The sequence below is a fragment of the Euprymna scolopes genome, chromosome 36 (genome assembly GCF_053919585.1).
Source record: "Euprymna scolopes isolate OS-2025 chromosome 36, ASM5391958v1, whole genome shotgun sequence".
Taxonomy (NCBI): Eukaryota; Metazoa; Mollusca; class Cephalopoda; order Sepiida; family Sepiolidae; genus Euprymna; species Euprymna scolopes.
The window spans coordinates 5,269,492-5,519,879 of NC_136517.1; the positions used below are offsets into that span (position 1 = coordinate 5,269,492).

Here is a 250,388-nt window from a genome sequence, read left to right on the forward strand (position 1 = left end):
TTTGCTTAAATCATTACAAGGTGTTTCAATCGACAGGACAATAAAATTATCCTAGCGATTTCATCAGACAATCCAAGCCAAAAACTTGGCTTGGATTGTCTGATGAGACCGGTAAGATGATTTTATTATCCTGCCGATTGAAACACCTTGTAACGATTTAAGTAAAATCCCCGAGGTTGAAATAATAATAATAAAAAAAAAACAAAAAAAAAACACACACACAAACAACTCGGTCGGACAAACTCAAGATATTTGATCATTTAGTCAGAACGAGTTATGGCCCTTAGCAGTTTATTTAAAAATGTCAGGTGAAATTGAAAAATCTTCATTAAAACTTGAAATCTCATTTCTACCTAACATAGGAATTATACTTAGTGATCTGTGCTATGTTAAGAAGTAAAAAAAAAAAAAAAGAATTTTGTTAAACCATGTTCCATACTTGCCATTTATGACTGTAATGTTGGCGGATGTATACAACATGTCTTCCATCTAAAATTTGTCATTTAATCTTCGGATTATTATAAATTAAGCATCAAATTCTAACAATTAGGTCAGTCATGCCCGCACACACTCGCACACATTTTAGAGGTTTGTAAAGAAATCCTTTTGTTGGAGCATGCTATATAAAAAATATGTCAAACTGCTCTCCACATAAGAATTGTAAAAGTTTTTATATAATATTGTGACCCTTTGGGTGTGATCACAGCATAGTATCTGTGTTAACTGTGGCAGGCAGTGCCAAGGGTCAAAGCATTATTATCCATAAACCCTTTTCTGCTTTACAGCTGTCCCGTTCCCACATCCATTTCCACCTTATGATATTTCAATTTTTTTTTAAGGACATTCTTTGGTCCCTTTTCTTTTGAAAAAGAAATGATATTCTCGAAATAGTAAGACCTCCACCATCACAGTCATATCAAACAATAAGGTTATATTTACTGATTGTGATTATATTGAAAAAATAAATGAATATCCAAAGTTAAAGAAAATAACAAAACAAATAAGATCTTTCGTTTGTTCATTTTTGTTCATATGTCATGCTAATACAACAACCGGTTTCCTGCATTGCTATAGCCTTCTTATACTCTTCCATATATATTTACTAGCAATGATTTAAGCAAACTACCTTTCTCTATTATTATTATTATTAATAATTTATCTGAGCAACAGTGGGTTTGGAAAAATGTTAGTGACGGCTGAAGTTAGATTACAAAGGAATGTTAACTTGAAAAATAAAGGTAAACAAAGTTCTGAAAGAATTTTAGTTTACGTAAACAAAATAACTAGATTTAGACTTACATCAGCATTGGGGTTTTGGACACGTGATCTTATGTAGATTTGAGTAGATTTAATCAGTCATTAGTCGAATGCCGGGGAAAATGGATGACTTGGGGGAGGGGGGGGCTCTCATGACACAGGGTGCGGCGTTTTCCAAGACAGCCAAGATGTGAAGGCGTAATCTCTGAAGATGCTGACCAGAATCAAAAGAATAAATGGTTTATATATAAACCAGGTATTTGTGTTGTGTTTGTCTACAATTGTTGAAAGAAACTATTTTGTCTACAACTGTTTCGCTATGTCCACGTCAATCGTTTCATGTTAGAACTGTTGCATAAATGTAAAATACACACACACCAGGCGATCTACTGGATGGTACAAAATATATATATACTCACACACATATATATATATATATATATATATATATATATATACTCACATATATATTATATACTTGCATATAAATATGAATTCGAAAAATGATCCAGTGGAAAAATAATTACAAGTAAAAATAAAAACTATCAGGTTTTACTGTATGTTTTAAAGTATTAAAGTTGGGGAGTTCTTAACATTTCATTATTTATGAGAAACTGGCTTATCTCCTTTGTTTTCCTTGAAATTCACCATAAAAAAAAAATGCAAAATCCCTGACCACTAGTTTCTACAATTTTTTCAGAAAAGTAGATCTAGCATATTATTCTTCAGAGTTTTTGGAGTTTATACAAATTTGGACATGACACGTAAATAGTGTTTTCACGTGAAATACACTTGGTTCAAAATTCACTGTTTTGCACAAGCACCAAAAATTTTCTAGAAAGAGAAGACGTGTTTTATATGTCTGCTTATGTTGGTTTGTTTGACTGTAATTGTTTTGTTTGTTTCAAACTTGGTTGTTATTTAGGAGACTCCATGTTCTTGCCAATAATAAAAATTAAAAAAAGCACCTGATTTCTTACTACCAGGTTGTTGTTTTTTGCTCTGATCATTCTATCAATCCAGTTAAACTCTTGTAAATAATTGTCAAACTTCCAAAAGGTGCTGCCTTGTGCCATACTCATCCGGAGTGTAAGCATTTGGCAAATATTAACTGTCCAAAAAAAAAAAAAAAAAATGAAAAACATTTCATATAAAATAATGTCTTTACAAAAAACACTGTTATCATGTTTTTTTTTTTTTTTTTTTTTTTTTTGTGTGTGTGTGTGTGTGTGTGTGTGTGTGTGTTTAGTCTTTTTTTGTATCTTTTCTCTCTTTTTTTTTTTTTTTTTTTTTTTGTTAGCTGAAAATTAAAATCTCTGCAAGCATTTTTAATTTTATAAAAGCTCAAACTTTTCTGTCTTTATATCAGAAGACTCTCAGGATGACCAAAGATGATCTGACTGGACCAAGCGATAAGAGACCTCAAATGATAATCAGATTTCCACTTTGAAAGTAATATCACCAAAACCTGTTGTATTGTCGAGAGAAAAACAATACACAAATATAAAAAAATATAGAATAGATTTATTCTGTTAGGTACTGTTAAGTATTGAGTCATTATGCTGAACAAAGATGACGGCAGTAAATCAAATTAGCGAAGAATCAATGCAGTCACGATCTTGAATGTTGAGTAATTCTCTAGAACAAAGATGGCGGCATTAGATCGGCAAAGAATCAATGTAGTCCTAATCAGCAGGGGTTCAGTCTTGTCAGGATGGAGACTGATAGTGAACTGACTGGAATCCAGAATTCGTTATTTTTATAACGAGGTCGGAGGCTTCTCATTGGTTGATTGTCCTAACGCATAGTAATAAATAAGATCATTCGGATTCGTTCAGATTCTGGGAAATAATAGCAATTAATAGCAAAAACATTTTAATGCTGTATATTAATTATAGAAATCTGTGCAACAACTGGTGAGTTGACAAACTGCTAAATGTTCGCATTCCAACTTGCAGCTTCAACCAATTTCATGAACCATAGTCACGCTTTCAAACCATGTCACCACAACACCATGAGTATCTCCAAAATTAGCTTTTCCCATAGAAATGATTGGAGATCTGTTAACACGTCATGTTAACCACGCCACGCTGTTTGCCGTGAAGAGGAAAAGACTTTTATGAATAATCAGAATATCCTTGCATTTTTTTCTTCATCTTTCCCCAATCCATGTGAGAAAACTGCTATAAGAATTATAATTGCTGAGTGTTTTTTTTTGTTTGTTTTTTTTATGGAAATCACTTAAGACAAGGCAACAAACTACTTGATGTAAGGAGTTAACAAGAACAAAAGCTGATTATTGCAGACAATAATTTTGAAAAGTCCAAGGATTGTAGGTAGGAGGAAAACTGTAGGTAAAGGAAAACACAAGCTTGCAGTTTTTGGAAAGAAGTTACTGGAATAAGAAGCAGTATTACAATGAGGTATTAAAACAGCGAATTGATGAAGACCACTAGACCAACAAGTTAAACGAGCTGGAACAAAGGAAGCAGGGAATAGATCAGACAATTCTGAGGAACACATGCTATAAAAGTATTTCTAGAAAGTATTAAGACTAGCAACATCACGTCTGTGAGAGAAAGGCCAATCAAATTACAGATACGTTTCTGCAATTCATCAAGAACCTCCAAATGGAACACAGATTCACCAGCTCAAATAAGACAACAGTATTTCATACATGATCTGATAATAAATTTGTAGAGATAGAAAATAACCTCAGATGTGGAAAAAAAGTTTAGAGCGAAAGAGAGAACAGATTTTATGAGAAACAAAAAGAGCAATGGATTTAATATATGAATTCAAGAAAAATTTGATGAGAAAGAAAGACCAATAAGTTTTTTTTTTTCTTTTTTTTTTTTTTAGGCATCACCACATTATCAAGGCCAAAAGGCCACTCGAGGATAAGGGTTAAAGAGTGTACAGTAGAAATTGGACAATATAGTAACTGTCAGTAATGAAAATTCGGTAAATTTGTTAACTTATATGGAACGGCTCATCAAGAACTTATTTACGTTAGACTTGAAGACAACCATATTGTAGTCATCCGGAAAGCAGGAAAACGGAAGACAATTCCACAGGCGTGCAGTTCTAAGAAAGAAGCTTTGTTCATGGAATCTACGTTTAGGTTTAGGGACAGATGAAGAGTGGGGGGAATTATTGATAATGTTTTCAGCTAGACGAGTGTCTCTTGTGAAAATTTGGCGGGGGGGGGGACCATAGACTGAAGAAAAAATGGTAGAGCCAATCAAATTACAGATACGTTTCTGCAAGTTATCAAGAACCTTCAAATGGGACACCGATTCACGAGCCCAAATACGACAACAGTACTCCATACATGTTCTGATGATAGATTTGTAGAGATAGAAAATAGTCTCGGATGTGAGAAAATGTTTAAAACGATAGAACCGATCTAATGAGAAGCAGAAAGAGCAATGGATTTAATATATGAACAAGAAAGATTTTGTGAGAAATAAAAATCAAGAAGTTTTAGAGTCGATTTCTTCATCAAGAACAAAGCCATCCATAAGAATCTCAGGAAGAAAAGAGACACGCCTGCGATTGAAGGACAATAGCTGAGTCTTTACAGGATTGTCCACGTAATCTATAATTGTTCCCAATGTTAACAATGACAATGAGGTTATTCGTGTAGAATAAATGTTTGTCAGAAAATGACCTTCAGATCAAAGTGAAATGGGCCCACAAATGGATGGCAACATTTAATGCTAGTAAAACTGAGCTGCTTTCCTTTAACAATTACAAGACGCTTCTCCAACCACCGATATCCATGACAAATAACACGCTACCTGAGAATTCTTCCTCGCCCTAACATTCACGGGCAATATGAACTGGAACAAATACATTGAGGACACTACGAAGGCTGCTGCAAAGGTGGGTTCCCTCTATCGTACTAGATGATGACTCACACCTGAGAATATCCTGTACCTCTAGAAGACTACCATTCGTCCATGCAGGAAGTATTGTTGTCACATCTGGGCTGGTGCATCAACCACTAGTCTCTCCCTCTTGGATAGGGTCCAAAAAAGAGTTTTCAATCTAATAGGTCCCACTTTGTCAACTAAGCTCCAACTCCTGTCCCATCGCCGCAATGTTGCATTTCTGTGCCTGTTTTACAAATATTTTAATGGAATATGCTCTAATGAACTTGTTGCCCCTCTTGATGTACATATCCCCGACAAACCCGCTTAGCAACAAAATCTCACCCCTTCACTGTTGAGGTCCCTAAATGCCAGAAAGCTTTCTACTCTATTAGTTTCTTCCCTCGAATAGCTAGACTTTGGAATTCTCTTCCTGTCACCTGTTTACTTGACTGTACTGATATGCAGAAGTTTAAATGTAATGTAAACCAACATCTTTCCTAGGCATGGTCCCAAATAGTAGCCTCTTACGTCCAAGTAGCGGTGTGTCTTGTTAGGAGTGAACGTGAGTTTAAAAAATACATAAAATATCTCAATGAATAATTTTTCACATATCATAACTATATTCACTTCAAAATGGCGTTTTCTTACTTAATTCTACGATAAAACAACATTTTGAAATGCTGTATATATAGTAATCTACAAACACCCACGAACTGTTATAATTATTAACTTCCAATATTATGCCTTTGTTCAATTATTAATATTAATTAAATCAATTAAAAAATATGGAAGATTTAATAAGATATTCATGTATTTTTGTATGTTTTTCTTTTTTTAAATACATTATTGATTATAATTTGGTCCGAATATCGTTTCCTCCTACCTATAATGTAGGTCTTTTCAAGACTAAGATCAATATGTAACAGAGTGCATCTGGGCGCATATGAAAAAATCAGCAGCAGCTGAAGGATGGATAGCAAGCAATTGTATTAGCAGCAGGAGCAGTGTTTGAACACGTATGCAAATTGGCATCGAAAGAAAAAGAAAAAAGTACACCACATGCTCAGAATAAAAAACAAGGTCGGTGCCAAAGGAGATGGACATGTAAAGTGACAGCAAGAATTGGCTGGCTGTGGTCGGAAGAAAGAGAAATGCAGCCAGGTTAGATGGACATGTGGCAGCGAGAGACTCTTTGCACTAGTGTCAAAATAGAGAAAAAGAAAAACAGTAATAAACGACTTCTTTTTGGAATAAGCTGTATTACAATGAGATATTAAAACAGCGAATTGATGAAGATCACTAGACCAACAAGTTAAACGAGCTGGAACAAAGGAAGCAGGAAAGATGGGGATGGATGGCAGATAAATCAATAGCAAAATTCCCACCCTCCTAAGGATGTGCAGATAACAGGGTCATGACATTCAACCATGAAACTGAATAAAGTTCCAATTTTCCAGATGAATGAGACTTGCGTCTGTTTTTATGCATGAGGGAGCTTTTGTTCAGGTGCACCAACAGCGGGACACAAACCACTCAAGGATATGGTAAGAGATGCAAATAAAATATAAAAGGTACATTCTACTTTGTTTTTATAAACCGCTCAAAAGGGTTGATGTGCCGTAAATGTAAATATTAATACGCAATACTTATTGCGACACCCTTTCCCCCCACATTACACTTCTTCAGATGATTAACCGCGATGACAATGGAAGACCAGATAAGAACAAAACTTGTATTTTTAAGATCAGAAAAATCCAACCTTGATCACCCTTTGGGGCCCGTAGCATAGTGGATAGAGACATTGAGTCTCTACGACTCCAGGTGAACATTGTCTTAATCCTACCCAAGCAGGCCAGAGGATTAATTGGCCCAAAACAACAACTATGGAAGTAATTACTGGGGATGCACTTACAAGACTCAGCATTCCTGTCCCGTTGTGGTTAATCACCTGAAGAAGGCCAGAGGATAAGTTGGCCGAAACATGGTGAAACAGCAACAACTATGAAAATGAGGATAATAGTCTGCAAAAAAAAAAAATAATAATTCTGCGTTGTAGCGTTAATCTAAAGTACACGTATGTTTAATCATCTGATTCCAGATTAAATTCTCTAGGCAAGTGTAGGGTGTTATGGATATTGACACCGATGCATAGAAGCCACCTTAATGATCTGCTCATCACTGCTTCCTGTGCCGTGGATATCTTAAAAAAAACTTGACACCTCCAAAACATGTGGACCTGATTATTTCCCAGTTATAGAAATAACGAAATGCTCTACTAAGCTGGCCCTATTCTCTTCAGATGATACGACAAATACTTTGCTAAATACTGTTTTCCTGACAGCTGTAAAATTTCGTCTGTGGTACCAATTTTTTCAAGAATTCTGGTGAAAAAGTTGATACACAAATTCACTGCCTCATTAGTTTCTTGTTGTTCTTTATTAAAATTGAATTATTAAGAAATCTAGCACCTTAAAAATACAAAATTTCTTTCCAATGAAAAGTATGTATTAGGTTGTTCAGGAAGGTCCAAGCATTTTCAGGCACACAAAGACGATAGAAATAAAAAGATTTTTCCTTTCTTATCCATATTTATTCAATGAAAATGGTCATGAACTGTATTTTTTGAAACTTTCAACTCTTGTGCAAATGCTCTAGTTTTGATATTTAGATTTTCTCCAATTTTTATCTCCAAAACATTAATATCAAATTTTGAGGCTCTTCCACTGTGAGTGCCATCTTTAAGACGGATGTTTTCCGTTTTTAATTTTGTAAATCACTTCCGAACAGTTGATTCTTCTATAACATTGTCACCATACACTCCACCAATTCCTTTGAAATTTTAGCAGTTTCTCCTTTTTTTTGAAGCAAAAAAAGGCATGAAAATGAAAATTGTTGCAATCCATTTTCTTGTAATGAGGTGTAAAGTAAATAAATTCACACAAAAAAATCATGCATAACACATTCTAAGTTTCATTTGTGATTTAAGTAAACTTTTAAAAGCATTCAGAAATCTGTACTTTTAAAACGTTTAGGATTTTCTGGACAACCTAATATTCAAGCAATCCAATTCTTCTGTGAATATCCTAATGATTATCTCCGTACACATATAACATGCACTAGATAAGGTGGGTGAAGCTAGGATTGTAGAGCTTTATATAATCAAAGCCTTCTCAAGAAAATTAATATGGTATTACTGAACAAGTATTACATATAACAAGGTCCCTCTTTGCTAAAAGGAAGTTCTAGATTTCCCTAGATGAGTGAACATTCAAACAACATTACGTTTCTGAATTTTTGAGATGATGGTTGGTTATTCATTTTATTTGGATTTCTCAGACTACTGTTCTTATCTTGAGCGTTATTTTCACAACGTTTCTGTCAATGTAACCTCCAACCTTTTTTAGGTGTATCGTGTCAAACTCAGGAATTTGGATGGAATTTCGATTTCTCTAACCAGTCATAGTTGACGAAACAAGAACATGCTAAAGTAAATAAAGGGTTCCATTCAAAATTCCGTCCAAATTCCGACAGAAACATTCCCAAGTTTGACAAGATACACCTGAAGAAGGTCAGAGGTTACATCAACCGAAACGTCATGAAAATAACACTTAAGATGAGGACAGTAGTCAAATAATACAAAGATGACATTAATACAGGCGTGCCCCTTGGACTTGATCCTTGGATTTTTATTATATCTGATTTTCATAAACGACCATTCTAATACAATCCAAAATGGGTATATTTGCTGCTGACACTATATGCTATATTCAACGTGTGAACAGATCTAAAATAATGGCTGAATTCTTAGAAAATGATCTCCAGTCTATAGTGAAATGTGGCCAAAAATGGATGCGAACATTTAATGCTACTAAGACAAAGCTCCTTTCCTTTAACAATTGTACAAAAACAACAATCGATTACCATGGGTGATAGCACCCTTTATTAATGTCCATTATTCACACAACTCACCTTAACATTCACAGGCAATATGAATTGGAATAAATACCTAAAAGATACTGCCAAGACTGCTGCAAAACAGCTACCAAGCTAGAACACTTTTACACCTGTCAATGTCCTATATCTCTACAAAGCCATTATTCCCTTCCATGCATGGAGTATTGTCGTCACATCTGCGGTGGTGCGCCAACCGCTAGTCTCTCTCTCTCTTGAACAGATTGTGAAAAAGAATCTCTGACTTAATAGGTTTCACACTGTTTAGCAAGATCCATCCCCTGTCACATCACCACAGTGTTGCATCTCTGTGCTTGTTTCAGAAGTAATTCCATGGAATGTGCTTTCACAAAGTTACTGTACTTGTAGCCCTTCAGTGTAAATAACATCGACCAACAGCGAATCGCAGCAAAGTTCTAATCCTTCATTGTAGAGCAGGGGTCTCCAAAGTTTTCAAAAGGATGTGGGCATATAGCTGACTTTTTAGAGCTACGAGGGCCAAAATAATGAAAAAATGATCTGTTTTGCTTATTAACTTTGTTTTTTTTAGTGAAACTCGTTCTCCAAAACTGCATTCTTTTAATCATTTTATGAACAAAAACAAAAACCATCACACTATTTTCACGCATTTCCATTTTTTAAATTTTTTCTGAATATTTTTGCAGTTTCCATAAGATCTCCATGGGCCAGATTAAAACCTTTGGCGAGCCAGATCTGTCTTGCGGGCCATAGTTTGGAGACCCTTGCTGTAGATTTTTCACATGCTAGGAAAATTTTCTACTTTGATAGCTTTTTTCCTCAGATCACCTATCTTTAGAATTCCCTCCCTTCTCCCCATTTCCCCAATTACACCAACATGCAGACATTTGAATGTAATGTGAACAAATATCTTGCTACACAAATCCTTACTTAGGATGCCTACTATAAATCTCCTAATCACAATTATTCCTTGCATTTCAACTGCAATATGCCTTGTTTCAAGTGATTAAAAGTAACAAAATTACATTGTTAATATTTATACTGATGACACAACTGTCTATGGCAGCACTGCGAAGAGCATTCATGGTCAAGATTTTACTGATTCTTTCTTTTCCAACCTGAAGCATGTGATACAATGGGGAGGTGCAGCTTTTAACTTTTAATAACTCTAAAACTAAGCTGCTATCCTTTCACCACCAACACTCACACCCTTGTTTTACCTGAAATGATAGGCTTTTTTACATATAAGAAACTTTAACTCATAGAACTGACTTTAACACCAGACGAGTTTGATGTAATATTGTTACCATATCTGTGGAGGTGTTGCTTGAGTACAAAATCGACTTCACAATCTAGTGGGGATGGTCTCTTCCCTACATCGTCTTTCTCACAGAAAAATGGTTGCTAGTCTCTCTCTACTCTGCCATTATTTTCATAATAGCTGCTCGACTGAGCTTTAATCTCTGATTCCTCCTTCTAAAACATTTACAGCAACAACTTGTCTTCCTATAACAACCGAAAAAGACTTTCTTTTCTTTCTCCATGTGTCAAGAAGCAGGCCGAATTTCCATGAGCAGAGTTTCTTTGTGAGAGCTTCCCATCTCTGGAACACATTAGAACAGGACTACTTCCTTGCAGATTACAATATGGTTGTCTTCAAATCCAATATCAATCTGTCATAAATCGTCTGCTTAAGCAACCACTCTTACTTCTTACCATTGGTTGTTCTTCATCTTTCGACCAATAATTATTCCGTCTTATTAAACCATATCCTTGAGTGGCTTTTGGCCTTGAGGAGTGGTGTTAATAGTTAAAAAAAAACAAATGAAAAAAATAAATAAAAATCTAGTGGGTGGGGGAAGATGTTCTCTTCTCTTTCCTACAGCCTCTTTCTCACAGAAGAGACACTGCTAGTCTTTCTCTACTCTTTGTCATTATTTCCATGAGATGTGCTCGACTGAGCTCCAATCTCTTGTTCCCTCTTGTAAAACGTTCATAGTAATAACTCATCCAGTTTCTACCTTTCTTCTTCTGTGTACCTAAAACCATATGAACTATCTATCCATGAGACACAATACCACAGGACTACTTCTCTGCTAACTACAACATGGTTCTCTTCAAGTTTAATATTGGTTGGGATGAAAGTAAAAACAACTAAAATCATTCATATTATTTGGATTCATCGAAATACTGTTCTCATCTTGAGAGTGATTTTCACAACGTTTTGGTTGATGTAACCTCCAACCTTCTTCAGGTGTATCTTGTCGAACTTGGGAATATTTCTGAACAATATATATTATTTTAATTGGAATTCAGTTGAGATGAGTATTATTTATATTAATTTTTTTATTGTGGACTATTATTCTCATCTTTATTGGTTGTTGTTTCACGACGTTTCAGCCAACTATTCCTCTGGCCTTCGTCAGGTGGTAACCGCAACGGATAGGAACTTTGAATCTCCTAACTGCATTCTCAGCAATCACTGCCATCCGTAGTTGTTGTCGTCTCACCACGTTTTTGGCCATGTAAGCCTCTGGCCGGCTTTGGGTAGGATTGAAACCGCTATCTTCAGATGAGCATTGTCTGAAGAGAATAATAGTCCGCAATAAATAAAAAAATTAATATTTTTGAAGAACTTGGGAATTTGCACGGAATTTCAAACGGGACACTTTATTTACTTCACAGGGGAAGCATGGAAACATTGTGAAAATTACATTCAAGATGAGAACAATAGTCCAGTACATCCCAATAATACAAATAACCTATCTTCATTTAAAAAATTCAGAAACGTCAACTAAAATCATGTTTCATAATTATAGACAAAAAAAAAAAAAAACTGTGATGAGTACGACGACTCAAAGAAGCAGCGCATACACTGGGTGAAAATCATTTACTAAGCAGACCTAGTATAGTATTTAACGCAATAATCGAAAGATGCAGATACAACATTATCCTGGCTCTCGTGGACAGTTCCTCTCTAGCAGAGTTACTCCTGTTTGGAATTTTGAATAAGTTTTCACACTATTAATGCTCCTTCAGTTATTGCCTTTAAGTCTTGCCTCGCCACCAGGACCTATTCCACTACCAATTTTCCTACTGAATCAATGACTCTGCCCTCCCATGTATATATATATATATATATATATATATATATATATATATATATATATATATATATAGACTTATACGTAACCACAACCAAGGTAAATGTTTCTCGCATGCTTTTCCCGTTAGGGATCCCCCCCCTTTTTTTTCTTTCTATTCAAAAAATGCTCCATTGCCAAAAGTGTGCTTATTCATAAAGTCTGAAGAAATGCTGGTTTTGAAAATTTTCAAACGATATAATGCTTGAAATTGCTGAACTAGACATTGAAACAATTGTAACGTAAAATGAATTGTTGCCATCAACACCTTGTCTTGAAGTCTTGATTTTGCACACACAGTATATATATATATATATATATATATATATATATATATATATATGTATATGTGTTTTCATGAACATATAACTAATACCATTTGACACTCTTCGAAGGAAGATGGTCAAACCTTGACATATGGTCTCAATACCCTTATCGGGTAATCAATGACCTTTACTTAAGATAATTAAGATATTTTTGTACAAATATGGAAATCAATAATTATACATAACAGGTAAGGTCACAATGAAAAATAATTTATATTAATAAGTAGAGACCTATAGTTATAAGTAGTAAGATCGTTTGTCTAAAAACATGAATAGCTTTAAAGGTCCTTACTAGATTCCTACTCGAATTGTCCGTAAAGATAAAGTAAAAATCGGTGCTTCTATAGAATTGGGTTGAGATTTTCGGAAATCATAATATCAAATTTCACATAAAAACAATGGTATCTACGTATTCCTTGTATTTTTAAGATGATTATATCCAAAAATTACGAAAATCGATATTAAAGAAAATAAAAAATACAATTTGATAAAAATGATCGTAAGATACAAGAGAGTTTAACAGGGAGGTAATTTTCCGTTTGAATTAAACAAAGATGGCAGCAATTTTTCACCTGCTAACATGATTAAGGTTGTTTTTTTTAAATAATTCAGTAAAATTCAGGTAATTTTGACTGCATAATTTGGAAGCTACGATTGTAAGTTATTAGAATTGACAAAAAATCAGTTGAAACTATTGTTTGTTTTTTTTTATCTGAAAACGTCATTTAACAACTACAAAATCTCGTCCCGATAATGTAGAAGCACCTAAAAGTCAATTGTAAGTTACATTCTTCGGGAGGTTGAAGGTTCAAACCTCAGTGCAGGTGATACAAAGAACACAACTACAAATTACTTAACACTTTTACTCGGTCATCGCTGATGAAACAAGAGCATGCTACTCCTGTAATTTAAATATTCGAAACTCTGAGTTTGGCAGGAAGATTATCGAATTCGACAAAATACACTTGAAGAAGGTCAAAATGCTGTGTGAATAACACTCAAGATGAGAACAGTAGTCCAAATAATCCAACTAAAATCATACAGAAACCAGTGCTAGTATAGATCGGTGATCTTTTAAACAAACACATTTCAGGTGAAAACAACATTATATACTTCCGTGTCATGTCGAAATTAGTATATATTCAAAAGTTACAAAAAAATAATTCAGTAAAAAAATAATTACAATAAAAAATATGATTTATTGAGGGTTTTTTTCATGTTTTAATGTGAAAGAGTTGTGCGACAAATTCAGTATGACAAACTGACTTATCTTCCTTGATTTTAATTAACTTAAATTGACTTGTAGGGGACTAGGATATATAAATACCCCAATCCCGTTACAAAAGAATAATGAAACGAATGGGAATTGAAGGAAACAAAGACTCAATTAATGGATAAGATAAATGTCGTTTATTTGCTGTTGAAAGAAATGAACATTTAGTTATAACATGTCCGCGCGTATGTAACCCATGTTCGTTACAGGACTGGTGTTGTAGCAAGAATAGGAAATGTGTTTTCATCTCAAGTTCGGGTCATTATTGTTTGTTCGCGCGTGGGAAGAGAAATAAATGTTGTAGGAAAATTGAGAATGGTAGTCCAGCGTGTAGACAAAGAAGAGGATATTAGAGTTGTCATCAGTTAGAAGTCAGCGACGCGAAGGTGTTCTTAGTGGCCAGTAGTAGATGTAGAGAGAAAGAGGGAGAATGTATACATACAGTCATTAGCTCGTGCCCCATACATAGTAGGAAGTGGACGTGAGGTACGCGTGCGTGCGCCGAAACGGCAGCGGCTTGTTAGCCCAACCTCTCTCGTTGAGAGTTGGTCCTAAAGAGAGTTAGAAACAGCTTATCGCCTTGTTTTTATACTCGTTTCCAGAGTGTATTTTGCGCATGTGTATTTCCCTAGAAAGCGGAAGTGACGTCGTCCATGTGTGAGTACATGTGTATACGTAAGCGTGTGTGTATATATACGTGAATGTGAGTAAGTGTACATGTGTGGATGTGGGCGCGTATGTTTGTGTGCGTGTATGTATATGACAGCTTGAAATATGAGTGTGTGTTTTGTGTGAGACTTGAAAAAGGCTCGTACAGACTTCATTATTTTTAAACAGAACGTAAATGTGGATGATCTTTTAAAAAATACATCTAGCACATTAGGCATCTTCTAACCATTGCATAGAACGTCATCATTGTACACAATAACTAGTGACGTCATCATTTCGTGTTTTCATGTGTCTAGGTCAATTTCTATGGAAGATCATTTATGCAGAAATTTATAAATTAATTGTACAATAAAAAAGTGGATAAAAAACGATATAAGACTTACCTTTTGTAAAACAAATAGATTTTTAATAACGAACTAACTACACAGACGATAAAATTAATTTTAACCTGTTCTGTTGATACATGTTTCTAAAGATGCTACTGTTTACAGGTGTCCATACATTTTTGGAAAAAAGCGCAAAATTTGATTATCATCCTCTGTCATTTTAAATAATCAAATCCAAACAATTTTTTTTTTAGTCGATTTTGTTTTTGCAATTTTTATTATCTCAAGAGTCATATATTCTATTATATGAATATATTTTTTATTATTGGAAACCTGTTATATAAAAAATCTGTTTAAACTTCATTTCGCGTAATATGTGAAATTAATATCATTTAAAGCTTTTTAGAAATCATTATTTTTTAGAATTCTGTTTTTTTTTTGTTGTTGTTGTAATTCAAGCAATTATATTAGCAAGAAAAAAATTATCAAGAAAAAGTGTTTATTTTTTTTTAACATAATAATGTTGATATTTTTTTAACATAATAATATTAATTTTTTCATCTGAAATGCGTTTGTTTAAAAGATCATCTATTAATGAAACAAGAAACCCCTGATGGAAGTTGTCTAGTTCTCTCCCACTGCAAGACACCAGGGTCGGAAAGTGGGATTGAGAAGTCAGCAAGTGCAATAACTCTGTTTCTCCTGTATCCAATTTGAATAATTATCTCCCTTGATAAACTTTTTATTTTTTTAGCCACGTGCAGTCTCATCTGGTCGTCATATAGTATCTGATTTTGTGTTTCCGTCAAAGCGAAACGACACTCTAATAATTGAGACCAAAAATCTGGCGATATGAGTTTTGCCAGATACAAACAATATATCGAGGATGGAGACACGATAATTCTGTTTCTGGGGTTTGATAACACCCTTAGTATTCGCGTGAGCAAAGGGACCATTTCACAAACACGGTACGGCGCCCTCAGACATTCCGAGTTGATTGGGCGTAAATATGGTTCGCAGGTGCATTGTCCAAAAGGTTACCTTTACGTTCTATATCCGACCCCGGAACTCTGGACAGTGAATGTTCCACACAGAACTCAGATTCTTTATTCAACAGACATTAGTTTGGTTACTTTGCAGTTGGATCTCCGACCGGGATCCGTTATATTGGAAGCAGGTAATTGTTATTTATTTATTTGGTTAAATCTTCAAGTTTTGCATGTGTTTGTTTTTTTATTTACTGTAGGTCTTTGCTGACCGTTTGCTTTACGATGAATGCCCTGGAAAAGACCCTTCTGATTAACGTTTACCAGTCTTGGTGCTTATTTAAAATATTCTGTGGGGTTGTTTTGCAATAAACAGATATGAAAAAAAAAGAAAAAGAAAAGTAAATAAATGGGTGCTTGTGTCCTTTTGCAACCGCACTATTTTTAAATAGTTTTTTTTTTTTTTGTACTCGTGCACTTATTGATCCGTGTTGAAATAACGTTATTATTTAAAAAGCCATTCTTAACATGGTGAGGGGAGGGTGTTTTGTACCTATTCTATATTTTAACCTTACAATTGAATAAAAAAAAAAAAAAAAAAAACGTATCATAAAACTTTAATAAACTTTGAAATACGATTTTAAAAAAATAGCGTGACGAATCGGTAAGTTTTCCAGGTTAAATTCAAGCTTCACAATTTTTTATTATTATTATTGTTAGGTGGAAGCACATAATAGTTAAAAACACCCTCCCCTCCCATGTTAAGAATGGATAACGTTATTATTTCAGCATGGTGGCAAAAGTACCAATAAATGTCGGTGGGTTGGGGTTTCTAACGGTATTTTAATTTTTTTTAGTCGTTGTCGAGACTAAAGATGTTGCGCCATTTTTTTTTTTTTCCTCTTGTAACACTATACACTGCTTGTTTTCGAACCGAATAAATGGTTTAAAAGTAGGTAAAAAAAACACACCAAAACTTATCCAGCTAGATAGAAGAGTAATTTTCTTGCCTTTGGTAACGTTTATTTGGTACTAGCTGGGCGCCCGGCGTTGCCCAGTCGTAAAATATGCTTAAATATAATATTTTGATGAATGCAGATTTCGTATTCTTCATTATTATATTCTATAGTAATGATTTAAAAAATTAAAAAAAAAATGAGTTGTGCGGCTTGTGCGCCAGTGCGCCACCACCGAGAATCGAAACCCAAACGTTTAGCGTGATTTATATTTTCCTCTGCCATTAATGATTGCGTTACGAAGACATGTTTGCTGCAAAGCTAAAAATTAAAACATGAACCTATATAGCTACTACGTTATGCATGCATGTTCCTAACGTCGGTGTTCAACCATCATCTGGCAAATTTCATTTTTTTTTTTTTTTTTTTTTTTTTCACATTATGGTACCGATTTTCCCGGGCTAAAACCCAAATATAAAGTTTTGCATGGGTTCAAATACCTTATATATTGTGAGAAATTCTACGATTATAAGTAACTCCCTCATTGGCTGATTTGGCCACCCACTGTCTTTGTTTAGATTAGAATCAAAGTGGTCGATGTTTTAACCGCCAGCAATGAGCTTGCGAGTTTTTGAATGCCATATCTCTTTACAGGCAGTTCCAGTAAAACAGCCGAACCAGAAAGATGGAACTCAACTCTCTTTGGCTATGAGGCATTTGGATGCCTCTAACTTTTGTTGTGGGCCCGGTCATCCGAGGACAATTGACCAAACAACTAACACAGACACGGGCAAAAAGTAACCGACAAAAGGCAAAGAAGAATGACAGACACAGGCTGTTTGGTTAAAGACGAGGCTTCGCCTTTTATTTGCAAAGGTAGCGAAAAATCTTATGATCTGGATGCTGGTTGTGCAGAAGGTCGCACGTCACTGCAGGCTAAGGTCTGGAGGGCTGGAACAGGTACTCTAGACCTAGCGTGGTTTAGGGATGCTCGCTGGGTCTGGGATGATCAGCTGGATGTCAGGGCGATACAGAACGGATGATGGACACTGAGAACGTGGGGTCAGTGTTAAGGAACGGATGACACTGAGAGCATAGGGTCAGTGTTAAGGAATGGACAGTCAGTAGGGATCCAGGTGCAGGCGAGGTTGCAGACCGAAGGAGCACGGTGCAAGTAAGGTCGCAAGCCGGATGAGCGAGGTGCAGGCGAAGTTGCTGGAAGGCTGCAGGAGTGAGCACTGAAGACTGGAAGTGAAGTTTGCTGCTGGTGGGTGTCAGGGGGCAAACAGTAGTGAATCGCTTTAGTGAAAAAATTTATTAGCCCTGATAAGGACTGTTTGAACCTGCTGAGATGGCTGGTGTTGCTGGGATTCCTTTCGCTGGTGGATTCAGTCGATGTGACTGGTAGCGTCAGTCGTCGCTTCGGGAGCCTCCTCCTACTCTCGGCCGAGTTGGCTTGACTGGGTCGAAGCGGGCTGTATTCATTGGGAAGAGTGATATTAATGGTGTCGCTCCTCACAAGACAGACAAATGATTCTAATTAATTCTAGAACGAAATTTATACAATCAAAAGTAGCTTGGGAGTTTGTTGATTCCATTTAAATTAATTTTGTCTAAAAGTGTTAAAAAAGCTTCAACCAGAACTTGCTCCCATACTTACGAAACTATTTAAGCGCTGCCTTAAGGAGAAGTGCTTTCCGACCCCCTGGAAGACCTCATCAGTTTGCCCTGTATTTAAGAATTCAGGTGATAAGTCATCTCCCTCTCAGTACAGACCAATAAGTCTTCTCTGTGTTATGAGTAAGTTGCTGGAATCCATATTAAATAGAGAAATAGTCAACCACCTCAGCAGGAACAACCTTCTTAGTGACACACAATATGGTTTCCGCTCTGCAAGATCTACCGCAGATGTGCTGACGGTTATATCCCACAGGATTAGTGAATCTCTTGACAAAGGCTTCCTTTCTAGGGCAATTGCTCTTGACATATCAAAGGCCTTCGACAAGGTATGGCATAAGGGTCTACTTCACAAGATTTCCAGCTACGGTATAACTGGAAATGTTTTCTCAATCATTAAATCATTTCTCTCCGATAGGCTCATAAGAGTAGTGGTAGATGGACAAAAATCGGAGACCTGCAATATAAATGCTGGAGTCTCTCAGGGGTCAATCCTGGGCCCAACTCTCTTCCTGATCTACATCAATGACCTCCCTAAACACATACTTAAATCATTCGTTGACATCTATGCTGATGACACGACCATCTACAGCAACACATCAAAGGCTGTAAATGACGAAGTTCTCTCTGATTCTCTCTCCTATGATCTCGAGCGCGTGGTTCAGTGGGGGAAGATGTGGCTAGTTACCTTTAATGCATCCAAAACCAAACTCCTATCCTTACATCATCAACGCTCTGATCCCCAGCTGGCATCAATTGTGATGGATGGCTCTCGTCTGGGTGAGGCCCCGTGTTTTGACAAGCTTCTGGGTTTGACCTTTACTCCTGATCTGAAATGGAACACGTACATCAAGTCTGTTGCCAAGGTCGCTGGAAAGATGGTGGGATCCTTCTACCGCTCCAGAAGATATCTCACTACTGATGCAATTCTCTATCTATATAAAAGCCAAGTACGTCCAAGGATGGAATACTGTTGCCATATCTGGGCAGGAGCTGCCAAAAACAGCCTATCATGCCTTGACAGAGTACAAAATAGACTTCGTGGCTTAGTGGGGGATGCCCTTTTCTCTACCCTGCAACCCCTCTCCCACAGAAGAGACGTTGCGAGCCTATCCTTGTTTTATCGTTATTTTCATGGCAGGTGCTCATCTGAACTCCAATCCCTGGTCCCCCCTCGCCAATCTTTCACGAAAAACACCCGTCTAGCTGAATCCACTGTGAAAAATTTCCCCCACTCTATATCTGTGCCTAAATCAAAACGCAGATTCCATGAACAAAGCTTCTTTGTTAGAACTGCACGCCTGTGGAACTCTGTTCCGTCTGCCTGCTTCCCTCCGGACTACAACTTGGATGTCTTCAAGTCTAATGTTAACAAATTCCTAATGAACCGCCCCCCCTAATTAAACACTTCATCAAATCTCCACACTAACGTAATGTACTTGCAATAACCCTTATCCCTGAGTGGCTTCCGGGCCTTGATAAGTGGTGATCACTGTGTAAAAAAAAAAAAAAAAAAAAAAAAAAAGTCAATTGTTTTAATTGTTAACGTGGAGCTTGATATATTTGGACTCCGACGTGCATAAAGCAATCGAGGATGGAAAGAAAAGGAAGTTGAACATGTTCGCTGAAACCGGATGTTTGTACGTTTAGCTTTGTGTTAGCCTATTGCGTCCTTTGTTTAAGGGAAGGTGAAGAAAAACAGCGGGGGTGAAGAAGGAAAGAAAAATGGAGGTGGTGGTCTTGAAACCGCAACACTTTTTGTCTCCTTAAGACTTTATTTTAAAACCTAAATGATTAGACTAAATTATTATTATGTCTCCCAGAAACTTTTTTACGGTCAGAATTATCAACGTGTCATTAATGACTTTTCCTTCAAATGAACATTAATTATGAACTTCTGTAATATCGACTCAAGTTGAGAATTAAATCTTTTCATCACAAGGCATCATACCAACCCCTTCAACGGCTGTAATTAATCCGATCTTCAAACAGTGCTGTACCCGAATACCAGTTCCTGATGAAACTAAAAGAACCTTTTAAGGTTGTTACCAGCTCTATTCAGAAGCAAATTAGGCAATCAGGCATTTAATTCTGATTATTTTTTATTACTTTAGCAAATAAATGAACTAAAAATAATTTGTAAATCAAGAATAATAAATCATTGTAGTTTAAAAAAAAATGTTTTGTATGAACCTTGACAAGATTGAAAGCCATTATCATTGCCAGTTTTTGCACCTGCAGTACGCACAACCATCAAATACGCTAGACGTCAAGTGAGATTTGATGAAGATATAGTCAATTTAGTGCTGGGTGGCACCACCATTGGAATACCATATCACAGGGTGACATTTGGGATGTTAAAAACGGGCGCTTAAGATTGAAAGCTGGCTTGTTGCTGCAAAATCAATGAGATGTTTTCTGTTTGTAGCTGCTGAAGAAGAGAAAGATGAAAAATGAACAGGAATCAGACAATCGAGAGATGTGATTGCAATGGGAAAAATCTAGAAGGACGCTGTAGATCTGGTATCAGATCGAAAACAGTGGTATACTTTGACTGTCTCATGAGTTGCAAGACGTAGGAGTTCCTAAGTCTAAGTTAAATGTAAACTGATTAAATACAAAATGAATCTTATGCTGCAAAAAGCAAAGGACTATAAAGACAATGAGAAACAAAAAAATGATTAAAATGGAAATAAATTCTGCAACAAAAGAAATGTACAGCAGACAACTATTAAGTTTTCTAAACCAACAGGAATGTAAACTAATTGGCAGTCATTGACAGAGACCCTTATGATTTTTTTTTTATCTTGAGAAAAACTTCTCTATCTATATAAAAGCCAAGTACGTCCAAGGATGGAATACTGTTGCCATATCTGGGCAGGAGCTGCTAAAAACAGCCTATCCTGCCTTGACAGAGTACAAAATAGACTTGGTGGCTTAGTGGGGGATGCCCTTTTCTATACCCTGCAACCTCTCTCCCACAGAAGAGACGTTGCGAGCCTATCCTTGTTTTATCGTTATTTCCATGGCAGGTGCTCGTCTGAACTCCAATCTCTGGTCCCCCCTCGCCAATCTTTCACGAAAAACACCCGTCTAGCTGAATCCACTGTGAAAACTTTCCCCTACTCTATATCTGTGCCTAAATCAAAACGCAGATTCTATGAACAAAGCTTCTTTCTTAGAACTGCACGCCTGTGGAACTCTGTTCCTTCTGCCTGCTTCCCACCGGACTACAACTTGGATGTCTTCAAGTCCAACGTTAACAAATTCTTAATGAACCGCCCCCTTAAGTAAAAACTTCATCAAATCTCCACACTAACGTAATGTACTTGCAATAACCCTTATCCCTGAGTGGCTTCCGGGCCTTGATAAGTGGTGATCACTGTGTAAAAAAAAAAAAAAAAAAAAAAATTAACGAAATGTCTTGAAGATGTTAACTTTCAAATATGCGATCATTTTTTGCCTTGTGTTTTCAAGAAACATTTTTAATTTAAAATTTATTTTCACTTGTACCCCCTCGACGTACATATCGCCGACAAACCCGCTTAGCAATAAGATCTCACCCCTTCTGTTGTTGTCCCTAAATGCCAGAAAGTTTTCTATTCTAATAGTTTCTTCCCTCGAACAGCTAGACTTTGGAATTCTCTTCCTGCTGCCTGCTTCCTTGGCTGTACTGATATGCAAAAGTTTAAATGTAACATACACAAATATCTTGTTAATCTTTCCTAGACATGATCCCAAATAGTAGCCCCTTACGTCCAAGTGGCGATCTGCTTTGTAAGGGGTGAACATGAGTAAAAAAGAAAATTGCAAATATCCTGAACTTAAGAAAATTCCTATACCCTAAGTCCAGCTGGAAACGTCTCCCAAAGGATACTAATTTACGTAAGCTATGCTATTTCTCTGAGAATTTTTTGGGGAAGTGGGTGTTGCTACCTGGATTTAGGACTATTGATTGAGCGTTTTTTTTTTGTTTTTTTTTCTGAACAAAAAAAAAAAACATTTTTCATAGGAAGGAACTTCATAAAGTTAGAGATTTTTCTTTTCATGTCATGTATAAAACTGTGATATTTACTTCTCTTCCACTCAGCTCAGTTTAAGCTAGCATAATTCGACTCACTGACTTTAATTAGGGTTGCTACTCTCTCCTTCTTTTCTCATACTTCTATGTTAAGTTTAACAGCTCGATTTTTTTTTTTTTTTTTTTTTTTTTTATGTATGTAGCTGTTGGGATTATATAAACATGGTGGATGGCTTTAGACCAGCAGAAGGACCTATAAAAAGGTTGCAGCTGAGATGTGAATTGGTGGCATTGATCCATAGCTGTAGAGCGCAGAATTAATCAACAGATTCAAAATCCATGTGGACAAATATGTGAAGATAATGGCTCACACAAAACAGTAATTTCCCTGCCCTTCAATCCACTTTAAATCTTAGTAAGGAAAAGGGTGTGATGCGATGCTTCCGTTTAGTCTCAAGAGACAATGGATCCCCCTTGTAGTAGAGTTGCATGTGTAATTGTGAGGCAAGGGTTGTGCAGTCCCAACCACACCTCTCCTGAATCAGCACTACTTGAGTCCAGTGGCAAGGAGAAGTGCTAGACGAATGGATATAATGCCGAGAAGCGGAGAGCACCTACAGCGCATGGAATTCCCAAATGGTCACCCATTTTAGTACTGACCAGGATCAACATTGCTTAACTTTTGTTCATCTAACGGGAACCAATGAGTCAATAAAATGTTTAGAAGGATGCTTGCTAATATAGAATTGGAATGTTTGGTTTTAATAAACAAAGATTTTTGGTTACTTGATGTAAGGATTTTAGAGACACCTTAGAAAGTTAGTTAGTATTGAGTCTGTAACGAGCGGCCAAGAGACAGGCAGGGGCAAGATCGATAATTAAGATGTAGAGAGGACTGTATCCGCGTTCAACCATTTCAGGATGGGAACAATATTTTGGAATAAGTTATAGCAACTATTACAGGTTTTGTGGTGCAAACACACACACAAAACAAGCCGCACACAAATGTTGATTTGGCAGTCACTTCCTTTTAATCTTTTCTTTCTGCTTTCTCTCTTTCTTTTTACCTCGACACAACCACAAACGCACGTGATACGCGTTGCTGCTAGAAATACATGCGAAATGATTTGATCGAATTATACTTCGTATATGCAATTTCAAACTTATCGAGGAAAGACATTGTTTGTCTAACTATAAACATGAACACTGAATAAACAACTCTACAAGCATGAATTATCTCACAACAACATCAATGGACATTTCAGAATTATGCCTAAAACACGTGTGCATATGCACACATACAGGTTTTTTCCATTCATAATAAATGTTCTGTTTGTATATATGTAATTCAGTCCTATGTTGTCTTATTTTAATGTCAGAGTCGAAGACATTTATCCTCTACAAGTTTGCCGAAAACAATCCACTGACTGTTGTTTGTGGTAGAATTTTCATTGCAGGTTTCTGTCCAACATGATCCAAGATGGGCTAAGTGCGTTCTCTAATTAGCCAAATGTTGTAACTAGTGTTGGGACGATTCCAATATTTTTCCCAATTCCGATACAATTACTGATTCTGATTCCGATTCTTTATAAATCTCTAATTATTTAACGATAAAAATTGTTATTTTCCCTGATTTTCATAAAAACACGTTAAATGTGCAAATATTTTCCTAAACGTCAAAATACACTTGTGGAGGATGATCTATTGATTTAAGCTTTATTGGTATTTTCAAATCAATAAATATTTATTATTTTATCATGATTACCAGCAATGGAAGATTTTCGTTTAGACAAAATCAGATAAAAAAAGACAAAATTGTTTTGGCATCAGAAAATAGGCACCAATTTTTCCAATTTTGATACTGATTCCAATACCCCCAAATTTTTCGATTTTTCCAATTCCGATAATCGTCCCAACACTAGCTGTAACTCATAGAATGGTATTCGTCTCTTTGGTAATGTTTATTCCGTCCCTTCTTTATCGTTATGTGTACATGCGTACACCAGTTGTTTTGTGACATTTTGAAAACTAAGCGATCACACGTAAATACATGTAAGAACAAACATTTCATAAGACACTCTGTACGTACACGTGTATATTTGTAGAGAATCTATATACACCCCCACGGAAATCCAACAGACAAGTGATGCTTTATTCTGTTCTTGTTCATTTTAGGAACCGGCAGTGGATCTTTGTCCCATGCATTTGTGAGAACGATCATGCCAACAGGCCACTTGCACACGTTTGAATTCCACGAGCAGAGGGCAGAGATTGCGAAAAAAGAATTTGAAGTGCACGGATTATCTGCATATGTGACGGCAGTGTGTCGCGACGTCTCGAAAGATGGATTTGGTGTTGACGATGACATTGCAGACGCTGTGTTTCTCGACATGCCCTCACCTTGGCCGGCCATTCCCTTTGCTAAGAAGGCTCTCAAGAAGCAAGGTAAACAACAACTTGAAACATTTTGTGATTAATTACATGTATTTAAAAAACAAACAAACATTAAGTTCGTTATGTGAAATAGTTAAATAGCTAATTTCATAAAATTTCTAATGTTGGTGTTATGTTCGTTTTCAATTTAATATTACTCAGCATTCATGTTGGTTGAAAAAATTTACAAAGGACACAAATCTGTTTTTATTGCCTTAAAATAAAAATTTTCTATCCATGAATGTGGGTTCTATCTCTACTTGCAATATCTTTTTTTAATAACCTGACTACAAACGATGACCTGGGTCAGGTCAAGCATTGTAAGTGAAATTGGGTATGACAAAATTGGATACTTATACAGAATAGACCCCTCCCATGTTAAGAATGGGTTTCTAAATAATTATTTCGATAATAATTTAGAAATCCATTCTTAACATGGAGAGGATTTTTTTTATTTTATTTTTTATTTTAATTTTTATTATTTATTTTAATTACTTAATTTTATAATTATCCTGACAATTTAATAACGAAAAGATACCATAAAAATTGAAAGTAACTTAAATTCTATCTAAAAAATAACATGGTTCATATTCTGCATAAGTACCAAAAATTGTTCGGAAGCCAGCAAACAATATGGCTGAGAGATGAATGAGTGCAAATTATGCAATGCTATTTTATTTATTTATTTTTTTTGTTTCAATTAAAGGGAAGTAACTATCTATAAATGAATGAAGAGTTACTGCATCCCTTTTTGTTAAGATAATGATCCTTTGAAAATTTTAACCAGTTTTTTTTTTTTTTTTTTTTTTTTTCTAGAAAGAATTAAATCTAATTACATTTTATTCTTTTGAGCAAAACAAGGAAACTGATGAACCAGAATCAAATATTGATTTTGTACAAAGAAAACTATCAAATGACAAAGAAATAAGGGATTGACTTTACTTTGTATACTAGGAAGACTAGGTTACGGATTGTGAAATTTTTTTTTTTTTTTTTCTGAAACTAAAACTTATTTTCTTTACAGGTGGACGAATTTGTACTTTTTCTCCTTGCATTGAACAAGTTCAGAAAACACATGACGTCCTCAAGGAGAATGGATTCGAAGATTGTTCCACCGTTGAGTGCCTGGTGAGGAATTTTGATGTAAGGACGACAAACTTAATAATTCCTGATCTCGGTGACGACAACAACGATGAAACGTCAAAAATGGAGAAAAACCAAGGCCAAAACTCTTTGTCTGAAAATTCATCTGTGGATTCCAACAAAGATGAAACACAAAATGATAAAACAGGAGTAAAAAATGAAGCGAACAATTCAACGTCCAAATTTCCAAGTTACAATTTGGTTGGACGTAAAGTGGAGGACAATTTTCAATTTAAATCTGGTGTCGCTCCAACCTCAATGCCGGGTCACACAGGGTATTTAACATTTGCAACTTTATATCTATGAAGTTGAACTTCAAAAATAAATATTTTTAGTTAAATCTTTCAGTTTTTTGTTTTATCATTTTGGTGAATGCAACTAAATGTAATCAGTATTTAAATTTTTTATTTATTGATCTGCTGACAAAAGGAGGGTGGACCTGTAAATTCACCCTTCTCCATTTGCACAAACATTAAACCTGATATGAGTAAAAAAAAAAAAAGTAACAGAACGGATTTTCCGAGAAAACTCCTAGGGATGCATTTCGGGTTAAAATGGCTAAAATTGACACTTTTGTGCTTATTAAAAAAAAATTGATGCCTTGGATTTTAATAAAAGTTCCTGAAAAGGTGTAACTAATTGATTTCTATACAATTTTGTTTGTTTATACTTTGCGATAACTCTTGGGTGTGCCCTAGGGGCTCTTTTAGGGCTAATAAAAACACTTAATTTTGGGGACTATTTTACCATATTTGTCCAAAATTTTATGTGTATGTCTTTAGCAGTTTTGCATGGTGCTGGACTCAAATTTAAATGTGTTAATTCCTTGGGGCTTTGAGCTGAATGGGAGGAGGGGAAATGATGGACATTTCTTTTTTTGCATGGTACAAAACTCAAATTTACATATGTTAAGGCGTAAAACTTTCACCATTTTCACCAGGATTTGACGTCCCTTGGGGTCTTTTGGGGCTAAATGGGAGTGAGGAGGGCTAATGCTGAACTTAGTCATTTTTTTTATGCCTCGTTCACTTGTTTTGTTTTTTGTTTTTTTTAAATTGGATGTCTCCAAACACTTGAGATCTGTCATGACTTTGGCATAATAATTGTAACATTATTAAGTGGATATGGGGCTACAAACACTAAGAAAGAATTATTAAATAAAGGAAATCAGACATATGCCAGAATAAACAAAAATAGGAATTGAAGTAACAAAAATGCCCAGACAATGCCAGGTTTCAAAAAAAAAAAAAAAAAAATGGAAAACCAGCCCAGATTCTGACCTATGACGTAGTTAGAAATGTCAATGGTAAACAAAGAAACAACAGGGTAACACTGTAATAAAAATAAATGTGAGGGAGAGAGAGTCCAACTGCCGACAGACAAGTGTTGTCCATATTTTTGTCATTGCGATCAAGCCCCCCCCCCCCGGTCTCTCCGCTTCAACTACACATCCAAGTCTGAAATAAACATTGCTTTGATAAACCGAATGTGTCGTTTATTGAAAACATAGCTGTACACTCGCCACTGTCAAAACACTTCAAATTTTGGGTTTATACATTTAATTTGCGACATATTCATTCCCCAACAGGATCTCATCAATTGCGCTTCATAAAAGATTTGGTGGGATAACAGATGCCTTACGTGCTCAATCCTGGGTATTATGGAATGTGGTAGACTGAGAAAATGAGTTTGAGTAAAAATCAATATGATTGCATGCAACATGGGTTTCGACTATTACAAAAGACACCACCAGATACTTAATCAGATTCGTTTGTGTTATTAGGAAATTTAAGTTATGACTTTTTTAGAAATACTTTCACTACTATGTATTGGGTACAATTTAATAATAGAGAATTGACTCTATAATAATGAATATGAAATCTGCATAAATTCAAGTATCATAGTTAAGTGCATTTTATGGTTGGGCAATGGCAGGTGTTCTGCTAGTCTATTACAATTTTTAACTTCATAACAATTTGATATGACTTAGTAGAGAACAAACATAAAACCTGTAACAGTATTGAAAGACAGATTGAGATAGTTTCGTTTCTTACCTTATTTAATGACAAGAAAATGATGTGGCAAACTTGCTCTGTCATTTCAAGACTCCCTTAAACAATTAACTTAAATTGCCAGCTTCTATCACCTGCTTACCTCAAGGAGAACAGAGATTGGCTAAGACAACTATTGTACAGAGCATTGCAATTCAACTTTTTCCAACATGCAATTACTCAAAGAGATAACTGAGTTATCTTTATTTTTATGGAAAAATATTTTGGTAATAAAAATCATTTTAAATTTTTTCTTTAATTAATAATTATTATAAAAACTTGACTAACATAACTTATTTTATTATTGGAATCCTTTGAGATGAGTAATTTGTATATTTGGACCTGTGGGCTGGTGCCGAGTCCTGCTGCTACACTCAGGCTCTGTTAGCGGCCATCTGAATGCACCAGGAGATCAGCACATCCAAGTACTCTTTAGTGTTGACTTTTAGGCCGACTTTGAAGATGTGAGGTGACATGATGTGGCTCTCACTTGAAACCACACCAACGACCATGGATGGAAACTTTTTCATCACCCTGGACACGCCCCCTGTTATTCCTGGCAATTCAGCAATGCATTTTGAGGGTGCTGACAATGGTTGTCATAACTTGGATCGGTAGAGCGCAGGAGTTGTAAAGGCGTGCATCTCTGGTCTCGCTCGTTGAACATTGTCACTTTCAGATTTAGTAGTAGACTCCTATCACTCTTGAGATTTGTACACAACTGGCTTTCTATCTGCAACAAAAAAAAACTGGTTTCCATCAAATGGAAATGGAATCATGTTGTCTTTCTAGGGCAACAATTTTATCATTCCACCCTATATATATATATATATATATATATATTATAAAAGATGAATTACCAAATATGTATTTCAATCTACGGATTTCCATTGACTTCCTCTACCTACTTGATATTCCAGAAATTGTTATTGCTATAGCTACTTCCATTTGCTACGCAATTTAAAAAAAAAAAATCTTTTTTTTATGCAAATATGTTAGTTTTCATATTTTGCAGTTTCAGTTTATATTGTGCTTGACAATCCGCCATTGCCTGGGAGCCCAATATTTAACATCAATTGTTAATATAATTGGAGTATTTAAAAATAGATGCGCCCCCCCCCCCTAAAAAAAAAAAAGAAAGAAAGAAAACTGAAATAAATCTGTGTTTATTTTTGTAACTTTGATATGACTTGTTTGTATTCTTTGCTAAAATCAATTGCGTTCAGTACATGTGACATCATGCAAGAACTGACAAATTCAGGCTCTTTGTATTTAGAATCCAATTCAATATTCCAATGCAACTATAAGTACTTATTGGGATGTATTGTTTATAGAAGATTGATGAAGTGAAGCAAATTTTTCAAGAAGAATTTGGGAATGTCACTCTGCACATATGTTATTTTACCATTTTTTAATCTATACTTTTCAATTAATAAATTCTATGAAATAAAAATCAAACATTGTATTTGCACCAAACATTTATGCAGTCAGACTCCCACCCCTCACATAATATTGTGGAACCTCCTAAACAATTGCATTCTATGGAAAAAGTTGACTTGAAAAGGTGTTTGATCTTTGTATAGGACTTCAGTTTCATTGCATTTCTGGAGAGAGAGAAGAACCACAAATTAAGACTTTGTTTGGATAAACAATTAAATAACTTATTCAAAAGTTATCTCCCTTGATCTGGGAATAACCTGATAATGTAAATAATTCGTTTTAATGTGAATAAATATTTTAATATAAAAAAAACGAATCGATTATTCCAATGCATGAACGATATTTAAAAAAATTTAACTCTTATTTTTAACTTGAAAATTATTAAAATTTAAAAAAAAAAAAAAAATCAGTGGTCTTCATTCATAACTGGGACTTTTAGTATTATTTAAAATCATCTAGAAAAGAAATTTAATTGTTTTTGAAATTTTGATACAAAGTGAAAATTTATTTTAAAATTACGGAAAATAAAAATGTGAAACAGTTTAATCATGAACTTCTTTGCGCTTATTTTTATCGTTTAAAAACGCCCCCCGCACTTTTTTTAATACTTAGTTGATTGATATTTTTAGAAAAACATAACAGTTCTCCATCACACTTGACAGAATGCAGACTATATCTTAACAATGAGAACGGTATTTGTTCTGTTTAATAGAGACCCCCCACACACACACACACATTAAAAAAAAAAAAGTCATACAACTGAATCGAATGATGATGCATTATGATGCTTGTTCATTTCTCTCTCAGGCTCGATCATATGACCAGTGGGCAGGGGCAGTTTCCATTAATGAAAGATGAGTGACTGTGTGTGGTGGTTTAAATAGGGCTCAGGGCTGTGCACAAGAATACACAGAGGTTGTCATTCATTATTGAGCAATCTAGTACAGATTTTTCTTCCTTTTTTTTTTATTATAAAAAAAAAACAGAATTTAAGAAGATTTAATATTATTTTTGTACACTTTTTTAATATAAAAAACATTTTACAGTTGATGGCAAGAATGTTCCTTTGATTATTCCTCCGTCGTCGGAATAACACCATATTCATCAGCTTTATCCAACAATGAACAAAACATAGCTGACTCAATCTGAAATATAGAAAATAACAAAGTTCATTTGAAGAAAGTTAAACAATCATTTTATGAAATTTTTTATTTTTTTTAATAAAAAGCTGCAAACATTTTATGCCCGTTTATTTGATGAAGTGACTTAACAAATATAAGTTTGATAAACAGCAGCAATCTATGAGCGTCTGTGCAGAGGAGTGTGAATGAACAGCAGACATTTTCATTTGGAAAGAAAATGATGAAACATTCTTTGAGGGATTTTTTTATATAAAGTAGAATTTTGTGTGTGTATGTCCATCTAGAATGGAATGGTCTGTACACAAGAAACTGAAATGTATTTACCCCTAAAACATATTCACAAGTTTTCGGTTCCATCAGATACAAAGCAACAGAATGAGATCGGTTTAAGTCTTCAACACACCTGAAAGACAAAGAAAATTGTTCACAACCTCAATAACAATTGTACTGAATACGCACACACGCACACATATATATATATATACACACACACATGAGGGTTGTTCCAAAAGTAAAGTCAATTATTCTTTTTAAACTTAAAAAGTTGAAGAGCTACAAAGACAAGTAGTACCATTCAAATGAGTTTTTGTGCTCCAGAATCTATTTTTCTACATAGTCACCACCATTCTCAATGCGTTTTTGTCAGGAATTCAATGATGCATCTCTACTTCTGATGCATGTCCATGACGGGGGGTTGCTTTCTTAGAGTCTGACACCATCAATATCTGCAACAGAGAGAGAGGAACTTTCAGGTCATGAATGCATAAATTCAGTCATCATAACAATGCAATTTGCAATCACCCCTGATCCATTTGAGTGGAATAAAAAATAGCCGTCATTACTTTTGGAACACCCCTTGTATGAGGATGAAACACTCGTGTCTGTAAATATTAAAAATAAGGCACTCTTGCATAATTTGACTCGAATTCTCATGAATTCCCATCAAGCATGGATCGGGCGAGACCAGCAATCATCGGTGTCAGCCGAGCGTTGTTCAAATGTTGAAACGCTAACTCATCTTTTTATTTTATTTATTTAAAAAAAAATTTTTCTGTTATATTTTTAGTAATTTTTTATTTTTTTTTTTAATTCAATTTCTGGGAGTTTGATTAGCCAATGAAAAAGTGCTATCTAAATGGAAACAAACGACATTTGAATTGGAAGAAAGTGACTAACCCCCCCCCCCATCCCCAAAAAAAAGCTGACAAAAAAATATATTTTCAAACTCGCCAGACAGAAAAATGACAGGAAAGGAAATAAATCTATACATGTTAGAAAAAGAAATAAAAACATTGATGCAGACAATCTCATATTGGCAGGAGAAGAAATTGCTGTCTCCCCCAAAATGAGGTGCACCAATTGTAAACACAAATGTTTGCTTAAGAAAAGATTGTATGTAAAGGATGGTTTCTCCTGGAGATGTACAAATAAACAGTTCAGACAATGGATATCCTTGTGTACAGGATCGTTTTTTGCACAATCCAAGTTGGAGATTCCAACAACAGTAAAAATCATTTATTTATGAGTGTCCGAAATGGCAACCTTAAAAAATATTTCCTCTACCCCATCTCCTCCCCTCTTTGCCATCAATAGCCGTTCAACAGTCAACCAAAGTAAAAGATTCCTAAGCAAATATCCTCATCTCAAGAAAGTTCTTCCACCGGCAATTAACAACCGAAAAAAAAAAAATCTCAAGTTTTCTTGAAAAAAAAAAAATTGTTTTTAAATTTCTGTGGACCCCCCCCCCCAAAAAAAAAAAAAACTTGACTGAATAAAAAGTCTTGAAAATAAAAAAAAACTAAAAAAAATATGGTTACAAAAAAGAAAACCAAAAACACTTGTACTTACACCTGACAATTATACGGTTAAAAAGTCTTTTCTTGAAGAAAAAAAACAAATTTTCTGTTGATAGATATTTTGTAAAAAAAAAAAAAAAAAAAAAAAAAAAAAAAATTAAATACTAAAATGAAATAAACATTTTCATTTTTTAAGGTTTTTTTTTTGTTGTTATTTTTGATTATTTGTATACTTTTTTTTTTTGTTATTTTTGATTATTTGTATATTTTTTTTTTTTTTGTTAATTTTGGTTATTTGTATATTTTTTTTTTTTGTTATTTTTGATTATTTGTATATTTTTTTTTTTTTGTTAATTTTGGTTATTTGTATATTTTTTTTTGTTGTTATTTTTGATTATTTGTATATTTTTTTTTTTTTTGTTATTTTTGATTATTTGTATATTTTTTTTTTTTTGTTATTTTTGATTATTTGTATATATTTTTTTTTTTGTTATTTTTGATTATTTGTATATTTTTTTTTTTTGTTATTTTTGATTATTTGTATATTTTTTTTTTTGTTGTTATTTTTGATTATTTGTATATTTTTTTTTTTTGTTATTTTTGATTATTTGTATATTTTTTTTTTTTGTTATTTTTGATTATTTGTATATATTTTTTTTTTTGTTATTTTTGATTATTTGTATATTTTTTTTTTTTTTGTTATTTTTGATTATTTGTATATTCTTTTTTTTGTTATTTTTGATTATTTGTATATTTTTTTTTTTTTGTTATTTTTGATTATTTGTATATTTTTTTTTTTTGTTATTTTTGATTATTTGTATATTTTTTTTTTTGTTATTTTTGATTATTTGTATATTTTTTTTTTTTGTTATTTTTGATTATTTGTATATATTTTTTTTTTTGTTATTTTTGATTATTTGTATATTTTTTTTTTTGTTATTTTTGATTATTTGTATATTTTTTTTTTTTTTTGTTATTTTTGATTATTTGTATATTTTTTTTTTTTGTTATTTTTGATTATTTGTATATTTTTTTTTTCATTAGTCTGCATCTGTTACGACGCTCGGCTGACACCGATGATTGCCAATCTCACCTGTTTGATGGGAGTTCACAAGAATTCGGGTCAAATTATGCCAGAGTACCAAAATAATTTATAATTATTTCCGCCCCTTTAAGAAATAAGTTTCTTAACAGTTGAATCCTGTCCTGTGAAAAAAAAGTTGCTCTACATACGAACTCGCAACCGTCCAGTCGCTTGATCACTGTAGATCGACACTTAATAACGTTTATGTCTTCATAAATGTTTATTTTCACTTGAATTGTGGATGATGGTGGCCCTGGGGTTAGGTTCCTTCCAAATGGCATCAACTGAAATGAATGGCTCTCGTCTTGGGGAGGCTCCATGTTTTGGCAAGCTTCTGGGTCTGACCTTTACTCCTGATCTGAGATGGAACACGTACATCAAATCTGTTGCCAAGGTTGCTGGAAAAATGGTGGGATCCTTCTACCACTCCAGTAGATATCTCACTGCTGGTGCAATTCTCTACCTATATGAGCCAGGTACATCCAAAGATAGAATACTGTTGTCACATCTAGGCAGAAGTTACTAGAAATACCTCATCCTGCCTCGACAGAGTTCAAAATAGACTTTGTAGTCCAGTGGGTGATGCTCTTTTCTCTTCGCTGCAACCTCTTCCGACAAAAGAGACATTGCGAGCCTGCTTCTGCTTTATCATTATGTTCATGGCAAGTGCTCGTTTGAGCTCCAATCTATGCCCCCCCACCTCACCAAACTTTCATGAAACCCACTCGTCTAGTTGAAAGCACTCAATAATTTCCTCCACTCTTTATCTGTACCTAAACCTAAACGTAGATTCTATGAACAAAGCTTCTTTTTTAGAACTCCATGCCTGTGGAACTGTCTTCCGTTTACCGGCTTTCCAGCTGACTACAATATGGTAGTCTTCAAGACCAACGTAAACAAGTTTTTGATGAGCCGTTCTCTTAAATAATCCAATTTACCAAATTTCCACTACTAACGATTATTATGATATTGTCCCATTGACTACTGTACAATCATTAACCGTTATCCTCGAGTGGCCTATGGGCCTTGATAAATGGTGACTCCTATGTAAAAAAGAGATGGTTTTGTTGCAGGGTTCGAATCCCATGACCAGCAGTAATTGTAACCTCCTACATTGATGATCCCGGAAAAAGGAAACGTGTGTGTGTGTGTGTGTTTTTTTTTGTTTTTTTTACATAGGCGTCACCACTTATCAAGGCCGATAGGCCACTCAAGGATAAGGGTTAAAGAGTGTCCAGCAGTCAAAAGGACAATATAGTAATCGATAGTAATGGAAGTTCGGTAAATTTGTTAACTTAAGTGGAACGGCTCATCAGAAACTTGTTCACGTTGGACTTGAAGACAACCATATAATAGACAGCTGGAAAGCAGGAAAACGGAAAACAATTCCACAGGCGTGCAGTTCTAAGAAAGAAGCTTTGTTCATGGAATCTATGTTTAGGTTTAGGCACAGATAAAGAGTGGGGGGAATTATTGATAGTGTTTTCAGCTAGACGAGTGTTTCTTGTGAAAGTTTGGCAAGGGGGGACCATAGATTGAAGCTCAGTCGAACACTTTCGATGAAAATAACGATAAAGCAGAGACAAACTCGCAACATCTCTTCTGTGAGATAGAGGTTGCAGCGAAGAGAAAAGGACATCTCCCACCAGGCCACAAAGTCTATTTTGAACCCTATCAAGGCAGGACAAGTCTTTTCTAGCAGCTCCTGCCCATATGTGGCAACAGTATTCCATCCTTGGACGTATCTGACTCTTATATAGATAGAGAATTGTATCAGCAATAAGATATCTACTGGATCGATAGAAGGATCCCACCATTTTTCCAGCGGCCTTGGCAACAGATTTGATGTACATATTCCATTTAAGATCAGGAGTAAAGGTCAAGTCCAGAAGCCTGTCAAAACTTGAGGCCTCCCCAAGACGAGAGCCATTCATTTTAATTGATGCCAGATGGGGATCAGAACGTTGATGATGTAAAGATAGAAGCTTGGTTTTAAATGCATTAAAAGTAACCAGCCACTCCTTTCCCCATTGTACGTGATCAAGATCAGAGGAGAGAGAATCGGAGATAACTTGGTCGTTTATGGTCTTAGATGTGCTACCATAGATGGTAGTGTCGTCAGCAAAAATGTCTACGAATGATGTAAGGATGTGATTTGGAAGATCATTAATGTAGATCAGGAAAAGAGTTGGGCCCAGGATGGATCCCTGAGGGACTCCAGCATTAATACTGTGAGCTTCTGATTTTTGCCCATCAACTACTACTCTTATGAACCTATCAGAGAGAAATGATTTAATAATTGAGAAGACATTTCCAGCTATGGTATAGCTGGAGATCTTGTGAAGTAAACCTTTATGCTATACCCTATCAAAGGCTTTTGATATGTCAAGAGCAATTGTGTGTATATAAAAAAATTTTTAATTATTAACTCTTTATGTTAATTTTAATTTTTTAATCATTCACTATCCTGAGACCGGAAGTTTATAATTAAGGGGCTGTCAGAAACAAAGCTAACTAATTTTATCAATTAAAGAAATAAATAAATCTTTTCCTTTCGACTATTAATATATTGGCAAAGATCGGCAGTAATTATCATTTTCTATGCTAAAGATTGTGTAAGCATCAAACACTATTGTCTGTAGGTAGTAATAATAAATATCTATATAAAAATATTGGTGTGTGTATATATATATATATATATATATATAGCTTGTCAATGAAAAGAAAAAAATGTCCAGTAAAAGGGTCAGTAAACCAAAATATTTGATTAATATTTTCATTTATTGAAAAATTAAATCTTTTAACATCAAATTTGGTTTTATAAATGATTTCTTAAATACAACTGAATATAAAAGATATTTTTTAACATTTGTCAGGAATTCAGCTATAAAGAAAAAACCATAGAAACAAAACAATAAACAACTGACTAAATATTTGGAATTCTGAATTTTTTTTTTTTTTTTGCATTGAATTTCGGTTTCCTAAATTTTCAAATTAACCTCGATACAAAATTCAAAGAATTACTTTTACTTTTGCTGGGACGGGTATTCTTCCAATTCCCTAAATATTTTACCAAAAATATTAAATCTAAAATAAAAATCTGGGTGCTTCTATATTGAATAAACAAATCAACATATTGAATTTGGTACTTACATAATTGTCATGGCACAAATAGTAACATACCCAAAAATGATGAAAAGCGATAAGTTAGAAAAATGATGAAAAAAAGAAATTTATGAAAAGAAGCGAAATCACTGGTACTTGTACAGTTTAATCAAGACATTCTTTATTACTAGCTTTTCTTCCTGAAATTAAGTGAAATTTTTTTTCGGAGAACTTCATTCCATAACGAATACGTACAATGTAACTTTTTTTTCGATATTTTCATTTTTTAATGTCTTGATTAAACTGTACAAGTACCAAATCACTATATTACTCTTACTAAAAAAGAAATAAACTGACAGGGGAGATAATTAAGCTTTGTTACTTATGTAATGTGATAAACGTAATTCAAAATGTCGGACAAATTTTATTTCTCATCTAAACTTTATCGAAAACTGTTTTTCATTAATAATTATTTTTTTTAAGTTATCGTTTTCCGTAATTTTTTTTATTAGCGACAATTATGTAGATAGCATTTGTTTTACTTAAAATTCAATATTTTGATTTTCAAATTTTGTTTGTTTGTAGAAGCACCAAAGCCTATCATCCCAAAATGTCAAACATTTTTTGTATCAAATTCACATGGACAAGTGCAACAAAAATGGATGAATCTTACTTTAATTTCACTTCTGCAACTCTTCGCTTGCCATTTGCTTCACAAAAATCTCCATCAGTAAAATACAGTGAAATACTTCTGCAATTAAACAACACAGAAACCATTTTTCATTTTGAAAGAAGTAAAAACAGACAAGTTGGTCATCTTTTATATTAATAAATTATGAAACAACTTCACGTGCCTTTGTGTATGTTTTTCTAGTGATTACATCAATAACATTGAATTAATTTTTTTTTTTTTCTGTTTATTTTCCAGAATTCCCTCTCTATTAATAAACAAAAATACAGAAAAATCTGTATGTACCCGTGATGGAGCAAAAAGATTATATTCCAAAACTCATGTAAATTAATCAACTATAAAATAAATAAAATCATTTTTTAACAATTTTAAGGGATTAATGGAAAATCGTAGGCATTACAAGGTTGATCTCGCAAGTTTGAATGATTGTAAAGATATCTACTCTTGTTTCTTCAGGATGGCGATGTAAGACAGTCTCACTCATAAAATTTGATATTTTTTAATTAAAAATAATACTACTTGGTCAATTAACGTGATTTTTAGAATCTGACATTTTTGTTCTGTCACAAGTACGTACATCATACAGATTTTTAAAAAATTTTTAATATAGGAGAAATTCTCAACAAGAAATTTTTTAATTTACTATTAACTGAATACTTATTGAACTGAAAACTAAAACAAGACCATAATGCATTAGTCAAGACCATAATGCATTAGTCAGAAAGTAAACAAGAAACAAGGCACAGCCATTTTAAAAATGGCTTCCATTATATGTGACAAGCATTTTTTAATCTATATAATAATTGTTCCTGCTTTAGTCAGTATGCTATGCTTTGAAAAAGGCCAACTACAATTTTTGAAGGCCAAACTGCTTAAAAAAAAAGGTCAAATTCGCAAAATTTAATTTAAAAAATGCTAATCTGACAACCCTGAACAAGAAAATGAGAGTGATCTCCCCTTGAGGTAGCCTTGTTTTTGAATATCGTTATAATAATTATATGATTATTGTTGTATTTGTGTATGAAAAGAACTTGTAGTAATTTCGATGTGTAGTGATTTGTCACTGAAGAAAATCGGCAAAACATTACATAAAAAGGGAACATTTGAAAGAAACAGGGCAAAAAAGAACATTGTCTGCCAAGAGGTGCTCGACTGAAAGAATAAATTAAAGATTATCTCTTACAATGTGATTTTATTATTTGTTATTGAACTATGTAGCACAATATTACTTTCTGAATATTTGGTCAGGGTTTACTTGTAGGGAAAACTATCCTCATGTCAGGTTGTCCAGACAAACTCCTGTACAGAGAGACTTTAGACACTCAAGGATAATGTCTAGTAGGCATTCAAGTTTTTTTTTGTTTTGTTTTTTTGTATGTAGGCAGATGGTGTGATATTAAAATATATGTAAGCAACCATATTTTTAAAACTTACTATAATGACTGTATTTTTATAAATACTTATTGATACAGACAATGAAGTTGATAAACAAAGCTGAAATCAGGTCATGCCGATTATGTTCAGTAAAACATTAAATAAACTATAAAAATGTAACTGACGAGAATATAAAGCTAAATTTCTTATTGTGTAGAAACTGCATTCTTTGTAACGAGATCTGATATATATATTGGCAGGAAGAAGCTCCTGCTATGGGATCACGACTATCCCTAGTACTGTTGATGCAGCCCAAATATGATAATACTCCATACATGAGCGAATGGTGGCCTTATAGAGATACAGTATGCTTTCGGAATTTAGTAGCTTTCTAGCACGGTAGAGAGAGCCTACCTTCCTCGCAGCGGTCCTGGCAATGTAATTGTTCCAACTCATGTTTCCTGTGAACATTAGGCTGAGGAGTTTAAAAGATGTACTTTCAGATAATGAATCCTTGGCCATTGCTATTGGTGGTAGACAAGGTTTCTTGTAATTATTGAAGGTAACAAGTTTAGTCTTGGCAGCATTGAATGTGACCATCCATTTTTGTTCCCATTCCACTACAGATTGAAGGTCATCATCTAGTGTTTCTGCCATTTCCCTAGATAGTATTCATTTGTTTTCCTGTCGTGCCTGTTATAGAGCGTGGTGTCATCAGCATATATACCCATCTCAGAGGCAATTTTGTCAGGGAGGTCATTTATGAATATTAGGAATAACAGAGGTCCAAGGATAGACCCCTGAGGCACTCCCACATTTATATCATATTGTTTAGATGTACGACCGCCAAGGACAACCTGAATTTTCCTCTTATCTAAGAAGGATTTAATTATGTTATGTATTCGTCTAGTGATAACCGTATGATCTGATTTTCTTGAGAAGACCTTCATGCCATATTCTGTCAAAAGCCTTAGATATATCTAGAGCTACCGCTCTATCCTCTCCTGCTTTGTCCAGTGAATGGTATATACGTTCAGAGATTACAGTTAGGATATCTGCTGTGGAACAGGCTTGCCTAAATCCATATTGTTGGTCGGTCAGAAATTTAGCATCTGTAAGGTGATGGACTAGAGCTTGATTAATTATGGATTAAAATATTTTGGCAAAAAGTGTGAGGAGGCTAATGGGGCGATAATTTAATGGGGCCGTTCTTTCGACAGAATTCTTAAAAACTGGTATCATAGAAGCAGTTTTCCAGCAGTTTGGAAAGCAAGATTCATTAAGGCATTTGTTGTAAAGTTTAGAGAGAACTGGAGCTACTTTGGCGGAGCATTTTTTTTAATAGCACAGCTGGGATGAGATCAGGTTCTTATTGAAATACAATAACACCCATCAAAAAAAGAAAGAAAAATAACGCTATCTAAAGGGTGGAACAGTAAAAATGTTGTCTTAGAAAAAAAAAATGACACGATTCCATTTCCATTTGATAAAAACCGGTTTTCTTTTTTTTGTTGCAAACCATCTACTAGTTGACCAGTTGTGTACAAATTCCAAAAGTGATAGGAGCCTCGTATCATGTCTGAAAGTGACACAATGTTCAACAAGTGAAATGAGAGATCTGCCGGTGTACAATTCATGCTTTGTACTGATCCAAGTTATGACAACAGGACCATTGCCAGCACCCTCAAAATGCATCGCTGGATTGCCACGAATAACAGGGACATGCCCAGGGTGATGATAACAAAGTTTCCGGTCACAGTTATGGTCTTTGGTGTGGTTTCAAGTGAGGGCCACATCATGCCACCTCACATCTTTAATTTTTTTTGATAATTTTAAATTTTACTTGTTACATAAGATTATGCGTGTCACTACGTTGTTAAAACTATGGTAGCACAAAAAGCTCACTATTTTAATATTTAGGGTGTTTCATGAATCTTATTTTCTATACTCCATGCAGTTATCATGTGACTGTTTGAGAACACTATGTATGTGCTCTCTGCTTATCTCGGCATCATTTCCAGTTCTCATAAACTTCTCCTTGCACTGGAATCAAGCCGTGTCGATTCAGAAAGGTGTGGTTGGAAATTGGGCAACTCTTGCTTCACAATCACATGTGCAGACAATCTTACAGGAGTTATCCATTGTCTTTCAAGACAATGGAAGCTATGAGATGTCTGCAGTTAAACATTACACATAGAGAGTATTTTGTGTTGACATAGTTTTCGTTTAACTTTTGTTTTACATGCTGACATGTGTTGAACGGTTTGTATGAATTGATTTCTAAACGAACCTATCTCTGGCCAGGTATTTATCTCGCTTTCAAATCCATCCTTATCACTTCTTCCCATGATTCTCTTGGCCTTTCCCTCCCAACTAGTCTCTCATATGCAAATTAATGTCATTACGTTAAAAAGATGTAGGTTAAATATATAAATATTTAACCTACATCTTTTTAATGTAATGCCACAAGATTATAAAAGGGCATGATTATTATTGGAGTATCCAACCCAAAAATCGGACGAGATAGAGAATAAGATAATAACATCCAAGATTATTGTAAAACAAAAAATTAAAAATTTTTATTTTCGTATTGTTTTTAAAATGTCTTAAAAACTTAATGGTTGTTATTCTAAGTTTTTGTGTTCAAATGATTAAATGTTTCGATTACATTGATTTTTTTTAAAGCAACATATTTAATTTTAAATATCAATTGTTTTAGATTTCTAATGAGAGATGATCAATTTTGAAATCCATGTTCCGTTTATGTTTAACAAGGTGTGATCTTCAAGAGATGTCATATATTGTCACATATGAAAAGAATATGTTAAACTTTTCAACTTGCATATTTGGATTAAAAACACAAAAACTGAAGGAAGCAAAACACAAAGTCAACAGAACTTGACCGACACAAAAAACTTGAAAAGACAAAAATCAAAGTGATGATGATGATGAAAATGACAAAAATCAAAGTGATGATGATGATGAAAATGACAAAAAGAAATAAGAAAAATCATAGAATGCCCTCATAAAATTAGCTCACCTTCTTTTTCCAACTGGTTTTGGTTTTTTCATTGGATTAGCTTCAAGCCATTCCAAATGTTTGTCCAATCTCCAATAACCAAGAATAACAACTGTGCGACCATCACTGTCCTGAGAATTAAAAGATAATTTTGCATGAGATTTTATTTTGGACAACAATTAATTATAAAAATGATCTATTAACAAAATTATAGTTACTATATGACAAATTAAAAAAAATTATGTATATTGTAGGCAACATTAAATATTCATTTATTTCTGTAACTGAAAAGTTGCTATATTAGAACACTCTTCAGATTCACACTATAAACAAAAGCATGTTTCTGATATATATATATATATATATATATATATATATATATAGCATGTTTATTACACAAACATTATTGGTTACATATGTGCATACATGTTTCAGTGGAACCTCAATTCAGAGAAACATCCTCATCAAACCCAAAAAAGGAGCAATATTAAAGCCAAAGCCAAGATTCATTTTTTATATTGACCAAATAATTTTTCATTCTATATTAAAGACACTTTTCAATAATTTTTTGAGGAACATACATTTGTCTCTGAGGAGTTGTTTAGTGGTCTTACGCTATTCAACAACATACTTCATAAGAAAAAATTAAAATAAAAAACTTATAAATGTGAATTAAATACGTCCTCTGGTTTTAGAATAACTAATGATTATATGTATATATATATATATATATATATATATATATATATATATATATATATATATAACTACTTCATTTACTCACATAAAATTAATATACGAAAGTATAAATTTATGCGTAAACTTTAAGTATTTACTTCAAAAATGCTCAGTACATAGGTAGAGCTAGTTAGTAAGTTATAAAATATATATGGCGAGAAAGCTACACTGAATATTCTGCGTTTCATCCACTCTAGGACTCTTCAGGCTTATGCGACTAAGCCTGAAGAGTTGAAGAGTGGATGAAACGCGGAATATTCAGTGTAGCTTAATCGCCATATATATTTTATAACTTACTATATATATATATATATTTAAAAGAGTGTAGCCATCAACAATTGTGGGTTTTTTTTAAAGGTTTTCATCATATTTTTATTTTAAAATATTTTTATAACGCGTTTCGAGCTTAGGGTGTGCTCTCTTCAGATGTTTTTGTAAAAAGTTTTTCTTTAAAATCGGAGTTTGTAGAGTTACCTCCGCTGATATTAAATATGTTTTTCAGAGTGATGTGTGGCCTCAGACATTCTGACTTCAACTGTAAGTGTTCAAAGTGTCCGGTCAAAGTTATTTTCAAAGAGTGGCTTTTGGTCCATTTGGTGAAGGTTTTTATGGGTTTTTTAGGGCTCTTTTTAAAGACTTTCTTTCCCCATGTATAGCACACACTCACACACAATCACACACACATGCATATACATTCATGTACATGTACACATGCACATGCACGCACACATACACACACGCACATACATAGAAATATATGTAGGAGCATACATATATACATACCCACCTACACACTCACACACGTACTCGCACACATCCACCGCTAAAAATTATTTTTATTTTTTATATATATATATATATATATTTTTTTTCCCAACCAAAACACACATGTATATATGCACTTAATCATTCAGACATACGTACACGCACCCACACAAGTAAGACGGAGAATAGGTAGGAGAAGATATATACACATACACACATATATGAATATGTATGTGTGATTGTGAGTGCATGTGCCCATATATATATATATGGGTGGATGAATGTATACACATCCGTATGTATGTGTGTGTATATATGTATACATATGTATGCACATGTATGAGTGGGTAAATGTGTTCGTGTGGATATGGATATACGCGTATGTGTGAGCCCCTGAATATGTCTGTGTGTGTGCATGTGTGTGTGTGTATGTGTATGTGCCTACATAGTATGTCGATGTTTGTGAGTGTATATGCACATACATGTATGTGTGTATGTGCGTGTATATATATATCTTCTCCTACCTATTCTCCATCTTACTTGTGTGTGTGTGGGTGCGTGTACGTATGTCTGAATGATTAAGCGCATATATACATGCGTGTTTTGGTTGGAAAAAAAAAAAAAATATATATATATATAAAAAATAAGAAAATAAAAATAATTGTTAGCGAGTACGTGTGTGAGTGTGTAGGTGGGTATGTATATATGTATGCTCCTACATATATTTCTATGTATGTGTGTGTGTGTGTGTATGTGTGTGTGCCTATGTGCATGTGTACATGTACATGAATGTATATGTATGCGTGTGTGATTGTGTGTGAGTGTGTGCTATACATGGGGAAAGAAAGTCTTTAAAAAGAACCCTAAAAAAACAATAAAACCCTTCACCAAATGGACCAAAAGCCACTCTTTGAAAATAACTTTGACCGGACACTTTGAACACTTACAGTTGGAGTCAGAATGTCTGCGGCCACACATCACTCTGAAAAACATATTTAATATCAGCGGAGGTAACTCTACAAACTCCGATTTTAAAGAAAAACTTTTTACAAAAACATCTGAAGAGAGCACACCCTAAGCTCGAAACGCGTTATAAAAATATTTTAAAATAAAAATAAAAATATGATGAAAACCTTTAAAAAAAACCCACAATTGTTGATGGCTACACTCTTTTAAATATACATTTTTTCTCTCGTTGGAACTACACAACCATCACTTTAAATATATATATATATACATATATATATATATATATATATTTCCCTGAAAGATGATTATAGTACAGTTGTCAAAAATATCAATATTTTAATATTGATCAATATTGTGTCATTTCAAATGATATATCCTTTTTGACATTCAATATTGATATCATATCAAATTAGTTTTAATACAATGCTACATAGATATAAGCAACAAATTTAAAGGTAAAAAACCGAAATGATACTTACATCATGATATTGTCTTGCATATTTCCCATAACAAAATTCATGTTTCCACCAGCCAGCTCCCTGGAAGAAGGAAGAAAATGTTCCGTCACATGGAAATTAGATCAGTCATTCAAAACATTTTATTAAAATGTTTTTTTTTCCTAAAAAAAGTAAATTTACTTTAAGATTTTATATTCATTTTCTCACCACAATCAGGAGGTACAAACTAAAATGGTTCGGCCATGTAACAAGAGGAGAAAGGCTTGCCAAGATAGTGCTCCAGAGAATAGAGGAGAGAGAAAAGGAGGAAGACACCACAGAATGGACAGGATTGAAGCTGAGTAAGGTGGTCAAACATGCGGAGGACAGGGATGGATGGGGAGGACAGGTCATCTGTAGCGCCCCAACAGCAACCGCCACAGGGCAGATGAAGGATTCATTTTAATGAAACGCTCATAGATTTGGAATAATGCAGAAATGCACACAGCTATGCTTCTTACATCAAAGATGCATAAGAATTTAAAAGACACAGAAAAAAATCTTACTGAAGGATACAAGTCAATTGGTAAGGTGCACACAAAAAACATCAGAGATGAAGGCTCCTTTTTACCTCTTATTTTTTCTTTTTTTTTTTTTTATTCTCCTACCATTTAAAGCTGTCTATAAGAACAGTGACCTGCTCACCACTTTTTTGTAACTGGACAATTTAATTTTTAATTTCATCAGGGAAATACATACAGTTGGATGTGAACAAGAACTCTCAGCTCAAGAACCCTTTCTCACCAGAACAGGCTGGCAGAACATCAAGAGGAACATCTTAGGATAACCCGTTCTTTGAAATGTACACTTGAATTTGGGTGATGTGATCCCTTCCGTAGTTAGTTTAGATTTATTTAATGCATGTAGAGAAAACAAAGTATCTACCAAAAACACTCATCCATTCATTTAAGATGGCCATATCATCAAAGTCTCTTGTTCTGCATACATCTCTCTATACTGCCGCAGTTTAATCGTCCTTTGAGATCATCAGATTTAAGTTTGTCTTTAAGACTCACATTACACACCCATTGTATGATTCTTATACCATTTTTCTCCATGCAACGCATATCTTCAACCCTTACTGGCCAAAGTTGAGTAACAAAGTAACTGAACAGCAAATGAGATCAAAGATGGGAAATAACGTTAAGTCCTAGCAAGCACTCCTTTTGCTTATAGAGAGAAGGTTGGTATTTAATATCTCTAATAATAATGGCTTTTACACAGTCTGCATAGGTAACCACTGTCAATATATAGAGCTTCTCTCAAAAGTGCTAGAAATAAGAAATTATGCTTCGCCAGTCTTCGCATAAATATTCATATAAGATTATAGAATTACTTCTGTAATTTAATTTTTCATATATAAATTATCATTTCTGATGACCTAAAAAAACAAAAAAAAACTATAACAAAACACCTACTATTGATTTTTGTTAAGAGTGAATTATTTATTTCCAAATTCATTTGAGATGGCGGGGGTTGTAGAATTGCTATTTGTCTTTCAATGTAACTCGTTTGAATGCTTGTTAAAATTATATCAATAGGCTAATAAGTAACTGAAATATCGCAGGTTGAAAAAAAAAGAAAAAAAAGTCATTTATGATGATCTAAAGTAAATAAAAAAATTAAAAAAACGTCAACCATTGACTATGCTTTTTTTGTTTTTACACCCCTCTTTGACTTTTGGGAGTTAGGAGGGAAATATTAAAAAAACAAAAAAAAAAAAACAATGGCATCAATTTTTATAACATCAAAAGACATTGGAAGTGAAATGAGTTTTCAAAAAAAAAAAAAAAAAAAAAAAAGGTTTACAAAGATATTAAAAAGAAAGGTTTGAAAACGTGTAAAAAAAGGTTTTAAAATGTAAAAAAAAAGGTTTTTTAAATGTAAAAAAAAAGGTTTTTAAAATGCAAAAAAAAGGTTTTTAAAATGCAAAAAAAAAAGGTTTTAAAATGCAAAAAAAAAAGGTTTTAAAAATGTAAAAAAAAAGGTTTTAAAAATTAAAAAAAAAAAGGTTTTAAAAATGTAAAAAAAAAAAGGTTTTAAAAATGTAAAAAAAAAAGGTTTTAAAAATGTAAAAAAAAAAGGTTTTAAAAATGTAAAAAAAAAAGGTTTTAAAAATGTAAAAAAAAAAAAGGTTTTAAAAATGTAAAAAAAAAAGGTTTTAAAAATGTAAAAAAAAAAGGTTTTAAAAATGTAAAAAAAAAAGGTTTTAAAAATGTAAAAAAAAAAAAAAGGTTTTAAAAATGTAAAAAAAAAAAAGGTTTTAAAAATGTAAAAAAAAAAAAAAGGTTTTAAAAATGTAAAAAAAAAGGTTTTAAAAATGTAAAAAAAAAAGGTTTTAAAAATGTAAAAAAAAAAAAAGGTTTTAAAAATGTAAAAAAAAAAGGTTTTAAAAATGTAAAAAAAAGGTTTTAAAAATGTAAAAAAAATTTTTTAAAATATAAAAAGAAATGGTTTATGAAATGTAGAAAAGGGTTTTTAAAAATGTATAAAAATGATTTACAAACACTATACAAAAATGGTTTTAAAAAAATGTAAAACAAAAATGGTTTAAAACTGTAAAAAAGGTTTCGAAAATGTAAAAAAAAGAAAAAATGTATAAATCAGTAAAGAGAGCAAATAGGACATTTTTTTTTTTAACGGCATATCAACCCTTTGTGGATTATTTAATGTCAAATCCAGTTATTTTGGGAGTAGTATTCGATATTGTATCCAGTTATTTCATATGAGATTTTTATTCTTCAAGCTCCTTGTATTTTCAATCGTTAGTTCGTAGCTTTTGATTAAGTTGTTTTATAGTGGATTTTGCCATTTTTGTTCTCTGCTTTGCAGAATAAGATTAGGTTTTGCAATGGGAGGGGGAAAAGGGTTACAGTATTATTGTCCTGTATTATGAATGTAGTTATATTGTTGATAGTGTTTTATATTCAAATTGTCCTCATTCTTAAGGAAGGTTTCTTGGAGATAAATAACCAAAGGATTAAATTTGGTTTGCAACAATAAAATTTCATTGTAATTTGCCTTTAATCCATGGCAATTCTATTGGATTTTCTTGTAATTTATGAGGATTTTTTTTTGGTTTGAGGAGTAACTTCAGTTTCCATGTCTTCTAATTCCGTAAATCTATTTGTAGTAGTAGTAGTAGTGGCTTCTGTTTGTGGTAATTTCTTTATATTATTTTGTTTTTTGGTAGATGTATTTTTTGTTTGTTTTTCAAGTGTTTTTTCACCACGGGGAAGACGTATTGGTGACCTGTGTGGTCTTTAACTGATTTTGTTTTTCCTTAGTTTCGTCTTTTTCAGCATCTGCATGATGTACTGGTGATTTTTGTGGTCTTTCTTTTGATCGACTTTGTTTTCTTGGATGTTTTGATTTTGGTTGAGAATTTGTTTTATTGGTAATATTAGTTGATGATTTAATGGGATGAATAATTTTTGATGATATGTTTGGTTTGATTTCATTTATAAATTTGGGCCAGTCGTTTGGTCCCAATTATAACAATTTATTTATTAGTATTTCGTATATGGAGTCTTGGTTAGTGATGTTGGATGATATACAGCTTGAGGTGACTTGAGAGTACATCTTTTCCTTCATGTATCCATGTATTTTCCTGGCTTTGAGGAAAGAGATGTTTTTGGTATGTTTTATTGACACTACTTCTTTTTCTTTCTTCCAGATTCTGCATGCTCTAGCATAAGCAGGATGGTTTTCTCCACAATTTGCACATTTGCAATCAAGATTGCAGTCATTGACAGTGTGGTCTGGATCTCTCTGGCCACATCTGCCGCACACTGCTCATCCCTTACATGCATCCTCATGGTGTCCAAACTTCTGGCATTTAAAGCACTGAAATGGGTTTGGTATAAAGGGTTCAACTTTTTCAACGTTGAACCCAATTTTGATTTCTTTTGGGATAGTGGGTCTATCGAACTGCATAATGTAAGTGTTTGTATGTATAGTCTGATTCTCTTTCCACTTCCACCAGTAGGGTTTTATTTTTTAAAGTTTTTACATTTTTGGAGGTAATATATGCCGATATAATTTTATGTATAATAAACGGTGATAAGTCAGTTATTTTGTTTTTTTCGGTGGATTCCAATACAATAAATTTTGAGGATGTTTGATATAGTTCATTATCTGAACTATCTGAGTCGACGTGTTGGCGCTTGGAGTTTTTATTATTGGTCATATATATATATATATATATATATATATATATATATATATATATTTTAAATTCATTGTTTATGCTCCCCACCCACCTTGCAGTCCAATATATTGGGGCATGTTAAGGGGGAAACCCATTCGCCTTGTCATGCCAGGGCTACATAAACAGTATACATGTTCCAAATGGGAGCCACGAGCACCCATAATCCTTTAGTTACACAATCCAAGTCATTTGTGTTAACTTCCGGCACTATACAGCCATGTCATGACTTTAATCATTTGGTACATTTGACCCTAGCCACTGCCTTCTAACACATGGAAAAGAGGGGAAAATATGTATAAAGTTTATAGTGGTACAGGGTAGAACTGTATTTGTTACGGTTTAGAGGAAATTGATAGAAAAGTAGATGTGTTAGGGCTTGACGTAACTAGCTGATTGATCGGATCGGGCCTCTCCGATCGCCTGTCTAGCCTTGTACGAGGTCAAAGTGGAGTGTTGCAATTGATATCTTTAATTTCCCTAGATATCAGTTGCTCAGCGACAAGGATCCTTTTCTGAGTCATTACGGGTCGCCACCCACGGCCAACAGGTGGCCCCTTTGAGAGGCTTTTACTCTCTGCAGAAGGACAGTCGGTGTATTCTAATGCCCCACCAACAGGGTTGGGAAGTAGGGAAGGAAAAAAAAAAAGAAGGGAAAAGGGAAGGGTGCTGTTGTTTTTGTTTTTGTAGAACATAATTAAGTTTTACAAAAGAGAATAGAAAACAAAAACAGAAAATCGATGGAGGGGCATCTCGTCTCAGGAAGCCAATAGACAGCCTGATCTGGTAGCACCAGGCAGAAAAAAAACAAGAAATGATTGTGGAAATGGATTTGCATCCTCTCTTATCTTTTGTATGACAAGATTGATATATATTTACAAATAAATAAACATTGTTCTTTATTATAAAGTAAAGAATTAAAGAGAGAAAGAAAAATACAGAGAAACTGATCACTTACTCCTTTCAAGCAATCAATCCCGCTGAGAAAATCACGAATCGTTTGTTCATCAGTTACTTGACCCAATCCGCCTTTTTCAGGGACAACTATTTTCGCTTTATACTGATTACTGTACATTTCAGATTTTCTATGAATTCCTTGTTTATCCTGTAAATTAATCTTAAAGAGACTCGATTTCTCAAATACCTGCAAAATAAAAAATAAAAAAATGATTATAAGTACGTTCAAGGATGGAGTACTGCTGCCACATCTGGGCAGGAGCTGCCAAAAACAACCTATCCTGCCTTGACAGAGTACAAAATAGACTTTGTGGTTTAGTGGGGGATGCCCTTTCTCTTCTCTGTAACCTCTCTCCCACAGAAGAGACGTTGCGAGCCTGTCTTTGTTTTATCGTTATTTCCATGGCAGGTGCTCATCTGAGCTCCAATCTCTCGTCCCCCCTCGCCAATCTTTCATGAGAAACACCCATCTGGCTGAAACTACTGTCAATAATTTTCCCCACTCTTTATCTGTGCCTAAATCCAAACATAGATTCCATGAGCAAAGCTTCTTTTTTAGAAATGCACGCCAGTGGAACTCTCTGCCGCTTGCCTGTTTCCCACCTGACTACAACTTGGATGTCTTCAACATAAACAAACTCCTGACAAACGCCCCCCCCCCTTAAGTAAGACACTATCAAATCTCCCACACTAATGATTACTACAATACTATCTCATTGATTACTGTACACGCAATAACCCTTATCCCTGAGTGGCCTTCGGGCCTTGATAAGTGGTGACCCCCATGTAAAAAAAAAATCACAGCGATGTTCAATGTATCAATGGACAAGAATAGAAGCATGTGCACAAAACCTGTCCATCAGGAAAGCAAGTTGTACTGATAGTTATTGCATAGAGTTAATGTAGCCAACTCTGACCACAGACTTCCATGCCAAGATGAATTTTGATTGGTTAATAGCACAGCTATGCAGACCATATACTAGCACCAACTTTCTGAATCTTGTACTTGTTAAACATGTAATTATTCAAGGGAAGATAACTCAGTTAACTTAAAATCTGTGTCTGCAATGAACACTCTGTAGAGATTCTTTTAAAAAAGTCAACTAAAAGGTTTAATATTTGTGATAAAAGTGTTAAATCAGACTATAACTTTTTAATGCAGAATCATATATCATATCTCTACAGTTATATAAATGCAACTTTGTGTGTGTGAGTTCGTTCCTTATAGACTCTGAAACGGCTAAACAGATTTTCTTTAAAATTTACAGAACTTTAGTGTATAAGCCTAGGAGTGATCTTAGTTAAGTTTTTTCTCAGAATACCCCCAACATTTACAGATAATTGAAATCATTATTTTACTTTATCTATCATCAGTAAAGCCATTTTTTTTTCATGTCGTTGCTTAGCAACAATGATAGAACAACGGGCCTTGAAAATTCTACGGTGGGTAAGTTGATACCGTTTTTTTTGTTTTTTTTGGCATGACGTGGTCTGTAGGTTCAAACTCCACACGTAAATTTCTTAATTTTTTTTTCATTAACTGCAAAGAATTTTATAAGACTTGAAAATTTACATATTTCTTTTTCTTTTTGCATGACGTGGTCTGTTGGTTCAAAATAATTTTATAAAAGAAACAGTAGGTTCTCTAGAGTGCAATATAGAATAACATATTTTGGACTAAGTTATTGCATGGAGGCATGTGAAGCTTCCTCCTGGGGGATTTCACGGACTTCGATGACAAAATCCAATTTTATGAGTAAGCAAAAAGGGACTGCTTCATGTCACAATCTTGCAAAAACAAGGGCAGATAACTCCACAATAATTAAAACTTGCAAGATCAGCATCACAATGCCTACGATTTCCTATTAATCACTTAAAATCGTTTAAAATTGATTTTGTTTATGAAAATAAATCTACTTGATCAATTAACATGATTTTTGGAACATTATCTTTTTGTGTTTTGAGTACACACATCATAAAGATTTTTCGCTATTTTTGTTTTTAATATAAGAGAAATTCTAAACAACCACAAAAATTTTACAAGAATTATTGCAAAGAAAATGTACTAGTTGGAAATGTAAAGAATAATTTAAACGGAAAATTTTTTTATAATTCGTAAATATTGTACTTAATTGAAATTACTTTAAAGAATTGACCAAAATTCAATAAAATAAAGATGTTTAGCATTTACAAAAAAAAATTAAGAGCCGAAGATGATATGCGATCGACAAGCAAAGAATGTAGAAAAGTATTTTAAAAAAATTAAATTAGAAAGAATTTTAACATAAAAATTCTTCATAAATCTACTTACATTGTTTTCTTCTTCAAATGGAAGGCTGAATCGATTTTCATCTGAAAGTTCATCAACATTCTTAGGACGATCAGGAGCACCTTCTAATGAATGGCAATCGATCTGGCCAACATGAGGATCCTTTGGTCTAGAATAAAAAGACATCATTATATATATATATATATATATATATATATATATATATATATATAAAATGGCGGCAAAAGACTGATTCCACATGTATGGGTTGAATTCAATGGAATAAGTGTCCATAAACACAATGATTCATTGGTTTTGGTTCTTATGTTTCTGCAAACTTTGAATATCTCCATTTCCTTTTACCAACATTTTTTTGCTTACAAAATTCTTATAGAAGAATATCTATTAAATATATATTATGTTGGTGCAAAAATAATGTGGTTTTTTATTTGAAGTTGAACGTCAAAAAACGACATTATTTTTGCACCAACCTAATATATATGCACATATATACTAGCAGCCGCCCGGCATTGCCCAGTCATAAAATACACTTAAATAGTATGTTTTCATTAATGCAGATTTTGTATTTATTATTATATTATATTGGGCCGAATATATTGTAATGATTTAAAATGTAAAAAAAAAAAAAAAAAATGACTTGTGTGCCACCACCGAGAATCGAAACCAAAACATTTAGCTTACGATTTACTTTTTCCTTAGACATTCGTGCCTGTGCTATAAAGACATGTTTGAATAGCCTATATATTAAGGTTCATGTTTGTGGATCAAAAACTGACAGAGGAGTTTGGTAGGCAAATTTTTTAAACAATATATATATGCACACATAAATATACATAGAAAGAGGTTTGTGTTTACTATAACCTTTTTACGCAAATATAAATCATGTCGAATATCTGCATGAATATAATTACACATAATAGTTAACTAAAGATGATCATCCCATAAGAAAACCGAAAAAACTAATAGGGAATTAATTAAAATGAATGTTTAAAAGAATATGCAAATTAGTTAGATCTTTTGCAGATGAATGCAATTCCATAACCCATATATAACAAAGTTGTATTTTATTTTTAAATAAATAGAAAAAAAGGGTTTTTAATCTGAATATCAATGCACAAAAAATCCAAAATGCATAGGAGTATACATACATACATACATATATATACACACACACACACACAGTAGCAGTACTTACCAAGCATAGCGGGATTCATTAATTTAGTTTAAATTTTGTTAAAAAAAAAATTATGTAACACACAAAGAGATGAAAAGAAGAAAGCTCAAACTTTAAGGCAGATAATTCATGTTTTTACACCCATATGCTACGAACAATATTAAATATATCTTGGCAAAATCATCCCACGAAGCAGCAACTTTATGGCAACTTACCTGCCATATCTAATACCATCAGAGAAAGATGCCTGCGATTTACTGGTCATTGTCTGAGGAGCAAGCATGAATTGGTGAGTGATGTATTGCTATGAACTCCACGACACGGACGCGCAAGCAAAGGACGACCTAGATCCACGTACATCCAGCAAATAGCATACGACGCCAACTGTGAATCTGAAGATCTGAGACAGCTGATGGAAGACAGGAAACTCTAGAGAGGAAGAGTCACATTGGTCCGGGCAAGGAGCCCGTCATAATGATGATGATCACTTGAAGTTAAAATATGAATTATCTCTTTTGAATTGAGACTTGAAAATATTTAAAATTATCTTCATTGTAATAAGCTTCTTTGCCAGATTAATTATTTTCATGAAAAAACTAAAGTGAATTATGCTGTAAAGATAAAAAAAATTGCTGATTTGTCAAATCTATCGCTAGTTGCATGGAAAATTTGAAAAGATAATTTTATATAGTAGATAAAAAAAAATTGTGTCTACCCATTTTTCCCATCCAATGCAGACGTAAAACTTATACGAATTATTGATGATTGTAACCTGAAGATTGTTGATTGTAAAGACGGTTTTCTTTCAAATTAACTTGTTTTCTATTAAATAAATAAGAGATGAAGAGGTATAAATAAAATTTTATAAATAAATTTTTATAAATATGATAAAAAAAAAAAACGTCCCCGTTCATTCTTATCAGACTATGGATGCAAAGTCGCACAATCTCTAACCACATCTCTACAAAGTCAGCACTGTTTTATTTCCAGTTGCAAGTATATATGTTTAGGAGAACTGGAAACAATGCCAAGATAAGCAGAGAGCACATACAGCACCTAGTGCTCCTAAATGGTTACTCATTTGGTACTGGCCAGGTTCATCATTGCTTAACTTAATAAATAGCTTAATAAATATAAGTAATAAATTAATCTACATATGCAAGTAATTATCATAAGTAGAAAGTCTCCATAAAATTCATACAAATAATATTTACAAATCAATTGTGAATATATAAAAACAAGCCAAGCATGCGAGGTCCCTTTTCATGCGTGAACAATTTGAGAGCAATTTTATCTCTATAATGCCACCTGCGTGTATGGGTGTGTGTGTGTGGGGGGGGGGGGCAAAGTCATCTCGGAAAATCCGTTCTGGTGAAAATTTACTTTCACCGTGACTAATGCTTGTGCAAAATTTCCCAAAAATTCAAGGCGTGGTTATTGATAAAAGTATGAATAAATGGACATACAAATGATTTGAGAGTAATTTTATCCCTATAATGCCGGGGGGGGGGGGCAACCAGAGGTGAAAAAAGTGCAAACAAACGAATGGGAGTGAATTACCAGGTTTAATCCCTCCTTTGTTGGGGGACCAAAAATGCAGAAGTGACCTTTTTAATCTCATCATGGGTACTTATTTTTTTATCACAGTTCAAAATTATACTTTATTTTTTTTGCTGCATATGACATGACTGTTTTCACTGTTTGTGCAGCCACAAAAAAAGTGCAGTAACTTAAAGGGTGAGTTAGTACTAAATTTCCAGGGTAGAGATACACGGGCACATCCTATTGACGGTCGACCCCACAAAGATATGTTATGAGATGACAATACCCTGGAGACAAAGATATGTTATGAGATGACAATACCCTGGAGACAAAGATATGTTATGAGATGACAATACCCTGGAGACAAAGATATGTTATGAGATGACAATACCCTGGAGACAAAGATATGTTATGAGATGACAATACCCTGGAGACAAAGATATGTTATGAGATGACAATACCCTGGAGACAAAGATATGTTATGAGATGACAATACCCTGGAGACAAAGATATGTTATGAGATGACAATACCCTGGAGACAAAGATATGTTATGAGATGACAATACCCTGGAGACAAAGATATGTTATGAGATGACAATACCCTGGAGACAAAGATATGTTATGAGATGACAATACCCTGGAGACAAAGATATGTTATGAGATGACAATACCCTGGAGACAAAGATATGTTATGAGATGACAATACCCTGGAGACAAAGATATGTTATGAGATGACAATACCCTGGAGACAAAGATATGTTATGAGATGACAATACCCTGGAGACAAAGATATGTTATGAGATGACAATACCCTGGAGACAGTAGACTTTTTCTGCTACCAACGAGATATGCCGAGTGCAGACGGTGGACATTAACCTAATACAAAATTTTAATTAAATTTTGTAATTTTTTGATAGCATCACAAGGTGTCGCTCTCTACATTGAGGGTAAGTTGCATCAGGTGCATCATGTTATGCCTCTCTTGTTCGACTGCAATGAAATGGCAGATCCATGATTAGATGTATCTGCAATGACCAAATTGAACACTAGGTTAGAGGATTTGCTAAAAGCATTACATTTGCCAAGTATAGAGATTATTCTAAGGACAAATCAGTTCCCCTGGTATGGTTATGGGAAGCAGTCATTCGCATGGATAAACTGTAACTGTTGTAGATGCATGGATGTCTTTAATCACAGAAAGATTATCCAAGCAAAACTTGGAAACAAGCGATTAAACAAGACTGTACAGAGTAGAATTTGGTGACAAATCAAAACGCGGATTCCATGAACAAAGCTTCTTTCTTAGAACTGCATGCCTGTGGAACTCTGTTCCGTCTGCCTGCTTCCCTCCGGACTACAACTTGGATGTCTTCAAGTCCAATGTTAACAAATTCCTAATGAACCGCCCCCCCCCCTAATTAAACACTTCATCAAATCTCCACACTAACGTAATGTACTTGCAATAACCCTTATCCCTGAGTGGCTTCCGGGCCTTGATAAGTGGTGATCACTGTGTAAAAAAAAAAAGTTGACCTGGTCAACTGTAAGAACTGGAAAATAAGCTTGCCAAATATCGGAAAACATTTGATCCCTGAACACAGGAAAAGTGATATAAAATAAATAGAAAAATAAGAACTGTTGCAAAAACAAGAGATTGTAATGTTACAGCACTGGTCCCTAATTCCTCTTCTAACACTTGTAACCATTATTACATATCATACATTCAGAATTATCATTTCTCACAGTTCCTTTTCAGATAACTTGCATTACATAAGCAAATTTATTCCTATAAATTTTTGATTATAGGAATTCTGAGAAAGAAGATCGTTTGGTGGAACTTTGAAAGAATCTTGCATTTTACCTCATGCTGATCGCATTATCGGTTCTGGACTTAACAGTGATCCACTTGTGTACTAGTTAAAATATATTTGAGTGGATTTGGATTTAATGTCTCAATGGGATATATCCTAAGCAGGATAAGTTACGACAAGATTACAGGGTTGGCCTGGCATTTCTTTAGTATGGTTTTTAATGAGAACATGACACGACAGAACTTAAGCGGAAATGACATCAGACAGATGATTCAGTAAGTGATGGTTGCAATCACGGAATCTTGCATGGAAGATGGATCGACAGAGCATGTCTAGAAATGTATGCCATGTTTAGTTTCAGAACAGTTTCCGATGGTTCGTTGTTCTACACAAGTCCTGGCAGGTGACTGGTTCACAGTAGACAGTTCTTGAATTGGAATCCACAGAGCAAAGGATTCTTCCTGTGTTGACACGAAGAAAACATATGCAAAATTGCTACAGAAAAGTTTAATATTTATGGAGCAATTCTGGTTTCTGATTGGTTGGTAGCAGAACGTGAATTAATTTGATTCGTCAGTGCCTAGCAACATCGTTTATAAATAGAATCTCCCGACTGTGCGAGATCATACCCCATTATACTCAAAAATATTGTAACATATTTGGAGATGCATTAAATTTATGGAAAATCACGGATATATATATAATGAATCTCTGTCCTTCTTTACAACAAATCTGATTGATTAAATTATTTTTCTTATTTAAGACGTATTGAATTACAGAAGTAATTGGGTTAGCATGAGATGGTTTAAATTCATATGAGTTTGGTTTCGGTCCTTGGGGGAAACACAACAACACACATGTACAATAAAATGCCAGGAAGAAGATGTAATGAACAATTAATGTTATACGGACTTCATAAGTAAATGATTAGGTTTGACTTTGAGTTTACAATAAGTTGGTTGAGAATACTCAAGTCACACAAATTTTTCTTCAACCTAATATTAAATTTTTCATATATATCATATTTTAACTGATTTTTATCAACAGCAGTGTCTAATAATGGTTATCTAGGATCAACTTAGCTCAAGTCTGGCACAAGTTTCAGCTATAATGTGACAGTAATAATAACAAGAATAATAGTAATAATAATAACAAAAAAATGTAATAACAAAGCAAAATAATAATAAACTTACACAAAATCTGGGTGTCCGCAGAGAAGAGAAGTGAGAACAATTATTTCATATTCACAAGTTGAAATTTCTTTCATTGAGAAAATCTCTCCTCTGCCATCCGGTAGACAGACATAAAGAACAGCAGCTTGCCGAGGACCCCCAGTCAAGTCACATATCGTCCCATCAGTCAGATTCACTTGATAAAACGGAAGATTCAGACCCTCAACTTTTCTCACACGACTCTGAAGAATAAGACAACGTTCAGATTTGTTTCATAAAAAAAAAGGTTCACAATTCAAAATTGCTGCAATACAAAAACATGAGACTTACATAAATCTACTATATTATAAAATGATTGCAAAAATTCCCCTCTGGACCAAAATACTGTAGGTTTGCAACAACAGATGCCACATACAAATTTATTATGTCTAAACTATTAGCTACTATCTTATGTAACTTTAGAACAACATTTTAGACACATTTGGTCGTTATAATAAAATCCTGCATTACGTCCTAGGAGCAACATCATCACAATCGCAACATCTTTTGATGAGGTAATTCCTATTTTCCCCTCTAACTCTACAGTCCTCTTACCGCCCCTACTCATCACTAGGACTATATTACACACTTTATAAATATTTTTCCCTGGCACCCTTCCTAACTGGTTCATTTAAGATTTAAAAAACTTGAAGCATAAAATATCACAAATCACACAAGCCGAAAGGCCCAACATAAAATCAAATATTTAATCATGGTGTTTGATTTGATTGTTTTGTAGAAAGAAAATTGTTGCTTTTGTTTTTGACTTTGTGAGACATGACTGAGTTTTGCAAAAGGAAAAAAAAAACAATAAAATCAATGTTTGGTCAGGAAGCCATTATCTTCAGACAACCTAATCTGGTAACACCAGATGTCCTAACAGGTATTTCCACTCCAAACCAAAGTAAACATGGAAGCAAAGATAATGAAGGGACAACTCCTCATTCTCATGGCCCCCAAATGAGCCTCACACCACTGCATGGCTTTTAAATCATATCTTAAACTACTGGTTTCAGAAAAGTGTGTTTATTAGTTCTGGTGGATCCGACTAAATTTCGAGTTACAACTTAAAAAGGTTATGATTGTCATGTCTGCTGAATATTCAAAACAAGTATGTTTTGAAATTTGAAGCAGGTGGCCATGTTTAGAAAAGTAGTTTTTTTTTTCAGTACACCCGACTAGACGCAGAGTTACAATCAGTTTTTTGTGATTTTATTTTTACTCTTTTTCACCCCAAACAAGGCTTATTGCCTCTTGGAACATAAGGGCTAGTATTTGGAACCATATCTACAGGGAAACTGCATAGGGAGTTGAGCAGCAAGATGTCAGTTCACATTACATTTAAACTTATGCAGGTTAGTACAGTCATGGAAGCAGGAGACGGAGGGAATTTCAAAGTTTAGCAATTTGAGGGGAAAAAGCTATAAGAGTAGGTTTTTAGGCATTGGGAGATCCCTACAGTGAAGGGATGAGATTTTGCTACTTGTCAGGTTAATTGAGAGTATGTACATTGAAGGAGTACAAGTGCTATGAGTTCAACTTGAAAAAGTTATTGCCAAGTTGAAATTTGCTTTGAAATTGACCTTCTTCTGAAGGAACAGATAACGGTTCAAATATTTGAGGTGAATCAATAAGTGCCTTATTACACATCAAATAACGATATTAAATGTTAAATCAAAGGTGTATACTGTGTCCCTTAATCTATCAAGCAACTATATTATGGCAACTAGATGCTCCTCCTACATGAGAGTGGATCAGAGACTTTGATTAGCTGACCAATCATAAGGCAGTAGAAAAATACAAAATGATTTGTGGTTGGTTAACCAATCAGAAGCGTTTGCATCAAGTAAAAATTCTATAATTCAGTTGGACCACATGTGGCCAGTCTAACATTAAACAATGCAGGTATACACTCTTAGAATTTCAGTTGATTTCAATGGCAAATGAATTTTATGTTTCTGAATTTTTGAGATGAGGATTTATAATTCATATTATTTGGACTGCTGTTCTCATCTTGAGTTTTATATTCGCACAACGTTTCAATCGATGTAACTTCCAACTTTCTTCAGGTGTATCTTGTTGAACTTAGAAATATTTCTGTTAAATTCAAGAATTTGCATGAAATTTCAAACAGAACCCTTTATTTAATCTATGGGGGTAGCATGTTCTTGTTCTGTCAGCCATAAAGTTCTAAGTAATTTTCAATTGTATTTTTAGTGTCGCCCGAACTGAAGATTGAACCCTCAATCTCTCAGAAGATTAAATAAAAGATTCTGTTCAGAACTTTTTACAGATTCCCAAGTTTGAGAGAAAAATTTCAGAGTCTGATAAGAGATGCCTAAAGAAGTTTGGAGGTTACATTGACTGAAAAGTGAAAATAACATTCAAGATGAGAAGAGTAGTCCAAATAATCTAAATAATACGGACAAATGCGTTTTATCTTATTTTGATTTTACTCGATAATATTACGAGTTTTGAATCATTTTGTATCTGTTTGTATTAGACTATAGCATCAAACTTTTTTTTTACTTTGGAAATAAGATGATCGCAAAAACAAATGAGAAATGTTGAAATACTTTAAAATTATTACGATTAAGTGCTAATCAATGCTATTTACAATTAAGCCATATCAATCCTTATTACAGGAATTAATAACAAAGAATAACATAATGATTAACACTTATACCCAGTCATAGCCCACAGAATGAGAACAATCTACACCATAGGATTAAATAAAGGTTTCAGTTCAAAAGAAAGTATGCTAGTTTTAAAAGATGCACCTGAAGAAGGTCGGAGATTACATCAGTCGAAAGATTGTGAAGATAACAATCAAGATGAGATTAATAGTCAAAATAGTTCAAATTATCGATTCTCATCTAAAAAATTCCCCAAAATTATTTATATTTTATTGATTTTGAAAATAGAATTGAATAATTGAATTTAAAAAAAACAACTGCAAAAGAATTAGAACTGTAAACGCTTCATTAAACACAAGTTGCTATTTTACCTATAGATGGGGAGGAAGGGTTCATGCCATTGTTTTTAATGGCACTACAGTATAAATGTAAACATATGCAATTATTTAACTAAGAAAAGAAAATTATCCAAGAAATGGGAAATATGTCTGGTTTGGGATTGACCATCCAGAATTCGATTTGTCGCCTTTAAAAAAGTAATAGTTCTACAGATACAATTTTTCCTTCTATGGTTATGATCCACTTGGAGTGTGCAGTCCAGATATGGGACTGCTGATCAGTAAGTTTTTATGTCTGTAGATTGACAACTGATTATTTTAAAAGGCCTTTTTGATATGGTTCCAGTGATATTGATATATATTCCAGCAGAGAGGCAGTTGGTATTTTGGGTGTTTCACAGTCAGTTGGTTGTGTGTACTTCTCACAGAAAGACGAGTCCTTTGACTCTAAGCTATTGGATTGCGTTCAGTTGGAAGACATGTTTGTCTTGATTTGCAAGTTCAGTAGAAAAAAAGTCATTTTTAAGATCCTTCAAAACAAATAACTTTTCTACTGGTTTTAAACTGAAGTTGTAATTTTGTTTGGAGAGGGAATCCATCTGTTGCAACACTGCGTCAACACAACTGACACTGTGACTGTGTCGGAATCAAGCAATGACCTCAGATCAGTACAACAGTGAACGTGCACAGATGCACATTTATACAAGTGAATACAATTGATATGACTGGATTTGAATTTGGCTTATGCAATTCCATAGTCTACATTTGTGTCCATTACCCTCTCACTCACACACAAAAAACTACTTGTACTAATATTTACAGCCTCGTACAACAAGCAAATAAAATTTATGCATGGGAATACAATAGTTTCAAAACAAGTACTTACAGATGAAGAAGAAGACACTGGTGGTGATGCTGTAAAGATAAAACATAATTGGTACAGTTAATTAGTAGTTGTAAACGAATTATTGTAGACGAATTGAGCTACTATCAAGATAGTTATGGACTGTTATATATTGATCTAGGATGTATTACATTCCTGGCAAGTGTGAATTAATCAGCATGATAAAGGGAACCCACCTTCTTTGCAGCAGTCTTGGCAATGTCTTTTCTGCATTTGTTCCAATTCATGTTACCTGTAAATGTTAGGCCGAGGAGGATGAATAATGAACTCTCAGCTAGAGTGCTATTAATCATGATAATCGGTGGTTGGAAATGTTTTTTGTAATTGTTGAAGGAAAGGAGCTTTGTCTTAGTAGCATTAAATATTAACATCCATTTACATCTGCATTCCATGGCAGATTGGAGGTCATTTCCCAAGGTTTCAGACATTGCATTGGATGCATATGCATTCCTTTTGCACACATGTCTAAAATAGAGCGGTCTTATGCAAAGATCTGTAGCTTTTAACAAGTACAAGATAAAACTAAGTTCTAAGTGACATCTGGAGGTTGAAGGTTCAATGCTCAGTATGGGCAATACTAAGAATACAATTACAAAGACTGATGGGAAAAGAGCATGTTAACAACATGGATTAAATAAAGGATTCCAAGTGTTTCTATATTATAAAAACGAAAAAAATATTGAATTTCAAATGGTACCTACGTAATTGTCATGACACAAATAGTAACATATTACAAAAGTATGGAAAACGATAATGTAGAAAAATAATTATTAATGAAAAACTGTTTTCGATGAAGTTTATATGGGGAATAAAATTTGTCCAACATTTTGAATTACGTTTGTCACGTGACATAACAGAACGTGATTATCTCCCCTGTCAATTTATCTCTTTTTAGTAAACGTAATATAGTGATTTCGCTCCCTTTCACAAATTTCTTTTTTCATTAATAATTTTTTTTTTCTTTTTTACATTGAGTTCACCACTTATCAAGGCCCAATGGCCACTCGGGGATAAGGGTTATTGTGCGTACAGTAATCAAAAGAATAGTGTAGCAATAGTATTGGAGAATTGGTAAGGTGTCATTACTTAGGGGGGCGGTTCATCAGGAATTTGTTTGTGTTGGACTTGAAGACATCCAGGTTGAAGTTGAGAGGGAAACAGGCAAGCGGAACAGCGTTCCACAGGCGTGCAGTTCTAAGAAAGAAGCTTTGTTCATGGAATCTACATTTTGATTTAGGCACAGATAAGGAGTGGGGAAAATTATTGACGGTGCTGACAATTACGTAGGTGCCATTTGTTTCATTTGAACTTCAATATTTTTTCATTTGTACATTATAAAAATGCCAGATTCCATTCTAAATTCCATGCAGATCTCAGAGGGTTTTTTATTCAATTTTCACCCCAAACAAGGCACAGTGCCACTTTGAAGTAGGGGGCTACTATCAGGGACATAAGTTGCAGGGACATTATGAAGGGAGATGAGTAGCAAGATGTTTGTTCACATTACACTTGAACTTCTGCATGTCAGTACAGTTGGGAAAGCAGAATCTCGGAAGCGAGTTCCAAAGTCTAGAAGTTCTGGGGAAGAAACTATTGGAGTAAAAAGCTCTCTTACATCTAGGCATCTCTACTGTGTACGGGTGGGATTTAGCTGTTTGTCGGGTTTGTTGGCAGTGTTCACATCGAGGGGGTAGAAGTGCTTGTAGTTCGTCAGAGCATTCACCATTAAAATACTTGTAGAACAGTTTGATAGAAAGTTTTCTAACAAGATTCACCTGAAGAAGGCCGGAGGTTACAGCTGTCGAAACATTATAAAAATAACACTCAAGATGAGAATAGTAGTCTAAAGAATACAAATTATACAATCCTCATCGTAAAAACAAGTCAGGAAAATAATTTAAAAAATTATTTATAATAAATAATTTTGTTTTTTTAAATTGAAATTTCAGAAAAAATTTCTTATGGTGTCATGATGCAGTTGTTGCCATGGAAACAGAAAAGTTCAAAATAACAGAACATGCAGATTTTTCTCTTCGATAAATTTTTAAACAAAAGATTGAGAGTCTAGCCTACCCTACTATTTCATTCCTAGGGAATTATTGTTACTACACTAGGGTTGTAGGGTGCTGCATGGTGAATGAATGTTGGACCAGCTGGCTCCACTTGGTGTGATTATGGGTGAGTACCTGAATAACATCAAAGCTTTTCCCTGTCCAATGAAATAAATTGTCGGCCAACTCTTTCTGTCTGCCTCATCTTCTTTTCCCCTAGACTGTTCCTTACATGATGGTCTTTGCAAATCCTTCTGAGTATTTTGCATACCCATACTATCCTGAGTTTCCCTTTTTTCATCATGGTCAATAGGTCGTCTTCATATCGATTCATTTGTTGAGTGATCTTTCTGCGGATTTCATTGTTCGTGACAAGGTCCTTGTATGAGATGCCAAGGTGTCTTCTGAGGCATTTCATTTCTACTACTTGGATCGTCCTTTGTAGGTTTGCGTTCAGTGTCCATGGTAGGGGTGGTATAAGATGAAAGATTTATAGCTTTTCCCAAGTGTGAGCGAAATCAACTTTAAGTACAAAATTCAACTCGTCCTGCCATGCCCCATCTGTAATCTGTGTCAATCGTCATCATAATACGGCCAGTTTTAAACACAATGTAATTACGAAAAAAAAAAAGAAAAAAAATGATTTTTAGTGTTTTTCTTTTATTCAGTTGTTTTTATCTGAAACATCTACCCTTAACCTTTCTGAAATGAATGTATCAGAAGCCAGATGTTACACACACACACACACACACACACACATATATATATAAACCGGCAACACATGTTATAAGATAAAAGTCATGGTCTGCAAGTTGCAGCTTTTCAGATCATTAAAAATTATTTGCGGTAAATATTTTATGATATTTTTATATTTTTGAGATGAGGATTGATAATAATCTTTGTATTATTTGGATTGTTTCGACTATTGTTCTCATCTTGGTTGTTTTTTTTCACAATATTTCAGCTGATGTAACCTCCGACCATTTTCAGGTGCATTCACATTGTATGTTATTGGTGAATAGTGAAAAATGGTTGTTTTTTTTTTGCTTCCCCGACGAACATAGTCTTTAGAAATTCAAAACGCAAATAGCGCCAAGTCTATTTAAAAATTTTTTTTTTTTTTTAAATAAATCCGGGTCTATTCCGTTTCTTTGATATGGTATTTTTTTAATTTTTAACAGCTATGTTTGTTGGAGAAGCAAAAAACCGAACATTTTCTCACCATTCACCAATAAAAACCAGTTACTCAGTCTGGTCCAATCTGCAGAAGTAGCCCAGAAGAGCCTGAAGTCAACCTGCACTTTTTTTTTTTTTTAATTGATTTTTTTTTTCTTAATTTTCTTTCCACACCAATTTTATAATTAATTTTTTCCTAACATTTTATCAGTTAATTAAAATAATTAATTGAGATTATTATATTTCTGATATAAGACACTTTTTCAACAGTTTTATTTTTATCAAATTAAAATTTTTCAAAATATCCGTTATGATCTAATCTAATCCTTAATGGCAGTCACTTGAACTTAGGATTAGTTACAAAAATGTCTGTTGTCATAAATGCTTATTACTATTATTAATAATTTATGATGATCTAATCTAAGAGTCTGAAGTTAACTGCAACTGAAAGTAGTCTTTATCATCATATGTTTAGCATTCATTTTACATTCTGACAAATGTTAGATGGCTTTCAGAAGTTGACTTCTGTAACAAAAAAAAATGATCCCATGGTCATCATTTGGTTATTTTTTACATTATTACTTTTTTTAATAAACTTTTTCTTAATTCTCCTTCCACAAAAATGTTGTAATAATTAATATTTTCCCAGCATTTTATCAGTTAAATTGATGGAGATTATTATATTTGTGGTGTAAGACACTTTTTTTCAACAATTTTATTTTTATCCATTGAAATTTTTCAAAATATTCGTTATGACACTCAAACCGAATCTGCTACAATCAAGAACTTTCCAAATTTGCTGCCTTCAATTTTTGTTCAAAATTTCACACATTATCTGTGGAAAAAAAAGGGAGATTACTCATTTCTTTATAAATATACTTACCCTCAGATCTCTCTAAATTAGAACCTTTATTATAGCCAAGGTAATACTCTTGTATTTGACTTTTCTGTAATTAAAAACCAAATAAAGAAAATTAACATAAAAATAAAAGATTATTCTTAAAGGGAAAGATTAGAAAAATTATGATCAACTATTTTACCAAATAGAATAAAAAATGGTTTAATTGGAACTTTTTAAAAAATTATCTATTACTATTTTTTTTTAATAATGTTTCTCATCAATCTGAAAAATTAGAGCAAATTTCCAAAGCTCTATTGATCGATTGATTGTTTTTGCTGATCTATCTATCTATAAAACTGAAAATGTATATGTGTGTGTGTGTGTGCATAAAGACACTTCAACCTATTTAAACGATTTTTTGATCTTCAGGTTTGAAATTTGGTATATAGTGTATTCAGACAAGTGGAAAAGTTTTTAATCGGTTTCCATCTGGAAAAAGGGCTGTTAAGGGGTAAAAACTGAAAAATTGGTACTTAGGAATCATTGGATTTTTATCTGTTTGTCAACTGTTTTATGACTGCACATGTGCGGTCATGAAACATGACAGCTTCTTTATGTTAATAATGGGTAGGTTTGAAAACACTTTTTAAAGATTTTAGCAAGCTGGTCTAATGGTTATCGTACTTGACTCATTGTCTTTAAGTTTTGGTTTCGATCTCAGCTCGAGTATTTTTATTTTTAATTACAAGAAGTGAATTGTTTAGAAAAAACAATACTTGCATACACATAACTCAGTTACTTTTCATTTTTTTTTTTTTTTCTTTTAAGGAATTTAATGTTAAATTTAATACCCAGGGTATTTCAGTTTATAATAAATAGGAAATCTGTATTAATTAAGATATAATATTTATGCATATTTTACGACTGGGCAATGCTGGGCAGCCTGCTAGTTAAGCATATTTTCCCAACAGATTGCCAAATTAGATTAACCGTATCAATAACGTTGAATGTTTTAAAAGGAAATTAAAAATGGTAAAAAAGAATTTCAATACAATAATGATACGTGTTCTAAATAAATTGCCAGCACTCTTCTCACTGATGTCGTAATGCGAACCACCTCTTAACTTTGTAACGCTACATGCGTACCGTCGAAAATGGACAAACACATAAGCATACATAAATCCGAGTCAACATTTTTTTCTTTCTTGACGAAAGAATTTATTACTGTTACTCTCCCGTCTCGACACAACTTAAAAAGTTTTTTGCTGCCATCTAACCTGGCATGCATTTCTCTCACAGCCGGCCCATTCTTGTCTCCTTTAGTGTAGACTTTTTTCTCTTCTTGGCCCATTCTTGTTTCCTTTGGTGTAGACTTTTTTCTCTTTCCGGCCCATTCTTTTCTCCTTTGGTGTAGACTTTTTTCTCTTTCCGGCCCATTCTTGTCTCCTTTGGTGTAGACTTTTTTCTCTATCTGGCCCATTCTTGTTTCCTTTGGTGTAGACTTTTTTCTCTTTCCGGCCTATTCTTGTCTCCTTTGGTGTAGACTTTTTTCTCTTTCCGGCCCATTCTTGTCTCCTTTGGTGTAGACTTTTTTCTCTTTCATTTTACACGTCCATCTCCTTTAGTGTCGACTTTGTTTCTTTCTATATGGTGCCCCTTTTTTGCCCCTTTTTCTCTTGCACAAACTCATGCACATTTCCTAATTTGCATACGCGTTCAAACGCTGCTCCTGCTGCTAATATAATCTATCCTTCGGCTGCTGCTGCTATTTTCATACGCGCTCATATGCACTCTGTTAAAACTTCACTGTGTTCTCTCAGCTCAAAATAATGCATCACGCCTCAACATAGTACCTGTACACAGCTTGTCTTCTTCAAAAAACAAACTCTTCTGTTCTTCAAGTGGCTTTTTTTTTTTTTTTTTTTTTTATTACATTTTCACCCCAAACAAGGCACATTGCCACTTTGGTGTAGAGGGCTACTATCAGGGGAAACATCTACTGGGGTACTATGTAGGGATTAGGGCAGCGAGATGTTGGTTCACGTTGCACTTGAACTTATGCATGTCAGTACAGTTGGGGAAGCAGTGACCTGGAATGGAATTCCAAAGTCTAGCTGTTCTGGGGAAGAAACTACTGGAGTAGAAAGATCTTTTACATCTAGGGATCTCTACAGTGTGGGGGTGGGATTTTGCAGCTTGTCCGGTCTGTCGAGGGTCTTCACGTCGTGGGGGCACAAGTGCTTGCAGTTCTTCAGAGCATTCACCATTATAATACTTGTAGAACAGGCAGAGGGATGCAACGTTTCGACGATGGGACAGAGGCTGAAGTTTAGATGCCAGTTTAGGGCCTATCAGATTTGCGACTCTCTTTTGAACCCTGTCAAGGAGCGAGAGACTAGTAGCCGATGCACCGGCCCAAATATGACAGCAATACTCCATACATGGGCGAACAGTGGCCTTATAGAGGTACAGGATACTTTCGGGTGTTAGAAGTTTTCTAGCACGGTAGAAAGAGCCCACCTTCCTTGCAGCGGCCCTGGCAATGCCCTCGATGTAATTGTTCCAACTCATGTTTCCTGTGAATGTTAGGCCAAGGAGCTTGAGAGACGTACTCTCAGATAAAGAGTCGTTGGCCATTGCTATAGGTGGTAGAGAAGGTTTCTTGTAATTATTGAATGAAACCAGTTTTGTCTTGGTGGCATTGAACGTTACCATCCATTTTTGTCCCCATTCCACTACTGATTGGAGGTCATCCTCTAGTGTTTCTGCCATTACTTTAGATATATGTTCATTTGTTTTCCTGTCGTGCCTGCTATAGAGTGTGGTGTCATCAGCATATATACCCATCTCAGAGGCAATTTTGTCGGGGAGGTCATTTATGAATATCAGGAACAGCAGAGGTCCAAGGATAGATCCCTGGGGCACTCCCGCATTTATATCATATTGTTTAGATGTACGACCGTCGAGGACAACCTGGATTTTTCTCTTATCTAAGAAGGATTTAATTATGTTAAGTATTCTACCAGTGATACCGTAAGATCTAATCTTCCTGAGGAGACCCTCATGCCATACCCTGTCAAAAGCCTTAGATATATCTAGAGCTACCGCTCTGCCCTCTCCCGCTTTGTCCAGTGAATGGTATATGCGTTCAGAGATTACAGTGAGGATGTCTGCCGTGGAACGGGCTTGTCTAAATCCATATTGATAGTCGGTCAGAAGTTTAGCATCTGTAAGGTGCTGGACTAGAGCATGGTTAATTAAGGTCTCAAATATTTTGGCAAAAAGTGGGAGGAGGCTAATAGGGTGATAATTTAATGGGTCAGTTCTTTCGCCAGAATTCTTGAATACTGGTACTACAGAAGCAGTTTTCCAACAGCTCGGAAACAAGATTCATTAAGGCATTTGTTGTAGAGTTTGGAGAGAACTGGAGCTACTTCGGCTGAGCACTTTTTTAATAGCACAGCTGGGATGAGGTCGGGTCCACATGCTTTGGAAGTGTCAAGGTTTTTTATGATAGCATGCACCTGAGCAGGGGTGATTTTCAAATCGTCTAGCGTGGCGTCTGTCCGCATAGGAAATTGAGGTAGGGGGTGGTTTAGAGGGTCCAGTGTGGAGTTTGAGGCAAATCGACTGGCAAGCATGTTAGCCTTCTCGGTTGCTGAGCAAAGAACCTCGTGATTGTTAGTTAGTGGGGGAATTGTTGATTGCCCATTATTTACTACACTGTTGTAGATTTTCCAGAAGTCACGAGTTCATAGTTTTTGTGCTTCGATGCGTTTTTTAGTGGTTTCCGTAAATTCCCTCTTAGCTGTCGCTATTTCTTTCTTAACGTTACTTCTAGCTTCTATGTACTTCTGTCTGTTTGAACTGGACTTATGTCGGTTAAACCTGCGGAATGCATGCTGCCTTTGAGCAATGGCAGTTGCGCAAGTCGAAGTAAACCATTGGGGAGAGTGGGGCTTGCTATAGAATTTCCGCATGGGAACATGCGCTTCGATTGCAGTTTTGAACCATTCAGTGGTCTCGGTTGCACACTGTTCAGCAGGAAGAGAAAAAATATTTCCCCATAGGGCGTCTCTGATAAGATCTCTGATAGCTTCCCAGTCAGCCTTTTTATAATATCTCGTTGTTTTGAGCACTGGCTCTTCAGTTTTGGGTCTAGAGTTTAGGGCGATTTCAACCATTATCACCGCATGATCAGCGTTCCCAAGTGGGCTGTCGGCTTTCGTTACACAATCATCAGGAACTGTGGTCAAAAACAGATCTAATAGTGATGCGTGTTGTTCTTCCTGATCAGGGAAGCGGGTTGGAAAAGTAACAATTTGCGATAGGGAGTGAGATACAGAGAAGCTATGAGTTGCGCTGCCTGCTGCATCTGTGTAAGTAGAGAATCCAAGCCAGTTTTTGTGATGGACATTAAAGTCGCCAAATACATGTACTTGGGCGCTAGTGTCGAAGGAGAGTGCTGTGTCTATGCTGTCAGATACTTTGTTTATTATGGTGCAGTCTTGGGTCGAGGGAGAGCGGTAGAGAAAGTAAAAGTAGCTAATGTTGTGTTGCATGATTAGTCTAAAGCACATAAAGGCTTGATCATCCATTTCTAGGTTTGTTTCTCTAGTCAAGGGAAGGGTATTACGAATGTAAACTCCAAGTCCGTGCATATGTCTGTCAGAGTCCTTATGGCAGAGTGGGAGATATCCAGGCATGTTAAAGTAGTTAGAGGGGATGGAGGAGTGGAGGTTAGTCTCACTTAGTGCTAAGATATCCGGGGTATTTGTTAGGAGAAATGCTTCGACATCAGCTAAATTAGTTCTAAGCCCACGGATATTTGTGAATGCAAGCCTCAAGGGAGGAGGCAAGTTGGATTTGTTTGACCCTAAGCCTGGTTTAAGCTTATTTTTAGATTGTACTGTCATCATGTTTTTTTTTCGAGTTTCAGTTGGGTTAGGGGAAGCCGAACAGGAGGTTATGCAGAATATCACACATGCATCACAAGTAGACCATCAGCTGACCCTCCATCAACTAGGATTGTGGCCTCAGGAAAGCCCACCGGGGATGAGTGCAGGGTCCCTGTCCATGCGCACCATGGCACTGCAAACAACCCGATATTATTCAACTGTTGATGGAGCAGCCGCTCTAAGCGCTACCAAAGAGTTAGGGCTCCTGTACTACCAGTCGGAAACAGCAGCCAGTAACTGTCAATCCGGTACCCTCAACCCATCAGAGGAAGGTCAACCCAATCTAATTGCTCAGGCATATGTGGTACTCAAGCATTCTCAAGTGCCCAGCTTTAGGGGTGGGGTGTGTCGGGAGTGGGGAAACGGCGTTCATTGCCCTAGACAAGAAACAAGATCTACCACTGGGTGTTTCTGTCGAATCACTGTGATAGTATCTCTGCGCCTGACTAATAGACAAAGAAGGAGTATGGAAGCCGGGCGATAGGCAGGACCTATCTACTCCTTAAGCATTTTAGGTTTGCAAACCGGTAATTTGATTGAGTCACCAGCTCTAGGAAGGTTGTCATCCAAGACTGAAGAGGCCTCCCTCCTCTTTGGTTTAGTTTCAGAGTTTTCCTTCTCCTAGACGGATGATCTGGAAAGATCTACTGGATCCGTCACCACTGAGAGGGTGTGCTCCGCGCCTGGGTTCTAATCCAGGTATTTCTGCGACCTCACGTGGTTAGTTAATGTTATTGGGTTAGTTTGTAGAGGTTATATCTGCTAAATAGTTACACTCCTCAAAGTGAATTAGGGACATTGTTATTTCATTGTTACTGGATAAAGGGGTTGAGTAGAGCTCATGCAGTGTAAGCAACTATGATTGTAAGGAGGCTTGTTAGGAGGAGATAATGTGGTTTGAGGCTTTCTCTTTTGTATATATATATTTTTTATTTTTTCCTTTTATTTTTTTTATTTTTTTATTTTTTTTTTTTATTCATGTGAGCTTGGGTCTAGTATAATATTAGAGTGTGAGTAGGTGTTAAGAATTGAACTACGAGTTGTGCCCAAACTATATTTTAGATGATAGCAGGGCATGAGATGCGAGTGCAATATAGTACGGATAAAACAGTAAGTTTTGAGTCATGTGTAATTTGGTAAATAGATATATGGGCTGGTTTTAGTAGGTAACCTGGTTAAAAAAGGGCATTACTATGCTTCCATTTCCATTGTTACTGGGAGAGGGTATAGGTAAAAATTTGTGCAGTGGAAGCAGCTAAATTTGCTACAGTATTGGATTGAGAGAGACGAGTTAATGTATGGTTAGATATAGTTTTTTAAGTTTAGGAATGGATGATTAGATATGGTTTAGTAGGTTTAGGATAAGGATAAAGTGTTAGGGTATGATTTACTTGTTATTAGAAATTCTGATTTGGTGCCCAAACCGAATATTTAGTAAGACTGAAAGATAAGATATGCTCAGTATAGATACAAGAGGACATTTGATATGGAGTACAGTTATACCTGATAGATATAGGTTATTGCATATGTTGTAAATATAGTTAAATATAGATGGATGGATAAGTAATATTGTATACGAATGCATGGAATTTTGGACAATTTGAGTAAGTTGCCTTTAGACTACAACGAAGGAGAATGACTTCGCCTTTCTCTTAATATCCGGAAGTTTTTATTTCAATGAGTACCGGTTTAGTTTGTGTAATGATTATTGCAATACTATCTCTTAATAAAGAGATATTAATGGTTGCTGTTCATTATAGATTACTTTAAGTCAATGTATAGGACTATGGCTAGTAAGTATTTACTTAGAAGCTTGGTTATGGGTTAGGAGTTTTAATCAGGAGCATGCCTAGGAAATTTTGGTTGTTAATGGGTATCGATTTACGAGTCTGTTAGGGTCAAGGGCGGAGAGCAAGGACCCCTCTAAGTTACGTGAAATGGATTAGGTTTAGTGGCAACTTGAGAAATAGAGCAGTTTGATTTGTTAGTGATCAGGAGAAAGAGAATTTAAGTAAAAAATAAAAAAATTTGTCATGCAAACAGACAATGCAGTCATCTTGGAGGTAAAGTATCTATAGGGGGTACTTAGTATACAACCAGCAGTATTTTTCAGTTTTGAGGAATTTTAGGTACAATAGTTTCATGGTTTGTTGTACAAGTCCGTAGTCTAGGTCAGGGACGAAGCACTTCTAATATTGCAACTGGGTGTATTTAATTTTAAAAGTAGTTGAATAGAGTATTATGAGGTGTTCTACTTAGCTTAGGGATAGAAAGAAAATTTAAGGTAATATTCAGAGTGATATAAGCAATTTCATGAGGATTAGATATATGATCACTGGATGTTGAGCTGCTCAGAAGAATTCTTGTATCTATTTAGAAGGATGTCTTGGTGATATAAGATTTGAGAAATTAAGAGTCTGAGGATACAGAAAGTTGTGAGCTGATGAGGATTCAGTACAGGCGATTATATATAGTTAACAAAGGTGGTTTAGTTTAGTACGCACGTATTGTACATATTAAGTATACTGCTTCAGTTCTATCCTCTATTGTAAAGGAATCCCCGTCTGCATTTCGATTGGTAATTTTGTCAAAAGAGGAAATTTAAAACAGCTTATCTAATTTTTGATGATATCAGTTTATAGACAATTGTACAGACTGATAGAATGTTGTGTCAGACATAGGAGCCCATCGTCTTCGTATTTTGATGAAATGATGGATCAAGGGATCAAGAGCATAGGTGTCTGGAAAGGAAATGGCAGTGTACAAGGAAGGGGGGGGTCACTGATATCTTATTAACGTTATTTTAATTGAAAAAATTAACATTAAAAAAAAAAAAAAATCGCCTTGCGATGGCTGATTTATATTAAGTAACGTACTTAAATAAAGTTTTCATATCCTCTAAATAAATTAGCATAATTTCTTTTTTTTTTTTTTTTTTACCGAGTTTATCTTTACTATAGCATTGACTTATTATTTAAGTGAGATGGGATTTGTAAACTGCGAAATGGTCTATTTAAGTGGAGAAAATTATCGGTTACAATATGCCTGGAAATGTAAAGAATATTTGCTTTAAATTTCATGCTAAACAGTTAAAGCTTGGCTTGCTTATATGCAGCCCAAGATAATCTAATTTGCATACAATCAGTGAGAATTGACATTATTTCACATTGAACATAAAATCAACTGGACGTTGCCATTTTTTTTATAATTTAATAGCTAAACTCTACAAGAGGCGCAGACATGTCAGCATTTTTGATACAATTGTTGCATTCCTTACAATTTTCTCTACAATAATGATTTTTTTCAACCCTATCATTTTTCATAATTTTTGGATATATTCATTACTGTGACATGACAATTACGTAGAGACCATTGGTTTGACTTGAAATTCAATATTAAAAATTTCGGATTTCGCTATTATAGTGCAGTTGCGCCCAATTTTCAAAACCTACATCGCACAACACTGGCAACAAGATATTTAGACTTATTCAGATCACCCCAATTTGAATGCATGTCACATCAGATTGGCAACAAAGAATTCAGATTTATTTAGGCAAGAAATAACCCATACTCATCATGCACACAACGTTGGCAACAAAAACTTGGATTTATGCCGGATACAACTTAATCATTACTACAACTGGAATATTGGAATATTTTCTTAATTACTATTGAACCTTACCGGTCATAACAAAGTCATGGGAGCTGTGCTGTTTTCTCACTTTTTTTGGCATGTTCACATATATTAGATGCATAGAGATAAAAAAAAAAAAATGGTGCTTAGGGTTGTTATTAGCAAGATGGTTAATAATTGTGGACGTTTAGTCAATTGCAAGATGATTCAAATCCCAGGAGAGTAAAGCATTCAGAGGATGTCTAATGGATTATATTTGTTTGTGTGTTTAGAGAGAATTTTCGGCAACTGATTTGACAAAACTTGATCTGTAGATTGATCATGTATTGTGCAAATGTTCTGCAAAATATTCTTTTAATTACGAGATCAATTTAGAAAATATTCTTTTAATTACGAGATCAATTTAAAAAATAGTTAAAACAAAAAAAAAAAAAAAAAAAAGGAGCTGTCTCTTCACAAATGGGCACAACAAACAAACAATAAACAGAATGAATCTTCATATTATTTGCGTTCTTCCGACTACTGTTCTCATCTTGAATGTTATTTTTCACAACGTTTTGATTGATGTAATCTCTGACCTTCTTCAGATGTATCTTGCCTGCAAAAACTGCTGGCATAGTAGATAAAGTAGTAAAAGTCAATTGTAAGTTACACTTTTCTGGAGGTTGATGGTTCAATCCTCAGTGCAGGTCACGCCCAAAATACACCTATACAATCAATCTTTATCTCTAAAATTCAGAAACTGAATGGATTTGATGATCTGGATTGGCATGCCCATTTTACCTATCTTTCAACATGGCAGAATATAAAATTATTAGATAATGAAGCATGCAGGATTTGTGAAAATTTACCCGAGCACATGACCTGCCACCTACTCAGCAGCCCTTTATATTCCGTTTACCCCTTTTTTCTCGTTCAGTATGCAATCCATTTCATGTAAACACAGTAAAAAAAGAAATAAGATTTTGTAAAAAAAAAACAAAAAACTGACCTTTCCCAAATCTTTGTTTTCGTGGTATTGCCTCATATATCGTCCATGGCAAAGTTCATACGTCCAAAAACTGTCAATCTGTCTCATAAGAAACAAAATCATGATTAAATATATAATAAGAACTGAGGACGTGTTACAGAGAAAGATGATATAAAAATGATACAATGGATGTGTAATGTGAGGCTTAAACACGGGCTTAGGTCTGATAAGCTCAAAGGAAAATTAAATCTCAACAGTATAGAGAGATGTATGCAGAACAGAAGACTTTGATGGTATGGCCACATTGAAAGAATGAAAGAGAAGTTTTTCATTAGTAGATGCAGAGCAGTTGAGGTAGCAGGTTCAGTTCATAGGAAAAGGAAAAAAAAAATATGGGAAGGATAATAAAATTGGACCTTAGAGAAAGAAGTATAAATAGAGACCTGGCCAGAGTCAATTTTGTTCAATGCAGTCCAACATGTAAAACAAATGTTAAAATGATAATGATGATAAGGATGAAAAAGTGACAAATATTCAGTAAATCTTTACTTAATAAACGTCTATTTTTAAAATATTTGAATCCAATTTTATGTACACATCCACTTTATAGTCTTGTTTAACGTTTTCTAGCAACCTGCATTGGCATTCTTTGAGGACTGATTTCGGTTCAAATTCCATAAAAAAAAAAAAATTAAATAAATAATATATATATACTTATTGATAGTTTAAACACAAGTTTTCTTGAATCATTCAACTTTCCCCAGCTTTCCACCTCAAAATCTGTGAATTTTCTTATTCAAGAATCACTCCTCTCAACTTGGCCAAATGACCATAGCTGACTGACCATCAAGAGCTCATCATGCTTTAGTATGTTCAGCCTTGAAAACAGCTGATACACACAATCTGATTTGACTCAACTTTGCATTGCCATTTGATTATTGCTTCGGCATTGTGCTGAAGATGAATGAGTGAACCTTTAATGAGTGTCCTGCACTCACCACCACACACCATCATGTTCCTAACACAGCTGCTATATCAAATCAAATCTGTTGGGGAAAAAACATAGCAAAGTGCAACAAGCCATGTAATTTCATGGCAAGTGCTCGACTGAACTCCAAACTATGATTTCTTCTTGCCAAACTTTCACAAAAAACACTCGACTAGCTTGGACCACTACAAACAATTTTCCCCATTCTCTATCTGTACCTAAATCTAGGTGCAGATTCCACGAACAAAGTTTCTTTCCCAGAACTGCCCACCTGTGACACTCTGTTCTGCTTCCTGCTTGAATACAACATGGTGGCCTTTAAATCCAATGTAAACAAGTTCTTGTTGCGATGTGCCCGTAAATAATCAAATTCTACCCAATTTGTACCATTAATGATTACTACACTACCACCTTATATTCATTAACCCTTGTTCTCGAGTGGCCTTTGGGCCTTGATAAGTGGTGACTCCCAAGTAAAAAAAAAAAAAAAAAAAAAAAAAACTTGTTGGGAAGTATTGATGTCCACACACACACACACACACACACACACACACACACACACACACAAGGAGTAATCATCCAATGATCAATGACCATGATGCATCCAGTGCCATCTTCATCGATTTCTATGCCTGTAGATTGACCATGACTTCTGGCAGTTTATTCCACACTGCAGCAACTTTGGGAGGGTTTCCAGTTGGGGAGGATTTTGTGGCAAGACACTTTTAGAGAAACATTTTTAAAAGAAAACAGTTTTTCGATAATACTCAAATTTTGTGAATGAGAAAGAAATATTATACATAATTTAAATTTTAAAATAATAAACAAAATTAATTTTATTTATTCCGAACTATTATCCTCATCTTTTCTTAGTTGTTTCACGACATTTCGGCCAACTATTCCTCTGGCCTCCATCAGGTGGTAATCACGACGGCATAGGAACTCTGAATCTCCTGACTGCATCCACAGCAATTACTGCCTTCCATAGTTGTTGTGGTCTCACCACGTTTTGGTCAAGTAAGCCTCTGGCTGGCTTTGGGTAGGATTGAAACCACTATCTTCAGACAATTCTCACCTGGAACCGTAGAGATTCAACATCTTTATCAACTGCATCACGGGCCCCGAAGAACGAGACGACAACAACTATGGAAGGCAGTAATTGCAGTCAAGAGATAAAATAAATAAATACTACTCATCTCAATGAATTCACATAAATAAACAAAATATTAAACGAAATTCATATTTTTAGAGTTCTTGTAGAACAAATGGGATTGATTAGCTGAGATATCTAGGAAGTCTTAGTTGATAATTTAAGGTCCGTGAATTATATGCGGGTCGGAAAAATCATGATCCAAACTTCTTCACTCAATTGCACAAATTAGATTTGATTAAAAATCATTAATAAAAGTCTATGTTCACTTGTGTTCATTGTAATAAGTTCAGTGAGAAATGTTAGGAGTATTTAAATGAGTTTGTACATCTGTTTTTGATGAGCAGACGATAATGAGGAAGAGCTAATGCATTGTGAGTGCATTAGTGCCAGAGTGCATATGCTTATGACTACATGTGTATGTGTTGAGAAATTCTTTCCCAACACCTGACCAAGAGACAAAGTGGTTGTAACAATGATGTTAGCTCTGCCATTGACTTTGACCCAAACTTTTCATTGAAGAAAAAATCTGGCTTTTTATGCATTCATAGTGAATCAAAAAAGCAAATTTGATAAATTCAGAGAAATGCATCTGATTGACTTAAAATGTTTTTATTTGTTTTGTTTTTTTAATACAGGTGAGTGTATGCACAGAAATATATGTGAAACCGATTTTAAACATTTTTATTTTAGACATTTTTATTTTAAACATTTTTATTTTAGACATTTTTATTTTAAACATTTGTATTTTAAACATTTTTATTTTAGCCATCGAAAGGTAAACTGTGTCACTTGCAACACAACCTCAACTGAAAAAAGAAAAAAAAGAAGACTTCCAATGATTGAGCAGTAATATACCATCCTCCTCGTAATGAGAGAGATAGCTTGCAATGTCAAGATTGACAACAAGACGGTTGTAATCCAACTTTGCCTCTGGTTTTATTTGATGCAGCATTCATCCTTGGTAGATTGAGTTGACTCCTTTTTGAAGGAGGAAGCTTTTGGTGAATATTAAATTCATAATCCAGTTACATTCAGCAGACAAATGAATGTGTCACTTATTGTTGGGATCTGGTGTCAACTTTCTAGACAAACCACTGCACTTTTTGTGAACCCATAATGGCATTAGAGTTTTGCAAATCATGTGACCATTTAGACCGGGTTTCCCAAACTTCAGGACACCATAGAGCCCCTGAGCAGGGCAAAGATTTTTCATTGAGCACTAACAAAACAGTTTCTAAAATAAATATGAAAAACATTAATTTTCAAATTTTAACACTAATGCTTTTTGGGTTCCGTGATTTTTTTGTTTTTGATTAATCAAAAGTTGTTGCATTTTTTGTTATTTCTTTTTCTTTTTCATGAAACTCTTTAAACCAGTAGTTATATATCATATCGCTTTCCAATAAAAAAAAAAAAGATCAATAATTAAATTTCTGTAGCCATTTAATTTTTCCAGATATAGCATTTGGTCCTCTGGAGCCCCTCAGCTTCACTCACAGAGCCCTAGGGCTCTGTGGAGCCCACTTTGGGAACCCCTGATTTAGACAACGAAGACATGGATTGCTCAGCCACCAGGATCCTGGTCACCAACAATAGATTGTAATGAGATGGAGGTGAGGTGGGGGTTGGGGAAGATCTTATTCTTCTGCAGTAGTGTTAATGTTCTGCTGTGCTACTTCCCGGTTGAATACAACATGGTAGCCTTTAAATTCAATGTGCGTTCCCATAAATAATAAAATTTTACACCATTAATGATTACTACACTACCACCTTAGATTCATTAACCCTTATTCTCGAGTGGCCTTTGGGCCTTGATAAGTACTGACTCCCAAGTTAGAAAATAGACAACATACTGAATGACCTTAGCTAACATAGTATATGCAATTAATCAACAACATTAAAAATATAACACATAACAAATAAAAATATAGAACACACAACTAATATAAATAAAAATTATGCATTATTAATATTGCTATGATTAAATTACTTAAGTCTTAATTGTACAAGTCAGTGCAGGATAGATTATAATTCAGAAATTACGAATAAATAAAATAACAATATTATTTCTGTTTGAAAGGATGGTGTCAATTTTGATGACGTCACAAAGGAATCCTTTCTGACGTTTTATTATTACTAAATTTAAATCTGAATAAATTTATCATTTGTCAAAGCTTCATTGTAATAAGTTCAGTGAGAAATGTTAGGCGTATTTAAATGAATAAGTTTATACATTTGTTTTTGATGAGCAGACAATAATAATAAAAATTTAATGCATTGTATGTGTGTGTGTGTGTGTGTGTGTGTGCATTAGTGCCAGAGTGCATATGCTTATGACTGCATGTGTGTGTGTGTGCGAGTTGAGAAATTATTTTCCAACACCTGATCTAAGTATTTTATTTTAATTTTTTATCTTACTCATCATTATATTTCATATTTTCATGTTCTAAGGGAGTTACCTCTATTTTGTCAATTTTTATCAATTTATCAAAATTCCAGGCATTCATATTTTAATATTTTTACTTTAGTATTTATTAATCACCTTTGTCAAATTTCAAGCATATAATTCTAATATTATCTTCTTTATAACAATCTCAGTTCAATTTTTCACTTAATTTTCTTCAACTTTATATTTTAATTAAATTTATTTTAATCCATCCTAATATGTTTGTCTCCATATCTTGCAGTTACTTAATTATTTTCATTCTTGTGTTATTTAAATTATTCAGGTGTTATTTTATTACTCGTAACGACTATTAAAATTAAAATCACTATTTAGGTTATAATTATTGTAGTTTCTATATGTCAAGTTGATGATCTAATTTATTTATTGCAGCATTTTAAAATATTAGTATTAAATTTAACATTCTCTTTCCACACTTACATTTCACCCTCACCATATTCTGTAAATTTTTCCTTTTTAAATTTACTTTAATCAGGTTTTAGGCGTGATAACATGAATCTATTTCTATGAAGACAGCTTTGTATAACATCTAACTTTTTGTTTAATATATATATATATATATATATATATATATATATATATATATATAAAAGTGACCTTATCTCTGTGTGTGTGGATGGTCTCTACAAAACGCCTCCCTAAATTTTTAGTTTATAGACTTGAAACTTGTTATATAGAGGATTTGGGCCTGTGAAACAAATTCGCTTTGGTTTTTAGCCAGTAAAAACAGCTACTAAAGGGTCAAAATTGAAAGAAAAAAAAAAACAAACATTGACCCCTTTTAGATTAAACATTATTTTATCAGTTTTTGTATACATATTGATTTAAGTGTGATGCGGTAACATATAAGGCTGGAGAACTATTTGTTTTGGTTTCAATTCGAACTAATGGCATCCAAGTCATTTTTTTATACTTTTAAAATCACTTCTATATCTTGGGTACAATATGATAATCAATAGAGAATTGACTGTATAATAATACGAAATCTGCGTAAATTAAAATATCATATTTAAACATTTTATGACTGGCCAATGCCGGGTGGCCTGCGAGTATAATATATACAGGGTGTCCCAGAAGTCGCGCACCATGTAAATTTATATAAAAACAAATATGAATATCAATGAATATCAATTTTATTAATCAAAATCACAATAGATGCTCAAATTCTTCACCTTCAGCCTGAATACATGCATCGATTCTCTTTATAAAACTATCTTTTACTCTAATGAGGGTTTCAGTAGTAATTTTTTGACATTCAATTATTATCGCATCTTTCAAATCATAAAGAGTGCGTGGACGATTCTGGTAAACTATTTGATGTTTCCTCATCAGTTACATTCTTTCGTCGACCACATCTCTCGCGGTCAGCAACTGAACCTGTTTCTTGGAAACGCTTGATCAAACGGCAGACAGTGGTATAGCTCAATGGTTTTTCTCGCTCGGGATGAGTGCGGTTGAATTCTTTAGCTACCGAGCGGTATGTAGCCCCATCTCTTCCAAACATAAAAATCAATTTAACTCTTTCTTGCATTGTTAATTTCTCGCCCATATCGAATAAAATCTGAAACAAAAAAAATATAAATATATGGTGCGCGACTTCTGGGACACCCTGTATAATAAGCAGTAATGAATATATATATATATATATATATATATATATACGAGAGGATTTATATAAGTTTCCAAATTTTTTTTATATAGGCACTTTTATTTATAGTACAGACATGAAACTCTAGTAAAGTAATCTCCTTTAGCTACAATACACTTGTTGTACCATTCTGACAACTTATAGAAAGAAGTCCTCTTGTATGAGCGTGTCAATGATCCTCATCACAACCTCTTTCATCTCCTCAATTGTCTCATAATGACAACTGCTAAGTTTTTCTTTCAGCTTAGGGAATAACCAAAAGTCACAAGGAGTAAGGTTTGGTCTATAGGAGGGTGAGGAACTGTCTTGATGCCCATGAAAATGCCTTCCTTTCTGATCTTCTCTGAGCACCCTTGAGACAAACTTTACACAAATCTTCTGCATTTTCAGTTCACTATGAATAATTGTGTACAGTTCTCACACTGACATCAAACTGTGCACTTATTGTCACTATAGACACGATGACCCTTATTCATGAAATTATTTATTTGGCCAATCAACTCTGGTGTTCTGACTGCCTTACACCTCTCATCATCCCTTACAGACTACCTGCCTTCCTTGAATCTTTTATGCTACTCAAAAACTGATGCTTGATTCATGCAAGATGGTCCAAAAGCAGTCTGAAGCATTCCATACGTTTCTGCGATATTTTTTACAAAATTTCATTTGTCTAAAGTGTTCTCATGTTCAGATTGCATTTTTGAAATTCACCAGCTTTGACAATCAGACTTTAATAGGGTGTATTCTAATTCCTGCTGTAGCTGTTCATTTAAACTTTGCATCATAAAAATTGGTCTGTCAACTTATAAGATGTATAGCAATAACATACTGAATTTTCAAGAGTCTGACTATTTTTAATGCCTATATAAAAAAGTCTGGAAACTTATAAAAAAACATCTCTTCCTGATCTACATCAACGATCTTCCAAATAACATCCTTACATCATTCGTACACATTTATGCTGATGACTACCATCTATGGCAGCACATCAAAGGCCGTAAACGACCAAGTTCTCTCCAATTCTCTGTCCTCTGATCTTGAGCATGTGATACAATGGAGAAAGAGGTGGCTGGTTACTTTTAATGCATCTAAAACCAAGTGTCTATCTTTACATCATCAACATTCTGATCCCTCTCTGGCATCAATTGAAATGAATGGCTCTCGTCTTGGGGGCTCCATGTTTTAACAAGCTTCTGGGCTTGACCTTTACTCCTGATCTAAAATGGAACACAAACATCAAATCTGTTGCCATGGCCGCTGGAAAAATGATGGGATCCTTCTATCGATCCAGTAGATATCTACCTGCTGATATAATTCTCTACCTATATAAGAGTCAAGTACGTTCAAGGATGGGGTATCGTTGCCACATCTGGGCAGGAGCTGCTAGAAAGATCTTATCCTGCCATCAAAGAGTTCAAAATAGACTTCGTAGCCTAGTGGGGGATGCCCTTTTCTCTTCCCTGCAACCTCTATTTCACAAAAGAGACATTGCGAGCCTGTCTCTGCTTTATCGTTATTTTCATTGCAAGTGCTCCTCTGGGCTCCAATCTATGCCCCCCCCCCTCCCTCACCAAACATTCACAAGAAACACTCGTCTAGCTGAAAACACTATCAATAATTTCCTACACTTTATCTGTCCCTAAACCTAAACGTAGATTCCATGAACAAAACTTCTTTCTTAGAACTGCACGCCTGTGGAGCTCTCTTCCGTTTGCCTGCTTTCCAACTGACTACAATATGATCGTCTTCAAGTCCAACGTAAACAAATTCTTGATGAACCGTTCCCCTTAACTAATCCAATTTACTAAATTTACACTTCTAATGATTACTATATTGTCCCTTTGACTAATGTACACTCTTTAACCCTTATCCTTGAGTGGCCTCTGGGACTTGATAAGTGGGGGATTCCTTTGTAATATATATATATATATATATATATATATATATAAATAAGAAATATCTTATAAGATCTTTCTTATTTATATTTATGTCTCGGAAGTAGAGTGAAAAGTCTTGGAAGTAGAGTGAAAAGCATATCTTATTTTTCTTTAATATTATTGGAATCTTTTCTTTTTTCCTTGTACACATTTTGTGAATTATTCCATGGATTTCTGCCTTTGGATTATTATGGACCATCTTCTTCCAATTACGGGATGTCTTTGGATTTTACTTGTACAAATGGAAATTCTTTTAACTTTCTTGAAGTTTTACATTTGGATTTTACCGTCACTGGATGTTTTTATCTTCCACCAGACTATCCATTCATGTGTAATCACCTTTTTCTTCACCATATTCCCTCTGCTTCACTTTTTTTGTTTTCAAGTAAGATCTTTGACTTACTTGTTGTTTCATCAAATACTTCTGCATGCAAAATCCGATCCCGCATTTTGCTAATTCCTACCCTCTGATGAGAAGGAAAGTATTTCTTCGAAACTCCGCGGATTAAGGACTATCCATTTATCTAGTGTTTCCTTTTCAGATTAAATGTGTTTTTAACTCATTTCAAAGTGTTTCTTAACATATTTCATTAACTGTTTGCTCATATTATAAGCTCTATTTCCTATTTGGTTTTATCGAGCTTTTATATCTGGCTGAGATAATTTTATAAATATTAATTCTTTAATATTTATAATATACTTTAATTTTACCATCTTGGATCATTTTGGTAAATTTAATTGTCATTTTTATTTTATATATATATATATATATATATATATATATATATATATATATATATATATATATATATACACACAGATTTAAAAATAATAAAGACAAAATAGTCCAAACTTTAGAGGTCAGCCAAATAATAAAGTCTGCAAGAAAGCAATCCAGAAGATGGTAAGAAATCTATAAATTCTCAACTCAGGTAGCATTAGCAGATTCCTGTGGATCAGTAGCTCCACAATGAGTTCCCAATAGGCAATCAATTCATTTGTGATTTGATTGAAAAATGAACAATTTCACCAATTTCAATGACAATAAAAGTATTGAAAGCGTAGAACGATCATTGATCTTCTTTCAATCCCAGACAACGTCGGGTTTCACTTAGCAGTATAAATAAATAAAATAAAAAGTTATAGAGTAGAAAGATTTCACCACCCCCCATTCCTACATACACACACAAAAACAAACAAATGAAAATAAATAAAATAGAAAATTCTTACTCGATATGAACATAATTTTTGATCAAACATTTTCTGCATGATTTCACTGGCTGTTTCCTGAACATAATCTTTTTCATTCTTCTGAAATAGATTATAAAAATAGACTAAAAAATAAATTTTAAAAATAGATAAAAATAGATTAACAAAATAGATTTTAAGAATAGATACAAAAATAAATTTTAATAGATACAAAAATAAATTTTAATAGATACAAAAATAAATTTTAAAAATAGATTAAAATATACATTAACAATTTACATGAACCAGCCTTGCTTGAGTCCAGTGGACAGGAGAAGTCCAGGATGACTGAAAACAATGCTGAGATAAGAAGAGAGCACCTGGAATTCCAAAATGGTCACCCATTTTAATACTGACCAGGCACAATGTTGCTTAACTTCAGTGATCTAATGGTGTGTCAACGTAATTATTATTCCCTTCCCACTTTATGAAGATAGTCCAGAAACAATGCCCTATTAATTAAATGGATCTCCAATTCCTTGAGTAGATAAAATTCAGTTTATCTTAGAAATTGTCTCTCAAAAAAAGTTTTTAAAAAATCATGCGCATGTGGAATGAAATTTATAATCGTTTCAAAGAAACATATACTTACATTCACATTATTGGCGCTTTCTTCTGGAAGAATGCAATGGTATTTTTCTTTATTATTTGTCATTACTGTCACAGAGTGAGATTTGGTGGAATATTCCTGCAAAGAGAGAAAAACAAATATCAATGGCGTAAAACAAAAATATCGCAAAATTGTTAAACTGACCGAACGACTCTGTATCGCATAAGAAGCAAAATGTGAAGATGAATTTCAACCATTTTTCATGGCATTTGCTGTATTAATGCCCATTACAGCATTCCCCACAAAAAAAAAAAAATCTTGGTGCTTGTGCAGATTAGTGATCTTTTAAACCAGCGCATTTCAGGTGAAAATATTGTTACATAATTAGATATCATGTTGAAATTAGTATAAATTCCAAAAATGACAACAAAAATGATCCAGTAGTAGATATGTTAAATATATTTTTAATCAAAACAATTTTTTTTTATACTGATGAATCACCACTTATTAGGGATAGAAGCCACTTGAGGATAAAGGTTAATAGGATGGATAAGTTGTAATCATTACGTATGCCAGCCACTACGTTACGTTCTAATTATTAGACTCTACTGGTAACCACTGCGTTACATTCTCATATTAATTATTACGTTACTTTGGGTTTTCTTTTTTTTTCATTATTATTTAAATTCAATTGTCAGTAATTATATGTAGTATGTATCTTATGTGGGAATTTAATATTCATCAAATTAAGCGATTATAATTACCGTAATTCAGTATTTGTTTACTGCAAAAGTATAAAGTTTTTGTTTATCAAGTATTTGTCACTTATCAATGCATGAAGCCACTCGAGGATAATTGCTAATGAGATGAAATAAATTGTCAGTTAAATGATGAAGAATATTATTAGAAGATTGAAAATGATGAATTAACAAAACAGCAGGAAAGCAGTCCTTTGCTAATGTGTTCCACAAACGAGTTCTTGCTGGGGGAACCAGAGATTATAAGGTTTCATAAAAGTTAGAGTCAAGTTAATTCAACCATTTTAATTTTTTTTCATGGAACTTCTGATATTCTGTGACTGTCTGTGATTGATAGTGATCTAAGAAAACAGAATTTCTATTTGAAGAAATTGTATTTCTATAATATTGTACGCTAAGTTAGTGTAATCCAATGTTTTTGTTTTATAAACATATAGACTTTCAATCTATATATATATAAAAGCGAAAATGTATGTATGTATGTATGTATGTATATACGCTTTTCCTCAATGTCCACAAAAGGCTTCTTTCAGAGAAGCGCTTGCTCGGTTCACAACTTCTTAAAACTTTTTATATCATCTATAAATTGTAATATCTCAGAGTTACCCACGGAGCTCGCCTGTCTATTTAATTTTATTGACTTTCAAACGTTAATTATTCGACAATTCCCACATCGGCACGCGTTATATTCGGTTTTCAGTATAAAAAAAAGCGAAACTCGACTCTAATCACAGGCCGAAAGCCAGTTGTCTCAAGAGAGCTAAGTAACGTTTGTTCAATGTCGACTTCGTCATATCAGACTGTAGCTTTCATTTCGCTCCTCCTAATAAACAGGGAGCGGGTTTTTAAAAACTTTGCCTCAGGGCTTCGTCCCAAGTTTGAGTCCAGTTTGTTCCACAAAAAATCATTTTCACTTAGGATGTTGGCAACCTTCACATTGTCCATCCCAAATTCGTACCAGTAGGCCGACATCAGTGGACTTTTTTGTACCAAAACAGTCATTAACAATGTTTTTTTTGTTTTTAATTTTTAACATATTATAAAGAATTATAAATTATTGTACAAAAAAAATTAAATTAAAACAAAAATTATTTTTCTTATTTCGATTTATCTAATGAGGTAAAAACTTCCATTTTTTTTTTAAATTTTATTACTAAATTTAAAGTTATTTCAGCAAATTACCTGACAATTTAATAAACAAAAATATCATAAAAACTGAGTAACTTGAAAATACTATGAAAAAAATAGATTTTTAATCAAGGAAAAAAATGGCGTCTTTTACTTAATTAAATAATTTGAAATAAGAAAAATGATCTTTGTTTTAATTTTATTATTTTTGCTGTGCAATAATTTATATTGGTTTGAAAAAGGTTAAACTTAAAAAAAAACATTGTTAATGACCGTTTTGGTACCAAAAACAAGTCCACTGATGTCGGCCCACTGCTATGAATTCGGAATAGGGGCATATAAGCTAGAAAAGGCGAAAGTAGAATCAGAGAGACAAGAGATACATGAGAATCCAGTCTTTTTTTGTTTTTGTTTTCTTCTTTAAAAAAAAAAGGAACATTTGACTAATCTATGAGAGGCTTTAGCAATTTAAGGGAATTCCACTAAAAAAAAATATGGAAAACTGACATCCAACAAATTCAATAGATGTAACATTTATTTTCTGGCAAGATTATTTTTTAATTTTTGAATACCTGCATTGTTTTGAAATTTTTATACGTTATGATTTGAAAAGATTTTGTTGACTAATAAAAACTTTCTGGATAACAGATTCAAATTCATCCAATTGATTTGTTTAAATTAAATGTGTCACATTAGCAAAAAAAAAAAAACAAAAAAAAACAAAAAAAAAACAAAACGTATTTTCTAAAGATTGACATTTTCAAAGAAGTGAAAAGAGAACTCGGAATCATGCTGAAATGAGAAAAAAATAATCAATATTTTTATTTTGTTCAAAACATCTTTTAGAGTCAGCAAAATTAGATTATGCAATAGTGTGTTAGATATTTTGGGGGGGGTGAGAGGGGAAGTTGTGCAGTTTCAGCTCTTTCCAACGATTCAGTTGCATCACGGCTCAATCTACAGTTCATTGCATCCAGAGTAGCAATATCAAACCATCCCCTCTTCCAGTATCTGATCTGAAAAAATTGTTGGTCAAGAGATCTTCACTAAGTCAGAGCTTTAGTGGTTAGACAGATTTATTTTGAATTTCATATGGAACTATATCTAATGGTGAAGCTCCAATTTGAGATTTTGGGGTTATGGAGTCACCTTATATGCCATTACTCTCAGATCCACTGATCTGGTTAAATATGATCGGAACTTGCTATGACATAAAATTATATCCAGTGATGAGATCCTAATGTTGTACACTAGAAAGAGGTTAACGCTGACACCATAAGAAACTATTTCACTATTGATTTCGATTGAACCAGAGAAAGGTTGCTTTCTCAATTAGGATCCCTGGACTTTGGAATAGACTTCCAAGAGAGGTAATAAACGTATCAACAGTGTATCAATTCAAAGTGAATTTGGACAAGTGCTTGACTGAGCTATTGTATCCTTTTGTGTAAATTTCTACTACCCTTTCTTTATATGGCAACTGAAGCATGATTGTTTTATTTTTTGTCAAATTAATCGCATTGAATAAAGGTTTGATCTAAAAAGGTTTAACTATTTATAGCTGTGACTGAAATATATTTGCAAATGTGTAACTAAATAAATTTTTTATACCCAATAAACAGCTTTATTTATTATTGCACATGTTTATATATCCACAAAAGAATTTATTATTTAATTATTAGAATTCTTTGAGATGAGTAATTTGCATATTTTATTTATTTATTTGTGGACTATTATCCTCATCTTTATAATTGTGGTTTCATGACGTTTCGGCCAACTATTTCTCTGGCCTTCGTCAGATAGTTAAACGCGATGTCTCTATCCACTATCCATAGTTCAGCGGATAGAGATGTTGAATCTCTACAGTTCAAGGTGAGCATTGTCTAAAGATATCAGTTTCAATCCTACCTAAAGCCGGCCAGAGGATTAGTTGGCCAAAATGTGAGACAACGACAACTATGGAAGGCAATAATTACTAAAGATATAGTTAAGAGACTCAGCATTCTTATCCCATCGCGGTTTACGACCTGATGAAACCCAGAGGAATAGTTGGCTGAAACGTTGTGAAACAACAAGTATAAAGATAAGGATAACAGTCCGCAAATAAATAATAAAAAATATACAGAAAGATTTACTGGATTTTTACCATGTGGACATAAACTTATCTGGATCACTAATATGCACGCATGGGTGTGCGTGTATGTGTGACAAAAAATCGTCTATATTTGCTTATCCACTTTTCTTATTCAATTAAGGCTCAATTCAGTTTCACGGGTTTTTTTTTTTTCTCTTGACCCAAATTCAACAGAGTCAAAACCATTTCTGAAATGGCCTTCTCCCTATTGATTGCAGGTCTTGTACAGCCCTAGAAAATTCACCCTCCCAAGCTTTACCTTCTCTCTTTGAGAAGGGGTTAGTTTACGGTTAATCGCCTGAGACGCCTCTACTAAGTAATGCTGATGGGGCTGCCCAGACATATTTTGCAGGGTCCCCCTTCAACTTCAGGGGTGCTGACTTTTTAATTCTACTTTTTGACTCTTGCGTCACATCTTTCCCCAGAGGAGAGAAATAAATGCCTTCAATTTAAGCATGAAATCAACAACAATTATGAATCACTGTACCTGGAGGATTGTTTATGAAAACAACTACAAAAAACAACACGTTTATACACCCACACAGGTTTTGAGTGGCAATATAAAAAAAACAAAAAACAGGTAAACTATACAAATAAGGTGGCACACTTAAAAGTAGCCTGAATACTAGTTGAAAAATGTAAATGCAAGTACAATTTTTCTTTGTGTATTTTTTTTTTAAAACAAAAGTAAGAATATTAAAATATGCATTCAATATTTTTTAAAACATTATTTACAAACGAACGTTTTTATTTTCTCTTCACCAAAACTTTTTTTTTTTAGATTGAAATATGATCGTCAAAAAATTGATTTTTTTAAACAAAGAAATGTTTGTTTTGACAAAACAAAATCTGTATTGTATTGGCATTTCAATATAAATTTAAACAACACTTCCATCACGGAGAAAAAAAAAGCTTAACTTTTTTTTTCTTTTACTTTTTACTTTTTTTCACCCCCAAACAAGATATATTGCCACTTGGACATAAGAGGCTTGGGATTTGGGATCATGTCTAATAGAGGACTGTACGGAGTTGAGCAGTGAGTTGTGCTTGTTTATTTGCTTGTTTTTTGTTTTATGGCATATCAACCCTTTTAATGCCGAATCCAGTGATTTTGAAGAACAATCTTTTAATAAAGTATATTTGTTTTGTTTTTTTAAGTCGGTTGCTATTTAACCCATAGTTGGGACCCTAACAGGTATTATCACTCTGAGTCAGAGTGGACCTGGGAGCAATGGCAATTAAATAATAGCTCCACACTCGCCAAAGCCTGCAAGCTGGGGCCTCACCATCGGATATAGTTTAAGGTCAGTTAGATGTGTGTTCACATTACGTATAAATTTCTGTATGTTAGTACAGTCAGGGAAACAGGAAACAGGGAGGTAATTTCAAATTCTAGGCATCTGAGAGAAGAAACAATTAGAATAGAAAGATGACTGTATGCCTTTAAGTAGTTCTTCCCTGATAATAGGGATGACACCCAACAGCCATTAAAAACCCTACCCTACAGAATGATCTTCATAAAATCAGTCTTCACCTGGATCAAAGCTGCAATCATGTCAAGTTAAAAAAAAAATACATTACGGATCACACTGTAGCTAGAATATAATGTATAAGAAAAAGAAAACTTGCAGATAAAATGATATTGGATTACAAGACTCTGCAATATTTTGAAAAAAAAAAAAACTATTAAAGAGAAAGCTGTTCTATACACAATTTATTGCTTTTATATTGTATACACAGTTTAGTGTATGTGGCCAGAAGTTACAACTGTAAATTTGTCTTTTAGTTGAAAAGAATTCAACAAAGTTGGTCAGTGTTGGCTATTAATAATTCTTTCTTGTCTGGGAAGGTGTATATCGTCAACTGATGATAGCTGTACTTGGAGTGTCTGGTTGACAAATGCAAAAAAAAAAAAAAAGGGAGGGGGCGTAGTGTTTTTCTTTGTGGTTGTTTGGAGGCTCTTTAAACGTTTCCAGATGACGTCCTTTAAAAGGTCCGATAGAAATGATTATGTCCTATAATCTGATTGGTCATTGGGTGATCAAAAAAACCTCATCAGGTGATGTCCTTTTCTCTTCCTTGCAGCCTCTTTCTCACAAAAGAGACATTGCGAGTCGATCTCTGCTCTATCATTTTCATGGCAAGTACTCAACTGAGCTTCAGTATATAGTCCCCCCCCCCCATTTGTAATCATAATCGTTCTGATCCCCATCACGCCCTAATTGAAATGAATGGTTCTCGTCTTTCGGAAGCTCCATGTTTTTATAAGTTTCTGGGACTGACCTTCACTCTTGATCTTTTTTTTTCATTTTTTACATGGGGGTCACCACTTATCAAGGCACAGGAGCCACTCGGGGATAAGGGTTATTATGTGTACAGTAATCAATGGGATAGTATCGTAGGAATAGTTAGTATTGGGGATTTGATAAGGTGTCATTACTTAAGGGGGCGGTTCATCAGGAATTTGTTTGTGTTGGACTTGAAGACATCCAAGTTGAATTCGAGGGTGGGGGGGAACAGGCAAGCGGCAGAGAGTTCCACAGCCGTACAGTTCTAAGAAAGAAGCTTTGTTCATGGAATCTACATTTTGATTTAGGCACGGATAAAGAGTGGGGAAAATTATTGACAGTGGTTTCAGCTAGTCGGGTGTTTTTCGTGAAAGATTGGCGGGGGGGGGGAACCAAAGAATGGAGCTCAGACGAGCACTTGCCATGGAAATAACAATAAAACAGGGATAGGCTCGCAACGTCTCTTCTGTGGGAGAGAGGTTGTAGGGAGGAGAAAAGGGCATCCCCCACCAAGCCACAAAGTCTATTTTGTACTCTGTCAAGGCAGGATAGGCTGTTTTTAGCAACTCCTGCCCAGATGTGGCAGCAGTACTCCATCCTTGAACGTACTTGGCTTTTATACAGATAGAGAATTGCATCATTAGGGAGATATCTTCTGGAGCGGTAGAAGGATCCCATCATTTTCCCAGCGACTTTGGCCACATACTTGATGTATGTGTTCCATTTAAGATCTGGAGTAAAGGTCAAACCCAGAAGCTTATCAAAACATGGGGCCTCCTCTAGACGAGAGCCATTCATTTCAATCGATGCCAGATGGGGATCAGAGCGTTTATGATGTAATGATAGGAGCTTGGTCTTAGATGCATTAAAGGTAACCAGCCACCTCTTCCCCCACTGAATCACGCGCTCAAGATCTGAGGAGAGAGAATCAGAGAGAACTTTCTCATTTACAGCCTTTGATGTGTTGCCGTAGATGGTCGTGTCATCAGCATAGATGTCAACGAATGATTTTAGTATGTGTTTTTGTAGATCATTGATGTAGATCAAGAAGAGAGTTGGGCCCAGGATGGACCCCTGAGGGACTCCAGCATTATTACTGTGGGCCTCTGATTTCTGCCCATCAACCACTACTCTTATGAGCCTATCAGAAAAAAATGATTTAATGATTGAGAAAACATTTCCAGTTATACCGTAGCTGGAAATCTTGTGAAGTAGGCCTTTATGCCATACCTTATCAAAGGCCTTTGATATGTCAAGAGCAATTGCCCTAGAAATAAAGCCTTTGTCAAGAGATTCGCTAATTCTATGTGATATAACTGTTAGCACGTCAGCTGTAGATCTAGCAGAACGGAAGCCATATTGCGTGTCACTAAGAAGGTTATTGGTCTGTATTGAGAGGTAGATGACTTATCACCTGAATTCTTAAATACAGGGCATACTGATAAGGTTTTCCAGGGCGTTTGAAAGCACTTCTCCTTAAGACAATGCTTAAACAGTTTGGTAAGTATGGGGGCAAGTTCTGGTTGTAGCTTTTTTAATACAAAAAATATCTGAAATAGAACACATACATCAAATCTGTTGTCAATATGTCTGGAAAAATGGTTGGATCACTCTACTACTCCAGAAGATATCTCACTGCTGATGCAATCCTCTATCTGCATAAGAGCCAGGTACACCCTAAAATGGAGTACTGTTGCCATATTTGTGCAGGAGCTGCTCGGCACGCTCTATCGAACCTTGACAGAGTTCAAAACTCATATCTGTTATAGAGAGTGGTGTCATCGGCAAATATACCCATCTCCGAAACAATTTTATCAGGGAGGTCATTTATGAATATCAGGACTAATAGAGGTCCAAGGATAGACCCCTGAGGTACTCCCGCATTTATGTCATATTGTTTAGATGTACGACTGTCGAGGACAACTTTTATTTTTCTATTACTTAAGAAGGATTTAATTACATTATGAATTCTTCCAGTGATTTCATATGATCTAATTTTCCTTAAAAGACCATCATGCCATACCCTGTCAAAAGCCTTAGATATATCAAGGGTTACCGCTCTACCCTCCCCTGTTTTGTCCAATGAACTGTATATACGTTCAGAAACTACAGTTAAGATATCTGCTGTTGAACGGGCTTGCCTGAATCCATATTGTTTGTCAGTCAGGAGTTTAGCAGCTGTTAGGTGTTGGACTAGGGCTTGATTAACTAAGGACTCAAATATTTTGGCGAAAAGCAGGAGGAGGCTAATGGGGCGATAATTTAGTGGGTCAGTTCTTTCACCAGAATTCTTGAAGACTGGTATCACAGAGGCGGTTTTCCAGCAGTCGGGAAAGCAAGATTCGTTAAGGCATTTATTATAAAGTTTGGAGAGAACTGGAGCAACCTCGGCAGAGCATTTTTTTAATAGCACAGCCAGGATGAGATCTGGTCCACATGCTTTTGAGGTGTCTAGGTTTTTTATAATAGCATGTACCTGAGAAGGGGTGATTTTCAAATCGTCTAGTGTGGCATCTGTTCGCAGAGGAAAATCAGGGAGGGAGTGGTGTACCGAGTTCAGTGTGGAGTTTGAGGCAAACTGACTGGCAAGCAGATTAGCCTTGTCAGTTGCCGTGCAAGCAACCTCATGATTGTTTGATAGTGGAGGAATAGTTGACTGTCCATTATTTATTACGCTGTTGTAGATTTTCCAAAAATCCCAGGTTCCTAATTTCTGTTCTTCGATGCGTTTTCTGGTGGTTTCAGAGTAATCTGTCTTAGCTGTCTCTATCACTCTCTTACAATTATTTCTAGCTTCTATAAACTTCTGTTTATTTGAGCTGGACTTATGTCGGTTGAATCTGCGGAACGCACGCTGCCTTTGACAAATGGCAGCTGCACAAGCAGAAGTAAACCATTGGGGAGAGTGGGGCTTGCTATAGTATTTCCGTGCGGGAACATGTGCTTCAATAGCAGTTTTGAACCATTAAGTGGTCTCATGTGCACACTGTTCCGCTGGAAGAGTAAAGATATTTTGCCATTGGGCATTTCTGATGAGTTCCCTGATGGCTTGCCAATCAGCCTTTTTGTAATACCTCGTTGTCTTCAGTTTTTGGGCGAGAATTTAGGCTGATGAAATTAAGTGTCTTTATAAAAGAAAATGAAATGAAACGTCTTTAGAAAAGAAAATGAAACGTCTTTAGAAAAGAAAATGAAACGTCTTTAGAAAAGAAAATGAAACGTCTTTAGAAAAGAAAATGAAACGTCTTTAGAAAAGAAAATGAAACGTCTTTAGAAAAGAAAATGAAACGTCTTTAGAAAAGAAAATGAAACGTCTTTAGAAAAGAAAATGAAACGTCTTTAGAAAAGAAAATGAAACGCCTTTAGAAAAGAAAATGAAACGCCTTTAGAAAAGAAAATGAAATGAAACGTCTTTAGAAAAGAAAATGAAATGAAACGTCTTTAGAAAAGAAAATGAAATGAAACGTCTTTAGAAAAGAAAATGAAATGAAACGTCTTTAGAAAAGAAAATGAAATGAAACGTCTTTAGAAAAGAAAATGAAATGAAACGTCTTTAGAAAAGAAAATGAAATGAAACGTCTTTAGAAAAGAAAATGAAATGAAACGTCTTTAGAAAAGAAAATGAAATGAAACGTCTTTAGAAAAGAAAATGAAATGAAACGTCTTTAGAAAAGAAAATGAAATTGACTGTCTTTATAAAAGAAAATGAAATTGACTGTCTTTATAAAAGAAAATGAAATTGACTGTCTTTATAAAAGAAAATGAAATTGACTGTCTTTATAAAAGAAAATGAAATTGACTGTCTTTATAAAAGAAAATGAAATTGACTGTCTTTATAAAAGAAAATGAAATTGACTGTCTTTATAAAAGAAAATGAAATTGACTGTCTTTATAAAAGAAAATGAAATTGACTGTCTTTATAACATAAAATGAAATTGACTGTCTTTATAAAATAAAATTAAATTGACTGTCTTTATAAAATAAAATTAAATTGACTGTCTTTATAAAATAAAATTAAATGTCTTTATAAAATAAAATTAAATGTCTTTATAAAATAAAATGAAATTAAATGTCTTTATAAAATAAAATTAAATTAAATGTCTTTATGAAATAAAATTAAATTAAATGTCTTTATAAAATAAAATTAAATTAAATGTCTTTATAAAATAAAATTAAATTAAATGTCTTTATAAAATAAAATTAAATTAAATGTCTTTATAAAATAAAATTAAATTAAATGTCTTTATAAAATAAAATTAAATTAAATGTCTTTATAAAATAAAATTAAATTAAATGTCTTTATAAAATAAAATTAAATTAAATGTCTTTATAAAATAAAATTAAATTAAATGTCTTTATAAAATAAAATTAAATTAAATGTCTTTATAAAATAAAATTAAATTAAATGTCTTTATAAAATAAAATTAAATTAAATGTCTTTATAAAATAAAATTAAATGTCTTTATAAAATAAAATTAAATGTCTTTATAAAATAAAATTAAATTAAATGTCTTTATAAAATAAAATTAAATTAAATGTCTTTATAAAATAAAATTAAATTAAATGTCTTTATAAAATAAAATTAAATTAAATGTCTTTATAAAATAAAATTAAATTAAATGTCTTTATAAAATAAAATTAAATTAAATGTCTTTATAAAATAAAATTAAATTAAATGTCTTTATAAAATAAAATTAAATTAAATGTCTTTATAAAATAAAATTAAATTAAATGTCTTTATAAAATAAAATTAAATTAAATGTCTTTATAAAATAAAATTAAATTAAATGTCTTTATAAAATAAAATTAAATTAAATGTCTTTATAAAATAAAATTAAATTAAATGTCTTTATAAAATAAAATAAAATTAAATGTCTTTATAAAATAAAATTAAATTAAATGTCTTTATAAAATAAAATTAAATTAAATGTCTTTATAAAATAAAATTAAATTAAATGTCTTTATAAAATAAAATTAAATTAAATGTCTTTATAAAATAAAATAAAATTAAATGTCTTTATAAAATAAAATTAAATTAAATGTCTTTATAAAATAAAATTAAATTAAATGTCTTTATAAAATAAAATTAAATTAAATGTCTTTATAAAATAAAATTAAATTAAATGTCTTTATAAAATAAAATGAAATTAAATGTCTTTATAAAATAAAATGAAATTAAATGTCTTTATAAAATAAAATGAAATTAAATGTCTTTATAAAATAAAATGAAATTAAATGTCTTTATGAAATAAAATTAAATTAAATGTCTTTATGAAATAAAATTAAATTAAATGTCTTCATAAAATAAAATTAAATTAAATGTCTTCATAAAATAAAATTAAATTAAATGTCTTCATAAAATAAAATTAAATTAAATGTCTTCATAAAATAAAATTAAATTAAATGTCTTTATAAAATAAAATTAAATTAAATGTCTTTATAAAATAAAATTAAATTAAATGTCTTTATAAAATAAAATTAAATTAAATGTCTTTATAAAATAAAATTAAATTAAATGTCTTTATAAAATAAAATTAAATTAAATGTCTTTATAAAATAAAATTAAATTAAATGTCTTTATAAAATAAAATGAAATTAAATGTCTTTATAAAATAAAATTAAATTAAATGTCTTTATAAAATAAAATTAAATTAAATGTCTTTATAAAATAAAATTAAATTAAATGTCTTTATAAAATAAAATTAAATGTCTTTATAAAATAAAATTAAATTAAATGTCTTTATAAAATAAAATTAAATTAAATGTCTTTATAAAATAAAATTAAATTAAATGTCTTTATAAAATAAAATTAAATTAAATGTCTTTATAAAATAAAATTAAATTAAATGTCTTTATAAAATAAAATTAAATTAAATGTCTTTATAAAATAAAATGAAGTTAAATGTCTTTATAAAATAAAATGAAGTTAAATGTCTTTATAAAATAAAATGAAGTTAAATGGCTTTATAAAATAAAATGAAGTTAAATGTCTTTATAAAATAAAACGAAATTAAATGTCTTTATAAAATAAAATGAAGTTAAATGTCTTTATAAAATAAAATGAAGTTAAATGGCTTCTAGCTATTATCTCTTTGCGGCACACTAATGTGTCATGAAACAGTGCTTGGGAACCACAGGTCTAATGTCTTGTATAAACTGTGTAGTATCGAGGCCGAGAACACCGGAACTTTCGACTGAGATGGTCTGCAAAATGAAATTGTTATTTGCATACGCATTGAATGAGACAAAGAACAAACAAAAATATTGGTTCAGAAAACAAGATATTCAGTCCATGACACAACAAAATAGGGTTTTCTTTGTTATAATAGCGAATGTAAAAAATCGAAATACTAAATTTCAAGTGAAATTAATGGTATTTACTTAATTGCCATGTCACCGTAATGAACATATCGAAAAATTATGAAAAAAATGATAAGGTAGAAAATTAATTATTGATGAAAATAGTTTTCGAAGACAATAAGTGAAAGGTGAGTGTTACTACAAAAAGAAATCACTTTCTCCTCCAATCTAATCGTTCTTTTTTGTTTATGTGTTTTCTTGAGTGTACTGGGAAGAATTTTGGCATTGAAAACCGTTGCAAATAGTTTGGTTGTTATTTTATACTATGTTAGCAGAGAAACTCTACTTAAACTCTTTAATAACTAACCCTAGTTGCCCATTTTTTTTTTTTAAATTTTACTCATGCTCACCCCTAACAAGGCATATTGCCACTTGGATGTAACGGGCTACTATTTGGGACCATGACTAGGAAAGATTAACAAGATGTTGGTTTACATTACATTTAAACTTCGGCATATCAGTACAGTCAGAGAGCAAGTAGCAAGAAGAGAATTTCAAAGTCTAGCTGTTAGATGAAAAAAATTATTAGAGGAGATTTTCTAGTATTTAGTAACCTCAACAGTGAAGGGGTGTGATTTTGTTGCTAAGCGGGTTTGTCGGGGATATGTACGTCGAGAGGACACAATAAATAAACATTTTATGGTACTCATGCACTTATTTATCCGTGCTGAAATGGGGAGGAGAGAGTGTTTTGTACCTATTCTATACTTTAACCGGTACTAGTGCAGAAAGTGATCCAGACGTAAATAATAACGTTATTATTTAAAAAGCCATTCTTAACATGGGGAAGGGAGGGTGTTTTGTACTTATTCTATACTTCAACCTTACAATTGAATAAAAAAAACATAAAATTTTAATTAAACTTGGAAATACGATTTAAAAAAATAGCGCGGATCAGTAAGTGCACTAGCACCCATTTTACATTAAGTAAAAACCTACCCAGTTAGGTAGAAGAGTAACTTATCTTGCCTTTCGTAACATTTATTTATCATATATTCAAGTTTTACGTTATCTTTTGTTTATTAAAGAATGGGTATCTAAATAATAACGGTATTATTTCAGCAAGTTCCTTATTCTACATAAGTACCCCATTCTGTAGACTGGAGTGATCTATAAAAATACCAACATAACTTGTGTATGGGTATATAATTTCATGTATATACATAAGATTTTACGTGTTGATTTTCAATAATTATTTCAAAAGTGTTCAATGCGGGAGTAGAACTAAGTAGTAAGTTATTTAAAAAAAATTTTTTTTTATTACATTTTCACCCCATACAAGGCACATTGCCATTTTGGTGTAGGGGGCTACTAACAGGGGCAACAACTACTGGGGTACTATGTAGGGATTTGGGAAGCAGATGTTGGTTCACGTTGCACATGAACTTCTGCACGTCAGTACAGTTGGGGAAGCAGGGACCTGGAATGGAATTCCAAAGTCTAGCGGTTCTGGGGAAGAAACTACTGGAGTAGAAAGATCTTTTACATCTAGAGATCTCTACAGTGTGGGGGTGGGATTTTGCAGCCTGTCGGGTTTGTCGAGGGTGCTCACATCATGGGGGCACAAGTGATTGCAGTTCGTCAGAGCATTCACCATTAAAATACTTGTAGAACAGGCAGAGGGATGCAACATTTTGTCGATGGGACAGAGACTGAAGCTTAGATGCCACAGGGCCTATCAGATTTGCGACTCTCTTTTGAACCTTGTCAAGGAGCGAGAGACTAGTAGCCGATGCATCAGCCCAAATATGACAGCAATACTCCATACATGGGCGAATGGTGGCCTTATAGAGGTACAGGATACTTTCGGGTGTTTGTGATAATTAAGCTACAAAGAATTTTCCGTGTTTCATCCTCGTGAGGATTCGTCAGGCTTTTGCATGGAATTGATTTGTGTATGTATAAAAACACATGGTAATATCAGTTTCATGCAATAGCCCAACGAATTAAACGAGGATTAAACACAGAAAATTCTTTGCAACTTAATTACCACTTAAATTTTCACAACTTATCGTCTATTATATAAAGGGTAGTTATCTGTGTATGTATGTGCAACTAAAAATCAAAAACTGCTGACGAAAAACCCACAAAGTTTATATTTTCTTGATCGGCGTTGCCCCGGATGTATAATTTATAAAATTCAAACAAAATTAATCCTGCTTTGGGTGTCAACTGGATCAGGTTTCATGAGGAAAGGGGGTCGGTTTTTCAAACATTTCCAATGTTATATATTGTTTAATATAGAGCTGAAAGAGGGATGGGAAAGAGAGGCGAGTAAAAACGGGGGGAAATAGAGATAGACAGATAGAAGTTTTAATATAAAGGAGTGTTTACATACACTTTTAAACCGCTTTTATTTTGCTTTTTTATGGCTACTGGAAACATCGAATAGCTTTGCTAGCATATATATATATATATATATATATATATATATATATATATATATATATATATATATATAACGAAATGATAAAAAGATTGGTTAAAAAAGAACGCCTGTTTTAATGTGCTGCTGCTGCACACAATAACAACAAAAACAACAACAAAAGATAATCATTGCTTACTTTTCCGAGAGGAACAGGTCCAGCCCAATTGATAAGAAATAATTCCTTGTCCATAAACGGACTGAATTCTGTCATAGTAATATTGAGTAAGTAAAGTATAAATAATAAAAATGATTTCTGGAATTTGTACAGCGACATCGTCTGGTGTTTATTCTTTTTTTTTTTTTTTTTTTTTTCAAGTCTTTGTCCCTCTTCTTCCACGACCAAAAAAAAAAAAAAGGCACCGAAGTTTACAATTGTTAATTGTCACTGTGCTGACGCGAAATGTCCGAGTGAAAAGAAGAGAGAAAAAAAGGGCAGACAAAGACTTGACCAACGAATATTATGCACGTAAGCAGCCGATCAATCTGTTGGGCGCCGCCATTGAACATTAGTTCCGCACTCAAACGTCATTTCCGGTTCAGTTTTTTTTTTTTTTTTGGGTGAATATCAACATTTTGTATTTATTTAATTATTTCGCAAAATAAATGACTACAAATATTTTTTAAAAATTAAAATGAATATATATTTATTGCTTTTAAACTTAGCTGAAACTGATAAGTCATTGAATCGTCATTTATGACACGTTGTTTTCTTTCGTTTCGGTTTCAATATCTGCGTGATTAAAACATCCAGTGACGCTGCCTTCGCGAAGGATGTTTGCGATGAATGGCTTTTACACAATCTTCCTTCTTCTTGTTTATGCCACCAAAAACAGCATAGGCTTACCTGAACAAGGGGTGAAAACGTTTACAGCCACACAAGTAAGCCTTTTTGTTGCGTTCGCACATTTTCATATGTTTGAACAAGTCACTATATTTCTAACCCAAAACCGATACCACCACAACGGGCACAACGCAAGGGATTGCCGATTATTCATTAAAAAAAAAAAATTATTTTCATGTTAAAGTTTAAGATAAAACTTACAATCAAATGTCGAATACGCCGCGACAAATTTTATTTTTGTTTTAAATTTCACTTCAGCCACGTTTAACTGAAATCTTTATAACGAAAATAACAAATACATATTCATACTATTTGGTTTTAATGCAAGTAATTAATGCCATCATACGTCCGATTTGTGTATACTATATCTTTTTTTTTTTTTTTTTTAAATTTCTATGAAGTGTAATTATAAATAAACGCCTTTTTTTTTTTAAATGTTAACTGATCCCTCACTTTGCAACCACGTTTTAATTTTCCTTTTACACATTTTCTGTCTAGATTTACAATTCCGACTGTATTATTCTTATTTTTTAACCGAATAAAATCAAGCTTATGTTTAACCCAACTTCTACAAACCGGACTTTTTAAGGCGTGTAAATTGTTTGGTATTTACGCATTGTTTGTTAGTTTTATGATCTGTTTTAAAACGTTACTAGCAATTAATGGGTATTTAAAATTGTCGACAAATCGATTTTTTTTTTTTAAATATGTCGTTTTAAGCAAAAACAACAGTACTTATTTGTCATGTCGAAAATAGTAATATATCCAAAAATTACGAAAATTCATCGAGTAGAAAATTATTTATAGTTAAAAGTAGTTTTGGTGCTAGTGAGTGCACTTACTGATCCGCGCTATTTTTTTTTAAACCGTATTTCCAAATTTAATTAAAGTTTTTTTTTTTTTTTTTTTTTTTTATTCAATTGTAAGGTTAAAGTCTAGAATAGGTATATAACAACGTTATTATTTCAATAAGTGCACTGCCACTCACTGCACTCACTACTAGTACCGTAATTTTACGGAAAACTAGAAGAAATTGCATTTCCCCTAGATATGAACACCTTGAAGATTACGAATACAGGGAACATACTTATCTCCCTTTTGAACACTTTAATAACGAACATTTCTTTTTAACCATATCGATGAACTTTTTTTTTTTTTTTTTTTAACCTAAAACACAAAAGCACTTGGTATCGATGAGTTTTTTTTTTTTACACAGTGATCACCACACCAACAGACCAACACCAACACCACTTATCAAGGCCCGGAAGCCACTCAGGGATAAGGGTTATTGCAAGTACATTACGTTAGTGTGGAGATTTGATGAAGTGTTTACTTAAGGGGGCGGTTCACCGGTTCATTAGGAATTTGTTAACGTTGGACTTGAACACATCCAAGTTGTTGTCCGGTGGGAAGCAGGCAGACGGAACAGAGTTCCACAGGCGTGCAGTTCTAAGAAAGTTGTTCATGGAATCCGCGTTTTTGTAATTTTTGGATATATTACTATTTTCCACATGACAATTAATCAAGTACTTTTTTCTTTTTTGCTTAAAATGAAATATTTAGAAAATCGATCTGAACTCTATCTTAACAATTAATTAATTAATTATTAATTGCTATCATTTTGCTATAAACGTGTGCATGCAACTATTAAGTAAACTAAAAAAAAAAAAATGTAATCTTAAGATCTCTCATTCCAGTAATTATAGGAGCAACCTGATTCATAAAAAAGGGATATCAAAAACTACCCGATGAACCAAGTGCAAGAGAAATTCAAATAATTGCACAAAAGGGACGGTCAAAATTTAAAAACGATTTCTCAGTTGGAATATATAAGATAGCGTTGGCATTAGGTAGAATGCCCCATCCCCAGCTTGAACAAACTGATAAAATAGAAAATCTGTTGTAAACTACGATTACGTTTTAAAACGTAATTTCATACGGTAACTACTTCCTTATTCGGTAGGGTTGTCTCGTTTAAGCAAGTATGATGTTGAATGACCCGAAACCTGTTGACCTCGAGTCGTTCGTATCCATCGCAACTTTTCGAAGTGTATTACGACAAATTCTAAGGGGGCGATATCGGTCCAAATGTTTCAGGTTGCAATTTACAAAATAAATTCGAGATTGTTTACGATTTGAAATATCAATAAAAACGCTGGCAACATTCACCCTAGGTGGGTTGAACCAGTGCCACAGAGAGATAGTTGCTGAACCGGTTCCCCCGAAAGAGGAAGTTTCATGGGAGTTTCAAGTTCATAAGTGATCCCCCTAAGCCCGAAAAAAAAACCAAAAACAACAAAAATATGACAGACGATATTAAAAAAAAAAAACGACTAAAATAAAAATAACGCCCGAAAGTATCCTATACCTCTATAAGGCCACCATTCATTCGCGCATGTATGGAGTATTGTTGTCATATTTGGGCTGGTGCATGCACTGCAATACTGCATAGTGCATCTGCCACTAGCCTCTCGCTCCTAGACAAGGTTCAAAAGAGAGTCGCCAACCTGATAGGTCCTCCTGAACTGTCATCTAAACTTCAGCCTCTCTCTGTCCCATCGACGAAATGTTGCATCCCTCTCTGCCTAAGTACTTTAACTTTAACGATGAATGCTCTGAAGAACTGCAAGCACTTGTGCCCCCTCGACGTAAATACCCCCGACAAACCCGACAAGCGGCCAAATCCCACCCCTTCACAGTAGAGATCCTTAGATGTAAGAGAGCCTTCTACTCCAGTAATTTCTTCCCCAGAACAGCTAGACTTTGGAATTCCGTTCCGGGTCCCTGCTTCCCCAACTGTACTGACATACAGAAGTTCAACTGTAACGTGAACCAACATCTTGCTGCCTAACTCCCTACACAGTACCTCTCCCTGGTAGTAGCCCCCTACAACAAAGTGGTAATGTGGCACTAATGTGCCTTGTTTGGGGTGAAAATGTAATAAAAAAAAAAAAAGAAAAAAAAACAATACAGCGAAACCAGCTGTTCAATCTCCCAAATAAGTAATTACATTCTGGGAAAAAACAAATGCAAACGGAAATGCAGCAAATGCACCCTTCATTGTCATGGTTTTAAAAAAAATGTGCTACTTGTGCAGTTTAAGGACCGTGCTGAAATGTTTAGAAAGATTGTCATGGCGAGGTGGGGGATTTTTTTTGGAAGCAAAGTAATTACCGTGCTATTTTTTTTTTTTTTTTTTAATAGTATTTCCGAGTTAAATTAAAGTTTTACGATATCTTTTTCTGTTTACTTAAATTGTTAGGTGACAGTACAGACAGAATAGGTACAAAATACCCCCCCCTCCAACGGAAAATCGGTTTTCAAATATTTCAACACGATAACTTCTCAGCAGAAGTAGTTTTTAGTATTTTGATCACAAATTATTATTATTATTATTATTATTATTATTATTATTATATTGTTCGCATAATTTAATAAACAAAGGTAAATTTTTACTTATTTTTCACCTTAACAAATCACCCGTAAAATGACGACCTTTTAAAGTTTTCGGGTATGCTGAAAACGAATATATTTAAATTTTCTGCAAACAAGTAGTTTTCCAGATACTAAGCAATATAATTCATTGTTATAAGTGGTGGTGTCTGGTGGTTATTTTGTACGCGCATATTTTTGACGCGCAAACCTTTGATCCAAATTAGGATAAGGTTTAGTAAGTTATGCAAAATTAGGTGCTTCTATATTAAAATAACGAAAAATATATTGAATTTCAAGTAAAACCAATGGTACCTACGTAATTGTCATGTCGCAAATAGTAACATATCCAAAAAAAATTGCGGAAAACGATAAGGTAGAAAAACACCTATTAATGAAAAAAGAAATGAAATCGCTATATTATGCTTTGCTTACTAAAAAGTTGACAAGGGAGACAATCAAGTTCTATTGCGTACGTCATGTAAAGAGCGTTATTCATAATGTCGGACAAAATTTATTCTCTATATAAACTTTATCGAAAACTGTTTTTCATTAATAATTATTTTCCTTCTTTATCGTTTTCTGTAATTGTTGGCTATGTTTCGATTTTCGACATAACAATTACGTAGGCACCACTTGAACTTTTACTTGAAATTCAATATTTTTTCGTTATTCTATTAGAGAAGCATTAAGCAAGCACTCAAGATTGTTGTATTCGGATTTTACCTGTCATAGGACGGGTATTCTATTAGTTTATTGATAAAATATTTTGTAAATGCTGTTTTATTGTTTGGTGCGTCTTGCTTTCTAACTCGAACGAAAGCCATCTTGCAATTGAAATAGCAACAAAACTAATCTAAAAACAGGTTTCTTTTTTCTTTTTTTAATAATCGGCCATGTTGCATAACAAAGTTTTTTTTTTTTTTTTTCATCGAACTACTGATTGTTCGAAGCAGGCGTGGCACTTTCACCCGCGACATAATTTAATCCGACGTGTTTATCTAGTTTATATAAAATTCAATTGTGCGACCACTTTTTGTGTGTACATGAATTTCTCGTGTCATCCTGACTTTTATAAATAAGTATTTACGTTTTTAATTTTTTTTTTAAATTTACTATTACTTATATATTTATTGGATTGGAACAACACGATGACATAAAATAAAATGGAATTTTGTTTTCTTCAAGCAAAGTCCCCCGACGCTTCGGTGCAATGCAATATTTTTAAATGAAAAATTATTGCACAATAAAAAAATAATGGGGTTGCTTTACTGTACACATAGATTCGAAAAGGTTGTCACAAAACAAATATATAACAAATAAATGTTATCAAAGGCAAGATAAGTTACTTTTCTACCTAACTGGATATGTTTTTAGTGTTTATATTTAATGTAACATGCTTATTCAGCTCGAAAAACACAGTGTTTACCGATGTATTGGAAAATTCAAAATGGCGGCCGACTCTCTCTCGGAGACGGTAAGTTTGGGAAAATGATTATAAATAAAAAAACTAGACAAAATACTGTTAGAAACTCGCTCAATATATGTTACCGTGACATAAGTTGACATGTATTCGGCGGGTTTTTAACAGTATTTTGACTGGTTTCTTATTTATAACTCCTTTTCCCAAACTTACCGTCTCCGAGAGAGAGTCGGCCGCCATTTTGAATTTTCCAATACATCGGTAAACACTGTATGTTTTTCGAGCTGAATAAGCATGTTACATTAAATATAAACACTAAAAACATATCCAATTGGGTAGAAAAGTAACTTATCTTGCCTTTGATAACATTTATTTGTTATATATTTGTTTTGTGACAACTTTTTCGGATCTGCGTACAGTAAAACAAATCCAAAATAATTAAATTAAAACAAAAATCATTTTTCTTAATTCGAATTAATCAAGTAAAAATTCAATTTTTATTTGATTATTAAATTTAAAAAATTATTCTAGCAAATTACCTAACAAATTAATAAACAAAAATATCGTAAAAAATGAATTTAATTTGAAAATGCTATGAAAAAAAAAAAAAAAATAGATTTTTAAATTTGATAAAATGTAAAAAATGGCATTTTTGACTTTTCAGCATTTAGATATATTTTGTTTCGTATTGCCCCCAGTCTTAGGGTTAGTGCTTGTGTTAAAGCATTTTATTTTTAGCTGTGACTAATTCTGCATATACTCATACCATATCGGTTTGCATTATCGTCCCGAGTTTGTGAAACTAAACTTTTACCAAAGCGAAATTTAAAAGTCCTCTTTGAAAAATTATTTACTTAGAGGCGAAATTCATCCGAATGCATTTAGCTTTCTTCATGAACAAGTCAGCTATTTTTATCTTTTTTGTTGTTAAAAATGAAAAAAAAAGTTATATCATGACTTTTCGAAATTTAGCAACATTTAAACTGTTGAATAAAAAGCAAATTAAACTAGCTTTAAATTTCTTAGCAAACCTTCATTGAATTAAAAGATTGAAAGTTTGAGAAGGAAAATTTTAATTTGAGATTATGAGTCCAATCTGGTTTATTTAAAACTAACTGGCCTTACCCGGAACATGTTTTTCATTTTTTTTTTTTTTTTCTTGAAACCAAGTTATTATTACCTCACTAGGACTTTTCACAAAGATCGTCATCAAAGAATTTTCTTTGAAAACAATCTGTGGTGTTTCCTTGAGTCTGAATAATGTCTTCTCAGATTTCCAGTATTCTCCATCTCTTTCGTAAATCAGCAAGATCAACACGTTTCACTTCTAGATCGATTTCTGACCACAGCTCCCGATGATTGTGTAACAAATGCCCATAGCCCACTCAGAAATGCTGATGACACTTTGATGATGGTAGAAATCACCCTTAATTCTCGTCTCAAAACTGAAGAACTAGGTATTATAAGAAGACTGACTGGGAAGTCATCAGGGATTGCATCAAAGATGCCCCATGGGGAATATCTTTTCTCCTCCTGCTGAAAAGTGCATAAATGACCACAGAATGGTTCAAAAAGGCAATTGAAGCACATCTTCCCATGCGGAAATTCTGTGCAACCCCCACTCTCCCCAATGGTTTGCTTCTACTTGTGCAGCAGCCATTGCACAAAGGCAGCATGCATACTGCAGATTTAAATGACATAAGTCCAGTACAAACAGACAAAAGTATGTAGAAGCTAGAAATAATTGTAAGAAAGAAATAGTGACCACTAAGAGAGACTATACTGAAACCACCAGAAAATGCATCGAAGCACAGAAATTAGGATTCCCTACTATCCAACAATTATGAAGTTGTTTGCACGGCATCTGAGAAGGCTAACATGCTGGTCTGTCAGTTTGTCTCAAACTCCACATTCGACCAAGCAAACCATGCCCTTCCTGACTTTCCTTTGTGGACTGACACCACACTAGATGATCTGATAATTACCACTTTTCAGGTGCATGATATAAAAAGCCTAGACACCTCAAAAGCATGTGGACCTGATCTCATCCCAGCTGTTCTATAAAAACATGCTCCACTGAGGTTGCTCCAGTTTTCTCCAAACTTTACAATAAATGCTTAACGAATTTTGCTTTCCTGACTGCTGGAAAACTTCTTCTGTGGTACCAGTTTACAAGAATTCTGACGAAAGGACTGACTCATTAAATTATCGCCCCATTAGCCTCCTCCTGGTTTTCGCCCAAATATTTGAGTCCATAATTAACCAAGCTCTTTTCCATCCCCTTACAGCTGCTAAACTTCTGAACGACCAACAATATAGATTTAGGCAAGCCCATTCTATAGCAGATATCCTAACTGTAATCTCTGAACATATATGCCATACACTGGACAAAGCAGGGTAAGGGTAGAGCAGTAGGCCTAAAGCTTTTGACAAGGTATGGCACGATGGGCTTCTCATGAAAATCAGATCATATGGTATCACTGAACTAATACTTAACATAATTTAATCCTTCCTAAATAAGAGAAGAATCCAGGTTGTCCTTGAGTCGTACATCTAAACAATATGGTATAAATGTGGGTGTATCTCAGGCGTCTATCCTTGTACCTTTATTATTCCTAATATTCATAAATGACCTCCCTGATAAAATTGTCTCTGATGGGTATATTAGCTGATGACACCACTGTCTATAACGGGCACGTGGGGAAACCAAATGAACACATATATAAAGAAATGGCAGAAACACGAAAGGAAGACCTCCAATCTGTAGTGGAATGGGGACAAAAATGGATGGTTACATTCAATGCTGCCAAGACCAAGCTTGTTTCCTTCATTAATTACAAGAAACCTTCTCAGTCACTAATAGCAATGGCTAAAGATTCATTACTTGAAAATACTTATTTCAAACTCCTCTGCTTAATGTTCACAGGGAAAATGAGTTGGAGCATATACATTGAGAGTATTGCTAAGGCCGCTGCGAGGAAGGTGGGCTCTCTCTACCATGCTAGAAAGTTACTTATGCCTGAAAGTATCCTGTACCTCTACAAGGCCACCATTCACTCATGTATGAAGTATTATTGTCACATTTGGGCTGGTGCACCTGCTACTAGTCATTCGCTCCTGGACAGGGTTCAAAAGAGAGTCACCAATCTGATATGTCCTGAACTGTCACCCAAGCTTCCACCACTGTCCCATCGACAAAATGTTGCATCCCTCTGCCTATATTACACATATTTTAATGGTGTATTACACATATTTTAATGGTGTATTACACATATTTTAATGGTGTATTACACATATTTTAATGGTGTATTACACATATTTTAATGGTGTATTACACGTATTTTAATGGTGTATTACACGTATTTTAATGGTGTATTACAAGTATTTTAATGGTGTATGAGCTGACAAACTACAAGCTCTTGTACCCCCTCAACATAAATAGCCCCCAACAAACTCTACAAACAGCCAAGTCCCACCCTTACACAGTAGAGATCTCTAGATGTAAGAAGGCTTTCTACTCTAATAGTTTCTTCTTCAGAACTGCTAGACTCTGGAACTCCCTTCTGGGTTCATGTTTTCCAAACTGTACTGACATGCAGAAGTTCAAGTGTAATGTAAACAGACATCTCGCTGCTCGACTCCATACGTAGTATTTCTGGAACTACTGTCTCTGATAGTAGCCCCCCCTACATCAAAGTGACAGTGTGCCTTGTTTGGGGTGAAAATCGCATAAAAAAAAATAACATTGCAAATTAATTTGTATTATCACAACAACTGTTTACCATTGATTTCTCATTGGTAGCGACCATTGGTTTACACTGTAATTTGAGTAGCAATAAGTGTCCCCAAGGTCCCAGTCAACCTGTGAAGGTTGGGTTAGTGCTTTTTCTCTTTTCTCTTTCCATCCTCCTTGCCCCTCCTTGATTATTTGGTGTGCTATCAGTTGATGCAATTATATTTAGGGCCAGGGCGGGGGTAGACTTACAATTATACTGTTTTCATGATTCTATGTGGTCTTTTGCATGCTTGACAACATTTTTGATGACCGGCAACTGACTAGCCTTAGCCAAAATGTGTGTTTGGAGAATTGCATTGTTAATCCCACAGATAAACTCGTCCCTGATGCAGATTGGAGTCATGTCAAAATGGCATCTAGAACAAGCAATTTTACAATCCACTGCAAGTGATCACATACAAACTAAAAAGTCCTTCAAAGGTTCTTTTTCAGCTTGAGTGAGGTTGCTGAAATTCATGCGATGGACAGCAGGATTTATGCGTACCATGATCAAGGATTTAATTGCCTCAAGGATTCCATTTTCTGGCATGCTGAAAAAAGCTGGATACAAACTAATGACGCTGTTCTGTACGGAATCCTCACAACAACTGTAGAAGTTCTGAAACTGTGTTGGGAATATGTTGGTAACGTTCTTGTACATTCCCAAATCAATGACAAACTTTCGGAACTGAGGATGGGTCATGTTTGCCACGACAGTAGGGAGTTTTCTTGAAGCAGTGGGAGGTTTGAGACTCGCGGAACTGGCAACAACAGATGGCTCTATCTTTGGAGAATAAGTTTGGGCGAAAGCGAAGATAGCAAGTCTGTCACCAAAACATGATCACCGAGACTGTTGAAATGGGCATCAGTTAGTGTTTGAACAGTTTTCTCTGTGATACGGTTTTTCATGAAGGTTTAAACGTATTGGGTTCAGTCAGGGTCCTGGATATCAGCCTCACTAAAGAACTGTTTCCATTCAGAATCGCTTCTGCATCATAGCACCATATTCAAATGTGGGACTGTAGGCTTGACGAAAGGGCGTTAGATGGCTAAAGGCCAGTTAGCTGCTGAAATGAAAGAAACGTACATTAGCAGCAGTGAAAGAACTGCGGAGTATATTGTTCACTTATATATGGTAGGTATTTATTTGCTTCTCCACGTAAGCAAAATATGACTCAAGGTCGGTTTTTATGTGGAGTGAAGGGGGAGTGGAAGGAGGGATGGTATATAGGGTTGCCCCTACATGGACCACTAACCAATTGCCACAAGGGCAATCATCTCAAAGTGCAGCATCTGCCGAAACAGATACTACACTTCGATCTCGGCCAAAAGGCCGAGTGTAATCCAAATTCTAACCAATCTACACCATTAACGATTACTAAACTATCACCTTATGTTAATTAATCCTTATCCTTGAGTGGCCATCGAGCTTATCAAAGCTCGATGGCCACTCAAGTATAAGGATTAATTAAAAAGATTTTGTAAGAAAAACAAAAAAACTTGATGAATTTTCATAATTTTTGGATATATTACTATTTTGGATATGACAATGAAGTAATGTTGTTTTTGCTAAAAAAGATATTTTAAAAAATCGATCTGTCGCCTCTTTGAACAAGCACTGTTTTATTTTATATAGATGATCTTAAATTAAATTTTCCCATTTGAAACTTTCAATCTTTTAATTAAATAGATTAAAGATGAAAATAGTTGATTTTTTTCATGAAGAAAGTAAAATGCATTCTGATGAATTTCATTTCATAAGTAAAAAATTTTTCAAATAAGATTTTTAAAGTTTCATGTCAGTTCTAACAAACTCGGGATGATAATTCGATTCGGTAAGGTTTAAGCATATGCAGAGTTTTAGTAAAAACTTTAATATTACTTTTCTATAATGAAGAATTCTTAATTTATTGTGTGTGTTTGCTGGTCCAGAATTTCCTCCATAGGAAAAACAAATAAAGAAAACTCTGTATGATGTTGTAAATACCCGTGACAGAAAGTATTGTACACTAAAAAGCACATAAATTTATCCAGTTTTTTGGGGTTTTTTCTTAAAACCAGTTTTAAGCAAATTTGCATTTCATAAAATGTTTTCATAAAAACATCACACAATTTGAATTCTAACGACTAGCGTTCATTGGAAAAAAAAATTAACAAACACGTTTTTTTCACCGTTCAACAATAACAGCCATTATGAAAATATACCTGGAAAAAATTGGAGGTTACATCGACCGAAATGTGAGAATTACAACCAAGATAAGAACAGTAGTCCGACCGATCCAAATGCCAAGCTTCCACAAACAACACTCGCCTAGTTACAACCACTATCACCAATTTCCCCCACTCTGTGTGTGCCTAAATCTAAATGCAGATTTCATGAACAAAGCTTCTTTGAAACACTTTTCCACTCACCTGCTTCCCACCCAATTACAATATAGTAGCCTTCCAATGTAAACAAGTTTTTGTTGAGCTGCCCCCTTAAATAATTCCAATTTTACCCAATCTACACTACCACCTTACATTCATTAATCTTTATCTTTGAGTAGCCTTCATGTCTTGATAAGTGGTGTGTCTCTTGTCAAAAAAATAATACAGAGTGAACAGAATTTAATTTTGAATCAATACTTCTAAAATTTTAGGGGTTTTAAGAAATTAAAATTCAAAGAATCTTGCTTATTTGATGTCTAATAACTATAGCGTCCTTTGGTCGTTTGGGTAGGAACAAAGTGTAGTATCTGACCTTATGTCTGCCTCTCCCCTTGTGGAGAGGCAAGTAAATAAAAACTATCGATCAAATTGTATACAAATCAGAAGTTAAAAATTCTTTAAAAAAAAAAAAATCCAAAGAAACTCGTCCAGTTAAAATTTTATAAAAATCAGTTATCTGAAGTTTCACAAAGAGTTTGCATGAAACTGCATTAAACAAAATATAGCTCACATTACCAATCCTTCTACTTAACGTTTGTCTTCCACAATTTATAATGATTGGTTAATTGCAGTTTACTTGAAGCTAAGTTTATACATTACATAACATAATCAGATGACATCTTGTGTGTTTCTTGCTTCTATGTTAACTTTGATAAATACACCTTGAATTTTTATTTACTATTAGTCAAATAGTTATTGAGATACAAAATAAGAGAAATCTCATACATATTTTTACAAATTCTATTTATAAAAGGTTTTAGTCTCGATGCATACGCAATTCGCTTGCCGCCGAGCCATTTAAAAAAAATTTTTTTTAAGAAATATTTAGATGTTAAAATACTTTACTAATTACGCAGAATATCTTAGCATGAATAAGAACACATGATTGTAGCTGTAAAAAAGTGATAAAGAACGCAAGAGAATTGTATGCTCAGTCCCTCAAGTCCAAAGTAGCTGAGCAGCGGCTTGGTTCCCACCAGTTTTGGCAAATAGCAAACAGAATCCTTAACAGAATCATGTGCTCTATCCCAACTATCATCAATGGACTTGAGGTAATCTCGTCAGCATCAGACAAAGCCAAACTCTTTGCCAAGAACTTTGCAGCTAACTCTACCCTTTGCGGCCAAGGCTGCCAACCTCCAATATTTCCTCCTGTATCAGAAAACATGCTGTGATATACAAATATCTGTACGTGATGTTGCCAAGCTAATCAAAAACCTTGATTCCAGTAAAGCAACCGGCTCTGACGGTATTCCAATTATAGTACTCAAAAGACTTCAATCTGAACTTGCGCCCATCCTTACAAAACTGTTTAAATGTTGTCTTAAGGAGAATTGCTTCCTATCACCCTGGAAAATCTCATCAGTATGCCCTGTATTTAAGAATTCAGGTGATCGCTCATCTCCCTCTCAGTACAGGCCAATAAGTCTCCTGTGCGTCATGAGTAAGTTGCTGGAATCTTTGTTAAATAGAGAAGTAATCAACCATCTCAGCAAAAATAGCCTTCTTAGTGACACACAATATGGTTTCTGTTCTGCTAGATCTACAGCAGATGTGCTTACAGTTATATCATAGGATTAGTGAATCTCTCGATGGAGGCTACCTTTCTAGGGCAATTGCTCTTGACATATCAAAGGCCTTTGATTGAGTATGGCATAAAGGTTTACTTCACAAAATCTCCAGCTACAGTATAGCTGGAAATGTCTTCTCAATTATTAAATCATTTCTCTCTGATAGGTTCATAACAATAGTGGTTGATGGGCAGAAATCAGCTCTCAGTATTAATGCTGGAGTCCCTCAGGGGTCAATCTTGGGCCCAACTCTCTTCCTGATCTACATTAATGATCTTCCAAATCACATCCTTACATCATTCGTAGACATTTATGCTGATGACACTACTATCTATGGTAGCACATCTAAGACCGTAAACAACCAAGTTCTCTCTGATTCTCTCTCCTCTGATCTTGAGCAAGTGGTTCAATGGGGAAAGAGGTGGCTTGTTACTTTTAATGCTTTTATCTTTACATCATCAATGCTCTGATCCCCATCTGGATCAATTGAAATGAGTGACTCTTGTCTTGGGGAGGTCTCATGTTTTGACAAGCTTCTGGACTTGACCTTTACTCCTGATCTTAAATGGAACACATACATTAAATCCGTTGTCAAGGCCGCTGGAAAAATGGTGGGATCCTTCTATCGATCCAGTAGATATCTCCCTACTGATGCAATTCTCTATCTTATATAAGAGCCAGGTACATCTAAGGATGGAGTACTGTTGCCATATTTGGGCAGGAGCTACTAGAAAGGACTTATCCTGCTTTGATAGAGTTCAAAATAGACTTTGTAGCCTCGTAGGGGATGTCTTTTTCTCTTCCCTACAACCTCTTTCTCACAAAAGAGATGTTGTGAGTTTGTCTCTGCTTGTCGTTATTTTCATGGCAAGTGCTCGGCTGAGCTCTAATCTGTGGTCCCCCATTGCCAAACTTTCACAAGAAACATCTGTCTAGTAGAAAACACTATCACTAATTTCCCCCGCTCTTTATCTGTGGCTAAACCTAAACGTAGATTCCATGAGCAAAGTTTCTTTCTTAGAACTGCACGCCTATGGAATTGTCTTCCGTTTTCCTGCTTTCCAGCTGACTACAATATGGTTGTCTTCAAGTCTAACATGAACAAGTTTTTGATGAGCAGTTCCATATAAGTTAACAAATTTACCGAATTTACTAATGATTACTATATTGTCCAATTTCTACTGTACACTTATCCTCGAGTGGCCTCTTGGCTTTGGTTAGATGCCTGTGTAAAAAAAAAAAGTTCCTAAAATTTAAACAGGCGTAAGTTTTTGAACGTTTTAGGTCATTTAATCACAAATTCTGTTTTCTCAGTATCAAAACATCTGCCATAATTATCCTAAGATATCAATTTTTGACTATTTTCCATCCTTGAACCCACTGTGCATGGCTGTGCTCGTTTATTATATAAAGGCAAATTATCTTTTTTGCCTGTTCAGCCACAACTTAAAACTACCAAAGATGTTTGCAAACTTGCATATTTTGATGTAATATGACCTTGAGAAAGAAATTATTATAATGTTCATTTATTGAGTCACCTGGGATCAAATTAATGACCATGAAGTTGGAATTCATTTTTTTTTTTTCCTTTTTTAAATCAAAGGAAATAACTTTGTTTCCTCTTTGTAAAACTTGTACTGTAAGAACTCTTCCTTCTTCCATAACTTTTTGTTCCTTAGTGTGTCTGCCATTAAACATTTCCATGAACAGTGTATCTTCACAAGAACTTCCCATCTGTGGAACGTATTGCCTCAAGATTACTTCTGTGAGGGCTGCAACATGGCCATCTTACGATTGTGTTAAACCATTCTCACAAGTCAGCAAACTTTCATTCCATTCACAATCCTTTCATAATATTCATCATCATTCAACTGTTTATCCATTTATCCATCTCATTAACTTTTAACCTCCACTGATTTTTAACCTTAATATATGTTCATTCATCATTTGTGATGGCATTCACCCGGGGTGGTTTGAGTTGGTTCCAGGTGAATTCGCCACCTCATAAGGCAATCGATCCAGGTCTGTCCGCTGATGACTCCTCATCATACTTCAACCATTTGCGATATTATCATCGCACACAAAGACATAAGGGCCGGTCATAGCTTCCTGGTCAGCTTTGGCTACTGCAATTCATTTCTTCAATTGACCACCACTCTTTTTGTACCATCCTGGTAGTGGTGTTGGTATTATTGTCCTGTGAATCGGGTCAGTTGGTGGACGGCAGTGTGTATGTGCTACAATTATTGGAGCCTCCTAATAGGTATGTGTTCAAGTCTAGGAAGCTTATATTATGCAAGGATTGTGGCATTCGAGATATGGTCAGAGATACGTATCCTGAGAATGCACCAAAGACGTCATTGATCAGACTTCCAATGTCGGCTACACGTAGATGATTCGGTAACAAAAAAAAAATTATTTCCCTATAATTGAAATAAATTGAAAATTGTAAGAAGAAAAAATAAGTGCTAATATAGGAGATCAGGCATGAAATAAGGACTTCACAGTGGTATTTATTCTTTCCTGGGCAATGCCAGTAGTGCTTGCTAATTGTGTGTGTGTGTGTATATGATTTCAATTCAGACAGAAGGTCTATTCAACCTTTGCTAATATTGTTTACTTTAAAAGAAGCAATTGTCCGCTAATGGATTTTAGTCCGAGGTCAACAATACTTTGCAAAAACGTTAACCTTGTAGACTTTGAAATCTTGGCTTGTATGATCTTTGTCTATTATAAAATCTTTTTTCCTTTCTCACTTTCCTTTTTATAGGTTATGAGAAACTAAAATCATAATATTTAAAAAAAATGTTTTGAAAATGACAAAATTGAAAAACATGACCAATATAAAAACGTTCTTTATACGAGATTCAGATTTAATTTATCATGTGACTATGGAATTGGGCTTCAGTGTTTTAGCCTTTATTGTTCTCGATCAGCCAAAAGCAAAGTGTGGCCCATGTACACTCTGCGAGTCCTTAAAGTGACCTGACTTTATATTGTCATCATAGGCAACTCTTGCGGCACAGTTAGAGTTGAGCTGTATTGACACTTTGTCTTTCCCTTGGATCCTCTGGCGTTGTAGCAAAAGCTATCCTTCATATCAACCTATGTAGCTCCACTGCTACACGATCGTCTCCCAAGATAGACAGTTGCTGACAATGACAAACAAAATAGTTTTATTAAAAGTTTGATTTTCGGATTAAAATGTTCATCTTCACAAATTAAATTCATATTTATTACATTGACTTGTGTTCCATTTTTTCTTTTAGTTCATAAGAAGATATCATGGCGTCAACAGCAGTAAGGTTTTTTTTTTTTTTAATATTAAATATGATTGACACATAATAGCGTTGGCTGATGATCAACAAATATGGTGAGGCCTTTAAAGAAAGAAGACTCGTACAACAGATAAATGTCCGAGAAAGTAAATTATCTCACCCCTCTTCCTTCGATCATTTGAAATATGCAACTAATCTCACCCTTCTTCCTTCGATCATTTGAAATATGCAACTAATCTCACCCTTCTTCCTTCGATCATTTGAAATATGCAACTAATCTAAAAGTGATGGATTTGGAAATGAAATGGCTCGTTTCATTTTATCTTATTAAGACTCAGCAATTGTCTTTCAATCGTAGACGTGTCCATTTTCTTTCTGATATTCTTATGGATAAATCTGTTCTCTTGGAGAAATCAATTCTAAAACTTCTTGATCTTTCTTTCTCAACAAATCTCTTGGAGTTCATATATTAGATTTATTACTCTTTTTGCTTGTAGTTTCTTTGCATCACTCTAAAGCTTTCTCACAGCTGAGACTATTCTCTATCTCTACAAATCTACTACATGTATGGAATACTGTTATCATACTTGGGTTGGTGAATCTTTGTCTCATTTGAGGGCTCTTGATAAAGTATGAAATCGTATCTGTAATTTGATTGATCCCACCCTTTCTATTTGGCACCTTCTTTCTCACAGACGTGATGTTAGTTTCAATCTTTTTAATAAATACTATTATAGTATGTGTTCTTCAGAATTGTCTGATCTATTCCCTGCTTCATTTGTTCCAGCTCACTTACTGGTCTAGTGGTCTCCATCAGTTTGCTGTTTTGATGCCTCATGATAATACAACTTTTTGTCTGAGTAATTTCTTCCAAGAATTCCTAGCTTGTAGAACTCTCTACTGACTGCTTCCTACTACCCATAGCCTTTCTTGAGGTCAATGGGCATCTCCTATTTTTGCGATAATCGTATTTCTATCTTGTAAACTCTTTACATCAAGTGGCTTCATGCTTTATCTGGCACGATTTCCATAAAAAAAAAAGAAAAATATTTAACTTGAATCAGATGTGAGATGGGAAGGTACCAGTTGAGCATAGATCGCATAGGCAATCGGTGATGAATGTTATCTCCTTTGTGAAGATGAACCAATAGCTAACCAACTGAAGTCAAGGAGAAGCTACCTTAGCCATGTTAGGCCACTAACAACATCTTTGGAAGAGACCAGACATCAAGTATGAACCAAGCTAGAGAATGCTACTCCTTTACTACTGAAATAGGAATCCTCGCCTTTTGAGGCTCAGAAGACCTCCTGGCTTAGAAGCACCCTGGGGTCAGTGGAAGACACTCGGCCACCGAAGAACTGGAATGGGGTGATTAAAACTTGTTATAAAACTGACCCAACCATCTATGAATGTTGGGGGGAAGACCATGCAGTACATCACTGCCTTGTCTGCCCACTCTTGTACAGCCAGTGTAGCTTGGAAGTTGTGTGATACTATGTGTTACCCTACTCCCCAATATTGCCGACCCTAATAACATTGTGTGTCATTGGATTTCTTTTCTTTCATCTTCTCTTCTTATGGTTGTGTTGTCTTCTATGCGTTGGTGGCTGTCAAGGGGTGTGCACAGGTGCACAAGTAAAAAAAAAAAAAAAAGACACAAACGAAAAGAAACTCCATATTTTCTATAAGTATTAGTTGCACTCTGGGTGCATGTGTGACACCATCATGGGAAACTAAATGCTGACTTCCATATCTTAGTTTTACTGTTGAGGCTGAGTTTGTCAGTTGATTTTAGCTCATCTCGATCTCCCAAAACTCTCCCGATCCAACCACGGTTTGGCTTCCACTGTGTTTGACTCACAACTGTCGTTAACTGGACTATCGTAAAATGTCGCAAACACTCATTAACTGTCATAAAACTCATTGCCACAAAACCCAACGACACTCCCAAAACTCTAAAAATATATTTGATCCTTCTGTTCCTGTTCCACGCCACACCCTAATTCACACTCCTACCTCAGATTTGTATTTGTCTATCCTAATGAACAACTTCCTCTCTGTTCTGCCAATAAACTCATTTCCTCTTTCTTTTGTTATATTTCTTTTTATCTTTCTTCCCTGCTTCCTAACATTTGGGAAAGGGGGGGGGCATCAATAGTATCACACTTGAAAAGTATAACAATAATGCAAACGACTGCATAAAATAAAATAAAAAAACGTGGAAAACTATTTTTATGACCACATGCTTCACAGACATGCGAAGAAAACCTTCAACAGTTTTATTTCCAATTTAAAAGAATATTTAATAATTGTTTAGATTTGTCCTGGCATAGTTATATAATTATATTGACACATCGGTTCCTGTAAGATCAGCAGAGCTCAGTAACATTGAGCATCGTTAATATTTAATGAGTGGCCATTTGAGAAGACCAGATGCTATATGAAACAAAAAAAAAGATATTCTTTGAGGCTCTGGCAACAGATGGTCTGACTTTTGGATCAGAGTACAACTGTCACAATCAAATAAACTAGATGGAAAAATCCAGTGCTGACCTTGTTTCTGCCAAATAAATGCAAAAGAGAAAAATATATCAAAAGTTGATCACAATCCAACAATTAGAAAGGTTGCATTTTCAAGATGGCGTTATTAGATGGCCGACTATAAGATCCTGAAAATGCTGATAATTTATTAATTAATATGTTAAAGATTTCATGAAAAGGAAGTTGTCATATTGCGTGTGCTTAATCAGCAATTACAGAGTAACCATAGTATGACCATTGTAACCATAGTATGACCATTGAAAATGTTTTATTTTCACGATGTCATATATCTTTTCAACTGCTTTATAGCTTCACTTTTATCAAACAGTAAAAATGTGATAACCATGTGCTGCTCCATTTGACAATGGTTGCTAACTCCAATGTTGTGTGCTGTGGATTTTTTTTCATCTTCTCTTCTGACCCTGTCATTATCATCATTGCTCCCATTGGTGACTGACGAGGGGTATGCAGTGATTCGCAAGTATAAAAATATAAAACAAAATAGACAAAATAAATATAAGACAAAAAACACAAAAAAATAGAAAACAAAAATATCAGTTGTACTCTGTGTGTGTGACACCATTGATCTTCTACACGTTAAGGTTCAAATCTATGCACCGTCGAGGCTGCCTTCATGAGTTGACATCATTTCTTCTCAATCTCTTAAAGTTTGATTGGGTCCAAGCCATGACCTTCCTTCCACTGTATTCAACTCATAACTGTTAATTGTTGCAAACCCAAGACTGTCCATAAATTGTTGCAAAACTCATTGCCACTCCTAAAACTATCTCTGAACATATTGACCTATATTACCTGCTCCTTTTGTTCTTGTTACTACCACACCTTGCTTAACAATCCTATTTCAGTCTCTTTTGTGTGCATTGGTGAACAACTTTCTATACCTTTGTTCTGTGATAAACTTGGTTCCTCTCTTTTATTACTAACATTTTTTTTTTTTTTCGAGGTAATCGAGGCGTTTATAGTATCACAAAAATAACAGATTTATTTTCTAGAATAGCTTCCTAGTAGGAAGAATAACATACCTAAAGCTTTAACACTTTCACAAAAAGTTGATCTGGTTTTCTTTGAGAATAACGCTGTTACATTTTGAGGAATAACATATTAAATGTCCCCAAGTTTGCATCATGTGTCCTTTCTATAAATCAGTATTGGGGTTTGTCTTCAGTTCTGAAATTTAATTTTAGATTACAGACGCAGTATTAAAACAGCATTTTCAAAATGCTGTGCAATATGGCCGACTTTAAGGTTCGTAAAATGTCATAAATTGTTCATCACTTGAAGTGTTCAAAAATAGAAAGCTATAATATTGCATGTATTTAATTAGGTATTACATTTCTATTATAGTTTGAAAAGTGCTTTATATTCAAAATGGTGTCCATTATATCTTTTTTCATTTTCTTTTTCTGAAATACTTTATGCTAATAGGAATAACATAGGAAAAATATTCTAAGTTTCCATTTTGTGTTTTTTCAATATGGTATCCATGATAAAAAAATACATTTTAACATTTGACAAATCCAATTTTGCTATTAATATATTAACACAGCACAAAATAGGAATTTAGGGACTTCCTCAAAATGTTGTAAAAGGAACTATCCCCCCCAAAAAAAAACGAAAATCAGCAGCACTTGTATACTTTGGATTGTTACAATTATATTTCCAGTTTTGGAAGAGTTCTGCACAGGAAAAAGGAAGATAATCCAGAATTGTAATGCGTTCCAGTTAAACTTTTTACAATTCATAAATTAACACAACAGAAAACATTAATTATTGGAATATTTATTCCATTAGACTTATTCTACTTTTTTAAAAAAACAGGAACAGTTTGTTTTTGTTTTGTTTTTTAATTAAATTTAATATATGTAAAACTAATACTTTATTTTATTGATTAACTAGCAGGGCTACCCGGCATTACCTGGACCATATAAAAAAAAAAAGAAAGAAAAATGAAGTTGCATTTGAATACACCTGCTATTTGTGAGCACATGCCTTTTAAAATCTAATATGCGTTTATTCAAATTGCACACATGCATACACCTTTAAATAACACACCAGTTATCTGCCCTTGTAATTTCCGCTTGCCCAACAGGTGGTGTTCTCTACTTCAGCTTTTCTCTCTCAATCTTTCTCTTTTGATTCGAACCTCCAATGTGATTGGACGCAAATCTTAGACACGTCTCGACAGAATTGTTTTCCTTCTTCAAGGTAGGATTAAATATTTGCGTATACCTTAACAAACTCTGACACACACAATGAACATCCAACGTATACTTCAACGAACTCTTGTATACATTCATGCACACATACATGCACCGAACATTTATCTACATGCATGCTAATTCATAAACACACAAACACTCTGTAATGTTCGTAACCTTTCTATGTAAATAAATATTCCTTGTACATATGTAAATATGTAACCCTGCTTTGGTTTGCTTCATTTTAATGTTTTCTTAAATGTGCCCGTAACACATGCCCTTATTGTTGATTGTTTTCACTGTGCTGTATGATCTGCAAATGATGACATTCGATCCTTCTAATAATCGAACACGCAACCTTCCCAATAATTGGTTCCACAATGCAGCCTACAGAGTGGGACCCCAGCCTAACCGACAACAAAACCGCCACTGATGTCCGTTACGTATTCTTAGGATACAACATTAGAAAAATAGAAAACAACAGAGCCTCCCCCCCACCTCCTCCAACAAAACTGGCCCGGTTGACCCTCACAGAATGAATATTAACGTTTTATTGTAAATATCCTTCTTAAAATAAGTTTTAAGCAGTTATGATTTAAAAAAAAAAAAAAAAAAATTGTGATCTGCGTTACTAATATTCATGTATTTAATAGTAATCGTATCTTTAAATAAACCCTCAGCTAAATCAACCGTCAATAAAAAAAAAAAAAATGGCCTCTAATGTTTTGTTTTTATTTTTCAATTTTTCAAACATCCCTCATGGGGAGTCAATTAACTACTACAGTTTTGTTACACGTGGAGCATGAAGACTAATTAATTTCTACCAACATCCTTAAACGATTACAAATTTTAAACGGTATTTTTGATTTGCATAACTTTTGTATAACTTTGAGCAAGTCTTGTCTAAACCAAAAATAAAATGTTATCTAAAATAAAATAATCCTGAGTGACACTGCATTTGGAAACACACGTTTACTGCTTGTAATGGTTAATGATCCAAGAATATATTTTGTCTGGAGTAACATTGATTTACAAAAAAACAAACTCCTCTATGGTCCATTATAACAGCTTTTAATACTAAGTTTGTGGGTGTTTATTTCAGCATGGTCCGTAAACCACAGAAGAACAATAGTAAAAGAATAAAAATGTTGCTGATTTAAACATGATTAAAAAATAAAAGAATGATCATGAGAGGATCAAACCTAAAAGCCTAGCGCTGTCCAGTCCCTTAAGCCAAATCACATAGCAATGTAAAAATGTTTCAAATTAAGATATTTTAATGTAAGAGGAGCGTCAATACATCTGACGCATGTGCAAAACAGATAGCAATGATAAAGGTATGATTTTACTTCCCCCTCCGCCCCCATTTATATTCTGACATTTTTACTACAAAAAATGATTTTTTTTTTCTGAATTTTAGATATTTCAGAGACACCGCTCTTTCAGATAATACTAACATGATTGTGGTCCATTTTGTATTTCAAAGTTTTAGTAAGACATACAAATACACATGCACACACTGGCTTTTAGGAAGAATGGGGCATCTTCTCCAGGTGATGTTTATGTAGCTCATATAGAGATCAAGTAAAGGGTTCTCGAAAATCAAGAGGCCCCTTCTTAGAGGGGCCTCTTGATTTCCGAGAACTTCAACTGAAGTAAAACATGTTAGTTCATTAATTTAATGTACTTTCTTTTATTCACCTACAAAGTTTGGTTGAAAATCATTAAAATTCTGGATTGTCTCCCCTTTTCACATATAGAACTCATCTGAAACTAAAAAAAATAATTATTAGTGGGAATCTAAAGTGCACAAGTGCATTTAATTTTGTGTGAAATGCTTGTCGACTTTAAGGCAAATACAAATCAACATTGGATTATTTCTCAAACTTTTCAGGAAATGGAATTGTTCTTGACGAAATCTTAGTGTGTTGCACTTTTATCAGTTTTTTGTCGGGTTTTCCCGTGAGGGTCGAACTCTGAAATATAAATCAATGGAGATTTCAGTGATATCATTTATGTTGACCTTGTAAAAAAATAAAAATAAATAAAACTAATAAAAAGCTGATTTTATTAAATACTTATCAATAAACAAAACAAATTATCTATTGAAGCCTTTGATTAAAATAAAAACTCTGACGAGAATAGACAAAATGTGAATAATTAGTATTTCCATTGTTATATTTTTGTGCCATGGAGTCAGCTGTGTACGTCATATTGATGCCTTCCAACATTTGCAAAGACAATTCATACAACAAAAATTAAAGACATTGTATATTTAAAAAAACAAACAAACTTTGTGTTACATAGCCCTTTTGATGATCTGAGACCTCAGAATCATACAATATCAAGCACCACTTTAAAAAAAATATCAGAAAACAGGTTTAATATTTTGCAATTTTGGAGAAGGGCTGACTTTACTTTATATCTTTGATATATATCAAATGTGAGACATAAATGTGAAATTATGAGGCGGATATGCATGTTTTAATGATCTTCTTTCATGATTTATATCTCTGTCCATGAAAACAAATTGTACCTTCTACATGTATTAATGGATCAGGGGGGATTGCAAATTGCATTGTTATAATGACTGAACTTATGCATTCATGACCTGAAAGTTTCATCTCTGTTGCATATACTCAGACTCTAAGAAAGCAACTCCCTGTCATGGATGTGCAGAGATAGTATAATACATAGTATAATACATAGTATAATACATAGTATAATACATAGTATAATACATAGTATAATACATAGTATAATACATAGTATAAATAGATAGTATAAATAGATTAAATTTTACTTTTCATTTGTCTTTATTATAGTTATTGCAGAAAAAGAATTTTCCCCCTTTTCACCACTTCCTCAAATGCATCCGACTAGTATCATCTCCCTCTCTCTATCTTTTGCCTGTTTTGTTTAGAAGAGTTTATTACTTCACTATAAATTACTACTTTCACATATATGTCTTACTTTTTTAGAACTTGAAACGATTTTCATTGGGTGGAAAATATTTTAAGTTCACACGCTCCCCGTAAAACTTACTTGCTTTGGGAATTGATAAGGAAAGCAAATTCCAACAAAGCAGAGAAAGAAAGAGTGTAGCAATTAAAGACATTTGCTTGAGTCACATTGCAATTCGGTCAACACGCTTTAAAACTTGTTAATCTGATGGAACAAACAATTCTTTGATAAAAACAAGTATAAATTGTTTTCGTTTACACATGCTAATTCATCTTTATATTAATAAAATTACTAATTCTCGTGTGTGTATTTCTCGTCACCACATGAGTGGCACTTTTTTTAAAAATATTTATTAATCAATTATTTATTGAAATAAAAATTACATTAACATGATATACTAAAGCAAACTTTTAAAAAATTCTATAAAAAATATTTGCATTATGCAATTTAATTAATCAGAATGCATAAGTCGTCCATTTTAATTTTTTATTAATTATAGAAAAGGGAACAATTGTTCTGCGACGCTTCAGAATTTGAAAGGAATTAGGAAGCATTGAAATTGTCAAATAAAAAAATAATCTAACCTTGTTTTATAATTCTTAGCAAATCAACATTTAATTAAAATATTTAAAGTTTTCGAAACCATTCAAATCCAATCATTTTATAAAAAACAAAGTTGCCACATCTGGGCAGAAGCTGCTAGAAAGATCTTATCCTACCTTGACAAAGTTCAAAATGGACTTTGTAGCCTAGTGAGGGCCCCCCCCTCACTAGGCTACAAAGTCCATTTTCTCTTCTCTTTTCTCTTCCTTGCAACCTCTTTTCCACAGAAGAGACGTTGCAAACCTGTCTCTGCTTTATCGTTATTTTCATGGCAAGTGCTATGGTTCTCCTCTCACCAAACTTTCAGGAAAAATACTCATCTAGCTGAGACCACTATCAATAATTTTCCCCACTCTTTATTTGTGCCTAAACCTAAACTCCATGAACAAAGCATCTTTCTAAGAACTGCACACCTGTGAAACACTTCTGTTTCTCTGCTTTCCAGTTGATTACAATATTGTTGTCTTCAAGTCCAATGTAAACAAGTTCTTGATGAGCCGTTCCCTTAAGTAATCTAATTTACCAAATTTCCACTAATGATTACTACGATATTGTCCCTGTGACCACTGTACGCTCATTAACCGTTATCCTTGAGTGGCCTCTGGGCCTTGATAGGTGGTGACTCCTTCTTTGTAAAAAAAACAAAAAACATTGACTATTAGTTTTATAACACTTTGGTTTCACTAATGATCAAATGATACTATAATATTAATTTGGACTTTCAAAACCCTATATAAAATAATTTTTAAAAAAATGTAACGCGAAAGTAAAATAGTAGTAATATTAGCCCTGATCAACCTATGCCAGCTTCCTCTAAAGGAGGAAGCTTACAGGGAATATCAAATTTATAAGTGATCCCCGTATCTGTCATGCGAAGATGACATACAATGTCTACCATTCCCAAATGGTCACCCATCTGGTACTGGGCAGAATCCATGCTGCTTAACTAAAGTGATCTAACGAGAACCAGTGTTTTAATGTTATCATGCCAGGTAGGTATAACTAGTAAAAAATAACAAAATAAACTAGTTTCAACATTGCCAGGTGAGAAAAAAATTTTAGTAAATTGCTTCAAAGTAAACACTCTTTTGGCATCTTGCCAAACATCTACTGCGGAATAACTTTTTCTTAATGATTTCTTCTTAACCTGCATCCATTCAATCTGTGTTTTGTGATGAAAAAGTGATTTTTTATTTTTTTTATTTTATTTATGTATGACAGACGAAACCTCTTTTTCTTTTTTTTCTTTTTTTTTTTTTTTAAAAAGATGCAAGATAAAAATAGCGAATGCTTAAAATAGTTTTTGTGGCAGAGAAATTTGTCAATCCCAGGGAGTAATCAACAAATGTCTCATCTTACAAATAAATTTGTGAAGTCAACCTCTGCGACAACGACATGGTATCATTATTACATGAAATAACAGTAAATTACGCTTGTTCTTTACTCTTTTTTTTTTTTTTAATTTATTTATTTATTTTTTTGTGAAAATCGCTCCAAACAAAGCATGAAGCCACTTGATGTAAGAAGCTTAAAAATAAAACTACTTCAAAATGTAACACGAAAGTAAAATAATAATAGTAATATTAGCCCTGATCAACCTATGCCAGCTTTCTCTAAAGGAGGAAGCTTACAGGGAATATCAAATTTATAAGTGATCCCCAGCCACATGTATATCTGTCATGCGAAGATGACATACAATGTCTACCATTCCCAAATGGTCACCCATCTGGTACTGGCCAGAATCCATGCTGCTTAACTAAACTTGCCAATGATAAATGTTAGATGGAATAGATTCTGACACAGAAAACAGTAATTCTTCCCTCTTTGTCAAAAACATAGCTCATGGAATTTTTTTTCTTTTCTTTTTTTTTTTTTTTACAGTGATCACCACTTATCAAGGCCCGGAAGCCACTCAGGGATAAGGGTTATTGCAAGTACATTACGTTAGTGTAGAGATTTGATGAAGTGTTTAATTAAGGGGGTTCATTAGGAATTTGTTAATATTGGACTTGAAGACATCCAAGTTGTAGTCCGGAAGGAAGCAGGCAGACGGAACAGAGTTCCACAGGCGTGCAGTTCTAAGAAAGAAGCTTTGTTCATGGAATCCGCGTTTTGATTTAGGCACAGATATAGTGGGGGAAATTTTTCACAGTGGATTCAGCTAGACGGGTGTTTTTCGTGAAAGATTGGCGAGGGGGGACCAGAGATTGGAGTTCAGACAAGCACCTGCCATGGAAATAACGATAAAACAAGGATAGGCTCGCAACGTCTCTTCTGTGGGAGAGAGGCTGCAGGGTAGAGAAAAGGGCATCCCCACTAAGCCACGAAGTCTATTTTGTACTCTGTCAAGGCAGGATAGGCTGTTTTTAGCAGCTCCTGCCCAGATATGGCAACAGTATTCCATCCTTGGACGTACTTGGCTTTTATATAGATAGAGAATTGCATCAGTAGTGAGATATCTTCTGGAGCGGTAGAAGGATCCCACCATCTTTCCAGCGACCTTGGCAACAGACTTGATGTACGTGTTCCATTTCAGATCAGGAGTAAAGGTCAAACCCAGAAGCTTGTCAAAACACGGGGCCTCACCCAGACGAGAGCCATCCATCACAATTGATGCCAGCTGGGGATCAGAGCGTTGATGATGTAAGGATAGGAGTTTGGTTTTGGATGCATTAAAGGTAACCAGCCACATCTTCCCCCACTGAACCACGCGCTCGAGATCAGAGGAGAGAGAATCAGAGAGAACTTTGTCATTTACAGCCTTTGATGTGTTGCCGTAGATGGTCGTGTCATCAGCATAGATGTCAACGAATGATTTAAGTATGTGTTTAGGGAGGTCATTGATGTAGATCAGGAAGAGAGTTGGGCCCAGGATTGACCCCTGAGTGATTCCAGCATTTATATTGCAGGCCTCCGATTTTTGTCCATCTACCACTACTCTTATGAGCCTATCGGAGAGAAATGATTTAATGATTGAGAAAACATTTCCAGTTATACCGTAGCTGGAAATCTTGTGAAGTTGACCCTTATGCCATACCTTGTCGAAGGCCTTTGATATGTCAAGAGCAATTGCCCTAGAAAGGAAGCCTTTGTCAAGAGATTCACTAATCCTATGGGATATAACCGTCAGCACATCTGCGGGAGATCTTGCAAAGCGGAAACCATATTGTGTGTCACTAAGGTTATTCCTGCTGAGGTGGTTGACTATTTCTCTATTTAATATGGATTCCAGCAACTTACTCATAACACACAGGAGACTTATAGGTTTGTACTGAGAGGGAGATGACTTATCACCTGAATTCTTAAATACAGGGCAAACTGATGAGGTCTTCCAGGGAGTCGGAAAGCACTTCTCCTTAAATGTGAGGACTAAAGGACAAAAATAGGTAAGTGAAAGTTATGAGACTGCCGAAAGTAAACTCCAAATAAGGCTACTCCTTTCAGTCCCAATTTGAGATCATGTCTAACAGAGGACTGAAGGAAGTTAAGCAGCAAGATGTCTGTTTACATTACATTTAATCTTCTGCAGGTTAGTACAATCGGGGATGGAGGAAACGAGGAGAGAATTACAAAATCTAGCAGTCTGAGGGAAGAAACTATTAGAGTAGAATGATTTCTAGCATCTAGAGACTTCAACAGTGAAGAGGTGGGATTTTACTGCTTCTCTAGTTAAGAAGTACCAAAATGACCTTATTCAGCATTAAAAGGATTGATATGCCACTAAGAAAATTATAGTATTAAAAATATACAATGCTGTGATTTACTCATCAATCTTGAATAGCTGGAAAGCTTTGAATATATATATATATATATATATATATTCTCTCAGATCAGGACGTATCAGTCATCAGATAATAAACCCATTTTTCCTATTTAAAAGAATAGGCAATGTCTGAAAGAATGGTCACCTCAGATCAAACATATACTACACTCTGATCCTAGCCAGGTTAGACATGGGGATACATTTCTTGTGATAATTCAGCTCCCCAAAAATGGTCGATCCAGTCGGCATTTTCTCACAAATGAAGGTACAGCAGGTGCTAAACTCTTCGTTTCTAAACGAAAAACACAAAACCAGAGATTACGACCCCCCTCTGCAACTAAACAGACACTGCACCTTGATCCTTACCTGATTGACAAGTAAAAATGTATGCCAACCTTTTAAAGGATTAGCTTGAAAATGCAGTCTGAAATGATTAATTTCTTGGTAGCAGTCAAATCATTTTTGCGTATCGTATTTGACAAGACCTCATTAATAATGATACTCCCCCTAACATCTGGTTCTTCGCTTAAAATAAATGACTTTCAAGGGTTTACAAAACACAAAACTATTTACACATTCTACCAATGTTACAGAGTTTGAAGGTAAACAGTCCAATTCTGACTCTTAGAATTCCAAAATATCAGACTCTTACTCCTAATCTTCCAATCATCAGAATGTCTGTTGATTTTTCAACGATTAAAAAATCCGACTCAGATTTTTTTTATTCTTCTCACCCTAACTCTTTCCAAAACTTCTGACTCTGCAAACCTGTATTTTTATCCATACAAGTTGAACATTTTTTTATATATTTGAATTGGTATCATAATGAATTAATAAAAACTCGCAGAACCTGCGGAAATTCCACAGGGGACTCATTCATATTTAATATATTGATGTTGGCATTCTGTAGATGTTATACGTAAATGGAGACACTCTGATATTATTGTAGCTTTTTTGTTAAAACTGCAAAAGTATTTATCCAAGCTAGCAGGGACGACTGGCATAGCCTGGTCATAAAGTATGTTTAAATATGATATTTTAATTCTTGCAGATTTTGTATATATTATTATAGTTTAATGTTCTATTGATTTTTATATCTTAAGTTGTGATTTCAAAAATAAAAAATGTATATCCATATGACTTGGGTGCATCAGCTTCAATTGAAACCGAAACCAAACTTATGAATATATATATATATATAGTAATTTATAAAATATATATGGCGATTAAGCTACACTGAATATTCCGCGTTTCATCCACTATAGGACTCTTCAGGCTTATGCGCATAAGCCTGAAGAGAGTCCTAGAGTGGATGAAACGCGGAATATTTAGTGTAGCTTAATCGCCATATATATTTTATAAATTACTAACTAGCTCTACCTACGTATTGAGCACTTTTGAAGTAAATACTTAAAGTTTACGCATAAATCTATACGTTCGTATATTAATTTTATGTGAGTAAATTAAGTAGTTATATATATATGACTTCAGTTCCTTCAGCCATAATCAAAACCGAAACCAAAACTTATGAAGAATTCTTGATAAAATTATTTATAAAAAAAATAGATTACTGGAGTGCCATCAGCTATAATTGAAACCGAAACCAAAACTTATGAAGAATTTTTGGTAAAATTATTTTACAATAACAATTAAACGATTCGGATGTAAGCGTGACACAGAAAATAACACGCATGCTATCGTATTAATATAGCAATGAATATTAAGAAAATATTAAATTTCATTAATAATTTGATAAAAGCTGCATGATAGTATCTCATGATATTGTATTGTTCAACATGGGTGTCTGTGCTGAAGATGTTCTTTCCATTCTTTTCTCGGGAGTCTTGTATTTTTAAGAAGACAACAATTTTGATAAATATTTTATATTTAGCTTAAGAGATTTGCCACCATCACAGGCCTTGGACGAACAACACCAGTATCCTTCCGTCTGCATTGGTAGAATGAAGCAATCAAAGACAACAATGAGGCTCTTCCAGCACTGAAAGAAAAACTCCCAAAGGCTCCAAGCTCAACCGGACCCAAGCGAAGGTCGCCAAAACACTGAACCACCTGCACACGTGGGACTGTGTACAAGATGTTTTGTGTCTTCAGCGTCAATGTGCAGGCTATCATACACCTCCTTACAGACTGTCCCCTAAGCAAGGTTCTGACGTGGACACTGCCCAATGATGGATCTTGAGATGGGGTGAAACCGTATGATGATGATGATGTTTACTCATAAAGATCTTCTTATGAGTCAAAGTGTCTATATTTCTCTGCCCCTTACCTGATGGTTTGGTTTCCTGAAAATTTATTTTTTTTGACAAGGCATATTGTCACTTGGAACGTAAGGGGCTGCTATTTGGGATCATGTCTAACAGAGCGCTGAGGAGTTGAGCAGTGAAATGTCTGTTCACATTATTTTTAAACTTCTGCAGGTTAGTAAAGTCAGGGAAGCAAGAAACAGGGAGGGAATTTCACAGTCTAGCAGTCTGAGGGAAGAAACTATTAGAGTAAATGGCTTTATGGCATCTCGGGGCCTCAACAATTATTTTGCTACTTGTCGGGTTAATCGGGGGGTATGTACGTCGAAGAGAACACAAGTGCTATGAGTTCATCAGAGCACATTCCATTTCAAGTACTTGTAACCTGGCACAGGGATATGACGTTGAGGATGATGTGACAGAGGTTAGAGCTTGGCTGACAATGTGGAGTCAGTTAGATTTGAGGCACTTTTTTGGACTCTAAGAGTGAGAGACTAGCAGAAACTTAATCCAAGCGCAAACCAATTATCTATTTTTCCTATTGAACTCTAGCTGACCTCGACGTCACTCCCCCTCCCTTCAAACTCATCAATAATCTCGCACCTGGTAAATCATATCTTAACTTAATAGTTAGTGTTAACTTGGGATTTAGGCTAGGTGCAAAGTGTAGTAATAGTATTTGTTCTAATGCTTTAGCCATTGAAGAAGTTCTTCTAGACTGAGGCAATTTTTATTATTGTTCCAATGCAGAGTATCTCTATTTTTGAAAGTTGGATTTCCCCCATATTAAAAATTGACCTTATATTTAACTTTGCTTTTATCGGCAGACAATAAAAACACACATGGTGATTTGGTTGACAAAAAAAAAAACCAAAAAAAACCCCAAATATCCTTTTACATCAAAAATGAAACAAAATTGAATCCTTTGCTTTCAACTGCTGAAAACTGATATTTTAGAATAGTTCTTCTCCTCTCAAATAGATTTTAATGTTTTCAAACTTTTTTTATTTTATTTCTTTTTTTTTTTTAGTATCAAGTTAACTAGCTTTTAATATCTTGATCATTATATATTATCAAGATTACACCTAGAACAGGTCCGGCAGCTATACAATCGAGATCAAGCATATGGCAATCTAAATTACTATTAAATATCAAATGAACCGGATTAACTTTGAAAAGGGGTTTATATCTTCGAAATATCAATAAAACTTTAACACTGTAACATACTATTGATCAAAAATAAAACAAATGAACAAAAATTTACTGAATATCAATTATTGAAAGTATTTACACATGACTGAACCACTTAAGATGCTGAGCACATAAAGCATTTGGTAATAATGGCATTTTATGTCATACACGCTTGGCATCTTGAGTGATTCAGCAATGTGCAGCATGGCATCTCTTACATTTGGATATCTCCGGCACTAGGAAACGTGGTATATTGATGATGTGACTCCAGTGCATAAGAAGCGATATCACTGCATGCAACCTGACTCGCAATTCTTTGGATTGAGCTGTTTGGAGAGCAGGCATGATATGTTGCCTTGTGTTGGCCACCCTGGTGTCTGGGGCACTTACAAAATGTTAAATACCAAAATTGGGTGAATATTTTTATTGATAATATCCATTATTCTCTTGGCTGGTTTCTAGGATCTGAGGATCCATGGGAAGGTTGTGGCGGCATGCCTTCTGGTGACTGCAGACCAATCCTCAACATGCACACTCTGCAATACTCAGCGCATGAGAAAAGGGGTCCTAGGCAGATGACCTTTTCCTCCTGCTACATTTGTCCTCTGGCCTTTGTTCTATTAATCTCGAAAATCACAGTTTCTTGCTTTGACAACGCCTTCCAACTGTCTCTGTTTTTGGCCTTGCTTTCCCAGTCTTTTTTTGGTATGTCAACTTTTATTGGTAATCAATACCATAGTAACTTTAGTGAACGTACGTGTGTGTGTGTCACGGTTTCCAGATTATAAATTATTCGATCGGGTGATTAAAAATAAGGATAGAAGGTAATAACATACTATGGACATTAAGTTAGCATGTTGCTACGCTAATTTAATGTTCGTAGTATGTTATCACCTTCTATTCTCCTTTTTAATAAATAGGATCTCCCGATCACTGAAGACGCAATGTAAAAAAAAAAAAAAAAAAAAAGTTTAAATAAAAATAAATGATGTTGCTTTAGAGCCACACATGAAACTAAAATACACCTTCTTGATCTTCTGGCTAGAATCCAAGGTTAGTATATGTTCTGTCTAAAGATGGTATAATGATATTATGGGGTTTCCATTTGTGCCAGGTGTCCATACAATGGAAGTATGTTACAGACTCCTATAAGGATATTGGAAATAAACCATAATTACCAGATATATTCTGACACTACATTGACCAGATTACTTAGATAGTTTTACAGTTTTTACAAAAGGGCTACAATAATACTGCAGGGTGTCTCCATTCATGCTGAACGTCCACAGAATTCCCAACATATGAAAGATGCCACTGGAATTTCCACAGATACTGCTAGTTTGCATTATTATTATATGGCTAATTTTTGACTTCTTTTTCATATTTGTAAATTTACAAAGTACAATTTAAATCACTAATTTTAAAAAGCCAATACAACACAGAATTAAAAAAAAAAAAGAAGAAAGAAAATATTTGTTTATAATCAACTTGGTTTATATACTAGGAGCAAAATCAGTTTGTATTTTTATTTATTTTTTTTTTTTCCATCCTTTCTTGTAGCATCTTGTCACCAGAAAAGTAAAACCTGTTGGATTGTTTCAATGGTGAAATTTTCAGATGTTCTAATTAGGAGAAAGTCACATGATTGCGTAAAATAAATTAGTTTTTATTTTTTTTTTTTTATCTATGTTAGCGTTGTTTAAATTTGATTAATATCTGTCATTTTAGAAAGCCAATGCAGCACAAATTCTTTTTTTAAATAAACATTTTTTTAAAAATAAACATCAACTTTATTTGATTATAAACAAATAATTGGGTTAGAACATTTGAAAATCTCACTGTTGAAACACCATACGGACTTTACTTTTCAGGTCGACAATATGCCACAAGGAATGATGAAGAAAAAGAACAAACTGTTCTTACTCACGATGAAGGCGTTATGTTGCCGAAACTTAGTTGATTATAAACAAATAATATTTTTTTTTTTTTTTTTTTAATTCTGCGTTGTACACTGTCTTTCTAAAATTACACGTTTTGATTCAAATTCATCGCTTACATAAACAGAACTCACAAATTCAGAACATTTTTAGTAAAAATGCCGAAACAAAAAAATGTGTTCTATTCGGACACCCACTGAGCTCAGTTTAGATCATCATCAGGTGGGCGTGTGGGGGTTAATGAGTTTGCAAAGCCAGTTAAATATAAACAAATAAAGACAAAATCCAAAATACATTTTTCTTTTCCTTCTTAATTACAGGTTAAATAGTATTACTACTGTGGTAATATTCCATTTTCGTTAATAATGGACTATTTTCATCTTTTTTTTCCTTTATTATCATTGACTGTTAATAGAGTGATTGGAGCGAGAGTAATAGACATTGTATATAATAAGAATAGGGAATCGCATAACAAACAGTGAAAGGGTGAAGTTGATGGAAAGTTAGTAAGAAATGAGTTGCTCTGTCTGTTATCACTAGATATCAATCAAAATTAAATTATTTACCTGTTGCATTATTGAATATGTAATTTTCTAGCTTGTACTTTTCAAATGCTTGCTAAAATCATATATACACTTGACAATTCTTTTGTCATTCTCAAACTCAACACAGAGACGAATTTATCAACATATGAGTTTATTTACAATTAAACTTTTTCCCATCAACAAAGAGAAAGACGTTTAGTTGTAGGGGTCGGTTTTGTGTGACAGTGACGTGGAGAAATGTCAGTCACATTAGAAGACTCAGTTTGCTCTCTTCTCTCTCGCTTCTGTTGTTTACGTTAATTGTCTTATATAGACATCGACTAACATTCTTGAAATATAAATATTAAAATATTTCAGTGTTCTTTTTTGTTTTGCATTGTGCAATTCATAATCTCTCGACCTGTTGTTTTCCTGATAATTACAATTCCGGTCATTTTTATGGGACACAAGAATGTAGCTAAAAATTCCATCTGGAATGTGTGTGCGTGTGCACACACCTCTAATTTCATTAGCGTCACCCCGGCTCCATATCTAACATACTAAAATCTGAGTCGAAGAGGCAATTTCAAAAAGTGTTAAATTATTAGGTTCAAAATAAAATCAAAATTCAATTGAAAAAATTGATTTTCCGAAAATTATGACAACAAAAAGTTTTGTTTTTTTTGTTTTGTTTTGTTTTTTTTAGTCAATAGAAGAAACATTTTTTTTTCTTTTTCTAATTTTTTTTTTACACAATATTTTGAAACCCAATTGGAGCATAACAATAACATAATCATGGCCGTTATTGAAAAAGATTTCACTAAAGATAAATCTGTTTAATTTAAGATGGAAGAAATGAAATTTTTATATTTTATTAAAACAAGTTAAAAAAAAAAAAGACAGTTCTATCCTTTTTTTCTCTCTCTCTCTCCTGTTCTCTCTTCCTTTTTCTTTCTTCTCTCATTTTCTCTTGATCTCCTTTGCTCGTTCTCTATCTCTCTCACACAAAAATTGTTTGCAAAATTAAATTTAATGCTCAGTAAACAAACTTTTGCTTATTTATTTGAAATGAAGATGTTTTTACACCGACTAATGCAAGTTGTGTATTCAAATAGGTTGCAACCTAATGTGGGTGGGGCCGACAATTTGCATATTGCTTGCACAAGGAAGCAAAATTCCCAAGATAAACTATTTTTTTCTTTTTATGTACTAATGAGTCACTGCTTATCAAGGCCCAAAGGCCATTTAAGGATAAGGATTAATGAGTTTGTTGGGTGACTATATTGAAAAGAACATCATAACAAAATCATACGTAATATTTCCTCTAGTAAAAATTCAAAATATTAGATTTTAGCTTTAATCTTCTACTATTAGACGTTTTTACGACGGAAACAATGATGTTTATTTGCATACATATATATACTTTCTTATAATAATCAGTGTTTGCCAACCAAACGCGTTGCTCAGCTCTTCTTGATTGAGGTTTCTTCCATATCATAGTGAATGCAGGTTATACTACTTCTGGAGCAGAAGAAGTTTTAAAACAATGGCCATAAATAGTGAGACACAGGCATAATGTGGAGTATGGTTAGTGAAGATTCGCACGGGTTCTAGTTCTGAGCTTAATGTCCTGATGATATGGAATGACATACTGGGCTTTAGCCTGCACTCGGATATGATGCTATCAAGGCACTGTGTGGTTTCTTTATCACACGAGTTGGAATAGTGAATCTTGTGAAAGCCATTAGTGTCTGACACTTTACATTGATTGGCCAAACGTCAAAATTTAATTTTATCATTTGAAGATTTGGACTGTGTTGTGCAAATTGAAAAAAAATAAAGCACCAACCAACCTATGGAATGACATCAGAGTACCCCATTCACACAAATGTTATGGCCGCCCATGGACAAGAGCTTGATGCCTGGATCAAAGTAGCAATACCAGACACTAACGTTCAGCGCTGGACAAGGCGTACACTGCTACTTAATTTGACACTCATAGTTTTTAAATCAGTAATAAATACTTCTACCTCCATCAAAATAAAATCTATATAACTGGATTCACAATAAAATTTACTTTTAAAATGATATTTTAATATATGTTGTAATTTACATATTCGAAGAAATCGCTATTTAAATCTGACTATTAATGATGAAACCTGTCAGCATAGCATGCCCGCTGGCGGTAGATCACTTTTTGCAAATAAGCGGTCGGGGTGTGTTCACATAAATACTCAAAGCGCAAGTTGTACCCGTTGACAATGTTTCTAGTTGTTTTAGTTAATCAGGGAAAAGAATTGTTTTTGCTACGGACTTTGAATACAACACATACGTCTTTCCAGTCAAAAGTTAGAATATCTCAGAGTTGACCCTTTGTAGTACAAAGATAAGTAAAGATAGAAACTGTGTTCAAACGCTATTTAATAGTGAATATATTAATTTCTTATGTCCTATAATTTGAAAAGAATTGGATAAAAATTTGTTATGCTAGAGTCATTAGAAATACTGATAAGCACTTATAAACATGAGAATTTTGATACGTCATCACACACACACACACACAAAAGAAATCAGTAAACACACATTCATCAACTAACTTACAAACATAAAGTATCCATTTTATTTTTGTTCTTATTTAGAAAACATAAGTTTTTAATCATGGAAAGCAAAAAAATATTTTTAAAAAGTAAATTCTTTGAAAAAGAATGACCGACAATGACCACGCTTTTAAATGAGTTAAACACACACAAACCACTTATCCAGTTAAGTAAAAGATTAACTTCTATTGGGCTTGTTTTACAATCCACAGAGGTATGAAAAAGGGGCCAAAAACAAATATATAACAAATAAATGTTACAAAAGACAAGTACTCTTCTACCTACCTTGATAAATTTTTGGTGTTGTAAATGTTTATTCTGTTATAAAAAGAACAAGTAGTGTTGAGCTTTACATGAGAACAAGAAAAAATGACCGCAACGTCTCTGGAAGTTTTGACAATGACTTAAAAATAAAAAATTATACAAAATAGTGGTAGAAACTCGCCCAATAATTGTCACGGTAACTTGAAGCCATTGGAAATGAAATTTAATTATCCTAATTAGTTTAATGAACTTGAAAACATAATTGTAATCTGTACAATATTTCCTTCTATTTAATATGCTATAAGCCATATTTTAATAATTATTTTTTTGACTTGTGACGTCGTGGCCATCTTGGATTTCCTGGTTACCATCTTGGATTTTTCACGGTATAATGATGACAAATGATAAAATCCATTAGAATAACATTTCGCATGCTGATAAAGTTTTACCTCCCATTTTTTTAAACTGTTTTTTATGATGCTTCTCCTGGAAGCCATTAAAATGAAACTTAATTATGCCAATTAGTATGCTAATTAATTTAATGTACTTGAAAACAATTCTCATCTGTTCAAAATTTCCTTTAATTTGATATGTTACAAGCCATATTTTAATTTCTTTTAATCATGTCATGGTGGTATCTTAGATTTCCCGGTCACCATTATTTTTCATGTTATAATGGCAAATGACAATATCAGAATAATACTTTCTATGATGATAAAGCCTTACTTACCATTTTTCTATGAACCACACATTTTTTTATACTTTGAATGGTCATAACTCCAGTTCTAATGAGGCGATTTCAAAAAACTAACTATATTATTTCTTTGTTTTTTTTATATCCTCTTTTCAATAATACTTGATTCGAGTTTATTCGATCTAAAGAAAAAAAAAATGGTGTGCTATTGCTAATCAAAGATGGCTGATTGATTCTGTATCCTAACCAATAACTTGGAGATCCAAAAGGTCTTATCCATTTAATGACAATGGTACCACATAACAAGTAAAACGTGTGGCCATTCATGATTACTGTGAACTTAATAGGTAGAGACTTACACTGAGCTGATGCTGATTGTGTGAGTAATTTTAGGAAGTGGCATCAGAAAGGATCAAACATATCATTGTTCAATGTGAGGAATACCTGTTTGCAGGTGAGCAGACAAAATTTTATGGCTATTCCAGATGGTGGTGTTTTGTAATAAAAGACATGTCTAACTCTACTGGGTTTTGGGTTGAATGTTATACTGCAAATCATAAAGACCACCGTCAGTGTTGTGCTATTTCAGGAGGAGTCCATCGAAAAGACAACAGTGGCATACCTAAACAACATCTACATTAATGAAGATGTCAAACCAGTGGCGCACATTCAAGCAAAATTGACAGTTTGGCCGTGACTACAATTTGGAGGCAGAACGTGTGCTAGACCTGAACATTAGTGGGAGGATGGCACCTTGTAATGGAGATGAAGAAATGTGATTTTCGCCATTGCTGAAGTGCTCACAAGACTGACCATTTTTTTTTTTTTTCTTTTAAGAAGGAAATTGGTAGTGTACCTGCCAGTGTGTAGCTGGCTTTATCTGGTAGTGGACCTAATAAGGTGTGTAGAGTGAATGGAGTTGCAAAGAGTGGGATAATAAAATATGTGATATCCTCCTCATATGAATGATTGCAGAAAATGTTGAAAAAGCAACACCCGGTGGTCTGTCCTGAGTAGAATGTGTTAATGGAGTAGAAATGCAACTTATGGATGAATGCTAGTTCAATTATGTTGGAGAAAAATGGAGCCGTGTTGGAACACATTTATTGGTTGCAACTTATGAATGACACCCAGTACATCAATTGAGTTAAATAGTGTGTTGAAAAGTATTAACCTAGCACTACATTGGCAGGCAAATAGGTTGCATCTCCATACTAACTCACTCTACATCTATCACGGGTTAGGGTTAGACATGCTGACTAAGAAAACAAGAACCTGCAGCAAGTGAGGTAAAGATAAGATGAGGATTAGTCATCTAGGTGATGCTCTTTTCTCTTCCCTGCAACCTCTTTCCCACAAAAGACATTGCGAGCCTGTCTCTGCTCTATTGTTATTTTCATGGCAAGTGCTCGACTGAACTCCAATCTATGGTTCCCTTTTGTCAAACTTGCATAAAAAACACTTGACTAGTTACAACCACTATAAACAATTCCCCTCCACTCTATTTGCCTAAATCAAAATGCAGATTTCATGAACAAAACTTCTTTCCCAGAACTGCCCCTACGGAACACCGTTCCGCTGTCCTGCTTTCTGGTTGGATACAACATGGCAGCTTTCAAATCCAATGTAAACAAGTTCTTGTTGAGCCATCCCTATAAATAAAGTTCTACCCAATTTACACCATTAGCAATTACATTACCACCTTACATTCATTAACCCTTATCCTTGAGTGGCCTTTGAACCTTGATAAGTGGTGACTCACAAGTAAAAAAAAAACTAGTCTCTGAGTATGACTTGGTAGTTAGCATGACATTGGTCCCATCATGCTGCAAGCTTACTGACCAGTTCACACGAGTGCCTTACAGATGACATGATGCCATAAAGGTGGGTGCTGAACCCATTGGTTACGCATGTACGGCTACAAATAGATGCAATGAGTCAGCAGCAGATAAGAGATGCATCGACAAATCAGAAGTCGAATAAGTCATGTGAGATGTGACGGTCAATGGGTTCAACACTGTGACAAAACGACAGCTTGAAACAAGTGATGCACGGCAAAAATAGGAAATGAAAAGCACCCATTATAATGGTAACTATTTTATTACCTTTATCAACTGTGAACCCTCCCGTTTTGAAATGTGGCGACAATTACATGACCAAACTCTTTAAGCTTAATTCAAAAACTATTGCTAGTTTTTTACAAACGAAAGCACTGCATGAGATTTTGGCCAATAACGACTAACCTTTTGAAATCAGCAAATCAGATAGTTTTTGTGTGAGAGAAAGGCGACTGCAATATACATTAGCCAGCAGCTCTACATTTAAACAATAACGCATCCATCTGCCCTTTAGCCTATTCAAGTTTTTTTAAATAAACCTTTCTTCAGTTTTCTCCATCTGTTTCCTTCACTGTGCATGGTATTTTGTGTTTATTTTTTTATCAATTCCAACAGACAACTCTCCTAGCCAACAAAACATTCTTGTCTAGACTGACAGTCATAAAAGGGGCTAAAAATATGAAATATCTTTAGTCATGAGTACAGGTTGTAACAATGTAAAACATGTTACTATAGGATTGCTTTCCTACAGACTACAGCATGGTCGATCTTTAAATTCAGTGTCAAATACTTCTCCTAAACCGTTTTCATAAGTAATCAAATTTTGAATTATTTCAATTATTCAGACTAGTGTTTTCATCTTGAATGTTATTTTCAAAACATTTCGGTTGATGTAACCTCCAACCTTCTACAGGTATCTTGCCGAATTCTGAAATCTGCATAGAATTTTGCATGGAATCCTTTATTTAATCCACGGCGGCAGCATACTCTCGTTCCATCAGCCATGACTGGGTAAGAAGTTATTCACAATTGTATTCTTAGTATCCTCAACACTGAGGATTGAACCTTCAACCTCCAGAAGAATGTCACTTGCAACTAAAATTATCAGGTACTTTATCAGTTACATCACAGATCCTTGCAAGATTCCTGAGTTTGACAAGATATACCTGAAGAAGGTCTAATATGACATTATCCAAAATGTGAAAATAACACTCGGATGAGAACAATAGTTTGAATAATCCAAATTATCAATCCTCATCTCAAAAATTAAATTTTATTCATCATTGTTTAATGTTCGTTTCTATGCTAGCATGGCTTGGACGAGTTTGCCTGATGGCTCTTTTCCAGGCTTCTTGGTTTTGTGCAAGGCTTAGTCATAATCTGAATTTCCCAAGTTCATCCTTAACTAACTGAATCCATGTCTCCATGCCCTCTAAACCCATCAACCTCAATAAATCTACATCCATTAATTCTATTTACATTATCCATCCTTTCGACATGTCTATACCAATTCGATCTATTCTGCCGCTAAACATCAACTATGTTGCGAATGTGTAATCTATTCCTCAATTCTTCTGATGATTTTATTAAAATAAAATTTAAAAAATTTAAAAAACAAAACTGCTTGCTATTATTGTTTAACGTCAGTTTCCATGCTAGCACGAGTTGGACGGTTTTGCCTGATGGCTCTTCTCCAAATCTGTCTTGTGCAAAGCTTGGTGATCATCTGAATGTCCAAAGTTCATCCTTAACTGACTTCATGTCTTACACGGTCTACCCCTCCCTCTAAACTCTATGTTGCGGATGTGTGATCTATTCCTTAACTCTTCTAATGACTTCCTATCTCTGACACTTACACCACACGTCCACCTCACCATATCTGCATATCTGTTCTCAAAACTGTAAATGTCCTCCTCCTTAAAGGAGTCCCACTACCATACATCATGACACTCCTAACACAGACTGTATATAGTTTTCCCTTTATTTTGTGAGAGGAAACACAATTTGTTAAGAGGGGCAGAAGTTCCCTAAATTTCTTCCAACCTGATCTTACACAAGCTATAGAATCCTCTCATAAAATTCTTCATCATTCAGCTGCTAATCGATTCATCTTCTTAACCCTTATTCTTGAGTAGCTTTTGGCTTTGATAAGTGATGACTCGGGAGTTGTAAAAATAAAAAGTTCAAGATGAGGAAAACATTGTGAAATCTGTAAATGTTTTGTTTCAATCCAAATAGTATATTCCCCGTTAACTTTATGATAACTTATTTTGTTTCCATTTTTTTTTTCTTCATAGGAACACGGACTATTTGCGTTTGTAAAGACGACATACAACCAAACGAAAGTAAAGCTGAAAAGTGAGTTATTTTTTTGCTTAACGATTTGTTGTTCATTATAAGAGACTTTCTTGTCGTTTATCGTTATTGTTGTCCACGTGTGAAATACGTCGGAAGATTTTGTTTCAATTTATTCACGTCCCATGTTTATTATTAGACTACACTTTGGATTTGGCACGGGGTCACGGTTACAAGCACGGACTGTGAGCTTGGTGAACTGGGTTAGTCCTGTTGGGCTATTGCATCACTTTCACTAATACTCTTGGGAAAGTTTGTATTTGGATTCATTAGACTACTGTTCTCATCTTGAATGTCATTTTCACAATGTTTCGATCAATGTAACCTCCGACCTTCTTTAGGTATATCTCATCAAACTTGGGGAATGTTTCTGTCGAACTTGTGGTGCAGTAATTAGAGTATTTGGAAAAATCAATTGTAAAAGTGATAGTCTCTTGAAAGTTGAAGGTTCAATTCTCAGCGTGGGCGACCGAAAAATAAAATTGCGAATTAAGATTTCTATCCAGTTGGCTGATGGAAGTAAACCATGCTACCTGCGTGAAGTAAATAAAGGTTTTTGAAATTCCGTCCAAATTCTCGAGTTTGACAAGATACACCTGAAGAAGGTCATAGGTTACATCGAGTGAAACATTATGAAAATGACACTCGAGATGAGAATAATTCAGAAATGTAACCTCTTGGGAAAATTATGAATTCATATATACTCCTATATATTCTAATTATGAATTGAATAGTAGGGTAGACTAGACTCTTAAGCTTTTATTGTGTAATGTGTCTAGAAGAAAAACTTTGATATAAGTCTTTTTTTGCTTATTCTGTTATTGTTTCCAATTATCCTGAACTTCTCATTGCTACTGAATTCATGAAACATCGGTTCAGGAGAAAAAATGCAGTTGTTCAAAGTTTATTTCATTATAGATTATTCAAACAAATTTTTTTTTTTTTTTTTTTTTTTTCAAATTTTAATATTTTGTATCCAACTTTAGATTATTTTCTGAATTTTTAAAAAATTTGATCAATTTTTTCAGCTTAAAAAAAATTTAAACCCGCTTTAAATTTGTAATTTTTTTAATACACTATTATCGTTTTTGAAATATTTTGGGGTATTGTATGCAAAAGATGTTTATATTATATAAGTAAGCATATTACAAAACGTTCAACACGCTATCTTCACTAGTCCTCTCTCTTTGGCATTAAATAACACAAAAAGGGTTGATGTACCTTAAAACAATAAAATCAAACGCCATGAAATAAAGAACTTGAAGTTTAAAACTTTTTCAAAAATGACTGAATTCTGTATTAAATAACCCCCAAATTGTTGATTGCCATTAAACGAAAACAACCAACAATATTACATTAGGATAAAGAGCTAATTTTCAAATTATATATACACTAGTAGGCTGCCGAGCATTGTAAAATACGCTTTTTGATTTAATGCAGATTTCATATTTATTATTATATTATATTGGATCCAATATATAGTAATGATTTAAAAAAAAAAATTAAAAAAAAAAAAAAAAGACTTATGCGCCACTAATGAGAATTGAAACCAAAACGTTTAGCTTAAAATTTATTTTCGCCTCTGCCATTAATGACCGAACTATGAAGACATGCTTGTTGCAAGGCTGAAAATTAAAACATGAACCAATAGCTACTACGTTATGCATGCATGTTCATAATGCCAGTGTTCAACATTCACCTGCTAAATTTCATTTTTTTTTCCCCTAATTTTCACACTTCTGTACCGATTTTCCTGGACGAAAACCCCAAATAAAGTTTTGCATGGGTTTAAATTCCTTATATATGAAGTTTCATGTCTGTAGACCCAAAACTGTAGGAGGAGTTTGATGAGCAAAATTTTTTAAACAAAAATATATATGTATGTAATCAAAACATTGAAAAAAAAACACAAAAAAACTAACGTAAGGCAAACGAACGATGAAAACAGAAAAATGAACATGTGAAAAATGGCTTAAATAAGCCTGTTTCGATATTAAAATTTAAAAAATCGGTGGGTACCCGGGTGTTTTTGGGTATGTAGTTGGGGGTGGATAAGCGAAGTAAAAAAAAAATATACAGAAAAACGAACGTTACGTGAAAAATGTCTTAAATAACACTGGTTCAATATTTAAATTTAAAAAAATCGAAAAAAAAGGAAAAAAAAAGACATCTCACACCACGATTCGAACCCAAAACGTTTAGATAATGAACCAACGCGCTAATCAACTGAGCTCACGTGATTTACATGAAATTTGTTCAGTTTTTCAACTATTTAAAGTAAATCAGGTCATGACGTCATCTGGCGCATGCGTAGAACCGCTCGTTGTCACGAGAAGACCGCTTTTGTCATCAGTCATATTCACCAGACCTCTCGTTCACAGATTATCACTTTTTCAAGCATCTCGACAATTTCCTGTGCAAAAAATGCTTCAAAAGCTGAGATGATGCAAATCGACCTTCAATAACTTCATCACTTCCAGAACTTCGGATTTCTATGCTAATGGAATAAACTTGTTTCAGGTTGGCAAAAATGTGTTGATCCTAATGGTTCTTATTTCGATTAGTAAAGTTTTTTTTATGAAAAGAGTTTTGATCTTTTGAAGTTGAACGTCAAAAAACATTTTTGCACCAACCTAATATTTCTCCTTGTTCAATTTATCCACAGTTTTGTTATTTTAGCTCTACACTCTATGCATATTTGCTTGCCTTGTTCCATCACGTTCATAAACATGTCCCCAGCTCTGGGCACATTGTCTCAATTATCTCCTTTGATGGATTTGGCCTTTCAAATTCATCAATCAAATCTCGCTTTTTGACGTCAGCAATTTCCTCAACAATACGATCTAGAGACCAGTTTGAACACTGACATTTTTGCAAGTTGTGTGTTTCCTTTGGTTACTTTTCTTCTCTCCATTGTTTTGTTTAGTCTTACATCGAGCTTCATGACCATCGAAGTTACGGTTACCTCATTTTCTCTGTGCGGATAGGATTTCTTCACCACCTGTTAGCCATGGCAGTTTGCTGAGGAGTCTCTATCAGAAAGATGTCTTTTTTTTTCTTTCTCTCTCTCCTCCTCTTCATCCATATTTTGCTTGCCTTTCCTTTTCTTTCTTTGTTCATTTTTGGCGCCAAGCACCTGGAACCAAAAGGCGTTGGATAGTGTGCTGACGTGTCAAATCGCTGACTCATCCTTAAGGAGTGGTAGGGGTGTTGATATCTGTTGAGCGTTTTCTTTAACTTTCTTATCTCTCCTTCTCCCTATGCACACACACACCCATGCTCACAAACCATATGCACTCTCACACTAGCACATATACATTAACTCGTTCACAATGGCGTCTGCTCATCGAAAATAAATGTATAAACATTTTCAATTTTAATACTCATAATGTTTCTCACTGAACTTTCCATAAATACGAAAACAAATGAACAAATTGACTCTTATTAATAACTTTAATCAAATGTAATTTTTGTAATTGAGTGGGGAAGTTTTAATTACAATTTTTCAGACCTGTAAATAATTTATGGTCTTTAAATTGACTGAGACTTTTTCGATATCTCAGTTTAAGAATATCTCTTGTTTTACAAAGACTCAAAATATTAAACATTCGATGTTTTCTTATATGTATGAACTTCCATTTTAAACATGTTTAAACATATCGTTTTTGTGAATTTATGCTTTTAAATTTGTTTGCGTTTATCATCTAACATTTCTTTTGCTTTCGAATATTTAAGTATTACCTAAAACTAATTTTTTTAAATGTTTCTTTTAAAGCTGTCCCCTCCCAAATGTTCCACCTCAACTAAAACCCTAAAAAGGGATCGTCCAAAAACAGAATCCATGGAAAAGCTCCCACCTCAATATATTTCATTGGGCATGTTTCACTATAGATAAAAAAAAACAAATATATAATAAATAAATGTAACAAAAGACGAGTTACTCTTTTACCTAGCTGGATAAGTTTTTTAATATTTAACTGATTTTAAAGTCAACCTAAGTTTATTGGGTTGGTTTCTATGAGTATTGTTTAATTTTCTATTTTTTGAGCGATAAGCAAGACTCCAAAAGTGTGACTCTCTCATGTCAGCTATTTTTTTTTCTTGTTCTCATGTAACACTTGACACTCCTTGTTTTTTAAACTGAATAAACGCTTTAACTAAGTTAAAACACTAAAAACTTTTCAGCTAGGTAAAAACATAAGTTATCTTGCCTTTGATAACATTTATTTTCTTGAATTGAAAGCCATGTTTAATCTCAGATGTGTTTTCAGTGGGTAGCTGTTTTGTATAAGTCTTGGGCTTTAAAATTTTACAGGCAAGAAGAGCAAAAGATCTTTCTCGTGTGGACACAAAATTATGTGCAGGAATTTTAAAAGATTCAATACTGGTTTCTGATTGGTTGTTAACAAGATATTGCTCCATTTGATTGGTCAGTTCCTATCATCACTTTCCTCATCAGAACCCATCAACTTTCTTTAATCCTACCCCAGTATAAGTAAAAAATATTGCAACAGTTATATATCTGTTTTTGACAACTTTTTCATTTTCTTGTTTATAGTAAAAAATGCTCATTTTGATTTCTTTAATGACAGAAATATTTTCAAAGCTGACGTGTTTTTGATTTTGTCACTTATCCACTTTACCTATTTTTTTTTTTTCTGTGCGATAGGTATTATGCTAGTATTCAAATTGTGAAAAAAAAAAAAAATCCTTCAGCATTAAATAACCTAAGATAGGCTCAATATGTCATAAAATACGAAACACAGGAGGCACTGGATAACTCTTTGTTTCCAAATGATAATTTTCTTTCTTGTAAATCAATTTAGGCCAATATTGATTGTTAGTTGACAAAGTTCCGAGCTAACTGCCGATCCAGATCTTATAACGTGATAAATGAGTCATTTTAACTGTCCACCGCCATGACATTAACAAATGAATCCCCCACCTCTTACCTTGTATTGCACAACCTTTGTTCTTTCTTATCATATGAGTTTTACTTGTTGGTGCAGTTTGTGTATAGCGCTTGGTAGTAAAGCTATCGTTATTGGCTTATGAGGTATCTTGTTTACATGCAACCCTTTGTATATGGTGGGTGAGATTATACATTGCACTTCCTTTTTACTGCCATGTGATCCCTTTGAAAAAATCCTTATCATAGGATAAAACCAAGGATGTTGTTTGCTATATTTTTTGCTTGTCACCGTGTACACTTCACCCTTACATGGACTTTTTAGATTGTGAGAGGAAGAGCAAAGGCCACAATTAAAATATAAAGGATAAGAGAAGTGGTGAGAGGAATGGAGTGATGCAAATAATTAAAAGATGAAGGAAGGGGAAACAAAGATGAAGAACAGATTAAGAGGAGAGAATGGGAAGAAGGAGAAAGCTGCTGCTGATATGTGTCTGGATGTCACCGGATTGGTCGATGTAAAAGTAGTTGTGTACCAAGAGACGAAATTACGTCTATTTTTGTCACACATGCTGAAGCTGACAAAAAGCTAACTCCTGGGTTTCGTTATCAGAGGTGGCAAGTAAATCTAACACAAGAGAGTGAGGGGGGGGGGCTATTATGACATCCTAGTGTATTCTGACTTTGTGAAATCCTTTGATTTTTATAATTCTGCCAAAAACATTATCAAACAACATTAGAGTTAAGAATTTATATATTTAGTAAGATATGTAAATGTATATTTAACTGACCCAACAAGTCTGAATTCATTCAGTATAAAACTCTAAAACTGAGAATGTCGTTTGTCACCTTGATTGTTTGTCACCGTGCACACTTTGCCTGTACATAAATGTTTTAGATTGATGGGAGATATAGAAAATGACATTAAAAAAAAAAAAAGTGATGAGAGAAATGGAATGATGCAAGTAATTAAAAGAGAAAACAAAGGTGATGAGTTTGAGAAAGAGAAGCGAGACAGAAGGGTAGGAAAGAAAGATAGTGAGATGAGAGAAAAATGGCAGTCTGTTATGACATCACAATGTAGTCCGATTTTGTGAAATCCTTCTGCTTTGTATGAAATTATGTAAATTAAGAGGAAAAAGAAGAGGAAAGAGAAAGGGTCTATTATGACTAGGGCTATGACAAGAGAATATGCTTTTGTCTTGACTCTCAAATATATATCCGACACAGAGTTAATCAATTGAGAACCACATCACTCTATATCTAAAAACGTATAAGATATTAACTGGTATATACTCGAGAGTCAAAACAATGAAAAGAATATTCTCTTGTCTTAGCCCTAATTGTGACCTCACAATGTATTTTAACTTTGTGAAATCTTTGCTGACGTCTTTTTTATGGAAATCGTCCCAAACAAAGCATAAAGCCACTTGATGTAAGAGCCAAAAAAAAAAAAAAAAATACTACAAGATCAAAAATTTGCCAATAATAAATGTTAGGTGGAATAGATTCTGACTCAAAAGACAATAATTCTTCCCTCTTTGTCAGAAACCTTGTTCATGAAATGTGAGAACTAAGAGAAAATTAGGGAAGTGAGAGTTACGAGGATGACAAAAGTAAACCCAGGGTGCATTTTCTACTCTCCTTGCTTGTTACCGTGTGCACTTCACCTATACATGAATGCTTTAGGTGGTTGATGAAGAGGCAAATGACATCAATAGCAATTAAAGGATAAGAGAAGTGGTGAGAGCAATAGAATGATGCAAATAAGAGGAGAAAAGAGTATTATGACATCACAATGTATTTGGATTTTGTAAAATCCTTTGACTTTGTAATCCTTGTAAAATATGATTATCAACCAATCTCAAAGGTAAGAAATTGTATATGTAATAATATACAACAAATACTAATCCAACAGTTTACAGGTGGTCTAATATCTTACAAAAATAGATGAATTAAAAAAATTGTATCTTATTTTCCTATATTGTATCTACATATGTTTTACACAATTCCTCAAATTTGATTTGTCAATGCTTCCATCAGATATTGTGCGAGTTTCATTTTTTTCCTTTCACGGAAATTGCTCCAGACAGGGCATAAAGCTGCTTCATGTTAGAAACTAAAAGAAATAACATATAAAAAGTAAATGTCAAGATTAAAAACTAGTCAGCGATAAATGTTAGATGGATAGATTCCAACATAGAAAATAGCAATTCTTCCCTCTTTGTCAGAAGATCACTCATGGAACGTGAGAACTAAAAGATAAAATAAGGGAAGCAAGAGTTACAAGGCTGCTGAAAGTAAACCCAAGGTTCAATTTTTATCCTCCATAATAAGACTATATATCTAATAACTTGGTTGTTTCGTGTTGCTATGTTTGTGGAAATCTCTCTCTCTCTCTCTCTCTCTCTCTCTCTCTCTCTCTCTCTCTCTCTCTCTATATATATATATATATATATATATATATATATATAACTACTTCATTTATTCACATAAATTTAATATACGAAAGTATAGATTTATGCGTAAATTTTAAGTATTTACTTCAAAAGTGCCCAAAGAAAGCGGACATTCGCCGGTAGTCGAATGGAAAATAATGAGACAAGCTACCACATGCAGACATTTAGATGACCCATGTAAATTATGCCTCCATGAAAAATTTTCTATCCTGTACTTTAAAGAACCTCAAAATCTATTAAACTGTAGGCGGGAAATAGCAAACAACTGTGTTCACAAAATAAAACTTACTCTAGGATAGCGATACAAAATAGCTCTAAAACTAACAATAACAATAGAAAACAAACATTTAAATAAATTAAATAAACATGAATATACATAAACGATCACACACATATATATATATATATATATATATATATATATATATATATATATATATATATATATATATGCATTGTGTACACATAGGTATATTTATATGTATAAAAAAAAAAAAAAAAAAGGAGAACGGCCACCTAAAACCACTAACCTAGTTCTAAAACAGATCCTTTGTTTGATAAAATGCATGCCCATTGGCTGATAGGAAGGGGCGCGGTGGAGACTAGAAAGCTGATTGGCCAACTAGAAATCCTCAACATATATAAAAACAAGAAGCAACGACAGAATTCGCGCATAAGCCTGACGAATCCTATAGTTGGATGAAACGCAGAATATTCAGTGTAGCTTAATCGCCATATATATTTTATATATATATATATATATATATACATCATTTTGGTGCTTCCAAATCAGGTTGTCTGAAGACATTAGCTTTCTCACCAAAAATGCACCAAACTTTGATGTTGTTTTTTTTCCTTTCCCTATGCAAAACTTAATCATGTTCTGCAAAGCCCAAACAACCAAACTAAACACACTGTCACCCAGAATAAATAACTTCTCTGTCCTTTTTTGCTGTTGCCCTGGAACCATAAACATAATGCTAAATATTTTGCATAGAGCAGGTATTAACCCAAGAATGGTTTTAGCAGGTTAGTTGAATAAGCATTTGATGGAAACCATAATCCAAAGTGCTCAATATCTTGAGGTGGGGTGGGGTAATTTTTGTAATGCTTTGGAGGTCTATTCAATTTTAAAAGTACTCAGTATCCTAAACGGAGCAGGTGTGTTTAACCATGGTGATCTGTCTCGAAAAATGTTGTTGCATAGAAGTTGTAATGCAAAGTTTTCAATATTCTAGATAAAGGTTTTAATCCAAAAGTGCTTAATATCCTAGATAGAGTAGATATGTTCAAAGGTCATATTGCTCACAAAAAGAAACATGAATATCTCTTTTATATTATGTTATACAAGAAAATATGCTCAGCGTTGCCCGGAATAAGAAGCACCATATTGTAATCGAAAAGTGCTCAATATTCTGAATAGAGCAGGCATGTTCAAATTCAACTTATTTCATCTATTTGTTTTTGTGACCCCGGGCAACACTAGGCATCCCTGCTAATACTATACAAAACTAACTGTACCTACCCGGTTTTGCCCAGAACCAAAAGGAAAAAAAATTACTGACTTGATGAAGAAGTGGAAGTTAATTTTGATGACTTTGTAAATCAAATTATTTTGTGAAATAGAAGTATTTTTAAAAATTTGTTTTAGAACTTGATGCTAATCAATAAATAACAAATTATTATTAATGTGGAGTGAAGAAACATGCACACGCAAACAGGATGGAGGTCGAATAATTTAATGAATATATATATATATATATATATATATATATATTATGTATATTAGTGTTGGGACGATTAATCGGAATTAGAAAAATCAGTACATTTTGGGATATCAAAATTGGAAAAATTTGTATCTATTTTTCAAAAAATGATTACTTTATCTTTATTTGATTTTGTTTAAAACAAAATCTTCCACTGCTGGTAGTAATCATAAAATGATGAATACTTATTGATTTTATACTACCAGTAAAACTAAAATCTATAACCCCCCCCCTCGTGTCCACAAGTGTGTTTTTTACATTTGGGAAAATATCTGCATATTTAATGTGTTTTTATGGTAATCAGAAAACTAATAGCCTTATAATTAAATATTTAGAAGTTTATAAAGAATCGAAATCTGTAATTGTGTCAGAATCAGGAATTTAGTATGGAATAGGTAATTGTATTGTATCGTCCTATCACTAATGATATTTTTGAAGAATTAGAGAAAACTTAGTATAATTGTACGGGATCAAGGGATAGAACTCTAACTTTTTAATCGGTTTTGGTGAGTAAAGGGAAATACGAACTCCAACACATTCTGATGTTATCAGTTGTACTCTGGGGTGGGGTGGGGGGGGTGATACCATCACGAAAAACAACTCTTCAGATGCTGACATCCACATCTTAGTTGTATGTTAAGGCCATCATTGTCAGTCAGTTGATCAAGTTATCTCCTCATCTACTAAAGCTCTCCCGATCTGGTCCAATCCGCAAACTGTCTGCAATTATCGCAAAATGGAAATTGTCTTGAACTAAGACTGACTCCTAAATTTATTGAATCAAGATCGGAAATCCTAAAAGTTTGATCTCTGTTTCAAAGTAACTGATAAACGGAAATGATTTGCTCTCTCAGCCACTTCCGGCTGATTACTGAAGTCTTTGTCTGCCTTGTTGAACAACTTCCCCTGTTGTATTGGATATTGATTTTTTTTTTTTTTTTTTTTTTTTTTTTTAACTCTCGAGACAGTTTTCTCTTTTTTATGAATCACTTCCTAACTCTCTGAGGAAAGGGGGTGTCATCCATAGTATCAACTGATGAAAAAAACGACTTTTTTTTTAATATAATAGAATAGCAGGGATAATTGTCATTGCCCAGGCCATTGATAATAAAAGATTTAACAAATGTATATCTTGCATCTTTCTTTAAACCTCCCAACCTCTCTCTCTCTCTCTCTGTTGTCATCTAGGAAATAAACAGATAACCCCAGCATATTTACTTATTTAAAGAAATTTCATGCATAATACTAAATTGATTTTAATCAGCAGCACTTTTCATGTATGTCTCTAATTCTGTCCAGGATTTAAATATTTGTCAAATTTACAGTATTTTTAATTTTCAGTTTATTTTTATTTATTTATTTTTTTTTTTTACTTTTTGAAATAAAATTACCATTAAAGTGTGGTATACTATACTTTTTCTGTCCTCAGTCCATGAAGTAGAAAATCACTTAGACTGAGAAAACATGTTTAAATAATACAGTGTGTGTGTGTGCATATATATATATATATATAATTTTTTTTTATTTTTATTTATTTATTTTTTTTTTAAGAAATCAAAATATAAATGAAAGGAACAAGTAATCTGGATATTTATTTTTTTAAAGTTAAATCATGTTTTAGGCAATATGGAACAGTCCTGCTTGTATATTGTCTGTTTGTGTGTGGAATTGGCTCTACCAAACTACTGTCAATTTTTGGTCTACAGACTTGAAACTTGATATATAAGGGACAAATTCAATTCAGTTTAAGCAGATTAAAATTGTTAAGGAGAAAATTGAAAAAAAAAAAAAAAAAATGGAACTTGGCTGGCGTAAGTCGACTAAACATGACTATATGACTATGTATGCGCAAATATACATTTCTAGGCTTAACATTATTTTTTAAGTTTTTATATATGTATGGACGTGGCTCAGATAGTAACGAATAAGGCAATATTAATTAAAATAAGACAATAAAATCAATACACTTACAGGGGGAAGGCTCCCCCCTCCCCTATATATTACAGGGTCTGTAGTACTTTTTATAAACAAATCATTTGGTTATTTTTTTTTTTTCTCATCACCAAAATAAAGCAATTATCAAACTGTAATCACATGTTCCTACAGTTATGGGGAAATATGTTTATTCAATGTACTTAAATAAATAAATGGTAAGATGGTCAACATCTTGAAATTTGGCATGTAGACATTTGTCATTTATTTATACATACATATATATATATATTAGTAGCCTAGGTAAGGCCACAGAGGAGGCAACCAAAGCAGCAAAACTGAAGCTGCCTACCAGGACACTATGTATACAAATGTAGGTAAATTTGGGCATATTTTATTGGTTTGAAAATATAGGTTTTTTACCAATTGTCATAAAATTTTAACCATAGAATAGTAGTATAATCTTAAAAAATTCTACAAATTTTCATGTAGTTTTGCTTCAGAACCAAAAATATGACCGTTTCAATATTCATATATTTGGCTGCAAGTGTGTGTGTAGATATATATATATATATATATATATATATATATATATATATATATATATATACATACACCAGCTTTTTTTATCAATTTTATTTTATTAGTTCCAAATTTCAGTAACTATTGATCAGAATTTAACAAATGAAAGCTCGTTGGAAAGGTAATGACCTGAATTGTGTAGCAGACTGTGACATTTGCCCTTATGGTCGCACATTAAGGGGATCATCCAGAGTCTATTTTGGTACTTTTTTTACAGTCATAAAATGTTTCAATCATAGTCAATTTTTCTAGTTTTGCACATGAATTACAAAATATCTATTCAGAATCATACATTATTTCCAAAAGAGGGCAGATATAACATTATGAGAAATATTTGGAATCAAGTCTCCCCTTGCTGTTATTTCAGATCATTTGAAACGATAGCAGCAATTTTTAATCTCCCCTCTATCAAGGCCAGAGGCTTTGAGGAAATATATATATAATTTCATAAGAAATGCAACTTTTCAATTTTAACGTAATTTTCAAAACATTAAAGTTTGATGGAATTTTATTTGGGGGCACATGCACAGTAATGATTTTTTTTTTTTTTTAATTTTAAATCAAATTTTTTGTTTGCAAAAAAATAGCAAAGTCAACAAGTTATGTAAAAGCACAGAAGTTATTTATATTCACAATATATTTTGAATGTTTGTGAGGCGGCTTTAAACTTAGATATGATAGTCATCGTCACAACCTTCTCTGGCAGACTTTTACGTAGTGCAGAAAAATTAAGACAAGCAATGGTGATATATCACACACATTTGAAAAATTATAAATGTTAAGCAAATGTGTAATCTTTTCTTCGTAAAATATAACAATGTCTGCGGAACGGAAAGATATTAACTTGACGAAAAAAGACAATGCAAACAGATGAATTTCTGTAATACTGTATTTACAACTCATGAATAAATATTTATTTTCGTAATCGTTTTCCACAGAATTTGGTCTCAAAACTTGACCTTGAACTTTTCTTCTGCACAATTCATCACGTTTTATATTGGTGTTCAATTATGTGTTTTTTGTTTTTTTTAATTCTAATGAATTGCACAAAAGATCAAGAAATTATACACACCCTCTGATAGGGTTTTGATGGAGTAAATCTGTGGGACTCAAATTTGATGATTTGAGTAGATCACTGCTAAATTCACCACAGTCCCAACTAAAGTCTATATGAATAAAACAGTGGATGTATGTATGCGTGTGTGTCTGTGTGAAAATATTTAACCGATAAGCTCTTTAACTGCTGGTCACATAACACTGAAATTAACAGGAAATAGTAATCATGCAGCAAAGATGCTTTCTAACGAGTAAAATCTTTGGATCGATGAAAAATGCATACAGAAATATGTTGAAATGTGAAATATTCATTCCAACTTGCCGACATAGTTCTATTATATTTGTGCATGTGTAAATTCATTCGTAATATGAAGTGGTTTAATTTTAAATCTTTCTTATCTATCTGTCGATAGCTCAAACAGTAGGGAATGTGGCTGGAGTGCTAAATGTTTTCGCTTTGATTCTAGCTGATGGAATCCAAGTTATTTTTAACTTTTGAAATCGGTACTACTGAATTGGCACCTATAATAAATATGAAATTTGCATGAATTAAAAAAAATATGTAAGCGTATATTATGACAGGGCAAGGCCAGTCATTCCTCCACACCACTACTAATTTCTTAATAAATTGTTGTATTGCTAAAATGCAAGACTGCAGACTTTTTTCTGTATCTTTTTAAATAAATGAAACCTGTTTTTTTTTTTAGCTTCAGACAAGGCAAGAAAAAGAACAAAAGGTGATTATTGCAAAGACGAGATGCCCTTGAAAATACTAAGGCTATAGATAGGAGGAACACAGTCAGCAGGAAAAGAGTCGCACAAGCCTGCAGTTCCTGGAAAGAAGCTACTGGAATAGGAAGATGTATTATGAGTCATCAAAACAGTCGATTGATGAAGACTACTAGATCAGTGAGTCTAATGAGTTCGGAAAGCAGAGGCAAAGAATGAATCAAACAATTCTGAAGAACACATGACATAGTATTTCTAGAAGAGACTGAGACTAGCAACATCACATCTGTGAGAGAGAGGATGCAAAGAAGATGATAGGTAGAGGCCAACCAAATTGCAAATATACTTCTGAATCTTATCAATAACTCTCAAATTGGATAGAGATTTACTAGCCCAACAGTATCGCATACTAGTTTGTTTTTTTCATGTATGAAAAAAAAAAGAAAAAAAGTTCAATAAAACTTGAATTTTATTCGATCCAAACATTTGAAACTGAAATATGAACTACTTTTAATAACTCGTTTCTTAAATCGATTTATTCAAATCTAAGGCAGACTTCTAGTATCTCTATGTCTACTTGTATACTAAAGGAACTTTGCCTGTATGGGTTTGTTCCCTATGGACTCTGAAATGGCTGCACTGATATTTTTTGTAATTTCACACAAGTATATTTTAGGTGTCTGGAAGTCTTCTTAGATAGGTTTTGTAAGTTGATAATCAAAAAAATCTGATTAAAGAAGGAACAGTCTAATTTTGACCAAAGTTAACATCCTTATAAAGCCTAACATTAAAAATGCATCTGAGAAGTTTTATCACTGCACAAACAGAAGGATTTGGCGTATAAAATCAACAGTAGTTGCTTTAATATCACTGAGACACATTCGAAACGAATGTTTCTGTTTAAAACACAGTTGAACTATAGTTCGATACTTGACTTTTGCATTTTAAACTTTAATTCAAGCCATTTTATAAAAATAATTTTAAAAAAATAATTTTAAAAAAATAATTTTAAAAAAATAATTTTATAAAAATAATTTTATAAAATCAACAAGTTCTTTACAGTACAATGTTGTATGCCAAAATCATGTTGACACACTGGTTCCCGCTGGACCACCAAAGTTAAGCAACATTGAACCTGGTCAATACTAAATGGGTGATCATTTGCGACTTCCGGGTGCTGTATGTGCTCTCCGCTTGTCTCTGCATTGTTTCCAGTCGTCCTGGTCTTCTCCTTGCCACTGGACTCAAACAGTGCCAATTCAGGAGAGGTGTGGTTGGATATTGCGCGACCTTGCCTCACAATTACACGCGTGGCTGCCCCTATGGGGGTTGTCTTTCGAGACCTAATGAAGGCATTGAATGTAGACTACAATGTATTGTGGAGTAAGTCACTGCAGAGAGTCATGTGAAGCTTCCACCTGATGCACTGTAGTGGGTCCCCAACTAGAGCAGGCAATTAATCGATTTGATTGAAAAATGGGCGATTTAACAGCTTCTGATGACAAAAGTATTGTGTGAAACATTCGTTGATCCTCATTCAATCCCGGGTAATGTTGGGTCTTCCTGTTCTTGTAATATAAAAGTATGGTTTATTTTTAGAAACTTTCATAGGATAAATATTAAATATATCTTCTCGATAATTAAGGAGATTTATCTATACGTGTTATAAAGCAGTTTTATTCTTTATTTTCCAGTATTTTACATTTCAATGGTATAGCAAGTTCTGGTTGAAAAAAAACAGAAAGACTATGTAAAAAATGTAGGTCATTTTTAAGCTTGACAAATAAACGGTCCAATACCTGAATTACAATATCTGTATTGAAAAAAAAATGGGAGTGTAGCTTGCTAATGTTGCAGGCAGCGAATGAAAGTAATTGAAAAAAAGAAATGGATTTTCCATTATTCAGTTGCTATTAAAAACGTTTCATAACTGACGTAGTACATCGGCACCCAAAAGTTAAAAAGGTTCTATCTGTACTTTTTTTTTTCTTAACTCAAACAAGAGGTATTGCCACTTGGTCATAACAGGGAATTTTTGGAAGTGGAGTAGTGAGATGTCTGTTGACATTACATTTAAATTTCTGCATGTTAATAGAGTTGGAGAAGCAGGAAACAAGAAGGGGAATCCTCAAGTCTCGCAGTCCGAGAGAAGAAACTATTAGAATAGAAGGCTTTCTAACATCTACGGACCTCAACAGTGAAATGGTGGGATTTTGCTACTTATCAGGTTGGTTGGCGTATGTATGTTGAGGGGGGGGGTACAAGTGGTACGAGTTAATCAGATCACCTTCCATTTTGAACAGACTTCAAAGTTTTATAAGTTATAATCTATAAATATAAAAGCGAAAATGTATGTATGTATGTTCGCTTTTCCTCGATGTCCACGAAAGGCTTCTTTCAAACAAGCGCTTGCTCGCTTCACAACTTTTTAAAACTTTATATCATCTAGAAATTGTAATATCTACGAATTATCCACGGAGTTCGCCTCTCTATTTAATTTTATTCACTTTCAAACCTTAATTATTCCACATTTCCCGCATCGGCACGCATTACATTCGCTTTTCAGTATAAAAAAAGCGAACCTTGACTCTAATCACAGGCCCAGAGCCAGTTTGGTCAATGTCGACTTCGTCATATGAGACTCTAGCTTTCATTTCGAGACGAGGGAGCGGGTTTTTAAAAACAAACAAACCTATTTATTCAAAACTGTCCCGCACAAAATAACTGCTGAATACCTATCGCCGTCACGTCAATCAAAAATGCACACCTGTTTGTTTTCAAACACTTTACTATTTTCCAACTGCGCGTCGTCAACGCTTCGGCTTTTTTTCACATACCCCGAAAAACACCCGGGCAACGCCGGGTACCCCTCGCTAATAAACAGGGAGCGATTCCACATTTCCCGCATCGGCACGTGTTACATTCGGTTTTCGGTATAAAAAAAAGCGAAACTCTACTCTAATTACAGGCCAAAAGCCAGTTGTCTCAAGAGAAGTAACGTTTGTTCAATGTCGACTTCGTCATATCAGACTGTAGCTTTCATTTCGCTCCTCCTAATAAACAGGGAGCGGGTTTTTAAAAACAAACAAACCGATTTATTGACCTCATTAAAAACTGTCCCGCACAAAATGCTTACTGCTTAATACCTATCGCCGTCACGTCAATCAAAAACACGCACCTGTTTTTTTTTTAACACTTTACTATTTTCCAACTGCACGTCGTGAAGACTTCGTTTTTTTTTTCACGGGCACCTGTTTTTTTTTCACATTTCCGGGTTTTTTTCACATACCCCAAAAAACACCCGGGCAACGCTGAGTACCCCTCGCTAGTTCGTTATAAAACTGATAAAAACTTTGCTTCAGAAAGTTTAACTGAATGCGTGACAAGAAATAGCTTAAAAGTAGTCAAGATGTCATCTGAAAGAAATCCCATTTCTTACAAGTTAAGATGAGCAGATTATCACAAACCTTTAATTTATGATAATGAGAAACATCATAACACTCGTCTTAAAAGATGCATGAGACCACTTGTGATCATATAAAGATGTGTATCAGTTTATATATTTGTATGTGCAGGATACACTCCTAAACTAATTAACCAATCATTATACATTTTGAAACACAGTCACCCATGGTCATAATGTGAGCTATATTTAATTTACTTTTTTATGTAGAGGAAGTAAAAAAAAGAATAAGAGGTTGGTAGCTTTTCATGAAAATTCAGATATCTCTGATATTTGAAGTTTTAATGTAAGTTTTCATTTTAAACATGAGGTTTAGACATTAATAAATATTTTCTAAATTTTCGTTTTTTTAATATTTTAAGTGTTTTAGAGGCACAATCGCCCATTTAAAAATTCAAATATTTCAGATTTACATTGAATTTGATCCATTATCATTACACAGTAATTAAGCAAGATTCTTTGAATTTCAATTTCTTAAGATTATTTGATGATCGAATGGAAACTGGTGTATCAGCCTGACTATGCCATATAATGACTCAAATAGTAAGATAGACTAGATTCTCAAGCGTTGGTTGTGTAACTGGTCGAACATAAGGAAACCTTTAGATTTTTTTATGTTCCTTAGAAGCACCGGTTGAGTTTGAATAAAATAAATATGTATTATATACGTTTGAAACCAAAAACAACGCATTATTACAATATAAACAGACATTTATTTTGTTTGAAAATTATGTTGAAATTCATAAATATATTTCGAGACAAAGTCTCATCATCAGTATGTCTTTCTTTCTTTTTTTTTTTTTTTTTTTTTTGCCATGGTGTTGTTGGGGCAGAGGATCAGAAAGTAAAAAAAAAGAAAGAAAGACATACTGAAGATGAGACTTTGTCTCGAAATATATTTATGAATTTCAACATAATTTTCAAACAAAATAAATGTCTGTTTATTTTGTAATAATTCGTTGTTTTTGGTTTCAAACGTATATAATATGTATTTCTTTTATAAGGAAACCTGTTTATCCCAACATTGTCTCCAGTTATCTTGGACTTTTTCTTGTCACTAGACTCCAGCAATGCTGGTTAAGGATAGGTATTGTTGGTGATTGAGTAACCCTTGCTTCACTATAGACTTCTCATGCAAGTATTCTTATAGATTAAAAGGAGGTAAAATACAAAATTATACTAGGAAAATCCATGTGTGCTTTGCATATATGGACAAATGTCTGTGGAATCGATCGAAGAGAAAATAACTAAAATACAAAATCATTGCTTTATTTGCTCATCTCTACCATTCGGTTGGACATTTAGTGTGTGTGTGTGTGTGTGTGTGTGTGTATATGTGTGTGTGTGTGTGTGTGTGTATATGTGTGTGTGTGTGTGTGTGTGTGTGTGTATATGTGTGTGTGTGTGTGTATATGTGTGTGTGTATATATGAGTGTGTGTGTGTGTATATGTGTGTATATATGAGTGTGTGTGTGTATGTGTATATATGAGTGTGTGTGTGTATATATGTATATGTTAGTGGCCTGGCATGACCACAAGGAAGTACTGTAAACATTTAATTAAAAACGTTTAATTTTTGGTTCCCCAACAAAAGGAAGGTGGACCTGTAAATATTTACAAATGGACAACGGTGAATTTACTAAATTCACCGTTGTCTGTTCGTCAGTTTGTCCATTCATCTGTCCATACCTTTCTAAATAACTACGCCTTGGAATTTTTTGAAACAAACATTAAACATTATATGAGTAAAAAAGTAACAGAATGGATTTTCTGGGAAAACTCCGGTTGTCCCCCTGGGAGGTGCCTTTCGGGTTAAAATGGCTAAAATTGACACTTTTGTGCTCATTAAAAAAAAAATTGATGCCTTGGATTTTTATAAAACTTTCTGAAAAGTTGGAACTAACTGATTTCTGTATAATTTTGTTTGTCTATACTTCGTGATAACTCTTGGGTATGTCTCAGGGGCTCTTTTAGGGCTAATTAAAATACTCTATTTTTGGGATTATTTTACCATATTTGTCCAAAATTTTCTGTGTATGTCTATGTAGTAGTTTTGCATGGTGTGGAACTCAAATTTAAATATGTTAAGGCCTTGGGGACTTTTGGGTCTAAATGGGGGGGAGGGGGCAAATGATTCACTTAGTTATTTCTTTTTTTGCATGGTGCAGAACTCAAATTTACATATGTTAACGCCTAAAACTGCATCGTTTGTTCATTTTCACCAGGATTTGCCGTCCCCTGGGGAATTTTGGGGGCTAAATGGGAGGGGGGGCAAATGCTGAACTTAGTCATTTTTTTATGCATCATTCACTGTGCACTCACAGGGGAACATGCATCACTTGTTTTTTAAATTTGAATTTTAATGGGAAATACTTTTTTTTTCTTTTATCACCATCTTCCTGTCTACAGAACTTGAATATTTTGTTTCTGTTAAAAAAAAATATATTTAAGTAAAATCCTGTTTTCTCTTTTTTTTTTTTTTAAATTGACATGCAAAAAACCAAAATTGAGGAACAATTATGCATGTTATTTAGAGTCTTCCGACTACTCTTCTCATCTTTAGTGTTATTTCCACAATGTTTTAGTCGATGTAACCTTTGACCTTCTTCAGGCGTATCTTGTTGAACTCTGCATCTTTTTGTCAAACTCGGAAATCTGGACGGGATTTCCAATGGAACGCTTTATTTAATCCACAGGGTAGCATGCCCTCGTTCTGTCAGCCAGGTTCAACAAGATGCAACTGAAGAAGGTTGGAAGTTATTTTGACTAAAATGTTGTGAAAATCACACTCAAGATGAGAACAGTAACATGAAGAACCCAAATAATCCAAATAATCAATCCTCATCTCAAAAATTCAAAAACCTTTACTCTGGCAATCTATTAATCTTTTGTGTTCCATTTGTTCTGTGTACATTTTTTTCTACCAATTATGATCATTTTTAATAATGTGCATTAGTTTTGTTCGATTTAATTATTAATCATCATCTCATATGAATTTCAAGATTTTATTATCAGCATTGGTTTCCTCAATGTTTTTCTGAAAAATAAAAACTTGTCCAGCTAACACAAACCATGAAAGCCACAGACTGGAAGTCCTAGACTCGTGTTTCGCCCTGATTTGTATGCAACGCGAGTTTTCTGCCATTTGAGCCACCACAGAGCATTCCATTGACTAATGTGGATCAATCAAACTATGGCAAAATCTGACTATGGAATATACCTACTTCTATACAATGGATGTAAACATCCAACTACTAAGAACCCAAGCTCATCATCATATTACATGAATCTGAAGATTCTATTGTTGGTATTGGATCTCCGATATAGTTTTAGTCAGAATTATTTCTAGAAAGACCTCAATTGTTAGTTAAAAAAAAAAAAGATGCAGCAGTTGGTAAAAATTGCTGATGTTGATTCCTGCATGAATTGGCACCTATAAAATTATCACTCTATAAGTTTCTTATGGATCTTTGCTAATATCTCTGAATTGGTAATTAATCTAATGATATTGATAGTCCACCACCTTAAAAATACAAAACTTTTTTCTGGTTGTATGGATTTAGGCAAGCTCATTATACCATGGATATCCTAACGACCGTCTCTGAACGCATATACGCTGGTTAAGGTAAGTGAAAATATTTTGGTAGCATATAATATATCCCTTGTCCGACATGAAGAAACATTTCAGAAAAATTAATTTGTACAGAATTATTGGATAAGTATTTAACATAATCAGATTCTTCTTGGATAAAAAGAAAGATCAATGTTGTCTTTGAATGGCCATACACTTAAACAACACGTCATTAATGCAGGTGCGTAATATTTGGACCTTTTATCAGTCCCGATTTCATAAATGACCTCCTAATGCAATCACATTTGAGATGGGTACATTTACTGATGACACAACATTCTATTCTCAACATGTGCATAAAAGCAGATGTACATACATGAAGATCGGTTCTTTAACAATTAGAAGAAATCTTTCCAACCAGCAATTGCCATCAGTCCACACTCTTTCTGAGAGTATAACATAGCCAAATCTTTGGCCAAACATTAATTGAAATAGATATATAGATATTGCCAAGTCTGCCGCAAAAAAGTGGGATCCCTCTGGGCTAAAAATTTTTTCACACCTGCCAGTATCCTATATCTCTATAAAACCACCATTCACATATGACTGGAGTGTTGTTGCCATATCTGGGATGGTGCATCAACATTAACCTCTCTCTCTCTCTCTCTCTCTCTTGGACAAGGTGGAAAAACAGTTTCTAATCTAATAGATCTTGTACCGTCTACCAAGTGCCAATGTCTGTCCCATCAGCACAATGTTACACTACAATGCTTGCCTTACTTTTGTAGTATTTCAATGGAATGTGTTCCGATTGATTTACTGCATTGTTAACCCCCTCAATGTGAATACCCTCAACCAACTCCGTCAGTAGCAAAGTTGTATCCCATTCACTGTAGCGGTCCCCTGGATGCCAGAAATTGTTCTACATTAATAGCTTCTTTCCTTCAACTGCTTACTTTTTTAATGCCTCCCTTTTTTTCTGTCAGTACCAACATGCAGAAATTTAAATGCAATGTAAACAAACATCTTGCTGCACACGTCTTCACTTAGGATGCTTCCTTAGAAATCTGACCCCTCATCATAGTAATCCCTTGCATCTCGGTGGCAATAAGTCTTGTTCAGAGTGAATAAAAGTAAAGAAAAAAAAGTGCAACAGAAAAAGACTTTTCAATAATATTCTCTATGGAATCGGCATTTCATTCCGTCAACACACAATATTTATTTCATTGAGTTTGTTTCTCATTACAGTTTCCTGCCATTCAGAAGAGACAGCCGTTAACTTGGAAATCGCTTGGAGTTTACGCTATTCAAGCTGCGCCAACGAATTGGTGATGATTGGCGATGATTCGGTAAGAATCACAATTAAAATCATTTATTTTATTAGCAAAAGAAATTTCAAAAACGAAATCTTCAGCACAATGTAATTTTTCTTCCAATATAATGCGTTTTTGAAATAAATTGCACAATAAAAAGTTAAAAATAGCACAAGAATTTACAGGGACATTTTTGGAATCCATACAATGAAATCTTTTAAAATTTGATCCATATATTCCTGAATATACATTGTGAAATTGGAGGTATATTTTAGTTTTTAGTTTTGTTTTTTCTTTAGTAGTATTTAGTAGATTAGCCTTCCATTTAACCATTTTAACTTGAACCTCTGAGGAGACGATTAATATCGTTGAAACATAGATTAATCCACATAGGATTTTTCTGATGGTTATATAATCTCACTTATAATAGCTTTACATATGTATTGAGCACTTTTGAAAAATTCTTGACTTTTTTTTTTTTGTTCAATGCATTTAAACTTAATTACATTATATATAAATGTTTTGAAAATATATATGGCAATTAAGCTACATAGAATTTTCTGCATTTCATCCATGTGAGGATTCATCAGACTATTGCATGGATTTGATGCAACTGTGCATTTTTTATATATTTTCATGGTGTTGAGTTTGTTAGACAATCAGATTCTTCATTATTTGCACACCCATATATCACAGCCATTGGGCGCTCTTTATCAGGGAAAGGTTCACTTTACCAGTACTTCACCTTTTTTCTGTTCACTTTTTTTTTTTTGTGTGTGTTGGAAAGAGACTTAGTTTTAATTTTTGTTTTATTTTACTTCATCAAGGGGCCCACGGCATGGGGCTAACATCTGAACTCTATATGAGATTCGTATGTATTCGAATGTTTCATTAAACTGCATTTCTCAAACACTGAGTTAGTAAAGAAATTGTACCCAATTAACCATTTTTATATCTTGCCGTACATCTTTTCTTTTGGTCTTCCAAAAGAATTTATCTAGTCTGGTGGAGTATCCAGCTTCATGCTATTACTTGAGGTAACATCACTTGGAGAAGGTGCACCATTCCTCGCAAAAGCTGATGTAAGTTAGCCATGGTGAAGAGATCTTATTTGGGCAGCGAATACGAAATGTGATTTTGAATATTTAGTCAGGGCTTACTTCCAGGAAAAAGTCTCCTCATGCCAGGTTGTTCTGACAAACCCCTGTACAGAGAGACATTAGACACTCGAGGATAGTGTCTAGTGGGCATTGTATGTCAGCTTATATTTTGTTTATATCCGTTTATTTGTTTATTATTATGCATTGTCCCCATAAAGACTCACTAAAATTAAATAGTAGCAGAATCAGTCTTCTCTTTTTATTCCTGCTCTCTTTCTCTCTCTTCTCTTCTATCTGTCCTTTTTCTTGCTCCATCTGTTCTCTTTTATTTTTCTTTCTCTCTATACCCTCTCTTTTTTGACCCGTAGTTATTAGACATCAATCAAGTTTGAATTTTAATTTCTTCTTCAGATCCATTTTGCTTGAGCCTTAAGTTTTAGACATTTTCTAATGTCAAATTAATAAATGTGATTTTTATCAAAGTTTCATATCCTTATATTTATTTTTATCTGCATAAAAGGACTTAAAAGTTGTGCAAAACTATTTTGAAAATTAATTTTACCCATCCTGTAACTGGTATTCTCATAGTTAATATTTAAATTAATTTTTTTTCTTGTAGGAAAGGATTTCGCAGTACATGATGACACGAAGTTCAAGCGGTTCAAAATCTGAAATTAGACGCAGCTCCGCTATTGTAAAATGTGAAACGCCTACTTCCCTGCCAGTAAGTTTCAGGATTCTTTTTTAAACTATCAGTCTTAGCTGTCATCACTCAGGTGTCAAATATAACTTTGTTATCAATAAGAAAACAGGGAATAAAAAAACAATATAAAAATAGATGACCTCGTTTAATTTTTTTTTTTTTTTCTGTGCATAATTGCATTGAGGGATTAACTCAGTGGTTCCTAACTCGGCTGTGCTCTCTCACATTGGTGTGATGCAAAATGATTACTAGTGTACCACGAATAGGTTATAAATGGAAGTTACAAGTTATTATGGGTGGAAAATACTATTAAAACCATTCAAATTGGAATTGTTTTTTTACTAATAAATACTCACACATTATTACTTCTGTGATATTGTTGCTTTAATATTAAAAAAGAAGAAATAAATCATTTATTTAAATTTTATGTTTTTAATTTTCCATAACAATGAACATTGGTAAACGTTATTAGATATTAATTTTTTTGTCATAAGTGGTCCGCAAAATTTAAATAGCTTAATAGTGTACTGCCATGTAAAAAAAACCCCAAAAAAACCCCCAAAAAAAACCCAAAAAAACTTGGGAACCACTGCTCTAAAGCAAGATGGCTAGAGTTCTTTGACTGTGTATGGTGAAAGGAATTTGATGTGAATCCCGGAGCATAGGGTAAATGTAGAATGAAAAAAAAAAGATGAAGCATGCCAAAAATTTATTTCACGTTTTGGGGTTGTCAACACAAAAAGTTCATCATATTTCACGATATGAAAGTGATGATGACTATGATTGATGGCAACAACACTCGCCAAAGATCCCACACTGCAGTTTGAAATGGAATTTTCCTCAATCTGTCACAGTTCGGTTGGAAATTTATTTGTTTTTCTTCAATTTGAAATGTCATCAAAGATGATACCCATGCAGATTGACTGAACATGCGTTAAGAATCACATTTGTTAAATAATCATTTTTTGTGATAAATGTGACATGGAAATTTAAATAGCTCAATAGTAGGACACATAATAAATAGCTCAATAGTGGACCACATAATAAATAGCTCAATAGTAGGACACATAATAAATAGCTCAATAGTAGGACACATAATAAATAGCTCAATAGTGGACCACGTAATAAATAGCTCAATAGTAGGACACATAATGAATAGCTCAATAGTAGGACACATAATAAATAGCTCAATAGTGGACCACATAATGAATAGCTCAATAGTGGACCACATAATGAATAGCTCAATAGTGGACCACATAATAAATAGCTCAATAGTGGGCCACGTAATAAATAGCTCAATAGTGGGCCACGTAATAAATAGCTCAATAGTGGGCCACGTAATAAATAGCTCAATAGTGGGCCACGTAATAAATAGCTCAATAGTGGGCCACGTAATAAATAGCTCAATAGTGGGCCACGTAATAAATAGCTCAATAGTGGGCCACATAATGAATAGCTTAATATTGGGCCACGTAATGAATAGCTCAATATTGGGCCACGTAATAAATAGCTCAATAGTGGACCACGTAATAAATAGCTCAATAGTGGACCACATAATAAATAGCTCAATAGTGGGCCACATAATAAATAGCTCAATGATGGGCCATATAATAAAACTTGGGAACTACTGGATTAATCCCTAAATTTCATGTAAGATAGTTTGAAGTATCTTTTAATGCCCACACTTCGTCCATTGTCAACAGAACCTGCTGATTGTATGAACTTGCTTGTGTGTGTTCACTGTACCATCTATGATGGTCCCATTTGTTGTGTCGGTCCACAGTTGTTATTCCATCCAGTCAGTGTTGCAACAAAGGAACTTTCTCTCCAAAACAAAATCCACAAGTCTAGCCTAAACAAAAATGTTTATTTTCTGTTGGCAATTATAAATCTTAATTGTTTCATAAATCTAACAGCAGACTTACAAAATGAGTTTTGCCTGATAAAGTCGAAATATGTAAGTCTGTATGATGTACGTACCTGTGACTAAACAAAAATATCATATTCCAAAAATCATGTACATTGATTGAGTAGTTTATTTTTAAATAAAACAGTCAAATTTTATGAGTATTCAAGAAATGATTCTCGTCCACCTTTTTGGAAAAATAAAAAACCCAAAAAAAAATTTAAGAAAGAGTTATTAAGCATGCATTAACAATGATTCATACTTAATAAATTAATATTTTAATGCCTACAAATTCCCATTAATTGCTTAAAATGATTTCCTTTATAAAAATTAAACCGCTTAACTTAATTTTTGGAATATGATATTTTTGCTTTATCACAAGTATGTACATGATATAGATGTTTTTTGTTTTTCAATACAAGACAAAATTCTGGATAAGCTCCAAAAATTCTCTTAATGTTGAAATAAGATTGTATATTTTTATTTATAGTGCTTTTACCAGAATGCCCGTAATGGGCTAACTCAACAAATAAAATAAATTTTATTGTCATACTTGTTGCTTATTTTCAGAAATGGAACATAAGTGTAATTTATCCAGCGGTAATATTTATTTCTCAATATTCCAACTTCTTTTTAAACTAACACTTCTGTACTATCGCCTCATAAAAACATCTTTTGTTTTGCATTACGGGTTACAAATTCAAATTGTTAAAAAAAAATTCATGTTTTTTTTTTTTTTTAACTAGAATATTGATTGACCAATTAAGGTTACATATGAAAAATGTAAAAGTATATATGGTAAAAAGTATCTTATTTTTTATTTATTTTTTTTCAACAATATTTTAGCAGTCCTATGAAAAAAAATAATATAAACCTGCTAAAATCCTGTTTGAAAAAAAATGTAATTAAAATTTTAGACATTTAAAAATTGTGTGGAAGAAAGAAAAATAATTTTTCAAAACCAGTTAAAAAGTATTGAAATAAAAAAAAAAAAAAAACAGTATTAGTTGTATTCATTGGACTACTGTTCTCATCTTGAGTGTGGTTTTTACAACATTTCAGTCGACGTAACCTCCAACCTTCTTCAGGTGTATCTACTTTGCGAATTACTTAGGACCTCTATCTAGTCATGGCTGACAGAACAAGTTCATGCCACTCCTGTTGAGTACATAAAAAGTTCTGCTCGAAATTCCATCCAAATTCCCAAGTTTGACAAGATACACCTGAAGGTTAGAAGTTACATCGACCAAAACATTGTGAAAATCACACTCAAGATAAGAACAGAAACATCAAAAAAAAAAAAAAAAACAGCTTTAAAAAGATGAAAGTATCATTATTTACAATAACAATGATGGCTGCAGTGATCATTTGTGCTTTGATTTAAAGGAGAAAAACGAAAAAAAAAAATAGTCTGACTTGTTGGAATTTTTATTAATTTGCTAATTTTTTTTAAAACTTTTAAATTAACAAATACATTTGTTAGTACTCTAATCTAACATTATTTGAAATTGGAAGAGAAACATCAAAATAAGTATATTGAAGCTTATATTTATATAATTTTCAAGTGTGATCTGAATTTTCCATTTTTTTGTTGTATTTTTATATTGAACATTATTTTTTATAAAAATAAGTCATCAATTTTCTATCACTATTGGTAAAAACAATTTTTTTTTAAAATTAGCATAGATTTACTAAACTTTTAAAATATTTTTTAACTTTTTTTTCACAATCTAACTTCAAAAAATTATTTTTTCATGTATGTTAATAATATTCGGTTTAAAATCCATTTTACATGCTGGCATGCTTTGGATGGTGTTTATAAACTCACTTCCAAACTAACCTATCTTTGGCACCAGGTCTTTATTTATCCCTACATCTATCAAATCTATCCTCATCATTTCCACTTGGGTTTTCCCTGCCAACTGACCATGTCAGTTCAACTGTTCTACATCTACTAACTCAAAAACCCTCATCCATTTTCTTTGATGAGTGACTAACCTTTTCTTTTTTTTAATTTTTATTTATGGCTACTTATGCTGATGACTGCTGCTATTGTTTCATCTAACGTGTTACAATGAAAAGCAACAACATTTATATTGGCTGCATTGGTGGACCTGTATGACAGTACTCACCCACCATTTTTTTTACTTTTTTTATGATTATCCTAGCTTACAGACTTAAGTATCATATTAACAGAAAAAACTTTGAAAAAAAAAAAATAAATTTAATGATTTTTAAGAAGTGGGGGGGGTCGCTTTCTCATAACATTCTACTCCATTGCTACCTGGACTTGGGGACTTACTGTCCATTTCTTTATTGACATGTCACATGATTAGTCACATGACTGGTGAGATTACCTTAAATTCCCTTACACCACACTGGTAATTGTGACCTGGTAGACCAACACAAAATCTACTTTAAAAAACTTGGGTTTTTCGGGTGTGCTGAAAACGAATATCACATTTAAAATTGGGGCCGGCAACTAGTTTTCAAAATACTGAAAAGATACTTTTCCACATGTGTCATGTAGTAATGTAACGTGGCTGCCATATTTGTAAAATTTTACTTGGCTTTCACCTTTACATTTCCTTTTAAAATGACAACATTTTGCAGTTTTCGAGTCTGCTGAAAATGAGTATCGCATTTAAATTTTCCGCAAATGAGTAGTTTTCCGGATATTAAGTTATAAGTGCTGCCAATATTGTACGCGCAAGTGTGCACATTTTTTTTTTTTTTATATAAAAAAAAGATGAACTCTTCATTATCTTGAAAATTCATTACATCGTTTCTGTTTGGAACAAATATGGCCACCGCATTACATTATGACATGAAACATGTGGAAAAGTTCATTTTCAGCACACCAGAAAACCCCTAGCAAACAAGCTTTTTTAAAATAGGTTTTGTGTTGGTCTGGTAGGCCACAATTACTACTGTGGTGTAAGAGAATTTAAGGAAATCTCACTGGTCATGTGACTAATCATGTCAATAAAGAAATGAACAGTAAGTCAGGTAGCATTGAAGTAGAACATTATAACGAGAAAGTGAACTCCCGTCTTAAAATCATTTAATTTTTTTTTTTTTTTAATTTTTTTCTGCTAATATGATACTTAAATCTGTAATCTATGATAATCGTTGGAAAAAAGTTTAAAAAAAGGTGAAAAACATTTTTAGGGTGTGGCCACTCTCGTACAGGTTCATCGCTGCGTTGTGTGTATCATCATCAACATATTTAGTTTAACATCCGGTTTTAAATGTTGGCATGTGTTGAATGGCTTTAAGAAATTGATTTCCAAACTCTGGTCAGACATTTACTTCTGCGGCTTTCTCTCAAATCTATCCTTGTTGCTTTACATCTTTTCCTTAGCCTTCCCCTCCCCCCTTTCCATGTTCTGCATCTCCTGTTACATGAACTTTAAAAATTTTTCTAACCTTAAAACAAAATGGCTGATGAATGAACAGGTCTCAAGGAAATTCCTATTAGATTTCTAGATTGTCAGCACATCTGGTGTGGTCCACTTCCTCACCTCAATCAGTTTGGAAACTTTGTGTCGAACATGTGATACAAGTTCTAAAAATTTAATATCTGCTTCTAGTGTGTTGTGTTGAATTTTTCTGTTTCGTTGTCCTCTACTTCTGCTAATATGACATGCAAGGATCTACCAGACTCTGAAACCAAGACTCACTACACTCAGAAATTCACCATGATTTATGCCCCTGAGGCCCACACTTATGCGTATGGGCCTTGCTTTCGGTCACATATGTGCAGTGCCATTTCTGTGTCCACCGTCATGCTGTTAACCTTGGCATGCATTATCTACAAGTATTTTGTCTAGAGAAATGACTCTTGACCCCTATCACCTCATTTGGTGGATGTACTGGGTCTGTTTCCATTCACTGTCATGTTGTCCTGACATGTCCTTAATGTAACACTCCTGAAATTCATACTAGTTAGCATAATCTCTATTTACCCATGTAGGGCTCCAATAAATAACATTTGTTTCAAGAAATTTGAATTATATTTTTATATTTCTCTCAGTTGTTCCATTTAGATGGACGAATAAAATAAATTTCAAGGTTTTGTAACTTATATTATTAGCAGTTGATTTAATGGCTTTGAATTATGGCGATATCACACGGAAACACGGGTTCGTGTCGTATTACCAAAGTTGCACAACCAGTGTTGATCCTGGTCAGTACTGAGATGACCATTTAAGAATGTTAGCTATTGCATATGTCCAAGTAAATGTAATCAAGATTTTCTAATCCTCTGAGGCAACGTATCAGTCCATCTCATCATTCAATGGTAGGGTAAACTGGACTCTAAAGGCTTGGTAAGGGAACTCATCTGAGAGAAAAAAAACTTTGAAATGACACCTGTCCTCCACTTATCCAGTTTCCACTTGAATTTTTCTCCATATCTATTAAGTGTTGAGCCATTCTGTAGAACAAAAATGGCGCTAGTAAATCCATTCGGTGAAGAATCAAGATTCGCCTAATTTCTGATTCTAAAAATGATTTTTTAAAACTTCTTTTCCATTGCTGGTACAAATGATAAATAATGGTTTTAAGGAATCTGATTTACCAAATTTACACTTCTAATGATTACTATATTATCCCATTGACTATTGTACACTCATTAATCCTTATCCTCGAGTGGCCTCCGGGTCTTGATAAGTGTTGACTTCTATGTTAAAAAAAAAAAAAAATTTCTTTTAAAGTACAATAAAACTGAACTCTATAAATCATAATACAGGGTGACCCCCAAAAAACGGGCCCCAACTCTAATTAGGCCCTGTTTCTTAGTGTTTTGTTCCAATGAAATGAAACTTTGATCATAACTAGTTTATTATATTCAAAACATCACATCAAAACACTAGGGTCTTTGGCCTTTTTTTCTCCGTTGACTGTAAAATGCTCAGAAAAACAATTGAATGTCTGCTTTTTTTTTTTGGTCACCCTGTAACATCAAAATATGAAGTAAATTTATTTTACTTGCATATAAAAAAAAAATCAAGCTTTGTATAAATTTGCTACATAAACTTTTAAGAATGCAGTTGATTTTACAAGCTTCCGGAAAAATATTTCAAAATTAAGTAAAACATTTTTGCCAAGAAAAATACTGTCAAAAACTCATTGATAATTAAATTAAAGATAAAATAGAAAGTGTCTTTTTTTTATTTTTGAAATTTATTCATTTGATGCTTTTGGTTTTTTTTTTGTCTGTGTTCTTATTATCTGGTCCTCCAGTCAGCATTGACAAATATATAAGCATTGGCCAAAAAGTGTGAAGAACAAACTTTAGATATTTTCAAAGGTTTCGTCTTGTGTTAGGTATAAATGAATTTCTGAATTAGAAGATTTTCATGCTTCCGTGCGAGAACAGACTTCTTGGATTTTTCCAAAATTTCTGAATATATAAAAGATAGGTTGATGTTGAGGTAGAAGACAGTAAAATCAAAGACTAGTAATAAAAATGATTCTTGGTTTATTGAAACAATTTGGCTGTTAGATTTTTCTTCTACTGACAAGACAGTGAAAAATTTATTTTCCAACATTAAAATGTAAGTATATTTTTTTAAAACTACATTAAAGTTATTTACTGTGAGTTTTATGAAAAAAATAAAATAAATAAAATACTAACATTCTTATGAATTTTTGTTGCATACTTATATTCGAATTTATCATTATAGGAATTAAATGCTTTTGCTATATTATTATTGTTGTGGATTAACATCCTCAGCTACCCCCCCCCTTCTTAGTAACAATGAAATTCTACTTTGTATTGTTTTGATTGTTCGGACAATTATTCTAATCCTGGGGATCCTGGATATGACCTTAAACTTTATCCGATGGTAAGGCCCCAGCTTGCGGGCTTTGGGGAGTGTGGAGCCACCCTTTAATTGCCATTGCTCCCAAGTCCACTCTGACCTGGAGTGGTAGTATCTGTTAGGGTCCCAACTATGGGTTAAATAGAAACAGACTTGAAAAAAACAAAACAATATATTCTATTAAAAAACTATTTCTTCCGAATCACTAGATTCGGCATTAAATAACTTGAAAAGAGTTGATATGCCGTAAAACAAAAACAACCAACTAAATTAATCCTGAGTGTTTTTGGCACGTTTTAGTCGAAACCTACAACCTTCATCAGGTGTAATTCCATATTTTTTTCAACTAAGGAAAAGGAGGTTAGCTCTGTATTCTAAGAAATCAGACTTTGAGTTTGAGTGTATCCGTAAATTATATTAAAAAAAAAGGTAAATTTTTAGGGGTCACTAGGGTACTTTTTAAGACTTTCCTATGTATAATAATTGTCCGAACAATGAAAACAATACAAACATTCATACCTCACGTAAAAAATTCAAAACTGAGCTCCTACTTTAATAGACAATTATGTGTGAACACCTTGAAAAACTTAAAGGGAAGAAACCAAAAAAAATATTTACAAATTTAAAGTGGTGAATCAGGTTCATGTATAAATTTCTGAGACTTTCTTGCATTTTAGAGTAGTTGATTTACAATTGTTATATTTGCTCCTGGAGATAAATTTTGTGTGTTGATTTTGTGGGATGGTTTACTTAAGCGATTATGCACATTTTTACGACCTTACCAGTTAAATTTAGAGTTAGTGATAAAAAAAAATTAGTGGCTTCTCTCAAAAGTAAGAATGCCCTGGAACTGATCATCAGTGATTATAGAATTATTGTATGTAAATATGCCGTTAAATGGACTGGTAAAATAATTATTGCATGTAAATATGCAGTTAAATGGACTGGTAAAATAATTATTGCATGTAAATATGCAGTTAAATGGACTGGTAAAATAATTATTGTATGTAAATATGCAGTTAAATGGACTGGTAAAATAATTATTGTATGTAAATATGCAGTTAAATGGACTGGTAAAATAATTATTGTATGTAAATATGCAGTTAAATGGACTAGTAAAATAATTATTGTATGTAAATATGCAGTTAAATGGACTGGTAAAATAATTATTGAATGTAAATATGCAGTTAAATGGACTGGTAAAATAATTATTGTATGTAAATATGCAGTTAAATGGACTGGTAAAATAATTATTGTATGTAAATATGCAGTTAAATGGACTGGTAAAATAATTATTGTATGTAAATATGCAGTTAAATGGACTGGTAAAATAATTATTGTATGTAAATATGCAGTTAAATGGACTGGTAAAATAATTATTGTATGTAAATATGCAGTTAAATGGACTGGTAAAATAATTATTGTATGTAAATATGCAGTTAAATGGACTGGTAAAATAATTATTGTATGTAAATATGCAGTTAAATGGACTGGTAAAATAAAAATTAAAAAAAAAAAAGTTCATGGATAGAATTCGTCACTCTATTTCCTCCTCAACTTCCAGCATGCATCTCACCCCCTCGCCTCTGTCAACAGGCGTTTTATTAAAAAAACTGATTGCATTTCATTTGCGTTTGTGGGCGGTATGATCTCCTGAGATTCCATGAGACCACATCTTATAAAGCCATAGCCGCCATCTTGAATCTCTCTCTTTCAGACCCCACCTGAAGGTAAGTCGCATAGCCAAATGTAGGTGCTTGCTTCTTTGATTATTGCATTCAACTCTACAAAATATCTTCTGGAACTTTCAATTTTCAATAGATGAGGATTTAAGAATTTTGAAATCAATTTAAATGACTTTCTATTCGATAGTTTCAATACTTCCAAATTCCTTTCAAATTTCAAGCAGTCACAAATTATTTAATTTTTTTTCAACGATTAAGATATTAAAATGGCTAACTTGTTTATGAAGAAACCGAAATGCATTATGATCGATTTCATCGTGTAATGCAATTTTAGTTTACAGCTTTTTTTTAATTCATATAATTGGAAATGATTATATAAGAAAAGTGTTCTTAGTAGAAACACTTGGAAAAATCAAGTTTAAAAAAAAAAAAACCCAGAAAATATTAAATATTTTCATATTATGGGGAGGGAGTGTCCCTTACTTAAAAGTATAACCCCTTTAAGAACGGTTCTAAAACCTATTTTCTATTAATATTTATTCTGTAGTTGCCTAAATCTCTTACCTTGCCAAACTTGCCTAATGTTCCTAAATTGATTAACAGAAGCAATAACTGATCAAATCTCGATAAAATCGTGAACATTCTTTGATATAAGGAAGGTACAGCATAAAACACTTCCACCTCCATCCTTCTCATGTTAAGAATGGTTTTCTAAACAGTAAAATTATTTAGAAACTCATTCTTGACACTGGTGTAACCCAATCAGGCTGCCGGAAAATGACCCTGATTTAAATGCACCTACACTAACACCTTTTTGTTTTTCTAACTATTTGCACAACTAAATCATGTTCTGCAAATTCCAAAACAAAAACAAGTCCTCCTCCCCTTCCTCCTTTTTCCCCCACCACTTCCCTACTGGCTTCACTTAAAACACACTTGTCAAGAATATTATAAACTCTTTCCTTTGCAGAGCTAAATCATGTTCTGTGGAACCGGGAACAAAAACAACAAAATCTACAAGTCTTTACCTTATCTCCACCTTATTCTACAAAATAAGTCAACTGAAACCCATGAATAAATATAGGAATGTGTAAGCAACTTGAAGTATAAATTTTCTTTTTCTTTTCCCTGTCTGTAGGGCACCAGAATAAACTGATTGTCACCCTGCAGAGGGTAAAAATCCCTCAATGGGGCAACTAGTTAGCCATGGGTTGCTACCCATAATGCTTTAGAACGTGATCCTGGTGATTGAACTGGCCTAGACCTGGGTGCATAGCAGTCTAGACACCACAACACATTACTTCGGCTCTTATTTTGGCTAGACGGGCAGTTGGAGAGGCTCGATCTGACCAATCGGCCAGTCATGCCAAGCCCTAATACTTACTTACATAAACCCAACCGATTTCAGACAACATAAATTATCAGACACCTCCGAAAATCACAAACAAGAATTAGAGCATAAGTAAGTATTAGAAGGCAAGGATGAATTTACTAGTATAGAAAAGCTGTTAGAGGAAGGGATTAAAACTGAAGTTTTCATCAAAAAGGGGTCAAGAGAAACCAAAAATTTAACAGCCTTTTACTAATGTGAGTAATCTTCTTTGTATCCCTGGGATAATAGGGCAAAAGGGTTTCCCCCTACTGATGGGCTACGAGGTGGGTGGGGACCGAGGAAGATGAAACCTAAAAAAATTATTAATGATATCCAACAAAAAAAGATCCATATTGAATCCAGCTAAGAATACTTGTACACAGACTCAGAATCAGAACCATACAACAAAAACGATAAAATATTTCCGAGATTCATCGGTTTTGAGTCTATGCAGAGCAATACTCCAATCACTGAATTATCTCCATTTATCAATGGAAAAAAAAAAAATAGATATCAAAAACCATATCAATTAAAAAAAACAAAAAAACTAAGGAACAACACACTTTTGATAGAAGTATCCAATAAATTCTCAGCAACTACACTCCTAAACCAAAACCATATCCACAACCTTAAAATAAAAGCTTTCCCTCACACCACTTTGAACTCCTCCAAAGGCATGATAAAACACCCAGAACTCTCACTTTGTTCACCAGATGAAATTAAAAGTAACTTAAAGGAATAAAGCGTCGTAGACATCCAAAGAGTAACAAAAAAAATAACCAAATGATTCCAGCGAACACCCGTATCCTAAACCTCAACACCCCCAAACCATCTTTTGAAATAAAAATTAGACATTTAATGGAAAAAGTAGAAGTTTATATACCAAACACTTTGTGGTGTCACAACTGCCATAGATTTGGCCATCACATAGACGGATGCACCAGACCACCAACATTTAAAAACTGCGGTGAAATTGGAGAACACATCAATTGTGAAATGCCATTAAAATGCACAAACTGTAAACAAAAACATGCAGCTGACTCAAAAGAATGAAGTTTGGTAGACGGAAAAGCAAATCGCTATAATGAAAGACACCAAAAATCTATCCTACCCAGAAGCGAAAAGGTTAGTTGAGAGCACATCACTCACTAACGTATGCAAATAAAGCGAAAATGGCAACTTGATTTCAAGATAAGAAACGACACAAAACAATTTGACTGAATTGATGAAAGAATTAAGATCACTAGTAAAAACATTCAAGGAAAATTTTACTAGGTTAACTAAATGGGACCTAAAGGAAAATTCCCAATCCCAAAATGATGAAACTGAAAATACTACAAACCAAACAAAAAACAGCAAGCGCCAAAACTAACCCAATACAATTATCAAATCCAAAGATCTTTCACCCACCAAACTAACCCAATACAATTATCAAATCCAAAAATCTTTCACCCACCAAACTAACCCAATACAATTATCAAATCCAAAGATCTTTCACCCACCAAACTAACCCAATACAATTATCAAATCCAAAGATCTTTCACCCACCAAACTAACCCAATACAATTATCAAATCCAAAGATCTTTCACCCACCAAACTAACCCAATACAATTATCAAATCCAAAGATCTTTCACCCACCAAACTAACCCAATACAATTATCAAATCCAAAGATCTTTCACCCACCAAACTAACCCAATACAAATATTAAATCCAAAAATCTTTCACCCACCAAACTAACCCAATACAATTATCAAATCCAAAAATCTTTCACCCACCAAACTAACCCAATACAATTATCAAATCCAAAGATCTTTCACCCACCAAACTAACCCAATACAATTATCAAATCCAAAGATCTTTCACCCACCAAACTAACCCAATACAATTATCAAATCCAAAGATCTTTCACCCACCAAACTAACCCAATACAATTATCAAATCCAAAAATCTTTCACCCACCAAACTAACCCAATACCATTATCAAATCCAAAGATCTTTCACCCACCAAACTAACCCAATACAATTATCAAATCCAAAGATCTTTCACCCACCAAACTAACCCAATACAATTATCAAATCCAAAGATCTTTCACCCACCAAACTAACCCAATACAATTATCAAATCCAAAAATCTTTCACCCACCAAACTAACCCAATACAATTATCAAATCCAAAGATCTTTCACCCACCAAACTAACCCAATACAATTATCAAATCCAAAAATCTTTCACCCACCAAACTAACCCAATACAATTATCAAATCCAAAAATCTTTCACCCACCAAACTAACCCAATACAATTATCAAATCCAAAAATCTTTCACCCACCAAACTAACCCAATACAATTATCAAATCCAAAAATCTTTCACACACCAAACTAACCCAATACAATTATCAAATCCAAAAATCTTTCACCCACCAAACTAACCCAATACAATTATCAAATCCAAAGATCTTTCACCCACCAAACTAACCCAATACAATTATCAAATCCAAAAATCTTTCACCCACCAAACTAACCCAATACAATTATCAAATCCAAAAATCTTTCACCCACCAAACTAACCCAATACGATTATCAAATCCAAAGATCTTTCACCCACCAAACTAACCCAATACGATTATCAAATCCAAAAATCTTTCACCCACCAAACTAACCCAATACAATTATCAAATCCAAAAATCTTTCACCCACCAAACTAACCCAATACAATTATCAAATCCAAAAATCTTTCACCCACCAAACTAACCCAATACAATTATCAAATCCAAAAATCTTTCACCCACCAAACTAACCCAATACAATTATCAAATCCAAAAATCTTTCACCCACCAAACATACCCAATACAATTATCAAATCCAAAAATCTTTCACCCACCAAACTAACCCAATACAATTATCAAATCCAAAAATCTTTCACCCACCAAACTAACCCAATACAATTATCAAATCCAAAAATCTTTCACCCACCAAACTAACCCAATACAATTATCAAATCCAAAAATCTTTCACCCACCAAACTTACCCAATACGATTATCAAATCCAAAGATCTTTCACCCACCAAACTAACCCAATACGATTACTAAATCCAAAAATCTTTCACCCACCAAACTAACCCAATACAATTATCAAATCCAAAAATCTTTCACCCACCAAACTAACCCAATACAATTATCAAATCCAAAAATCTTCCACCCACCAAACTAACCCAATACAATTATAAAATCCAAAGATCTTTCACCCACCAAACTAACCCAATACAATTATCAAATCCAAAAATCTTTCACCCACCAAACTAACCCAATACAATTATCAAATCCAAAAATCTTTCACCCACCAAACTAACCCAATACAATTATCAAATCCAAAGATCTTTCACCCACCAAACTAACCCAATACAATTATCAAATCCAAAGATCTTTCACCCACCAAACTAACCCAATACAATTATCAAATCCAAAAATCTGTCACCCACCAAACTAACCCAATACAATTATCAAATCCAAAAATCTTTCACCCACCAAACTAACCCAATACAATTATCAAATCCAAAAATCTTTCACCCACCAAACTAACCCAATACAATTATCAAATCCAAAAATTTTTCACCCACCAAACTAACCCAATACAATTATCAAATCCAAAGATTTTCACCCACCAAACTAACCCAATAAAATTATCAAATCCAAAGATCTTTCACCTACGAAAATAACCCAATACAATTATCAAATCCAAAAATCTTTCACCCACCAAACTAACCCAATACAATTATCAAATCCAAAAATCTTTCACCCACGAAACTAACCCAATACAATTATCAAATCCAAAGATCTTTCACCCACGAAACTAACCCAATACAATTATCAAATCCAAAGATCTTTCACCCACGAAACTAACCCAATACAATTATCAAATCCAAAGATCTTTCACCCACCAAACTAACCCAATACAATTATCAAATCCAAAGATCTTTCACCCACCAAACTAACCCAATACAATTATCAAATCCAAAGATCTTTCACCCACCAAACTAACCCAATACAATTATCAAATCCAAAGATCTTTCACCCACAAAACTAACCCAATACAATTATCAAATCCAAAGATCTTTCACCCACCAAACTAACCCAATACAATTATCAAATCCAAAAATCTTTCACCCACCAAACTAACCCAATACAATTATCAAATCCAAAGATCTTTCACCCACCAAACTAACCCAATACAATTATCAAATCCAAAGATCTTTCACCCACCAATCTAGCCCAATACAATTATCAAATCCAAAAATCTTTCACCCACCAAACTAACCCAATACAATTATCAAATCCAAAAATCTTTCACTCACCAAACTAACCCAATACAATTATCAAATCCAAAAATCTTTCACCCACCAAACTAACCCAATACAATTATCAAATCCAAAAATCTTTCACCCACCAAACTAACCCAATACAATTATCAAATCCAAAAATCTTTCACCCACCAAACTAACCCAATACAATTATCAAATCCAAAAATCTTTCACCCACCAAACTAACCCAATACAATTATCAAATCCAAAGATCTTTCACCCACCAAACTAACCCAATACAATTATCAAATCCAAAGATCTTTCACCCACCAAACTAACCCAATACAATTATCAAATCCAAAGATCTTTCACCCACCAAACTAACCCAATACAATTATCAAATCCAAAGATCTTTCACCCACCAAACTAACCCAATACAATTATCAAATCCAAAGATCTTTCATCCACCAAACTAACCCAATACAATTATCAAATCCAAAGATCTTTCACCCACCAAACTAACCCTATACAATTATCAAATCCAAAAATCTTTCACCCACCAAACTAACCCAATACAATTATCAAATCCAAAAATCTTTCACCCACCAAACTAACCCAATACAATTATCAAATCCAAAGATCTTTCACCCACCAAACTAACCCAATACAATTATCAAATCCAAAGATCTTTCACCCACCAAACTAACCCAATACAATTATCAAATCCAAAAATCTTTCACCCACGAAACTAACCCAATACAATTATCAAATCCAAAGATCTTTCACCCACCAAACTAACCCAATACAATTATCAAATCCAAAGATCTTTCACCCACCAAACTAACCCAATACAATTATCAAATCCAAAAATCTTTCACCCACCAAACTAACCCAATACAATTATCAAATCCAAAGATCTTTCACCCACCAAACTAACCCAATACAATTATCAAATCCAAAAATCTTTCACCCACCAAACTAACCCAATACAATTATCAAATCCAAAGATCTTTCACCCACCAAACCAACCCAATACAATTATCAAATCCAAAAATCTTTCACCCACCAAACCAACCCAATACAATTATCAAATCCAAAAATCTTTCACCCACCAAACTAACCCAATACAATTATCAAATCCAAAGATCTTTCACCCACCAAACTAACCCAATACAATTATCAAATCCAAAAATCTTTCACCCACCAAACTAACCCAATACAATTATCAAATCCAAAAATCTTTCACCCACCAAACTAACCCAATACAATTATCAAATCCAAAAATCTTTCACCCACCAAACTAACCCAATACAATTATCAAATCCAAAAATCTTTCACCCACCAAACTAACCCAATACAATTATCAAATCCAAAAATCTTTCACCCACCAAACTAACCCAATACAATTATCAAATCCAAAAATCTTTCACCCACCAAACTAACCCAATACAATTATCAAATCCAAAAATCTTTCACCCACCAAACTAACCCAATACAATTATCAAATCCAAAAATCTTTCACCCACCAAACTAACCCAATACAATTATCAAATCCAAAAATCTTTCACCCACCAAACTAACCCAATACAATTATCAAATCCAAAAATCTTTCACCCACCAAACTAACCCAATACAATTATCAAATCCAAAAATCTTTCACCCACCAAACTAACCCAATACAATTATCAAATCCAAAAATCTTTCACCCACCAAACTAACCCAATACAATTATCAAATCCAAAAATCTTTCACCCACCAAACTAACCCAATACAATTATCAAAACCAAAAATCTTTCACCCACCAAACTAACCCAATACAATTATCAAAACCAAAAATCTTTCACCCACCAAACTAACCCAATACAATTATCAAACCCAAAAATCTTTCACCCACCAAACTAACCCAATACAATTATCAAATCCAAAAATCTTTCACCCACCAAACTAACCCAATACAATTATCAAATTCAAAAATCTTTCACCCACCAAACTAACCCAATACAATTATCAAATCCAAAAATCTTTCACCAAAACAAAATTTCCTAAGAAAAATCAGCATATCAAACAGAAAATAGAAAAGTTGTTGAAGATGAAAACAAATTCAAACTTTTTTTTTTTTTACAGGGTAATCACCACTTATCAAGGCCCGGAAGCCACTCGGGGATAAGGGTTATTGTGTGTACAGTACATTAGTGTTGGAGTGTCTTACTTAAGGAAGCGGTTCTTCAGGAATTTGTTTACATTGAACTTGAAGACATCCAAGTTGTAGTCAGGTGGGAAAAAGACAACCGGAACAGTTCCACAGGCATGCACTTCTAAGAAAGAAGCTTTGTTCATGGAATCTACGTTTTGATTTTGGCACAGATAAGGATTGGGGAAAATTTTTGACAGTGGTTTCAGCTAGGCGGGTGTTTATTGTGAAAGATTGGCGAGAGGGGACCAGAGATTGGAGTTCAGACGAGCACCTGCCATGGTAATAACGATAAAACAAAGACCGGCTCGCAACGTCTCTCCTGTGGGAGAGAGGTTGCAGGGAAGAGAAAAGGGCATCACCCACTAGTCCATGAAGCCTATTTTGTACTTTGTCAAGGCAGGATAGGCTGTTTTTAGCAGCTCCTGCTCAGATGTGGCAGTAGTACTCCATCCTTGGACATACTTGGTTTTTATACAGATAGAGAATTGCATCAGGGGTGAGATATCTTCTGGAGCGGTAGAAGGATCCTACCATTTTTCTAGCGATCTTGGTAACTGACTTGATGTACATATTCCATTTCAGGTCAGGGGTAAAGGTCAAGCCCAGAAGTTTATCAAAACATGGAGCTTCCCCTAGACGAGAGCCATCCATTTCAATTGATTGCATATGTGGATCAGAGCGTTGATGATGTAAAGATAGAAGCTTGGTTTTAGATGCATTAAAAGTAACCAGCCACCTCTTCCCTCACTGAACTATGTGCTCAATATCAAAGAAGAGAGAATCAGAGAGAACTTTGTCATTTACAGCCTTTGATGTGTTGCAATAGATGGTCGTGTCATCAGCATCGATGTCAACGAATGATTTAAGTATGTGTTTTGGGAGATCATTGATGTAGATCAGGAAGAGAGTTGGGTCTAGGATGGACCCCTGAGGGACTCCAGCATTAATATTGATGGCCTCTGATTTCTGCCCATCAACCACTACTCTTATGAGCCTCTCAGAGAGAAATGATTTTATGATTGAGAAAACATTTCCAGTTATACCGTAGCTGGAAATCTTGTGAAGTAGGCTCTTACGCCATACCTTATCGAAGGCCTTTGGTATGTGAAGAGCAATTGCCCTAGAGAAGCCTTTGTCAAGAGATTCGCTAATCCTCTGAGATATAACAGTTAGCACATCTGCTGTAAATCTGGCAGAACAGAAACCATATTGCATGTCCCTAAGAAGGTTATTTCTGCTGAGGTGGTTGACTACTTCTCTATTTAATATGGATTCCAGCAACTTACTCATGACACACAGGAGACTTATTGGTCTGTACTGAGAGGGAGAGGACTTATCACCTGAGTTCTTAAATACAGGGCATATTAATGAGGTTTTCCAGGGTGTTGGGAAGCACTTCTTTTTAAGGCAACGCTTAAAGAGTTTTTTAAGTATGGGAGCAAGTTCTAGTTGAAACTTTTTCAGCACAATGATTGGAATGCCGTCAGGGCCAATTGCTTTACTGGAATCAAGAGCCAAGGAAGGTATTCAAGACAGAGAAATCAATAAACCCAAATAAAAATAAACCAAAAAACCTGGAGATGGAAAAATCTCGCCAATGCTCCTAATCTAAACCAGAAATAACACCAAATGAAGTACCAAACCAAAAACCTAAAATAATCCAAAAATGGAAGTGGGTGAACATTTGCAAGCACCTACAAGACCTTCTCAGAAGCTAGAAAGATAATAGAATACCAAAACACACAGAGGAATAATAATCTGTTCATGGATTGAAATAATAAAAAAAAAAACAGCTAAAGCTCGTAGAGTAACAAAGGCAGCTAAAAAAGATGTCTGGAAAAATTTTTTCAGCAAATTGAATTCCTCCACAAAACCAAGAGCAATATGAGAGATGATTAAAAAAAATTGCAGGTAAACATCAATCAACACCAATTAAACATCTTAAAAATAACTTCAGAGTAACCGATAAAAAGAACACAGCAAACTTACTAGTTGAAACCTTTCCCAAAACTCATCTAATCAAAACCATAACACAAAATTTATAACAATTAAACAGAATGCCAAACAGTACAAACTAAACTTTAAAAAAAAAAAAAAAAAACGAGAAGATTACAATAAACTGCTTCTCTCTCTCTCTCTCTCTCTCTCCAGCAGTTGTTGTGATCTACAATGCTATAGAAGTAAAAATTATAGCATCTTGGATTGACATATTGAGTTCTTGGAGGGTTTTTGTCTCGTCTCTCTTTCCCGGCATAAATTTTGGCTCGACAAGCATTCCGATCCCGGGATAGTACTGTCCATTGCTCACATTCCACACTGAAATCTCTGAGATCTTGCTTTAGCACATCCTTGAAGCTGAAACGCAGACGACCAACAGGTCGAGTATTCTCTTTCAAAACACCATATAATACATTGTGAGGTAGGCGTTCACATGACATTCGGTTTGCATGGCCTGCTCACCAAAGTCTCATAAACTTAATTCTCGTGGAAAGTGCACCCGAACCTGTCCATCTGAAGAGCTCTTCGTTTGTCATTCTGTCCTTCCATGACATGCCAATGATTGAGTGTCAGGTCATGTGCTACTGATACCATGTAACCCAGTAGTACCTGTCTCATGGACGAGTAACCAGCAACTAAACTGGTTTCCCCACCAGACTTGTTTGGTGAGGAGAGTAGTTAGTCTCCCAGAAGGATTAAAAACAAGATCTTCCAAAGGGTGGATGACCCCTCCCTCCTTTTGGGTGGGGTGGGGTCAACGGCTAACTAGCACCATGTGTGTGTATATATATATATATATATATGTTGGGTCAGGGGTCCCACTCCTGATACCAGTACCATGTAATGCCAGCAGTGTTGTCCTCTTCACTAATACCTTCCTGGTAATCTGCGCTGCGCTGAACCTCTCAAGGATGGGTGGTCCCTCCTGTGTAATACTAAAGGGCAGATGAGCTACCTAGGCAGTTGACGGCCAGCCACCAAATTAAGGCACTTGAAATAATCATCGATTTTTATGGCAGCTCCTGTGCACGTTCTCTCTCAGACGTACTGGCATAGCCTTTCCTCTGATACAGGGAGACTTTAGGCGAGAGAAGCGTTTGATCAATGCAAGGACCATCCAAGCAAGCTTAACAGTCCTGGCAGAGATCCAAACTATGACAAACAACATCGCATCTACCAAGTAGAGCCAACTGCCTCAGTCGTAACTGTTGAAGCAAACAGGGTTACAGTAGTTACCGGTTATAAGCTATGGCTAATGGTGATATAACCAGGCTCTAGGATCTGTAATCAACAGTGGGAGAGACTGTTTCGTCTCATGATAAGCTATCGCCCGCTCAAGTCAGGCAACCCCTGATCAATTAGGTGCTATCACTTCATGACACGCTACCTGCATGGGTGTGCAGGGTACAGCGTTCAGTTACTCACCCAAGAAATGTAAGCTTACCTTTGCTACATGGAATGTCTGGACAATAACCACTGGAATGAATACTGATAATGATTCTGACCTTGATGATGCTCGAAAAACTGTAGTGATTGATGGAGAACTGCTCAAGCGTACTATTGATATTGCAGCACTGCAAGAAACGAGGCTCTCTGGAAGTGTCACCATCAAAGAGGAAAATTATAACTTTTACCAGTTTGATAGACCGGAAGGAGAAGTAAGAATGTACGGCACTGGATTTGCTGTGAGGAACAATCTTATTCCGAACATTCAGACTCCATCAGCAACATCTAACAGGTTGTCCCATCTGAGGCTCAACACGGAGTAGGGTAGTGTTCTCATCTTATCTGCCGATGCACCAACTCTTGATGCCGAAGCATCAGTGAAAGATGTCTTCTATGAGCAATTAAAAGAAAAGCTAAGAACATGCTCTGAGAAGAATGCATAGTGTTGCTTGGGGATATGACTGCTCGGGTCAGGGCTGATTATACAAGCTGGCCACAATACTTCAGAAAGGTTGGAGTTGGAAGGATAAATGAAAATGGGCAATGCCTCCTTGAGGTCTGTTGTAGAAACAACCTAATCATCACAAACATGCTATTCCCAGGCAACCCTTTTCACAAGGTGTCTTCGTCATAATCAAAATAAATAAAAGCGAAGCATGCAACACACTAATATACACAGTGTAGACTGTGACACAGATCACAGCATTGTGGTGTCTCTAATGGTGCTTCAGCCAAAGCTCTACCATAAGAGAGTTGTTAAATCGCTTAAGATTGACCTCTACAAAACCAACATTCCCTCTAAATGCGATGAGTTCTGTGAGACCTTGTCTGAAAACTTGAAAACAGCCACATATGGAGGTGACCAATCCAGAACAGTACTGGACTAAAATGAAGAAATCAATCCAAGACTGTGCTGTTGATGTTTTTGTGAGACAGGCCAGGAAAAACCCAGATTGGTTTTCTGCCTCACTTCCGACCATCCAGCCAGTTCTCTAAGAAAAACGACATACCTTTCTCTCCCATAAAATCGGACCAACTAGGAAAAGTAAAGAATAGCACACGAAATGCTGTGCTGAAGCTCAAAGGGTCACTAGAAAATGTGTGAAAGAGCATTGGGTTTCTCTTTGCTCTGCAATTAAAACAGCCCATGATGCAAGAGACATTCGAGGAATGTACTCTGGAATAAAGTCTGTCTTAGGGCCCTCCAAGCAATCACTCTGTATCCTTTTGCGTAAAGATGGTATGACAATCACAGATAATTCTGAGAAATTAGATCGATGGATTGAGCATTACACTGACTTGTATAATAGTGACAGCAACGTGTCTCACCAGGTCATTCAGTCAATCAATCTTTTCCCAACCCTAAATAAACTAGACAAAGAACCAACCATCCAATAGGTAGCCAAAGTAATATTTGCTCTCCGCAACAATAAAGTTGAAGGTGAGGACGGAATATCTGCTGAGCTCTTCAAAGCAGGCTCAGAGGTAAAGTGCTTACATTGACTGAATTAAAAGATTCTATTAAAAGATCTCACAACACAGCCATAGGACCAGACAAAATCCATTACAAATTCTTACCTTTTTTCTAAACTACTAGATTTGGCATTAAATAACCTGAAAAGGGTTGATAAACAAAAAACATCATTCTTAACATGGGGAGAGGGTTTTCTTAGCTATTTTGTTCCTACAGTCTTATTTTGCATATAAATCTAGGACCATTTTGAATCGTTTATAAAAAAATTCAAAGAGCATTTTGTCAACTAATGAGTAATGCAAATCAGCTTTGTGTTAAAATAAATCTTAAGTTGGCTCACAATTTTCAATCAATTACAAGGAAAACATTTGAGAAAAAAATTTACTCGTGCAATATATGCCTCCTTCCTCCAAGTGTATGTTTTACATTTGCAAAAATATATGCAGGCTTTACAGTAATTTGAAAATTTAAAACCAGCAACAATTCTCTAATTAAATATGTAGAAATCATTAAGAATCAGAATCTGTAATTGTATCAGAATCAAGGAAAATTTTGGAATCGTCCCATCATTAATAGTTATTTTTTAAAAAATGTGAAGGAGACTGGTGAATAAGAAAGATTTTCCAATGTTTTAAAGTTAAAATGTTTATGAAATTGCACCTTCAAAAGCGAGGAAGAAGATGCTACTATCATTTTCTAAGTGACTGAGAAAGATTTCCTTTTTTCTTTTGTAGGTTGCAAATGAAACTGACAATGGTAGGAGAAGGCGTGCTGACGCTCCTGCTGCTCCCTCAACCCCTAAAACACTTCCAACGACAGTTGCACATCCCTTTAATTCTAGCAATAAGCAGGTGATATTTGTAACATTTCTCTGATGTAAAGACTTGGAAAGTTAATTTTTGCGACTTTGAAGCCATTATTTTCTATTTGATCTGAAATGTAAATCATTTATGTGCGGCCAAGCACAGATCCAGCACCCCCAATTGTGGTGGCAGTTGAAAGGAATTAATTTAACATGACACCATATCTGGGATTGCACATTTAAACCTTTTAGGAACTAGCACACATCATTTTTTTAGAAACTTAATCAAGAAAGAAAAAAAATGTAAAAGCAGTTTAAAAAAGAAAAAAAAAAGGTTCTGCTCGTAAAATTGTTTTCCATTGTCTTGTATTACCATTTTGTCTTTCAGATTCATTCCTTTATAGATTTTATTTATTCATGGGTTCACATATACACACCATAATGTGGTGCTAGTGTCGTCAGTAATGTATCTGTGTGGATCACTAAAGAGTTTTGGGTCGTTTAACATGATACTCTCTTCTTTATCATGCTGACCAAATCAGAGATTACTAGTCTCTGATCCACCTTTGTATAGCACACTTTCAGGCACTGGACATAATGTGAGGGTCCTACACACTCTTTTGGCTCACTGCTGATTTGTGTCTGCCAAATCCAGTTGACATAAAATGCCAAACCAAATCAAGAAACTGCTACAGCTGCCATTCCCTTAGATCTTGATTCTATCAATCATTTCTTTTTCTTCGGTGTTTCCAAATTGCTCTGCTTCAAAGCTCACAATTATTTTTGCCATAGCTTTCAGCTGTTTGTTAACAAAGACTTTCAATGTCATTGTTTGGATCTTGTCAATGTCCAAATCAAAATCATATTTATATATAAGGTCAGTGCATTTATTAAAATAATTGTATTGTGCAACTTATAAGCAATTTATACCAATGATTTTGGATTATGTAGGTAACATATAACATATGATGAAAAACTGTAAAAAAAACTTCCAAATTATGAATGTTTTGGACTGTCTGTGAGGAGGACCGATCTCTGGATCGGTGTCATATTTTAAAGTTTTATTTATATTCTTAGCATTGATGAATGCCTCGCTGGTATGAGAATAATAAAATAAAACATATATGCAGACTGATATATAAAAATATCAGTAAATGGTTGAAACAATTGTATACTTGTATAGTAAATAAAACTGAACCTTTTTGAGATGAGCAAAAAAATTAATGACCAAGTAAAGCTGTAGCAGAAGACAAATACTGGTGAACATTTCAAGTGACACTGGTTGTTCGACCTTGACATTGCCGTTGGTTGTTTGTAAACACGTCAAATAGCAGATATGGTTGAATGTTCACAAGCAAGATTTTTTAAAAATATATTTACAAAACTTTTTAAGATTTAAAAGAAAAATATATATATTAGTATAGTTGATACCTATGAAAAAAAAAAAAAAAGAAAAAGTCCAATGTGAACAAGTTCTAATTGAATCGTCCCCCTAAGTAATCCAAGTTTCAAAATTCCCACTGTTTACTATGCTAAAATCACAATGACTAATATATACCTATTAACCCTTATCCTCGAGTGGCCTCTGGGCCTTGGTAAGTGGTGACACCCTTGTAAAAAATAAAAAAATTTACAAAACATTTTTCTAATATGATATATTTACAAGACTTTTAAGGATTAAAAAAATACAACTTTTACCCAGAATTGGCGGAGTAGTCTGCTAGACACCGCAAAGGTCAAATCTTTTGAACTTTGACCCCTTGGCAGCTCAAATTTTCGATCCAAACCAATTAAAAGAATTTGCCCTATCTCTGAATACTTTTTATGTAAAATTTCAAATGTTTAGATCAGAAATTTGCTGAATAATTTGGTAGACTGCGGAGGTCAAATGTTTTTAACTTTGACCCCAATTTTGACCCTTTAACATATTTTTGGGGGCTCAAATTGAATTAAAAAGTTTGATCCATGTCCAAGTAATCTACATTTAAAATTTCAAGTGTTTAGACCCAAAATTGATGGAGGAGTTTGGTAGAGTTTTCAAAGGTCAAATCGTTGAACTTTGACCTCTTGACAGCCAACCTTCTGGCCGAAAACTGATTAAAAAGATTTTCCCAAATCTCAAGACTCCTTACATCAAATCTCGAGTCCCTAGACCGAAAATGAACAGTTATTTGGTAGGGAAATGTACACATACACACACACACACACACACACACACACAGACGTTTTCACTTTTATAGATATATGGATTCTTTAAACATAATTTCTTTTGACTCCGCATTATTATTGCTCCTAATGTTTGTGATTCCAAGCTTCTATTTAGGCAAACAAATGCAATTGTAAATTTTCTCAACCATTTCTCAATTTTTTGTTCCATTTTATTTCAAAGTTCTAAGAAATCCCCTTCCTGGGGCTAACAACTGATCTCTATATTTAGATATTCAAATATTCTACTAAAGTTCTTCATAGTATATCTTTCTTGTGGTGTCCTGGTCTTACCAGATTCTAGGACAATTCATCTCGTCTGGTGGAGTATCCAGCTTCATGCTATTACGCAACATCATTTTGGGAAGGTGCACCATTCCTTGTAAAATGCCAGTGTAGCTTAGTCATAGCGAGGAGATCTTATTTGGGCTGTGAATACTATTTGATTTTAAATATTTACTCGAGATTTAATTGTAGGGTGAAGTATCCTCATGCCAGGTTGTCCTGTGTATAGAGGAACCTTCAACACTCAAGGATCGTGTCAAATAGACATTCAAATTGTGAGCTCAAGTGTTTAAATTTTCTATTTTACTGAGGAATAAACTTGTATTTTAAAAAAACAAAACTTTGATGCTTGTGTAGAAGTAGGTATTAGGCATCAATTAATAAACATTTCCTGATTTCAGATTCTTTGGGATATTTTAAAGGGTTACAACCTTCACTTTGAAAATTCAAATATACAAGATATACATTGAATTTGATCCATAGCCATAAGACACCAATTAAGCAAGATTCCCTGAATTTCAATTTCTTAAGACCCCTTAAGCTTAAGCCTTAAACATTTTTGTTTAGAATCAAAATTATGAAGTGGTTGATAAAAACTAGAATAATAATGTTTAATATCACCTGTATTACTATCTTCATGAAAGTTTTAATTTAATTCTACTCTTAAACTCGCACAGATATTCTTTTATTATATATTTGTTGTTTTGCTTTTTTTTTTTTTTACCTTATATTTAGTTTGCACCGGATTCATATGTTGTTTCAACGTTACACGATGGACCTTATGCCTTCCTCCTTAAAATTAAATCCAAAAAAAAGTTTACAGCTGAAGGTAAGTGAACCTTTTCTTTCCATTTTTAACAACAAGATTTTAAACGATAATGATACAAGTGTAGCAAGATATGATCGTCTGTGAAATCTTGAAATAAAAACACTAAACAGCTGTGATTTTCTAAAAAAAAAAAAAAAAAAAAACTTGTTTGGTTTATCGAGATGTGTGATACTTCTGTGTTTTATCTCTCTTCTGTCTCCTTCGGCTGCCTACTCAACCTATTTACTGTTTGCTGTTACAGAGGACCTTTAACCAGACCGGTTCTCAATACACGTACCCAACCATCTCTTGCCTTTTTTTCAACTTCCTGCCTTACTATTACTTGTAGCAGCATTCACCTGGAATGGGTCGAGCCGGCTCCAATGGTGTTTACCGCATCTCTCGTCAAAGCCATTGACTCTCGTTGGTCGGCAGGAGAGTCAACGGCATGATCCAGTCATTCATGGTTCTGGTGACAAACACCAAAAATGCAAGAACTGGACATAATCTCTGCCTTGACCATTGTGAGCCAAGTCTTAAGTTGGCCACCTTGACACTTCTTTCAACCAGTGGGTGCATTGGGCACCATCAATTGATGGATGAACTCCTCCCCTGGCTGGCGCAACACATGACCGAACCACAGGCGAATGATGTTACATCTAGCACGTATGGCCAAGTTAGGGATCCAGGATATTGCAAAGGCAGTAGTGATCGAAGACTTCAAGTTTATGAAGATTCTCTTTGCGGAGTGACCAGGTCTTACATCCAAAGAGAAGAATTTTTGACCATGGCCATGTAGATCCGCAACATTGTGGAATGTCTTATTTCCTGATGAGACCACAGTCGTTTTAGAAGATGGATGAAGGCTGCTCTAGCCAGGTTGATATGGGTGTTGATTTTGTTTTTCGATTGACCGGTAGCTGTAAAATTGGCACGAAGCTATTTAAAGCTTTCAAACTCTTTTTACAGCTTCACCATAGAGAGTTATAACCATTCGGTCATGGGCCGAGGAAGGGGGGGGGGTATCAGAGAGAATCTTCATCTTGGAAGCATTAATTCTCATTTCAATCATTTTGGCCATGTGACTGATCTCATCGAGCGCATATTGGACCTCCACATCAGCAAAGTCGAGATAGGTGATAGAACAGCTATGGCTCACTCTGACACCAGTGAAGCCAGCCAAGCTTCTCTCTAGGATTAAGTCAATGATGTAGTTGAACAGGATGCGGGAGAGTACACAGTTTTGGTAGATGCCTGTTTGGACAACGAAGGAATCTGATTCTTTCCCATAGCACCTCACTCTAGTTCGGGTGTGCACGTAGTACGCCTTGATAAGGTTGAGAAGCTTGGTTGGGAAGCCATCGTGGTGCATTATGTCCCAGAGGCTGCTGCGATCCAGTGTCGAAGGCTGCGGTGAAATCAGCGAAGCAGATAACAGTAGATTGCTGATAATCCCAAAACCTCAACATGAAATATCTCCAGAAAAAAAAACTCAAATAAACCTAGAACCCCATCTTCCAACGTAGACCCCTACTACCAGGTCTCCTTCTCCAACATCAGAGGTCTACATTCCAACCTTCCAGAGGTTGAAACCCAATTACAGGAGACGAAGCCGGACATATTCTTTCTAAGCGAAACTGGAATAGGGCCGACCACTTCCCTAGATGAGTTCATAATCAATGGATACTCTAACTTAACATTTAAATCTGATCCCCAAGATCGGCATGGAACATGTGCCTACATTAAAGATGGCTTCCCGTGTGGCAGGGATATCTTTAGAGAAGATCCTAATTTACCTTATATGTGCTTCCGGGTTGCACTTGCTTACACCAGTGCATTTATATTTGCCCTCTATCGGCCCCATAACAATGGAATTACTATCTTTAAGAGTATATCTGAGAAAATAGACCACATCCTGTCTGCACATCCCTCGGCTAACATCCACCTCTGTGGTGACTTCAATGTCCATGACATGGAATGGCTGACCCATTCAAATAAGACAGACGATGAGGGGAGGTTTTGTCATGATTTTGCCATTGCTTATGGCCACACTCATATTGTTCGCGAACCCACCCGCATGCCCGATACTACTGGTCAGTATGCAAGCCTCCTATACCTTTTTCTCTCAACTTCCCCTGAGCTATGTTCATGTTCTGTTCACTCTCCTCTAGGATCCTCTGACCACTCCGTCGTATCAGTTAAGATAAAAATGAAATATAATAAGTCCCCAGACGTACCCCTCCACCGTACTGTATACCAATACTCTATGGCTGACTGGGATAGCTTCCGTACATTCATATCTGATTTACCTCTGCATTCCATGTTTAAAAAGGATGTGTCCTCTATAGTATCAGATCTTACCGAATGTTTAATTGTAGGCATAGACCAATTCATACCATCTAAAAAATTCAACAAAAACCTAACAGTCAGTCAGCCATGGTTCTCCCCAGAATGTGCTGCTGCTATCGCGCACAGAAATCACTTTTTCCATAACTACCAACGTAATCGATGCACTGAGACTGAAGCTGTTTTCAGGAACGCCAGCAACCACTGTAAAAGAGTAATAAAAAATGCAAGAGAGCTATATGCCCAGTCTGTTAAATCCAAAGTAGCTGATCAGCGGCTTGGTTCCCACCAGTTTTGGCAAATAACAAATAGGATCCTGAACAGAAGTGTGGATTCTATCCCAACCATTATCAATGGACCAGAGGTCATCTCGCCAGCATCAGACAAGGCCAAACTATTTGCAAAGAATTTTGCAGCTAATTCTACCCTATGCGACGAAGGCCATCAACTCCCCATATTTCCTCCTATAACACAGAACACGCTAGGTAACATACAAATATCTGTGCATGAGGTCGCCAAGCTAATCAAGAACCTTGATTCCAGTAAAGCAACTGGCCCTGACGGCATCCCAATTATAGTGTTAAAAAAGCTTCAACCAGAACTTGCTCCCATACTTACGAAACTATTTAAGCACTGCCTTAAGGAGAAGTGCTTTCCGACTCCCTGGAAAAACTCATCAATATGCCCTGTATTTAATAATTAAGGTGATAAGTCATCTCCCTCTCAGTACAGACCAATAAGTCTCCTGTGTGTTATGAGTAAGTTGCTGGAATCCATATTAAATAGAGAAATAGTAAACCACCTCAGCAGAAACCATCTTCTTAGTGACACACAATATGGTTTCCGTTCTGCCAGATCTACCGCAGATGTGCTAACGGTTATATCTCACAGGATTAGTGAATCTCTTGACAAAAGCTTCCTTTCTAGGGCAATTGCTCTTGACATATCAAAGGCCTTCGACAAGGTATGGCATAAGGGCCTACTTCACAAGATTTCCAGCTACGGTATAACTGGAAATGTTTTCTCAATCATAAAATCATTTTTCTCTGAGAGGCTCATAAGAGTAGTGGTCGATGGGCAGAAATCAGAGGCCTGCAGTATTAATGCTGGAGTCCCTCAAGGGTCAATCCTAGGCCCAACTCTCTTCCTGATCTACATCAATGTCCTCCCTAAACACATACTTAAATCATTCGTTGACAACTATGCTGATGACACAACCATCTACGGCAACACATCAAAGGCTGTAAATGACAAAGTTCTCTCTGATTCTCTCTCCTCTGATGTCGAGCGCGTGGTTCAGTGGGGGAAGACGTGGCTGGTTACCTTTAATGCAACTAAAACCAAACTCCTATCTTTACATCGTCAACGCTCTGATCCCCATTTGGCATCAATTGAAGTAGATGGCTCTCGTCTAGGAGAAGCCCCGTGTTTTGACAAGCTTCTGGGTTTGACCTTTACTCCTGATCTGAAATGGAATATGTACATCAAGTCTGTTACCAAGGTCGCTGGAAAGATGGTGGGATCCTTCCACCGCTCCAGAAGATATCTCACTACTGATGCAATTCTCTATCTATATAAAAGCCAAGTCCGTCCAAGGATGGAATACTGCTGCCATATCTGGGCAGGAGCTGCTAAAAACAGCCTATCCTGCCTTGACAGAGTACAAAATTGGCTTAGTGGGGGATGCCCTTTTCTCTACCCTACACCCTCTCTACCATAGAAGAGACGTTGCAAGCCTATTCTTGTTTTATCGTTATTTCAATGACAGGTGCTCGTCTGAACTCCAATCTTTGGTCCCCCCTCGCCAATCTTTCACAAAAAACACCTGTCTAGCTGAATCTACTGTGAAAAATTTCCCCCACTCTATATCTGTGCCTAAATCAAAACGTGGATTCCATGAACAAAGCTTCTTTCTTAGAACTGCACGCCTGTGGAACTCTGTTCCGTCTGCCTGCTTCCCGCCTGACTACAACTTGGATGTCTTCAAGTCCAGCGTTAACAAATTCCTAATGAACACTTCATTAAATCTCCACACTAACATACTGTACTTGCAATAACCCTTATCCCTGAGTGGCTTCCGGGCCTTGATAAGTGGTGTCCACCATGTAAAAAACACCAAAAAAAAAACCCACCACTGCGCTAGAATTTTTTTTTTTTTTTTTTTTTAATTACATTTTCACCCCAAACAAGGCACATTGCCACTTTGGTGTAGGGGGCTACTATCAGGGGAAACATCTACTGGGGTACTATGTAGGGATTAGGGCAGCGAGATGTTGGTTCACGTTGCACTTGAACTTATGCATGTCAGTACAGTTGGGGAAGCAGTGACCCGGAATGGAATTCCAAAGTCTAGCAGTTCTGGGGAAGAAACTACTGGAGTAGAAGGATCTTTTACATCTAGGGATCTCTACAGTGTGGGGGTGGGATTTTGCAGCTTGTCGGGTCTGTCGAGGGTGTTCACGTCGTGGGGGCACAAGTGCTTGCAGTTCTTCAGAGCATTCACCATTATAATACTTGTAGAACAGGCAGAGGGATGCAACGTTTCGACGATGGGACAGAGGCTGAAGTTTTGATGCCAGTTTAGGGCCTATCAGATTTGCGACTCTCTTTTGAACCCTGTCAAGGAGCGAGAGACTAGTAGCCGATGCACCGGCCCAAATATGACAGCAATACTCCATACATGGGCGAATAGTGGCCTTATAGAGGTACAGGATACTTTCGGGTGTTAAAAGTTTTCTAGCACGGTAGAGAGAGCCCACCTTCCTTGCAGCGGCCCTGGCAATGCCCTCGATGTAACTGTTCCAACTCATGTTTCCAGTGAACGTTAGGCCAAGGAGCTTGAGAGACGTACTCTCAGATAAAGAGTCGTTGGCCATTGCTATAGGTGGTAGAGAAGGTTTCTTGTAATTATTGAATGAAACCAGTTTTGTCTTGGTGGCATTGAACGTGACCATCCATTTTTGTCCCCATTCCACTACTGATTGGAGGTCATCCTCTAGTGTTTCTGCCATTACTTTAGATATATGTTCGTTTGTTTTCCTGTCGTGCCTGCTATAGAGTGTGGTGTCATCAGCATATATCCCCATCTCAGAGGCAATCTTGTCGGGGAGGTCATTTATGAATATCAGGAACAGCAGAGGTCCCAGGATAGATCCTTGGGGCACTCCCGCATTTATATCATATTGTTTAGATGTACGACCGTCGAGGACAACCTGGATTTTTCTCTTATCTAAGAAGGATTTAATTACGTTAAGTATTCTACCAGTGATACCGTAAGATCTAATCTTCCTGAGGAGACCCTCATGCCATACCCTGTCAAAAGCCTTAGATATATCTAGAGCTACCGCTCTTCCCTCTCCCGCTTTGTCCAGTGAATGGTATATGCGTTCAGAGATTACAGTGAGGATGTCTGCCGTGGAACGGGCTTGTCTAAATCCATATTGACGGTCGGTCAGAAGTTTAGCATCTGTAAGGTGCTGGACTAGAGCATGGTTAATTAAGGTCTCAAATATTTTGGCAAAAAGTGGGAGGAGGCTAATAGGGCGATAATTTAATGGGTCAGTTCTTTCGCCAGAATTCTTGAATACTGGTACTACAGAAGCAGTTTTCCAACAGCTCGGAAAGCAAGATTCATTAAGGCATTTGTTGTAGAGTTTGGAGAGAACTGGAGCTACTTCGGCTGAGCACTTTTTTAATAGCACAGCTGGGATGTGGTCGGGTCCACATGCTTTGGAAGTGTCAAGGTTTTTTATGATGGCATGCACCTGAGCAGGGGTGATTTTCAGGTCGTCTAGCGTGGCGTCTGTCCGCATAGGAAATTGAGGTAGGGGGTGGTTTAGAGGGTCCAGTGTGGAGTTTGAGGCAAACCGACTGGCAAGCATGTTAGCCTTCTCGGTTGCTGAGCAAAGAACCTCGTGATTGTTGGTTAGTGGGGGAATTGTTGATTGCCCATTATTTACTACACTGTTGTAGATTTTCCAGAAGTCACGAGTTCCTAGTTTTTGTGCTTCGATGCGTTTTTTCGTGGTTTCCGTAAATTCCCTCTTAGCTGTCGCTATTTCTTTCTTAACGTTACTGCTAGCTTCTATGTACTTCTGTCTGTTTGAACTGGACTTATGTCGATTAAACCTGCGGAATGCATGCTGCCTTTGAGCAATGGCAGTTGCGCAAGTCGAAGTAAACCATTGGGGAGAGTGGGGCTTGCTATAGAATTTCCGCATGGGAACATGCGCTTCGATTGCAGTTTTGAACCATTCAGTGGTCTCGGTTGCACACTGTTCAGCAGGAAGAGAAAAAATATTTCCCCATGGGGCATCTCTGATAAGATCTCTGATAGCTTCCCAGTCAGCCTTTTTATAATATCTCGTTGTTTTGAGCACTGGCTCTTCAGTTTTGGGTCTAGAGTTTAGGGCGATTTCAACCATTATCACCGCATGATCAGCGTTCCCAAGTGGGCTGTCGGCTTTCGTTACACAATCATCAGGAACTGTGGTCAAAAACAGATCTAATAGTGATGCGTGTTGTTCTTCCTGATCAGGGAAGTGGGTTGGAAAAGTAACAATTTGCGCTAGGGAGTGAGATACAGAGAAGCTATGAGTTGCGCTGCCTGCTGCATCTGTGTAAGTAGAGAATCCAAGCCAGTTTTTGTGATGGACATTAAAGTCGCCAAATACATGTACTTGGGCGCTAGTGTCGAAGGAGAGTGCTGTGTCTATGCTGTCAGATACTTTGTTTATTATGGTGCAGTCTTGGGTCGAGGGAGAGCGGTAGAGAAAGTAAAAGTAGCTAATGTTGTGTTGCATGATTAGTCTAAAGCACATAAAGGCTTGATCATCCGTTTCTAGGTTTGTTTCTCTAGTCAAGGGAAGGGTATTACGAATGTAAACTCCAAGTTCGTGCATATGTCTGTCAGAGTCCTTACGGCAGAGTGGGAGATATCCAGGCATGTTAAAGTAGTTAGAGGGGATGGAGGAGTGTAGGTTAGTCTCACTTAGTGCTAAGATATCCGGGGTATTTGTTAGGAGAAATGCTTCAACATCAGCTAAATTAGTTCTAAGCCCACGGATATTTGTGAATGCAAGCCTCAAGGGAGGAGGCAAGTTGGATTTGTTTGACCCTAAGCCTGGTTTAAGCTTATTTTTAGATTGTACTGTCATCATGTTTTATTTAACGAGTTTCAGTTGGGTTAGGGGAAGCCGAACAGGAGGTTATGCAGAATATCACACATGCATCACAAGTAGACCATCAGCTGACCCTCCATCAACTAGGACTGTGGCCTCAGGAAAGCCCACCGGGGATGAGTGCAGGGTCCCTTTCCATGCGCGCCATGGCACTGCAAACATCCCGATATTATTCAACTGTTGATGGAGCAGCCGCTCTAAGCGCTACCAAAGAGTTAGGGCACCTGTACTACCAGTCGGAAACAGCAGCCAGTAACTGTCAATCCGGTACCCTCAACCCATCGGAGGAAGGTCAACCCAATCTAATTGCTCAGGCATATGTGGTACTCAAGCATTCTCAAGTGCCCAGCTTTAGGGGTGGGGTGTGTCGGGAGTGGGGAAACGGCGTTCATTGCCCTAGACAAGAAACAAGATCTACCACTGGGTGTTTCTGTCGAATCACTGTGATAGTATCTCTGCGCCTGACTAATAGGCAAAGAAGGAGTATGGAAGCCGGGCGATAGGCAGGACCTATCTACTCCTTAAGCATTTTAGGTTTGCAAACCGGTAATTTGATTGAGTCACCAGCTCTAGGAAGGTTGTCATCCAAGACTGAAGAGGCCTCCCTCCTCTTTGGTTTGGTTTCAGAGTTTTCCTTCTCCTAGACGGATGATCTGGAAAGATCTACTGGGTCCGTCACCACTGAGAGGGTTTGCTCCGCGCCTGGGTTCTAATCCAGGTATTTCTGCGACCCCGCGTGGTTAGTTAATGTTATTGGGTTAGTTTGAAGAGGTTATATCTGCTAAAATAGTTACACTCCTCAAAGTGGATTAGGGACATTGTTATTTCATTGTTACTGGATAAAGAGGTTGAGTAGAGCTCATGCAGTGTAAGCAACTATGATTGTAAGGAGGCTTGTTAGGAGATAATGTGGTTTGAGGCTTTCTCTTTTGTATATATATATATTTTATTTTTTCCTTTTATTTTTATTTATTTATTTATTTATTTTTTATTCATGTGAGCTTGGGTCTAGTATAATATTAGAGTGTGAGTAGGTGTTAAGAATTGAATTACGAGTTGTGCCCAAGCTATATTTTAGATGATAGCAGGGCATGAGATGCGAGTGCAAATATAGTACGGGTAAAAACAGTAAGTTTTGAGTCATGTGTAATTTGGTAAATAGATATATGGGCTGGTTTTAGTAGGTAACCTGGTTAAAAAAGGCATTACTATGCTTCCATTTCCATTGTTACTGGGAGAGGGTATAGGTAAAAATTCGTGCTGTGAAAGCAGCTAAATTTGCTACAGTATTGGATTTGGGAGAGACGAGTTAATGTATGGTTAGATATAGTTTTGTAAGTTTAGGAATGGATGATTAGATATGGTTTAGTAGGTTTAGGATAAGGATAAAGTGTTAGGGTATGATTTACTTATTATTAGAAATTCTGATTTGGTGCCCAAACAGAATATTTAGTAAGACTGAAAGATAAGATATGCTCAGTATAGATACAAGAGAACATTTGATATGGAGTACAGTTATACCTGATAGATATAGGTTATTGCATATGTTGTAAATATAGTTAAATATAGATGGATGGATAAGTAGTAATGTATACGAATGCATGGAATTTTTGACACTTTGAGTAAGTTGCCTTTAGACTACAACGAAGGAGAATGACTTCGCCTTTCTCTTAATATCCAGAAGTTTTTATTTCAATGAGTACCGGTTTAGTTTGTGTAATGATTATTGCAATACTATCTCTTAATAAAGAGATATTAATAGTTGCTGTTCATTATAGATTACTTTAAGTCAATGTATAGGACTATGGCTAGTAAGTATTTACTTAGAAGCTTGGTTATGGGTTAGGAGTTTTAATCAGGGGCATACCTAGGAAATTTTGTTGTTAATTTGCCTGATGGAGAAAATTTGAAATTTGACCTGTACATTCTCTGCCTCTACGAAATCCTGCTTTGTTTGGTCGGGTTCAGCAATCTCGGATATTCTGAAAACGACGCAGAAGGATAAGTGAGAAGATTTTAGAGGCGACATTAATCAAACTAATGCCTCTATAATTGCGGCAATATAATTGGGTGTAAGTAACTGGCCATAAGGTTGGGACAGTTCTTGTAGAGTTTTGTCGAAAGTGTGTCCTCTTGTGCAGCTTTGTTATTAGTTTTTTGATGACATCTCATATATCTTCTGTTGGCGGATCACAATTGGCATCGTACTCTAAGAGGTTTGAGAGGGAGGGTCATGGTTCGGTAAGGTTTTGAAATGTTGTTTCCAATGTATCATGGTCATCCATTTGGGAAATAGGGATTACATTCATATTCAGCAACATTTCACATAGGCTGCTGTTTCCTCTGGTCGTTACTTTAAGGGTTTGGTAAACTTTTCGGAAATCTCTTACTGAGGCAGCTTGCTCCTTCTCTTCAGCGATATTTCCCCAGTAAGTATTGAGATTGGTTTTTGCAGAATGGGCAATCTCGTGATGCAATCGGTGGAAGTTGTCATTCTCTGAGCAGCAGGCTTGTTTGATTTGATTGGCAAGTTCTATGGTGCAACCAGAGATCCAGTCATAATTTCTTTTTCACCATTCACATCCAATGAAGATACACGTGAAGAAGGTTGGAGATTACATTGACCAAAATGTGAGAATAACAATAATAGTTCGAAATATACAAATAAAACAAATTGACAATCCTCGTCTCAAAAATCCAGAAACATCTAAACTGCATTATTCATTTTTCTTTTTCATATTTCAAGCGAAGGTTGCTTTAAAATACAAATTTTCTTTTCTTTATTTTAGTAACGATTCAAATGATAGGAAAACATGGTTATCTATCTGCAAATGAATGGCCTTTACTATTGGTGAGTTCTTTCTTTTTTTCACTCCATTTTTTTTTTGTTCGTTCCATTTTTTTTTTGTTCGTTCCATTTTTTTTTTGTTCGTTCCATTTTTTTTTGTTCATTCCATTTTTTTTTTTGTTCGTTCCATTTTTTTTTTGTTCGTTCCATTTTTTTTTGTTGTTCGTTCCATTTTTTTGTTGTTCGTTCCATTTTTTTTTTTTTTGTTGTTCGTTCCATTTTTTTTTGTTGTTGTTCGTTCCATTTTTTTTGTTGTTGTTCGTTACATTTTTTTTTTGTTGTTCGTTACATTTTTTTTTTTTGTTGTTCGTTCCATTTTTTTTTTTGTTGTTCGTTCCATTTTCTTTTTTTCGTTCCATTTTTTTTTGTTCGTTCCATTATTTTTGTTCCTTTATTTTTTGTTTCATTATTTTTTTTTTTGGTTCCATTTCCAGGTTTTTATTAATTCCTTCATTCTCTTCAGTCCATTCTTATCGCCCCCCCCCTTATTTATCAGAGAAGGACCTATGTTTTCAGTGGCGTTCGTGCATCCGTTAGTCCGGACGATTGCCAGATAACCATCCATTAGTTAAAATTCTTTTCGTGAAAATTCCCGTTGCGTCCCCAAGGACTTAAAAGAGGTAAAAAATGACACTTTTTGCCCAATAGTGTTTGATCCATCCATTAGATTTTCCTGAAACTTGTCCAAAATGTGAGGCCATTGTTCTTAATATAAATTCAGGATGGGTGACCCTGGCAAAATTCTGGTTCGCATCCCTCTGAGACTTTTAGGGCTAAAACAAAACATGCTTTTTTGAGCTCTTTTTTCATATTTTTCATATTACTCAAAAACTTGATATCTATGTCTATATAGTAGTTTTCCATGGTGCTGAATTCAAATATACATATCTTAAGGCATGAAACTGCATCGTTTGTCCATTTTCACTGAGATTCGGCATTCCCAGGAGTTCAAGAGGGGTCACAAATGTCCTAAAAATGGGAAAAAAAATGACACTTTTTATCTCATAACTTTTGCCCTATCCATTAGATTTTTCTGAAACTTGGCAAAAATGTGAAGGTAATGTTGGCCCTTCACACTTCTCACATTCATCGTTTCTTCACTATTTTTTGTGGCGTCATCTCACATACACCACCAGAGGGAGGCCACGCACGCGCGACTTGTTTTTTATGTTTTTTGCTACCTTAATTGTTCTATACTCACTAATGACAATTCCAATATTTTTCCCGGTTTTGATACAATTACCGATTTCAATGCTAAATATTTAATTGTAAAGTTGATATTTTTTCGCAATTCCTTAAAAACCCATGTTAAATGTGCATGTATTTTCTCAAATGTGAAAACACACTTGTCCAGGTTATCTATAGATTTTAGTGATAGATTAATATCAAATATTTTATTTATTATTAATGCCAGCAGTGGAAGATTTTCTTTTTTTTTTTTTTTTTTAAACAAAATTAAATAAAGAAAAAAGATAATTAAGGAATCGCTTTTGGCATTGAAAAATAGGCACAAATTTTTCAGATTCTGATACGCCAGAAAGTTTCGATTTTTTCCAATCCCCGATTCTGATTAATCGTCTCAACACTAATACTTACCCAATAACTCTCATCCATTTGTTCAACATGGCGAGTTTACATGTATCTCCTGATCCTGTCCAGATTTAATCTTCCTCTGAGGTCATCAGATTTAGGCCTCTCTTCAAGACTCGCATTACACTTCTATATATCATTCTCATATCATTTCTCTCCATGCAACATATATCCTCAACCATCACTGTGTAGCAAAGCTTGTCTAATACATTCAACATTTTCTAGGATACACACTGTGATGTCCTCCTTCCTCACAGTCCTTTATTCGTTAGTGTACCTTGTGTACAAAGTATGATGTAGTTGCAGGTGAAAATAATGAAAGTCATGCTCAACTGCTGTGACATAATCAAATTTTGTGGAATTTTCATAAGCATAAAACTTTGTTTCTGAATTATTCGATGTGATCTCTGAAAACCTTCTTCAGATATATCTTGTTGAACTTGGCAATCTTTCTGTCGAACTGAGGAATTTGCATTGAATTTTGAATGCAATCCATTATTTAATCCATGGAGGTAGCATGCTCTTGTTCCATCAACCTTGACTGGTTAGAAGCACTAAGTAATTCACAATTGTATTCTGAGTGTCATCCACATTGAGGATTGAACCTGCAACCTCCAGAAGAGTGGAACTTTTACAACTGAATTTTACCAAGTACATTATCCACTATGCCATGGGTTTACAAGATGAGAACAATAGTCTGAAGAATAAAATAAAAACACACAAACAGAACTTTATCATCCATGGCTTCCACTGAAACGATGAAGAAAGTATAGGACACCATGGAGCAAATGGTACAATATACATCTCTTTCATTTTCAGACATGTTTCTCTCATTGGGATTGAATAATAGTGATTCACTAAATGTCTGTTCTCTCCCTGTATTAACTACTCTCTTTTTTTTTTCTCTTTTGTTTTCTTTTCTTTTTTATTTTATTTATTTTTATTTATTTATTTTTTTCAAACCCTTTCATTTATTTGTAGTGTTGCAATATTCTTGGCGTAATATTACTGCGTATGACCATAAAGATTTGGATGATTATATTTATAGTCAGGGTTGATAAGAACCAACTAATTAGGTACCAGAATTGCTGTATGAAATATACTGAATCTCTTTGAATTTTTCACTCGTAGCTTTTTCGTCTTGATATGAGAAGAAGATTGTCACTGTTGATCCTGACTGAATTAATGCTACCATTTTTTACTTGGAATTCTTTACAATTTAAAGCTTTTCTGACTGGATTGATGCTGCTAAATTTTTTGCTTGAGGCAACTACATTTAATATTCACAATTGGATAATTTTATTTTCTCTACGTTAGATTGTCAACTCCTTTTTATATCATTTTTCCATTACAAGAATGGCTCTAATAAGCTATTAAGTATATATTCATTTTGTTCTCATATTTTTTACATGTTTTTCTCTTTTTAGTTTTTTGGTATTATGGGTCTTGTATACATTCTTTACGGCGTAGTTTGGTTGTTGCTGCTAGCATGTAATTGGAGAGATTTACTACGTATTCAGTTCTGGATTGGTGCTGTCATTTTACTCGGTGAGTAACTTTAAAATTACATTTCTATGCAAACGCATGAAAATGATGAATTAAAAGTTCTTATTTCTATTGTTCATGTCATAAAAGTACACAAATGTTAAATAGTTTCTAAAATAATACTTTTTTTTTTAATTAAAAATATCAGATTTAATGAAGCTTTAACAGTAATTTTTAGAAGTTTATTAGTTTTGTTCTTAAAATTAATTTTTAAAATGGCTTTATTAATTTGAATTAAAGTTTGTATTCAATAATGTTTTAATACTAAATAACGAATACAAGCAAGAATTGAAAAAAAATCATTTAAGTGTGATTGAAGAAATTTGAATGATTCAACAAACTTAGTGCTGTAGACACCCACGTGTATCAAACAAAGTGCTTTTTTCTCGTTCCATTTTTTAGGTATGTTGGAAAAGGCTGTATTTTATGCTGAATACCAAAGTATCAGTAGTACTGGCGTCTCAGGTGAGTACCAAAATTTCTATATGATGTTTGTTGATTGAAACAATTTATCCTTAAAAATTCCTTATTTCTAATGTAAGTGTGTTGAAATAATCATGCAATATTTGAGGGTTTTTTTACCTTTTTTACAATTATGTAAATGTAAAAAGGTATCTTTTTCTGCTTGTACAGAAATCAACCTAATTAAAAAAAAAAAAAAATGACAGAAAAAATCTTTATGATGTACATACCAGTCACAGAATGAAAATGTCATATTCTAAAACTCACAAATTGATCAAGTAGCTTTTTTTTTCATTTTTTTTTTTTAACTATAAAAATCAAATTTATGAGGAAGCAAGTGAGTCTGCCATCTTTAATATTAATCTCCCCTTTAACAACTACTTCCAAAATAGAGAATAAAATCAGCCTTGTAATAGCTACAATAGTAAATCGTTAAAAATCACAGATTTTCTATTCTAGTATAAACAAAAGATTTGATCAACTTATGTGATTTTTGAAATATGATATTTTCATTCCAAGATGGGTAAGTACATCATAAAGATGTTTATATCTTTTTGTTTTGTTTTTTTTGTAAATTAAGTTGAATTCTGGATAGCACTATTTTTTTTTTAATTAATAGAATATACTTTGGGTCACAAATATAACTTTTCTTTGATTACATTTGTGAATCAAAATAATTGTTTACGATTTAAAATTAATGAAAATCCAATTAATCATTGTTGAGATAACGTTTTTCCTTGTCGACTGAAGTAAATCTTTGATTATGTTCAATTCTAGAAGGTGCAACCTCCCAGGCTTTGCCTTCTCCCTTTGAGAAGAATAGGTTTATTGGTAATCGCGTGAAATTCTACCAGAGAATGCTGACCGGGCTACCTAAGCATTTTTTTTTTTTTTTTTTTTTTTTGAAGACCCGAGTGCCTTTCCTCTAGGGCACTAGTTTTTTTAAATCCAACTTTCCAACCCTTATGTCACATCATCTCGCCATGAGAGGGAGATAAATAGCTTCCCCAGAAACGGTCTTTCATTTAACCAACATCATCAATAATTTCTCTACTTCTGAAACTTCACACCTTTTACTTTGTTGACACAATCATTCATTTAACCACGTCAGCTTTGTCTTTAGTGCATCTTTTGTTCTTTAAAATTGTGCAGACGATTGTGTTATCTTCTAATTGTTTGTCACACAAACAATATTCTCCTTTTTACCAGTGATTCATGAACAACGTTAGACCGAACACCATCTACAGTATGCAAATATGAGTACAATTGATGCTCTGCCAGACGCTGAGCGAATCTAATTTTCAGGAATTTCTATATTTGGATATTACATGAGAAAAATGATTTTAAAAAATTAATAGTTAAAATAAATTATTCAAAAATTGTATTTTAATAAATTATAGCATTTTAGAAATAAAATTGAATAATTGAATCTTAGCAATCTTAAAAAAAAACAATTTGTGAAATGTTCAAACGTAAAATAGTGACTATTTTTTTATGCTGCTGCAGACTAATACAGTGGTAAATAACACTAAAGATGAGAACATTTTTCTGCAGAATCCAAATAATAACGAATAATATAACCTCATCTAAAAAATTTTAGAAACTCAATAAAAACTGTTTGGCAGTTGAATTTTGGTCAGTATTAATGGCATCAGAAAATATCACCGTTTGTTGCTGTGTCAGTTGGAGGAGTATCTTGTGTAATCATTCCAGTTGCAAGTACATTGTTTTGTTTAAGACACCCTTTTTTTTTTCTTTACTTTTAACAAGAAAATGTAATTTGACGTGTGCATAGATTGTGCATTTATAATCGCCCAACGTGAGAATTTGCAATCATTTGTACAATTATCGATTCTTACAAAACCAAGCAGCCAAAATGAGCATCACTCATTTGTGAATAGATTGTATATTTTATTTTGGAGTTGCTGCGTTTGTAAGAATGATATCATTTGTTGCTGGTTATGAAAATTAACAAAAACTTCATATGAGCATGAAACTATTAACAATAGAACAAAATACCTTTATAAGAACGATTATTTTAAATAAAGTTGCCAACCTGATAGGTCCTGAATGTCATCTAAGCTTCAGCCTCTGTTCCATCAACGAAATGTTGCATCCCTCTGCCTGTTCTATAAATATTTTAATGGTGAATGCTCTGGAGAACTTCAAGCACTTGTACCCCCTCGACGTAAATACCTCCGTCAAGCAACTAAATCCCACCCCTACACAGTAGAGATCACTAGGTGTAAGAAAGCCTTCTTCCCCAGAACTGCTAGACCTTGGAACTCCCTTCTGGAATTCTGCTTTCCCAACTGTACTGAATTGCAGAAGTTCAAGTGCAATGTGAACAGACATTTTGCTGTTCATCTCCCTTCACAACATCCCTGCAACATCAAAGTGGCACTGTTTGGGGTGAAAATTAAATTAAAAAAAAATGTGAGTTTGCCATCTTAGTCTGTTCTGTCTGCCAGGAGGATCAACCCTATTCTTTTAGATTTATTTCCTTTTAGTTTCACTTAAAGAGGAGTATTCGGGCTATTGTCATCTTGTGAGACTAACATCCAAGATGACAATAGTTGTCTGAATGATACAACTACTAAGATGAAGGTCAATAGGCATTTCTTGTCTTTGAGATAATCATCTTTCATTTTCTTAGCTCCTTACATTAAGTGGCTTCATGCCTTGTCTGGAGTGATTTAAAAAAAAAAAAAAAAAAATTACCAATCCCAAATTCCAAAACATTTTATATTTAATGCATTAACTTCCTTGGCTCCATTTTCTCGATTACTTTTAAATTGTTGCTGTTATTATCATTTTTGAATTTCAGTTCGTGGTGCCGTCATATTTGCCGAGCTAGTCTCCTGTTTGAAACGAATGCTTGCCAGAATGTTAGTAATTATTGTCAGCTTAGGATTTGGAATTGTCAAGTAAGTAACAAGCCATTTTTTCTTTATTTTTTTCAAGATGCAAACATTACATTTCAGTCAATCTATAATGTTTGTTTGTAGGTATCACTTTAACTATGATAATTACCAGTTAAGCTGTTGTTTGCTTTTGATTATTTTTGCCTTTGACAAGTTTTATCTATATATGTGTGTGTGTGTTATTTTAAATATTTTTATGTGCATAAAAGTAAGTTATCCATAAACTTACTTTTATGCACGTAAAAATATTTGAAAAAAAAAAACATTTAAAATAATATATCAATAATTACAAATAATACGTCCCAAATAGGAGGGCAACTACTGTAAACAAATGGCAGATAACTTCTCTTAAAAATCACTCGAGAGCAAAAAGAAAAAATACTACAGAATCGCTAATAAAAAAAAATAAAAAAATAAAATAAATGTATCTTATATGTGTGTATATGCATACAAGCGACCTTGTCTGTTTGAGGAATAATCTCTAGCAAACTAAACTGTCAATTTTTGGTCTACAAACTTGAAACTTGATATATAGTGAATTTGGATCTGTGGAACAAATTCAATTTGGTTTTTAGCTGGTAAAAATAGCTGCTAAGGAATCAAAATTGAAAAAAAAATTGAAAATTGACAGGTATAAATTGACTAAACGTATTATTTCTATGCATGTGCAAATTTATTTATAGATTTAACATTATGTTTAAAGTTCTTGTATGTGTATGGATGGAACTCAGATGGTAATGAATAATGCTGGAGAGCTATGTTTTGCTTTCAATTCCAGCTGATGGCACTGAAGTCATATTTCTTTTTCAAACTTTTGAAATCATCACTATATATCGAGTACAATATAATAATCAATAGAGAATTGGCTCTGTAAACATAAATACGAAATCTGCATGAATGAAAATATATTTAAGCTATTTTATGGCCAGACAATGCCAAACAACCTGGTAGCATTTAAAGAATATCTTATAAAGTAGAGTGAGACTTTCTCTTATGATGTTCAGAGAATAGCAAGATAATGCAAATATGAAGATGACATCATTTGTTGAGTTTAATTTTAAAGTTTAGAGTAAAATACAAAATGAAACTTTACATAAAAAAATGGAATAAAATATGCATCAAGTATGCTTGAAACCAAATCACAACGTAATATTAGGAAAATAAACAAATATTTTACTTGTTTGAAATTTATCATAAATATATTTCAGAGGTATACTCCATCTTCAGTGTGTTGTTTTGTTTCTTTTTTTCCTTTTCTTCTTCCTTGCATGTTGTAAATTTGGAGAAAGAAGTCTGTATAGAGCTGTGCGTTGTATCTGGCGGTTGTATTTTGAAATGTTTGAACTGTGCGCAGGTAATGCGAGAATAAGGTCAAGAATGAGATGCGTATTTTATTTTATTGAAATTAAAACAACGTTTCTATTGAACTCTCATTTGATTCCAACTATATGCAAGTTCTCAAATGGTAGTTTGTAACTATATTATACCCTTTAAAATACTCAAAAGCAACTGCAAATTTGATGAATATTAATTGAATTAGTTGAATTCCTTTTGTTAAAGCTTCACAAAATCAGATATCTGAATGTTTACAAAGGACTTCCACACTCTTTTTATCCCTTTTACATAAAACTAAATCAAATATAGCTCCTTTGTATTTATAAATATGGACCCTTTATTTCTAGAAGCTTTATTCAAAAATTTACAATGATCAGTTAATTAGTTTAGGAGTGAATCTTACACATACAACTATATAGATATTTACATCTACTTAACTTTATAAAGATAGCAATGTTAAAATGTGTCCATTTTGAATTTCATGCAAAAGAAATTGTTGCTTCATCCAAGTTATACTTTATATTTTGTTAAAATTGTAATGGACTTGACATTGATGCCATCGAGTCATCTACATATATATGTGTGTGTATGTATATATATATATAAAGGCAAAAGTGGCATGCATATTTTTGTATGCCCAAGGAAAAAAAGCTTGGGGGCGGGGGTCTTGACTGCGTTACATTTATTTAGAATTTTCCTTATACTCCCTAGATTATAATATCTACGATTTCCTTATACTCCCTAGATTATAATATCTACGATTTCCTTATACTCCCTAGATTATAATATCTACGATTTCCTTATACTCCCTAGATTATAATATCTACGATTTCCTTATACTCCCTAGATTATAATATCTACGATTTCCTTATACTCCCTAGATTATAATATCTACGATTTCCTTATACTCCCTAGATTATAATATCTACGATTTCCTTATACTCCCTAGATTATAATATCTACGATTTCCTTATACTCCCTAGATTATAATATCTACGATTTCCTTATACTCCCTAGATTATAATATCTACGATTTCCTTATACTCCCTAGATTATAATATCTACGATTTCCTTATACTCCCTAGATTATAATATATAATTATATATAATTATATATAATTATACTCCCTAGATTATAATATATAATTATATATAATATATAATTATACTCCCTAGATTATAATATCTACGATTTGCGAATGGACGTTGTCTCTACATTTATTTTGATCGACCTTTCATAAAATTCCCGCTATTCTGTCTTTTTGCATGTTTGTTCATCTTTTTCATTTGAATAAAACAGAACTAATCGGAGTGAAGTAGGCCACCTGGCTTTCCAACCGGGACCTCCAGAAACACAATTAGCTTTTATCAATGTTGGGGAAACCCTTCATATAAGACAATTGCTATTCATTTAGAGAGCTCCCCCTTTTTGGGGCCAGCTAGTTTTCCCCAACATCGTGGGGAAGCAAAATACAGCAGAAACTGGCCTGCAGCCAGCCTTCATTTCTGCACCTACATGATTCTTAACTTGTTCACTTCAAGTTAACTTTTTGATTGACATTTTGATAAATTTGAACACTTTTCACTTCCTCGCGTGTCATAGCATAGCGGTAAGATGTCAGATTTTTTTTTTCACTTTCTTTTCTGCCTTCGCGTCATGGGTTCGAGCCTACCTGCCTACTAACACTTTTTTTTCCCAAATGCCCGGGCAACGCTGGTCACCCCTGTTAGTCACTAATATATTAAAAAATATTTTGTTTTGTTCAGTTGAAATGAGACTAGATCACTTCATGTCCAAATAAATTTGTTGGTTGTGAAAAAAAAAACCTCCTGAAAAACCGTGGTTGAACACAGGAATTTACTTCTGTTTATTTCAGCAAATCTTTTTATCATTAATTTTTAAATCCTATTTTTCCAACACAGAAAAAAAATAAAAATTGATTTGAAATCTTAAAATAAAATTTTTTGTTTGCACTCTTCCCCTTTTTGTTCAGATTTGTATCATGTAAATTATTTCGGTTTTTACTTTTCTTATATTTTTATTAATTTTTTTTGTTCAGATTTGTATCATGTAAATTATTTCGGTTTTTACTTTTAATGATTGTTGGATAGTTGATAACATATTTCTTAACTTTTTTAAATTGTGTTTTGTAGCGACGGATTTATCTTTATTTCAAAATTTCTGACTAATCTGATGTATTTCTCGATTTCAGGCCACGACTCGGACTTACGTTTCACAAAGTATTGTGTGCAGGAATCTTTTACTTTATTCTCGCATCGATAGAGGGCTGTTTTCGAGCACTAAAGGTATGCGGACGTTTTCTTTTTTATATAAAATTCCTCTTTTTTTTCTTTTGTTTTCCTGCCTATATATATATAAATATATATTGCAGTATTACCTAGTTTAACATTATAACCACTGAGTAATACACAAAATATGAACCTTACTATGTGAGAGTTTTGAATTTAGAGTAAACATTAAAATCTAACCAAATTACTTGAGATTGATTAACAAATAAATCACTAAAAATAAATTAAAAGTAAGAAATCATAAATCTTATTCATTCAGAATTTTTGTCCAGTTTCAAAATAGTCCAAATTTAACAATTCTCGCCATAATTTCAAACAAATATACGAAAAATAGGGTCCATATAAATTTCTTCAACACAGATAGTGGACATGTTAAAAACACGAGGGGGTGGTAATCACTGCCTGGTGTAGTTTTAACAGAATGAAAATAGGTCAAGATACATACAAACTTTGTATTTTTTTTTTTTTTAACAAATTACAAAAAATAAATGAAGTTAAGATGTATCAGTCAACACTTTCAGTACAAAAAAAAATCTGCTATTGTAGATTAATACCTTTTGCTAACTTGCCATCGAATGTTAGAACACCCTGAAAAACTTGTTGGAAAGAAGAAAAACAATTATTTTAGAATTTACAGTGTGGGATCAGTTTTGTATAATAATTTAACAAAACGATGCCCCCATTTCTGAGCTGTTGTAGTGTTTTAGGGCAGTGGACACGTTAATGAAAGGGTTTTAAAGTGGGGGGGGGGGGGAATTATCACTTGGACCTAGGGTTAAACATAAAGTAATGGCTCAAAGTTTGATAATTTGTCTTAATTTCATTGCTAGTTGCCCATCATATCTCTGACATGTCACAATATATTGATAATAACAATATTATTCTATATAATCACATATGAAAATTGTTGAGTTACTTCAACAAAAATTACCTTCAATTAATTTGTACCAGCAGAAAATTGCATGGAATGAGAAAATATTTAATCAACAAATGTTTTCATAAGCAGATATTTTTCTGTATAGCACAAGACATTTAGTTTTTTTTTTTTTTTTTATACAGTAAATATATGTTTATGAATAATATAAGGTTCATTGTATTTTAAATATAGAACCAATTGAAATAAGATAAATTAATAATTACTAATAAATACTCAGAAAGTAATATTGTGCTACATAGTTCAATATAAATAATAAAATCACATTCTAAGAGACAATCTTTTTACTCCTTCAGGTTAGCACTTGGAAGATAATGTTTTTTTTTGTTTTTTTTTCATGTTTCTTTCGGATGTTCCCTTTTTTACGTAACATTTCGCTGACTTTTTTCTTTGAAAAAAATCACTGCACATCAAAATTACTACGAATTCCTTTCTCACACCATGACAAAAATAATCGTATAATTATTATAATGATATTTGAAAATGAGGCTACATTAAAAGGGTTGCCAGATTGGCTTTTTTTTTTTTTTTTTTAAGCAGTTTATCTTTCAAAAATTGCATTTGTTTTTCAAAGCATAATGTAAGGACCAACGAAGAAAGAAGCAGAATATTATTTAGATAAAAATAGCAGTTTGGTATTCAAAATATAACGAGTGGTTTGGTGTTGTCGTTATTTGCATATTAAATACTTTCGACAAATACAATTACCAGCAAAATCTCACCTCTTTACTCTAGAGGTCACCAGATGGCAGAAAAGTTTATATTATGTAGATGTTTCTATTGTTTTGCTTGTTCGGACAATTATTCTTATCTTGGGTGTTAGTGGCACAATGTTTCGGTCGTTGAAACCTACAACCTTCATCAGGTTTAAAAACCTTATTTTTTTTTTTTTTTCCAACTAAGGAAAAGGGGGTTAGATCTGTATTATGAGAAATTATACCTTGGGTTTGAGGGTGTGTCCATAAATTAAAAAAAAAGGTGAATTTACTCCTAGAGTGCTTTTTAAGACTTTGATTCAGTTTTTAGCTGAATCCTTATGCTAATTGCCAATATTAGTGAAAAAAATGTTTTCTGAAACTGTGGATAGACATCAGATTCGGAATTGCATGGAATAGATGTTTCACCTGGTAATGAGTTTGCCTACTACAAAGAGTTGCCTTTGTTTTGTATTCACTCTCATTCTGTGAAAATATTTTGAAATATTTTGAATTAATTTTAAAATAATTTTTAAAAGATTTTCTTGTTCATGTATCTTCACCATTTCAACATAAAACGTGTTTATAAATTGATTAAAGTCTCACCACACTTTGACAGACTTCCAAATATTTGCTCCTGGCATAACATGCATTGTTCTGTATGAATCCTCTGATCTTGAGTGCGTGGTACAGTGGGGGGAGAGGTGGCTGGTTGCTTTTAATGCATTTAAAACCAAGCTCTTATCTTTACATCATCAACGCTCTGATCCCCATCTGGCATCAATTGAAACGGATGGCTCTCGTCTTTGGGAGGCTCCATGTTTTGACAAGCTTCTGGGATTGACTTTTACTCCTGATCTGAAATGGAACACGTACATCAAGTCTGTTGCCCAGGTCGCTGGGAAAATGGTAGGATCCTTCTACCGCTCCAGAAGATATCTCACTACTGATGCAATTCTCTATCTGTATAAAAGCCAAGTACGCCCAAGGACGGAATACTGCTTCCATATCTGGGCAAGAGCTGCTAAAAACAGCCTATCCTGCCTTGATAGAGTACAAAATAGACTTTGTGGCTTAGTGGGGGATGCCCTTTTCTCTTCCCTGCAACCTCTCTCCCACAGAAGAGACATTGCGAACCTATCCTTGTTTTATCGTTATTTCCATGGCAGGTGCTCGTCTGAGCTCCAATCTCTAGTCCCCCCCCTTGCCAATCCCTCACGAAAAACACCCGTCTAGCTGAAACCACTGTCAAAAGTTTTCCCCACTCTTTATCTGTGCCTAAATCAAAGCGTAGATTCCATGAACAAAGCTTCTTTCTTAGAACTGCACGCCTGTGGAACTCTGTTCCGTCTGCCTGCTTCCCACCTGACTACAACCTGGATATCTTCAAGTACAACATAAACAAATTCCTGTGAAACCGCCCCCTTAAGTAGACACTTTTATTAAATCCCTACACTAACGTACTGTACATGCAATAACCCTTATCCCTGAGTGGTTTCCAGGCCTTGATAAGTGGTGATCACCTTGTAAAAAAAAAAAACTTCTGACCTACTTTAGGTGCATGTTTTCAAACTTTCTAATCAAACTCTGGAACTTGTGTGTAATTTTTCACTGAAACAATTATTCAGTTCACAAGGGTAGATTGTTCTCATTCTGACAGTCATGACTGGTTAGAAATATTAATGTTATTAATCTTTATTATCACTTCAACCTCCAGCATATTATCACTTTGAAGTGAATGACTAAAACATGTCCAACAGCCAAAGAAAGCCGAAGGTTACATTGGTTAACCCAGATGCGAATAGTCGTCCGAATAATTCAAATAACATGAATGATCAATATTCATCCCAAATCAATTTGTTTATTCTCATTTATTTAGTTTATTTAAAAGAACAGAAAATTAAAAAATCGATTTGTTTATTCTCATTTTAGTTTATTTAAAAGAACAGAAAAGTAAAAAAAAGATAAATTTATTCTCAAAGAAAAAATAATAAAACATGATGCCAAGAAGAATCATTTTTTTAAATAAATGCTTCGTTTGCTAATAAATGACCTATTAAAATGGAGGGAAAAATTGATTTTTATTTTTTACTGTTGAAAAATTTTCTACAATTTTTTTTTTTTTTTTATTAAAATTTTTTTATTTGTTTAAAAATTTATTTTCTGTAATGAAAATGCAATAGATAATTTAACTTAAAAAGTAGCATTCTTGTTTGTATATCATGGTTATAACATTTTAGAAGCTTTTTGAAAATGATCCCCCCGTTTTGGTCCAATTGTACTTAATTTTCTAACTTTTCTTTTTGTGTTAATTTGTGAACCCTAACTTTTTAAAAATTTGTCAATCTTCAATTTTTTTTTAATTGTTAATTTTCATTCTTTTTTTTAATTTGTTAATTTAAAATTTTCTTTTTGATTGTTAATTTTCATTTTTTTTTTAATTAACTTTTAATTTTTTTTAAATTTGTTAATTTTAATTCTTTTTAAATTTGTTAATTTTAATTCTTTTTAAATTTGTTAATTTTCATTTTTTTAAATTTGATTTTCATTTTTTTAAATTTGATTTTCATTTTTTTAAATTTGATTTTCATTTTTTTAAATTTAATTTTTATTTTTTTAAATTTAATTTTTATTTTTTTAAATTTAATTTTTATTTTTTTAAATTTAATTTTTATTTTTTTAAATTTAATTTTTATTTTTTTAAATTTAATTTTTATTTTTTTAAATTTAATTTTTATTTTTTTAAATTTAATTTTTATTTTTTTAAATTTAATTTTTATTTTTTTAAATTTAATTTTTATTTTTTTAAATTTAATTTTTATTTTTTTAAATTTAATTTTTATTTTTTTAAATTTAATTTTTATTTTTTTAAATTTAATTTTTATTTTTTTAAATTTAATTTTAATTTTTTTAAATTTAATTTTAATTTTTTTAAATTTAATTTTAATTTTTTTAAATTTAATTTTAATTTTTTTAAATTTAATTTTAATTTTTTTAAATTTAATTTTAATTTTTTTAAATTTAATTTTAATTTTTTTAAATTTAATTTTTATTTTTTTTAATTTAATTTTTATTTTTTTTAAATTTAATTTTTATTTTTTTTAAATTTAATTTTCAAATTTGTTTTTTTTAAACTTTGTCTTCTTTTGACTTTGAATTTTTTTTCTTACAAAGCCCAAGAGTGACCAATCGAAAGAACTGATGCTGGCAAATGTCCCATTGGCCATTGTTGATGCAGCAATTTGTTGGTGGATATCCTTTATAATAAATGTTCAAATGATCTGGTGATGTTTAAAGATTTGTTTTAAATTTATTCAGGTTTCATGTTTATTATTATACAACCATCTTGAGTGTGTGGTACAATGGGGAAAAAAGTGGCTGGTTACTTTTAATGCATCTAAAGCCAAGCTCCTATCTTTACATCATCAATGTTCTGATCCCCATCTGGCATCAATTGAAATAAATGGCTCTCATCTTGGGGAGGCTCTTCTGGGCTTGACCTTTACTCCTGATCTGAAATGGGACACATGCATCAAATTTGTTGCCAAGGTTGCTGGAAAAATAGTGGGATCCTACCAACAGGTAGATATCTACTGAATCGATAGATCCAGTAGATAGCTACCTGCTGATGCAATTCTTTACCTATACAAGAGCAAGGATGGAGTATTGTTGCCACATCTGGACAGGAGCTGCTAGAAAGACCTTATCCTGCCTTGATAGAGTTCAAAATAGACTTCGTAGCCTCGTAAGGGATGCCCTTTTTCTCTTCCCTGCAACCTCTTTCTCACTGAAGAGATGTTGCGAGCCAGTCTCTACTTTATCATTATTTTCATGGCAAGTGCTTGTCTGAGCTCCAATCTATGCCCCCCCCCTGCCAAACATTCACGAAAAACACTCGTCTAGCTGTAAACACTATCAATAATTTCCCCCACTTTTTATCTATGCCTGGACCTGGACGTAGATTCCATGAACAAAGCTTCTTTCTTAGAACTGCACGCCTGTGGAACTCTCTTCTGTTTCCCTGCTTTCCAGCTGACTACAATATGGTTGTCTTCAAGTCCAATGTAAACAAGTTCTTGATGAGCCGTTCTCTTTAAATAATTCAATTTATCAAATTTACATTTCTAACTATTACTATGATATTGTCCCTTTGACTACTGTACACTCTTTAACTCTTATCCTATAGTGTCCTCTTGGCCTTGATAAGTGGTGATTCCTTTGTAAAAAAAAAAAAAAACGAATAAAATTCAGTGCAAATGTAAAACATTTTAAAAGAAATAGGATGGCACTGTTTTATTTTTTAAATATCATGAAATGAATATTAAAATTTGAAATTTAAGAAGACCAAAACGATAAATGATTTTTTTTTTTTTTTTTTTTTTTTTTTTTTAAGATATTTCTTTTAAGGATCTGAAGCAAGCTTTTGGCTATGTTTCAAGTCTTTTTCAAACAATTTCTTTTTGTTAATCATTCTTTTTTTTTTTTCCGCTTGGGGATATAAAAATATCTCGGTTCTGTTCGAATGTTATAAAATGTACAGTTCATAAGTCACTTCAAGTGCAAGCACTTGGCTCATGTGGCAGTGTTATAAGAAATAGAATGGCACTTTTTTGAAAAAATTATGAATCAAATGGAAAGCCCCCTAAGACTTTAAAATTCTCCAAAGAAACTGAAACCTGAGCAATATTTATTAATTGATGTTTAATAACTTGTGAAAATTTTAATAAAAGTATTTGAATTGTCTCCCCTTTTTACCTCCTTTTACTTTTGCATGAAATTAAACTAAATATTGTCCATATTGCTCACCATTACACCCAGCAACTGTGTTTTAAAATTTATGATAATTGGTTAGTTCAGGAGTGAATCCACTGCATCAAAATATATAAACTTCAACACATATCTTACTTTATATAAATAGAGATATGATTTTGATGTTTAAAAAAATTTTTTTTTTTTAGTTTTTCAAACATGTTCGATAATCACATTGATTTGATTTTGTGTAATCTGATTTAAATAAAAGAAAAAAAGTAAAACCTTTGTTAATTTATATCAGATTCAAGCAATTCCTGATTAATATATTGGCAGATGTTGTATTCTCCAGAGTCTCACACAGTCAGGGGCCTCACATTCAAAAGAAAACAAATTTTTGTTTCATTATATCCTGAGTTTTATTTGTTTTGACCCATGTTGATTCTCTGTTCATTCTTTTCTTCAACTCCTGGTGTTACCAGATTATGCTGTCTGGAGATAGTGGCTTCCTGACTTAAAATCCACCAAACATTGCTGTTATTGGTTTTTTTTTTTCCCCTTTCGCTTTGCAAAACTCAATCATGTTCTGCAAAGTAAAAATAAAAACAAGAACAATAATTTTATCTACAAAATAAGCAAACCAAACATAATAAATATTTGAATATATAAAGAAGCCTGAAAAATGTTTTCCAAAATTACTGGATTTGGCATTTAATAATCCAAAAGGGGTTGATATGCCATAAAATTAAAACAACTAACCATTCTCTTCAACTGTTTTTGTCTAATATAATTGGTCAATATAAGCAAGTCACCTACAAAAATAAATTGACTGTAAACTATGAAATAACAACCAATAGAATTTCGACTCTGAAGTTTTCTTTTTTTGTTTTGTTTTGTTTTTTTTGTGGTGGGAGGGGTCTATGAGCTATGCAATATCAGTTTTGAGTGATGCTAAAAAATCAATCAAATCTCAACAAAAACATACTTATAATCAACAGGATATAATAAAAGATGTTTTATTTAAAAGAGTGACTTGTCTAAGTCTCTCTGTTGACAATTATGCTCAGTCTGTCTGCCATCTCTTGTGTTATTCTTCCATATAAAATACTCCCATGCAACTGTTGAGCCATTATCACATACAAAAACCGTATTCTTACAAATTCTTCTGATCTGTTTGACCCTCAACAGAATCCATGTCCGACCCTTTTATATCTACCGAGTTTGGCATAAGGTCAGATGATATTGTTATACTTGTTTGTTTAAAACTGTTTTGTTGATCTTGTTTTCCTTAATGCGTTTACATCTTCTCTGGCCTTGTGCAAACAACCAGAACACTTAGATTAAGGAGGAACATTGTGAAGCTGTCACTTTATCGACACTTCACTAACACGCTTATATTTGCTGTATTGGGTAAGTTTCATTCTTTTTCTTTCTTTTTTTAATCAATTATTTAATTTTTACTTTTTCTTTTGTGACTTTAACAGAAGTCCATCCATTGGTTATTGGCAGATTCCATGGCATGGACAGTAAAACCAAAACCAAAATCAAATTTGCCCATTGCTTTTCAGAAAACGTTATGCACACTTGTAACACATGCATATCATTCACATTTTCTAGACATAAATTAATAGTCGCATGTATTTAAAAATGATAAAACAAACATTTACAAACCTTAGCCGAACAAGAATGAAACTAGCATGATATACTGATGATATGGTGAAATCTTTTTGCGAAAAAAAAATTTAAGAGGTCGTATAAGATCAGATGTTACGAGATACTGTCGACGTTCCTCTCCCTTGTGTTAGAAAGTAAAAACAAGAGAAAAAATTACTTTAAAAAAAAAAAAAAAAAAAAAAAGGAAATAAGTTTATCAGCAGAACCATGGATAGGAAGTTGTTCACCAAGGTACATAAAGGAAAGCAAGAATGGGATTGTTAATCAAGGTGTGATGGACAAAAGGCCGAACATATTTAGAGTTAGTTTACAGGCAGTTTTATATGTGGCCGTGTGTTTTGCGATGATTTAGGGCAGTGTTCAGTTTGTGTCAGGGGAACCTCTGAGCCACTAAGAGAGATTGGATAGATTGGAATTGGAGCCAGATAAGATTAAATCGAACTGAGAAGAAAATTTCTGAATGCAACCAGACAGCAACAATGTTTGGGGTTCCTCATTCTATGGTGCGTGACGGTATTACACACACGCACGCACGCCCGCCCGCCCAAAGCTTAACTGATTTACATCAAGTACTCGTCTTTTTTTATGGTAGCACAATCACAAAAGTGATTGGATCACGTATTGCAGATATATCCACTAAAATAATTTTATTTATTTAAAATTGTGAATCAGCACTTTATATCAATGTAGCAATGGCCATAGAGACCAGCATGCACTGCTTCTATGATGATTCCTGTGGCTTTATTAAGTGATCGTAGTCATCCAATTTAGTCACAATGAAATATATACAAACAAGGAGATGCACGAATAAGCTACAGTTCAGATTTCTTTCTCATTGGTTATGATTAGCTAAATTAGCTTCAGACAAATATTGACTTTCACCCAACAATATTGTTGTGGTCCCGTAAGAAATATGCAATTCGGTATTTAGTGGAAACAAAATATGTTCAATAGAAAACCAAATACAACAAATAAAGAGAAGTGTGCATGTCTTGTGCATAATTTGTATGCTAATGCCAAGCGACACATTCTCCCTGTCTTTATGATAAGTGGAAGAATTCATTATTATCCATAAGGGGGATACACCACAATAAATATTTTTTTGACAAAGATCTGGCTTGTCAGTTCAGAAATTCAAGTTAATTTCCCCAGATTTTCTGGTATTACCAGATCAGACTATCAGAAGATATCGGCTTCCTAATTTAAATGTACATAGGGGCTTTGTTTCTAGGGCAATTACTCTTAATATTTCAAACACCTTTCATATGGCAATTCTGTACATTTAAATATTTTTTAAAAATTTGTTTTTATTAAGTCTTTTTCTAGGTTGACTTTTTACCATTTTGTGTTAAAGGTGATTTGTCCGTTTATTTGCAGCCTCCATAGCATACATGGCTTGGTCAATAACGCAGCACAAACTGAAATTTTGTCTCACAGTAAGTAGTAAACGCTCTCTCTCTTCCAAACATCGTCAGTTTCACGCTTGTTTTATATACTGGCATGTGTTGGATGGCTTTCAAGAATTGACTTCCAAACTAACCCATCTCTGCCCAGGTCTTTATTTATCCCTCTTTTACTCAAATCTATTGTTTCTCTTGATCGTCTCCTGCCAACTGACCTTGCTATCTTAACTGTTCTATCTCTACTATCCCAAATACTCTCTCCCTTTTTTCCGTATGACCAAACCAACTAAGTCTCCTGTTTTGTACATATCTCCCTATACTGTTCAGATTTAATCTTTCCCTGAGGTCATCAGATATAAGCCTGTTTTTAAGATTCAACATTACACATCTCTGGAATCATTTTCATATCATTTCTTCACACGTAACTTTCTCTCTCACTGGCTATATTTCACTTCCGTACATAATTCTTTTTTTGTATAATTAAATCATATAGTAGAAATTTTTTTCTTTGATGTAAGCATTATCAACAAAACTAAGTTGATTTTAAATACGTAAATGCTTATTTAAAAAATTCTGTTATATTGGCTTTATACAAATTTCAGTTCAAATATAAGCAACACTTTGATAGAGTAAAAAAAAAAATCTCCAATGCATTTCACATAAATCATGTTGTCCTACTGAGTCGAACATTTGAAAAAAAGATTGCTCTTAAAGATCATATGGACTTTTCTAATGACACAATGACATGAGGAACGAAAAAGGAAAAAACAAAATTGTTTCTTATGTCCGAGGAAGATGCATATTGTCAAAACGAATCAATTTGGTTTCAAGAACTTCAGGAAATAAGCAAAATAAAAGAAATGACTTCGGGTTTACATCAATTTCTTCCAGTTGATCTATGCACATTATAAATGGATAATAGAGCCAGAATTTAGGATGCTTAAAGTGCACCCCCTCCCAATAGAATCTTTGGTCTTGACAAATAAAGACAATGATTTGCTTGTTAAAACATTCTGTAAGAAAAAAAAAATGCACTAAAAAAATATTTAATATACCTCCCTTTTTTTCTTAAAACAAATCTTTCCAAATATTAAAAGTTGACATTGTAACGGAAAACAAAACAACTCCATGCAAGCTAATTATGCATTTTCTGGGGTCTTTAAAATCTAATTGACACTAAGTTGATTTTATATCATATTAGTTTGATTCTTCAGACTACTGTTTTTATCTTGAGTGTTATTTTTGAAATGCTTCGGTTGATGTAACCTCTGACCTTCTTCAGGCATATCTTGTTGAACTTGGGAATCTTTCTGTTGGATTTGGGAATCTGCATAGAATTTCAGAAGAAACCTTTTATTTTAATCTACGAGGGTAATATAATATGCTCTCATTCCATCAGTCATGACTAGGTAGAAGTCCGAAGTAATCTATACAAATAGGTGTGTGCGCGTTTGAAAATATTTAATTGATAAACTCTTAAATTACTGGTCACTGAAATTAACTAGAAATAGTAATCGTACACCAAGGATGGTTTATAACGAGTAAAATTTTTGTTTGGATGGTTGAATAACATATACAGAATAATAGCTTTTCGGCCTAGTTTGAATTGGGACAAGAAAATCGTGCAAATTTGAATTTTGTCCAATGCTGTCAAAGCCTGCAAAAAAAAAAAAAAAAATGAAGAGATTGAGAACGGTAACAAATAACACAATTTGATAGTGAAAAATGCACTTCAAAATGATATAAAAAAAACATGGCTATATATATATCAATGAATTAATTCAGAAATCATATAAAGTAACACATGTGAGAAAATGATATTGTATCTGCACCAACCTAGTAGTAAAAATAATTTGGTAAAAAAAAAACAGTATGGTTAAAAAAAAATATATGAAAAAAAAATGAAAGTAAAGACTTGTAATTTGGATAGGTTGATCTTGTTGAAAATACTTTTGCTGAAGTCTTTATTATGTATCCATGTATAGAAACAAATTAAAAATGTTGCACCACTAAAAAAAGATAAAACCGAAACATAACTTTATGCCTTTTAATTAATAATTTTTTAATTTTTTTTTTTTTCTTTATAGGATTGGCGCGAATTGTGGGTCGATGATGCATTTTGGCACTTGCTATTTTCCGTTCTTCTTTTAGTGATCATGATTCTGTGGAGACCATCTGCAAACAATCAGAGGTAGGTCTGTTAACCTATGAATGTCTTACCTACAACACACGTGCTGTTCTTCATATTATAATGCAGGGTCAAGATTTCTACTATTAGTGGGTGCCAATCATGAAGCAGCAGTTCACAGTTGCATAAATCTATAATATAAATCTCACCTGTCTGTTTAACTATATGTATGCATGAATGTATGTTTGTATGTCTTGCAAAAACTTTCAACAGAGGCGACAGATCCTGACCAGATTGGTATCATTTTGAAGCTTGATGTCTCGGACGACAGCTATCAAAAAAAAGGGGAGAAGGTATTGACAGCTGGGAGTTAGTTCAGACTCTGCCAAAAATTGCTTGTCTTGGTGTTTTTATATCATGTAACGGTGTCGGTCTGGCGAACCAGGGTGTTTCCCCCCCCACCAATCAATAATCACTATGATTAGTCTCTGCCACATGATCATGCAATTTTCTAATGGTAAGTTCTCACACACAGCCAATTCTGACCTCAAAGGTCATCCTAGCTTTCAGTGAACCCCAAACTATACTCATTACCATGCTCTCAAATTACATGGTTTTATTAGCAAAACAATATTAGTATCAAAATATTATCAATCTCAAATCTGTTCAACTGAAGCTATTTTTCCTTGTTTTGGTTTGAGTCATTAACAAAACATATGGGTTCAGCAAGGCAATTGGGAATTGCCCACATAATAAAAGCTCTAACTCAACTCTGTTACAACCGTTATTACTGTAAAATCCAACCACCATAGGTGGTTGGGTCACAACTTTAATGTTTTTTTTTTGTTTTTTTTTTTTAATAAAACACAAACTTAGCCAGATTTCAGAATGTTTCATTAAATGAAATTTTGGATATTTTCTTAATTTCAGAGATTTATTAATTCATAAAACATTGATAAATATTTGCATTTTAGTTTTTATCACAATTAAATTATGTACATTTTTTTAGGTACGCATTTTCTCCGCTCCTTGATGCTGAAGAAGAAGAGGAGGAGGAAGAAGACCCTGTTATGAACGATGCATTTGGTAAGTAAAAATATATTTGACAACACTTAATATTAATATATGCTTTTTTTAATTTTTTTTTTTTTATATAAATTCATGGTTGTAAATTTTTTTTTTTTTAATTAAAATCATTTTTTAAAGATATTCCTGTTTTGTCCTGTCAGTGCAGCATCAGAATACATGTCCCCCATATTCATGGCAATCCAGCAATGCATTTTCAGGGGACTGGCAATGGTCCAGTTGTCATGACTTGGATCGGTAGAGAGCATGAATTGTGCAGTGGCGCATTTCTGATCTCGCTCATTGAACATTGTGTCATTTTCAGACATGATAGAAGGCTCCTATCGCTCTTGGGATTTGTATACAACTGGCCAACTAGTAGATGGTCTGCAACAAAAAAAAGAAAACCGGTTTTCATCAAATGGAAATGGAGTCATGTTGTTTCTATGGCAATTTTTTATCGTTCTACTCTGTATAACATTTGATTTTCTTGTTTAAAAATAAAACTACTTGATTAATTTACGTGATTTTTGGTGTACAACATTTTCTTTCCATCATGGTACGTACGTCATATAGATCTTTATTTTTGTTTTTTTCATAGGGGTATACGTCCTTTTTAGTTATTTTTTTCTTAGTGTATCAAATATTGTATTAACACTAAGTACATGATGATTTGATTGACAAAAATTCCTGTCATGTGATCATAAATCATTTGAAAGTCTAACTTTGGATGGGAAAATTTTTCTACAAATTTTACAAATATACTCCAGATGTAATTTTTCTACAAATTTTGCAAATATGCTCCAGATGTAATTTTTCTACAAATTTTGCAAATATGCTCCAGATGTAATTTTTCTACAAATTTTGCAAATATGCTCCAGATGTAATTTTTCTACAAATTTTGCAAATATGCTCCAGATGTAATTTTTCTACAAATTTTGCAAATATGCTCCAGATGTAATTTTTCTACAAATTTTGCAAATATACTCCAGATGTAATTTTTCTACAAATTTTGCAAATATATTCCAGATGTAATTTTTCTACAATTTTTCCAAATATACTCCAGATGTAATTTTTATATATACTTTTGGAATGACCCTCGTATATAGAAAGGGCAACATGTATATATTCGAATGTGACTGAACCGAACTTTTAAAATTTCTAGCTTTTTTTTTGTTAATTATTTTTTGTGTCACTTAGATTGTTTGTTCTCATCTTCGTTGTTTTTATTGCACAACTTTTTTTTTTTTTTTTTTTTAACGTTTGTGATTTTGTGTTCAGAACAAATTTGTATCTAATTTAAATTTGTTTTTTGTTCTAGATGGTATGAAGATGCGTGGTGCCAAGCCAGTTACTAATGGGTCCCCAAAGCAGAAGGAGATGAAAACTAAAGCTGTAAGTTGTTTTATCTTCACCATCACATGTGATAGGAGTCATATTTATAAAGGGCAACCTAGGTGGGAAGTTGGACAGCAAGATGTTTTTATTTGCATTGAATTTCAATCTGTTTTGGAACTTCAACTTTTGTATATGCATATTTTTTCACATGCCAGTCATAAAAAATATTTAAATTTATACAGATTTCTTATTTATTATTAAGGAGCCAATTCTCTGTTGAATGTTGTTGATTTCAAAAATTTAAAGAAGACTTTAGTGTCAGGTAGAATTGAAACCAAAACATTTAGCGCTCCAGCCGTGTTTCCTACCATTTGAGCTATCAACAGATAGATAAGAAAGATTTAAAATTAAACTACTTCAAACTATGAATGAATTGGCCCATTTGCAAAACTAATAGAAATATGTTGACAAGTTAAAATAAATATTTTGCATTTCAACTTGCCGACATATTTTTGTACGCGTTATTCATCCATCCAAACAAAGATTTTATTTTAATTTTATTTTTATTTCGGACTACTAGTCTCATCTTTATTAGTTGTTGTTGTTTATTAAAAAAAAAAACAACAACTAATAAAGATGAGACTAGTAGTCCGAAATAAAAATAAAATTAACATAAAAATGCTCATCTCAAAATAAAAAATTCCAATTAAGGAATAATATATAAAGATTTTATTTGTTATAAAGCATCCTTGGTGTATGATTTCCATGTTAATTTCAGTGTTATATGACCAATAGTTTAAGAGTTTATCAGTTAAATATTTTCAAACACACACATGGATTCATCTACTGTTTTATTTATATAGATTAATTTATTAAATCCATAATTCAACATTCGACAAAATATGAATATTTGAGTTGAATTGAAAAGTCCATGCTAACATTTTTGTTGGCACACTAAACCTTTTCAACTGTCAAATTTTAAAAGACTTTGTGGATATATTTGGCACATCAGAAAATTTCATCAGATGTTTAGCTAGCTTGATAGATCAAGAGCATATTCAAAGAGTTTCCTTAAATATATATATTCTTGAATATGACCTGAAACTACATCTGATCAGATATGCATACAAGAGTATTGAAAATAATTCGAAGGTATGACTTAAAATCGTACTGACTTGCTAGCAAAACAATTTAAAGGGTTGATGTGCTGTAAAATAATCAGCAATGCAAGCAATATGAAAGATGAACTGCTTAGGAGTTTTTTTTTTTTATTTTTATGTTTCTTTCATTGAAAGAATAAAATATTTTGTTTTGTGTTATGTTTTTTAATTGAAAATTTGAACATTTTAGTAAAAATAAATAAATTTGAAAAGAAAATTTTTAATTCTCAGGATTTCTGAAACGTGCCTTCAAAAGTGATTGGTCATCGCTAAAGTTGTTGCTGAAAAAAAACTTTGGATCAAGTAAAGATTAGATACCCCCATAGCAGAAGACGAATACTGGTGAACATTTCAAGTGACACCGGTTATTCGACCTTGACATTGCTATTGGTTGTTTGTAAACACGTCAAATACCAGACCTGGTCGAATGTTCGCAAGCAATATTTTTTAAAAATATATTTACAAAACTTTTTAAGATTTAAAAGAAAAAAATATATTTACAAAACATGTTTTTTAATATTTGCAAAACTTTGGTGTTGAGGGTGTTTATACTATGCTAGGAAAGGTTGTAAAATAATATCAAATAAATAAATCAACCAACGTTATAACTAAGAATTTCGGATGATGTCAATTAAAAAATACATAATTTAAACAAAAATTTAAATAAAATTATTTTAACCAAACTTTTTAATGGCAGAAACAAATATTATAACTGACTTGTTGGGATTTTTGCAGCCAAGATTAATTTTTATGTACAGTGTGTGTTGTTTTTTTTTTTTTTTTTATCTTTGTGCGTTTTTAATACAATTCAATATTTATTTAAACTGCGATGTATGTAGATGGTCAGTGAAGGAGAAATCCTTCTAGACCGAGGCATTATTTTTGCAAATTGTGATTTTCACAAGTATAAGCAAAACAATCGAGGTTTTAAAAACTATATTTTATTCAGATATTTTTATAACTTTTATCTTTATAAAGATGAAGTGTAGTGTCACAAGATACAAATCTTTTCATAACTTTTATTTTTATTTAAAACAAACAAAAAAAAAATTGCTATTTGCTTACTTCTCCACAAAGGCAAATTAAATACAAGTTTAGCGTCCGAAATTCTCAGTTTCTAAAGTTTTGTAATTAATATAGTTCATTCTTTTTATTTTTTTATTTTTATTTTTATTATAATTATAACTTATTATTAGTTTTATTAAAAAGTTCTGTAAATATATTTAAAAACATACTTAGAAAGACACCCATTTATTTAAATGTTTTGTTAAATTTACATTCATTTTGTTACTTACATTAAAAGGTTTTGTGTCAATAAAAAAGTTTTTTTTAATCCTTAAAAGTTTTGTAAATATTTAATATTAAAGAAAATGTTTTGTAAATATATATATTTTTTCTTTTAAATCTTAAAAAGTTTTGTAAATATATTTTTAAAAAATCTTCCTCGGGAACATTCGACCATGTCTGCTTACAAACAACCAGCAGCAATGTCAAGGTCGAATAACCGGTGTCACTTGAAATGTGCACCAGTATTTGTCTTCTGCTACAGGGTATCTAATCTTTACTTGATCCATGATTTTTAAATGGTTTGATTGCAAAATTCGTCATCGTTGTGCTTGTCGAGTGGATGTTGGGTTGAAAAACTCTTGAAGTTCGACTCTAAAGAGATAATGATGATGTCTTGCATGGAATTTGTTAGCACTCGAGTCATCCATCCATTTTTCCAGTAGATCTGTTACGTTAAGATACATGGCCAGCACGCACCGAAAATTTAACTGCAAAAATACATGAAAGGCAACTTTACAACATTTTGTTTGTTGCATCATCTTGTCACGATCCGGTGTAGATGGTGCGTAGCATTTTTGCTAAGTTTCTTAACGCTAATACCTTTTAGTGTCCGTTAATTGAATTTGTTTTCGCTTATGATGGCTTTTGTTTATAAACACTAGACTTGCAGATGAAGGACTTTTAGCCAATCCAATCAAAATACAAGTCTGATGATCCATCTTGCTTAGAGAAGAAGAACTGACCAGTTGAGATAATATCTAGCCAACAACATCTTGCTACCAGTCTATGAACATCAAAAAACGCAACGCGATTATGGCAAGAACTCATCACTACATATGAGGAAAACATTATTTTCAAAAACGGACAAATGGAATTCCAGATGTTCAAACTTCAACATCAGACGTATTTGCAATTACTGTGTGATCCCTTGTGTTTGTTAGATATTACTCATTTGCAGCAACTTTGCTATTCGCATGCAATGCACCAAACATGCAACTCTGCTATTCACATGCATTGCATGTATGCAACACACTAAACGTGCAACTCTGCTATTCACATGCAATGCATGTATGCAACACACTAAACATGCAACTCTGCTATTCACATGCATTGCATGTATGCAACACACTAAACATGCAACTCTGCTATTGATATAGAATGGAATTGAAAGGCAATGTCTGAAACACATGAAAAAACAAAACATTTGTTTTTCCCCACGAAAACTCGATGTACGCACATGGATTTTTTTCTCTTTCTTTCAATTTTAAACGATTGCGTTTTTTTTTTTTTCTTTTCCAAACGCGCCATGCGTGTCCCACAAAAGCAGCAGCAAAAAAAACACGATTTGCATTAGTCTTTTCTCTATGATAACTTGTGTATTTTTTCTTTAAGGACATTCATGTCGTGATTTTCCATTGATAACAAGGTTTATTCTTGCATCAATGATGCAAACTGGTCAAAATTCCGGTATCAGTGTTAAAAATAGTTGTTTGTGTCTGCGTGTTTAAGCGTATACTTTTACGTTTTCTTGTTATGAGTATTTTTACGTTTCGTTTACGTTTTATGTTCTTACATATACGGGCGTGGGTGCTCTTATGTGCAGTTCACTGTTTTGTGTGTGTGTATGTGTGCTCTTATCCTACACAGTTTCTTTTGCCTTAAAAGTCTCCGAGATGTATGCGCAATGTAATGTGAACATACCTGCTTGCCTTCGTCAGCGGATGATGCCTTCTTGGACGCTGGTCTCCATCTCGTTGGGGAGTGGTCGCTGCAGACATTCATTAATTAACAAGATGGACTGAAGCTTCAATCTTTTATTCAAGGCAAGCTTATCATCTCGGACCCTGATTGTCGGGAGACCCGAAATCTCCTGTCTGGTTTCTCTGCTGCCCAAAACCACTCTCTGCCCATGTGGTCGTCAACCGGAAGCCTACGACCATAATTCTCGTGTCACCCCTTAATTTCCGGTGCATTCAATCTCGGTCGTCAAAATGTGACTTGAGTTTGATGGCTGTCAAATCTAACCTTCTCTGACCCTGTTAAATCACTGATGGGAAATCAAATATGTTTATATCTTTCTATTTCTAAAAACTACCTATATAGCATTTGATCTGGGATTCCCAATACTAAAACACTAAACATGCAACTTTGCTATTCACATGCATTGCATGTATGCAACACACTAAATATGCAACTGCCTGGTGCATGTTTACATCAGCTAGAATCGTTAAATCTCTTAAATATTTGAAATCCTGAGGAAATGAGAGGTTAGTGCTAAAAAAATAAAAGAAACGAAGACAAAACAAACTGTAACCATTGTTAATTCAAATTGATCAAATAAACTTTGAGATGATTCTTAAATTGGCAACTTGTTTTATTTGGGTTTTCATAACATAATTGAGGAAAGGGGGGGGGGCCTCAGTTTGTCTTAACTTCTCATTTTTATACATATACTCAACCTATCCTCAGTCAGTTTCTGCTTAAAAATATTTCCTCACTTTTTAGATGACACTGTTTTTTCGATTCATGCGTTTTGTCAAACCTGTATTCTGACCTTGCCAGACAACCATTTGCCAAACTTGAACTGTTCCCAAAGTTATTCTATATATTACAATTATTTTAAACTCTCTGAAATACACAAGCTTTAATATTCAACAGTTTTTATCAATTTGTATTTTTTTTTTTCTTTTTTTTGCAGGAAGATGATCTTAAATGGGTGGAAGATAATATCCCAACATCAGTTACGGACAAGTAAGCAGACAATATTATTTTTCCTATGAAAAAATAGATTTTTTTTTTCTTACATTGATATATATATATATATATATATATATATATATATAATGACATTAAGAACATTTTAATGCTTTGAAGTTACTATCAATTTAGTAACATAGTAATACGGGGGTGGGGCATGTTGCTGAATTTGAGATGAGGATTGATAATTTGTATTTGGATTATTCAGACTACTGCTCTTATCTTGAGTATTATTTTCACAACGTTTCGGTCGGTGTAACTTGCGTCTTTTTAAACTCGGGAATTTTTCTCTCAAACTCAGAAATCTGCATGGAATTTCGAACGGAGACTTTATTTAGCAACAATACCTACTAAGCACATCTAGTGTAGAATTTAATAAAATATGGTAACCAGTAAATAGATAATCATAGTTGAAACAATATTAGTGATCGGCCGATTCCAATAGTTTTGCTGCTTCTGATACAATTACCAATTCTGCTCTAAATTCCCAATTTCCATTCCTCTAAAATCTCTACATATTTAGTTATAGAGATGTTTTTCTTTAATTTTCAGATTACTGCAAAACTAGATAAACATAAATCATTCTTAAATAAGAGAAGAATCCAGGTTGTCCTCGACGGTCATGCATCTAAACAATATGATATAAATACGGGTGTACCTCAGGGGTCTATCCTGGAACCTTTATTATTCCTGATATTCATAAATGACCTCCTTGATAAAATTGTCTCTGAGATGGGTATGAAATGTTGCATCCCTCTGCCTGTTCTACAAGTCTTTTAATGGTAGATGCTATGACGAACTATAACTCCTTGTACTCCCTCAACGTAAATACCCCTGACAAATCCAGCAATCAGCAAAACCCAAACACAGTAGAGGTCCTTAGATGTAAGAAAGCTTTCTATAATAGTTTCTTTCCTAGAACTGCTAGACTCTGGAACTTCCTTCTGAGTTTCTGTTTTCTCAACTGTACTGACATGCAGAAGTTCAATTGTGATGTGAGCAGACATCTTGATGATTCCCTACATTGTATCCCTGCAACTTATGTCTCTGATAGTAGCCCCCTACATCAGTGGCACTTTGCTATGTTTGGGGGGGAAAATGGAATTTAAAAAATTTGAAAAAAAAATAAAAATAAAAAGCAAAATCCCATATAATATGTGCATATATTTTTACAAATGTAAAAATATACTTGTGGGTAGATAATTTTAGTTTTACTAGTAGTTAAAATCAATAAATATTTATTACAATCGCTAAAAAATTAAATTTCAATCAAAAAAAAAAATCAGATAATTAAAAGAATCGTTTTTGGCATCTGAAAATAAACACAATTTTTTTCAGATTCTGATACTGATTCCAATAGTAAAAAAAAGTTCTGATTTTTCTGATTCCAATTAATCGTTCCAACACTAATTTATATATCTATAAAAGTGAGAATGTGTGTGAGTGTGAGGACACTTCTCAACCTATATACTCAACAAATTTTAGATCTATAGATTTGAAATTTGGTATATAGCACTTTCAGACATGTGGAAAACTTTAATCCATTTTCATCCAGAAAAAAGGGCTGTTAAAGGGTCAAAATTGAACAATTTTGATAAGATTTTTATCTGTTTGTTAACTGCTGCACAAATGCGCATGCACAGCTGTGAAATATGATAGCTTCTTTATGTTAAGAGTAGGTAGGTTTGAAAACATTTTGTAAAGAACGTGTCAAGCTGGTCTAATGGTTATCGTACTTGACTCACTGTCTTTAGGTTTTGGTTTTAACTCGAGTATTTTTTTTTTACTTACAAGAAGTGAACTGTTTAGAAAAAGCCTTTCACAGTTTCTATGTTGATTAAAGTATATTTATGTGTATTTTATGACTGGATAACGCCAGGTAGTTTGCTAGTATATATATATATATATATATATATATCATTGTTTTTTGGTGGGTAAAAAAACTTTATTATAGCTATTAAAAAAGGAAGACTGAGGTTTTTTGTATCCATGGTAAAAATGAATTTTATTTTAGTTATTTCCCCATTTGAATTCGGTTCTCTATACAAAAAAAACTGTGATTCAGCTTTGAAAAGTGAGATCTAAACCCGTTCAGCTGACTCTACCTCCTTATGTAATTTTTATTTTAAAAAGTTTTTTTTTAACTTTCATTAAATGTTTTCCCTCTGTCCTTTTTACCATGGATACAAAAAAATAACTCAGTCTTCCTTTTTTAATAACTATATATATATATATATATACATATACACACACACACACACACACACACACATACATGTGAGTGCGTTTAGTAATAAGTAATGATAAGTAGTAAGATTGTGCATTAAAAAACAAGTTTTGCAAATGTCGTTTGTAGTTGGAATCTTGTGATCTGCATTAATTGAAAAAAAAAAAAATTGTTTTTTTTTTGTTGATTCACTTTATATATTTTAAAACGTCCTAGTAGTATGTTATATTTTTGCAGTTTTTAATCTTGAAATTCACCAAAAATATTGAATGTCTATCAGCTACGTCTTTTTGCATTTTTCAGAGCATTGCCCAGTTTATTGGATTCAGATGAGGAAATCATGACAACAAAGTTTGAAATCTCCAAAATGGAATAGACGATGAAGCGTATTTAAGTTTGGTTAGCTGATGCTTTGTGCAGCCACAAAACTCTATTGCCAATCAAAGATGACATCATTTTATTTTCATCTGTTTTTTTTTTTGTTTGTTTTGTTTTCTTCATCTTTTTGCTGATATCCTCTGCGGAAAATTCTACAAAGCAAATACCTTCATCATCTTGTAAAACTTTTTCTCTTTTTTTTCACTCTTCTGGGACCAAATCTCTACTGTCTTGGTCAGCTGCTTCTCCCTCTCTTCAAGTGTATTTGACATCACGGACCCACACTTCCCCACCCTTTCTCTCAAGTCATATTCGACCGTCCACCTTCACTTAAAGAAACAGTGATTGACTAACACACAGCCGTGTATGTGTGTGTGTTTTTTTGTTTGTTTTTTTTTGTACATTTTGAAGAGCAGATAATTGTTTGACAAAAGTTTACCTGTTTTTATTTTTTTTCTAAAACAACAAAAAAATTGAAACAGTTAAAAAAAAAAAAAAAAGGAGAAAAGAAAAATCATTTCCTTTTTAATGAAAATTTTTTGCTGATATGCAATAATATTTGCAATGGATTTATTTTGGGGTTGGGTGAGCATTATTTCCATAATGGCAGAAAAGGATTAGGCTTAATCTTTATTTAGTGATTTCTTAGTTAAAAAATGGTACCCAAGAGTTTAAAGTGATGATATTTATGTATTTATCAAACCTTTGCATCCAATTCCTGTGAAGTAGATGTCAACTTTTGACAAAGATCACTTGAAATCATGGGTACTTGTAGGTTAAACATGTTTATTCTCCATGGTGTCACTGACTTTCATTTCAATGGGCTATTTTTTCTCTTATATCTTTCTTTTCTATCCCACAATAAGTTAACATTTAGGAAAACATTTGACAAAAATTTTCTGCTCCTAAACTTAACATTATTTTTTGTTGAATTCTTTTTTTTTTTTTTTGATCTGTTCACATATCTGTGGTCTGTTATAAACATTTCTAACACACGTACACATACTCTATAACCCCACTCCTTCTCACATATACTTGTGGTGTGCATCTGAATGTCTGATTTAAATTGACTGTCATCCGACTTTGGTGCACAAAAACCGAGAATGCATTTCTCTAAATTGTTGCGATACAAGCAACAAATGTTGGTGTCTAAAAATAGTTTGCACCATGTTGCAAGGCAATGATTGAAGAACTCTTACTAAATTGTTATATTGATGAAAGAAAATATAATTTAAAAAATATATATATTTCACTCAAATTATTACTAAATGTTATTTTTGGCACAGAGCCAAAGTAATTGCAGTTTTCATTAAAAAAAAAATCTTTTCAAAAAAAAAAAGAAAAATAACAAAACAAAAAAAAGTAATTTTATCATTCTTTTAATTTTTTTTCAGTTTTGCTTTCTTTTTCTAACCATTTTTATTTTATTTTTATTTTATTTTTTGAGTGATTAATTCACTGAAATTGTTGGGTGGGAAACAAATATCTAAATGATGGATGCCACAAAACCGTTTTCCATTTTTCATAATTCATTTTTAATGTTTCCCAGTCATTGTCCATTGAATTCTCATTTTCAATAAAGGTAGAAAGTAACGTGCTTAAAGTAACACCTGTCGTATCAGGAATGACGGAAAAATATTAAAAATGCAAAATTGTGAAAATGTGTTGCACACCTGACAGCACTTTGAGTGCATTCTTGCACATGATGCCCCATTCTTCAAATCGCAAATTGGGATTTAATTTTCTATTTTAACGTTTTCTGTTATATTCCAGTAGAAATAAGTTTAGGGAAGGGATGAGGGTAGTAAACTAAGCTAAATTTTTGAGTTGATCATCTGCCATAACAAAAAAATATTAACGCTGATTTTGTTAAAAAGGAATCTGAACATGGAGAAAAATTGTTACAATCAATAAATATAAAACTGTAACTATTACATGCGCTCTGTTAATTATTGTGATGAACATTCGTTTTTTATTTATTTATTTATTTTTTTTTTTTTTCAAATATTTGATAACCGTAACTTTTTTTTTTTTTTCAAATATTTGATAACCGTAACTTTTTTTTTTTTTTCAACTATTTAATATTCAACAATATAATAATATAATAACCACAATGCTTTATTTTTCAAATATTTGATAACCGCAATCAGCTTATTGCATAATGAAAATCTAGAACTAAAGTAGTCATTTTACATTTCTGAATTTTTCAGACGAAGATTCATATTATTTTGATTTTTCAGACTAACATTCTCATCTGGAGTGTTATTTTTATGTTTCAGTCAATATAACTTCCGACCTTCTTCAGGTGTATCTTGTTGAACTCTAAAATCTACATGGAACTTTGAACGGAACCCATTATTCAATCCACGGGTAGTATGCTTTCATTCTATCAGCCATGATTGGGTATAAGTCCTAAATAATTTGCAATTGTATTTTTTGAGTGAGAATTGAACCTTCAACCTCCTGAAGAGTGTAACTTCCATAGTAGAATTGTCCATTAGGACCCGTGGCATAGTGGATAGGGTAATTGATAAAAGTCAGTTGTAATTCTGTTTTCCAAATCGCAAATAGGGATTCAATTTTCTGTTTTGATCAGTAGTCCGAAGAATCCAAATAATATGAATAAAGTGATTTTCTTTTTTTAAATAAATGTAAAAAAAAGTTCATCATTTGCTTTAGGCATGAAGCCTGAATTATTTTGTGGTGGAGATGAGGGAGTTTATACATTTTATCAGTTCTTATTTTTATCAGGACTTACCCTGCACTAGACACTCTCACCAAAATACCACATTTACTTCATATGGCTAAAACTTGGTGGGTTTGATCAAACTTGCTCAGTGTTAAAGCGTTTTTAAGTGGCGATATTAAGTTATGAAAATCGGATACTCGAGATGTTTTCATGGTGAAAAGAACATGTCTGTCATAATTGGTTGCTGAGATATTGTTTGCTTTGGATTTTAATACTATTTGACTAAACAAAGTAAAATAAATTATTTGATAAGAAACATTTGGGTTTAGACTATAAATCGATTGATTTTGTTAAAATGCTTTGAATATAAGTATTCAAGATTTACTGTCCATTTTTACAGAATGCTTCAGCAACCTTTGTTCATGTGTGGACTAGATTAATTTTTCTTAGCCTGGACACATGACAGGGACCTAATTAAAAACTAAATGTATGTTCTTAAACATTTATGTATGCTCTTAAACATTTATGTATGCTCTAGATTTAATGAATATATCCAACTATTGAGTTTTATTCATTTATCAATCTGTGGTTATCAATATAAAATTGTATAAAAAGGCTATTCAAAAAGCAACCATAAGAACAAAAAGAAATTTATTGAATAAAGACAATGAAAAATCCGAAAGGATTTTTTTCTATAGATTTGCCCTGACTTTCAGTGGTTCTATTTTAACTCAGTCACACATTAAAGTTCTCACGGTATATTAGCAGCATTTTAAATAATCCCTTTAGAATTTGTTTTATATTTTTCTAAAAAGATCCTTATTTAAGGTCTCTGTGGGCCACAGGAAAAGCCTTTATGGGCTTGATTTGGCTCGCAGGCTTTGGGTTGCTCATTTTAGTTTGGTCAGTAAATTTGCCTCTAAAATAGATTTTGAAGGATTTAAAATGAAAAATAAATATTGTGCATAAAACAGTTTTTCTAATGAAATCAAATTTAGGGTTTTTCTTTTTTTTACTTTAACTGCAACTCAACATTGACCATTAAATTGATTATTTTTATAGGTTTTTCGGGTATGCTGATAATGAATATTGCAGTTTAAGTTGGAGCAGACAAGTAGTTTTCTGGATATTAAGACCTTTATTATCCAATGTAATCCTTTGTTTTCACTAGTGGCCATGTTTTTTCCCAACTGAACATGTACAAATTAACATGCATGTTACAAAGCACATACCCTCCGTATGTTAAGAATGGTAACCGCCACTGAAATTCATTAACTTATACATTGGAAAAAATGTTATAATATCCTATGAAAACTACTTATCTGCCTCAAATGTGATTTGTTTTCAGCAGACTCGAAAATCTATAAAAGTCGTCATTTTAAAGGTGAGTGTTGAAGTTAAAGTAAAAATTTCTCAAATTTAGATTTTTTTTTTGTTCTTTTCCCCTTGAAACTATTTCTACTGGATTTTTCTCAAAAGCAAATCTGGGCTTTTATTTATTTTGTACTCCTTTCCCTTTAAAATAAGACCATTCACTTCTATCAAAGCAAAACTTTTTAGTTATCTGGAGGAGGAGGAGGTGGTGAGGGAGGAGTGGCTTGGCTTGTTTATGTATAAATTATCTAGTTTAAACGATGCAGGGAAGCTTATTTATAACATGTGACGGAGCAGAATGAACCCCACAACTAAAATGAAATTATCTATAATAATCGTGAAGAAAGAAATCCAATTTGAATGAAGATCTCTCGTTTAGAACCATTTTTTTTTTTTTTTTTTTTTTGCATTTTGTAGAAGTATGGCAAACATTCAAATGAGATTTGCTCTTTTGCATCTTTTTTCTGCAATCGTCTTTCCGAAGAAATGGATTTGTAACAAAGAATCCAGCAAAAATGTATATAAATTTTGGGAGTGTTGTTTGCAGTGGGAATATCTTGTGGTCTGCAGTTAATTGAAACAAAAATTTTTTTTTTTTTTTTTTTTTTTTTTTTTTTGACAATTCCACTTCTTTATTCACTCTGCCTTTTTTTTTCCCCCTTCATCAAGAGTAAATAATAAAAACACATGAAAACTCCAACTGTTTTTTTTTGTTTTTTTTTTTCATTCTTCCTTTTTTAAGTAAATGTTTTTCTTTTATTTATTATTGGGTTACTAATTTAAGTTTACACAAAAAATAAATCTTGACTTTGATATTTCACTTTTAAAATAAAGATTAAAATAAAGATTTTATTATATAAAACTATTCTGAAACAATTATTTCAAAGGTTTTTAGTCGCGTGCAAGCAACTCTATAATTCACTCCGTCGGTCGGTCAGTCTGTAACACTTCTGTGCTTGGCCTTTTTGGTTAAGATCAAAGGTCTGTTAATACATGTTTTTCTTAGTTTTTTAAGCATTTCTTGGCCTTTTGGCCAAGATCAAAGTGTAGTATCTGTTACTACATGCTGTACTTATGTTTGTAATTTTGAGATATAAAGTGGGGGATCACTTTTCTGTATTAATTTAATGTAAAATGATCACCCACTTTACAACCAGTCTCAAAGCCATTCAAGTCATTCTTCAGATCATTCAAGTTGTTTTTGAAGGATTCTAGTTATTTTTTAAGCATTCAAGTCATTCTTAAGATCATTCAATTCATCCTTAAGTTCATTAAAGTCATTCTAAGTCATTTACTTTTTATTTATTTAAGTCATTTCAGCCCATTTTTCGGTCATTTTAGTTTATTTTTAAGAATTTCATGTCAATCCTACATTCACGCATTTATTCATTACACGAGAGCACGCGACTAATGGCTATCAGCCTTGTTATATGTAAACTTTTCAAAAATATTTTTTCTTATATAAAATAAACTTTGTGTGTGTATGAACTTGAAAACGTTTGGGCTGATACTTATAAGATTTCTCGCAGTGTTCTTAGCTTGTCTTCAATAAGTATCAATAATCGAAATATTCCGACGAAAGAAGGAACAGGCGATTTTGCCCAAAGTTAACACTTTATATCGCCAAATATAAGTGCATTTTGAAGTTTTTTTGTTTTTTTTGTACCACACAAGCTGAAACGCCTGACATAAAATGAACAGTGGGTTTTTTGACAGGGCTGCGTTTGAAATGAATGTTTAAAGCACAATTGATCCATGATACTTGATTTTTTTCATTATAAACTTTAATTCAAGCCATTATATATAAAAATTTTATAAAATCACAGTAGGTTCTCTACAGAGCAATGTAGACTATAATGTATTGTGGGCTATGTCACTGTGGGAAGACATATGAAGCTTCCTCTCGATGCACTGCAACTAAATCGATTTGATTGAAAAAGTGCTTGGCTGAGCTCCAATCTATGGTCCCCCCCTCTCACCAGACTTTCACAAGAAACACCCATCTAGCAGAAAACACTATCAATAATTTCCCCACTCTTTATCTGTGCCTAAACCTAAACGTAGATTCCATGAACAAAGCTCCTTTTTTAGTACTGCACGCCTGTGGAATTATCTTCCGTTTTCCTGCTTTCCAGCTGACTACAATATGGTTGTCTTCAAGTCTAATGTAAACAAGTTTTTGATGAACCGTTCCACTTAAGTTAACAAATTTACCGAATTTCCATTATTAACGATTACTATATTGTCCAATTTCTACTGTACACTCTTTAACCCTTATCCTCGAGTGGCCTCTTGGCCTTGATAGGGGGTGATGACTATGTAAAAAAAAAAAAAAAAAAATATGGGTGATTTCGCCGATTTTTCAATGATAATAAAAATATGGAGTGTAAGATATTCGTTGAACGTTATTCAAAATAAAAGCTAGTTTTTTATGTGGAGTTTTAAATTAAACTCTAATTATGTAAGTATTAATTAGAAGGAACTTTTTCTCAGTATACACCGTGTGTGTGTGTGTGTGTGTGTATATATATATGTATGTATATATATATATATATATATATATATATGTGTGTGTGTATATGGATTCCAGATCAATAATTTCTAGAGGTGAAGCAACCAATGAGTTTTGACCAAGATTCATACAAAAGTGCTCAATGCCGGAGTAGAGCAAGATATACTTTTTGTTTTATATTAGCATTTATATGTCGCTACACATTCATGAGCATGTTTTCATAAGCCAGTTACAAGGAACTAGATATCTTTTCAGGCGATATTACAGGGACCCAACAGTATTTTTGGGACACTTTGAAAAAAAAGTACTTCAAGGTGGTTAGTAGTGCCAAAAACTTCTGAGATTGTAAGTACATAGTTGAGGAGTGAAAATCCACTACTAGTGTAATCATTTTTTTAGTTTGGCTTTGATAATTTTAGTTTTTTGTGATTTTTGCAAAAACTTGCACGACATGACAAAATTTTTTGACATATTTTATTAAGAGCTATGTTCATGCATATGTTGCTGTATGCAAGTTTTCTTCTTGTACACTTAGCTGTCATCATTAGAATCAATTGTCTGTTCGATTCTACTGGAAAAACAATAAAGTTTAATGAGGTAAAATGCATTCAAAAGAAGTCGTTTGTTTGGCACGGAAGATGGCCTCAGCGTCAGAAGAACTGCAATGGATTTGAAGCTGTCAAAATTAACGGTCAAATACATGCTGAAGACAAATTCAAAGTGGAAAAAGAAAAGAGGAAGGAAAAGATCAATTGGCAAGAGGACTGAAAGGAGAATGAAGAGGACAGTGACACGGCTTTTGACATCTGGAGAAAAAGTTACAGCAAGAAAAGTGAAGGAGAAATGTAAATTGGATGTAAACGTCCGAACAGTACAAAGAACGCTGTATAGGATTGGTTTGAAGTATGCAAAGGCTAAGAAAAAAATTACACTAACAAAGAAACACAAAGGAGCAAGACTGGAGTGTGCTAAAAGGTGGTTAACAAAGCATGTTGACTTTAAGTTATATTTACTGATGAGAAGTGTTTCAAGTTTGATGGGTTTGATTGATTGCGTACTTGGTCGAGAAGGGGTGAGCCTGTTGTACTGAACAAACGACAGATGGGGGGAGGAGGAGAAGGAGTTATGATTTGGGGTATGATCTTTGTTAATGGAAATATATGGTTGGAGTGGCTGAAAGGACGACAGAACAGCGAAAGCTACAAACAGTTGCTGGACGAGAAAGCCCTACCAAGGATAAGAAGAGAGATGGGGGAATGATTTTGTTCTACAGCAAGATAATTGCAGTATCCATGTGTCAAAACTCATGAGAGAATGGATGGCTAAAGTGAATATGACTACTTTGGAATGGCCTGCAAAAAGCCCAGATCTAAATTTAATAGAAAATGTTTGGGAAATGCTTGCGCAAACATTTCCCAAACATTTGAAATAACGAAAGACGCTTAACTATGGGAACGAATACTAGATGCCAAAAAACAACTAATAGAAACACGTAGAGATGTTATTGTGCATATGTTTAATCATTATGAAGAGAGATTGATAAAAGTTATGTAGAAGAAAGGTGATATTACAGACTATTAAGAGTTTTTCAACAATGTCCGAAAAATAATGTTGCATGTGTTTTGTAAAAAATAATGAAAATTAAATATTTTTCCGGACCTAATCGATTTTCTTCCACTTTTATTACGGGTATTGTCTTTATGTTTATGCTATTCTATTGAAGAAATTTCGCCACTCTATGGTACTCAGAAAGTCGAATACTAAAGTGTCCAAAAAGTATTGGCGGGCCCTTGTACTTATACAAAAGTAGTTTTTCTTCATTTATTCTTTCCTTTCTTCTTTCTTTTTCACTCATATTAAATTAAATATATTCATATTAAATGCTGTTAGCTTATTTTATTTTTAATATCATGTGACTGACCTCCTGACTAATTTTGTGCTGGAAGCTTCCGATTTTCATAACAGACTTTTTTTTATTACATTTTCACCCCAAACAAGGCACATTGCCACTTTGGCGGAGGGGGCTACTATCAAGAGCAACAACTACTGGGGTACTATGTAGGGATTTGTGCAGCAAGATGTCGGTTCACGTTGCACTTGAACTTCTGCAGTACAGTACAGTTGGGGAAGCAGGGACCTGGAATGGAATTCCAGTCTAGCGGTTCTGGGGAAGAAAGTACTGTAGTAGAAAGACCTTTTACATCTAGGGATCTCTACAGTGTGGGGGTGGGATTTAGCAGCCTGTTGGGTTTGTCGAGGGTGTTCACGTCGTGGGGGCACAAGTGCTTGCAGTTCATCAGAGCATTCACCATTAAAATACTTGTAGAACAAGTAGAGGGATGCAACGTTTCATCGATGGGACAGAGGTTGAAGCTTAGATGCCAGTTCAGGGCCTATCAGGTTTGCGACTCTTTTGAGCCTTGTCAAGGAGCGAGAGACTAGTAGCAGATGCACCAGCCCAAATATGACAGCAATACTCCATACATGGGCGAATGGTGACCTTATAGATGTACAGGATACTTTCGGATGTTAGTAGTTTTCTAGCACAGTAGAGAGAGCCCACCTTCCTTGCAGCGGCACTGGCAATGCCTTCAATGTAACTGTTCCAACTCATGTTTCCTGTAAACGTTAAGCCAAGGAGTTTGAAAGATGTACTCTCAGATAAAGAGTCGTTGGCCATTGCTATAGGTGGTAGAGAAGGTTTCTTGTAATTATTGAATGAAACTAGTTTAGTCTTGGTGGCATTGAACGTGACCATCCATTTTTGTCCCCATTCCACTACAGATTGGAGGTCATCCTCTAGTGTTTCTGCCATTTCTTTAGATATGTGTTCATTTGTTTTCCTGTCGTGCCTGTTATAGTGTGGTGTCATCAACATACATGCCCATCTCAGAGGAAATTTTGTCGGGGAGGTCATTTATGAATATCAGGAACAGTAAAGGTCCAAGGATAGACCCCTGGGGCACTTCCGCATTTATATCATATTGTTTAGATGTACGACCGTCGAGGACAACCTGGATTTTTCTCTTATCTAAGAAGGATTTAATTATGTTAAGTATTCTACCAGTGATATTGTATGATCTAATTTTCCTGAGGAGACCCTCATGCCATACCCTGTCAAAAGCCTTAGATATATCTAGAGCTACCGCTCTGCCTTCCCCCGCTTTGTCCAGTGAATGGTATATACATTAAGAGATTACAGTTAGGATGTCTGCTGTGGAACAGCTTTGTCTAAATCCATACTGTTGGTCAGTCAGAATTTTAGCATCTGTAAGGTGATCGACTAGAGCATGGTTAAGGTCTCAAATATTTTGGCAAAAAGTGGGGCGATAATTTAATGGGTCAGTTCTTTCGTCAGAATTCTTGAATACTGATACCACAGGAGCAGTTTTCCAGCAGGCAGGAAAGCAAGATTCATTAAGGCATTTGTTGTAGAGTTTGGAGAGAACTGGAGCTACTTCGACTGAGCACTTTTTTAATAGCACAGCTGGGATGAGATCGGGTCCACATGCTTTTGAAGTGTCAAGGTTTTTTATGATAGCATGCACCTGAGCAGGGGTGATTTTCAGATCATCTAGCGTGGCATCTGTCCTCATAGGAAATTCAGGTAGGGGGTTGTTGGAAGGGTCCAGTGTAGAGTTTGAGGCAAACTGACTGGCAAGCATGTTAGCCTTCTCAGTTGCTGAGCAAACAACCTCATGATTTTTGGTTAGTGGGGTAATTGTTGATTGCTCATTATTTACTACACTGTTGTAGATTTTCCAGAAGTCACGAGTTCCTAGTTTTTATGCTTCGATGCGTATTTTAGTGGTTTCCGTAAATTCTCTCTTAGCTGTCACTATTTCTTTCTTAACGTTACTTCTAGCTTCTATATACTTCTGTCTGTTTGAACTGGACTTATGTCGGTTAAATCTGCAGTATGCATGCTGCCTTTGAGCAATGGCAGTTGTGCAAGTCGAAGTAAACCATTGGGGAGAGTGGGGCTTGCTATAAAATTTCCGCATGGGAATATGCGTTTCGATTGCAGTTTTGAACCATTCAGTGGTCTCGTTTGCGCACTGTTCAGAAGGAAGAGAACAAATATTTCTCCATGGGGCATCTCTGATAAGATCTCTGATGGCTTCCCAGTCAGCCTTTTTATAATATTTCGTTGTTTTGAGCACTGGCTCTTCAGTTTTGCCTCTAGAGTTTAAGGCGATTTCAACCATTATCACTGCATGATCAGCATTCCCAAGTGGGCTGTCGGCATTCGTTATACAATCATCGGGAACTGTGGTCAAAAACAGATCTAGAAGTGATGCATGTTGTTCTTCCTGGTCAGGGAAACAATTTGTGATAGGGAGTGAGATATAGAGAAGCTATGAGTTGTTCTGCCCACTGCATCTGTGTAAGTAGAGAATCCAAGCCAGTTTTTGTGGTGGACATTAAAGTCACCAAATACATGTACTTGTGCGCTAGTGTCGAGGGACAGTGCTGTGTCTATGCTGTCAGAGACTTTGTTTATTATAGTGCAGTCCTGGGTCGAGGGAGAGTGGTAGAGAAAGTAAAAGTAGCTGATGTTGTGTTGCATGTTAATCTAAAGCACATAAAGGCTTGATCATCCGATTCTAGGTTTGTTGCTCTAGTCAAGGGAAGGGTATTACGAATGTATACTCCAAGTCCATGCATGTGTCTGTCAGAGTCCTTACAGCAGAGTGGGAGATATCCAGGCATGTTAAAGTAGTTAGAGGGGATGGAGGAGTGTAGGTTAGTCTCACTTAGTGCTAAGATATCCGGGGTGTTAAGAGAAATGCTTCAGCATCAACTAAATTAGTTCTAAGCCCAGGGATATTTGTGAATGCAAGCCTCAAGGGAGGAGGCAAGTTGGATTTGTTTGACCCTAAGCCTGGTTTAAGCTTATTTTTAGATTAAGTTAGATTGAACATAGGTAATTAGTGGTATCGTTGTATGATAATTTGTTTGAAATTTTTTAAAATAGAAATACGAAAATAGGTAAATATATAAATCTTTTAAAAAACTTTGGAACGATGAGATGCAGGTAAAATATTTTCCCATGTTTTTTCCACATAAAGAAAATGGACTCCATTCTGTTCATTGTTAAAGTGTTTTTATTCAATACGCCTGACGATAGGCTGGTTTTGTGAAAATTATTAAACGACATAATGTTTGAATTTGTCCGAATAGTTTTGAACCAATTGTAACTAACGATGAAATACACTATTCGTTGCTATCAATCCATTCCTTGATATCTTGATTTTTTAAAACAATATATATATATATATATATATATATATATATATATATATATATATATAAACATTGTATATCTGCTATTATATAAAAGTTACTTTGTGCGTGTGAGTTCCTTCCTCATAGGTTCTGAAACAGCTAAGCCTATTTTTTGCAAATTTCATACTAAGCTAGTCGAAAAAATCTGATCTTAAAAAATCTTTTTTTTTCTCTTATAGATAAAAAAAGAAAAATTTTTACAGAAGAATATTTTACATTACACCAGTCAAGGGAGATAATAAAATTTCAACAAATCATTTCTTCAGAGAAAAAACAGATTTATTATAATCTGGAGATATAGCTTAGTGGTAGAACATTTGACTACAGATTGAATGGTCCCTTGTTCGAGCCTGAGTGTACCTCACCATTTTATTTTAATTTTTTCTTATTAATGAGTGAATTTGCAATAAAAGAAGAGGTACCATTTAAAAGCACCACAAATTATTTCTTTATTTGCATATTTTTAAAACTTTAATCAGGAGTAACTTTTCCAGGACAGTCATCGTTAAGCCCAAATATCAGCTGACATGATATTGTAAACAAACACAGACGAAATTTATATAAAGTTAAAAATGGCTCCGGTTGTCAGCCCATTAGTTGTGTCAAAATATATTTTTATTCTCTGCAATTTAATAACTAATAAAACAAAATAATATTTTTAGCAATTTTTCGCTTTATTAATTAATTTATTAAATTACTAGTAAAGATACAAGCGCTTTGCACGGGACCTTGCTATACGTTTTGGTACCCACTTCGCGGGCACCCTTGCAGTAAGTAGAGTTGTAAAAGCAACTATTTGTTAAGGTGTTTGAAATTTTATTAACTTAAAATTTTTTAAACTAAACTTAGGACATTAAGATAAACGCAATTATTACCCTTTAATTCCAGCCATCTTTAGCCACAAGGAGGCATTAGCACCTTACATCTGTTTCTGCTTTACCTTTCTCTCGCTCTTCTTTCTTGAAGCTCCTGTATTTGCTACAAAGACTCGCATGCTGCCCTTACACAAGCATTACTTTATACATCTTACGGTATTGAACTGATTCTCACTAATTATGTAACTTAACTGTAAAATAAATGTACATCGGCTGTATGATATAATTCTGGCAATCTTATGTATTCATTCGTCGTTAAGAGGACCAAGTGACCTTTTTTCTAATCCCCTACATATATAAGAATTAAAAAATTTACAAAGAATCACAATTGGTTAACATTTGTTTTATTGGTTGAGGGGATGGGGTGGAGAAGAGTGATCTGATTCAAATTCGCAAAAAATTAAAGAATTTGGCCAGCACCATGGTGGCAAGCCTCAGAATGGTGATGAACCCTTACTTGGTGTGCACCACCCCTAGGTGGGGGAGTTTATGAAGAGCTGCACTTAATATGACCTTAACCTTTGACCTTAAAAAATTGTGTGCACCATCCCTAGGTGAGAGAACATCATCATGCCAGGTTTGGTCATGATCGGTCCAGTGGTATGGGCTGTAGGAGAGTTGTACACACAGACACACACGAACGCTACTATTTTATATATATATAGATTAGGTACAAGTACAAAATACTATTTAAAATTGAAGCATGACAGACCAGAGTTAAGTATGACAGACTAATGAAAATTATGTTTGATGTTTGACAGACCAATTACTATGTGATTTTATACTTAAGCATGACTAACTGATGTTATTTAAAGGGTACGTCTGCAGTGTACAAACCGTGCTAAAATAACATTATTATTTAGAAAGCCATTTTTAACATTGGGAGATGGTTTTGTGAATTCTTTTGTATTTTCACCTAACAATTTAATAAACAGTAGGGTACTTCTGCAGTTTAGTAATCATGCTATTTTTTAGATAGGATTTTCAAATAAAATTCAAATATGCGGTATCTTTTGTTTATTATTAGGTGAAAGTATAGACTAATTAACAAAACCACCCTTTAGCTATGTTATGAATAGATTTCTAAAGAATAGCGTTATTATTTCAACACAAACTGTAAACGGCAGAAGTACCCTTTTATTTAATAAATGGTTAGGTGAAAGTATAGAATAGTGAAGTTGCAGTGATGTCCCTTTTCCCCTCCCTACTATTTCTTTTATACAGAAGAGACTTTGCTAGTCTTTCTCTACTCAATTGTTATTTTCATGGCAGGTGCTTGACTAAGCTTCATTGTATGGCTCCTCTAAGGTATTCACAGAAGAGTCTTCCCCCTCAAGTACAACTGCTATCAGCATTTTTCCGTACTCTATATCTATGCCTAAAACTAAACAAACATTCCATGATCAGAGTTTCTTTCCAAGAACTGCTTCCCAGCTGACTATAACATGGTTGTTTTCAAGTCTAATGTAAACAAGTTCTTGATGAGCCACCCTCTAAAATTAACTCCTACCCAATTTTCCACCATAACTGATCGTCACAGTGTTGTCTCACCTAACACTCATTAACCTTTATCATTGAATAGCCTCTGGGCCTTGATAAGCGGTGACTCTACAGACATGATCACAATAAATATAATAATAAAACAATAAAATAAAAGTGAAATTTGCATGCAACAGCTGGGAAAGAAGAACAAAGCAGAAAGTATGTTTCCCTTTTGTTTGGGCCAAACTGACAAAGTTGTTATTCGAGCATATTTAAAGGACTGTCTATAAATTGTTATGTGTCACTCTGTGAACTATGTGTATTTGAAGATGTTTGAACCCTGCACACACATGCACCCTATCAATGAACATTATATCTATTTCGGTCGGCACTTCCTATATATATATATATATATATATATATATATATATATATATATATATATATATATAATAAAATATGCATCAAGTGTGCTTGAAAGCCAAATCACAACGTAATATTAGGAAAATAAACGAATATTTTACTTGTTTGAAATTTATCGCAAATATATTTCAGAGGTATACTTCAGTTCAAACATTTCAAAATACAACCGCTAGATACAACGCGCGGCTCCTTACATACAGATTTCTTTCTCAAACTTTACAACATGGCAAGGAAAAAGGAAAGGAAAAAAAGAAACAAAACAACACACTGAAGATGGAGTATACCTCTGAAATATATTTGTGATAAATTTCAAACAAGTAAAATTTGTTTATTTTCCAAATATTACGTTGTGATTTGGCTTTCAAGTGCACTTGATGCGTATTTTATTTTATTTAAATTAAAACAACATTTCTATGTGAACTCTCATTCTTGACATATATATAAACGTAGTTAATGACAACAGAGCTAACGTTTGTTTAAATGAAAGCATGCTGCCTATAAGCACACACACAGTTATGCAACAGATTATAATTTGGTGTTTTAGATTAT

The 250,388-nt window shown here is 33.9% G+C and overlaps 3 protein-coding genes and 1 pseudogene across 4 annotated transcripts; 3 read left to right on the forward strand and 1 right to left on the reverse strand.

The window, feature by feature from the left end:
* Positions 1 to 15,539: 15,539 nt before the first annotated feature.
* On the forward strand, positions 15,540 to 26,358 carry LOC145260306 (tRNA (adenine(58)-N(1))-methyltransferase catalytic subunit TRMT61A-like). The gene is made up of 3 exons (XM_080118194.1): positions 15,540 to 15,979; positions 24,618 to 24,887; positions 25,900 to 26,358. The coding sequence occupies exons 1-3, from the start codon at positions 15,655 to 15,657 to the stop codon at positions 26,322 to 26,324; spliced, it is 1,020 nt and encodes a 339-aa protein (XP_079974320.1). The 5' UTR covers positions 15,540 to 15,654; the 3' UTR covers positions 26,325 to 26,358.
* A 4,149-nt stretch (positions 26,359 to 30,507) lies between these two features.
* Positions 30,508 to 100,747, reverse strand: LOC145260305 (endoplasmic reticulum lectin 1-like). Its single transcript, XM_080118193.1, has 14 exons — positions 100,610 to 100,747; positions 85,420 to 85,515; positions 84,810 to 84,890; positions 75,411 to 75,488; positions 65,870 to 65,933; positions 61,742 to 61,770; positions 57,864 to 58,084; positions 52,165 to 52,291; positions 49,855 to 50,040; positions 44,672 to 44,731; positions 41,742 to 41,851; positions 37,310 to 37,387; positions 30,976 to 31,054; positions 30,508 to 30,654 (listed from the first exon to the last, which is right to left on the reverse strand). Exons 1-14 carry the CDS (start codon positions 100,745 to 100,747, stop codon positions 30,580 to 30,582), a joined length of 1,422 nt encoding a protein of 473 aa, XP_079974319.1. The 3' UTR covers positions 30,508 to 30,579.
* A 244-nt stretch (positions 100,748 to 100,991) lies between these two features.
* On the forward strand, positions 100,992 to 236,564 carry LOC145260304 (transmembrane protein 87A-like). Of its 2 annotated transcripts, XM_080118191.1 has the most exons (20): positions 101,169 to 101,352; positions 142,918 to 142,978; positions 164,691 to 164,791; positions 166,475 to 166,579; positions 169,035 to 169,064; positions 189,495 to 189,611; positions 192,788 to 192,881; positions 203,176 to 203,237; positions 206,252 to 206,372; positions 206,772 to 206,834; positions 209,659 to 209,758; positions 213,304 to 213,397; positions 218,204 to 218,281; positions 221,080 to 221,188; positions 222,830 to 222,888; positions 224,943 to 225,046; positions 225,993 to 226,069; positions 227,370 to 227,443; positions 232,532 to 232,584; positions 235,121 to 236,564. In XM_080118191.1, the coding sequence occupies exons 1-20, from the start codon at positions 101,245 to 101,247 to the stop codon at positions 235,191 to 235,193; spliced, it is 1,683 nt and encodes a 560-aa protein (XP_079974317.1). In that variant the 5' UTR covers positions 101,169 to 101,244; the 3' UTR covers positions 235,194 to 236,564. The 2 variants fall into 2 exon arrangements, with proteins under 2 accessions (XP_079974318.1, XP_079974317.1); XM_080118192.1 differs by lacking the exon at positions 169,035 to 169,064 and having other exon boundaries at positions 100,992 to 101,352.
* A 3,707-nt stretch (positions 236,565 to 240,271) lies between these two features.
* On the forward strand, positions 240,272 to 240,417 carry LOC145260862 (U2 spliceosomal RNA; annotated as a pseudogene).
* Positions 240,418 to 250,388: the final 9,971 nt, after the last annotated feature.

Excerpts from the sequence above, each read along its gene's own strand:
- LOC145260304 (XM_080118191.1), top strand. The coding sequence starts at position 101,245 with ATGTTTGCGATGAATGGCTTTTACACAATCTTCCTTCTTCTTGTTTAT. Across the intron at positions 221,189-222,829 it reads GCTTATATTTGCTGTATTGG|CCTCCATAGCATACATGGCT; the intron begins GTAAGTTTCATT and ends GTTTATTTGCAG. Across the intron at positions 227,444-232,531 it reads AGGAGATGAAAACTAAAGCT|GAAGATGATCTTAAATGGGT; the intron begins GTAAGTTGTTTT and ends TTTTTTTTGCAG.
- LOC145260306 (XM_080118194.1), top strand. The coding sequence starts at position 15,655 with ATGAGTTTTGCCAGATACAAACAATATATCGAGGATGGAGACACGATA. Across the intron at positions 15,980-24,617 it reads ATCCGTTATATTGGAAGCAG|GAACCGGCAGTGGATCTTTG; the intron begins GTAATTGTTATT and ends TGTTCATTTTAG. Across the intron at positions 24,888-25,899 it reads GAAGGCTCTCAAGAAGCAAG|GTGGACGAATTTGTACTTTT; the intron begins GTAAACAACAAC and ends TTTTCTTTACAG.
- LOC145260305 (XM_080118193.1), bottom strand. The coding sequence starts at position 100,747 with ATGTCGCTGTACAAATTCCAGAAATCATTTTTATTATTTATACTTTAC. Across the intron at positions 58,085-61,741 it reads CAGTGTCTTCTTCTTCATCT|AGTCGTGTGAGAAAAGTTGA; the intron begins GTAAGTACTTGT and ends CTTATTCTTCAG. Across the intron at positions 41,852-44,671 it reads ATGCAAGACAATATCATGAT|GACAGTGATGGTCGCACAGT; the intron begins GTAAGTATCATT and ends TTTAATTCTCAG.